Source organism: Oncorhynchus tshawytscha, linkage group LG07 (assembly GCF_018296145.1).
Source record: "Oncorhynchus tshawytscha isolate Ot180627B linkage group LG07, Otsh_v2.0, whole genome shotgun sequence".
Lineage (NCBI taxonomy): Eukaryota > Metazoa > Chordata > Actinopteri > Salmoniformes > Salmonidae > Oncorhynchus > Oncorhynchus tshawytscha.
The window spans coordinates 37,178,621-37,417,088 of record NC_056435.1 but is presented as its reverse complement, the minus strand read 5'-3'; the positions used below and the strand labels follow the sequence as shown (position 1 = coordinate 37,417,088).

At 42.8% G+C, this 238,468-nt stretch overlaps 6 protein-coding genes, 5 non-coding genes and 1 pseudogene across 20 annotated transcripts; 9 read left to right on the top strand and 3 right to left on the bottom strand.

Annotated features, from left to right (window-relative positions):
- Positions 1-39,787: 39,787 nt before the first annotated feature.
- gnl3 (guanine nucleotide binding protein-like 3 (nucleolar)) lies at positions 39,788-45,051 on the top strand. Its single transcript, XM_024427041.2, has 15 exons — positions 39,788-39,923; positions 40,137-40,195; positions 40,517-40,657; positions 40,782-40,898; positions 40,978-41,070; positions 41,239-41,374; positions 41,481-41,584; positions 41,752-41,902; positions 42,297-42,384; positions 42,656-42,833; positions 43,174-43,316; positions 43,512-43,648; positions 43,741-43,883; positions 44,124-44,199; positions 44,473-45,051. Exons 1-15 carry the CDS (start codon positions 39,911-39,913, stop codon positions 44,574-44,576), a joined length of 1,683 nt encoding a protein of 560 aa, XP_024282809.1. The 5' UTR covers positions 39,788-39,910; the 3' UTR covers positions 44,577-45,051.
- On the top strand, positions 42,001-42,075 carry LOC112255549. Its single transcript, XR_002954277.1, has one exon. It is a non-coding gene; the product is annotated as a small nucleolar RNA SNORD19 (small nucleolar RNA).
- LOC112255569 lies at positions 42,458-42,533 on the top strand. The gene has a single exon (XR_002954295.1). It is a non-coding gene; the product is annotated as a small nucleolar RNA SNORD69 (small nucleolar RNA).
- On the top strand, positions 43,369-43,443 carry LOC112255552. The gene has a single exon (XR_002954279.1). It is a non-coding gene; the product is annotated as a small nucleolar RNA SNORD19 (small nucleolar RNA).
- On the top strand, positions 43,937-44,010 carry LOC112255553. The gene has a single exon (XR_002954280.1). It is a non-coding gene; the product is annotated as a small nucleolar RNA SNORD19 (small nucleolar RNA).
- On the top strand, positions 44,268-44,343 carry LOC112255551. Its single transcript, XR_002954278.1, has one exon. It is a non-coding gene; the product is annotated as a small nucleolar RNA SNORD19 (small nucleolar RNA).
- Positions 45,052-45,108: 57 nt separating the features above from the next.
- On the bottom strand, positions 45,109-63,891 carry glt8d1 (glycosyltransferase 8 domain containing 1). 5 transcript variants are annotated; one of them, XM_024427046.2, is made up of 11 exons: positions 63,437-63,891; positions 62,984-63,337; positions 56,140-56,186; positions 48,352-48,450; positions 47,964-48,180; positions 47,738-47,855; positions 47,255-47,339; positions 47,050-47,177; positions 46,739-46,905; positions 46,485-46,597; positions 45,109-46,070 (listed from the first exon to the last, which is right to left on the bottom strand). In XM_024427046.2, the coding sequence occupies exons 3-11, from the start codon at positions 56,153-56,155 to the stop codon at positions 45,886-45,888; spliced, it is 1,128 nt and encodes a 375-aa protein (XP_024282814.1). In that variant the 5' UTR covers positions 56,156-56,186; positions 62,984-63,337; positions 63,437-63,891; the 3' UTR covers positions 45,109-45,885. The 5 variants fall into 5 exon arrangements, with proteins under 5 accessions (XP_024282814.1, XP_024282815.1, XP_024282811.1 ...); XM_024427047.2 differs by lacking the exons at positions 62,984-63,337; positions 63,437-63,891 and adding an exon at positions 56,384-56,485; XM_024427043.2 differs by lacking the exons at positions 62,984-63,337; positions 63,437-63,891 and adding an exon at positions 56,373-56,466.
- A 689-nt stretch (positions 63,892-64,580) lies between these two features.
- On the top strand, positions 64,581-67,703 carry spcs1 (signal peptidase complex subunit 1). Its single transcript, XM_024427040.2, has 4 exons — positions 64,581-64,731; positions 65,294-65,353; positions 67,092-67,178; positions 67,418-67,703. The coding sequence occupies exons 1-4, from the start codon at positions 64,696-64,698 to the stop codon at positions 67,541-67,543; spliced, it is 309 nt and encodes a 102-aa protein (XP_024282808.1). The 5' UTR covers positions 64,581-64,695; the 3' UTR covers positions 67,544-67,703.
- Positions 67,704-69,414: 1,711 nt separating this feature from the next.
- Positions 69,415-77,945, bottom strand: LOC112254445 (serine/threonine-protein kinase Nek4). Of its 5 annotated transcripts, none has more exons than XM_024427038.2 (16): positions 77,823-77,945; positions 76,151-76,417; positions 75,792-75,989; positions 75,540-75,647; positions 74,111-74,265; positions 73,837-73,975; positions 72,477-73,046; positions 72,293-72,349; positions 72,034-72,174; positions 71,774-71,938; positions 71,026-71,092; positions 70,765-70,871; positions 70,577-70,668; positions 70,235-70,452; positions 69,934-70,067; positions 69,415-69,852 (listed from the first exon to the last, which is right to left on the bottom strand). In XM_024427038.2, exons 2-16 carry the CDS (start codon positions 76,262-76,264, stop codon positions 69,754-69,756), a joined length of 2,364 nt encoding a protein of 787 aa, XP_024282806.1. In that variant the 5' UTR covers positions 76,265-76,417; positions 77,823-77,945; the 3' UTR covers positions 69,415-69,753. The 5 variants fall into 5 exon arrangements, with proteins under 5 accessions (XP_024282806.1, XP_024282803.1, XP_024282802.1 ...); XM_024427035.2 differs by lacking the exon at positions 77,823-77,945 and adding an exon at positions 76,765-77,080 and having other exon boundaries at positions 70,577-70,665; XM_024427034.2 differs by lacking the exon at positions 77,823-77,945 and adding an exon at positions 76,765-77,078.
- camk1b (calcium/calmodulin-dependent protein kinase Ib) lies at positions 77,883-164,964 on the top strand. Its single transcript, XM_024427039.2, has 12 exons — positions 77,883-78,010; positions 104,639-104,752; positions 156,092-156,223; positions 159,776-159,850; positions 160,742-160,880; positions 161,299-161,425; positions 161,767-161,842; positions 161,991-162,103; positions 162,580-162,658; positions 162,828-162,915; positions 163,109-163,256; positions 163,648-164,964. The coding sequence occupies exons 2-12, from the start codon at positions 104,667-104,669 to the stop codon at positions 163,749-163,751; spliced, it is 1,167 nt and encodes a 388-aa protein (XP_024282807.1). The 5' UTR covers positions 77,883-78,010; positions 104,639-104,666; the 3' UTR covers positions 163,752-164,964.
- An 11,355-nt stretch (positions 164,965-176,319) lies between these two features.
- Positions 176,320-176,380, top strand: LOC112255596 (annotated as a pseudogene).
- Positions 176,381-194,289: 17,909 nt separating this feature from the next.
- LOC112254444 (coiled-coil domain-containing protein 3) lies at positions 194,290-235,031 on the bottom strand. 2 transcript variants are annotated; one of them, XR_002954152.2, is made up of 4 exons: positions 234,291-235,031; positions 207,934-208,108; positions 197,174-197,575; positions 194,290-196,828 (listed from the first exon to the last, which is right to left on the bottom strand). XR_002954152.2 is itself a non-coding variant. In XM_024427033.2 (3 exons), the coding sequence occupies exons 1-3, from the start codon at positions 234,752-234,754 to the stop codon at positions 197,291-197,293; spliced, it is 924 nt and encodes a 307-aa protein (XP_024282801.1). In that variant the 5' UTR covers positions 234,755-235,031; the 3' UTR covers positions 194,290-197,290. The 2 variants fall into 2 exon arrangements, 1 of the variants encoding a protein (XP_024282801.1); XM_024427033.2 differs by having other exon boundaries at positions 194,290-197,575.
- Between the last annotated feature and the right edge of the window lie 3,437 nt (positions 235,032-238,468).

The following is a 238,468-nucleotide window of genomic DNA, read 5'->3' as shown; positions in this document are numbered from 1 at the left end:
CACAACTGTCAGTAAGAGTGTCCATAATTGAGTCTTTGAATGAAGAGATTGAGATACAACTGTCCAGTTTGTAGAGTTAGCATGCAGCTCCTACAGCAAAATGGAATTCAAAGCACCATACCATGATGGCACCATACCATCATGCAGAAAGGGAATGAGAGGGATAAATACACTGCCGAGGGGGAGATCTTCGTGGGCTATACTCTGCCTTGTCTCAGGGTAGTAAGTTGGTGGTTGAAGATATCCTTCTAGTGGTGTGGGGGCTGCGTTTTGGCAACGTGGGTGGGGTTATATCCTGCCTGGTTGGCCCTGTCCGGGGAAATCATCCCAACACCTCCTGTCTCAACCGCCAGTATTTATGCTGCAGTAGTTTATGTGTCGGGGGGCTAGGGTCAGCCTGTTATATCTGGAGTATTTCTCCTGACTTATCCAGTGTCCTGTGTGAATTTAAGTTTGCTTCCTCTCTCTCTTTCTCTCTTTCTTTCTCTCTTCTCTCGGAGGACCTGAGCCCTAGGACCATGCCTCAGGACTACCTGGCCTGATGACTCCTTGCTGTCCGCAGTCCACCTGGTCGTGCTGCTGCTCCAGTTTCAACTGTCCTACTTGCGGCTATGGAACCTTGACATGTTCACTGCACGTGCTACCTTGTCCCGGACCTGCTATTTTCAACTCTCTCTCCCGCACCTATTGTCTCTAACTCTGAATGATTGGCCATGAAAATCCAACTGACATTTACTACTGAGGTGCTGACCTGTTGCACCCTCTACAACCACTGTGATTATTATTATTTGACCCTGCTGGTCATCTATGAATGTTTGAACATCTTGGCCACTGTTATAATCTCGACCCGGCACAGCCAGAAGAGGGCTTGCCACCCCTCAGTGCCCGGTTTCCTCTCTAGGTTTCTTCCTAGGCTCCTGCCTTTCTAGGGAGTTTTTCCTAGCCACCGCACTTCTACATCTGCATTGCTTGCTGTTTGGGGATTTAGGCTGGGTTTCTGTATAGCACTTTCTGACATCGGCTGATGTAAAGAGGGCTTTATAAATACATTTGATTGATTAGGTATAGTTAACATAAGGAACTTCCTAACTTCCTAATATTGAGGGGCATGAACTCTACAAGGCGTCGAAAGTATTCCATAGGGATGCTGGCCCATGTTGACTCCAATGCTTTACAGTCGTGTCAAGTTGGTTGGATGTCCGTTGGGTTGTGGACCATTCTTGATACATGCGAGAATCTGTTGAGAGTGAAAAACCCAGCAGTGTTGCAGTTCTTGACACAAACCGGTGCGCCTGGCACCTACTCCATACCCCATTCAAAGGCACTTAAATCTTTTGTCTTTCCCATGCACCCTCTGAATGGCACACATACACAATGCATGTCTCAATTGTCTCAAGGCTTAAAAATCCTTCTTTAACCTGTCTCCTCCCCTTCATCTACACTGAGTGAAATTGATTTAACATGTGACATCAATAAGGGATCATAGCTTTGATCTGGATTCACCTGGTTAGTCTATGACATAGAAAGAGCAGGTGTTCTTAATGTTTTGTATTCTCAGTGTATGCTATGTGAATGTATGACTGTGACTGTGTGTTTGTGTTTATGTGTGAAAGGGCCAGCAAAGAGTTTCCAGGGTAAATTCATGCTTGATTCTGTGCCCTATGAAAACAATACTAGGCACAGTTTCTTGTTTGTGGATTTCCCATTAGGAGCCAGTGATGACAATGGCTAGTGACAGATTCCATGGCTCTCCAACTCTGTTCCTGGAAAGCTACCATTCTGTAGGTTTTTGCTCTAACCCTAATCTAGCACACCTGATTCTAAAAATTAGCTGAATCGGGTTAGTAACAACTGGGGTTGGAGCGAAAACCTACAGAACGGTAGCTTTCCAGGAACAGGGTTGGAGATCCCTGGATTAAACACATTCCCTTTTATATTGCATTTGGCGCAGGATTTAAGGAACACCACCACAAAAATGAAAGAAATCTAAAAACAGTAAAAAATGTCAAAAAAGAAAAAGAGAAACAAATCGGATTAACTATTCTCTTTGTTGTCCTGTCAAATGCTCTTCCTCTGAGCTTTTTTTCAGAACAATGCCAGGTCCACCCTCAACACATTCTGCTGAAATCTATATTGAACAAACTGCACCGCACAATCCCAATTTAGTTTAGTGGTAGTTTCATTGGTGGTATATTTGAGATAGAGAGGACAGATCTAAATCTAGATAGAAGTAAAGAGAGATGGAGCAAAACCAGTGAAGAGACAAAATGAAGCACTTGAAGGTATGAGTGATAAAGCACAGTAATTAATCCATACATATTGCTGACGGTTGACGGCGAGGTCACTTTACAGTGATAGACGCCCTTGTCAACATGTCATTGATCAAGTGCCTGGAGGAGATATTAAAATGGTGATAATGATATTGGCCACCTTGCATCACTATCACTAAGGTGGCTGTTACATATTGCTGCAGAGATCCTCTCCCTTGCACAGCTCTAGAAAAGTAGTTTCACACATTTCTATGAGCGAAGTGCCTGTATTTTCAATTTCACTCCAAACGAGTATTGATTGACAGAGAAGTAGAAATGTACATGGTCTGTAGAACAGAGAATACATGTCGCTTGACTGAGAATAAGTGTCAGTCATTTAACAGGGAAACTCAGGCAAAATCTCAGGCAAAAATGGTGTTAACGATGCTAATGTGACAGAGGGTTTGGAATTTCAGTAACAACCATCATAAAGAAGACTGTACCGTCAAGAGATGAGGTGAAGGTACAGTATCACTGTTGATCCATGCATGAGTGAGAAGGGTAAGGCTAACCAGATCCTCTCTAGTGCTTATGAAGAGAGGAGCTAGGAGACATTGAGAGCATGTGAACTGGGTCAGAGGGAAGAGGCCCAAATCCCACTGCACTCACACTCTAACCCCCACAGTCCCAGGCACTGTGGGTTAGGCTAAAAAAAAAGGAGTATATGTGTGCGTGACTATGATCACAATCATTTGGATTGTGTGCTTGTCATTGTGGCCAATTCAATGCATTTCCGCTGAGGAAAACCCAAATGTGAAGTCATGAAAAGTCTTCAAATACAGGCCAAGTTCAAAAGGAAAGAATGCTTCAGAATAGATGGGGAAGAGAGCACAGGAGAGGAAGGATCAGGTTGAAAACTTAAAAACAGCCATTTCCTGGATTTGCTGGTAAGAATGTGATAAGAGTGAATAGGAAATATCTGTGTGATGGCTCAGGCTGGCCATTTCGCAAGGCAGGAATTCACTCACAGGAAGAAACTCGTCATAGCTACTTGTATACAGAGAGGACAAAAAAAACATATGGCACGATGTGATAAGGATCTTGATTAAAAAATCCAGGTCCTTCCATATGATGTGAGTTCACATGAAAATTTTATTCAGTTAAGTTGTTCAAAATAACAGTGAAACTTTTGAATTGAGGACAGCAAAACACTTACAAAGCACTTACAATTGTATGAGAAGCAGGCTTGGGAGGTATACCATACATACCGTATACCGGGATATTTTCGAATACCGACGGTATGATTTTCAATACCTTCAATTTTGTAACAAAAAAAGATTATGGTTTGGGGAGCAATAAAGCTAAGGGGTGCTTGCTACACCACTGCGTATAACTATAAGCTAACCATCTAAGATAAATTATCTCCAGCTCAGGTCTTCAGCTATGCATTTGGTTTGCTAACTTGCTAGCTGAGTGGCTAGATGTCAAGATCAAGCTTCTTGGTTACAGTGATCAAGATCCCTGCTGCCTACATGAATTTAATTTCTTATATTTCTAAATAAATAGTGCCCCTTGGGTGCACTGACGGCAATACAGTATACAGTACCCCGGTATGGTACAGGAACTGTGTGAAGGTATGAAAATCTGGATACCGCCCATCCTAAAGAGAAGTCAATTACCCGACAATACATTTGCCTTTTGGATGCCCACTGGCTGTTTATAGCAATCACAGATCATTACACACTATTCTAGGCTTACAGATTCAATGAGAAGTATCAAAATTATAAATCATCATCATTATTCTTTACTGTGTTCATACCAACATAATATATCAACACATCCACAGCACTGGGCCTTTAAAGCGATAGATAGATAGATAGATAAATAGATAGATAGAAAACAAACCTGGCATCAGAAGTCAGAGGTGTTCAGAGAAGATAAAAGGGGACACCATACAGGCCCTGAAGAACAGAGAGGGAAGAGGAAACCACACAAGCCCTGAAGGAGCAGCTACCCAGAGTCACTAACCCCAGCCCACTTCTGCCTGTTTTCCACCCACTCACCCCCACTAGCTCTCCAGGAGATCCCGCCCCACCCAATTCCTCTCCAACCAACACCAACCAGTCTCCTCCAGAAGATCCCTCTCCAACCCTCCAGAAAATCCCACTCCAACAAATAACAACCTCCCTACCACCTCTGCTAGCTCAACCAATACTCCCACCTAACCTCAGCTGAGCTCCAAGAACAAGCTGGGATTGGAGTCATTCTCTGTGAATCCAATGGCAAACATCTATGGGAAAGAGCAATTATGCACCTCCCTATGGGACTCCCAATCACGGCCGGTTGTGATACAGCCTGGAATCAAACCAGGGTCTGTAGTGATGCCTCTAGCACTCAATTATAATCTACTACCTGGCATGGAGGTGAGAAAAATATGGTCCCCCATGACTTAGAGTGCCATCAAAGTAATTTCAAACGACACTAATAGGAGCAAAGACAATAATAATACACACTGGAACGAACGACCTAAGAACGTGAGAGAATGTGTGGCCCCAGCCTTGGCAGAAGTAGCCATTATGGCTACAGAGATGTATTTTATTTTATTTGTTTGTATTTAACCTTTATTTAACTAGGCAAGTCAGTTAAGAACAATTATGCACCTCCCTATGGGACTCCCAATCACGGCCGGTTGTGATACAGCCTGGTATCAAAACCAGGGTCAAACCAGCACTGAGATGCAATACCTTAGATCGCTGCGCCACTTGGAAGAATTATAATTTCATCACATTACCCGCGCTGCAATGTACCATTCAATATTATTTAAGAAAACAATGCAGAGCTCTAAAGAAAATGTGCACTAAGGGCTAATGTATTTTTGGCACACCGCAAAGACATCTACCCAAGACACATGCAAGACCACATCCACCAAAAGTCTTTGTAAGGGTGCTAAAGTACACAGCCAATACAGGAAACTTTGTGCACTCTTGGTATTCTCTCAACCAGCTTCATGAGGTTGTCACCTGGAATGCATTTCAATTAAAAATATAAAATATATTTCGATTTCTTGAAATGCATTCCAGGTGACTACCTCATGAAGCTGGTTTAAGAGAATGCCAAGAGTGTGCAAATTTGTCATAAAGGCAAAGGGTGGCTACTTTGAAGAAACTCAGATATAAAATATATTTTGATTTGTTTAACACTTTTTTGGTTACTACATGATTCCACATATGTAGAACGGAGCAGAAGGGGATGGCTGACGTTTTACGTGCTCCTAACCAATTGTGCTATGTTAGTTCTTTTGCGTTGTTTGTAACTTATTTGTTAACGTATTTTGTACACAATATTGCTGCTACCGTCTCTCTTATGACCAAAAAGATCTTCTGGACATCAGAACAGCGATTACCCTCGGAGATGTGTCCAAATCCTGGTCATTTGGGTGAAGAATTCGTAGGCGAATTCTGAGAATTGGTAGGCGAGTGAGAACTCCCACTGCCATCTGTTCTATTGGCCAATGTGCAATCATTGTAAAATAAAATGGATGAACTAAGATTAAGATTATACTACCAATGGGACATTAACAACTGTAATATCTTATATTTCAGAGTTGTGGCTGAACGACGACATGGATAATATAGCGCTGGCGGGATTTTCCATGCACCGGCAGGACAGAGAACCTACGTCTGGTAAGACAAGGTGCGGGGGTGTGTGTTTATTTGTCGATAACAGCTGGTGCACGATGTCTATTATTAAAAACCTCTTGGCGCACCGATCCCTTTAGCGGGATCATTTTCGTCAACATCCGGTGAATTGCAGAGTGCCGAATTCAAATTAAATTACAAAAAATATTTAATATTCATGAAATTACAATGGCAATATACCAAAACACAGCTTAGCTTGTTGTTAATCCACCTGGCATGTCAGATTTCAAAAAAGCTTTACGGCGAAAGCAAACCATGCGATTATGTGAGGACAGCTCTCAGCAGACAAAACATTACAAACAGCTAGCAGCAAAGTAGATTGGTCATGAAAGTCAGAAAAGCAATAAAATGAATTGCTTACCTTTGATGATCTTCGTATGTTTGCACTCACGAGACTCCCAGTTACACAATAAATGTTAGTTTTGTTCGATAAAGATGATTTTTATATCCAAAAACCTCCATTTGGTTGGCGCATTTTGTTTAGTAATCCACAGGCTCGTGCGGTCATGACGGGCAGACGAAAATTCCAAATAGTATCCGTAAAGTTCGTAGAAACATGTGAAACATTTTTTATATTCAATCCTCAGGTTGTTTTTACAATAAATAAACAATAATATTTCAACCGGACGGTAGCCATTTCAATAGAAGATCGTGCATGCACAAATCTGGGGACACCTAGCTATCCACTGACGCGATGTGATCATTCTCGCTAATTTTTCAGAATAAAAGCATGAAACTATGTCTAAAGACTGGTCACACTTTGTGGAAGCCATAGGGAAAGGAATATGGTTGATATCCCTTTAAATGTAGGATAGGCTTGCAATGGAATAGAGAGGTTTCAGAAAAACAGCACTTCCTGGTTAGATTTTCCTCAGGTTTTCGCCTGCAATATCAGTTCTGTTATACTCACAGACAATATTTTTGACAGTTTTGGAAACTTTAGAGTGTTTTTGTATCCTAATCTGCCAATTATATAAATATTCTAGCTTCTGGGCCTGAGCAATAGGCAGTTTTCTTTGGGCATGTTTTTCATCCAAACATCAAAATACTGCCCCCTAGTCTCAAGAGGTTTTTAAAGAAGTCTCAAGTTATTGCTCACCTGAGGTAGAGTACCTTATGATAAGCTGTAGACCACACTATCTACCAAGAGTTCTCTTCTATATTATTCGTAGCCATCTATTTACCACCACAAACCGATGATGGCACTAAGAACACACTCAACCAAATGTTTAAGGCCATAAGCAAACAAGAACATGCTCATCCAGAAGTTGTGCTCCTAGTGACCGGGGACTTTAATGCAAGCAAACTTAAATCCATTTCACCTCATTTCTACCAGCATGTCACATGTGCAACCAGAGGGAAAATACTCTAGACCACCTTTACCCCACACACAGAGATGGATACAAAGATCTCCCTTGCTTACCATTTGGAAAATCTGACCATAATTCTATCCTCCTGATTCCTGCTTACAAGCAAAAACTAAAGCATGAAGTACCAGTGACTCGCTCATTACGGAAGTGGTCAGATGACGTGGATGCTACGATACAGGACTGTTTTGCTAGCACCAACTAGAATATGTTCCGGGATTCATAAAATGGCATTGAGGAGTATAACACCTCAGCCATCGGCTTCATCAATAAGTGCATCAACGACGTCGTCCCCACAGTGACTGTACGTACATATCCCAACCAGAAGCCATGGACTACAGGCAACATCCGCATCAAGCTAAAGGCTAGAGCTGCTGCATTCAAGGATCGGGACACTTATCCGGATGCTTGTAAGCAATCCTGCAATGCCCTCCGTCGAACTATTAAACACGCAAAGCATCAATACAGGATTATGATTGAATCCTACTACACTGACTCTGATGCTCGTCGGATGTGGCAAGACTTTAAAACTTTTACGGACTACAAAGGGAACCCCAGCGGCGAGCTGCTCAGTGACGCGAGCCTACCAGATGAGCTAAATGCCTTTTATGCTCGCTTCGAGGCAAGCAACACTGAAGCATGCATGAGAGAACCAGCTGTTCTGGATGACTGTGTGATAACGCTTTCGGTAGCCGATGTGAGCTAGACCTTTAATACAGGTCAACATTCACAAAGCCACAGGGCCAGATGGATTACCAGGATGTGTACTCAAAGCATGCGTGGACCAACTAGCAAGTGACTTCAATGACATTTTCAACCTCTCCCTGAACGAGTCTGTAATACCTACATATTTCAAGCAGACCACCATAGTCCATGTACCCAAGGAAGCGAAGGTAGCCTGCCTAAATGATTACCGCCCCGTAGCACTCACATCGGTAGCCATGAAGTGCTTTGAAACGCTGGTCATGGCTCACATCAACAGCATCCCTCTGCAACTGGATCCTGGACTATCTGACTGGCCGCCCCCAGGTGGTAAGGATAGGCAACAATATGTCTTCTACACTGATCCTCAACACTGGGGCCCATCAGGGGTGTGTGCTTAATCCCCTCCTGTACTCCCTGTACTTTCAAGGTCCAAACACATTAAGACAGAGGGTAGTGCGTACGACCCAGTACATCACTAGGGCCAAGCTTCCTGCCATCCAGGACCTACACTAACGTTCAAATGTTTGGGGTCACTTAGAAATGTCCTTGTTTTTGAAAGAAAGCACATTTTTTGTCCATTTTAAAATAACATCAAAATGATCAGAAATACAATGTAGACATTGTTAATGTTGTAAATTACTATTGTAGCTGGAAACGGCTTTTTAAATTGTTTTTAATATAATATCTACATAGGCGTACAGAGGCCCATTATCAGCAACCATTACTCCTGTGTTCCAATGGCACGCTGTGTTAGCTAATCCAAGTTTGTCATTTTAAAAGGCTAATTGATCATTAGAAAACCCTTTTGCAATGATGTTAGCACAGCTGAAAACTGGCAGAGTTGCAAAGAAAAACCATATCTCAGACTGGCCAATTAAAATAAAAGATTAAGATGGGCAAAAGAACACAGACACTGGGCAATATGGCTGGGCAATATGGCCTACAAATCCTGTTTACATTTGTATTTTTAAAATTATTTAATGAAGGTTTAATGCAGCATAGAAAGACCTAGCAACGTTGCAGTTGGCTCAAAACAAAGCAGCATGCCTTGCCCTTAACAGCACACATAACATCAACAAACATGTTTTAAGAAACATTTGTGTGTTGAACATGCCTAACCACTTGTATAATCTATTTATTTATGACTTCAAACAGACATGCATACCCCACCATACACACCACTATGGGTTTCTTCACTGTACCCAAACCATAGAGCCATGTCATCGTGGAATGCTCTGCTACCAGAGGTGACTCAAAAAAGTAAGTTTAGCTTTAAAAAACAGATACAATATATTTCTTCTTCACAGTGCCTCTTCTCTTTCTAAAGATCAAATTTAGTGAAATAAATAAATATATATATATATATACAGTGGGGCAAAAAAGTATTTAGTCAGCCACCAATTGTGCAAGTTCTCCCACTTAAAAAGATGAGAGAGGCTTGTAATTTTCATCATAGGTACACTTCAACTATGACAGACAAAATTAGAAAAAATCCAGAAAATCACATTGTAGGACTTTTAATGAATTTATTTGCAAATTATGGTGGAAAATAAGTATTTGGTCACCTACAAACAAGCAAGATTTCTGGCTCTCACAGACCTGTAACTTCTTCTTTAAGAGGCTCCTCTGTCCTCCACTCGTTACCTGTATTAATGGCACCTGTTTGAACTTGTTATGAGTATAAAAGACACCTGTCCACAACCTAAAACAGTCACACTCCAAACCCCACTATGGCCAAGACCAAAGAGCAGTCAAAGGACACCAGAAACAAAATGGTAGACCTGCACCAGGCTGGGAAGACTGAATCTGCAATAGGTAAGCAGCTTGGTTTGAAGAAATCAACTGTGGGAGCAATTATTAGGAAATGGAAGACATACAAGACCACTGATAATCTCCCTCGATCTGGGGCTCCACGCAAGATCTCACCCCATGGGGTCAAAATGATCACAAGAACGGTGAGCAAAAAATCCCAGAACCACACGGGGGACCTAGTGAATGACCTGCAGAGAGCTGGGACCAAAGTAACAAAGCCTACCATCAGTAACACACTACGCCGCCAGGGACTCAAATCCTGCAGTGCCAGACGTGTCCCCCTGCTTAAGCCAGTACATGTCCAGGCCCGTCTGAAGTTTGCTAGAGAGCATTTGGATGATCCAGAAGAAGATTGGGAGAATGTCATATGGTCAGATGAAACCAAAATAGAACTTTTTGGTTAAAACTAAACTCATCATGTTTGGAGGACAAAGAATGCTGAGTTGCATCATGGAACATCATGCTATGGGGCTGTTTTTCTGCAAAGGGACCAGTACGACTGATCTGTGTAAAGGAAAGAATGAATGGGGCCATGTATCGTGAGATTTTGAGTGAAAACCTCCTTCCATCATTCAGCATGACAATGATCCCAAACACACCGCCCGGGCAACGAAGGAGTGGCTTCGTAAGAAGCATTTCAAGGTCCTGGAGTGGCCTAGCCAGTCTCCAGATCTCAACCCCATAGATAATCTTTGGAGGGAGTTGAAAGTCCGTGTTGCCCAGCAACAGCTGCAAAGCATCACTGCTCTAGAGGAGATCTGCATGGAGGAATGGGCCAAAATACCAGCAAGTGTGTGAAAACCTTGTGAAGACTTACAGAAAACGTTTGACCTCTGTCATTGCCAACAAAGGGTATATAACAAAGTATTGAGATAAACTTTTGTTATCGACCAAATACTTATTTTCCACCATAATTCGCAAATAAAAAATCAGTTTCATTAAATTTTGACACTATGTTTACTAAGCCCATCTATAATACATGGAGATGCACAAACAAGGCAGAGGAGGAGGTGTAAGAGAATCACTTTCCCCATAACGTGGCACTGTCGGTGCACACGTCTATTCCATCAACTCCGAGAGGAGAGCTAGCAAAGTGCTGTCATCACTTTACTGGGTGACATTGATTGTTCCCCCTTTGGTGATCATATACTGTTTAAGCATTCTGATTTTGAATCAATGAGAGTGGAAGATGAGAATTTAAAAAAAAAAGTTTTTAATTACTTTTCTGCTCTTTTGCACACCAATATTTCTACCTGTACATGACCATCTGATCATTTATCACTCCAGTGTTAATCTGCAAAATTGTAATTATTCGCCTACCTCCTCATGCCTTTTGCACACAATGTATATAGACTCCCCTTTTTTCTACTGTGTTATTGACTTGTTAATTGTTTACTCCATGTGTAACTCTGTGTTGTCTGTTCACACTGCTATGCTTTATCTTGGCCAGGTCGCAGTTGCAAATGAGAACTTGTTCTCAACTAGCCTACCTGGTTAAATAAAGGTGAAAAAAAAATTTAAAAAATAAAATGGCCCACTACTAATTTGATCTGCCTTAATCAAATCGACCTTGAAATGCTAAATGGATACAATACATGTCACGTTCTGACCTTTATTTCCTTTGTTTTGTCTTTATTTAGTATGGTCAGGGCGTGAGTTGGGGTGGGCAGTCTATGTTTGTGTTTCTATGTTTTTTCTATTTCTGTGTTTGGCCTGATATGGTTCTCAATCAGAGGCAGCTGTTTATCATTGTCCCTGATTGAGGACCATATTTAGGTAGCCTGGGTTTCACTGTTGGTTTGTGGGTGTTTGTTTCCGTGTGAGTGTTTTTCACCACACGGTACTGTTTCGGTTTGGTTTATTTCACGTTATCGTTTATAGTTTTGTATTTCATAGTGTTCAGTGCTTTTCTTATTAAAATTGTCATGAACACTTACCACGCCGCATCTTGGTCCGATCCTTACTCCTCTCCAGCCCTATGTAAACTTCTGGACAAAATTGTGTTTGACCAGATACAATGCTATTTCACAGTAAACAAATTGACAACAGACTTTCAGCACACATAACAGCACAGACACTTCACAAGCACGACACTTACATAAATGACTCATGAATGGCTGAGAGAAATTGATAAAATGATTGTGGGGCTGTCTTGTTAGACTTCAGTGCAGCGTTTGACATTATCAATCATAGTCTGCTGCTGGAAAAATGTACGTGTTATGGCTTTACATTCCCTGCTACAATGTGGATAAAATGTTACTTGTCTAACAGAACACAGGTGTTCTTTAATGGAAGCCTCTCAAACATAATCCAGGTAGAAGCATGAATTCCTCAGGGTAGCTGTTTAGGCCCCTTGCTTTTTTCAATCTTTACTAACGACATGCCACTGGCTTTGAGTAAGACCAGTGTGTCTATTTATGCAGATGACTCAACACTATACACGTCAGCTTGTAATGAGTACGATGGGAGACAGAGTGCTGGTTTCAAGCGCAGGGTGCAGCAGGTGTTTCTTAGTAAAGGACCACAGGAGGAGGCAGGTAGCTGGGTCCAGGGGCAGGCAGAAGGTCATACACAGGGACTCCAAAAGGGTAACAGTACAGGCTGGGAAATGGCTAATAACGTAGTCTGGGACATCGGGCAAGAGGTTGACAGGAAATCTGAGTACAGGCAGGGAATAGCCAAAAAAGCATTGTTATTGAGGATGGCCAAAAAACTACGATACACGGGAGGACTAATATGTAAATAAACAGCGCTCCGAATAGAAAGTGTATCAAAACAAACAATACCTCACAATGATGGGGTGAAAAGAACTGAACTAAATAGTGTGTGTAAATGACATATAGGTGATCAGAATTCAGGTGATTGGGATCTGGAGAGTGAGGGGATCTATGTGTTTGAAAGTGTGGGCTGGAAAGTGAGCTGCATTCAGGGGATCGATGTGTTTGAGAGTGTGATTTGGAAGCAGATGTTACACAGCTATTACTGCAACTGAAATGACAAACACTGAAGAGCTGCAGTTAGTTTCGGAAAGGGTAGCAAGGAATAAGTTAGTCCTAAATATTTCCAAAACTAAAAGCATTGTATTTGGGACAAATCATTCCCTTAACCCTAAACCTTAACTACATCTTGTAATGAATAATGTGGAAATTGAGCAAGTTGAGGTGACTAAACTGCTTGAGTTACCCTGTTATGGTCAAAACATATTGATACAACAGTAGCTAACATGGAGAGAAGTCTGTCCATAATAAAGCGCTACTCTTCCTTCTTAACAACACAATCAACAAGGCAGGTCCTACAGGTTCTGGTTTTGTCGCACCTGGACTACTGTTCATTCGTGTGGTCAGGTGCCACAAAGAGGGACTTGGGAAAATTACAATTGGCTCGGAACAGGGCAGCATGGCTGGCCCTTAAAAGTACACGGAGAGCTAACCTTAATGACACGCATGTCAATCTCTCATGGCTCTAAGTGGAAGAAATTGACTTCCTCGTTACTTGTTTTTGTAAGAGGTCCTGACAGGCTGTAGGTTCCGAGCTGTCTGTTTTAAAATACTAGCACACAGCTCAGACACGCATGCATACCCACAAGACATTCCACCAGAGGTCTCTTCACAGTCCCCAAGCCCAGAACAGACTATGGGAGGCCCACAGTACTACAACGAGCCATGACTACAGGTAATTGTTGCTTTTTAAATCTGATTCTACTGTTTGCAAGGAAAAATACACGTTATAGAACGGCTGGGACTGTGAAATAACACAAACATAGGCACAGACACATGCAAACAAACACGATACCATACGCGCTATACACACACGTACACATGATATTGCATTGTAGATATGTGGTAGCGGAGTATGGGCCTGAGGTCACACACGTAGTGTGTTGTGAATACTGTAATTAATGTTTTTAAAATTGTATAACTGCCTTAATTTTTCTGGTCCCCAGGAAGAGTAGCTGCGGCCTTGGCAGCAGCTAATGGGAATCCATAGTAAATACAAATACCAACTCACGGAATTACATTATTATATGAAGAATACCAGTATGTGGCATTCAAATATGATTATATACACATTATAAACCGGCTTCAGAGTTCAGACAACTTCACATCCATGTTTGTGTAATCCAGTAACACACACGAGAGGTCACACAACGCAGTGTGTGTGAGCGTCAAATGTAAGCTACGTGTTCTCCTCTCATGCTCTGTGTAGCTCTGGTGGCCCAGGGGAGACGGATGCTGCAGGCTCATTGGCTGCTAATCCTGCCACTGTGAAAGAACAGCAAATCAAGAGGCCCTCCCCAAGGCCCAGGAAAATGGATATTGATCCCGAGCCATGACAAAATGGATTAAAGTAGTACTGGTAGTAGCAAGGATGGAGAGGGAGGGATGGAGAAGGAGGGAGGAAGGGGGAGAGAGGTGGGGAGGAAGGGGGTTGTGGGGGGATTGGAGGGGTCTCTGCCAAGGCTTTGGCTGCCCATGTCTGGCAATGGTAGACAGCTCACTCCCTCTTCTCCCTGTAATCAATACTATAATCAATCGTTCCCTCCAACTTTCTCCTGCATGAAAAAAGTCCCTTGAACACGCTCAGTCTCTATAACATTTGATTGAGACTGAGTGTGAAAGTGTGATGAAAGTATCGACTACATATTGGAGGGAGAAGATACATCACAGACACATTAGAGACTTGACTAACACTGTGCCAACGTTAGTGGGTAAAGCTGGGTGGGAGAAGTCATTAACTAGCCTACAGTCGCTAGTCTTCTTGTATGAGCAGTGATCTGTGCATGGAGTACTCCAGGGTCTTCACCCCTTTGTCTCATTCACACCCTTTTGTTCATGGCTTGAAGAGAAGAGAGGGAGAAGGGTCTGAGTCTAGAGAGGATATCTAACAGAATACTTTCCCTGCATGTTCTAAGATTTAATATTCTGCATATTAATGTGTCCAATACCATGACAGGAATATCAAAGAGTGCTCAAGGGTAGCTCTGTCATACTTTTGGGCCCATAGCCTTATGGTTTGGCCCCTTAAATCTTTTATGGATGGTTTCCCAGGCACAACGATGGTCATATGACACAAAAATAGAGCTCGTTGGCCATGCTCACCAACGGTGGGTTTGGCCTTCAAAAGAACAATGCTTACTGTATGCAGAAATTACCTCATCTCATCTCATTACCTCACCTCATCTCAACTGTAAAATATGATGTTGGATCTTTCATGTAATGGGGCAATTTTTCTTCCAATGGTCCTGGGGCCCTATCATGAACTTTTACCAAGTACCAGGACATTTCAGCCAAAAACCTGGTTGCCTCTGCCAGAAGGCTGAAACTTGGCTGCAAGTGGATCTTCCAGCAAGACAATAACCCCAAGCACATATCAATATCCACAAAGAAATGGTTAATTGACCACAAAAAAATAAAGATTATGATTAAGATCCCTCCCAATGTGTTCTCCAAAACATTTTTGAAAAATGGTCAGTGTCATTATTCTTGCTAATGGAGTGTGCTGGAGTATTGAAAACAGGGGAGGGGATCCAATCATTTTGAGAAATTTGTTTGTTACTTTTTACCCCCTTTTCTCCCCAATTGGTAGTTAGTCTTGTCCGATCGCTGCAACTCCTGTACGGACTCAGGAGAGGTGAAGGTCGAGAGCCATGCATCCTCCGAAACATAACCCTGCTAAGCCGCAGTGTTTCTTGACACACTGCTTGCTTAACCCGGAAGCGAGAAGCACCAATTTGTAAGAGGAAACACTGTACAACTGGCAACCGAAGTCAGACTGCATGTGCCCAGGCCGCCACAAGTAGTCGCTAGAGTGCAATGGGACAAGGACATCCCAGCCGTCCAAATCCTCCCCTAACGACGCAGCCTGGGACACAGCCTGGGATCGAACCCTGTAGTGATGCTTCAAGCACTGTGATGCACAGCCTTAGACCGCTGCACCACTCGGGAGCTTTTTTGAGATTTTCTATGTATTACTTGTTAAGCAAAATCTATTTCTCTGAGCAATTGTATGAGTATAAAATATACTTTTCCAACATTTTTTTTTATGCATACAATATAGCTCAGTATTTATATTGATTTTATACAGGCTTTTTTGCTCGTTTTTATCAAGGTATCCAATAATTCTGGATCCCCACTGTATGTAAATGTACATTAAAATGCTGTCCATTTCAGTATGTGAGGTTCAAATCCCTTTGAGGAAGAGAGCGCATCATGGGTCCTTAGATTAACAGTCAAGTACTCACTCCATGAGAACTATAAGGAAAAGTGACGTGGTTTTGTTACTTCCTTTGATGCAAGAAAATAGTATACATTTTTAGGGCAATACTGCCATGCTAAATCCATAAAATATATATTTGCACACAATCGGTAGTCTAAGCCAATTTTGCCAGTTTTGTAGACAGATCAGTCATCCAAGAAACGTTAAGAAATGGAAGCTCATTTACTGCATTTCTATACATTTTAAAAACTCTAAAATGATATTAGTAGAACAAGAAAAACAAGCTAAAATAACCCCAGCCATTATCACATTGGTTGCTGTATCTTAAATTCACCTCAGCCGATCTACAAACACATAGCCTATTAGCTATACAGTTAGCCACTACACACGTTAATTCTACAGATTTTGCCATCACTTATGCCATGTTAATATGTTAGCTGAGTGAGAGTGGCTAACAAAATCAATGGGGGCCCCCTAGAGGTTAGGGCCCCTGGGCACTTGCCCAGTTGGTAATATGGCCATGATTACTACAAATTTAGATAGGTGGCTAGACTAATTTCCTAATGTATCAATAAATAAATAAATTGGGGACAAAATGGCGCCATGGAGAGAACACTGTGTTTCAGCAAGCTCCCGTGGCATTCGTAAATTAATATTTTTACATTCATCTCCTAGCTTGAAAAAGTGGTAGAATTGGCTAAATAAGTTATCCTACAATGAGTCTTGACGGCTATTTCTCAAAAATCTCCGACAACATGCCCAACAGAACTACTAAACCACCATCCCTGTAGCTGTACAGGAGGAGCTAGCTAATGTTAGTGAAGCTAACACCATTGCGGATCCAGGCACAATGGACCTGGTGATTCAAAAGATGACTGATAACATTACTAAAGTGATCGATGTTAAGATAAGAACCGGCTTGTAAGCAATAGCAGGCCATTCAGCTGAACTACAGAGGGTTGTCAAACGTGTTGATGAGGCGGAAGGAAGAATTGCTACAGTGGAAACTTCAACTACATCTATGGACACTAAGATAAAAGCACTTGAGAAACAGGTGCGCGAAATGGCGGAGCACATTGACGACTTGGATAATCGAGGACGCAGATGCAGTATTAGTGTTGTGGGACTCCCGGAAAATTCTGCAGGGACACGTTCAGTAAAAATGTTGAGGAATGGATCCCTGGCTACCTACAAATGGACACTAAGGCTGGTCGTGTGAAGCTGGACAGAGCCCATCGCTCTCAAGCAGCGATACCCGGTCCCAACCAGCGCCCACGGACAGTGGTTATAAAGTTCCACAACTTCACCGACAAGCAGTGCGTCATGGATGCCGCTAGAAACATCGGCTCTGATGGTAGTCAATGTAAAGGTCCAAAGGTCTCATTCTTCAATGATTATTCCACAGCGGTTGTACGAAGACGCAAAGCATTTGATGAGGCGAAGGCTCGACTCAAGAGAATGAAGATGGACTACGCACTGCTGTACCCGGCCACGTTGTAGATTATGGTCAACGGATCGCCTAAAAAACTCTACACACCTGAAGAGGCTGCTGCGTTAATTGACTCTCTCGGGTAAATAACTTTAAGCTGCACCTCCACAGCATTGGATAACTTTTAATTTTTTATTTGAATCTGATCATGAAACAGTGGTGTGATTTCTCACGTGCTCCGGTTCAGTAATATTCGTATCTTTATTATTCTTCCTGCTAAAGTAACTGCCGCTATAGCTCAGGCTGAGATATGTGTGAATCTATATCAGTGCCCCGGCTAGGTTTTAGGTGGAAGAGCCTCAATCTTCTTCTATTGATTTTAATTTCCATATATATAAAGGATGAGGCTATTGAGTGGCAATGCAGCCTTAAGAGTCTACATTGGAAAGTCGAAATCCCCTGCATGTTAGCTAGTGGGAAAACCCCCGTTTGGATCTTTACATGTTTAATTTTGGGGTTTAGTATAGTTCGAGTTCAGGGTTCATTTCGTTTGTTTATGCTCGGTGAGATAGAGGAGAGTTCAACACATGGAAAAAGGTACCACCCCACTTTTACAGTAGGATTCAGTCTGGATATTGAATGGTCAAAGTGCAATGACAGGTAACAGACTGCGTGTGTGTACATGGAACATTAGAGGGAGCCATAACCCCATTAAAAGGAAGAAGGTACTGTCTTTTTTGAAAAAATAAAATATTGATATTGCCCTGTTGCAAGAAACTCATTTGGATGATAAGGAGCATCTGAAATTACAACAGGGGGGTTTGGTCAAGTGTTTTTTCTCATCCTTTACATCCAGAAGTAGAGGTGTAGCAATTCTTGTGAAAAATAACTTACCACTTAGGGTCTTGAATTGTGTGAAAGATACATTTGGTCTCTTTGTTATAATTAATGGTACTTTACAAGGGCAGAACATTTCTATAATGAATATTTACTTCCCCCTGATTTCCTCACTAAGGTATTTCTAGACTTTTCAGAATTAAACTCAGACACTGCACTGCAGTGGTTGGAGGAGATTTTAATTGTTTGTTGAACCCCCTTATTGATAAGTTTCCCAGCGGTATAGCTTCACTCTCCCCTCAAGCTAAGTCACTTAAAGCTATTTGTGATGATCTGGGGTATGCTGATGTTTGGAGAACTTTTCATCCCTCCAACAGAGAGTTCACTTTTGTCTCTGCACCTCATGGATATCAGACTAGAAATAGATTGCTTTTTTATGCCCAGGATGTCTTTGCACTCTGTTTTATCCGCTAGTATAGGAAGCATAGTCATATCTGATCATGCGGAGGTGATCCTGGACATAAAACTCAGGGGGCATTCAATCGGTCAAGACATTGGAGGTTGAATACAACCATTCTTAAAGACCATACATTCACATCATATTTTATTACAGAGTTTAAAGCATTTTTCTCTATTAACTCTCAATCAACAGATAACACCTCGCTCCTTTGGGAGACCTGTAAAGCATACGCCAGGGGTCTGATTATGTCATACACAGCCACTAAGAGCCGGAAAAAGCGGGAAAAGCAAAAAACGTTGGTGAATTAGGAACTAAAGAGAAGAACTACATTAAAACTCCCACTCCTGCCCTATTAAAGGAAATATCAGTCCTTAGATCAACGTTGGACTCTCTCCTAACACAGGACGCTGAAAAGAAAATGAGATTTGTCAGGCAAAAGCTATATGAACATAAGCCAGGAAAGTACTTGGCATACCTAGCTAAAAAGAGAGCTGACTCTCAGCCAATTGCTACTATTACTGATTCTGATGGGAATCATTTATATAAAAATAAATTGATAAATGAGTCATTTAAGAAATTTTATGCAAACCTTTATGCCTCAGAACTGTCAAATGATGCACCCAAATTAATGGAGAACTTATTTTCTAAGAATGAGCTCCCTACTATCTCCGAAGAATAATGTTCGCAATTAAGAATATGCAAAATGGTAAGGCCCCAGGACCAGACGGGTTTTGTAGTGAGTTCTATAAAGAGTTCCATGGCCTGATCCTTGGGCCATTGCGTGATATGTTTAACCACTCATTTACAAATGACCAGCTCCCTCAAACGCTGAGAGAAGCCAACATATCACTTATTCTCAAAAAGGGAAAATGTCCAGTCTTGTTCCTCGTACAGACCAATTTCCCTTCTGAATGTGGATAGAAAATTGCTTTCTAAAATTCTTGCCACAAGATTACAGGACTCACTGCCACTAATTGTGAAAGGAGACCAAACTGGCTTCATTAAGGCCCATAAGTCATGCAACAATGTCAGGCGGCTTCTTCATGTAATTCAAACCTACCAACAAAGTGCTATGGATGGTCTTGTGCTCTCACTAGATGCTGAGAAAGCATTTGATCGTGTGGAGTGGTCTTACCTATTCTTTGCTCTAAATAAATTTGGTCTAGGGGACAACTTTATAAAATCGGTGAACGTTTTATATGATGTTCCTCAGGCTGCTGTCCTTACTAGTGGGCTAAGGTCAAATAGCTTATCTATATACAGAGGTACCAGACAGGGCTGTCTTTTGTCCCCTCTCCTATTTGCACTCGTTATGGAACCACTGGCCGAGGCCATCAGGGTAACGCCTGCTATACAGGGGGCTGCTCATTGGTGAGGTTCACCATAAAATAAGCTTGTATGCTGATGATGTCCTGATATTCATCTCTAGTCCCAAGACTTCAATGACATCTCTTATTAATATTATTGAATTATTCAGCGAATTCTCAGGCTACAAGATTAAATTAACTAAATCAGAGGCTATGCCACTTGGTACCCTTCGCTCTGTACCTAATTATTCTCCCCCCTTCCCTTTTAAATGGTCTTCCTCAGGTTTTATGTATCTGGGTATATTTGTAACTCCTAAATTCCAGCAAATGTACAAAGCCAATTTTGCTCACATGTTTGATACAATAAGACAGGATCTGGAGCGCTGGAACTCTCTCCCAATTTCCTGGTTGGGTAGAATATCCCTCTTGAAAATGAACATTTAACCTAGACTACTTTACCCAATCCAAATGATCCCAGTATTACTCTCCAATAAGGTAATAAAGGATGTAAATGGATGGCTAAGTACCTTTATATGGAGTAAACACAAGCCAAGACTTAAGATGGCAATATTGCAGCTGCCAAGTTCTATGGGTGGCTTGGATCTGCCCAATATCAGGTTCTGTCAGTGGTGTGCCCACCTATGTTATATTTATGACTGGATCCCAAATGATGACTCCTCTATTTGGTTAGACATTGAGACTTCTCTTTCAAAATACCCCTTACAGGATCTTTTATTTTTCAGAAGTTCCAAGTCTGTAGAAGATCACTGCAATAATCCTATTACACTTAACACACTCAAAGTATGGAGGTCAGTTCAACGGTTCCTGGGAAGGTTCAAACTAACCTCTGCGCTGACGCTGATTGTATTTATCACCATTAGTCATTTAGGTCAACATTGGATCATTCAGAGATCCTCACTGAACTTCTGGAGAGAGTTTGCTGCACTGAAAGTAAAGGGGCTGAATAATTTTGCACGCCCAATTTTTCAGTTTTTGATTTGTTAAAAAAGTTTGAAATATCCAATAAATGTCGTTCCACTTCATGATTGTGTCCCACTTGTTGTTGATTCTTCACAAAAAAATAGTTTCATATCTTTATGTTTGAAGCCTGAAATGTGGCAAAAGGTCGCAAAGTTCAAGGGGGCCGAATACTTTCGCAAGGCACTGTATATGTAATCGTACTAGAGCAATCCAATTAAGAATAATACACAGATGGCATATATCCCCAAATCGCAGACATGCTTTTAGCCCCACTTCCTCTTCTCCTCAGTGTCTTAAATGCAAAACTGATACAGGCACCCTAACACATTGTTTATGGTCATGTACCAAAATACAAAGATACCTTTCTGGTGTTCTGCAAGAAATTGAAAATATCCTAGGGGTTGATCTAGAATTGGACCCAGTTGTTACTGTTGGGTCTCTCTAGTAGGCATGTTACTTCTGTGGGTAAGAGGAGGCTTTACAACATCCTTACCTTCGCAGCGAGGAAAAACATCCTTTTACAGTAGATTAGTGATAAGGTTCCTTCTATTAAAGATTGGCATAAGATACTATTTGAATGGGTGCCTCTGGAATATCTGACATGTACATTGCATTATAAAACAGATCAGTTCCACAAAGTATGGGAACCTTATCTAAATTACCTAGAACCTGAGGTATCAGCTATTATTCTGCAAGGATTCTTTTAGAATGGTGGTGATCTATGTATTTCAGAATTACACTGTACGTTCTGTGTGTGGAACCTAACTTCTTGTTTTAAACTGAACTTTTTTGTTTAATTTCTGTTTGTAAGTTTGTTTAAAATGTATGTATTGAGAGATGCAATGATGGGGATGGGGTGAGAGAAGCGCCGAGCAGGAAGAGGAAAATGGTGTACGTACAGTATGTATATGTGCGTATGTATGTGTGTGTTTGTATGTATGTATGTATGTACAGTGGGGAGAACAAGTTTTTGATACACTGCTGATTTTGCAGGTTTTCCTACTTACAAAGCATGTAGAGGTCTGTAATTTTTATCATAGGTACACTTCAACTGTGAGAGACAGAATCTAAAACAAAAATCCAGAAAATCACAATGTATGATTTTTAAGTAATTCATTTGCATTTTATTGCATGACATAAGTATTTGATACATCAGAAAAGCAGAACTTTATATTTGGTACAGAACCCTTTGTTTGCAATTACAGAGATCATACGTTTCCTGTAGTTCTTGACCAGGTTTGCACACACTGCAGCAGGGATTTTGGCCTACTCCTCCATACAGACCTTCTCCAGATCCTTCAGGTTTCGGGGATGTCGCTGGGCAATACGAACTTTCAGCTCCCTCCAAAGATTTTCTATTGGGTTCAGGTCTGGAGACTGGCTAGGCCACTCCAGGACCTTGAGATGCTTCTTACGGAGCCACTCCTTAGTTGCCCTGGCTGTGTGTTTCGGGTCGTTGTCATGCTGGAAGACCCAGTCACGACCCATCTTCAATGCTCTTACTGAGGGAAGGAGGTTGTTGGCCAAGATCTCGCGATACATGGCCCCATCCATCCTCCCCTCAATACGGTGCAGTCGTCCTGTCCCCTTTGTAGAAAAGCATCCCCAAAGAATGATGTTTCCACCTCCATGCTTCACGGTTGGGATGATGTTCTTGGGGTTGTACTCATCCTTCTACTTCCTCCAAACACGGCGAGTGGAGTTTAGACCAAAAAGCTCTATTTTTGTCTCATCAGACCACATGACCTTCTCCCATTCCTCCTCTGGATCATCCAGATGGTCATTGGCAAACTTCAGACGGGCCTGGACATGCGCTGGCTTGAGCAGGGGGACCATGCGTGCGCTGCACGATTTTAATCCATGACAAAGAGTAGTGTGTTACTAATGGCTTTCTTTGAGACTGTGGTCCCAGCTCTCTTCAGGTCATTGACCAGGTCCTGCCGTGTAGTTCTGGGCTGATCCCTCACCTTCCTCATGATCATTGATGCCCCACGAGGTGAGATCTTGCATGGAGCCCCAGATTGAGGGTGATTGACCGTCATCTTGAACTTCTTCCATTTTCGAATAATTGCGCCAACAGTTGTTGCCTTCTCACCAAGCTGCTTGCCTATTGTCCTATAGCCCATCCCAGCCTTGTGCAGGTCTACAATTTTATCCCTGATGTCCTTACACAGCTCTCTGGTCTTGGCCATTGTGGAGAGGTTGGAGTCTGTTTGAGTGTGTGGACAGGTGTATTTTATACAGGTAACAAGTTCAAACAGGTACAGTTAATACAGGTGCAGTTACACTAACAGCTCTGTGAGAGCCGGAATTCTTACTGGTTGGTAGGTGATCAAATAGGTGATCAAATACTTATATTTGCAATAAAATGCAAATTAATTACTTAAAAATCATACAATGTTATTTTCTGGATTTTTGTTTTAGATTCCGTCTCTCACAGTTGAAGTGTACCTATGATAAAAAATGACAGTGTATCAAATGTATCAAATACTTGTTCGCCCCACTGTATGTATGTATATATATACAGTGGGGCAAAAAAGTATTTAGTCAGCCACCAATTGTGCAAGTTCTCCCACTTAAAAAGATGAGAGAGGCCTGTAATTTACATCATAGGTACACTTCATCTATGACAGACAAAATGAGAAAAAACATCCAGAAAATCCCATTGTAGGATTTTTTATGAATTTATTTGCGACAGGAAATATGAATTATGTGGATTGAATTATTGGACATTGTCAGAGTCTATCTAGAGGATAGCGAAGGAGTCATGCGCAGGACAAAGGTAAGAGTAAAACCACTGTATTTACTCCATCCGAGAACAGAACAAAAATATAAAACAAATACAAAACAGGATACGAACTCCAACACAAGAAAGACAATCACGCACAAAACAGAAAGGGAAACCAGAGGGTTAAATAAGGAACATAATCATGAGATGGGAACCAGGTGTGTAAAACAGACAAAACAAAAGGAAAAATGAAACATGGATCAGTGGCAGCTAGAACCGCCGAACAGCGCCCGAACAAGGAGAGGGAACAACTTCGGTGGAAGTCGTGACAGACATTTTTGTAGTGGTTGATACATTTTTCTTTAGGGCAAATCAAGTCTGACATTTTTTGTGTTTTTTTAACCCCGTTTTTGTGGTATCCAATTGTTTTTAGTAGCTACTATCTTGTCTTACCTTACGGGCTCGGGAGAGACGAAGGTTGAAAGTCATGCGTCCTCCGATACACAAGCCGCACTTCTTCTTAACACAGCGCGCATCCAACCCGGAAGCCAGCCGCACGATGAGACAAGGTTATCCCTACCGGCCAACCCGGACGACGCTAGGCCAATTGTGCGTCACCCAACGGACTTCCCGGTCACGGCCGGTTACGACAGAGCCTGGGCGCGAACCCAGAGTCTCTGGTGGCACAGCTGATGCTGCAGTACAGCACCCTTAACCTCTGCGCCACCCGGGAGGCCCAAGTCTGACATTTTTAAGCGGAAATTACAAACTTTAGAAGTCTTTTTAAAACTCAAATACACTACAAGTTTGCATTTCCTGCAATGGAAAATTCAACAGGAAAATTCTCAGTGACAAAAGAGTGATTTAAGATCCTATATTTGTACTATTCTAACTGTCAACAGTAAATAGGGACCCAGACTGAGTTCCTAACTATATACAGTACCACTCACACATTGATTTGATTGATTGATGCAGCACTCCATCACTCTCCTTCTTAGTCAAATAGCCCTTACCCAGCCTGGTGGTGTGTTTGGTCATTGTCCTGTCGAAAAACAAATGATAGTCCCACTAAGCGCAAACCAGATGGGATGGAGTATCGCTGCAGAATGCTGTGGTAGCCATGCTGGTTAAGTGTGCCTTGAATTCTAAATAAATCACAGACATTGTCACCAGCAATGCACACCCACACAATCACATCTCCTCCATGCTTCACGGTGGGAACCACACATGCAGAGATAATCCGTTCACCTACTCTGTCTCACAAAGACGCAGTGGTTGGAACCATAAATCTCAAATTTGGACGCATCAGACCAAAGGACAAATTTCCACCGGTCTAATGTCCATTGCTCGTGTTTCTTGGCCCAAACAATATTCTTCTTCTTATTGGTGTCCTTTAGTAGTAGTTTCTTTGCAGAAATTCAACCATGATGGCCTGATTCATGTAGTCTCCCCTGAACAGTTGATGTTGGGATGTGTCTCTTACTTGAACTTTGTGACGCATTTATTTGGGCTGCAATCTGAGGCTGGTAACTCTAATGAATTTATCTTCTGCAGCAGAGGTAATTCTGTGTCTTCCTTTCCTCATGAGAGTCAGTTTCATAACGGAGCTTGATGGTTTTGCCGTATTGATTGACCTTCATGTCTTATAGTAATGACAGACTGTTGATCCTCTTTGCTTATTTGAGCTGTTCTTGCCATAATATGGACTTGGTCTTTTACCAAATAGGGCTATCTTCTGTATACCGCCCCTACATTGTCATAGCACAACTGATTGGCTCAAATGCATTAAGAAGGAAAGAAATTCCACAATTGTATTTTTAACAAGGCCCACCGGTTAATTGAAATGCATTCCAGGTGACCAAGCTGGTTGAGAGAATACAAATAATGTGCAAAGCTGTCAAGACAAAGAGTGGCTACTTTGAAGAATCTCACATAAAATATATCTCAATTTGTTTAAAACTTTGTTTTAGTTACTAAATGATTCATATATATTATTTCATAGTTTTGATGTCTTCACTATTATCCTACAATGTATAAAATAGTACAAATAAAGAAAACCCTGGAATTAATAGGTGTGTCCAAATTTTTGACTGGTACTGTAAGTATATAAAAAGTTGAGCTCCGGACCTCTGTGTCCTCATATGTACTGTAGTTACGACCCAGGTCATGTTGCAGCAGTGTGTAGGCCACCGTGCTTCTACACCTGCATTGCTTGCTGCTTGGGGTTTTAGGCTGGGTTTCTGTACAGCACTTTGTGACATCAGCTGATGTAAGAAGGGCTTTATAAATACATTTGATTGCAATTTGATTGATTTGTTGACTAGTGTAAGCGTAAAAGCATTGGTTTCATGCATGTTAACATTAGAAGCCTCCTCCCTAAGTTTGTTTAATTCACTGCTTTAGCACACTCCACCAACCTGGATGTCCTAGCCGTGTCTGAATCCTGGCTTAGGAAGGCCAACAAAAATCCTGAAATTTCCAACCCTAACTATAACATTTTCTGACAAGATAGAACTGCCAAAGGGGGTGCTGGTGCAATCTACTGCAGAGATAGCCTACAGAGTTCTTTCATACTATCCAGGTCTGTGCCCAAACAATTTGAGTTTCTTCTTTAAAATCCACCTTTCCAGAAACAAGTCTCTCACCATTGCTGCTTGCTATAGACCCCCTTCAGCCCCCAGCTGTGCCCTGGACACCATATGTGAATTGATCGCCCCCCATCTATCTTCAGAGTTCATACTGTTAGGTGACAAACAGGGACTTGCTTAACACCCCGGCCGACCTACAATCTAAGCTTGATGCCCTCAATCTCACACAAATTATCAAATCCGTACAACCCAAAATCCTAACCATGGGCACCCTCTTAGATATCATCCTGACCAACTTGCCCTCTAAATACACCTCTGCTGTCTTCAACCAGGATCTCTGCGATCACTGCCTCATTCCCTGCGTGCGTAAAGGGTCCGCGGGCAAACAACCACCCCCCATCACTGTCAAACTCTCCCTAAATCACTTCAGAGATTTTTTTTACCCCCTTTTTCTCCCCAATTTCATGGTATTCAATTGTTAAAAGTTGCTGTCTTGTCTCATCGCTGCAACTCCCGTATGGACTTGTGAGAGGCGAAGGTCGAGAGCCATGTGTACTCCGAAACACAACCCAACCAAGCTGCACTGCTTCTTAACACAGCCCACATCCAACCCGGATGCCAGCCGCACCAATGTGTCGGAGGAAACACCGTACACCTAGCAACCTGGTCAGCGTGCACTGCGCCCGGCCCGCCACAGGAGTCACTAGTGCGCGATGAGACAAGGATATCCCTGCTGGCCAAATATTCCCTAACCCGGACGACGCTAGGCCAATTGTGCGCCGCCCTATGGGCCTCCCGGTCGCGGCCGGCTGCGACAGAACCAGAGTCTCTGGTGGCACAGCTAGCGATGCAGTGCCTTAGACCACTACGCCACCAGGGAGGCCTGCAAGCAGGCCTTTCTAATCGACCTGGCCTGGGTATCCTGGAAGGATATTGACCTCATCCCATCAGTAGAGGATGCCTGGTTGCTCTTCAAAAGTGCTCTCCTCTCCATCTTAAATAAGCATGCCCCGTTCAAAAAATGTACAACTAAGAACAGATATAGCCCTTGGTTCACCCCAGACTTGACTGCCCTTGACCAGCACAAGAACATCCAAGAACATCCTTTGTCACCAAAGCCCCATATACTACCCAGCACTGCAACCTCTATGCTCTCGTCCTCTATGGCTGGCCCTCACTACATATCAGTCGCCAAACCAACTGGCTCCAGGACATCTATAAGTCTATGCTAGGTAAAGCCCCGCCTTATCTCAGCTCACTGGTCACCATAGCAACACCCTCCCCCCGTAGCACGCTCTCCAGCAGGTATATTGCACTGGTCATCCCCAAAGCCAACACTTCATTTGGCCGCCTTTCCTTCCAGTTCTCTGCTTCCAATGATTGTAACGAATTGCAAAAACATCTGAAGCAGGAGTCTTATATCTCCTTCTCTAACTTAAAGTGTCAGTTGTCAGAGCAGTTTACCATCACTGTACCTGTGCACAGCCAATCTGTAAATAGCACACCCGACTACCTCATCCCCATATTATTACTTACCCTCTTGCTCTTTTTCACCCCAGTATCTCTACTTATACATCATCATCTGCACATATATCACTCAATATTAATGCTAAATTGTAATTATTTTCGCCTCTATGGCCTATTTATTGCCTACCTCCCTACTCGTCTACATTTGCACACACTGTACATAGATCTTTCAATGTTTATTTTCTTTGGTGTTATGGCTATGTTTGTTTGTGTAACTCTGTATTGTTTTTGTCACACTGCTATGCTTTATCTTGCTTGGCCAGGTCACAGTTGTAAATGAGAACTTGTTCCCAACTGGCCTACCTGGTTAAATAAAGTTGAAATAAATAAATAAATCAAATAAATAAATAATATTATAAGGTGGAGCACATTGATAAGCTTAAGTAAATTAATGTAAAGATCATAATATTCTACAGACCGTACTGATCTAGCACTATAGTCTAAATACACAGCAGCACTTTCTACTCCACCCACTCCATTCAATGCAATACACTATAGGCCTATAAATTACATATTGGTTTATAGAGAACAAACTATTATAGGTGCCGAAGTAAAAGTGGGGTTGGGATTACTCAGTAGGGTGTGCAGAATCTATATATGGTGTTATTTCATGGAGGACTGAGATATAAATACCCAGCAACACATATTATTGGTCCCAATGCAATACACTGTAGACCTACACATTTCATATTGGCTTATATAGAAAAAAGTACTCCATGTGCCGATGTAAAAGTGGGTCAATTGACACACCGGTGTGTCACTCTAAGTAACATAACACAAAAATTCCCATAAAAATCTGTCAATTTAAACTAGATATATCAAGTCGCATCCACCGCTTCCACCTATGGTGGTCTACCGCATCTGCGGTGGAAGGTGGCTGAGCTACAGCGGTGTTTGTCACACCATGAGACACCCCGAAAATCGGTCTTCTCACAAAAACGTCTATTTGCTCTACGACACCCACAAGTGTCACTGGACTCGTCTGAAGTCAATAACGCTGAAGTGCCAATTTCTGTTAATAGCGTCGGAACCGTTTGGGATTTGCCACTGTGGAAATGGGAGATAATCTCTGTTTTGCTCTACAACCCCAACAAGTGTCACGGGACTCGTCTGAAGGTGGTATATATATATATATATATGTAAACATTCATATACATAGTTCATATATTATACAGCGCCAAGCCAAACCGCCTGACACAAGTCATCTTACGTACCCCTGCTAAAACAGGAACTAGTTCACACAGCCAGCAATAAAACTACCCCCCTAAAACTACCCCCTCAGCTCTGTTGTCTCACGACCCCAGGAAACAAAGACATTCCATCGCAAGAACACATACACCCAGCCATAAAACTGCCCCCTCTCTGTTGTCCTGCCTCACGATCCCCTGACACACAAATATCTCCTTGCATAAACACACACATCTCAACCCCCCCTCTACTGGTCGGGTGCTCAGAACAGAAGACTCTGCTTTGCACCAATGGGGCTCCTGCTCTGGGTAGAGCAGGTCCGCCTCCAACCCTTCAGGACCATCCAGAAGGCGACAAGACTCTACCTACTTTATTCTATGTATAAAAATGATTGTAACCTTTGTATAAGCTCTCTTTTTCACCTGACTCCTTACCGAGTTAAATGAACTAGATCCGTGCACGTAAAACTGCAGGACAAGATATCTTTGACTCATTAAAACTGTCTTTTGTTACAACTGAAATCCACTCTGTCTAGCGTCCGTGATTTGGTCTCAACTCTCCAGTATTTGAACACCAACAAACTTGGTAGCAGAGGATGGTTTTTCCTAAATTCGATCTATGATAAATTGGTGTGAGAGGCGAGACAAATCATCCGGTTCGAATCAGACGGAAGAGTGACCGAACCAGGAGAAAATCAGCCATTCATCTTGCCTCAAGAAATCTGATGAGAGCGCTCTACTAATAAGGTAAGCAAAGCCTGTTAAATCGAAATCTGCATATTGTATCTTAGCCTAAACCAAATTTTGATCAGAAAGTACTGGGCGTGAGTATGAATCGTTCCCAAATTATTTTTACATAAGAACCTAAGGCATTGATCAAAGATATCTTGTTTTGCTTGTTTTTATATTTTTATTAATTGGCCTATACTGACTTATTTTAATAGGAATGTGTGAATTGTGATTGACCAATGTGTTAAAATTCCTTCGGGACCCTATTTGTTCTGAAATCTGCATGGAAAACTGTCCTAATTATAAATATATTAGGTTGTGTATAGAGGTGACGTTAAATAGAGGCTGTGTTTTAACATGTAAAGGACACAATTATGGATGTTGGAATTTCAATGTGAATTTCGTATGAATGAATGTAGTATTGACAAAACATATGAACCAGAGTTGACGTTCCATGATTTTGAGACTGGGGAAATTAAATTGAGAGAAACGTTTGAGATACGTAACTGGGCTACTTTAGTAGCCAAATCGCAGTGCAACCTTGATTGACAGCCGCTGGCCTCGAACACTGATTTTCGCTTTTTTCATTGCTGTTGATATTGCCTAAAGTTTAAAATTGTTCTGACAATTGTTATAGAATCGCTTGAATTTACTGATATAAGTTCATAAAGGAAGTCACTGAATTATTTACAGAAAGTATTTAAATGATTCGCTAAATTTTTTTATATTTTTAATTCTTCTATTTTTCTATTTCCTAACGTACTAGAATTATTCTGACAGTTGTTATAGAATCGCTTGAATTTACTGATATAGGTTCATAAAGGCAGTTACTGAATTATTTACAGAAAGTATTTAAATAATTCGCATCTATCTATATTTCCTACAGAGCTAGAATTACTCTGACGATTGTTATAGAACCGCATATATTCACTGATATATTGTTCCAAAAGGAAATCGCAGAATCATTTCTAGAAAATACTTAAATAAATCACTGAACAAATTCTAATTACTGCCGGAGAGGCACACACGTAACTGCCGCTACATTACTAATCTGACCAAGGGTGGGGGCGCATGGGAGAACTTTGAGCTAGCGCTACAGTACATCCCAGGTCTCGAACAGAGACGGGCTGAGTATACAAAGATAGAAATAAGCTACACAAAGGACTGACTAAAACCTAGATAAACGCATTATACACATTATCAGACGAATTAGATAAAAATGTCTGCAGCCACCACGCCCAAACTCGGATACAATGAATATTTAGATCAGAGTATAATTCATGGAGCGGGAGGTAAAGAACAGTATGAGAAAGTGGAGAAAGTGTGGAAAGGATTACGGCTAAAATGGACACAAGCAGGTTACTTTAGTGGGGGACCCCCTACAGGGGGGAATCTCCAAGATATGCAGAGAGAGCTACAGGAAGACGTAGGGAAAGCAACGGCAAGTGAGACAGAGAGGAACAAAGCTCATTGGTTCAAGAAGGAAGGGACTAGAGAGAGAAAGCGGGCAGAAGCAGAATTGAATGTAGGAACATGGGCTATAGAAGTGTGTAGGAGGATGCAGCCCAAAAACAAACCAGATATGATGTGCGTGGCTTCTGCGTCAACGGGGGATGTTAAAGCTCCGCCTGAGGACTTGCCCACGGCTCCCCCTGAGGCCGCTTCTCCCTCACTATATCCACAATTGACAAAGGAGGCAGTTCAGCCCCCGCCATACTCAAAGGGACAAAATCACCAGAGCCCGTCACACAACCCGTTCCTGCCCAGGACACCTCCCACAATACAGGCTCCAGTTCTGAGAGTAGACCAAGGGGAGTTAAAAGGGGAAATGACACTGGGGATAACGGGTGGCCATATTGTATGTGAACAGCTCGAAACCGGGACTCCAGGCGCAGGAGGTCTCCCCCAGGAACGGAGACCACAATGCTCCTCTGTGAACTCTCTCACCTCTGAAACCAGAGGACACCTACAAACAAGATTAGATTCAAACCACTTCTATCAGACGGATAGGGAGGCCTGTCATCAGAGCATGGATATCGAAAACGTAGAAGAAAATGACATGGTGCTCACTCCAGCTCCAAACGTGACTAGGATGCAGGAGCTGCTGCAATCATCAATAGATCGAGCTAAGGAACTCAGGGAGCTTATGGCTAACCAAGATAACAACAGAGAGGGAGCCTATCGTGTGGAAGGCATAATGAGAGGAACAGTAACCGAAGTCACTGAATCAATGGGGTCCGAAACACTCCGTCGGTCCTCCAGAATCGCTGATAGAAGAGAGCGAGAGCAGGAGATGGCAGGACAGTACCCCCTGCGACCGACACCTGGTGATGCACACACTTTGGAGTACCAGCCCTGAAAAATGACTGATTTAACAACCTTGATGGAACAGATGCCTAGCTTACATGGGGAGCTTCAGCATGGCTACTCCAACTGCAGACTCTTACATCAGGCCTGCAACTCTGCCTAGGAGACATGAAAGCACTACTAGCAAGAGCCACTGATCACGGAACCATGGAGGCCCTCATGACAGCAGCTGGCCTTGAATGGCGGGCCCCAACACTCCCCATAGACAACTTCCGTACTAGATTATGGGAAGTTCTACGGAGAGCATACCCTACAGAAAGAAACCATGCCACCTTATCCTCCTTTACAATCAACCCAGGTGAGCAACCTGCAGCATACCTGGACAGGGCTAAGACCACATGGAGATCGGTCCACGAAGAACCATTCGATCACACCGATACCACACTCAGCATGTGGAAGGAAATGGTGGTGAACGGGTGTCCTGGAGATGTTAAAACCAAACTCAGAGGAACAGTGGGGTTGATTGCACTTCCTCTGACCCAATTCAATACGCATGTGCACCACCATGTATCCCAACACAATAAGGAAAGAGGGGGAGCTGAGAGCCAGGTCCAGTCCCTCCAAGTTCAACTCTTGAAGCTTCAACTAAAAGTGGCACAGAAAGGTGAGAAACCTAAAAAACAAATGATTGCAGAAGAAACTCAAGACCAAGGGGAACAGCCAGATATCACTCAGATAATAGCACAGACTGTCTCTCAGATGATCCAACAGCAGGCAGCCTCACTCACTGCCACTAGGGGGGCCCAACCACCCCAATACCCTCCCCCACAGCAGTATATCATGCAACAACAACAGCCACAATGGGCTCAATGAGGTCCCTACACTGGACAACCCAGAGAGGGAAACTACCAGTGTTATAACTGCGGAATTCCCGGTCACTATGCCAGATATTGCACGAAACCACTCTCCTCGCACCAACTGCAATGGAGAGGAAGAGGACGTGGTGGACCACTAACAAGAGGGAGAGGAAGAGGAGGACCACCCCCTTTTCACTACAACCACCCAGGACCTCAGCAACAGCCAGCATACAACCACCCAGGATCTAGCCACATGTAGCAGGAGCAGCAAGATTACAACCAACCACAGTTTCAAGGTATGGCAGGGAACGCCATGCCCTGGCCATGAAGATCCCCACCACCCACGGCAGGGGAAGGGAGGCAACACTTTCAACTGCACCAACAATGATGTGCGAAGTTGAGGGTGTCCCCCATCAGTTCCTGGTAGATACAGGATGCACCTATTCTGCTATCAGGTCCCCTCAAATGCTGTCATCTGATTCCATATCGGTGGTAGGGGTTACGGGATCACCTGAGGCTCAGATCCGCACTATCCCTTTAACATTCTCCTGGGAAAACTCTCAGTTGAAACACCAGTTCCTGTACTGTCCAAAATGCCCGATCAACCTACTAGGACGAGACCTCTTATGCAAAATGGGGTGCACCATATATCTTACTGAAAGTGGAGTGGCAATATCCACCAACCCTCCCTCTTCAACACCTGATCGCCCAGTAAGAATCATGATGATGCCACTCCTGCCGACGCCCACGCTGTCTGAAAGCCAAGAAGTGTACTGGCTAAAGTGCCTACCCACAGGCCCTGCCACCCCTCACGTCCAGTTTAAGTTCAACCAACTGAAAACTCAAATTTACACCATGCACCCATATAAGACTCCCGAAGCTAATATCCATTGCACACTCAATGTAACAGAAACTGATGACTGCCCCTACACTGAAGACTGTGATGAGAACATGATGCACCTGACCCCAACTATCAGGTGTTGTACCATTGTGTGTGGCCCAGAGGGGGTGGCAGCACAGGTCATTCTTCAACCACACCTGAAAATTTGGTACATGCTGAGTGAAGAATCAGCTCCTCATGTCACGCTGGCTGTGGGAAATGGTTTTGAAGCACGAAGCCTAGGTCCCATGATCAGGCGGGCATCCAAGCTAACCTGGGAGCCCACTTCAACTCCAGGCATACACAAAGCCACCTCGGAAAATATGTGGAGATTCCTTGAACCAGACACCGAAGAAAAATGTGTCCCAGAACGTATACCCCTGCCAAGACACCATGGGAAACCATATACTGATCATCCCTCATCAAAAGCCCTAATCTCCACTATAGATGATAAGATCTGGACCACATCCCCTTTCGATGTGGGTCAGCTCCAGGTTGCCCCAGTCATCATCACCCTACTGAACCCAAATCAGACGCCTGTTTACCGAACACAATATCGGTTGAAACCTGAACAGACGATGGGAATTAAGCCAACCATAGATGGCCTCCTGGGAGCCGGTGCCCTCTATCCCACAGTCTCACCATGGAACACGCCCATCCTGCCCGTTCTGAAGGCTGATGGAGAAACATACCGGATGGTCCAAGACTTCCGAGCAGTAAATTACGTTACTGCACCCATCGACCTACCTGTCCCTGATCCGCACATCACACTGAGCAATCTCTCACCCAAGCATCAGTACTTCACTGTGGTGGACCTAGCTAATGCTTTTTTCAGCATTCCTTTGGATGAAGCATCTCAACCACTCTTTGCATTTACCTAGGAAGGTCACCAGCTTACTTATTCGGTTTTGCCACAGGGCTACAGATGCTCACCTGGAATTTTCAACCACATCCTGAAGATTCACCTGTCTGAACTGGAAATCCTAGAGGGAGTGATTCTGATTCAATACGTGGACGACCTCCTACTTGGAGCTCCGACATCTGATCTCTGCCTACAAATGACGAAAACTCTGCTAGACTTCCTAGCCACCAAGGGCTACAAGGTCAAACTGAGCAAAGTACAGACCTGTCGGAGAACAGTACTTTTCCTGGGGAGAGAAATCTCAGGGGATGGAGCGGGACTCTCCAAGTCCCACAGAGACTCCATTCTCCATCACTCAAGGCCTATCACTGTCTCTGGGATGTTGTCTTTCCTGGGCTTGACGGGTTACAGCCGGACGCATATCCCTGACTACACTGCCAGAACTGAACCACTGAGAGAAATAGTGCGTGATGCAGGACCCAGGAACCTCCATTCTCCCCTGGCCTGGACGGCTGAAGCCTCAACAGTTTTTGCACTCCTGAAAACTGATCTATCAGCAGCAGCAGCTCTGACTACACCTGACTACAAGAACAAGTTCCATTTGGATGTTTCTGAAAAGGAAGGATTCACCTCGTCCGTCCTATTCCAGAAACAAGAGGGGGAGAGAAGGGTATTGATGTACCACTCCTCCAAACTTGACCACATTGAGGTAGGACAGACAACATGCTCCAGATACGTTGCTGCAGTAGCAAAAGCTATTGAAAAAACAGCTCACCTCGTGATGTGTCATCCATTGGAGATCCACACCCATCATGGCGTCGCTGCGTATCTGATGAGTAAAGAATTCACGTTTAGTGCTGAAAGAAAAACTAAGATCCAGAACAAATGCACTCAGTCACATATCACGTTTGTGAACACAGAGAAAAATATGGCAGATGCAATCAACGCAGAAGGACTGCCCCACTCTTGTGCTGAAAGAGCGGCACAAGAATTAAAACTGAGACCAGACCTGAAGAATGAACCATTGACTAATCCCGACTACTGGCTGTACACTGATGGCTGCTGCTACAAAGGGGAAGAAGGAAACATAGCAGCCTATGCAGTGGTGCAGCAATTCCCAGACGGCTCACACGTCACCCTTGAATCGGCCATCATCCCTCAACCAGCATCGGCCCAATTAGCTGAAATCATCGGATTGACACAGGCCCTCATCAGAGCAAAAGGAAAGACTGTGAACGTTTACACAGACTCAGCTTATGCTCATGGAGCAGTCCACACTGATGGACCACAGTGGGTAAGAAGGAACTTCACTACAACAGGAAACCTCCCAATCAAACACAAGACACAGATGGAGAAACTAATAGCAGCAGTGTCACTACCGGCAAAGGTAGCCATCATGAAGTGCAAAGGACACCAGCAATTGAAAACCAGGATCAGTGCGGGAAATGATGCAGCCGATAAAGCAGCCAAGAAGGCTGGAGGTTACGCTCCCAAACAGATGGTACTACAACCACAGATATCACAAACAGAGCTTACCCAGCAAGACATAGTGGTCCTACAACACTCAGCAGGACCCTATGAACACTCAGTCTGGGCACAGAAAGGGGCGACCAAAGGACCAGATGAACTCTGGAGATGTCACGACGGCAGACTGGTAGCCCCAGCAAACCTTTGTCCAGAACTCATACGAGGGGCACATGGCCTCACACATGAAGGCAAATTGAGGACCTTTCAAAAGGTCTCGCACATCTGGTGGCACCCTCACATGAAAAATATGACTGACTTATTTTGTGACGAATGTAACATTTGTGGCAGCCACAACCCAAAGAAACCATATCAAACACCAATGGGCTCATACCCAGTACCTAATGCATGTTTTCAGGACATCAGCATAGATTACACCGATATGGGCGCTGATAATGTAACCAAAGGGAAACGCTGTCCCTTAGTCATGGTAGATAGGTTCTCCAAATGGGTAGAGGCAATACCAACAGCAAAAGAGGATGCCAAGTCAGTCATTAAGTGGCTACAAACAGAACTTATACCCAGGTATGGTATCCCACGACAAATCAGATCCGACAATGGGTCCCACTTCAATAACAAACACCTGAGACAGGTGGAAGAAAGATTTGGCATAACCCACAGATTTGGATCTGTGTACAGGCCCCAGTCTCAAGGTCTGGTAGAACGCGGGAATCAGACTCTGAGATCTAAGATAGCAAAAGTGTGTGCAGGTTCGAAGTTGACATGGGTTGAAGCCCTGCCCCTGGCGTTGATGGCCATGAGAGCCTCACCAGGAGCAGGCACCCATCTCTCTCCTCATGAGATAATGACTGGAAGAGTCATGCCTGGTCCACCAAGGGAGGGAGGTCATATGCCCGCTCTTGATGTACAACAAATTGTAATGTCTGATTATGTGAAAAAACTGACGGTTCTCTCTGCAGCACTCTCTACCCAGGTTCACAAGGTCCAGGAGGGGAGCTGCCTGGGGACACGCCACCACTGAAGGTAAAGGTTGGTGACTGGGTGAGGGTTAAAGTCCACAAGAGAAAGTGGCTGGAACCCAGGTGGACTGGACCGTACGAAGTGAAGGAGGTTACTTCACACTCAGTCCAGGTCAAAGGTAAATCAGGCGCACCTTGGCACCACCTTACACATTGCACCCCAGCCCCAACTCCTTCCAGAACACTGACTGAAGTCAGAGCTGATTTGAGCGGCCTAAATTCGATTCCAAATGAAGGCACTCCTTCCTCAGGTGATGCGGCATCAAACTCCGCCTCCGCTGAAAAGGGAACCTCGCCCAGTTAGAGGGATATTTCTCCCTCCCTGGGTGAGGCTGGGGATATCTGGCCCCTTGTTCGTGGTATTCCTACTGATCTTTGGGGTGTCCATGGGTACTTTCACATGGTTAATTGAACAACTATCTCACCCTGCCACATCACGTACACTTACCCCTACACATGTCCCTAACTCCGTTCCTGATATCACTCCCTCCAATCACTCCCGTCCCAAACGTAGCAATACACCTACAGACCCACCATGCACACCAGACAAGGTTGGAAGCACCACCTTATGTATACCCACGAATGCAACCACCAACATTGCACTATAGTTTTCACGTCTAGTAGACATGAAGAGGGGGATTTGTTATATATATATATATGTAAACATTCATATACATAGTTCATATATTATACAGCGCCAAGCCAAACCGCCTGACACAAGTCATCTTACGTACCCCTGCTAAAACAGGAACTAGCTCACACAGCCAGCAATAAAACTACCCCCCTAAAACTACCCCCTCAGCTCTGTTGTCTCATGACCCCAGGAAACAAAGACATTCCATCGCAAGAACACATACACCCAGCCATAAAACTGCCCCCTCTCTGTTGTCCTGCCTCACGATCCCCTGACACACAAATATCTCCTTGCATAAACACACACATCTCAACCCCCCCTCTACTGGTCGGGTGCTCAGAACAGAAGACTCTGCTTTGCACCAATGGGGCTCCTGCTCTGGGTAGAGCAGGTCCGCCTCCAACCCTTCAGGACCATCCTGAAGGCAACAAGACTCTACCTACTTTATTCTATGTATGAAAATGATTGTAACCTTTGTATAAGCTCGCTTTTTCACCTGACTCCTTACCGAGTTAAATGAACTAGATCCGTGCACGTAAAACTGCAGGACAAGATATCTTTGACTCATTAAAACTGTCTTTTGTTACAACTTGAAATCCACTCTGTCCAGCGTCCGTGATTTGGTCTCAACTCTCCAGTATTTGAACACCAACAAAGGTAACTCTCGATTGAAGGTTAAACTCTCCTCAATCAATCGGTTTTGTACCCAGGGAATTTTGTTGCTAGATTTAGCAACTTTTCAGACTACCCTGGCAACTTTTTTTTCAAACAGCACCTAGCAACAAATTTAGCTACTTTTAAAAATGTATTTGGAACTTTTAGCAACTTTTGAAAGGCTAAAATGGCTAACTCAAAGGCTAAAATCCACGCATTTTCCCTCTAAATGACACAAAAACATATATTTTTTTCTGTCAGTCACAACACACGTGCCTGGCTGCAAAAGTGCATTGTGAGTGACGTCAGCAGCAGGCGTTCAGCTCGTGCACAGGCAGCAGCAATTTCAGCAAATTGCAAATCATTGTTGGCTGACTGCAGCAGCAGTAGCACAGGTTCGACGAGCGAAACCCAATGAATATAGTTGGTAACGAATGTTTGATCTTGAACAGAACTTACAACATCAATCAACAAGTTTCAATCAAAATTGTAGAACCAGAAGTACAGAAAAGAGTGGGAGTCTGTACCTGAACAAATATTTTTTGCAGAGATGGCCAGTCAATTTGAGTAACGCTGTTGTATATTCTACGTAATGATGCAGTTTTACGTTATCACGCAATAACATCACAACGTAATTTAGCAACTTTTAGCAACATATCAACCTGCCACTAGCCACTTACTCTGAAAATTAGTTGGGAACACTGTTTGTACCTGAGCCTCATTTACATTCTCTGTTTGTACCCTTTTGTTTCATTTCACTTTGTTGTCACTACCAATATTATGTATACATGTGTCACAGTCCCCTTTAAGACATAATCCATTTTGCAATGGATGTAATTGATCTCTACATGATTATGAGTTGCATAGAATGGTAGTGGAGTCTACATCCTTTTTACAACACAATCAAAGTGATACCAAATTGCACAAATATCACATTATAGCATTGCACGTTTACTGTTATGGAGTAGGACGTGTTGGTATATAGAATTGGGTATATAGACCTCAGTCCCTCATGAAATAACACCATACATAGAGATTCTACAGACCCTACCCACTGGGCACAGACATCAATTCAATGTCTCTTTCACATTGGTTCAATGTAATTTCATTGAAAGGACGTGTAAACAACGTTGATTCAGCCAGTGTGTACCCAGTGGGATAGTGAATAATACCAACCCCACTTTTATTTTGGCACCTAGAATAGTTTATAAGCCTATATGTAATTGATATGCCTATACTGTATTAGTGTATTACGTGGGGTACTTTTATTTAGGAAATGCCGTGACCCGGAACTACTTTTTTTGTGTGCTGTTGACGAGACTCCGACAGCTAGCTCCTGGTTCCACGTGCAGCAGAATTTTGTAATCGCATTGTCAGACCTATAGCACTGCAATGAAGCGTCCAGGTAAGTGTAGCTGAAGTCTTTACATTTGGCTTGAACATTGTTTTTTTCTGTATTAATTACAATTAATGTAGTATTTGTTGTGGTTCAGTTGAATACATTTTCATTGCCAGTTAGACTGCCAATGCTTGCTATACAGTCATAACGTTAGCTCTCTAGCTAGCATTAGGTTGTTAGGAAGCCAACCCTGGCTAGAATTTCGTTAATGTTTTTCAGGGTTAAAGAAAGCAAGTAAACGCGTGTCTTGCTCCAAACGTTACAAAATACAGAAAAAGGTAAACATTGTGAATTGCACTCATTACTGTCACCACTCTCTTCAAGGCGACTCCTAGCTGATGTCATACATTGCTAACGTAAAAAAAATAGTTAACGATAGGTAGCCAACGTTAACTCAGTTGGAGATAGTGTCAAAATCAGATTGTATTGGTCGCATACAGATATTTAGATGTTATTGCGGGTGTAGCAAAAGCTTGTAAATTGCTTAGGAGATACATGGCAGCTTTGCCTCTGTCGGCGCCATCTTGTTGTATGACGTGCGTATATATGAAAGCGATTTTGTCTTGCTATGATTTCTAATCTAATTTGTTTGTTTTTAGGTCCGGGAACACAACAAAAAACTAAGAAAAGATGCAAAAAAGAAAGGAGTTGGCAAAAAAGTGAAAAAGGATATTGGAGTTCCCAACAAAGCACCATTCAAAGAGGATATTCTGAGGGAAGCAGAACAGAGGAGGTCAAAGGTGAGGCCATTAACTGTTTTTGGGATAACATCCAGGTACATGTGTGGGCTCATCAATTTCATATTTTAGGGGGCAAAATAATTAGATCTATGATTAATTTGTTTTTACCTTCTCTCTAACCCAGCTTGAAGAAGAAAAGGAGAAAAAGAAGCTTGCCAAGCAACAAGAACGGGCTCAGAAGAGGAAGAAGGAAAACTCTGCCAGCAGGGATGCAGACCCTAAAGCGAAGAAAGCTAGAAAGGTAAAGAAAATGGGTGTGTCAAAGATCATGCCCTCCGTGTAACTTAACACTATTTTAACTCCACTTTTTAACTCCATAGGAGTTACCGTCACAGGAGGTCCTTGTGAAACAGATGGTGGAACAATGTGACCCAAGGAATTCGAAGAAGCACCTTTGTTCAGAATTAAACAAGGTGAGATTATTACATCCACATGTCTGTTGGCATTAAGTCCCAGTTAAGGAAAGGATAGCCCTTGTCTGGCTGAGTTGCTCTGCAAGACAGAGGCTATCATGAAAACATGCCCTACCTGAGTGTCCCAGTGAATCAATATTCATTAGGCTACTCTCATATTTACTCCAGGTGATTGATGCCTCTGACATCATCGTTGAAATCCTAGATGCAAGAGATCCCCTTGGCTGCAGATGCCCACAGCTAGAGGAAGCTGTGCTGAAGGGGGAAGGAAACAAGAAGCTACTATTCCTGTTGAACAAAATAGGTAATAACCTTATGGGAGAACATTCTTTCATGTCAATTATATTTTAAGTTTAACTTCAAAAAGTAGTTAAACTTTAATACCGTAAATTACATTTTCCATCCTTCAGATCTTGTCCCTAAAGAGAATGTGGAGAAGTGGCTACAGTGTCTTCAGCTTGAGTTCCCTGCTGTGGCGTTCAAGGCATCCACACAACAACAGGACAAAACAGTGGTATGTAAATGCAGTACCAAATATTTGAATGGGATTAATTTCACTGACTACTTGGGGGGGTTCCATATTGATGACCAGCTTCAGTCACCTGTGCAGAATGTAGAATATGGGTCATTACTGTGTAGAATATTTATAATTAATGCATTTACATGTTTATTTTTAAACAGCAAGAGAAGAAGGCCAGGTTTGCAGCTCTTAACGGAGTAGTAGACCAGACCAAAGGAGTGGCCTGTTATGGCAGCAGCAGTCTTCTCCAGCTCCTGGGGGACTATGCAAATGCAACAGGGAGAGAGGGCTCACTAAAAGTGGGCTTAGTCGGTAAGTAAATTACTCCCCTAACCATTACTAAATCATGAACAGCATCTTTTCCCTTGATTAGTATGGCTCTCAAGTGGTGTTATTAAAGGGTGGTGGATGAGAAATGATGAGGATTTATGTGAACTATTGATGTCTGTGAAGACTAATAATCCAACTCTGATCTCATACATAGCAATCACAGTGCCCTGTTGGGTACCCTATGTCTGATCTCTTATTTGTGTTCTTTCAGTTTATTTGATCAATTATATCATGACTGCAAGTGCAAATTAGCACATTATGTCTGCTATATCAGGACCCCTTGACAATATGATTAATCTTTAAGGGTTTATCCTGCACAGTATAAATACCCGTTGTCTATGACTTCCACCTCTGATGCCCTCCTCTGTCCCCTCAGGGTTCCCAAATGTGGGGAAGAGCAGTCTGATCAACAGCCTGAAGGGGATGAGGGCCTGTAATGCAGGAGTCCAGAGAGGGATCACCAGGTGTGTGAAGCAGAACCATTTTAATAATTCATGATAGTGATGGGGTCCGTTTTATTCGCAGATGGTGAGGAGTTGTATGAAGCGTGATGAAGTTGAAGATCTCACAAAACCGTGGAGTCTATATTCAATCCAACACTGAGCTTCTTACACTTCATCTGGGTCTTGCCAATTAGGGCAGAACAGTCAAACACTTGGCTATGTCTGTTTTCCTCTATTTGCTCAATGCATGACTGTCATTTGAAGCTTCCCACCTAACACCTGACCCTTGCAGGTGCTTCCAAGACGTCCACATATCTAAGAATGTCAAAATGATTGACAGCCCTGGGATAGTGGCAGCCCAGTCTAACCCAAAAGCTGCCATGGCGCTGAGGAGTCTCCAGGTGGAGGATAAGCAGGAGACTGTTCTAGAGGCCGTCAGGACCCTGCTCAAACAGTGCAACAAGCAACAGGTGAGACGGCGGAGATCCCTGCTACTCACTTGGGCTCCCGAGTGGTGCAGCAGTCTAAGGGACTGCATCTCAGTGCTAGAGGTGTCACTACTGACCCTGGTTCAATCCCAGGCTGTATCCCAACCGGCTGTGATATGGGAGTCCCATAGGGCGGTGCACAATTGGCCCAGCATTGTTAGGGTTTGGCCTGGTGTAGACCGTCATTGTAAATAAGAATTTGTTCTTAATGGACTTGCCTAGTTAAATAAAACTGGTGTAAGGACATTTTACTGGCAAGTTTAAGATCAAGGCCTAGCTCTTCTGAGCATACTGATAGGTAATCATGGACTTTGTCTTTCAGGTAATGCTTCAGTACAATGTTCCAGACTTTAGAAACTCCCTGGAGTTTTTATCCTTTTTTGCCAAGAAGCGTGGATTTTTACAGAAGGGTGGTGTCCCCAACACAGAACTGGCTGCCTCTACCTTCCTCAATGATTGGACAGGGTTAGTGTTGTCATCGTAACAATTTGTTACCCATTTATATTCAGGCTAGCATGGGAAATGAGGATAATTAACGCAATTCTTGAATTTAAGTGAAGACTTCTAATCCAACTCTGATCCCACTGCTGAGCCAGGCGGAGTACCTTGCCTGGAAACTAGAATATTTATTTTATATACCAATAAATTATATATTTTCAGTGCAAAGCTGAGTTACCACTGCAAAGCCCCTGAGAAGCCAAGCCTTGCCCCATACCTCTCTGAAGACATTGTAAGAGAGATGCAGAAGGGGTGGGACTTGGACAAGTTGCGGAAAGGCAACGAGGAGACTCTAAGAAGTATGTTAATTCTATTAGAGAAAATACTAAATAGTTTCATTTTACAGTAATGAGTGTGTTGTGTGATTATGACTGACCCACTCTCCTCCCAGGTGTAAAGTTCCCAAACCAGGCCAGCAGCATTGTCCTCCTGTCTAAAGGCCCCACCGCCGGAGTGCTGAGTGACGTTGTTGAGGACATACCTGCTCCAGAGCCCACTGAGGAAGATATGGAGGGTAGCTGTGAAAACAAAGAGGTAGCTGAACATTTTTAGCCTGATGAATCAGATAAAAGTAGTCTGTGCTATCATGGAAATGAGGACAAAAACGCAAGTCTGATTTTAAAGTGAAGACTTCTAATCCAACTCTGATCCCCTGCTGAGCGAGTACCTCGCCTGTAATCAATAATCAAATGCATTTTTTGGTAAACACCTAAACCAAATATCTTTTCAGGGCAAAGCTGAGTTACTACTGCAATATCTTCCTCTTAATTTCAGGCTGGTGGGGTTAAAGAGGTGTCTGAGGAAGTGACTGCGGAAACAGATGAACCACAAATAAAGACACCAGTCACAAGTAAATCAATAAAAAAGAGAACCAGCTTCATTCCTGTTACATGCCTAGTTAATGTAGAGTTAGTCTGTGTGGAAATGAGGACAATAACGCAAGTCTGAATTTCAAGTGAAGACTTCTAATCCAACTCTGATCCACTGCTGAGCCAGACGGAGTACCTTGCCTGGAATCTATTATGAAATTAGATTTTTTGTATTTCAGGGCAACACTTAATTCTTGTTACATTCCCAAACAAGTGTTGTCAATGTCACTGAAGAAATTATTTATCTTTTGCAGACAAACAAGCAAAGGTGAGGTTACAGGTTCCTGTCCCAGTCAACATTGACCTCTCCTCAGTCCACACAGATGACACCTATGACTTCAACACAGATTTTAAATGAACATCTGTCCTTTGTTTCTCAAGTCTTTTCCTTGTCACATCTAAACTGTACTGGCACCATCTGTTCTGTAAACCTGTGTGACGGAAAATCTTATTTTAGTGGCTTAAATAATCCTTGGTTCTTGGTAAAGAGGAGAGGGTCATGTCACCTCCCCCTCATATAAGGACCATCTGGCAGAACATGTTCTATAGGTTAAGATGTTGCCGGAACCAACCCAATGAACTATGCAACGTGTCGGTAAACAGTATGAGTTCCTGACAGACTTGTACGATGATGCATCAAGTTTGTTAGAACCTCTCCAGTTAAATTATTTATCCCTGTGTAGAATTTCCATGAATTAGAATCAAGTGACTGTTTAAGGCCTCTGTGTGGATGTAACCTGTATAATGAGTTGGTAAATGGTTTGCCTTTTGAGTACAGGTCCATGTGAATTATTGTATATAGCCTCAAAACAAATAAATTGTTCCATAATTTCCCCAAGTGCTTTCATTCCAGTAATTGTTAAAATGGTGTTAACATAACCAAGACTCCAGGTAGTTGACTTGGTTTTATTAAGCTTCTTTTACAAAAGGATGACACATTTTGAATATTTATCTGCTAGAATAATCCTTTGTACAAAGTAGAGTAGAAAAATAAGCCCTGACTGACTTGTAACAGCTGTAAGCAATCACCACATCAGGAGGCGTGTAGCGGTTGAGAATACTTTAAAATAAAAACCATAGTGTGGTTTTGATTCCCACGGGCAACCAGTATGAGAATGTATGCACTAAGTGTCAATGATGTAAATATGCTATTGCACATGTATTGATACCATAGTGGTTTATGTATACCATTATATCCATCCTTTGCAAAATGCAATCAAGAGAAAGGATAGTAGGCTTCAAGCTTGTTTATAACTATTTGTGTAAAGTTTAGTGTTGTGGTAGTGATATACAAAAGAGTTAAAGTGCGAGACAACCAGCAGTAACAAGGATCAAAGTAAAAGTCTAAGGAAAGAGGCAATCTTGGCAAATTGTTAGAGGGCTCGTTCCTGAACACAGGCACATGATTATCTTGTCTCATGAAGCTAAGCATAGAACCATTGGCGCATCTCAACAGTCTTATGTAGCTGCATCTGCATTGATGTGACAGAAGACCACTAAGCTATTGATGTATCGTATGACACATTTCCATCTAACATGCCGCTGTCTCCGCCTGAGATCTACATCATCACTGGAATGGGCTTGCATCACGTTAGGGTTCCTGAGAAGTCACTGGGTGGACAGGTAGAGGCAGACTAGCTGTCGTCTGGTCACATCCCTGCTTTAGTCTACTTGTCCCCTGCATGTTTCCGAACTGGATGGAATTTACGCATGGGGTCCTGAATATACCACTTGTCCCAGACTTCGGTGAATGAAGAGGTCCTGGACCATGGTTTGTAATGTCCGTTCCAATGAAGGAGTTTGGCAGCTTTCACAAACTGGGGAGAGTAGCGGTTTCCAGCACCAGTAGCCCCTGAAAATAGAGCAATACTGAGTTTCTATGCAAACAAAGGCCAATAGCTCGCTAGTTTATAGGACTATAAACTGTACAAGCCAATAAATTAGGCTGCCAGTCAGAAAGGGCAATGATGATACTGTAACAACCTTTGTTTGTACTTTATTATACAACATTGCATCACTAAGTGTGCCAGGGCTGTCTGCAGCTCATTGTTGGGGAAACATGGAGACAGACAGCAAACCCTGAACAGTTCCTCCTCAACTTCTCTTACCCCCACACATGTGCTCTCTCTCCACTGCAAGTGCAAAAACATTGGTGGGAAAACAGCTGTTGGCTCAGTGGGGAAACTCGCTACATTATATGAAGTCTGATATGAAGGCTATCTAATCAAATACTATGGTCTGTCGAGAAATGTATAACAGTTCTTACCTAGGTGTCTGACGTGCCACATGGGGTCGATGCTGGAGTGGTGTTTGTAGAAGACAATGAGCAGGGGAGGTGTGGTAATACTCTCTGCCAGGGTCTTACTGTAGAGGTCCTCTCTGACAATGGAATACAATTAAAGCAAATAAACTCAAACTGAGTGCTTTACAATAGTCTACAATCTGTGGGAGGTTTTTTTCATCTCTGGAGGGCTGTGGGAATTCTGACACTATGGTTGTGTGGCCCTCCAGGTGACTTACTGTGCGTTGAGCTCCATCCAGTGTTCCAGTTGGTTGGTGATGTTCTGACGCTTCCACTCCGTCAGGTTGGCCACGATCACTCCAGGATTAAAGGAACACGTGTTAGCTCTCATGCCCAGCTTCTTGATGGCCTCTTTTTTAAAGTCCAGGAAGCCAATGTAATTGTTCTAAAGGAATACATACTTGAGAAGATTAAATCATTGCCAATATTTGATATGACACAAAGTACAAAAAAATATGCTTTCACATCATTAGTTTTTATACAGAGGCTTTAATCACTTTTTTTGTTGTCTACAGCTGGTGTTATGTACCTGGTTCCCGGCCCCTCGAACGATGCCCTTTGCGGATGCAGAATCACAGTCGTCTGAGAACGCAGCTGCGTGACCAGACTTTAGGCTTGTGTCAAAAAGCTCTTGGATGTCCCCTGCAAACATGTTTACTTCTCATTCTTTATTCTCTTTCAGTTAAGAAATAATCTTACTGTGCAAAACATTATCATGTTCAGTTAAGAGCTACCTTGTACAATGATGTCGTCATCCAAATAAATGGCCTTTTCTGCATCTGGTATGAATACCGGCATGTAAAATCTGGCAAAGGTCAACTAAAACAAAACAAATAAAGCAAACGAGTAGTATTAATATTAACAGCAGTATGTATATTGTGTCATTTTGGAGTAACTTTTATTGTAAATAAGAATAGAATAAACAGTTCTCCCGATATGGATGAAAATACCCTCAAATTTAAATAAAACTGTGTCACATACCATGAAATGCTTACTTACAAGCCCTTAACCAACAATAAGGTTCAAGAAAGAGTTAAGAAAATATTTACCAAATAAACTAAAGATGAGTCTGCACTTAACCTCATAGTCATTGTATCATTTCAAATTCAAAATGCTAGACTACAGAGCCAAAATAAATTGTCACTGTCCCAATACTTTAGGAGCTCACTGTATTATCTATGAATATCAACATCTATAATAGATGTGGTCTGCCTCACCGGTTTCACAGAGTCAAGCTTCTGAGGATTTTTGGTAATCTTCCCATTGAGAAGTTGGGGCTCAAATATGATGATCTTGTGCTTGACATTGTTAAGCTGAGTCTTAGTCATCCACACTCTGGGGATTGAAATGGGCATTAAAAACGCTAACATCATTCAGCCTCAAACAAGTCTCTGTTGTGCTTTTTATTAACAGCATGGCAGAGGTAACGTGTTAATCACTCACTTGAGGTGATCCACAGTGTCATTCATGGTCACAATGTTGAACACAATGTTGGCTTTGCTGTTCTGGTAGACACTGTTCATGGCAGCCACCACAGCTCCCAGTCTCTCCTCTGCAGCAGTAATGACCACTGGGATCTTCTCCCCAGTTCTCACAAGGTCTGGTCTGAGCTCAGGAGAAAACTCAGACTCAAATGGCAGAATCATACCTGGCACTGCATCTGTAAGAAGAACATTCAGTTCAGTTTAGATCAGGGTGATCTGTAATGCAGTCAGTGGTATAAAGACCACACAATGCAGAACACTACACATATCCATCAGCACCCTAAATGTTGTATGAGAAAACAGAGTGTTTAAAAATTGCATCCACTACCAGATATGGAAACATTTACCTGGATTCTCACTTCTAAGGAAGTCATTGAGATTCAGGAGATTCCGTTGCACGATGATCAGAAATGCTACTGCCAGCAGCACAAGGATGGCCACATTTACTGAAAAATACAGAGCAGGGAGAAGAAAGGGCTGTCTCTTAAGATGTTCTCATCCTAAGGCCAGAGGATGGTGATATTGAGTCGTTTCATCTTGCATTGCTTTTGGACAGTAAGATGAAACGACTCAATATCGCCATCTGCTGGCCTTTGGACTTACTCTTTAGATGTTCTCACCTTACTGAAGAAAAGTGTTCCATACAGTTCAGTCTCGGATCCCCTTCCTGACAACACTGAACACTAATTATAGCACCATAGAAATGAAAACAAAAATATATTTTAAGCTTCTTGAATTGTTTGTCCCCTCATGTAATTCTCACAGAAGCTACTTTATGTCACAAAAAATGATCCCAACACTTTCCTTGACTGCTGTACGATGACTTGGACATGATTTGGCATGAAAATGAAGAGGGTCCTCACAAATCACATTTGTATCCACTGGTTAAGAGAGTAAAATCATACCATATTAAAAAAAATCACAACAGCTGTGATGGCAACAGTAATTTTCTTTACAATTTAAAAAATGCCAACAGATCATTTGTTCGTTTGACAGTGGGATCTTTTTGTTTCTGTAAAATTAATTATGCGAGAAATGGCAGTGGATAATTTTCCTTTCAAAATACAACACACCTTTGTGTGTCAGGGAAAAAGTATGGAGTAAAGAAATACATTAATTTCTTTAGGAATGTAGTGAGGTAAAAGTCAAAGTTGACAAAAATATAAATAGTAAAGTACAGATAATCCCCCCAAAAACGACTTAAGTAGTACTTTAAAGTAGTTTTAAACCACTGGGTGACGTGATTATCTTGAATCCAAGAAGGTGTAGCAGTCAAACGTCTGTCCTTCATCTTGTCCCATGTATATATCATTTTATATATTTTTCTTTGCATATATTTTCTAAACCTCGACTTCAAAATACTCTCCTGCAACCCGCCTCACCCAATGTGGTGTGGATCTGTTTTTTCTAAAGTATTTTTATTTACCTCGGAACCAGAATTCCCCAACAGAAGCTAGCCAGCTCACTAGCTACTAGCTAGTAGTCAGCTAACCACCGCTAGCAGTCATCAGCTAACCTTCAGCCCAGAAACCTCTCGTCAGTTCGTACAATGCGATTCATACCGGACCTATTTTCTCTCCATATCACTGGATTCCTACCGCAAGCTCTGAACCTTTTCACCTGGATCATCGCAGCTAGCTAGCTGCAATCCAAGTGACTACTCCTGGCTAACATGTGTCCCGAAGCGAGCACCAATTAGCCTGGAGCTAGCCCAAGCTAGACCCATCTCCCGGCTAGCTGAAGAGGCCCATCAGCCACTCCTGGGCTACAATACCCGGACCCCTTCTTCTACCGGTACGGGGCACCGAACACCGCCGATCCTTCACGACTGGACAACCGACATAATATGCTCGAGGGGGTACTCAGCTGGCCCCTACGTCGCAACGTCCCCTGAATGCTAGCCTGCTAGCTGTCTAGAGCATATCGGGCTGTTAGCTAACAGGCCCATTGGCCAATTTCTCGGGCCACTATACCTTTTTTTCCAATTGGCCTAGGCCCCTTTTACTCAACGAAGCCCTGCTTATCCATCACAACTGGACTACAGATGTAATCTGCCAGAGTTCCCCCCCCAACAGGCCCCTCCATCACGATGTCCCCTGAATGTCATCTGCTAGCTGTCCAGAGCATATTGGGCTGTTAGCTGAATAGATCCATCAGTCAATTTCTTGGGCCATTATACCCATTCTCCCAATTGGACTTGGACCCCTCTGCTACTCGGAACCCTACTAATCCACCACGACTGGTCTATCGACATCACCACACGCAGAGGCTAAAAGAGACGTCCCTCTAAGGCCCTTCTGCTAGCCCCAACCTGCTAGCTGTCTAAGTCGCCATGTCTCCAGCCAGCACAACCACTCACTGGACCCCTATGAGCACTCGGCTACACATGCCTCTCCCTAATATCAATATGCCTTGTCCATTACTGTCCTGGTTAGTGATAGTCTTATTTCACTGTAGAGCCTCTAGCCCTGCTCAATATGCCTTAACCTACCATTTAGTTCCACCTCCCACATATGCGGTGACATCACCTGGTTTAAACGTCTCTAGAGACAATATCTTGCTCATCATTACTCAATGCCTAGGTTTACCTCCAATGTACTAACATTCTACCATACCTGTCTGTACAGTCATGGCCAACAGTTGAGAATGACACAAATATTAATTTCCAAAGTTTGCTGCTTCAGTGTCTTTAGATATTTTTGTCAGATGTAACTATGGAATACTGAAGTGTAATTACAATCGTTTCATAAGTGTCAAAGGCTTTTATTGACAATTACATGAAGTTGAAGCAAAGAGTCAATATTTGCAGTGTTGCCCCTTCTTTTTCAAGACCTCCGCAATCCGCCCTGGCATGCTGTCAATTAACTTCTGGGCCACATCCTGACTGATGGCAGCCCATTATTGCATAATCAATGCTTGGAGTTTGTCAGAATTTGTGGGGTTTTGTTTGTCCACCCGCCTCTTAAGGATTGACCACAAGTTCTCAATGGGATTAAGGTCTGGGGAGTTTCCTGACCATGGACCCAAAATGTCAATGTTTTGTTCCACTTATGGCAAGGTGCTCCATCATGCTGGAACAAAGGCATTGTTCGTCACCAAACTGTTCCTGGATGGTTGGGAGAAGTTACTCTTGGAGGATGTGTTGGTACCATTCTTTATTCGTGGCTGTGTTCTTAGGCAAAACTGTGCGTGAGCCCACTCCCTTGGCTGAGAAGCAACCCCACACATGAATGGTCTCAGGATGCTTTACTGTTGGCATGACACAGGACTGATGGTAGCGCTCACCATGTCTTCTCCGGACAAGCTTTTTTCCGGATGCCCCAAACAATCGGAAAGGGGATTCATCAGAGAAAATGACTTTACCCCAGTCCTCAGCTGTCCAATCCCTGTACCTTTTGCAGAATATCAGTCTGTCCGTGATGTTTTTCCTGGAGAGAAGTGGCTTCTTTCCTGCCCTTCTTGACACCAGGCCATCCCCCAAAAGTCTTTGCCTCATTGTGCGCGCAGATGCACTCACACCTGCCTGCTGCCATTCCAGAGCAAGCTCTGTACTGGTGGTGCCCCGATCCTGCAGCTGAATCAACTTTAGGAGATGGTCCTGGCGCTTGCTGGACTTTCATGGGCGCCCTGACGCCTTCTTCACAACAATTGTACCCCTCTCCTTGAAGTTCTTGATGATCCGATAAATGGTTGATTTAGGTGCAATCTTACTGGCAGCAATATCCTTGCCTGTGAAGCCCTTTTTGTGCAAAGTAATGATGACGGCACGTGTTTCCTTGCAGGTAGCCATGGTTGACAGAGGAGAACAATGATTCCAAGCATCACCCTCTTTTTGAAGTTTCCAGTCTGTTATTCGAACTCAATAAGCATGACAGAGTGAGCTCCAGCCTTGTCCTCGTCAAAACTCACACCTGTGTTAACAAGAGAACCACTAGTCCTTTTGTGGCAGGGCTGATATGCAGTGGGAATGTTTTTGGGAAATTCAGTTCATTTGCATGGCAAAGAGGGACTTTGCAATTAATTGCAATTCATCTGATCACTCTTCAGACTGTGAAAATAAATATGTGTGTCATTCTCAAAACTTTTGGCCACAACTGTACATTTTGCCTTGAATCGAGTCTATCGTGGCCAGAAACCTGCTTCTTTTACTCTCTGTTCCGAACATACTAGATCACCAGTTCTGATAGCCTTTAGCAGTACCCTTATCCTACTCCTCCTCTGTTCTTCTGGTGATGTAGAGGTTAATCCAGGCCCTGCAGTGCCTAGCGCCACTCCTACTCCCCAGGTGATCTCATTTGTTGACTTCTGTAACCGTAAAAGCCTTGGTTTCATGCAAGTTAACATTAGAAGCTTACTCCCTAAGTTTGTTTTATCCACTGCTTTAGCACACTCTGCCAACCCGGATGTCGTAGCCGTGTCTGAATCCTGGCTTAGGAAGACCACCAGAAACCATGACAGTTCCATCCCTAACTATAACATTTTCCAACAAGATAGAACTGCCAAATGAGCTGGTGTTGCAATCTACTGCAAAGATAGCCTGCAGAGTTCTGTCTTACTATCCAGGTCTGTACCCAAACAATTTGAGCTTCTACTTTAAAAAAAATCCACCTTTCCAGAAACAAGTCTCTCACCGTTGCCGCTTGCTATAGACCACCCTCTGCCCCCAGCTGTGCCTTGGACACCAAATGTGAATTGAATGCCCCCCATCTATCTTCATAGCTCGTGCTGCTAGGTGACCGAAACTGGGACATGCTTAACACCCCGGCCATCCTACAATCTAAGCTTAATGCCCTCAATCTCACAAAATATCAATGAACCCACCAGGTACAACCCCAAATTCATAAATACAGGCACCTTCATAGATATTCCGAACCAACTTGCCCTTCAAAATACACCTCTGCTGTTTTCAACCAAGATCTCAGCGATCACTGTCTCATTGCCTGCATCCGTAATGGGTCTGCGGTCAAACAACCAACTCTCATCACTGTCAAACGCTCCCTAAAACACTTCAGCGAGCAGGCCTTTCTAATCGACCTGGCCCGGGTATCCTGGAAGGATATTGACCTCATCCCGTCAGTAGAGGATGCCTGGCTATTCTTTAAAAAGTGCCTTCCTCACCGTCTTAAATAAGCATGCCCCATTCAAAAAAAATTAGAACCAGGAACAGATATAGCCCTTGGTTCTCTCCAGAACTGACTGCCTTTGACCAGCACAAAACCAAACTGTGGCGTTCTGCATTAGCATCGAAAAGCCCCCGTGATATGCAACTTTCAGGGAAGATCGAAACCAATACACACAGGCAGTTAGGAAAGCTAAGGCTAGCTTTTTCAAGTAGAAATTTGCATCCTGTAGCACAAACTCCAAAATGTTCTAGGACACTGTAAAGTCCATGGAGAATAAGAGCACGTCCTCCCAGCTGCCCACTGCTCTGAGGCTAGGAAACACTGTCACCACTGATAAATCCACTATAATTGAGAATTTCAATAACCATTTTTCTACGGCTGGCCATGCTTTCCACCTGGCTACCCCTACCCCGGTCAACAGCCCTGCACCCTCCACAGAAACTCATCCAAGCCTCCCCATTTCTCCTTCACCCAAATCCAGATAACTGATGTTCTGAAAGAAATGCCAAATCTGGACCCCCACAAATCAGACGGGCTAGACAATCTGGCCCCTCTCTTTCTAAAATGATCTTCCGAAATTGTTGCATCCCCTATTACTAGCCTGTTCAACCTCTTTCGTATCGTCTGACATCCCCAAAGATTGGAAAGCTGCCGCGGTTAACCCGCTCTTCAAAGGGGGAGACACTCTAGACCCAAACTGCTACAGACCTATATCTATCCTACCCTGTCATTCCAAGGTCTTCGAAAGCCAAGATAAACAGATCACTGACCATCTCGAATCCCACCGTACCTTCTCTACTATACAATCTGGTTTCAGAGCTGGTCATGGGTGCACCTCAGCCACGCTCCAAGGTCCTAAACGATATCATAACCACCATTGATAAGAGACATTACTGTGCAGCCGTATTCATCGACCTGGCCAAGGCCTTCGACTCTGTCAATCACCACATTCTTATTGGCAGACTCAACAGCCTTGGTTTCTCAAATGATTGCCTCGCCTGGTTCACCAACTACTTCTCTGATAGAGTTCGGTGTGTTAAATCGGAGGGCCTGTTGTCCGGACCTCTGCAGGGGGTCTCTATGGGGGTGCCACAGGGTTCAATTCTCGGGCCGACTCTCTTCTCTGTATACATCAATAACGTTGCGCTTGCTGCTGGTGATTCTCTGATCCACCTCTACGCAGACGACACCCTTCTGTATACCTCTGGCCCTTCTTTGGAGACTGTGTTAACTAACCTCCAGACGAGCTTCAATGCCATACAACTCTCCTTCCATGTCCTCCAACTGCTCTTAAATGCAAGTAAAACTAAATGCATGCTCCTCAACCGATCGCTGCATGCACCTGCCCGCCCGTCCAACATCACTACTCTGGACAGTTCAGACTAAGAATATGTGGACAACTACAAATACCTAGGTGTCTGGTTAGACTGTAAACTCTCCTTCCAGACTCACATTAAGCATCCCCAGTCCAAAATTAAATCTAGAATTGACTTCATATTTTGCAACCAAGCATCCTTCACTCATGCTGCCAAACATACCCTCGTAAAACTGACCCTCCTACCGATCCTCGACTTCGGCTCCAAGTTATCTACAAGTCTCTTCTAGGTAAAGCCCTGCCTTATCTCTGCTCACTGGTCACCATAGCCGCACCCACCCGTAGCACGCGCTCCAGCAAATATATCTATTTATTGCCTTACCTCCCTTATCGTACCTCATTTGCACACTGTATATATACTTTTTTTTTTACTGTATTATTGACTGTATGTTTGTTTATTCCATGTGTAACTCTGTGTTGTTGTATGTGTCGAACTGCTTTGCTTGATCTTTGCCAGGTCGCAGTTGTAAATGAGAACTTGTTCTCAACTAGCCTTCCTGGTTAAATAAAGGTGAAAGAAAAAGAAAAAATTAGATGCTGACTGCCGTTTGACAAATAAAAATATTCTTATCCATAATAATCTCATCATGTATACTAGTTTACCCGCACAGCATACCTGCACTGTATCTGAGAGCTGATGGCTAGAGCGCATGTACCGAGACCAAAGTAGGCACAATTACTATTTAATTCAACAGTTTGTGACAAGTTGAAAATGCGATGACAAGTATTTAATTTATTTTTTTACTCCGCTTTTTCTCCACAATTTTGCCATATCCAAATTGGTAGTTGCAGTCTTGTCTCATCGCTGCAACTCCCTTACGGACTCGGGAGAGGCGAAAGTCCAGAGCTGTGAGTCCTCCGAAAAAAAACCTGCCAAGCCGTACAATGCACACTTAACCCGGAAGCCAGCCGCACCAATGTGTCGGAGGAAACACCATACACCTGGCGACCATGTCAGCGTGCATGCGCCCGGCCCGCAACACAAGAGTCGCTAGAGCACGATGGGACAAGAACATCCCTGCCGGCAAAACCCTCCCCTAACCCAGAAGACGCTGGGCCAATTTTGCATCTCCTCACGGGTCTCCCAGTCGCGACACAGCCCGGTATCAAACCAGGATCTGTAGTAACACAGCCAGCACTGCCTTAAACTGCTGTGCTACTCGAGAGGCCCTCGGTACATGAAAACGTAAGCAAAAAAATACATGTGCACTGCATCATCCCACACTGATTTAATCTGCAACAAGTAAATTCAGTGGAAACACCATGGTGGTAAAACGTGCATATTCTCTTTTTGCGTTTTAAAAAAATATTCACATGAAAATGTGTCACCAATTGGAAGGAAACCTTGTTACTGTGAGGATATTAATAGTAAGATGTGCAATGCCATTTTGCTTCAACATTTGATTTATTTACTTGGGAAAAGCATCCCTTTTCTAAAAGTGACATTTAATTAAATAACTAAAATAGTGTAAACTGCAGCCACTTTATTTCCCCTCATAGTTTGTTTGCCTAAGCATGACCATCATACACACCAAATTTTACCAAACATGGCTTTTTTTCTTCTTCAGTAAATGGAATGTGTGGGGGGGCTAGTTACCCCACATTGTTGCAAATGTATGTAATGTAACAACACTGACCTCTCCGTAATGACATCGCGTCGTCATCTGCTGCTCTCCTTGTTAGCCTGCACAGAAAGTAAACGAAGTAATGAAGCAGAATATGTAATAATGAGCCATACAGAAAACGAAGTACTTTGATTTATAACGGAGAATTTACCACCGTCTCACAAATAAGCACATGCACAAATGGGATGGATCTGCTATGAATAAACCAAGTCAAATTCGTTTTAAAATAATATATAAACACATGCCTCCTACTCACAGACATAAAATAAAAAAATCACATCAAAAGCCAAAGTGCCAACTCAACATCAACAAGTCTGTCGCCCGTGAATGGTTGTTGCTAGTTAACACAGCCACAAAGTCATAAACCCCGCCCATTTCTACAATTTCTCTTCTTAAAATATTTTAAACCTAACCCAAACCTTAACCACACTGCTAACCTTATGCCTAACCATAACCACAAATGAACACCAAAAAGCTCATTTTAGTTTTAAGAATTTTTATAGGCAATTTTTACTTTGTATATGTGCTATCTAGTGGAAAACCCCGTTCCATTGAATGGCCGGTAAAGATAGTTGCCTACGTATTTGCCTGTATTTAAATCGCGAAGTCTAACGTAGAATAATGATACATTCCAAAGGAGTTCACTGTCACAACATCAGTTTAACGTTGAATTTGATCAGTATTTAGATATTTGTATGTCGTATATGAAGTGGGATTGCTTGATAAACGGACGAGAAGCACAGTGTGAAGCTTCACAAGCATCGCGCTTCAATCAGGGGAGAACGACTGCCCCCCCCATTAAAGGCAACCGCATTACTGCAGGGTTCAACAGGCATTGTATGCAGAAAAGAGGATCCCGGTTATAGTGAATGGACAAATGTCGATCTTCGTGGTCAGTCTTTGTGTAAATATATTTATATATATTTTTTAAACCAATCATGGTACCAATAATAGCTTCTAATGAACCAGATGTATGTATTTGAACCGATTATTTTAAAATCCACACGTTCTGCTCGCTTGAGTTAGAATACCTCTTTAGAGTTTAATATATTTTTCGTGTCTATTTACCATGACAAACCATTGCTGGCACTAAGACCACACTCAACAAGCTGTTTAAGGGCCATAAGCAAACATGAAAATGCTCTGAAACGGTTGCTAAGCCACAGGACTGTTTTGCTAGCACAGACTGGAATATGTTTCAGGATTCATCCGATGGCATTGCGGAGTTTACCACATCAGTCACCGGCTTCATTAATAAGTGCATCAATGATGTTGTCCCCACAGTGACCGTACATATCCCAACCAGAAGCCATGGATTACAGGCAACATCCGCACTGAGCTAAAGGCTAGAGCTGCCGCTTTTAAGGAGCGGGACACTAATCCGGATGCTTATATAGAACTCCTGCTACGACCTCCGACGGGCCATCAAACAGGCAAAGCATCAATAGAGGACTAAGTTCAAATCCTAACACGCTGGCTCTGACGATCGTCGGATGTGGCAGGACTTGAAAACTCACAGATTACAAAGCGAAACACAGTCACCAGCTGCACACTGACAGGAGCCTACAAAATGAGCTAAATGCCTTCAGTGCTCACTTCGAGGCAAGCAACACCGAACAATGCATGAGAGCACCAGCTGTTCCGGTTGACTGTGTAATCATGCTGTCCATAGCCGATATGAGTAATTTAATTTAAACAGGTTAAAATTCACAGGGCCAGATGGATTACCAGAACGCGTACTCAGAGCATGCGCTGACCAGCTGCCAAGTGTCTTCACTGACATTTTCAACCTCTCCCTGACCCAGTCTGTATCCACCACACTGACCCAATCCACCACGCTGACCCTCAACATGGGCTGCCTCAGGGGTGTGTGATTAGTCCTCTCCTGTACTCCCTGTTCACTCATGACAGCGTGGCCATGGACGACTCCAATACCATCATTAAGTCTGTTGACTAAACAGTATGGTGGAAGGACAACAACCTCTCCCTCAATGTCAGCAAGACAAGGAGCTGATCGTGGACTACAATCAACAAAGGGCAGAGCACACCTCAATTCTCTTCCCCCTCAGGATGCTGAAAAGATTTGGCATGGGCCCACATACCTTAAAAAATGTTGACAGGTGCACCATTGAGAGCCTCTTGAATGGCTGCATCAACCCTTGGTATGGCACCTGCTTTACATTCGACCGCAAGGCGCTTCAGAGGTTAGTGCTTACGGCCCAGAATATCACTGGGGCTGAGCTCCCTGCCATTCAGGCGGTGTCAGAGGAAGTCCCTAAAAATGGTCAAAGACTCCAAACACCCAAGTCATAGACTGTTCTCTCTGCCACCTCACGGTAAACAGAAATAACTTATTTAAATAAGTATTCAGACCCTTCGCTATGAGACTCAAAATTGAGCTCAGGTGCATCATGTTTCCATTGATCATCCTTGAGAGTCCACCTGTGGTAAAATCAATTGATTTGACATGATTTGGAAAGGCACACACCTGTTTATATAAGGTCTGACAGTTGACAGTACATGTCAGGGGAAAAAACAAGCCATGAGGCCGAAGGAATTGTCCGTAGAGTTTTGATACAGGATTGGGTCGAGGCACAGATCTGGGGAAGGGTACCAAAAGGGTACCAAAACATTTCTTTAGCATTGAAGGTCCCCAGGAACACAGTGGCCTCATGGCATCATTCTTAAATAGAAGATGTTTGGGACCACCAAGACTCTTCCCAGAGCTGGCCGCGGCCAAACTGAACAATCGGGGGAGAAGTGCCTTGGTCAGGGAGGTGACCAAGAACCCAATGGTCACTCTCACACAGCTCCAGAGTTCCTCTGTAGAGATGGGAGAACCTTCCAGAAGGACAACCATCTCTGCAGCACTCCACTAATCAGGCCTTTATGCTAGAGTGGCCAGATGGAAGCCACTCCTCAGTAAAAGACACATGACATCCTGCTTGGAGTTTGCCAAAAGGCACCGATAGACAAGATTTTCTGGTCTGATGAAACCAATATTGAACTCCTTTCCCTGAATGACAAGCGTCACGCCTGCAGGAAACTTGGCACCATCCCTACGGGAAGCATGGTGGTGGCAGCATCATGCTGTGGGGATGTTTTTCAGTGGCAGGGACTGCGAGACTAGTCAAGATCAAGGGAAAGATGAAAGGAGCAAAGTACAGAGAGATCCTTGATGAAAACCTGCTCCAGAGTGCTCAGGACCTCAGACTGGGGTGAAGGTTCACCTTCCAACAGGACAACGACCCTAAGCACACAGCCAAGAAAACGCAGCAATGGCTTCGGGACAAGTCTCTGAATGTCCTTGCATGGCCCAGCCAGAGCCTGGACTTGAACCCGATCGAATATCTCTGGAGAGACCTGTAATATTCATATGTGTAAACCTACTGAATTGTAATTGGATGCATTTTACCTTCGTATCATATTGTGCTATGATTGGTTAATAGCACCCAGGTGGTGAGGTTATCTTCAGTTGATCACGGTATGAGACACGTGAACATGCCAGTTATAGCTAGCTAATAAAGAGTTACATTTATAAATATCCTGTTGTACTGCATTTTATTATTTTGTACAAAGCATGCAAATCAAGACATGGTGTCAGAGTAAAAGGACTAAAAGATGGATTTTGCTGGAGTTCCTTCACCTCGAATGGACTGAGAGTCTACAAACCTACCCGATGCATGGTGCAAGTTCAAACAGCATGTGGAGCTAATGTTCACGGGTCCTCTGAAGGAAACAGGAGAAGAGGAAAAGTGCAACTACCTGCTCCTCTGGATCGGTGAAAAAGGGAGATATTTACAACACATCGACACTTACCGAGGCTGAATCAAAGGTACTGAAAACATACTACGATCGTTTTGAAGCATATGTTGTGCCGAAGACCAATAGGAATTTCACTAGGTATAAATTCCATGAGAAAATACAGGGAGCTAGCGAATCGTTTGAACAGTTTGTAACTGAGCTGCATCTGCTTGTGAAAGACTGTGATTATGCAAACCAGGATGAGATGGTCAGGGACCGTATTGTATTTGGAATACTCTAACTGCGAGTGAGAGAGAAACTTTTTAATGTTGGGTCTGAGCGAATGCTGGGCAAAGCTATCGACATAGCCATATCTCATGAGCTAGCACAGGTTTAGATGAAAACCATTTTGGGCGAAAGCACGAGCACATCACGTTTACAAGCAGTCCACACAGTCAGGTAGACATCAAAGCAAACCTCTAGTGCCCAGAGAGCGTGCTTCAGAACGAGAGACAGAACTCCGTGAAAAAACAGTACACTCAGTGAGTGAAGATGAAATGTCAATCAAAGAATCAAATGCTGATGAACTGTTTATTGATTCAGTGACAGAAAAATCAAATATCAGAGACAGACCCTTTGCTGACATTGAGATAGGAAAACAAGGCACATAGCTAAAGTTCAAACTAGACACTGGTGTGCAAGTAAACATTATTCCTCTGAATAAGTACTGCAGCTTGACATCTGAGTGCGAGCTACAGCCCACCACGTGCAGACTGACTGGTTATGATGGTAAACAGCTCGCAGTAAAAGACACATGCACTTTCAAATGCAAATATAAGGGAAGTGACATGATTTTGGACTTTTACATCGTTGACACTCGAGCACTTGCAGTGCTAGGTCTTAAAGCATGTTTAGACATGGACCTCATCAAGCTAGTTTTATCAGTGACAGCACCAGTAGAGACAGAATATATAATGGAGGAGTTTGCTGATGTTTTTACAGGAATAGGATTACTCCCAGGAGAATGTACCATTCACCTTGTCCCAGACGCAACCCCTGTGGTCTACCCACCGAGAATGATTCCCCTTGCTCTCCGTGCCCGTCTGAAGAAAGAGTTGGATTCCATAGAGCAATCTGACATAGTCACCAAGGTTACAGAACCGACAGATTGGGTAAACGTGTTAGTGGTGGTGGAGAAACCACGCACAGGCAAGCTTAGAGTATGTCTTGAACCAAGAGACTTGAACAAGGCTATCAAACCCCCCTTTTACCTTTTAACAAAGCTAAATGGTATCACACACAAGCTAGCAGGAGCACGCTACTTCAGTGTCATGAAAGCCAGGGCAGGCTACTGGGCTATCAAGCTCACAGAAGAGTTATCTAAGCTTACAATGTTCAACACACCGTTTTGACGCTACATGTCTTGTTGCCTGCCTTTTGGGATTGCCACAGTCCAAGACGAGTTTCAGTGAAAGATCGACTAAGTGTACGAAGGCCTCGACAGAGTTGTGTCAATTGTGGATGACATCCTTGTGTATGGTCGAACCAAGGAGGAACACGTCAGAAACCTCTGTGCGATGCTGCAAAGGTCCCGCGAGAGAGGAATTCGACTCAACCCCGAGAAGAGCACAGTCAGCGCTACAGAGGTCAGCTACTTCGGACATCTTCTCACAGCGAATGGAATCAAGCCAGATCCACAGAAGATCTCAGCCATAAAATAAATGGATCCACCAAAGAACCCTGCAGAGCTGGAAACTGCTTGGCATGGTCAACTACTTAACCAAGTTCTCAACCTCTCCAATGCTAATGCACCTCTGCGTCAGCTGCTAAAGCAGTCCAGTGAGTTCCTCTGGGACAAGCAACACAACATTGCTTTCCAGAGACTGAAAGACTTGATCACGAGAGAACCAGGACCAATCCTTGCCTACTATGACCCCAACAAAGAGCTCAGACTCCAAGTGGATGTGTCGAAGTATGGACTAGGTGCAGTGCTACTGCAAGAAGGAAAGCCCATCGGCTACGCTTCCAAATCTTTCACAGACTGAAATCAACAACGCTCAAATCGAAAAGGAGCTGTACGCCATTCTGTTTGGATGTAAGCGTTTCCATCTTTACATATAGACGACAAGTCATTGTGGAATCCGACCACAAGCCCTGCGAGTCAATCATGAGGAAACCACTAGCCGCAGCCTCTCCAAGGCTACAGATCCTTCAACTACAAAAAATACGACTTCACAATCACTCACCGTCCAGGCAAAGACATCCCTGTTACAGACAAACTCTCCAGGAATTTTCTTACATACAAGGACAGCAGCCTCAGACATTCAAGTGCACACTGTGTACAACAACTTACCAGTTAGTGACACAAAAGTTAAGGAGAGCCGAGCAGAAACAGAAAAGGACTCACAACTCACACAGCTGAGGAAAGTCATACAGGATGGATGGCCTGAGGAGAGGAGAAAATCCCCTTAGAGTGTCTCAGAGTTCTGGAACCATCGCGATGAACTATCACATATCAACTGAATAATTTTCAAAGGAGAGAAAATCATAATTTCTGCCAGTTTCAGAGAAGAGATTTTGACAAAGATCCATGCTGGACACATGGGCATGGAAAAGTGCAAACAGAGAGCACTGGACGTTTTATTTTGGCCTAGAATGTGCAAACAAATAGAGGACATTGCTGGTAAAATCTCGCCTGTCTTGAACGACGCCCCTCAAACACCAAAGAGCTAATGTTACCTTACTGTAACCCAGACAGATTCCAGGCAGGTCATGGCAACCGATCTGTTCACCCAGAACAATGAGGACTACAACGTAACAGTGGACTACTACAGCAGATAATTCAAACTCGACAAGCTTCACAGCAACACATCTGCAGCTGTGATACACAAGCTGAAAGCAATCTTTGCCAGGAATGGCATTGTAGAGACTTTAATATCTGACAATGGCCCCTCTTACAAATCAAATGTGTTTGAATCCTTCACAAAAGCATGGGAGATCACACGTCACCACAAGCCAACATTACCCTGAATGTAATGGCTTTGCTGAAAAATCTGTGCAGATTGCCAAATCACTCATTGACAAAGCAAAAGCAGACAAGAGAGACCCCTACCTCAGTCTCCTTGAATACCACAACACTCCAGTTGACAACTTCAAATCACCAGCCCAGCTGTTGATGAGCCGCAGTCTTCGCTCAATCCTTCCCAGCACCAACCAGCAGCTGCAACCTGAGATCGTCAGCTACAAGGAAATGCATGAAAAACGTGCACAGAGACATCAACAACAAAAGCGATACTACGACAGGTCAGCGAGACCACTGCCACCACTGAACGACGGAGAGTCAGTTACAATCCAGGAGCATTGCCACTGAAAGCCAGCAGTCGTCATACAGCCAGCTGACACTGAATGTTCACATCGTGTCCGCACTGCAGAAGGAGCAGTGTACCGCCGCAATCGTCGTCACCTACTGAACACAAAAGAACAATACACTGATGAGATTAACTGTTCCCCTGAAAGAGAATGTGATGGACTAAAACACACACAGCACAACATACACCATACTCACCTGCAACACCACAAGAACTGTTGACTGACACAGAAGCATGCTCAGCATCATATCACACAAGGTCAGGAAGAGTGGCCAAGCCCAGAGCTGTCCTAGACCTGTGAAATGTCAAAGGGTGTAGGCAGATCACTGCCCTAAAAGAGTTCCAGAATGTAAACTTGTTATTGAAAAGTTGACTTGAAGTGCTTTGGTTTTGTATTTCGTTGAAATGTTAAGATGTCATTGCTAAAGTGAAAGTTGAGTTTCTGAGAAACCTTTGTTATAAAAGTAACAGTATGCTGAATCCTTGTTTCAGAGTCTTATGTTGATTCAGTTGGTACAGTATAAATGGTTACTTACCCTGAGAGCATGTATTCAATTGTACAAAGCGTGCAAAACAAGACAAGACCTGACAATAGCTGTGCAGCAACGCTCCCCATCCAACCTGACAGAGCTTGAGATGATCTGCAGCGAAGAATGGAAGAAACTCCCCAAATACAGGTGATCCAAGCTTGTAGCATCATACCCAAGAAGACTCGAGGCTGTAATCGCTGCCAAATATGTTTTAACAAAGTATTGAGTAAAAGGTCTGAATACTTATGTAAATGTGATATTTCTGTTTTTGTATTTTTAATAAATATGCAAACATTTCTAAAATCCTGTTTTTGGTTCGTCATTATGGGGTTGTGTGTGTAGATTGATGAGGAAAAAAACAACAATTTAATCAATTTTACAATAAGGCTGTAAAGTAACAAAATGTGGAAAAAGTCAAGGGGTCTGAATACTTTCTGAATTCACTGTAGCTCTATTCGTGTGTATTTGATTTTATTCCTTATCTTAGTATTTTATTTTAAAACTCTGCATTGTTGGGAAGGGGTAGTAAGCAAGCATGTTAATGTAAAGTATTCACCAGTTGTACTCAGCGCGTGTGACAAATACAATTGGATTTAGATTTGAATGGTGTCACTTGATCGAATACTTTCCCCTTTCCTTTTACAGTCTATGGCTCAAAACAGCAATGTATCATGGTTAAATTGTGACTGACTGACTGATCTACAAATAACAATTAGTAATTATTTATCATGCAAGTTGATTTTTAGATCAGTCAATGGGCAGTCGCCTGCGGTCATGTTGATGCTCTCTAATACGGCCATTGGCTTGAATGCATCAACAGTCTTAGGTCCTTCGAAATACTACGTATGCTTTTTGAAACCGGAAGTCTAACCAGACAAATTGTATGCAGTTTTACTTTAAGCTGATTAGCTATCTGACGTAGAAATATGTTGTCAATATTTAACTCCATTCCAACACACATGGTAAGAATTTGAACTATTACTGAATTCAAAGACTGTTGCAAATAGCTACAAATTAAAAAATAATGAGTCGATTAATCAAACGCTAGCTAACGTTTGCTACAATTTCAAGAAGTTGCAGTAAGCTAGCTAGGGAGCAATAACGTATAAACTAGTTCGAACCGAAATTCGATGCAAAAATAATATTGAACATTGTTAAGAGTATAATAATTAGCTAACTATTCATCTAACCATAAATCCATGTCATATTGTTGGAATCAAACATTGATCAATGTTTGGATGCTAGCCAGCTAGATGCCCATATGGCACATCATTGAACCGCAAGATAGATCCCATGTGTTATTGTGCATGCCCTAGAGTTCGAACCAAATGTATAAATGCATCCCCAATCACAAAGCCTATAATAATAATACTACTCTTCAAGGCACCACTTTTGATGAACCTTCTTGATTAGTCTTGATTATTGATTGACACGTCAGATATTAGTTTTCCAGTTGTGATGTAACAATCTACCAGTCTTTCCTCAAAAATTATAAACTTTGCAAATGGCTTGGTGATGTTTTAGGATTATAAAGGACAAAAGCTGGCGGAGCAGATCTTCCAAGGAATCATACTTGCCTCAGCGGTGAGTGGCCTGACAAACATGCCTATTAAAATGTACTTTTCAGTGTGTTGTTTTTACACTAGGTTTAACCCTAGCCGTTGATCATGACTCCCAGTTCCATTTGGTTAGGGTTCCCACGTGGCCATATTTCCCAGCCTGGTCTCATAGACTAGACGTAACCTAGTAAACGTAAATCCGAGACACTCATTAGTATGATATGTTACGTTTGGTATGGTTACACAAGACAGATGGTTACTTATGGAAAAATAACGTGAACATCTAGCAACCAAAAGGTTGAATCTCATCAGACAACTTTAGTATTTTAGCTAATTAGCTACTTTTCAACTATACTGAAGAAAAATAAACACAACAGTTAACGATTTTACTGAGTTACATTTCTTAAGGAAATCAGTCAATTTAAATAAATTAATAAGGCGCTAATCTATAGATTTCACATGACATGTAGGCCAACCCACTTAGGAACCAGGCCCAGCCAAACAGAATGAGTTTTTCCCCACGAAAGGGCTTTATTACAGACAGAAATAGTTGTCATTTTCATCAGCTGTCCGGGTAGCTGGTCTCAAGACGATCCCGTAGGTAAAGAAGCCGGATGTGGAGGTCCTAGCCTGGCATGGTTACACAAGGCCTGTGGTTGTGAGGTCGATTGGACGTCTCTAAAACATAATGGTAAAGAAATTAACATAGAATTCTATGGCAACAGGTCGGGTGGACATTCCTGCCGTCAGCATGCCAAGTGCATGCTTCCTCAACTTGAGACATCTGTGGCGTTGTGTGACAAAACTGCACATTTTAGGATGGCCTTTTATTGTCCCCAGTACAAGGTGCACCTGTGTAATGATCATGCTGTTTAATCAGCTTCTCAATATGCTACACCTGTAAAGTGGATGGATTATCTTGGCAAAGGATTAAATGCTCACTAACAGGGATGTAAACAAAAACATTTGAGAGATGCTTTTTGTGCGTATGGAACATTTCTGGGATCTTTTATTTCAGTTCATGACACCGGCACTTTACATGTTGCGTTAATATTTTTGTTCGGTTTTCTTACTACTTTTTAGCTAATTTCCAACTACTTAGCAGCTAACACTGTCCCTTTAACCTAACTCCCTTAACCTAACCTAACGCATAAACTTAACCTTAAAACCAACACCTAGTTAACATTAGCCACCTAGCTAGAATTTGTAACACGTTTTTACAAATTTGTAACATTGTACTTTTTGCAAATTCTTAACATAATATGAATTGTAATTCATAACATATCATATAGGTGATGGAGATCCACAAATTAATACACACCATATGAAATGTAACATATAATCCTAAATTGCGTTCTCAGATTTACATACAGAATAATACAAAATGCTCTGAGATCAGGTTGCATTTCCATTCTAGTTTATCTAAAACAGAGTGAACTACCTGTACTAATTAGCCATCTGTCTCTGAACACCTGTTTGTAATGGAAGATGAACGTCACAAAAAAATACTGTCGGCTGCAGCTGTGTTAAAACAGTGTAGAGTAAGTGTGTATCCTCCATTTTTTTTTAAAATGATTTGAAAGTAGAGGGATTTATGTTTCTAGAACCTAATTGACAATCGATTCACGTTTATATGTATTTGGCTGTTTTGGCTTCCAAAGCCAGTTAGTCTTTAAATGGAACATGTAATATATTGGAATGGAAGGTGTAACATTAGGCTCCTTTAGTCCATTATTAGGCTAACCCCTTGCATTACCCTCCAGGTGATCGGATTCGCTTATGGCCTCATCATTGAACAGTTTGGGTGGACTGTGTACATAGTGTTAGGAGGTTTTGCTGTGTCTTGTTTGGTGAGTTAAGTTTCATTCCATTGTCCCTGAATATGTGTATTTGATGTTGTGCCAAGCAGAAAATGTTGCACCTGTGCAAAGAGTGCACCCACAGACCAACCTTGACTCAGGTTTATTCAAAATGTATACTCTGTAGTCATTACATTCTCATCTGCAATGTAAAACATTTTACGGGACTAACCCTCTTCTCCTCAACATCTCGCCCTTATCCCATGTCTCCTCGCCTCTCCCCTCCTCAGCTGACCCTGCCCCCCTGGCCCATGTACAGACAGAACCCCCTCTCCTGGCAGCCAGCCCTACCAGAGACTACAGGAGAAACCCTGCAAAAGCCTCAGGAGAATCTGAAGAAGAAGAAGCACAAGTAAATCATGACTGTTTGTACCAGTTTGCCCAAGACACGTTTTGTGACTGAAAATAACCGTATGTCTGTACAATAAATCCTTGTTTAAAGGAACCCTTTGTTACAGGGTATTATGCCAAACAGTGGTGGAATGTCAATGTACAATAAACAGATTTGCTACCGTGGATACTTTGTAGACTGCACGCATGTTATCATCCCAACTGTTTAATAATGTGGATATAAGAATCTATGTAAGGATAAATAAAGAATTTTAAATGATTTATAAAGTCAAACAAAGGGGATGGAAATATCTACAATACAGTACTTCTACATCCTGCAACTTACAGTGCCTTGCGAAAGTATTCGGCCCCCTTGAACTTTGCGACCTTTTGCCACATTTCAGGCTTCAAACATAAAGATATAAAACTGTATTTTTTTGTGAAGAATCAACAAATGGGACACAATCATGAGGTGGAACGACATTTATTGGATATTTCAAACTTTTTTAACAAATCAAAAACTGAAATTGGGCGTGCAAAATTATTCAGCCCCTTTACTTTCAGTGCAGCAAACTCTCTCCAGAAGTTCAGTGAGGATCTCTGAATGATCCAATGTTGACCTAAATGACTAATGATGATAAATACAATCCACCTGTGTGTAATCAAGTCTCCGTATAAATGCACCTGCACTGTGATAGTCTCAGAGGTCCGTTAAAAGCGCAGAGAGCATCATGAAGAACAAGGAACACACCAGGCAGGTCCGAGATACTGTTGTGAAGAAGTTTAAAGCCGGATTTGGATACAAAAAGATTTCCCAAGCTTTAAACATCCCAAGGAGCACTGTGCAAGCGATAATATTGAAATGGAAGGAGTATCAGACCACTGCAAATCTACCAAGACCTGGCCGTCCCTCAAACTTTCAGCTCATACAAGGAGAAGACTGATCAGAGATGCAGCCAAGAGGCCCATGATCACTCTGGATGAACTGCAGAGATCTACAGCTGAGGTGGGAGACTCTGTCCATAGGACAACAATCAGTCGTATATTGCACAAATCTGGCCTTTATGGAAGAGTGGCAAGAAGAAAGCCATTTCTTAAAGATATCCATAAAAAGTGTTGTTTAAAGTTTGCCACAAGCCACCTGGGAGACACACCAAACATGTGGAAGAAGGTGCTCTGGTCAGATGAAACCAAAATTGAACTTTTTGGCAACAATGCAAAACTTTATGTTTGGCGTAAAAGCAACACAGCTCATCACCCTGAACACACCATCCCCACTGTCAAACATGGTGGTGGCAGCATCATGGTTTGGGCCTGCTTTTCTTCAGCATGGACAGGGAGGATGGTTAAAATTGATGGGAAGATGGATGGAGCCAAATACAGGACCATTCTGGAAGAAAACCTGATGGAGTCTGCAAAAGACCTGAGACTGGGATGGAGATTTGTCTTCCAACAAGACAATGATCCAAAACATAAAGCAAAATCTACAATGGAATGGTTAAAAAATAAACATATCCAGGTGTTAGAATGGCCAAGTCAAAGTCCAGACCTGAATCCAATCGAGAATCTGTGGAAAGAACTGAAAACTGCTGTTCACAAATGCTCTCCATCCAACCTCACTGAGCTCGAGCTGTTTTGCAAGGAGGAATGGGAAAAAATGTCAGTCTCTCGATGTGCAAAACTGACAGAGACATACCCCAAGCGACTTACAGCTGTAATCGCAGCAAAAGGTGGCGCTACAAAGTATTAACTTAAGAGGGCTGAATAATTTTGCACGCCCAATTTTTCAGTTTTTGATTTGTTAAAGTTTGAAATATCCAATAAATGTCGTTCCACTTCATGATTGTGTCCCACTTGTTGATTCTTCACAAAAAATACAGTTTTATATCTTTATGTTTGAAGCCTGAAATGTGGCAAAAGGTCGCAAAGTTCAAGGGGGCCGAATACTTTCGCAAGGCACTGTATATACAATCAGGAAATTAAGAATTTACTATGTTTATAGGTACATTTATTATTGCACTAGTTTGCATTATAAATATTTCATTACAATAATCAATCTACCTGACAGGTAGAAAAACGGTAACAGAAGACTCATTGCATATTGTAACCTTTATGGAAAATTAGATTATGTATTTATATTTAAAGTGAGGTTTAAAAATAGTCTACATGAACTTATACATAGGATATGGAGATGTGATTGTCTGTACAAAAGTATTGCATTGTTCATTAGCTGAACTTAACCCTTGAACGAAACATCCTCAAAGAACTTTAGCTGCCGCACCATCAGAGCATATGACTGGTACTTGTCCTCTCCCATCTGCTCCCGAAGACACCGCTGTGTGGAGAAAGAATAAAACTGAGATTACAGCCATGTCTAGCTGGAAGCACGATCATGGATGTAATTTTTAATCTTAACCTCTCGTTTGTCCTCGTCATCGTCCTCCATTATGTCCAGGACTCTGTCCAACAGCTTCACCCCCAGTCCCTTCACCACATCTGTTCTCAGGTGCTCAATGGCTCTGCGGACCTTCGCCGGTCCAGATGTGGTGCCTTTTAAGAGGAGAGTTGAATACTATTTTTGTTTTGAATCCACTTATTTCTTATGTAGAAATAAATTGATTTCTCAGTGATAAACCAGTCACCAGGGCAATATTGCATTGAAACACGCATTGAATCTGCTAAGGATGCTCAGGGAGACTGTTTTGGCTGAGACTGACCGTTGGGTAATTCACTGAAGTGGAACTCCTGCTCCTCTCTAGCTTTCCCATGCAGCACCAGTGTGTCCCTGTACTTCCTGTTCAATTTAAACTCAGCCAGTGGAGTAGAGCCAGATCTACCACCACCATCCAGCTCACTAACAGCATCTCTGCCATCCATTCGCAATGTATGGGCCATCCTCAGAACCAGGTCCTGCAAATCACTGAATTCACTCTTTCTGCAATAAAAAAAAATGTGTCAGATTTAAATGCTCATATCAGTAGCAACACTTAAAGGGCTTTGTGCTTCTATGGGTGGGGGGGTGGCACTGCTCCCAAAGAGCCAGAACAAGTTGTTTTTACCCCTCTTTGCAGTCCCTCTCAGAGTGAACAGTTGAGCTGGTGGAGGAGCTGTATTCATCGTCGTCAGACGGTCGCCCCAGCAACCTGTCCTGCTAGAGAAGAATACACCACTGTCATAGACTGAAGCCAATTATACACTGATTAAACTTACTGTAACAGTAAGACAATGGAGATCAACCTATAGTTACCTTGTTTGTTTCCTTGCCCATGTCAGATACAGAGAGAGTGACAGTGGGGTTCTGGAACTCTGGCTGCTTATTATGTAACGAGGCAACCTCATTCGACGCCCTTCTTACTGTATTGACAACCGCAGGAAAGAAGAATACTACAGTGAGCAATACAAAGCATAGCTACCGCTTTATTGTTTAATATTACAAAATGGCCCTTGCCAATTCTGTCTGGTCCTATGGTCATATGATATATTGACAACACAGAGCAGAGGAGTTAACCTGGTTGGCTTGGGTTCTCCTGGGACTGCCTCAGTCTTCTCCTCTCCCTGGCTGAAAGAGGACGCTCCTGGAAGCAGTAGAGATATTAAACTTTACCTGCCTATGTAATTACCATCTAAATACATGGGCATTAAACTTATTGTAAAGTTGGAACAACTTTATTTCAACAAAAAGGAATAATAATTGACAATATACAATTAGCAGTATACACTGAGTATACCAAACATTAGGAACACCTTCATAATATTGAGTTGCACCCCTCCCTTTTACCCTCAGAACAGCCTCAATTAGTCGGGAGCATGGACTCTACAAGGTGTTAAAAGCGTTCCATAGTGATGCTGGCAGTTGTATCAAGTTGGCTGGATATCTTCTGGGTAGTGGACCATTCTTGATACACGGTGAAAACATTTTTTTTTTTTTGCCATTCTTGACACAAACAGGTGCGCCTGGAACCTACTACCATACCCCATTCAAAGGCACTTAAATATTTTGTCTTGCCCATTCACCCTCAATGGCACACATGCACAATCCATGCTTCAACGGTCTCAAGGCTTTAAAAAAAATCATTCTTTAACCTGTCTCCTCCCCTTCACCTACGCTGATTGAAGTGGATTTAACAGGATCATAGCTTTCACCTGGTCAGTTTATGTGATGGAAAGAGGTGTCCTTAATGTTCTGTACACTCAGTGTATATTCCAAGACCTCAACACTATGTTTGAGCAGTAGCTGTTTAGTGCATTGACCTCACTTGTGTCAGTGGAATGTTGCTGTCCTTGGAGGAGTTAATGGTTGTGGAAGAGTTTGTTGTGGTAGCCCTCTTCTTCTCTGTGTTTGCCCTGCTCCTCTTCTTCTCCTCCACTACCATTGCATCAACAGGAGGAGGCGGTAGAGGTCTAGGACCTGTCACTTTACACTGGGAAAGAACAAGCAAAGGTTGAAGAGCCTTTAGGTTCCAAAGCACTTTGACAGCTCAAAGCCATGATAAAGTCCCCCAGTCACTGTCCTCACCTTGTCCGGATCACTCTGTATCCACCTCCTGTCCTTCTGCCTGCGTTGCTGGGAGACAAATGGCTCAGAGGAGGAAGGCGTACACAGAGGGAGCGTGTCCTGCTCTGGGACTGGAGAGATGTGCTCCATGTGACAGGGTTCCTACATACACAGATAAAACATAACTAGCATCAATGACCTCTAAAGGATGTGCTATATGGAGTGTGGTAGCCTACAGAATAAACAAATTCCCACAATATGAGAACAAACTGGTTCTTACCAGTGTTATAACAGGAGGAAGGGTCTCTAGGAGCTTTTCTGTGATTTCCAAGCTCTCCTTTAAAGACAAGACAATAACACAGAGGCTTACAACTACTACAACTCTCATTCACAGAATTTACTAATGTATGTGCACTGTGTGTAGTACATGAGTATCATTGACTATCCACAAGCCAGGTACTTACTCTGACATCTGCAGGATGTTTTTGTGTGGGATCCTCCTTCAGAAGATTCATGGTGTCATCTTTGTTATCAATATTTACTTCAAAAGTCTGTCCAGTGGATTCCACTTTGAATTCCCCTGCAGACCTTGATTCAGGCAAGCTGGTGGAAACATTCAGACTTACGGTCTGTTCAGGCGCAGGGCTCTCAATGACCACATCTTTGAGTAGCTCCGTTGTGTCATCCTTATCGTCCATGTTCACAGTTTTCTCTACAGAGGTTCTGACTCCGTCTCTGTGATTCAAAGCACACTGCATTAGAGGTCCATTGGCGGTCCTCCTCTCCTCTACCCTGCTACTGACACCTGATAGCACCCTGCAAGGGGGAGGGCGAGGGTGGGAGGGATCCCCTCTCTGGGCCCTTCTCTCCTCTTCCTGTGGCTGGATATCAATGTCAATGTTACTGATGGTTGCTAAGGATGCACCAGTGGTGTTGAGAATTTCTGATGCAGGGAATTTGGGTGTTAGATATGTCTTGGGTGGGGCGTCTTTTATGATTCCATTGTATCCATTACGCCTTTGTGAGTTCATCTCCTATGAATGAGAACAGAAATAGAACAAACACACCACAATGAAAACAATTAAGACACTTGTGCAACTTGATGAGCATATTTTTTACTTTATGGCCTGTATCTCTCACCGTCTCTCTCTCTCAAACAAAAATATAACCACAACATACAACAATTTTAATGAGTTACAGTTCATATAAGGAAATCAGTCAATTGAAATAAATTCATTAGGCCCTAATCTATGGATTTCACATGACTGGGCAGGGGTGCATCCATGGGTGGGCCTTCGAGGGCATAGGCCCATCCACTGGGGAGCCAGGCCCAGCCAATCAGAAAGAGTATTTCCCCACAAAATGGCTTTATTACAGACAGAAATATTCCTCAGTTTCATCAGCTGTCTGTGTTGCTAGTCTCAGTCAATCCTGCAGGTGAAGAAGCTGGATGTGGAGGTCCTGGGCTGCCGTGGTCTGCGGTTGTGAGGCCGGTTGGACATACTACAAAATTCTCTAAAACAACATTGGAGGCGGCTTATGGTAGAGAAATGAACATTCAATTCTCTGGCAACAGCTCTGGTGGACATTCCTGCAGTCAGCATGACAATTGCACGCTCCCTCAAAACTTGAGACATCTGTGGCATTGTGTTGTGTGACAAAACTGCACATTTTAGAGTGGCTTTTTGTCCACAGCACAAGGTGCACCTGTGTAATGATAATTGTCTAATCAACTTCTTGATATGCCACACTGTGCATATATATATATATATATTTGTTTTCCCAGAGTATTTTAGTGCTGTTCTGTTAGCTGTTCACTCTCACCCTTTTCCCTTTGGTGTTTAGGTCTGGCTGGGGACATTGAGGGGGGGGCTCAGGCCTGGGCTTAGACGAAACCATAGACGCTGCACTGGGTCTGCTGCTACTACCACCAACAGCTTTCTTTATGGACTTGGCAGTTTTCCTAGAGTGATTTGAACAAACAAGATATCCAAGATGACATCAATCCTACACATTTACTAAATATTTGTTCAACATACAAAGAAGTGAGAGAGAAAGAAAGCGTTAGCCAGGTACTACAACAAATGAAGCCACCTACTCTTTGGTGGCCTCTAAAAACATTGCGATTTGTCGTTTGATGTAGGGCTGACGTAGGATATGTTTGACATCAGGTCTGTCCTCTGGGCTCTTACACAGCATGCTCTTTATCAGCTCTCCCAGCTGAGGGTTGTACTTACTCGGCATCTGAGGCAACTGGATGACAGGAAAATAGTATGAATCTAGTAGCAAACAAATAATCTCATCATGACCAATGTTCCCTCTAATTATTTTCAGCACTGAGCAAATTTCAGGTCTGCTGAACGCAAACTTTTAACATTTTGAAAATTGTGTGCAACTTCTGTTGCGCTTTTACTGTGAACACTGAGTCTGTATCAGCTTTATAACAGTTATAACAGTTATAACAGTGGCCACGTAGGATACTGTGGCTAATTGATCATAATGTAGGCCTATCAGAGTGGCCCACCATAAAAAAAAACTGGAGAAAATGCATTACATAACATTTTAACATAGCTGTTCTACCATTCAGCCTACAGTAGCAGCCAATGTGTGGTGTGGAATGTAGGCCTACATTGAACAAGATATTAACCGGTTTATCCACTTGTCCTCCAGACAAGGAGGAGACTGAAAATGTGTTGTTTGATGCAAGAAACCACTTTACAAAAAAAAAAAACATTATTATTCCCATACCTTTATTACAGAGAATCAGACAAATTATGCTACCCTCTGCCTATTGGCTACTTAGCTTATTCAAGACTGTCTCAAAATACAACACTACCCCTTTAACAAAAAAAAGGCTATTTACTTGAGTCACTTTTCAAAGATGGCTAGAAGTGTACACATTTTGTGCTCTTGTAGAAAGCAACCACTCCCCCATTGAGGACTAGAAATGTGCTATATCTGGGATAATAACTCACTTACTAGCAAAGCATATGAACAGATGTGCATACGTGGCTACATGCAGCTCTCACTGATCTCAAAACAAGCGCAACTACTCGAGACCACTCATGCTGTAAACACAATCCAGTTCAAAGTGAATGGCACAGATCCATATATGGCAATGATCTATTTGCATATAGGTCTACAGCAGCTCTGACTGGTTATGCTGAATTGGTCTGTGTAGAGTATGGGCCTGAGTCCTGCCTGTCAATGCAATAGAATCCTACTCCAATGCATTCTGCCAACAAGAAAGTCTCTTGCATAGTTAGTTTTGCATACTAAGTCTTGCATAAATAATTTTGTTTCGGTATGTTGCATTGAAAGTGGCTAATATTGCGTTGATTAGATCACAATTCCCACAGTAGAGGGAAGCGTTGATAGTGTTAACCAAAGGGGGGAACTAGAAAGTTCAATCTTGTGTTTCCCTGCGCAGGCTGATATTTCTTTAGCATGGCATTCCCGGGGAGCGCACAACTTAGAGGGAACGCTGATCATGACTACTCATTTGGGAAAAGACGTAAGGGACTGACCTTTCCCTCTACAATGCGGTACACCAGTGAGTTCATGTCCTTGGCATTGAAGGCATGTTTCAGGGTGGACATCTCATACACACAGCAGCCCAGTGCCCACACGTCAGACTGGGGAGAAAAGGAGGCTTGAAGTTGGCAAATAAAAGGGCCTAGTGCACACAACAGCAATCTCCTCAGATTGTGTCTGGCTCAATAGAACTGCTGCTCTAAACAGTGATGATCTCAAGTATTGATCTACTAAGTATACCGTACCTTGTGGTTGTAGGGTTTGTTGGAGAACAGCTCCGGGCTCATATAGTATGGTGTTCCTATGAGTGTGCTGGCCATGTCATTCTGATTCTCCAGAACACGGGCGATGCCAAGGTCCCCCACTTTGATGATGTTAGTCTTGGTCAGAAAGATATTCTGGGTCTTCAGGTCCCGGTGCAAGATACACTTCTCATGTAGATACTACAATTCAACAGAGAAAAAAGTCAGATGTTGTCACTAACTCTCCTGTACATAAGCCTCAGCCTCTGCCAAAACGAATGGAAAGAGGCAGAGTAGATGTTGAAGCATTATCAATCAATTGTTATACAATCTCAGCTATGATTTGATGCACTTCAATGTACCTGAAGGGCCATAGCTATCTGGACGAACCACTCCACCACCTGCCTTTCAGGTAGGAGTTCCCCCTTCTGTTGCTTGAGTCTATGGTAGAGGTCGCCTCCCTCGCAGAAGCCCATGACGATGTAGAGCTGGCAGTCTTCTCCTTCCCACGACTCCCTGTATGTCACGATGTTTGGGTGTCGTAGTTGCGAGAGAAGCTGAGCCTCTTGTTCCGCGGCTCGCCGCTCACGTTTCGAGGACGTGGTCAAGTTCAACTTCTTTATGACATACTAAGGAAAACAGGAGAAATGAGTTCGACTTCGCGTAACATATTTCACTCTGCAAACGTTCTGTCTAAACGCATGTGGCCAACGTTCTGTCTAGACCGTTGTCACAAATGCGTCTGGACAGAATGTTCACAACATTTGCCGCAGTTCTTTATTTCTAAATGGTAAACGTATCTACCTTATTTGTAGATCCCATCGGCAGTAATATGAACGTTGGTTAGCTTGCTAGTTGCTAACTTGTTGTGATATCGAGGATTCAGGGAAGGGAATAACTTACATGTGTCCGAGTCAAACAAACCTATTATAACGTTTTTCAAACCATGTTTTGAAGTGGATTGTTGTATTCTTACCTGCTTACGGTCGGTTTTGTGTTTTACCAGATTCACCTCTCCATAACTCCCCTTTCCAACAACTCTGATAAACATGTAATTATTCATGACTTCAAATCGTACAGTCTAACTGTTACCCCAAATTCAAAGGGTATAATCTAGTTAACTAATTGAAGACACGGCTGTGAATATCTCCCATTTTCTGCACACTATAAATTCAGATTTCTAACTTATTTAGCGCAGGGTAATATACCTACAAGACGCTTTTTAAAAAACAGGAAATCATCATTGGCTTTTTCGTCACTAGGCAACAGGCACATGAAAGTTGACGTTGGTTAGAGGGGTGTACGAACCCGTAACGCCCCCATTTATCCCATAGCCCCATCTAGGGTAGAAAAAGAGCATGAGCTGTTTGTTATAAATGTTGTTGTAGTTGTTGTATGGTGTTCCCCGGACATTGCATAAATGTTTTTTTTATTGTCTGTCTGCCTTTCACACATCACGGATTACATCGATTTCCAGAAAATGTTTAATTTCAAATAGTGTTGTTTATAATCATCCCAACCTGTATTCAATAGCCTACATTTAGTCCCTATAATGTAATTGACGGATGCATGCATGAATGAATGGGGATTTGACAGAGGGATGGAACATATTGAGTAATTGATAGCTAAGGTAACTCCACTAGAGGGCAGATGATACTAACAAAGTTGGTAGTGCAAGGAGTTTGTTTGATTGAATTCTAATTCATGTTGCCTATTCCTCTCACACTGTCCTTGACAGTGTGTAAGTCTATAGTGGCAATAATGAGAGAGCATATTGAATACAATTCCAGAGGGAATGAAGTAGCCTACTTGTGTATGACTTGTCATCATTGTAACACAATTATTTGTTGGATGTTTTTAGTAGGCTTTACTTTCTTTGATGTTTTTATTGTTTATCTCGATAGCCTATTACTAACAAATTGACCAAACGATTAGGCTGGGACAATTTACCCTGTCCGTAGGCCTTGGATAGAGAAGACACCTACCTTAAGCAGAATGTTAAAAAACAAAACAATAATGAAGCAGCATGCTTACCTTTGTGCCAAAAACAGGTTATTCATTGATGTTGGAGCCCCTTGTGTTTGCCACTCCCTCCGCCCATTGCCCTGACGTCATGAGAGTGCTGTTGGAGGTGTCGAATCCAGTTTTTCCGCGAGCGACGCGAGTCCAACATTGGTGAAACAGTAAGAAAGGAACAACCTTTGAAATCGTACAAATCACAGGTAAGAATCTCTGTTATGTTGATTAGAACATTGTGTGGACATTATTATAATGACTGGCATAATTCAAATGTATAATTCAGATGTAGTCGCTATATGGAAAAATGCCCTGAATGCGAGAATAGTTTACGTTTCTGGTCTGCCTGATTGAGAATAAAAAACCTAGTTGAAATGTTAAACCATAGCCTAAATAGTTTAGTGCTTTTATAACTATAGTTTCGTACTAGTTCAAATGAATAATGTATTGAAAGTAATTGTTTCGCAGCTGGTTGACCTCTCAGACTGAAACAAGCTACGAGACAGACAGTGCCCCATCATGTGGAACGTTCATTCATATTAATATTCATGCTAGTGTTTAACATTAGTATTTACATAGCCCAGATACTAAAGAGTTGCGGGCATATTGGTTTATGGTACTAAGCATATTTTTCAGTAGAGATCAGAGGCCACTGATGGAATGTGTGCAAACCAATAGAAAGAGTATAAACTGATAGTAGTGTTTAATTTTCCGACAAAGTTATCATTGACATTTTAGAGTGTAGGTCCTCATAAAGGTGTTATAACTTATTGTAACCATTTTCCCATTTTAGTGTCTTACTAATCTAGAATGCTTGAGGTATTTTTGTCTTCTGCTTGCATTCTCTTTCTCTCCTTCGAGCGCTCATAATTTTTTATACAGTCTATTACACACACACACACACATACACACACACGACACACACATACATCCTCTCTCACGTTCCATGAGCCAGCTCGGGAAGGAGAACGCGGCTTATCAATTAAAAAGCTCATTTTGAAAGGGATTTGCTTAGTGTCATAGACTCTGGTGTCCCTGGTGAGCTTGTGGTTCAGATCAAGATGTTATCATGACAAGGAGAATGTTATATTTGTGAGTGGACCGTGAGATGTTACTGTAACACAGAGACACTGTGATGTTGCAGCTCTCAATATGGAGGTATCAGTTAGGCTAGCCTACATGCTCTTGACCTTTTGTCATAGGGTGTAAACAGTTTTTTTGGGGGGGTAGCATGGTATTTTTTCTATTACAGGATATTGGATGACTGTCATTCATATTCCATTCACCCAGCTCAATGTGAAATTGATAGGTTTAGGCTACTACATGATACTAACATTTTACCTATACCCATCATGAGGTTGCTACAACCTAGCCTAAAATAAAATAAGCATTTTATTAATCAAGGTAAAATCCAGTGACACATTCAATACCGCCTTGCACTCTCTTGCCTTCATCTATCTGATTTAGGGTGTAATCAGTAGTCCAAACAGTTGCGAACAAGAGTTTCTTTTGGACAAATTAAGGTATGCTTATCCCCGTTTTGTTTGCTTCCATGTAAGAAAAGTTTTTCAACAGAATTGTTCGGAATGAATACACCCCTGATAACCCACACACACAGTTCACTTTCATAGCAGCCACATACAAACATCATGATTACTTTGTTTGTTGTATAATTCCTTCTCACATCTACGCGCTCTCCTCCTCTCACATTTTCCCTTCGCTTGTGGACTTCAGTGCAAGCGGACGTGATTGGGAGTCCCATAGGGCAGCATGCAACTAGGCCCATTGTTGTCTGGGTTAGGGTTTGGCCGGGGTAGGCCGTCATTGTAAATACACATTTGTTGTTAACCAACTTGCCTAGTTAAATATAAGTTCAATTAAAAAAATAACAGCTGTCTGTGACCAGGCTAAAAAACATTCTAAGCAAAACCTTCATACCATAACTTCTAACCGGTACTCACAGCCTACACCATTGTCACCATAATAGCTAATATCATAGTCAACATAGCTACTAGATCTAAAAGCATTAGTAAACCTGTTACAATTATGCAGTACAGTGTACAGCAAGCAGTTTAGTGGTTACACTGGAATTCTCTGGTGGCAATAAATTAATACAACTAAATCTTACCTTGACTTGGAAGAGTTCCAGCTAGCTAACAATCCCTCTCTGTTTGAGCCGGGTGTTTGAGTAGGATTAACTAGCTAGCTGCATTCACAAGCTAAGTAAGTGAAAGTGAAAGTGAAAAAAACAAAAACTAAATATAATTAACTCTCTATCTCTCTCTTGCTTCTCGTTAATTTTTGAATAAATAATTTGTTAAAAACTGTTCAACTATTGTCTTTCTCTCTCTTTGAGTCAACTACTCTCCACATTTTATGCAATGCTAGCTAGCTGTAGGTTATTCTTTCAGTGATTCTCTGATCATTTGATTGGGTGGACAATATGTCAGTTTATGCCGCAAGAGCTCTGAAAGATTGGAGGACATCCTCCGGAAGCCGTCAAAAATACTTTGTCAGTCTATGGAAGGGGGTGAGAACCATTAGCCTCCTAGGTTTTGTAGCCTCAACAGCACACTCTGGGGTAGCACCATTGTTAAGCCGTAGGACAGCGAGTTTCTGTCTTCCTCTGGCTACACCATGGTGCGACCCCAGATTGTGCTGTTGAGGCTACTGTAGACCTTCATTGCAAAACAGTGTGTTTTAATCCATTATTTGGTGACATGCATATATATTTAGTATAGTTTTAGCTAAACAGGATAAACTATTTTTAATTTTTAATGGAATTCACTGAGGAGGATGGTCCCCCCTTCCTCCTCTGAGGAGCCCCCACTGGGTGTAAAGTTATATCAATAGACCAAACATATGAAGGTGTTTTCACTAAAGTGGATAAAAGCGACTGGGGATACACCATGGATTTTCTGAATTCTTGTCTGGTGTTGCTATGTTAGGCTAGATTGATTGTGAAAACGTATAGCATGTTTATTGCCGTAAAAAAATGGAAGGATTTTTATAATTGACCATGTTTTTCACCAGATTTGCTTTATTTTTGTTACTTTGTGTAACCTCAATTGCCAATGTTCCTCTGCGCACCTCTGTCCCTATTCTCTGTTGGGGGCCAATGTCATGTGACCTCTGTTCTGATTGGTCCATGGATTCACAAACACACACACACACACACACACACACACACACACACACACACACACACACACACACACACACACACACACACACACACACACACACACACAGCTGGGTGGTGGAGCTGGTCTGTGCCTAATGTCCTTTGGCATTCTGATCCACTAGTGAGCCTTTATTGATATGACAACTAAACACACATCATTTATGGAAAGTGTGTAATCAGGAAAGGATCAGTAGTGGAGTGATGGATTTATACAATAAAGAGCAATAAGCTGGAAAATCTTTAAACACAGATTGTACTCAGTGATGAGGTTCAGATAAATTAGTTTGCATTGCATGTTACTGAAGGCTTATTAAGCAAGAGAGCTTATGAGTGCGCTGAAGATGAGCCAATGGGTGATGAGCCAATGGGCCTTTCTACTTTGTGTGTGTGTGTCTGTGTCTGTGTCTGTGTGTGTGTGTGTGTGTGTGGGTGTGTGTGTGTGTGTGTGTGTGTGTGTGTGTGTGTGTGAGAGAGGTCGACCGATTATGATTTTTCAACACCGATACCGATTATTGGAGGACCAAAAAAAAGCCGATGCAGATTAATCGCCGATTTAAAAAAAAATGTATTTGTAATAATGAAATTACAACATAACTGAATGAACACTTACTTTAACTTAATATAATACATCAATAAATCAATTTAGCCTTAAATAGATAATGAAACATGTTCAATTTGGTTTAAATAATGCAAAAACAAAATATTGGTGAAGAAAGTAAAAGTGCAATATGTGCCATGTAAGAAAGCTAACGTTTAAGTTCCTTGCTCAGAACATGAGAACATATGAAAGCTGGTGGTTCCTTTTAACATGAGTCTTTAATATTCCCAGGTAAGAAGTGTTAGGTTGTAGTTATTATAGGAATTATAGGACTATTTCACTCTATACCATTTGTATTTCATATACCTTTGACTATTGGATGTTCTTATAGGCACTTTAGTATTGCCAGTGTAACAGTATAGCTTCCGTCCCTCTCCTCGCCCCTACCTGGGCTCGAACCAGGAACACAACGATAACAGCCACCATCGAAGCAGCTTTACCCACTACTCAAAGTCTCAGAGCGAGTGACGTTTGAAACGCTATTAGCCCGCACCCCGCTAACTAGCTAGCCATTTCACATCACATCGTTATACCAGCCTAATCTCGGGAGTTGCTAGGCTTGAAGTCATAAACAGCAGAGCTGCTGGCAAAATGCAGAAATGTGCTGTTTGAATGAATGCTTATGAGTCTGCTGGTGCCTACCATCGCTCAGTCAGACTGGTCTATAAAATCATAGACTTAATTATAACATAATAACACACAGAAATGCGAGCCTTAGGTCATTAATATGGTCGAATCCGGAGACTATCATCTCGAAAACAAGACGTTTATTCTTTCAGTGAAATACGGAACCGTTCCATATTTTATCTAATGGGTGGCATCCATTAGTCTAAATATTCCTGTTACATTGCACAACCTTCAATGTTATGTCATAATTACGTAAAATTCTGGCAAATTAGTTTGCAATGAGCCAGGCGGCCCAAACTGTTGCATATACTCTGACTCTGCGTGCAATGAACGCAAGAGAAGGGACACAATTTCACCTGGTTAATATTGCCTGCTAACCTGAATTTCTTTTAGCTAAATATGCAGGTTTAAAAATATATACTTCTGTGTATTGATTTTAAGAAAGGCATTGGTGTTAATGGTTAGGTACACGTTGGAGCAACAACCGTCCTTTTTCGCGAATGCGCACTGCATCGATTATTTGCAACGCAGGACACGCTAGATAAACTAGTAATATCATCAACCATGTGTAGTTATAACTAGTGATTATGATTGATTAAGTTTAAAGCTAGCTAGCAACTTACCTTGGCTTCTTACTGCATTCACGTAACAGGCGGGTTATTCGTGAGGCAGGTGGTTAGAGCATTGGACTAGTTAACCGTAAGGTTGCAAGATTGAATCCCTGAGCTGACAAGGTAAAAGTCTGTCGTTCTGCCCCTGAACAAGGCAGTTAACCCACCGTTCCTAGGCCGTCATTGAAAATAATAATGTGTTCTTAACTGACTTGCCTAGTTAAATTAAGATTAAATAAAGGTGTAAAAAATAAATAAATCCAAAATTACCGATTTCCGATTGTTATGAAAACTTGAAATCGGCCCTAATTAATCGGCCATTCCGATTAATCGGTCAACCTCTAGTGTGTGTGTGTGTGTGTGTGTGTGTGTGTGTGTGTTTGTAGTTTGAGTACATCTAAAATGGCACTCCTTATCTCTTTTGCTACAAGCCTTTCAGATAGTCCCAGTTTGTCAATCCTCCTCATACATGACAGCACTTCTCTGTATGTGTGTGTTTCTTCTGTCCACTGCACGGCAATGGGAAACCAGTGAGTACAGCGTTTCTCTCAATAAGCTTAACAACAGTGAATGCTGCATGTCAACTAGCTCTTAGAAATGAGGTTATGGTTATATCTTTATATCCATAAAGCCTGCTCGATCCTGTGACCTCCCGGATATGTCGCTGGGACTCTTGAAATTTCCTCATAAACGCAAACGATCTAATCAAACAGAAAAGCTTGTTCCTCTCTGAACCTTGTCATCAGCTCTACCCGCATGTGCTCTCCTTCAACTTCCCTCTATTACTGGGCTCCTATCTGCTCCTGTTGCCTCCTTTGCAAGTCTCAAGCCCTACTTTTTTGATACGAAAGAATTATTGCTTGTTTTAAGATACACTATATATACAAAAGTATGTTGACACCCCTTCAAATTAGTGGATTCAGCTATTTCAGCCACACCCGTTGCTGATAAGTCTATAAAATTGAGCACCCAGCCTTGTAATCTCTGTAGACAAATATTGTCAGTATAATAGCCTTACTGAAGAGCTCAGTAACTTTCAACGTGGCACTGTCATAGGATGCCGCCTTTCCAAAAAGTCAGTTTGTCAAATTTCTGCCCTGCTTGAGCTGCCCCAGTCAACTGTAAGTGCTGTTATTGTGAAGTGGAAACGTCTGGGAGCAACGACGGCTCAGACGCGAAGTGTTAGGCAACACAAGCTCACAGAATGGGACCACCGAGTGCTTAAGCGCGTAGCGCATAAAAATCGTCTGTCCTCGGCTGCTACATTCACTACCAAGTTTCAAAATGCCTCTGGAAGCAATGTCAGCACAATAACTGTTCGTCGAGAGCTTCATGAAATGGGGTTCCATAGCCGAGCAGCTGCACACAAGTCTAAGATCACCATGCACAATGGCAAGCGTCGGCTGGACTGGTGTAAAGCTCATAGCCAGTGGAAACGCATTCTGAATCATGCTTCACCATCTGGCAGTCCGACGGACAAATCTGGGTTTGGCAGATTCCAGGAGAAAGCTACCTGCACGAATGCATAGTGCCAACTGTAAAGTTTGGTGGATGAGGACTAATGACCTGGGGCTGTTTTTATGGTTTGTGCTAGGCCCCTTAGTTCCAGTGAAGGGAAAACTTAACGCTACAGCATATAATGCCATTGTAGACGATTCTGTGCTTCCAACAGTTTGGGGATGGCCCTTTGGGGCGGCAGATAGCCTAGCGTTGGGCCAGTAACCGAAAGGTTGCTAGATCGAATCCCAGAGCTGACAGGGTAAAAATCTGTCGTTCTGCCCCTGAACAAGGCAGTTAACCCACTGTTCCTAGGCTGTCATTGTAAATAAGAATTTGTTCTTAACTGACTTGCCTAGTTAAATAAAGGTAAAAAAAAACCTGTTTCAGCATGACAACGCTGCTGTGCACAAACCGAGGTCCATACAGAAATCGTTTGTTGAGATCGTTGTGGAAGAAGTTGTGTCCGCATACGTTTGGTCAAGTAGTGTACTTACTTGTTTGGAACCTTTGGCCATTTGTCCCTTTTTTGAGAGCTCAACGTCAGCTTTGTGAGTCTGAGATTCAATGGGTTGAAATGTACATATTCTGGGTCTTGGTAAAATCTACAATTGTCTGTGTTAATTTGCTTGTACTGTTCAACTGAGTTGCAGAAGTGTATTGAGCAATTTGGAGCAATGCATATATACTGCATATACTGCATATGTACAGTGGGGCAAAAAAAAGTATTTAGTCAGCCACCAATTGTGCAAGTTCTCCCACTTAAAAAGATGACAGAGGCCTGTAATTTTCATCATAGGTACACTTCAACTATGACGGACAAAATGAGAGAAACAAAATCCAGAAAATCACATTGTAGGATTTTTAATGAATTTATTTGCAAATTATGGTGGAAAATAAGTATTGTATACTTGTATACTGTATTATATACAGTGCATTCGGAAAGTATTCAGACCCTTGACTTTTCCCACATTTTGTTACGTTACAGCTTCATTCTAAAATGGATTAAATCATCATTCTACACACAATACCCCATAATGACAAAGCAAAAACAGGTGTTTATAAATGTTTGCAATCAAAAAACTGGTATCACATTTACATAAGTATTCAGACCTTTTACTCGTAACTCTTGGCATTCAGGCCAAAGAGTTCAATCTCTGTTTCATCAGATCAGAGAATCTTGTGTCTCATGTTCTGTGACTCTTTAGGCTCCTTTTGGCAAACTCCAAGCGAGCTGTCATGTGCCTTTTTACTGAGGAATGGCTTCCGTCTGGCCACTCTACCATAAATGCATGATTGGTGGTGTGCTGCAGAGATGGTTGTCCTTCTGGAAGGAACTCTTGAGCTCTCTTAGAGTGACCATTAGATTCTTGGTCACCTCCCTGACAAAGGCCCTTCTCCCCCAATTGCTCAGTTTGGTCAGGCAGGCAGTTCTAGGAAGAGTCTTGGTGGTTCTAAACTTCATCCATTTAAGAATGATGGCGGCCACTTGGTTTTTGGGGAACTTCAATGCTGCAGACTCTTTTTGATACCCTACCCCAGATCTGTGCCTCAACACAATCCTGTTTTGGAGCTCTACGGAGAATTCCTTCAACCTCATGGCTTGGTTTTTGCTCTGACATGCACTGTCAACTGTGGGACCTTATATAGACAGGTGTGTGCCTTTCCAAATCATGTCCAATGAATTGAATTTACCACAGGTGGACTCCAATCAAGTTGTAGAAACATATCAAGGATGATCAATGGAAACAGGATGCACTTGAGCTCAATTTCGAGTCTCATAGCAAAGGTTCTGAATCCTTATGTAAATAAGGTATTTCTATATGTATATATGTAATACATTTGCAAAAACCTGTTTTTTCTTTGTCCTTATGGGATATTGTGTAGATTGATGAGGATTTTTAGTTATTTTGTCAATTATAGAATAAGGCTGTAACATAACAAAATGTGGAAAAAGTCAAGGGGTCTGAATACTTTTTGAATGCACCGTATAAAAATAAAAATATTTTGCCAGTACAGTGGAATAGAACATTACATCAAACACGCTTTAGCTCTGTCACGAACCGGCTCAAAGCCTGTGACAAAAGGGAGACAACATGGAGATAAGGAGTAACAAAATATATATTTATTAAATAAATAACTAAGTACAATATAAAATGGTGTGTGTAATCAGTAATCAGTAGTGTAAGTGAGTGATTTGCATGCATGAATGTGATAATGCAGGGTGTTGAAAGGTGCCAAAGCAAACAACCAAAAGGCCACCAAGAAACACAACAAAATCTAGAAAGGTGTCTGCATGGAGAGAGTCTCTTCCATGAATGTGGAAGAGGTCTATTTATCCTGGGACACACCGGGCCCAGGTGTTTCCCATGTAGCTGACGACCCTCCCAACTCCGCCCACCGGCATCCTAATAAGGAAACAAGAACAAAGAGAGAATACGGCAGACAGAATGGGAGGGTCGTCACACCTCTGACAGTGTTTAAGTGAGAGGTACACTGATGTAAGAATATTCTAAGATAAAAACACAATGCAGAAGACTTGAGGTCAAGAGTGCTAAAGAGCAATGGAACTAGTGTTTTTCAGTTCAATATCTGTTTCGGATTTGTGTAGGAATTTCAGTCCGGGACTCATAGCTACATGTGGCAAGTTCTCATTGGTCCAAATGGTCTATACATTGAGCCTGAAACGGGATACTTGGTATTTGGTCATTGGCCCAATTTTACTGCAAGGACAAATGGTCAACCACAGGCTAGGCTCGGGTATAAACTACATCCTGTCTCTTCGTTCAGTGGAGAAAACACTAAGGACAGGGGAGAGAAAATCTCAACCATCTACTTTCCATCATAACAACTATGATTTGTTTTTTTGAATAAATATATTTTTCTCCCCCTGATTTGCTTTGAGGTCTGTGTTATTAAAGAATAACATCAACTGCTAACACTGATAAAAAAATAATTTCTGCTTCCCTTAAATTTTGCTTTATCATAATTTGTTAACGTTACACAAACCATTCATGTTATATGGCGGAATGTAATTGTCTGTTATAGAATTTACTTAACTCGGCAGAACTTGATGTGCACTAGATTCATTCATATAGAAATTAACTGACCATATTTTGTTTGGTCAAAGAGTTTGTCTTGTTTGGGGGATGAGGTCATTACAATAACACCCAGCATGCAAGTATTCATTTTACATTTACATTTTGGTCATTTAGTCGATGCTTTTATTCAGAGTGTAGTATGATCTGTGCAACTGGGTACTGGACTTCCTGAAGGGCCGCCCCCAGGTGGTGAGGGTAGGTAACAACATCTCCTCCCTGCTGATCCTCAACACTGGGGCCCCACAAGGGTGCATTCTGAGCCCTCTCCTGTACTCCCTGTTCACCCACGAATGCGTGGCCATGCACGCCTCCAACTCAATCATCAAGTTTGTGGACGACACTACAGTGGTAGGCTTGATTACCAACAACGACAAGACGGCCTACAGGGAGGAGGTGAGGGCCCTCGGAATGTGGTGTCAGGAAAATAACCTCACACTCAACGTCAACAAAACAAAGGAGATGATTGTGGACTTCAGGAAACAGCAGAGGGAGCACCCCCCTATCCACATCGATGGAACAGTAGTGGAGAGGGTAGTAAGTTTTAAGTTCCTCGGCGTACACATCACGGACAAACTGAATTGGTCCACCCACACAGACAGCGTCGTGAAGAAGGCGCAGCAGCGCCTCTTCAACCTCAGGAGGCTGAAGAAATGTGGCTAGTCACCAAAAGCACTCACAAACTTCTACAGATGCACAATCGAGAGCATCCTGTCGGGCTGTATCACTGCCTGGCACGGCAACTGCTCCTCTCACAACCGTAAGGCTCTCCAGAGGGTAGTGAGGTCTGCACAACGCATCACCGGGGGCAAACTACCTGTCCTCCAGGACACCTACACCACCCGATGTCATAGGAAGGCCATAAAGATCATCAACGACAATAACCACCCGAGCCACTGCCTGTTCACCCCGCTATCATCCAGAAGGCGAGGTCAGTACAGGTGCATCAAAGCAGGGACTGAAAAACAGCTTCTATCTCAAGGCCATCAGACTGTTAAACAGCCTCCACTAACATTGAGTGGCTGCTGCCAACACACTGACTCAACTCCAGCCACTTTAATAATGGGAATTGATGGAAATTGATGTAAAATATATCACTAGCCACTTTAAACAATGCTACTTAATTTTAATGTTTACATACCCTACATTACTCATCTCACACATCTCATCTACATCTTTATGTAATACATGTATCACTAGCCACTTTAAACTATGCCACTTTGTATACATACCCTACATTACTCATCTCATATGTATATGCTGTACTCGATAACATCTACTGCATCTTGCCTATGCCGTTCTGTACCATCACTCATTCATATTTCTTTATGTACATATTCTTTGTCCCTTTACACTTGTGTGTATAAATGTTTACGCTCCTGCTTCTACCTACCACCGCTCAGTCAGATACTTAGATACTTGTATTCTCAGTCAGATTATATGCAACGCAGGACACACTAGATAATATCTAGTAATATCATCAACCATGTGTAGGTAACTAGTGATTATGATTGATTGTTTTTTTATAAGATAAGTTTAATGCTAGCTAGCAACTTACCTTGGCTTACTGCATTCGCGTAACAGGCAGTCTCCTTGTGGAGTTGCAACGAGAAAGAGGCAGGTTTTTATTGCGTTGGACTAGTTAACTGTAAGGTTGCAAGATTGGATCCCCCGAGCTGACAAGGTGAAACTCTGTCGTTCTGCCCCTGAACAAGGCAGTTAACCCACCGTTCCTAGGCCCTCATTGAAAATAAGAATGTGTTCTTAACTGACTTGCCTAGTTAAATAAAGGTATAAAAAAATCGGCAAATCGGCGCCCAAAAATACCGATTGTTATGAAAACTTGAAATCGGCCCTAATTAATCGGCCATTCCGATTAATCGGTCGACCTCTAGTACGGATACCCCAAGGGACATCCTTCTACACAGAGCATTTTTATCATGGGCTTATTACATGATATTGACATAGAAACATGCAAAATGCATCAACCTCAATTTTGGTCAGGCAAGTATACCGTAATTGAAGTCATGAAAGTATAATCCCCTACCGTACTTTCTAAACCAGCTAGCTGTCATTGCCAGCTATAGTAGCTTTGATCTTTCTGAACCACATTGCTCATGGCTCATACCTCTTTTTTGGGCTGGGCGATATATTGAATTAATTTGATTAATTCAAATTCATGTTTTTGCACGATATTCCAAATGTCTTATCACAATATTCAAGGTTTTGTTATTTTTAGTGTTTCTCATGTTGTATTTTGGATATTATCTCTTTCACTCCTTCTGTGTTGTGTGCAACTATCATATTCCACACCAGAGATCTGCATATAATGACGAGATGCTCATGTCTCTGCCCTAACAATGGGAGTCATTGTCCCAAAGGCGGGAAGACAGGCGACAAGCTTAGTTACAAAATATGCCCATAGAAACGCATTTGGATCATTTCTGGCCTGATTTTGGTGAGAGTGAAACCTTTTGCTTCGCCTCTTCCTCTTTCCTTCCACACACACCAATCCCCTCCTTCTGCCACTCACAACAACAAAGATGAGAGATCACTTCTTCCTCTCTGACAAGCGGTTTCAACTCACTATTTGCATTTGAGGTTTGTTACAACATAACTGGTCATATGGACACCGAAACACATCGAGACATTACTGTAACAGGAGAAGTTAACCCTTAACTACTAAAACTGGAGTGTCAATGGTCATTGGTTCTGGAAAATGAATACTCAGTTTGTGGTGTGCGTCATTGCAGTACCATGTACTGCTAGCAGTGTTTTAGCCAAAGACTGTTATACTAGCTGTCTAGTCTGTGTTTTATAAATGTGCAAAAAGCATAAAAATATGCATTTGTATAAGGAATTGGCAACTTGTTCTCATTCTGAAAAATAAGGTAGGCCACTTGATTTCAACATCTGGACAAAGAGGACAGGCTAGCATGCTGTTCAAACAGTTGGAGATGGACAGAAGGGTGTGTTCATGACAAATACAACTGTTCCACCGTGTTAGCTAGCAAATAGATCCAAGTTGGCTAAACTTGAAGTATAAAGATTAGCTGGTTACTCACTAGCACGTAGACTTACGCTTGAGAGATTGTTTCATGAGACCGGTGTTCATTTTCTATAACGTATGCAACAAGAAGTTAGTCATTATTAGTGAATGTGCATTATGCATGGTTCTGGTTAAATTTTGTAACAAAAAGGGCCTTTTCATAGACTGACGTGATCGGTGATTATTGCAAAGAAGCAACTTAAACTATTTTCATAAAATAATTAAATTATTAGTGGGTCCAATGCAGTGGCGATCCGTCATTCAGGGCCGCTTGTCTAATTAATTGTCCGTAAAAAAAACACATTTGTTTAAGCAAATCAGCCAAATCAGTTATGTTTTTTTTAATGCAGTAAATGAGAATGAATTAACTGTTTCGCTGTCAGACAAGGCTCCGCTGATAGCCAGGTTTAGAGGTGGTAAGGATCCACTCCATGGTGCTGAAAAGAAAGCTCTGCTGTTGGGACAGTTTTCTGTAGGCCGTAACAGTTTGTGGGCACCGTTTGTCACCATTATATTGCAATGAATGTATTGTTTAGTGTTGTGTTGTGTAGTGGCTTTGCTGGAATTCATCTAAAAAAATGTTTTTTAGTCTACAAGATTAACATGCTAAAATCGCAACTGGTCCTATGGTTGTGGAAGGCTGATATTTAGGGTTGCAAAGGGTCGGAAACATTCCGGTAAATTTCCGGAATATTTCTGGAAATTGTCCTTGGGAAGTTAATCCCAGGAATTTTGCTTAAATTCATCGAAAATGTAGTTTATAACAGTGAACCTTTTTTTGTGGGATACACATAAGGCAATTCTAGGTCTTGTGGCATATTATGGTTAAACTATCCCCAATTCAATGGAATTGCAGCCCTCTGCATGCACAGTGCATTCTTCCATCACATGTGCAGTGCAGTCTTCAATCACATGTACATCTGATTCTCAAGATCTTGCGAACTAATGAGATGCTATTGAGCCCCCACTACTACACTGTCTGAGCCAAGGACTACATGCTTTCTGGTAAGTTTTGATTACAATACTAGATGGGGTGAAAATATTTTATATGGCATTTTTTGTTAACTCTTAAATTGTAGCCTACAGCAAGGTGTGTTTAAATCATTTCTAACTTGTTAACAAGTTCTGCTAGTTCGTTTTTGCTACCATGTGTGGTTTAGCTTGCTTGAGCCTACTAACTGAGGAGTGTTACTTCACCTGTTTCCATACATGTTTCATAAAATGTATCTTACAAAGGAGTTGTTTAATCTAACTGCATAACTATTTATCTGTACATGGAATTGTATTTGTTTTTCTTAATGATTTTTTTTCTGATCTTGACAGGAAAATGCCACGGTCACTATCTGATGTGTGGAGACATTTCACTGCAGCTAATGTAGAAGGAAAAGTTGTGTATATGTGCAAATACTGTGCCAAATCATATGTGAAGAATGCAACAAAGATGCAGAATCATCTGGCCATGTGCATAACGTTCCCTCAGAGCTCACAACAAGCAACCTCTGACCAAAGTCCCTCTACTTCTATTTGAGGTGAAAATTATGAATCAGACACCTTATCGATAGCAACAGCTCATGGTCCTCCTGCAATCAGAAGTTTTTTTGACTCAATGGAAGAACGTAGTCAGAAAAATGCTGATGAATGTCTTGCTTGAGGTGTGGATGCAACTGGTTCACCTCTGATGCTCACAGGTAATGTGTATTGGAAGAGATTTTTCAATGTTCTTCACCCAGCATACGCTCTTCCAACCAGACATGCTTTATCTACTAATTTGCTGGATGCAGATTTCAACAGAGTTCAAGTGAAGGTCAAGCAAATCATAGAGAAAGCAGACTGTACTGCAATCATCTCTGATGGGTGGTCAAATGTTTATGGGCAAGGAATAATTAATTATATAATCCCCACCCCATAACCAGTATTCTACAAGAGCACAGACACAAGGGACAAAATACACACTGGTCTCTCCATTTCAGATGAGCTGAAGGCAGTCATCAATGACCTTGGACCACAGAAGGTATTTGCACTGGTGACAGACAATGCTGCGAACATGAAGGCTGCTTGGTCTAAAGTGGAGGAGTCTTACCCTCAAATCACACCCATTGGCTATGCTGCTCATGCATTGAATCTGATCCTCAAGGACATCATGGCACTGAAAACAATGGATACACTCTACAGGATAGCCAAGGAAATGGTTAGGTATGTGAAGTGTCATCAAGTTATATCAGCAATCTACCGCACCAAGCAAAGTGAGAAGAATAAGGGCACCACAATGAAGCTGCCCAGCAACACCAGTGGGGGTTTTGTTGTCATCATGTTTGACAGTCTCCTGGAGGAGAAGGAGTCTCTCCAAGAAATGGCCATATCACAGTCTGCCGATATGGACAGCCCCATCAAGAGGATCCTCCTGGATGATGTATTTTGGGAGAGAGTGGTAAGCAGCCTGAAACTCCTGAACCCTATAGCAGTAGCCATTACACGGATTGAGGGAGACAATGCCATCCTGTCTTATGTTCAGACTCTGCTTGCATATGTAAGAGAAGAAATCCGTACTGTCCTGCCCACTTCACTGTTGCTCCAAGCAGAGGAAACTGCAGTTCTGAAATACATCAAAAAGCGTGAAGACTTCTGCCTGAAGCCCATACACGCCACAGCGTACATGTTGTTGGACCCTAAGTATGCTGGCAAGAGCATCCTGTTTGGTGCAAAGATCAACATGGCATGTGGTGTCACTACTATCGTGTCTCGCCACCTTGGCCTGGATGAGGGCAAGGTTTTTGGCAGTCTGGCGAAGTACACTTTCAAGCAAGTATGGCAGTTGTGCCAACATATCTCATCAGCCACCTGGTGGAAGGGACTTTTTGGATTTGAGGCTCTTTGCCCTGTTGCCTCCATCATCCTCCAAATCCCACCAACATCAGCCACCTCAGAGCGCAACTGGTCCTTGTTCGGGAACACACACACCAAAGCACGCAACAGGCTGGCCAATAAAAGGCCTACCTAAAAGGCCTACCTCTGCACCTGTGTCAATTAAGGGCACATAACACCGGCACTCAGAGATCATACTGTATATGGCTACTTTCCTTCATCTGCTCTGATCTATAATAACTGAACATGAGAAGAGGATGATGGGCAACTTTGAATGGGATAGGGGCCACAAAAAAATGGAAGTCATCATCATGAGCAAAACATTTTAGTTGTCCCTTTTGACAGCGGATAGAAATGTCAGTTTTATAGTTCATTTTGTGCAATTCTACACATTTTGCCATGGGTGGTAGAGAAAATGTTGCTGTTTTAGAGCAAGTTTGCTACAATTGTACACATTTTGCCAGGGGGCAGAGAGAAGATTTTGCAATTTTATAACTCATTTCATGCAATTCTACTCATTTTACCATGGGGCGGAGCGGAAAAATGAGTTCTCTTACAGCTAATTTCCTGCAATTCTACACATTTGGACTGACATAAAGACTGCTGATGCACAACAACATTTCGAAATTGCACCGTGTGTATTCTGCTATTCTAACTCGCAACAGTAAGTTGAGACCCTGACTGAGTTCCTAAAATGTGTCTAAAAATGTTTTGGTGGGGAAATTAGTTGCCCATCCCTGCACTAGACTATTAAGATGCAGGACATGCTACCAGACCAGAAAGGCCCAGAAGACTTCCTGTGTTACTAACATGAATAACTGACAGGGCTCTCTCTCTGTCACACATTTGACTAGACTTCCTCTTACTGCTTCCCCAAGCAGATTGCTTTGCATGCTGGTCTATGATGCCTACTTCTTATTTCTGTTCCTTTCATTTATATAGTCTTCACTGGCGGGCAAAATTATTTAAAGCAAATACAGTGCCAGTCAAAAGTTTGGACACACCTACACATTTAAAGGTTTTTTACATTGTAGAATTATAGTGAAGACAAACTATGAAATAACACAAATGTTATTAAACAAATCAAAATATGTGTTATATTTTAGATTCTTCAAAGTAACCACCCTTTGCCTTGATGACAGCTCTGCACACTCTTGGCATTCTCTCAACCAGCTTCACCTGGAATATTTTTCCAACATTCTTGAAGGAGTTCCCACATATGCTGAGCACTTGTTAGCTGCTTTTCCTTCACTGCTTTTCCAACTCATCCTAAACCATCTCAATTGGGTTGAGGTCGGGTGATTGTTGAGGCAGGTTATCCGTTGCAACCTAAGCGCAAACCAGATGGGATGGCTTATCGCTGCAGAATTCTGTGGTAGCCATGCTGGTTAAGTGTGCCTTGAATTATAAACAAATCACTGACAGTGTCACCAGCAAAGCACCCCCATACAATCACACCTCCTCCTCTATGCTTCACGGTGGGAACCACACATGCGGAGATAATCCGTTCAACTACTCTGCATCTCACAACAAAGACACAGCGGTTGGACTGTCGTTTCTCTTTGTTTGTTTGAGTTGGTCTTGCCATAACATGGACTTGGTATTTTACCAAATAGGGCTATCTTCTGTGTACCACCCCTACCTTGTTACAACACAATTGATTGGAAGTCACATCTGTTCATTGAAATGGATTCCAGGTGACTACCTCATGAAGCTGGTTGAGAGAATGCCAAGAGTGTGCAAAGCTGTCATCAAGGCAAAGGGTGGCTACTTTGAAGAATCTCAAATATAAAATATATTTGGATTTGTTTACCACTTTTTGGTTACTACATGATGCCATATGTGTCATTTCATAGTTTGTATGTCTTCACTATTAATGTACAATTTAGGAAATAGTAAAAATAGGGGAAAACCCTGGATGAGTAGGTGTGTCCAACTGTCCAAAAATATCTGTTGATTAACCATTTTAAAAGGCTGATAAACCTTATTCAAACCTCTTCAATGTTCCTCTTTTATAAATCGCATCCTGTCATGTTAAAGGGAATATTAAAGTATTTTCAGTGAGGATGTGATGCCTTCCTCACTCTCACATCCTCACTTGCAAAATTACACACAGCTCCTCTGTAATTCCATCACTGGTCATGGTCTCACAAGTAACCAATAGAGTTGGGACCAATTACATTACCAACATGAGTTGGAATTTAGAACAGATAACTCTGGTAACCACCTATTTTTTTACTGGGACTTTCCTGGCTGTGACATTGGCCAGAGTTGTGACTAAAGGCCAAGGCACGGCCCTAAGGTGTCTGTTGATGTGCCCACCTCTGTGTGTGCGTTCACCACGCATTGACACCATGCACCGACACCAATGTGACTAAAATAAACACTACTTCAGCTGACATTAGCCATTAGACCTGGTGCAATTTGGTTCTGCAGATACCAGCATACTTCTCTGGGGTTTCCATGGAGACATGCAAGAAGCCAACTTCAGACGAGGAAGGAAAGGCACCTCCGAACGAACCTGTCTGTCTGTCTGTCTGTCTGTCTGTCTGTCTGTCTGTCTGTCTGTCTGTCTGTCTGTCTGTCTGTCTGTCTGTCTGTCTGTCTGTCTGTCTGTCTGTCTGTCTGTGTGCGCGTGCGTGTGTGCATGCGTGCGTGTGTGCACCTAGCAGCATTGTCATTAGCTGCTGGTGGGGGCTGGTCATGATAAGAAAGAGACAGACATTACATTTCCTAAGGGTTTCATGGGGTAGCACTGATAACGCCATGCAGCCTTCTGTACCCCATCACATCTACGTGGGTTTAGCACATGTCGTGAGATTCCCTGTTTTTACGAGCAACAGGGTTGGGGAGTAACTAATTACATATAATCAGTTACATGTAATCGGATTACAAGAAACTAACTGTAATCGGTTACGTTACCAGCAACAATTTTGTAATCAGATTATAGATACTTTTGAAAAATGATGATGATTACAGTTAGTACTTGAGTTACTGTTAAATTCAGAAATGATTTTAGCAGAAAAAATACATTTTCTCAATTACATTGAATTCAGCATTGAAAAAAGGCACAAGTTTAAGTTTGTTTTTTTCCACGTCAGCGAGTCTGACCACAAGTCAGAGACCACTATGATGAGGGGAAAAACTCACTAGACAAATACTTAACCACCATATTCAGGAGCCTGATATGTAATCATACCAGGCTACTGAATTGGCAGATAAAAACCAAAACAATGTATTATATCATCCTGCATGGCATGCTCAGACTGACAGGGCTTATTCTCACTGAATAGAGTTATTATGATGACATTTTACATAATCGGTTAAATAGTGCCTTCAGAGTATTCATACCCCTTGATTTAGTCCACTTTTTGTTTCTACAGCCTGAGTTCAAAATGGATTAAATTCACGAGGAGTTGATATGTTGAGCTGTTCTATATGGAAGCCAATTCCAAAAATAAAATACATAGACAGTAGATCATACATATAGGTTATGTTTCTTCATTTATAGCATTGTGTGGCGATTTCCGTCTATCCACATTTGTCACGACTTCCGCCGAAGTTGGCTCTCCTGCCTGTTCGGGCGGTGCTCGGCGGTCGTCGTCACGTCATACTAGCCACCACCGATCCCTTTTTCGTTTGTCTGTTGGTTTTGTCTTATTAGTTTCACCTGTGTGTATTTTAGTTTAATTAACGTCCTTATATGTATTAGGTTGTCCCGCCCTTGTTTTGTGCGGGATTGTTTGTATTTCATGTATTTTGGTGGAGTACGTGTGTGTTATTTCTCCGGTCTATTTTTGATCCTGTGTTGGATTATTCACCCTGTATGTTGGGTTGACCGTGTTGTTGTGATTGCCGGTGAATTAACCTGTCGAATCACTTAACCTGCTCTCTGCGCTTGATTCCACCCACCTTGAGAATACGTGACAACATTGCAGCGATCAGCACAGCAGGGCCGCCGGCAAACATGTGGCGAGCTGACATTTGTACCAGCGCTTCTAAAAAATATTGACAGAAAAATGTTCAAGAGGGATAAGTACTGTTGTTTAGAATGATTTGATTCATAATTTTCTTGACAGAACTTTATTGTTGTTTTCATCCTACCTAGGCCCAGGAGTTTCTTCAGAAGATTTTTTTATGGTCCCATGATAGCCCATATCAAAAAATAATTACAGCAGATTCTTTACTATGTCATACCCCGAGGTTAACCTGGTTAGGTTAGCCTACCAGATCTGGAAAAACTTGGCCCCAGGAAACCCACCACTCTGGGTCCTGTAGTGCCACCCTGGGGAGAATCCAGGCAGACCGTGGTACTGCAGGCATTGTTAGCAGAAAGCAGGATCCCCATTGTAGTGAATGGAAAAATGGCGATCTTCCTGGCCAATCTTCGTGTAAATAAAACATTTTTTTGTTGAAGAAATGTAATTGTTTCCTATACACCAGATATATTTCCTTTAACTGATTATTTAAAAGAAAATACACAAAAGAAGATATAAGGATAATTAAATTATCCAGCAGCAGCTTGGTCTTTGGCTACTTTCGCTTTCTCTAGATCTGACAGGGCACTGCCTGTGGTGGAAGGTCTGGACCTATCACCGGGAGCAGCGGGCGTACGCTATCCTGCTTCTTGTGGGCCCGTGAAACGCTCAACAAATTGTGTAAGGGGTGGGAATTGGCAGATTTCTCAATTTGCTTCTCCGGACGTTGTATTGGGCAGTTTAATGGTGAGAAATGTCTCAGTACCTGGAGCAAAAACACTGTGCTATCCAGGAGCACGAGCACATGACATCAGTAAGCTGCTCCCAAGCATTTTAAACCAACATCGGGAAATTGAGTGTATCTGACTTGCCTTGTTATATATATTAAATATAAAATAAATAAAACAATAAAATAAAAATCATAGTTCATGAAAAGATTTGCCATGGGTCCTCAGATCCTCAAAAAATTGCTTGGCCTACAGAGGGTAGTGCGTATGCCCAGTACATCACTGGGGCCAAGCTTCCTGCCATCCAGGAACTCTATACCAGGCGGGGTCAGAGGAATGCCCTAAAAGTTGTCAAAGACTCCAGCCACACGACAAGTGGTACCGGAGCGCCAAGTCTAGATCCAAAAGGCTTCTTAACAGCTTCTACCCCCAAGCCATAAGACTTCTGAACAGCTAATCAAATGGCTGCCCGGACTATTTGCATATTCCCCCTACCCTCATTTTTACGCTACTGCTACTCTGTTTAATTATCCAGGCATAGTCACTTTATCTCTACCTACTGTACATATTACCTCACTTACCTTGATTAACCTGCTCATTGACTCTGTTCCGGTACCCTCTGTACATAGCCTCGCTATTGTTATTTTATTGTTGCTCCTTAATTATTATTTTTTATTTATTTATTTATTTTTACTTCAGTTTATTTTAGTAAATACTTAACACCTTATTTTTTCTTAAAACTGCATTGTTGGTTAACGGCTTGTAAGGATGCATTTTTACTGTTGTATTCGGCGCATGTGACAAATAACATTTGATTTGATTCAATGACATTATGAAGGGCAGCTCAGAACAGCTGAAGATGGATTTTAAAGAACTGATTGGGTCTCTACTTGACACCAACAATAACAATATCTGGCCCTCTGCCCTCCCAAAATCGTGGCATTGAGAAGTTCAGCAGACTTTTAGCCCTCCATAGCTGGCTATGACACTTTTGCAGCTCTGTGGGTGTAACATTTATTGACAGTTTTGATACCTTCTGGAAACAAAGCTATTATAAGGAGGATGGGATCCACCCAAGTCATTTGGGTTCCTGGATTCTTTCACAGCATTCTTTATAAGGCTGCATTGAGACAATGACCTATCAATGACTCAAGCCCAATATATTTAATCCCAACCATTGTGTTGCTGAGATGTCATAATGCTTCAGCAAATGTACATTATCCCAGGGGCACTGGAAAAGACAATGCAAGTAACCTAATTGATATCCCTTTTACTGCCCTGAATTCCTCTGCTGATCTTACAGCTATTGTATGCAGTAATCATATGCCTATGAACCAGAGTTATACTGTTAGCACTGAGCAGGTGTGCCTTAGCAGGAAGTCCACTGTTTGCAGCTCACCCTGCACTAACATACAGTGCATTCGGACAGTGTTGAGAGCCCTTGACTTTTTCCACACTCCTTAGTAAAGGGCACATGAATGCCCACTTAGAGTTTGCCAAAAGGCACCTAAAGACTCTCAGACCATGAGAAACAAGATTCTCTGGTCTGATGATACCAAGATTGAACTCTTTTGCTTGAATGACAACACATCACGTCTGGAGGAAACCTGGCACCATCCCTATGGTGAAGCATGGTGGTGGCAGCATCATGCTGTTGGGATGTTTTTCAGCGGCAGGGATTGGGAGACTAATCAGAATCGAGGGAAAGATGAACGAAACAAAGTACAGAGATATTCTTGATGAAAACCTGCTCCAGAGCTCTCAGGACCTCAGACTGGGGCGAAGGTTCACCTTTCAACAGGACAACAACCCTAAGCACACAGCCAAGACAATGCAGGAGTGGCTTCGGGACAAGTCTCTGAATGTCCTTGAGTGGCCCAGCCAAATCCTGGACTTTAACCCTATTGAACATCTCTGGAGAGACCTGAAAATAGCTGTGCAGCGAAGCTCCCCATCCAACCTGACGGAGCTTGAGAGGATCTGCAGAGAAGAATGGGAGAAACTCCCCAAATACAGGTGTGCCAAGCTTGTAGCATCATACGCAAGAAGACTCCAGGCTGTAATCGGTGACAAAGGTGCTTCTACAAAGTACTGAGTAAACTGTCTGAATATTTATGTAAATGCAATATTTCTATTTTCTTTTAATACATTTGCTGAAATAAAAAAATTAAATGTTGCTTTGTCATTATTGGGTATTGTGTGTAGACTGTAAATATATATTCACTGTAAATAACCTGAGCATGTCTACCTCTGCTAAGTTTCCCAGTAAAGCAATAAAAACAATCAAGCATCCCAGAAATGTGCTAAAATAGCCAGACGACGCTGGGCCAATTGTGCACTGTCCTATGGGACTCCCAATCACGGCCGGTTGTGATACAGCCTGGATTCAAACCAGGGTGTCTGTAGTGACGCCTCTATTACTGAGATGCAGTGTCTTAGACCGCTGCGCCACTCAGGAGCCCAGAGAATACAGTGGTAGCAATACATGGTTATAAGATCTACAGAAAATACAGAAATGCCAACGGTGGAGGTGTGGCCTTCTATATTCAGAACCACATTTCTGTAAAGCTTAGAGAGGATTGTCACGCCCTGATGGGAGATATCTCTGTTTTCTTTATATTTTGGTTAGGTCAGGGTGTGACTAGGGAGGGTACGCTAGTTTTTGTATAGACTATGGGTTTTGTATTGTCTAGGGTTTTGTAGGTCTTGGTGATTTGTATGTTTATGGTGGCCTGATATGGTTCCCAATCAGAGGCAGCTGTTTATCGTTGTCTCTGATTGGGGATCATATTTAGGTAGCTATTTCCCTTTGGTGTTTGTGGGATCTTGTCTATGTGTAGTTGCATGTCAGCAATCGTTTGTATAGTGTCATGTTTTGTTATTTTGTTAGTTTGTTCAGTGTTTCATTCTTTAAATAAATAAGAATGTACGCATACCATGCTGCGCCTTGGTCCGATCCTTATATCGAACGTGACAAGAATCTCATGTTAAATATTGTTGAATCAATATGACTACAGGTTCATCTGCCTCACCTAAAACCCATTCTGGCTTTAGGTGAGGCACATGAATGAAATCATCAACATGTATTGATCACATCTTTACTAATGCTGCAGAAATTAGCTTGAAAGCAGTATCCAAATCCATCAGATATAGTGATCACAATATAGTTGTCATATCTAGGAAAACCGAAGTTCCAAAGGCTGGGCCTAATATACTGTATAAGAGGTCATACAATAAGTTTTGTAGTGATTCCTATGTTATTGATGTAAGTAATATTTGTTGGTCTGTGGTGTGTAATGAGTAGCAACCAGATGCTGCACTTGACATAATTATGAAATTTCTCATCCCAGTTACTGATAACCATGTACCCATTAAGAAATTGACTGTAAAAATGGTTTAATCCCCTGGATTGATGAGGAATTGAAAAATGGTATGGTTGAGAGGGATGAGGCAAAATAAATGGCAAATAAGTCTGACTGCACAACCGATTGGCAAATGTACCGCAAATTGAAAAATCATGTGACTAAACTGAATAAAAAGAAGAAGAAACTACACTATGAAACAAAGATAAATGAAAAAAAGAATGATAGTAAAAACTTTGGAGCACATTAAATGACATTTTGGGCTTGAAGGCAAACTCTGCTCCATCATTCATTGAATCAGATGGCTCCTTTTACTCACGAAAAATATTGCCAACTGCTTTAATGATTTTTTCATTGGCAAGACTAGCAAATGTAGGCATGACATGCCAGCAACAGGCACATGCATACAAACACACAATACGCACTATACACACACACATACACATGGATTTTGTGTTGTAGATATGTGGTAGTAGAGTAGGGCCCTGAGGGCACACACTTAATTTGTTGTGAAATCTGTGTTGTGCAATCTGTTGTGAATATATTGTAATGTTTTTAAAATTGTATAACTGCCTTAATTTAGCTGGACCCCAGGAAGAGTATGGGGATCCATAATAAATACAAATACAAATGGCAGCCTGCAGTACCCCGGTCAACCTTAAATTTGAGTTACTCAATGAGACGGGGCAGCACTGGGCTAGCCTGCAACTTCACTTCCTGGAGTAGCAAAAACTGTGCATGTTATGTTTCCATGAGACACTGTCTTAACCGACTTCATTTGGCCAATGCACAATTGAGTCTTCACATTGGAATGAATGGTGTTGCGTGATCAATGGATTTGTTCATTCATATATAGTCAATGGTGCTATGTCTGAAATCACCACACAATGTTACAAATTAAAAAACATATTCTATGTATTATCTAGTCTGACGTGCATATCTAAAATGTTGAATTACATATCTCTACATTTTGAGATAGTATCGGAAATGGCCTTCCATTGTTTTACGTGGCTCAGTGAAGCCGGCAGCTACAGTCTTGGTAAGCAACTCCAGTGTATATTTGGCCTTGTGTTTTAGGTTATTGTCCCTCTGAAAGGTGAATTTTTCTCCCAGTGTCTGTTGGAAAGCAGACTGAACTAGGTTTTCCTCTAGGATTTTGCCTGTGCTCAGTTTCTTTTTATCTTAAAAAACTCCCTAGTCCTTGCCGGTGACAAGCATACCCATAACATCATGCAGCCATCACCATGCTTGAAAATATGAAGAGTGTTACTCAGTGATGTGTTGTGTTGGATTTGTCCCAAACATAACTTTGTATTCAGGACGTAAAGTGAATTTCTTTGCCACATTTGTTTTGCAGTTTTACTTAAGTGCGTTATTGCAAACAGGATGCATGTTTTGTAATATTTGTATTATGTACAGGCTTCCTTGTTTTCACTGTTGTTAAGGTTAGTATTGTGGAGTAACTACAATGTTGTTGATCAATCATCAGTTTCTCCTTTCACAGCCATTAAACTCTAACTGTTTTTTGAAAGTCACCATTGGCCTAATGGTGAAATCCTTGAGCGGTTTCCTTCCTTCCTCTCCTGCAACTGAGGTAGGAAGGATGCCTGTATCTTTATAGTAACTGGGTGTATTAATACACCATCCAAAGTGTAATAAATAACTTCACCATGCTCAAAGGGATTTTCAATGTCTGCATTTTTTTTAACCCATCTACCAATAGGTGCACTTTTTTGCGAGGCTTTGGAAAACCTCCCTGGTCTTTTTGGTTGAATCTGTGTTTGAAAGTCAATGCTCGACTGAGGGACCTTAGAGACAGTTGTATGTGTGGGGTACAGAGATGAGCTGGTCTTAAACAAATAATGTTAAACACTATTATTGTACACAGAGTTACTCCATGCAACTTGTTATGTGACTTAAGCACATTTTTACTCCTGAACTTATTTAGGCTTGCCATTACAAAGGGGTTGAATAATTATTGACTCAAAACATTTCAGATTTTCATTTGTAATTTATTTGTTCACATTATGGGGTATTGTGTGTAGGACAGTGATACAAAATCTCAGTCAAGGGTTGTGAATACTTTCTGAAGGCACTGTATAAGGAAAATCTCTATACATTTCAGCTGTTTCAAAAACTTTGCTGTGCATTTACTGTTAATACTGTATGAGTGTTGAGCTCAATGACACAATTCTGTTTACACTGCCCTGCTCGGAGGGGGGCAACTGTCGGGCGAGTATTGTGCGCGATCCCCAGAGGTAGCGCTCGGTACGTGATCGTTTTGCAAGTTTACCCAACAGTACTGTCTCGAGAATCGATACCTCTCGAAAATACATTGTGAAAATGTTCTTAGACAGTGCCAACAGAACAGGCTTTAGGCAGTCTGTTTTTTGGTGATAGCAGAGAAGTTAATCTGAGAATAGTGGAGTAAGCTCTGATATAACATTTTTGTCAAAATGGTCTGGTGGGATTTGGAATGTGATAACAATAGCCCACTTGCAGCTAGGGGAGGGATTCTGTCTGTGAGATCTAATTATAAGTAAAACACATTGTATAATGTTTGACCTGGTTGTTTTATTGGTTGATTCATAACCACATCTACTGCCGTTTAAAAGTCTGCATTGTTATGGACCTGCAAAACTATTCTGTCGGATAATAAGTGTTACACCATAACACTTTAACACTCTTAGTTAAAAAAAAGCCACTTGCAACTGAGAGTGCGAGTGAGTATGTCTACTATAGTTACAAAAGTTACACATTTTTGGTGCACAGACTGGTAAGAATAGCAATAAGAGATGTTGAAGGGTGTGTTCATTCAGGATTATGAGGTAAAGGAAGAGCAGGACTGACCGCAAACCCTCGTCACCTGAGGCAATTTGTAGAAGTTTTTACATTCTTGGCGACATTCTAATGGTTTTTTAAGTGTCTGACAGCTCACTTTATCAGACTTAGTTTCCAGGTAAGTCTAAACCATTTGTGTGTCAATCAAAAGGTGCCAAAATATGTACAGTCCAGTTACATTTTTAGTCATCCATTATCTCTTTGACTTTTACATTTTTTTTTAGTGTGGAATGACAAAGCTATTCTGTTATCATCAAAAACAAGAACCCTTATTCTTTCAATTACAATTAATACCTAGACAAATATTCGGGTACACAACTATCCAGAAAGAGTGTTTGTCTGACCAGTTTTTCCCTCATGTTGAACAGTGAGTGATTTAAGTTTCCCTCCTCTTCTCCAGTATTGTATCCAACCACCAGAAAAGAAAGATGCCTTTGGGTGACGATGGACATTCTTGGAAGAAGAAAACGTCAGATGTTAAGGAGAATTTCGACTTCAAGGAGATCCTGGGGACGTAAGTGTTGAAATCATATCTCACTAAAGGACCATTCTGTTGTTGAGGATATAGTTTAATAGTTAATATACAGTATAACTAGCATGCATGGGTCTGAGCCTTTTGCTATCTCTCTGCTCATCAAAACACCATAAAGAGTTCACACGGAACGCTTAGCAGTGTTATTCAGATTCAGGCTACAACATTATTAATACAGAGGGACATTTGCATGCGTTTTCTGTACCTCTACCTTTTTGCATGTTTAACACTGACTGATGACCTCTTTAGGTATATCGGTCATGTTTAATGCAGGCGTGTGGGTAGAAAGTTGCTAATAGAGTCTATTAAAGTTTGAGTGATTGGGGGATATTCTCTTCAGTGAGCAGTGAGCTCAGATCAGGACTCTACCTTGACGACATGCTCATGATTGGTTATTATTAATGCTGAGGTCTACTAGCCTATTGAAGAAAATTCTCCCATTATTTTAGATTACACTGTTGAGGTGTTTGTGTGTGTGTCTAGGTTCTCGTGTCCTTAGTACGAGTCGGTCTGGTCCAGTTGATAATGTATTCTAACATCAGAACCTGCCTTGCTCTGAGCAGTACTTTGATGTGTTCCATGTATTTTCACTGAATTATAAATGGCCTGGGGGGATTTTGCACTTTTGCTTTTCATATTTAGCTTTTTGTTGTTGTTGTATTTTCCAGAGTGTGTTGTGTTTCATGTCTGTATGTGATTTGAGTGGAAAGGACATCACTGGCGTTCTAGGTATTCTGGGCCACATCAAGTATGAAAGTGCAAGCTAAAATACTGTACATTGTCAGAGATGTTAAATTTTTATAGAGCTGACATCAGCTGTGCTATTTTGACATGTTCCCTGATGGGTGAGAACATTCTTCAGTGATGTTGTTTCCCTGCTCAGTGTGTGTGTGTGTGTCGACGTGTAAGCTGACCCTTGACCCAGGAAGCAGTTAGCAGAGAGACTTTGGTGCCCTTTCCCTGACTTGGAGAGAGAGAGAGAGGAACCAAAAACTACAGGAGAGACAAACTATATTCATGCTGGGACCACTTATAGTGAGGAACCATATATTAATACATAAAAAGGCCTTACAAGGGAAATAAATATTTTATCAATATCTTGCTTAGCTCAGGCCATTGCTAAAGAGGAATGAGAGGTTGAGCGAGACTGAATGCCTAACATATACGAGGAGCAGACAGAGAAAAGACAGGAAACATGCAATCAGGGGACCAGCTGTAGCTCCATACAATCCAGTGTTCAGAGAGACATCCCATGCTTGGTCAGTGCCAGTTGTAGCGTGAAGTCTGTCCTTTCAACAGCTCTGTGTTTAGGTTCGAGGGGGTCGGCCTTCTACACTAAAGTGTTGACTAATCCAGTGGACAGGGCCTTTCATTTAGCCCCGAATGGTGGATGGGTGGCTCTGTTTCTCCCATCAACAGTGATGGAGAATATTGTTCCCTGAGTGTTTGTGGGTCTGTCTGCGTGTATCTGATCTAAAGAGGGTTTAATACCTGCAATGTTTTTTCCTGATTCTAAATCTAATTGATGTAAAAGAGTGGTTAACAAGCGCTTGGGATGTACACAGAGAGCTAATATTAATAGTATGCATGTCAATCTCTCCTGGCTCAAAGTGGAGGAGAGATTGACTTCATCAAGTCCAAAACAGACTATGTTAGGCACACAGTACTACATGAAACTCTATTCCACATCAAGTAACTCATGCAAGCAGTAAAATTTGATTTGAAAAACCGATACAAAAAATACCTTATGGAACAGCGGGACTGTGAAGCAACATAGGCACAGACATATGCATACACACACACGATAATATATGCACTATACACACACGAACACATGGATTTTTGTACTGTATACAATTGAAGTCGGAAGTTTACATACACCTTAGCGAAATACATTTAAACTCAGTTTATCACAATTCCTGACATTTAATCCTAGTATAAATTCCCTGTTTTAGGTCAGTTAAGATCACCAATTTATTTTAAAAATGTGAAATGTCAGAATAATAGTAGAGAGAATGATTTATTTAATATTTTATTTCTTTCATCGCATTCCCAGTGGGTCAGGAGTTTACATACACTCAATTAGTATTTGGTAGCATTGCTTTTAAATTGTTTAACTTGGGTCAAACATTTCGGGCAGCCTTCCACAAGCTTCCCACAATAAGTTGGGTGAATTTTGGCCCATTCGTCCTGACAGAGCTGGTGTAACTGAGTCATGTTTGTAGGCCCCCTTGCTCGCATACACTTTTTCAGTTCTGCCCACACATTTTCTATAGGATTGAGGTAAGGGCTTTGTGATGGCCACTCCAATACCTGTTCTTCGGCTTGCAAGCCTTCCCCTTTTTCCTCCTGTCAGAGTCGTGTGTATAGGTGGCAGGGAAGTCAGGCGCAGGAGAGTCAAACGGAGTGTAAATGGAGTCTTTTAATATAAGTCCACTTAACATGCTACAAACACTAAATACGTACATACATAAACAAACATGGGTACAAGGACCCGTCGGGCACCTATACAACATAAAACAACACATGACATAAAACAATCTTTGACAAAGACATGAGGGGAAACAGAGGGTTAAATACACAACAGGTAATGAATGGGATTGAAAACAGGTGTGTGGGTAGACGAGACAAAACCAATGGAAAATGAAAAATTATTCAATGAAGGCTAGAAGGCCGGTGACGTCGACCGCCGAGCACGTCGACCGCCGAGCACCGCCCGAACAAGGAGAGGCAACGACTTCGGTAGAAGTCATGACAGTACTCCCCCCTAACGCGCGGCTCCAGCCGCTCGTCGACACTGGCCTCGGGGACGACCCAGAGGGCGAGGTGCAGGGCGATCCGTATGGAGACGGTGGAATTATTTTAACATGGAAGGATCTAACACGTCCTCCACCGGAACCCAGCATCTCTCCTCCGGCCCGTACCCCTCCCAGTCCATGAGGTACTGAAGGCCCGGCTCGAATCCAAAATGGATTGAACAGAGTACGCCGGGACCCCCTCGATGTCTAGAGGAGGCGGAGGAACATCACGTACTTCAGCCTCCTGTAGCGGGCCAGCCACCACCGGCCTGAGGAGAGACACATGGAAAGAGGGGTTAATACGGTAATTAGTGGGCAGTTGTAATCTATAACATACCTTGTTCACTCTCCTCAGGACTTTAAACTGCCCCACAAACCGCGAACCCAGCTTCCGGGAAGAGCAGGCGGAGGGCAGGTTTCGGGTCGAGAGCCAGACCCTGTCCCCTGGTGCGAACACCGGGACCTCACCTCGGCGACAGTCTGCGCCAATTGTCTGGCGCCTTATGGCGCGCTGAAGGTGGAGGAGGGCTACGTCCCAGGTTTCCTCAGCGCGCCGAAACCAATTGTCCACCGCAGGAGCCTCGGTCTGACTCTAATGCCAAGGAGCCAGAACCGGCTGATACACTAATACACATTGAAAAGGAGTAAGGTTAGTGGAGGAGTGACGTAGCGAGTTCTGGGTCATCTCTGCCCAGGGCACGAACTTCGCACACTCCCCCGGCCGGTCCTGGCAATAAGACCGCAGAAACCTACCCACATCCTCTGGGCGAAAACCTGAGGTAAGACTAACCGAGATCCCCAGACGTTCCATGAACGCCCTTGACCCTTGATGTGAACTGGGAACCCCGATCAGATACTATATCCTCAGGCACCCCATAGTGCCGCAAAACGTGTGTAAACAGGGCCTCTGCAGTTTGTAAGGCCGTAGGGAGACCGGGCAAAGGGAGGAGACGACAGGACTTCGAAAACCGATCCACAACGACCAGGATCGTGGTGTAACCCTGTGAAGGTGGAATATCAGTCAAAAAAATCCACCAGAGGAGGGTGACGTGTGAGCCCAATAGATCAATCGGTCGCGGACAGCAGACGGAACGTACAGACGACCAGCTGGACACTCAGGGGGAGAGGGCCCTGCACGTGACGCCCGCTCAATGTCTGCGTCCAGCTCCCACACTACTGGCCACCAAACACAAACACAAAGCTGGGAGTATGGGAGTGGGATCCATGGACCGCTCCTCTGTGTCATACAGCCGAGACAATGCGTCTGCCTTAACGTTCTGGGCGCCTGGTCTGTAAGAAAGAGTAAACACAAAACGAGTGAAAAACATGGCCCACCTTGCCTGGCGAGGATTCAGTCTCTTCGCCTGCCGGATGTACTCCAGATTGCGGTGGTCAGTCCAGATGAGAAAAGGGTGTTTAGCCCCCTCAAGCCAATGCCTCCACGCCTTCAAGGCTTTTACGACAGCTAACAACTCCCGGTCCCCCACATCATAGTTTCTCTCCGCCGGGATGAGCTTCTTCGAAAAGAAAGCACAGGGGCGAAGCTTCAGTGGCGTACCCGAACGCTGAGAGAGCACTGCTCCTATCACAGCTTCGGATGCGTCCACCTCCACTATGAATGGCAAAGAGGGATCTGGATGAGCCAACACAGGCACCGAGGTAAACAGAGTCTTCAGGTGTCCAAAAGCCCTGTTCGCCTCAGCCAACCACTGCAAGTGCACCGGGCCCCCCTTTAGCAGTGAGGTAATGGGAGCAGCAACCTGACCAAAACCCCGGATAAACCTCCGGTAGTAATTAGCACACTGCACCTCCTTTACCGTGGTTGGAGTCGGCCAACTACGCATGGCTACAATGCGGTCGCTCTCCATTTCCACTCCTGAAGTGGAAATCCGATGCCCTAGGAAGGAGATGGATTGTTGGAAGAACAAGAGTTTCTCAGCCTTGACATATAGATCATGCTCCAACAGGCGACCAAGCACCCTGCGCACCAGGGACACATGCTCGGCGCGTGTAGCGGAGTATATCAGAATATCATCGATCTACACCCTGCCCGTGCAGGTCCCTGAAGATCTCATCTACAAATGATTGGAAGACTGATGGAGCATTCATCAACCCATATGGCATGACAAGGTATTCATAATGACCTGAGGTGGTGCTAAATGCGTCTTCCACTCATCACCCTTCCGAATACGCACCAGATTGTACGCACTCCTGAGATCCAATTTTGTAAAGAAGTGTGCTCCGTGCATTGACTCAATAACCATATTTATTAGAGGTATAGGGTAACTATATTTCATCGTGATTTTATTTAGAACACGATAATCAATGCACGGGCGTAAACCGCTATCTTTTTTTTCACAAAAAAGAAACTCGAAGAGACGGGTGAAATGGATGGCTGAATGTACCCCTGACGCAGGGATTCAGAGACATCTGTCTCCATAGCCACCGTCTCCACTTGCGACAGGGGATACATGTGACTCCTGGGATATGCAGCGTCTACCAGGAGATCTATCGCACAATCCCCCCATCGATGGGGTGGTAATTGAGTCGCTTTCTTTTTACAGAAGGCGAGAGCCAAATCGGCATATTCGGGGGGAATGCGCACTCGTGGAGACCTGGTCTGGACTTTCCACCGTAGTAGCACCAACGGAAACCCCTAAACACCTACCTGAGCACTCTCGCACCCACCCCGTGAGAGCCCTCTGTGGCCAAGAAACAGTGGGGATATGACAAGCTAACCAGGGTAGGCCTAGCACCACAGAATACGTAGGAGAATCAATAAGGAAAATACTAATCTTCTCCTTGTGACCCTCCTGTGTTATCATACACAAAGGTGCGGTGACCTCCCTGATAAACCCTGACGCTAATGGTCGACTATCTAAGGCATGAATAGGGAAAGGCATATCCACAGAAACAATAGGGATCCCTAAACTATGAGCTACATTTTTATTAATGAAATTCCCAGCCGCGCCTGAATCTACTAGCGCCTTATACTGGGAATGCAAGGAAAAATCCGGAAAAGTGACAGAGACAAACATTAGCGCAACAGAGGGCTCTGGATGAGAATGGAGCCTACTCACCTGGGGTGATGACAGAGTGCCCTGCCTGCCTTCTCTATTCCCAGAGGAACCAACCCGGCACCGACCAGCAATGTGCTCTCTGCGACCATAGATGGTGCTCGAACGGGAACCCCCTCTGGTCTCCCTGCGCACCATCCCTCCCAATTCCATAGGTTCGGGAGAGAGGGTGCGGGAGGATGGAACAACCAGACCCCAATCTAGACGTCCACGAGTAGCCAGCATGTTGTCCAGCCTGATGGACATGTACACCAGCTGGTCAAAGGTGAGGGTGGTGTCTCTACAGGCCAGCTCCCGACGGACGTCCTCGCGTAGACTACAACGGTAATGGTCGATCAGGGCCCTGTCGCTCCATCCAGCGCCGGCAGCCAGGGTCCGAAACTCCAGTGCAAACTCCTGTGCACTCCTCGTCTCCTGCCTCAATTGATAGAGGCGCTCACCCGCCGCTCTGTCTTCGGGTTGATGGTCGAATACTGTCCTAAAATGGCGGGTGAACTCCTCAAAATGGTCCAACGCCGCATCCTCCTCTCTACACACAGCGCTGGCCCACTCCAGGGCTTTCCCGGTGAGGCATGAGAGGACGCAACTCTTCTCACGGTCTGCTGGTACTGGGGAGACCATGGCCAGATACAAGTTCAGTTTAAGAAGAAAACCCTGGCAGCCGGTAGAGATAAATGGATCTTATTAGGTTCAGGAGGGGGGAAAGCGTTCAAGGGAGATCCCGGGTTGTGGTGGTGGAGGCGCTGGAGAAACTCCCTGTCTCTCCTACGTTCCATATTCTGGACAATGCGATCCATGGCGGCGCTCAGACAGTCAATCTCCTCCGCTTGTTCCAGACGCGTTCCTCCATCTCCATGAGCGAAGTGTCCTCTCCTGCTGACTTCATATTTTCGGTCAGAGATTCTGTCAGAGTCGTGTGTATAGGTGGCAGGGAAGTCAGGTGCAGGAGAGTCAAACAGAGTGTAAATGGAGTCTTTTCATATAAGTCCACTTAACATGCTCCAAACACTAAATACGTAGATACATAAACGAACATGGGTATGAGGACCTGTTGCGCACCTATACAACATAAAACAACACTTGACATAAAACAATCTCTGACAAAGACATGAGGGGAAACAGAGGGTTAAATACACAACAGGTAATGCGGGAAGACAAGACAAAACCAATGGAAAATGAAAAATGGATCAATAATGGCTAGAAGGCCGGTGACGTCGACTGCCGAGCACCGCCCGAACAAGGAGAGGCAACGACTTCGGCAGAAGTCGTGACACCTCCAAACATAACGATGGTCATTATGGCCGAACAGTTATATTTTTGTCTCATCAGACCAGAGGACACTTCTCCAAAAAGTACGATCTTTGTCCCCATGTGCAGTTGCAAACCATAGTCTGTCTTTTTTATGGCGGTTTTGGTGCCGTGGCTTCTTCCCTGCTGAGCTGCCTTTCAGGTTATGTCGATATAGGACTAATTTTACTGTGGATCTAGATTATTTTGTACCTGTTTCCTCCAGCATCTTCACAGGGTCCTTTGCTGTTGTTCTGGGATTGATTTGCACTTTTCACACCAAAGTACGTTCATCTCTAGGAGACAGAGCGTGTATCCTTCCTGAGCGGTATGACGGCTGTGTGGTCCCATGGTGTTTATACTTGCATACTATTGTTTGTACAGATGAATGTGGTACTTTCAGGCATTTGGAAATTGCTCCCAAGGATGAACCAGCCTTGTAGAGGTCTGCAGTTTCTTTTTGTGAAGTCTTGGCTGATTTCTTTTGATTTTCCCAAGATGTCAAGCAAAGAGGCACTGAGTTTGAAGGTAGGCCTTGAAATACATCCACAGGTACACCTTCAATTAATGTAAACCTTTAACCCACTGGAATTGTGATACAGTGAATTCTAAGTTAAATAATCTGTCTGTAAACAATTGTTGGAAAAATTGCTTGTGTCATGCACAAAGTAGATGTCCTAACCGACTTGCCAAAACTATAGTATGTAAACAAGGAATTCGTGGAGTGGTTGAAAAACAAGTTTTAATGACTCCAACCTAAGTGTATGTAAACCTCCGACTTCAACTATATCTGTGGTAGTGGTGAATTAGGGATCTGAGGGCACACGGTCTGTGAATGTATTGTAATGTTTTTAAAACTGTATAAACTTGTAATGCTCCGGGTGTCGTGGGTGTGGAGTCAAATGCAGGAAACAGAGAGTTAAATGCTGTGCGTCTTTTAATAGCGCTTAACACACCACAGGGTGCTCACAAAAGTAACGTTCCCAAACACAGGGAATCAAAATGTACAATGGAACAAATCACGACCAGGCACAAAACACGTACCTCTACAACAGAGCCGAAGGTTACATAGAAATAATCCCCACAACAACCAGGCGGGCCGGCTGTCTAATAAAGACAAACTAATTAACCCTACACAGGTGCTACCACTAAACATACAAGGAGGGGAGGAAAAACAATCAGTGGCAGCTAATAGGCCGGTGACGACGACCGCCGAGCGCCACCCGCCCGGGAAAAGGAAACACCCTCGGTCGGACTCGTGACAGTACCCCCCTGACGCGCGGCTCCCGCAGCGCGCCGACACCGGCCTCATGGCACTAGGTCGCCCGGAGGACGAGGTGCAGGGCGATCCGGATGGAGGCGATGGAAATCCCTCAACATGGAGGGATCCAAGATGTCCCCCACCGGTACCCAGCACCTCTCCTCCGGACCGTACCCCTCCCAGTCCACGAGGTACTGCAGGCCCCTCACCCGGCGCCTTGAGTCCAGAATGGCCCGGATCGTGTACGCGGGGTCCCCTCGATGTCCAGAGGGGGAGGGACCTCCGGTACCTCACTGTCCTGCAGGGGACCAGCCACCACCGGCCTGAGGAGAGACACATGAAACGAGGGGTTAATACGATAATAGGAAGGGAGTTGTAATCGATAACACACCTCGTTTATTCTCCTCAGGACTTTAAAGGGCCCTACACACTGCGGACCCAGCTTCCGGCAGGGCAAGCGGAGAGGTAGGTTTCGGGTCGAGAGCCAGACCCTGTCCCCGGTACAAACACGGGGCCTCACTGCGGTGGCGGTCAGCACTCCTCTTCTGCCGTCCACTCGCTTGTCGTAGAGAGTCCTGGACGGCCCTCCAGGTCTCCTTGGAGCGCTGTACCCATTCCTCCACCGCAGGAGCCTCGGTCTGGCTCGGATGCCATGGTGCCAGGACCGGCTGGTACCCCAACACACACTGAAAAGGGGACACGTTAGTAGAGGAGTGGCGTAGTGAGTTCTGAGCCATTTCAGCCCAGGGAATGTATCGTGCCCACTCCCCTGGCCGATCCTGGCAATACGACCGCAGAAACCTACCCACCTCCTGGTTCACTCTCTCCACCTGCCCATTACTCTCGGGGTGATAACCGGAGGTCAGGCTGACGGAGACCCCCAAGCGTTCCATGAACGCTCTCCATACCCGAGACGTGAATTGGGGGCCCCGATCAGAAACGATGTCCTCCGGCACCCCGTAGTGCCGAAAGACATGGGTGAATAACGCCTCCGCAGTCTGTAGGGCTGTAGGGATACCGGGCAATGGGAGGAGACGGCAGGACTTATAGAACCGATCCATAATCACTAGAACCGTGGTGTTCCTCTGAGACGGCGGAAGATCGGTCAGGAAATCTATGGACAGATGTGACCATGGCCGCTGTGGAACGGGGAGGGGTTGTAGCTTCCCTCTAGGAAGGTGCCTAGGAGCCTTACTCTGAGCGCACACTGAACAGGAGGAGACATAACCCTTAACGTCTTTAGCCAACGTAGGCCACCAATACCTCCCCCGAAGGCTCCCCACTGTCCTCGTCACCCCAGGGTGACCCGAGGAGGGTAGGACGTGAGCCCACCGAATCAGTTTGTCCCGAACACCAAGCGGCACGTACCTTCGCCCCGCTGGACACTGAGGAGGCGCGGGTTCAGCCCGTAACGCCCGCTCGATGTCCGAGTCCACCTCCCATACCACTGGGGCTACCAACTTTGAGGCGGGAAGGATGGGAGTTGGTTCGGTGGACCCATCCTCCGTGTCGTAAAGGCGGGACAGTGCGTCAGCCTTTACGTTCTGGGAGCCCGGTCTATAAGACAAAGTCAACCGGAACCGGGTGAAGAAGATGGCCCACCTTGCCTGACGTGGGTTAAGTCTCCTAGCTGCCCGAATACACTCCAGATTCTGGTGGTCGGTCCAGATGAGAAAGGGGTGCTTAGCCCCCTCAAGCCAGTGTCTCCACACCTTCAGTGCCTTAACCACCGCTAGCAACTCCCGGTCCCCCACATCATAGTTACGCTCCGCTGGGCTGAGCTTCCTTGAGAAGAAAGCGCAGGGGCGGAGTTTTGGTGGCGTACCCGAGCGCTGTGATAGCACGGCACCCACCCCAGCCTCGGACGCGTCCACCTCCACTATGAATGCTAGAGAGGGATCCGGATGCGCCAACACGGGCGCATCAGTGAACAGCGCCTTCAACTTGTTGAATGCTCCGTCCGCCTCTGCTGACCACTGCAAACGCACCGGGCCCCCCTTCAGCAGTGAGGTAATGGGAGCCGCTACCTGGCCAAAACCCCGGATAAACCTCCGGTAGTAGTTGGCAAAACCCAAAAACCGCTGCACCTCCTTTACCGTGGTCGGAGTCGGCCAATTACGCACGGCACTAATGCGGTCACCCTCCATCACTACCCCGAGGTGGAAATGCGATATCCCAGAAAAGAGACGGCTCGTTTAGAGAACACGCATTTCTCAGCCTTGACGTATAGGTCATGCTCCAGCAGTCTACCAAGCACTTTGCGCACCAGAGACACATGCGCGGTGTGAGTGGCCGAGTAGATCAGAATGTCATCGATATAAACAACCACTCCCTGCCCGCACAGGTCCCTGAGAATCTCGTCTACAAAGGATTGGAAAACGGCTGGAGCATTTTTTTAACCCATACGGCATGACGAGGTACTCATAGTGGCCTGATGTAGTACTAAATGCGGTTTTCCACTCGTCTCCCTTCCGAATACGCACCAGACTATACGCGCTCCTGAGATCCAGTTTTGTGAAGAACTGCGCTCCGTGGAACGATTCCACCGCCGTAGCGATGAGAGGTAGAGGGTAACTATACCCCACTGTGATGGCGTTTAGACCTCTATAATCGATACACGGACGCAAACCTCCCTCCTTTTTCCTCACAAAAAAGAAACTCGAGGAGACGGGTGAAATGGAGGGCCGAATGTACCCCTGTCCCAGCGACTCCGTGACATATGTCTCCATTGCCAACGTCTCCTCCTGGGACAGCGGGTACACGTGACTCTTGGGAAGCGCAGCGTCTACCTGGAGATCTATCGTACAATCCCTTCCCGGTCGATAAGGTGGTAATTTAGTCGCTTTCACTTTACTGAAAGTGATTGCCAAATCGGCATACTCGGGGGGAATGCACACCGTGGAACCCTGGTCTGGACTCTCCACCGACGTGGCACCGATGGAAACTCCCAAACACCTTCCAGAACACTCCTCTGACCACCCCTGGAGAACCCCTGTCTCCACGAAATTTTAGGATTGTGCCGGGCCAACCAGGGAGTCCCCAGCACCACTGGAAACGCAGGCGAATCAATAATAAAGAAACTGATACGCTCCCTATGATTCCCCTGCGTCACCATGTCCAGTGGGACCGTGGTCTCCCTGACCATCCCTGACCCTAATGGCCGGCTATCTAGGGAGTGCACGGGGAAGGGAGAATCTATCGGCACCAGCGGAACCCCTAACTTAAGGGCGAGTCCGCGATCCATAAAGTTCCCAGCTGCGCCTGAATCGACTAGCGCCCTATGCTGGGAAGAGGGAAAAAAGTGAAGGAAAAAGGTTAAGACAAACATGTGGCCAACAAGGGGTTCTGGGTGAGTTTGATGCTGACTCACCTGGGGTGACCGAGAAGCGTTCCGCCTGCCATCTCTACTCCCAGACGGACCCCCAGCACCGATCAGACGTGTGTCCTCTCCGACCACAGTTGGTGCAGGGAAGGCCTCCTCCTCCGGTACCCCTCGGCGCAGCCCCTCCCAACTCCATCGGAATGGGAGCGGAGGGGCTGGGTGGTGGAATGCACAGGACCCTCTCTGAACGCCCGCGGGCAGCCAGCAGATTATCCAGTCGAATGGACATGTCAATCAGCTGATCCAGTGACAGAGTGGTGTCCCGACACGCTAACTCCCGGCGGACGTCCTCTCGGAGACTACACCTGTAGTGGTCCATGAGGGCCCTGTCGTTCCACCCAGATCCGGCTGCCAAGGTCCGGAACTCCAGCGCGTAATCCTGGGCGCTCCTCCTCTCCTGCCTGAGATGAAATAGTCGTTCTCCCACCGCTCGGCCGTCTAGAGGGTGATCAAACACGGCACGGAAGCGGCGGGAAAACTCTGGGTAGTGCTCCCGCGCTGAGTCTGGGCCATTCCAGACTGCGTTCGCCCACTCCAGAGCACGACCCGTGAGGCAGGAGATGAGGACACTCACCCTCTCTGCTCCTGAGGGAGTGGGTCTGATGGTGGCCAGGTATAGCTCCAGCTGAAGCAGAAACCCCTGGCAACCCGCCGCAGCTCCATCATAAGCCTTCGGTAGTGTCAGACGGAGGGTGCTGGAGTCGGGAGATGGAGAGTCCGGAACCGTGGGTGCCGAAGGTGGAGAGAGGAGACCACTCCTCTCCCATCTGTCCATTCTCTCCATCACTTGATCCATCGCGGATCCGATCCGATGGAGGACGGTGGTGGAGAACCCGTTCCTCCATCGATGGGAGAGGGTTGGCTGCTGCTCCTGCTGACTCCATTCAATTTGATAGGTGCGGGATTCTGTAATGCTCCGGGTGTCGTGGGTGTGGAGTCAAATGCAGGAAACAGAGAGTTAAATGCTGTGCGTCTTTTAATAGCGCTTAACACACCACAGGGTGCTCACAAAAGTAACGTTCCCAAACACAGGGAATCAAAATGTACAATGGAACAAATCACGACCAGGCACAAAACACGTACCTCTACAACAGAGCCGAAGGTTACATAGAAATAATCCCGCACAACAACCAGGCGGGCCAGCTGTCTAATAAAGACAAACTAATTAACCCTACACAGGTGCTACCACTAAACATACAAGGAGGGGGAGGAAAAACAATCAGTGGCAGCTAATAGGCCGGTGACGACGACCGCCGAGCGCCACCCGCCCGGGAAAAGGAAACACCCTCGGTCGGACTCGTGACAAAACTGTTGTAATTTTGTTGGACCCCAGGAAGAGTAGCAGCTAATGGGGATTCCTAATAAATACATATTCAAACAGGCAGTAAGACGCTTGTGAGGAACTGTATTGCGATGCTGTTTAATAAAGTGTGAGTGCTCATCCCCCTCCTCTACTCCCTGTTAACCCATGGCTGCGTGGCCAAGCACGCCAAATCAATCATCAACTTTGCAGATGACACAACAGTAGTTGGCTTGATTACCTACAACGAGGAGGGTGAGATTACCTACAGGGAGGAGGTGAGGGCTCTGGGAGTGTGGCGCCAGGAAAATAACCTCTCACTCAACGTCAACAAAACTAAGGAGATGATCGTGGACTTCAGGAAACAGCAGAGGAAGCACCTCCCTATCCACATTGATGGGACCGCAGTGGAAAAGGAGAAAGCTTCAAGTTCCTCGGCGTACACATCACTGACAAACTGAAATGGTCCACCCACATAGATAGTGTGGTTTAAAAGGCGCAACAGCGCCTCTTCAACCTCAAGAGGATAAAGAAATTTGGCTTAACACCTAAAACCCTCAGAAACTTTTACAGATGCACATTTGAGAGCATCCTGTCGGGCTGTATCACCGCCTGGTATGGCAACTGCACCGCAAAACTCTCCAGAGGGTGATGCGGTCTGCCCAACGCATCACCGGGGTCAAACTTCAAGCCCTCCTGGACACCTACAGCACCCGATGCCATAGGAAGGCCAAACAGATCATCAACGACATCAACCACCCGAGCCACTGCCTGTTCACCCCGCTATCATCCAGAAGGTGAGGTCAGTACAGGTGCATCAAAGCTGGACCGAGAGACTGAAAACAGCTTCTATCTCAAGGCCATCAGACCGCTGAACAGCCATCACTAGCACATCAGAGGCAGCTGCCTATAGACATAGATTAGAAATCACTGGCCACTTTTAGAAATTGATCACTAGCCACTTTAATAATCTTTAAGTATCTAGCATTACTCATCTCAAATGTATAAACTGTACTCCACACTATTCTATGATATTTTAGTCGCTTTTAAATTGTGTTTACATATTGCATCCCCCATTTCATATGTATATACTGTATTGTATTCTATACTACACCACTTACTGTTAAACAGCCATCTCCAGCACATCAGAGGCTGCTGCAAATAGACATAGATTAGGAATCACTAGCCACTTTAATCATGTCTCCGTATCTTGCATTACTCATCTCATATGTATAAACTGTACTCTATACTATTCTACAGTATCTTAGTCACTTTAATTGTGTGTACATTTTGCATCGCCAATCTCATATGTGTATACTGTATTCTACACTATGCCACTGTATCTTAGTCCAATGCTGCTCTGACATATATTCTTTATCCATTCCTTACTTAGATATACGTTTATTTTGGGTTTTTGTTGTGAAACTGTTAGATATTACTTGTTAGATATCACTGCACTGTCGGAGCTAGAAACAAGCATTTTGCTACACCCGCAATAAGATCTGCTAAACACGTGCATGTGACCAATAAAGCCTGTCTTCAGACTGCTGAATAATCTGTGTTCTGATCTCTTCTTGGTGCCTGGATAATGGAATCAGTCTAAACCTATTATCCAGTTGAGCTGTTTAAAAAGCTTTGGTGTACAGTCCTGCACGTTTCAACATGGCATTTGAAGCAATGTCACTTGGGAATGTGTTAAAAAAAATCTGGATCAAAAAGGGGGTTAGCTGAGAGAAAATGTTGCAATTTTAAAGCAAAATTCCCCCAAATCTACAATACATATTCTGCCATGGACCTGAGAGAAAATGTTGCAGATTTGAAGCTAGTTTCCGGCAATTCTATGCATTTTGCTATGGATAATGCTGTGTTCTTTTTCTCAAATATAATAACTAAATGAATACTGCTAAATTCATTGTTTTGGGAATTTTCAAAAGGCCAGCATCCCGGAGTTGCCTCTTCACTGTTGATGTTGAGACTGGTGTTTTGCGGGTACTATTTAATGAAGCTGCCAGTTGAGGACTTGTGAGGCTTCTGTTTCTCAAACTAGACACTTTAATATACTTGTCCTCTTGCTCAGTTGTGCACCGGGGCTTCTCACTCCTCATTCTATTCTGGTTAGAGGCAGTTTGCGCTGTTCTGTGAACGGAGTAGTACACAGTGTTGTTTGAGATTTGCAATTTCTTGCATGGGATAGCCTTCATTTCTCAGAACAAGAATAGACTGATGAGTTTCAGAAGAAATAATTTTTTTCTGGCCATTTTGAGCCTGTAATCGAACCCACAATTGCTGACGCTCTAGATACTCAAATAGTCTAAAGAAGGCCAGGTTTATTGCTTCTTTAATCAGCACAACAGTTTTCAGCAGGGCTAACATAATTGCAAAAAGGGTTTTCTGATGATCAATTAGCCTTTTAAAATGATAAACTTGGATTAGTTAACACAACGTGCCATTGGAACACAATGTAGATATTCCTTAAAAATCTGTCGTTTCCAGCTACAATAGTCATTTACAATATTAACAATGTCTAAACAGTGATGTTATTTTAATGGGATTTTTTTGTTGCTTTTCTTAAAAAAAACAGGACATTTCTAAGTGACCCAAAATGTTTTAATGGTAGTGTGTATATATATAATCTTTACAGTTCCAATCAAAAGTTTGGACACACCTACTCATTCAAGTTTTTTCTTCATTTTTACTATTTTCTACATTGTAGAATAATCAAAACTATGAAATAGCACATATGGAATTATGTAGTAGCCAAAATACTTTTGATATTGGAAAGTAGTAGTAACACAAAAAAAAGTAGTAACCACAAAAGTAATAAACAAATAAAATAATATTTCAGATGTTCAATTCTTCAAAGTAGCCACCCTTTGCCTTGTGACAGCTTTGCACACTCTTGGCATTCTCTAAACCAGCTTCATGAGGAAGTCACCTGGAATGCATTTCAATTTTCTTTAAAAACCAGGACATTTCTAAGTGACCCAAAATGTTTTAACGGTAGTGTGTATATAATCTTTACGGTAACAATCAATAGTTTGGACACACCTACTCATTCAAGGGTTTTTCTTCATTTTTACTAATCAAAACTATGAAATATGTCACGCCCTGGTCAAAGTATTTTGTGTTTATCTTTATGTATTTGGTCAGGCCAGGGTGTGGCATGGGGTTTTTGTAATTGTGGTGTGTTTGTCTTGGGGTTTTGGTGGTGGTATTGGGATTGTAGCTTAGTGGGTTGTCTAGCAAAGTCTATGGCTGTCTGGAGTGGTTCTCAATCAGAGGCAGGTGCTTATTATTTAGGCAGCCATATTCTTTGAGTTTGTCGTGGGTGATTGTCCTTAGTGTCTTACTTGTACTCTCTGTTAGTTTGCACTAGATAGGCTGTTTTCGGTTTTCATTACGTTTATTGTTTTGTAGTGTTTAGTCGTGTTTACGTTTTGTTTAATAAATATGGATCGCAATCGACACGCTGCAGTTTGGTCCGACTCTCCTTCATCACTATATGAAAACCGTAACAAAATAACACATATGGAATCATGGAGTAACCAAAACATTGTTAACCAAATCAAAATATATTTGATATTGGAAATTCAAAGTAGCCACCCTTTGCCTTGTGACAGCTTTGCACACTCTTGGCATTCTCTAAACCAGCTTCATGAGGAAGTCACCTGGAATGCATTTCAATTAACAGGTGTGCCTTGTTAAAAGTTCATTTGTGGAATTGATTTCCTTCTTAATGTGTTTGAGCCAAGCAGTTGTACTGTGACAAGGTAGGGGTGGTATACAGAAGATAGCCCTATTTGGTAAAAGACCAAGTCCATATTATGGCAAGAAAAGCTCCAGTAAGCAAAGAGAAATTACAGTCATTACTATAAGACATGAAGGTCAGTCAATCCTGAAAATGTCAAGAACTTTGAAAGTTTCTTCACGTGCAGTCGCAAAAACAGTCAAGCTTTATGATGAAACTGGCTCTCATGATGACACAGGAAAGGAAGACCCAGAGTTACCTCTGCTGCAGAGGATAAGTTCATTAGAGTTACCAGCCTCAGAAATTGCATCCCAAATAAATGCTTCACTGAGTTCAAGTAACAGACACATCTCATCATTAACTGTTCAGAGGAGACTGTGTGAATCAGGCCCTCATGGTCAAATTGCTGCAAAGAAACCACTACTAAAGGACACCAATAATAAGAAGAGACTTGGTTTGGCCAAGAATCACGAGCAAAGGACATTAGACCTGTGGGAATCTGTCCTTTGGTCTGATGATCTCCACATGTGTTGTTCCCACCATGAAGCATGGAGGAGGAGGTGTGATGGTGTTGGGATGCTTTGCTGGTGACACTGTCTGGGATTTATTTACAATTCAAGGCAGACTTAACAAGCATGGCTACCACAGCATTCTGCAGCGATACACCATCCCATCTGGTTTGCGCTTAGTGGGACTAAAATGTGTTTTTCAACAGGACAATGACCCAACACACCTCCAGGCTGTGTAAGGGCTATTTGACCAAGAAGGAGAGTGATGGAGTGCTGCATCAGATAACCTGGCCTCCACAATCACCTGACCTCAACCCAATTGAGATGGTTTGGGATTAGTTGGACCGCAGAGTGAAGGAAAAGCAGCCGAAAAGTGCTCAGAATATGTGGGAACTCCTTCATTCCAGGTGAAGCTGGTTGAGAGAATGCCAAGAGTGTGCAAAACTGTCATCAAGGTAAAGGGTGGCTACTTTGAAGAATTGAACATCTGAAATATTATTTTATTTGTTTATTACTTTTGTGGTTACTACATGATTCCATATGTGTTATTTCATAGTTCTGATATCTTCACTATTATTATACAATGTAGAAAATAGTAAAAACGAAGAAAAACCCTTGAATGAATAGGTGTGTCCAAACTTTTGACTGGTGCTCTATATTTTTTTTTACTCTCCTCTGTTTACAATGGCAGAACAATTCCTTGTGTTATCTCTACACTGCTTGTCTCTTATTTGACACTATTTGCATCCTTTACATTCATAGCTTCTGTCAGTTCTAGCTTGAGCCTACTCTATTTTGTGTGAAGTGTCATGTTTTTTGTGAATCACAAAGAAACCAGGAGGTTATTGTCTATATTTTATTATTAAAGAATGTCCTTTGCCCTGCAGTTTCTATTCTAAATATCAGGTAAATATTTGCCAAATAAAGGATAACAATATGAGTATTTCCTCGTATGTTTTTTTAATTTTATTTATTTCACCTTTATTTAACCAAGTAGTTAAGTTGAGAACAAGTTCTCATTTACAATTGCGACCTGGCCAAGATAAAGCAAAGCAGTTCGACACATACAACGACACAGAGTTACACATGGAGTAAAACAAACATCCAGTCAATAATACAGTAGAAACAAGTCTATAAACGATGTGAGCAAATGAGGTGAGATAAGGGAGGTAAAGGCAAAAAAAAGGCCATGGTGGCAAAGTAAATACAATATAGCAAGTAAAACACTGGAATGCTAGACTTGCAGTGGAAGAATGTGCAAAGTAGAAATAAAAATAATGGGGTGCAAAGGAGCAAAATAAATAAATAAAATAAAAATAAATACAGTAGGGAAAGAGGTAGTTGTTTGGGCTGAATTATAGGTGGGCTATGTACAGGTGCAGTAATCTGTGAGCTGCTCTGACAGCTGGTGCTTAGAGCTAGTGAGGGAGATAAGTGTTTCCAGTTTCAGAGATTTTTGTAGTTCGTTCCAGTCATTGGCAGCAGAGAACTAGAAGGAGAGGCGGCCAAAGAAAGAATTGGTTTTGGGGGTTACCAGAGAGATATACCTGCTGGAGCGCGTGCTACAGGTGGGTGATGCTATGGTGACCAGCGAGCTGAGATAAGGGGGGACTTTACCTAGCAGGGTCTTGTAGATGACATGGAGCCAGTGGGTTTGGCGACGAGTATGAAGCGAGGGCCAGCCAACGAGAGCGTACAGGTCGCAATGGTGGGTAGTATATGGGGCTTTGGTGACAAAACAGATGGCACTGTGATAGACTGCATCCAATTTGTTGAGTAGGGTGTTGGAGGCTATTTTGTAAATGACATCGCCGAAGTCGAGGATTGGTAGGATGGTCAGTTTTACAAGGGTATGTTTGGCAGCATGAGTGAAGGATGCTTTGTTTTGCGAAATAGGAAGCCAATTCTAGATTTAACTTTGGATTGGAGATGTTTGATGTGGGTCTGGAAGGACAGTTTACAGTCTAACCAGACACCTAGGTATTTGTAGTTGTCCATGTATTCTAAGTCAGAGCCGTCGAGAGTAGTGATGTTGGACAGGCGGGCAGGTGCAGGCAGCGATCCGTTGAAGAGCATGCATTTAGTTTTACTTGTATTTAAGAGCAATTGGAGGCCACGAAAGGAGAGTTGTATGGCATTGAAGCTTGCCTGGAGGGTTGTTAACACAGTGTAACACAGTGTAAGCTTGATGCCCTCAATCTCACACAGCTAGAACATCCGGGTTGGCAGAGTGTGCTAAAGCAGTGAATAAAACAAACTTAGGCAGGAGGCCTAAGGAGGCCTAATGTTAACATGCATGAAACCAAGGCTAATACGGTTACAGAATTCATCAAAAGAGAGCGCCTGGGGAATAGGAGTGGAGCTAGGCACTGCAGGGCCTGGATTCACCTCTACATCACCAGAGGAAAATAGGAGGAGTAGGATAAGGGTACGGCTAAAAGCAATGAGAATTGGTCGTCTAGAACGTCTGGAACAGAGAGTAAAAGGAGGTTTCTGGGGGCGATAAAATAGCTTCAATGTATAATGTACAGACAAAGGTATGGTAGGATGTGAATACAGTGGAGCTAAATCTAGGTATTGAGTGATGATGAGAGAGATATTGTCTCTAGAAAAATAATTGAAACCAGGAGATGTCATCGCATGTGTGGGTGGTGGAACTAATAGGTTGGATAAGGTATAGTGAGCAGGACTAGAGGCTCTACAGTGAAATAAGCCAATAAACACTAACCAGAACAGCAATGGACACGGCATATTGACATTAAGGAGAGGCATGCTTAGTCGAGTGATCAAAGGGTCCAGTGAGTAGTGAGGTTGGTTGGGGTCACGGCGATTCAGACAGCTAGCCGGGCCATCGGTAGCAAGCTAGCATAGGATGGAGGTCTGTTTTTAGCCACCTCGTGCGTTTCCATCGGTAGGATTAGTGGGGTTCCGTGTGGTAGATGGGATCAATCCAATTCGCAAAAAAAATAGATAGTTATAGAGGCCCAAGAAAAAAAAGAAAAAAGAAAAAAATGTCTGGTGACAGTGCAAACATACTGGAATGGTAAAGCCTTATTGATACATTAGCACTGAGCGATGAACTGTTCCAATGAAACAGAATGTTTACATAAGGCGCACTGACATTAGACATACATTATTTGAAGTTTCCATTAAGTACACACTTGGATCCCTGTTAGTGAGGATTTAAACATCGTCCATAACACGGTTTACCTAGTAGCCCAATGATACTTTGTGTTCCCGATGCTCCTATGTTGGTGCCGGTATAAGTATTTGATTGGGATATTTCTACCACAGTGCTTGTCTCATTCCTATCATCGTGATGTTGGTCAAACATTTTGGGTAAACCCCCTTTTCTCTTTACTTCAGTTGTTACACATTTTTTAGATAAAGTTGTGTATGTGACTAGTATGTTCAGGTTTCCTTTCCTCCATATCCCCTGGTCTGCCGTTCCCTGTTGGCTGGTTGTCTTAGCAACAGGAGGAGACACTTTCCATATGGACTCTAACAATCACTATGGAAACAAAGTTTGTATTTGCTATTAATAATCCTGGTGTGTGATTGTGTGAGCATTGTGAGGGGCAGTGAAGTCCCCTCATTGTATACACTGTTGAATGTCTCTGCTAGGAGCAAAGCTGAATTCCTGGAGACTCCCTCTTTGACGTTCTTTCACAAATAGGCCTTATAAGGGATGTGTGTGTGTGCGTGCGTGTGTGTGACTCCCCTCCCACCCTCCACCCCCTCATGCCATCCCTTTGTAGCAGAAATTCTCTGATCATGGCCTCAGTTTGTGTCCTCGGCTGTGTTTTGATCTTATTCAGCCCCACTCCACAACACAATAGCTGACTGATCAATCTGCCCTTAACAAGTTCAATGAATGGATGTATCTGTTATTTTTCTCATTCATAGTAATGAAGCACTCTAATGACAAAACATTTAAATAATTGAAATTCTAATTCAGGCCATTGTCTACCACCTACCCACTGATGTATTCTGTCACACAGAGGGATGAGGCTTATTGGGGAGAACAGCTTCCTTGCTACTCACTGTCTTGGTCCACATTGAAACAGGTACTGATGTGCCTCTATTAGGATGTATTATGTCCCATTAAGTGAATATTTGTCAGTACTGGTAATGAATGTGACTTAATGTGGAGAGTTCGTAAAGGTGACTTTGAAAAATGCCTTTTCAATGATAAACTGTGTTTGTGTGTGTGTGTGTGTTAATCTGTGTTGTTGTGTGTGAGTGTCCTGCTGCTGCCGCATGTGTTTCTGTAATTAAAACAGATCTGGTTAAATGATGCACACACAGTTAACATCACTGCAACTAGGACTGGACGATATGGCCTATAAATCATATCTCAATTTGTTTTTAAACGTATGGCCGATTCACAATATATATACTGATGAAACAGTATATATATATATATATATATATATATATATATATATATATATATACAGTATATATATATATAAGGGTTGTTATACAATTAAAGGTCAAATACACTGCATTTCAAAAGGTCAGCAATAATCAAAATGAATTCAGGATTTGTGAAGTTATACCTAGACTAAATAAAAGTATAAGACCCACTAATAATGTCATTTTTATATCGAAATAGTTTAACGAAATATAATCACTGACCTGTAGTGCGTACGGCCCAGTACATCACTGGGGCCAAGCTTCCTGCCATCCAGGACCTCTATACCAGGCGGTGTCATAGGAAGGCCCTAAAAATGTCAAAGACAGCCACTCTAGTCATAGACTGTTCTCTCTGCTACAGCATGGCAAGCGGTACAAGAACACCAAGTCTAGGTCCATAAGGCTCCTTACCAGCTTCTACCCCCAAGCCATAAGACTGCTAAATAGTTAATCAAATGGCTACCCAAATCACTTTATCTCTACCTACAGTGGTTTCTCATTTAAAAATTGAGTGCTTACACCGCGGGACTTAGAGGTACCCAGCGTCATGGCTTCATTGCTCCAGACCACCACAAGGGGAGTTAGAGCACTAATTATTCATTTGGGTCCCAAGGTTTTTATATGACCAATCACATCGAGTTGTTCTAATGGTGAATTTGACGCGAGTCAATGATCCCTGGGTGAAGATGGCTGACAAAACATTACGGCGAAACTAAATGTAAGTAGTTATACTGAGTTAAGCAAAACATTTACAATTGAAAGGAATATGTTAGTTAATGTAGAGACAAACGCTTGTGCATATTTTGGTCATAAAGTTAATTTACGAAAATCGCTATTTATTTATCTATTTCGCAAGTTATCTGACACGCTAACATTAGCCAGCTAGCTAGCTAGTATTATGACATGAGAAGGAATTTGTAATTCGTGTTGTTTAATGTTTTAGGGACTCCTTAGAAAACCAGCATACCAGGCTGTCGTCTTGTGAAAACAGTGAATGTGAAGAATCTAGCTAGCTAAAGCATTTACTGCAAATTGAATGTACAATTGTGTAAGCTTGCCTTGCAATGCAGCTGAAGTAACATAACTAGCTAACTATTTACTTGCTTAGTGTACTGGATGATAAAAATAACTGTATGCCTATGGATGTGTGGCTAGCTACAGTATGTAGCCGATCTGTGTATGGACCCTTAAACGTTTGGTATGAATATTAGTTCAGAACCTATCTATGAACCTCAGCTATCATAGTTGTTGTATCAGCTTCAAGTCTGAATGGAATTAATTAAGGCTATGGATAGAGTAGAATATAATAACTTTATTTTGCCATGTATGCAAGTCCTATATACATGTACTGTAGTAATTACCACGCATGAGATCCCCCACATTGTATCCTGTACATTGAATATATTCACTGATCATGTACTCTTCCTTGGCAAATAAAGGTGGGGTTCAGGTATGAATCTCTGAGACGTTGTTTTTCAGTCATATCAAACTCAAACATTCTTTGAAGGATGCTGTGTCTGCATGTATGTATTACAATTATACACTTCAACAGTGTTTACCACTCCTGCTCCTGGGACATCAATTATTATGATTACACATTGTAACTATGCAATAGACTAGAAACATGATTTAAGTAAAGGTTGATTTGTAATTCATATATATAGAAATATCTAACTCCCTTCATCTGCATTAATCTGAGGACACAGGATAGTATTTCAATGAGATACTTAATTTCACCCAGTGGAGAATGTGAAACCCTTTATTGAAAGAAGTTCATTATCCAGGTGTTATAAATACATGCATTATAAATATGATAATTGTAATATTATAAATACAAGTTCAATCTGTACGTCAATGCGCATATGGTGTTCATTACAAAACGAGGAAGAAAGACGAGGTGGGGAGAAAGGTGTAGAAGACAGAAAGAGAAAGAGGTAAGAACAGAGGCAGACAGCATATGATTAATGAATTACAGTGGTACCCTAATATTCTCTCAGTTCATCACAATTACAGTGTCTCCTAACCAGCCTTGGGCCCCCAGTTGGCCCGAAGATTATCTTAACTTCTTGATGCACCCATCCCTTTCGCGGGATCATTTTCATCAACACCCGTTGAATTGCAATGCGCCAAATTCAAATTAAATGACTAAAAATATTACATTTTCATGAAATCACAAGTGCAATATAGCAAAACACAGTTTAGCTTGTTGTTAATCCACCTGGCATGTCAGATTTCAATACAGCTTTTCGGCGAAAGCATAACAAGCATTTATGTAAAAACATCTCTCTCAGTTGACAATATATTACAAACACTAGCAGCCAAGTAGATTGGTCACGAAAGTCAGAAAAGCAATAGATTAAATCGTTTACCTTTGATGATCTTCTGCTGTTTGCACTCACGAGACTCCCAGTTACACAATAAATGTTCCTTTTGTTCCATAAAGATTATTTTTATATCCAAAATACCTCCATTTGTTTGGCGCGTTATGTTCTGAAATCCACAGGCTCGAGCGGTCACGACATCGCAGAGGAAAATTCCAAATAGTATCTGTAATGTCCACAGAAACATGTCAAACGTTTTTTATAATCAATCCTCAGGTTGTTTTAAAAATATATAATCGATAATATATCAACCGGGACTGCCGCTTTTTCAATAGGAGAGGGAGAGACTATGGCTGCCCCACTCTGTTGCTCAAGCAAACTCTGCGAACACCCAGCTATCCACTGACGCGATGTTATCTTTCTCGCTCATTTTTCAAAATAAAAGCTTGAAACTATGTCTAAAGACTGTTGACACCTTGTAGAAGCCATAGGAAAAGGAATCTGGTTGATATCCCTTTAAATGGAGGCAAGGCATCCAATGGAACAGAGCACTTTCAGGAAAAACAGCACTTCCTGGTTTGATTTTCCACAGGTTTTGCCTGCAATATCAGTTCTGTTATACTCACAGACAATATTTTGACAGTTTTGGAAACTTTAGAGTGTTTTCTATCCTAATCTGACAATATGTCAGATATATGCATATTCTGGTTTCTGGGCCTGAGAAATAGGCAGTTTCAAATGCGTATGTTTTTTAGCCAAAAATGAAAATCCTGCCCCCTACACTCTTAAGAGCAGGTGAGGTGGCGATGACGAGACTGGCTTCCTCTCTCACATCAAAACATACCTGCAGATGAGAGACAGATGGATAGAGAGAGAGCATGATTAAGCCTTGTTTTTTTATTCTAACACGGTCAGTCTTCATAATCACCGGGAGGTGAAATGCAAAACTGACCTTGGATCCTTAACTCTGTGACTACTACATCTCTATCTGTATTTCAATGTAAAGCATCTCTTAAATAATACTTCCTGTTGACCCGACCAAGTGACCTTTCACCTAAGATCATGCTGTGCCCTCTGTATCTGCCAGTTCAGGTGCGGGAGGGGTTCACCAACACAGCTGATATAACCTAGAGGATTTAGGGAGAAAGGGGAGAGGGATGAAGTGAAGGAGAGAAACGGTTATTGTGTGCGTGAGTGGTCTCACCTGGTGTCCACACTAAGTGGCTACAGAGTACTTTATGCTGAAAAACAGACACGAGGACAAACAATAGAAGATAATGTCAATAGAAGATACTGTATGTGACGCAGACACCTATCAGAGTGTACGTGAAACATTTAAATATAGAGGGCTATGTGTCTCACCACTTGGTTTTTGCAAGGCTAACCCCCAGGGAAATCATGACTTGGCAGCAACAGATAGCCCAGTGAAAATGGCTGTGTTTATGTGGTGTAAATCTGAAAATTAGCAGCTGACATCTTAAGGGTTTTTTAATTAATACATGTGAGACAGGTTCCATGTACAACAAAACAGGCAGAGAGGAAGAGAGACAAACACAGAACAGTTAATTACCTCTGGTTATGGACACTTTTGCCAGCAATAAAGTGTCCATGGCCTGTTCCTCGGACAGTGAACATCTGGCAATATCTACATTTTCGACCCCATATGACGTGGCCTGCAAGATAGTTAGATTAATTTAACTTAAAATGGTGAGAACAGGAGTTCGTAGCTGAATGCTTTTGGTTAGCTTGAGAATAATAATTGCATGATTTATCATTCCACGGTATGTATGTATGTAATGTAGTAGAATGTTATGAACCAACACTGAATCGTAGGAGCTAACTACTAGCTATGTAAAAGTTGGACGGAAGAACGCCCAGTGCTGCTTACCTGAGATGTCATCATCACACAGTCCTTCTTCGTAGGTGTCCGCTATGACTTCCTTTGTGTCGGAAAAAAGTTGCTTTCAGAACAATTATTTTTGATTTAATTTTTTTTAAAGTTTTGCTCTCGACAATTAGACAAATGTACCTTCATGTATATAACAATTTGCCTGTGAATAACCACACCTTCATACAAACGTGCTACTGTATGCAAAATTCTTGACGCACAACCAAACATGCTGCTTATCCTGCCAGCATGCCCTGAGCCACTCAAGCGCAGAATGATGACGCGTGGAAGAGGGAAAGTAACGAGATGGGAACAACAACAATTTGTTGCAAGTTGGGGAGGGGGACTAATAGCTGAACAATAGGACTATTCAACCTTTACTAAAGAATAGTCTATTAGCCCGAGCTAGCTGTGAAAACCCCCCCTCCTATCAGAGACCAGATTTGCCCTAACGACCAAGGGGTAGCTTGCTACTCAATGTAATAAAGTAATGCCTTTTCAAATAAGTTACCTTACACGTTATGTTGGCTGACAATTTTTTAGCTATTTTTTCCTTACAAACCATATAGCATATCATTACAGCAGTATGTACCGGTATGTTAGCTAGCTACCTAATGTTAGTAGTTATACATCTAACTACCCAACGTTTATTGACTTGATTATTCCCGTCATTCTTAGCTTAGGTAAACTCTTCGCAAGCACAGCGCTGTTTATGTCTTCAAGCCTATCAGCCTAATTGCTGGTGTAACCAATGTGAAATGGCTAGCTAGTTAGCTGGGTGTGCGCTAACACTGTTTCAAACGTCACTCGCTTTTAGATTTGAAGTAGTTCTTGCGCTGCAAGTGCCGCGGCTTTTGTGGAGCGATGGGTAACAATGCTTCAAGTGTGGCTGTTGTCGATGTGTTCCTGGTTCGAGCCCAGGTAGGGGCGAGGAGGGAGACGGAAGCTATACTGTTACACTGGCAATACTATAGTGCCTATAAGAACATCCAATAGTCAAAGGTATATGAAATACAAATGGTATAGAGAGAAATAGTCCTATAAATACTATATTAACTACAACCTAAAACCTCTAACCTTGAAATATTGAAGTCTCATGTTAAAAGGAACCACCAACTTTCATATGTTCTCATGTCCTGAGCAAGGAACGTAAACGTTAGCTTTTTTACATGGCACACATATTTACATGGCACATATTACTTTCTTCTCCAATACTTTGTTTTTGCATTATATAAACCAAATTGAACAGGTTTCATTATTTATTTGAGGCTAAATTGATTTTATTGATGTTTTATATTAAGTTAAAATAAGTGTTAATTCAGTAGTGTTGTAATTGTCATTATTACAAATGAAAAAAATAAAAGAAATCGGCATCGGTATCGGCGGTGAAAAATCATAATCGGTCGACCTCTAATGTAGACACATTATTGTTATTTTATAGCGTTACTTTATTTCTTAATGTAGTTTCTTTTCTTTTAGATACATTTGTTTTGCAAATATTTTCTTACCTTAAATTCTGCATTGTTGGACATCTAATGACTAACTTCTTGTAGCAGGCATTAGGCTATAGAAAATGAACACAGGTCTCATCAACAATCTCTCAAGCCCACGTCCTAGTAATTAGCCAGCAAATCTTTATATCTGAAGTTTAGCCAACTTGGATCTTTTTGCCAACTAACTAGGTTGAACAGTTGAATTGTTATGAACACATCCTTCTGTCTGTCTCCAATTGTTTGAAAAGCTTGTTAGCCTGTCCACTTTGTTCAGATGTGGAAATCAAGTGGCTTACCTTATTTCTCAGAATGAGACTTTTAGTTGCCAATTCCTTATATAAATTGTGTTTTATGCTTATTGCACATTTATAAAACACAGACTGGACCGCCAGCATAACAGTCTTTGGCTAAAATGCTGCTAGTGGTACCCCAATGACACGAGCGGCAAACTGAGCATTAATATTCCAGAACCAATGTTCATTGATACTCTCGTTTTGGTAGTGTCTGCTCTGCACTCAATTTGAGTAGCTGAGACATAAAAAGTGTATCGTTTGAAAAAGTAACTTCTCCTCTATTACAGTAAAATAAGGTCCCAATGTGTTTTGGTGTTCCATATCGACCGATTATGTTGGACTTAACCTCAAATGCAAATAGCCAGTTGAAACCGCTTGTCAGAGAGCAAGATGCGATCTCTCAACTATGTTGGCGTGAGAGGCAGGGAGAGAGGCTTAGTGTGTTTAAACCATAGAGGAAGAGGCAAAGCGTTACAATCTGTCTAAAATAAGCCCTATGCGTTTCTATGGGCTTATTTTGGACCTTGTCACCTGCCTACTTGCCTTTGGGACAACGCCTCCCATTGTTAGGGCTGAGACGTGCATCTCTTCATTATATACAGATATCTGGTGTAAATGGGAAGTTGCACATAGCACAGAAGGAGCAAAGGAGAACAAGCGGAAAAAGACGCTCATAAAAATGAAAAATAACCAAACCTCGATTCTTGTGATACAGGCATTTGGAATATCGTGCAAAAACAAAAATTCTAATTCATTCGCTATGTTGCCCTGACAGACTGACTTTATGTCGGGTGAGTGTTATCCTGAAATAGACATGCACACTAAAAATAACTGAAAATGTTTAGACCCCTCAGGCAATTTCTATGAGCAAATATGATTAATTGATCGCCATTTTTTGGCAGAATGTCTTGGTTGATTATATGGTATTTTAATAGCTGTGTATCTTTCATTGTTGTTACTTTCTGATGACACAGTGACCTATAGCCTGTCAGCTGCTTTACTGTTTATCAGTATATTGTTCACACGGGACATGGCCCACAAATTACATAGCACTCCCTAACCAGCCTCATTCTCCGCCCATAATGGATTGTGTAGTAGTGGTTCTCTTTTAAATGTTCCCAGCTGTGTTCAGGGAACAGGCGGATCCTGGGTGTCTGTTCCCACACTCTCAGTGACCTCTCTGGGTAGACTCTGGGGTTTCTCAACAAACTGTATACTGTACAACTGCCTTTGCCAGTGCCATTTTTACTTCTAAATGGCCTAGTAAAACATAGAAAGGACAGTCTGGGCCCTGGCAGTAAACCCAGGCTTATGAAGGGAAAATATTTCACAGCACTTCAATACAGCTATTCTGTACAATACCAGAATGAATGCCTGGCAAAATGGAGAGAAGGGGAGCAGGAAACGGAGTGTGGGAGGAGGAGAGGGGGAAGCGAAGAGGAGACGGGGAGGTAGGGAAAGCACTGGAATAGTTTAAAATCAATAAAGCTGGGATTGTTTGAGAGTGAGCTGTGTGTGTGTGTGTGTGTGTTTGTGTGTGTGTGTGTGTGTGTGTGTGTGTGTGTGTGTGTGTGTGTGTGAGTGAGATGAGATAGGCTCTGAGAAAAGCCTGAAAACACCCGGTCAGCACATGCAGTGGGCCTGTTATGGATACAAAGAGACATGGTCCCCGCAATACCTTTACAATGCAGTCTGCATCTTAAAAAATACAAATGTTTTTTTTGCTTTGTTGCAGTTGGTTGAGGTTTATGTCCATAACTATTTTTGATTTCAAAATGAGAAAAATGCTGCCTCGACAGAATCCATCTGGTCTTAGTCAGAGCCAGAGCAGCTGGCCCTCTGGACCACTTCAGCAGGCCGCTTCAGAGCTGGGAGGCTTCAGAATGATGGATCACCCACCTCTTTGAAACAGGGAAACTCTGTGTTCCTCACCACCTGTCTTTCTGAGATGTCCTACATTGTTCTTATCTCTTCATCTTTGGAACATGAGGTGTGTTGAAGCTTTGTAAAGTATCCTAGCCTCAACTCCAGTTGATTTGTGATGGCTGTACTGAAGGTTCTCGTAAACTTTGATGTTTGGAGGATGTTTCAATGCATAGTGTCCCTCTGGTTCTGTCTAGAACGTCAGACTCTTCCATGTAAGGCGCATGATCGGATATGTCTGTCTCATTTTCTCCGGAGGATATCAATGATGTTTACTCTCCAAAAGACATATTAATCTTATTCAATGGGGCTCCAGTTTGGGGGAGTGAAGAGCCCACCTGGTGTTGTCCTATGATATGCAGTATAGTTAACCTCTAAGCATCTTGTGCTTTACCTGCTTCAACAGTACTCCATAATGAGAGGCCTCCTCACTGGAGTGGACTGCTTTGAGAGTGAGAGAGAGAGAGAGAGAGAGAGAGAGAGGAGAGAGAGAGAGAATGAAAAGGGTTATTGTATATGGACTACAAGGTTCCTGTTTCATTGATAAGCTCTTATGAATGGAGACAGAGGCTCCTATAGCTGTACTGTATAGATCATTTTTTACCGTAAAATTATTCTATTTACTATAGACGTTTCATATGTACAGTGCCTTGCGAAAGTATTCGGCCCCCTTGAACTTTGCGACCTTTTGCCACATTTCAGGCTTCAAACATAAAGATATAAAACTGTATTTTTTTGTGAAGAATCAACAACAGGTGGGACACAATCATGAAGTGGAACGACATTTATTGGATATTTCAAACTTTTTTAACAAATCAAAAACTGAAAAATTGGGCGTGCAAAATTATTCAAGTTAATACTTTGTAGCGCCACCTTTTGCTGCGATTACAGCTGTAAGTCGCTTGGGGTATGTCTCTATCAGTTTTGCACATCGAGAGACTGAAATCTTTTCCCATTCCTCCTTGCAAAACAGCTCGAGCTCAGTGAGGTTGGATGGAGAGCATTTGTGAACAGCAGTTTTCAGTTCTTTCCAAAGATTCTCGATTGGATTCAGGTCTGGACTTTGACTTGGCCATTCTAACACCTGGATATGTTTATTTTTGAACCATTCCATTGTAGATTTTGCTTTATGTTTTGGATCATTGTCTTGTTGGAAGACAAATCTCCGTCCCAGTCTCAGGTCTTTTGCAGACTCCATCAGGTTTTCTTCCAGAATGGTCCTGTATTTGGCTCCATCCATCTTCCCATCAATTTTAACCATCTTCCCTGTCCCTGCTGAAGAAAAGCAGGCCCAAACCATGACGCTGCCACCACCATGTTTGACAGTGGGGATGGTGTGTTCAGGGTGATGAGCTGTGTTGCTTTTACGCCAAACATAACGTTTTGCATTGTTGCCAAAAAGTTCAATTTTGGTTTCATCTGACCAGAGCACCTTCTTCCACATGTTTGGTGTGTCTCCCAGGTGGCTTGTGGCAAACTTTAAACAACACTTTTTATGGATATCTTTAAGAAATGGCTTTCTTCTTGCCACTCTTCCATAAAGGCCAGATTTGTGCAATATACGACTGATTGTTGTCCTATGGACAGAGTCTCCCACCTCAGCTGTAGATCTCTGCAGTTCATCCAGAGTGATCATGGGCCTCTTGGCTGCATCTCTGATCAGTCTTCTCCTTGTATGAGCTGAAAGTTTAGAGGGACGGCCAGGTCTTGGTAGATTTGCAGTGGTCTGATACTCCTTCCATTTCAATATTATCGCTTGCACAGTGCTCCTTGTGATGTTTAAAGCTTGGGAAATCTTTTTGTATCCAAATCCGGCTTTAAAATTCGTCACAACAGTATCTCGGACCTGCCTGGTGTGTTCCTTGTTCTTAATGATGCTCTCTGCGCTTTTAACGGACCTCTGAGACTATCAAAGTGCAGGTGCATTTATACGGAGACTTGATTACACACAGGTGGATTGTATTTATCATCATTAGTCATTTAGGTCAACATTGGATCATTCAGAGATCCTCACTGAACTTCTGGAGAGAGTTTGCTGCACTGAAAGTAAAGGGGCTGAATAATTTTGCACACCCAATTTTCAGTTTTTGATTTGTTAAAAAAGTTTGAAATATCCAATAAATGTCGTTCCACTTCCTGATTGTGTCCTACTTGTTGTTGATTCTTCACAAAAAAATACAGTTTCATATCTTTATGTTTGAAGCCTGAAATGTGGCAAAAGGTCGCAAAGTTCAAGGGGGCCGAATACTTTCGCAAGGCACTGTAGTTGTACTCTATCTCCATGGAGGTAGTCTAGGTGAGTCTGGAGAGGCAAGGGAGAAGATGTCACTCCCAGCATGGAAAACACAGGGAGATGTCCCACTCAATCAATTATTCAGCCTCCCCCTCGCTCCCCTCTACCCCTCCATACTAACCTAATGTAGCAGGTGTAGAAAGACACCTGAGCAGAGTTTTCACTTCCGTTTTTCAGCTACTGAAGCTACTGTATCCCTGAAAAATGGATGTTAGCGTTTTCTTGCAACTCCACATAGACTAGTCCATACTCTGTTAGCGTCCCTCTATATACAGTATAATTCAGAAAATGCTCAGACCCCTTCACTTTTTCCACATTTTGTTACGTTACAGGCTTATTCTAAAATGGATTAAATCAATGTTTTCCCTCATCAAGCTACACACAATACCCCATAATGACAAAGCGAAAACAGGTTTTTAGAAACATCTGCAAATATATTAAAAATAAAAAACTATTTACATAAGTATTCAGACCCTTTGCTATGAGACACGAGATTGAGATCAGGTGCATCCTGTTTCCATTGATCATCCTTGAGATGTTTCTAGAACTTGATTGGAGTCCACCTGTGGTAAATTCAGTTGATTGGATATGATTTAGAAAGTCACTCACCTGTCTATCCACAGGGAGGTGAGTGAAAATCGTTTTGTTTGATGCAAGAAACCACTTTATGAAATAGCAAGCACCATTATTCCCATACCATTGTTATAGAGAATCCGAGAAATTATGCTACCCTGTGCCTATTGGCTACGTAGCTTAGTCAAGCCTGTCTCAAAATGTCTAGAAATGTACACATTTTGTGCTCTTGTAGGATGCAGTCCCTCCCATATTGCTGACTACAAATTATCTACAGTATAACTGGGCTAATAACTCACTAACTAGCAAAGTATATGAACAAAATGTTTACATGTGGCCACATGCAGCTCTCGCTTTGATCTCAAAACAAGCACATCTACTCATGACCACAGCTGTAATCACAGTCCAGATCAAAGTAAATGGCACAGATCCATATATGGCGATGTTCTATTTGCATATAGGCCTACTGCAGCTCTGATTGGTTATGCTGCACTGGCCTGTGTAGAGTATGGGCTGAGTTGTGTGTTTCAATGCAATAGAATCCTACTCCGATGCGTTCTGCCTACAACAAAATCTCTTGCATAGTTGGTTTTGTTTCGGTATGTTTCATTAAAAGTGGCTAATATTGCATTGATTCCATCACAATTGCCACAGTAAAGGGAAACGTTGATAGTGTTCACTCAACTTTGTGGAGTTTTCCCTGTTAAATTCAATCTCCTGCTTCTCTCTGTGGGCTTATACAGTATTTCTTCTGCGCAGCAGCACGGGCACAGTTTAGAGGGAACATTGTCCATGAGTTTATTGCTAAAATCCCTAACTATCCCGTTAAAGAAAACAATGCACAAATGCAAAACAACAACAAACATTTCAGCTTCGACTTTTTCTCATTGTTGTTGACTGCGTCACATTTGATTTACAGATGATTAACATTTGATTTTTTTTAAATTACATTTTTTTATTTCACCTTTATTTAACCAGGTAGGCCAGTTTAGAACAAGTTCTCATTTACAACTGCGACCTGGCCAAGATAAAGCAAAGCATTGTGACAAAAACCACACAGAGTTACACATGGAATAAACAAACGTACAGTCAATAACACAATAGAAAAATCTGTATACAGTGTGTGCAGATGAAGTAGGTAAGGCAATAAATAGGCCAATAGTGGTGAAGTAATTACAATTTAGAAATTTACACTGGAGTGATGTATGTGCAGATGAGGATGTGCAAGTAGAAATACTGGTGTGCAAAAGAGCAGAAAAACAAAAACAAATATTGGGATGAGGTAGGTAGCTGGTTGGATGGGCTATTTACAGATGGCCTGTGTACAGCTGCAGCGATTGGTAAGCTGCTCTGCCAGCTGACGCTTAAAGTTATATACTGTGGCTAATATGAAATATACTGTATATAGAGAGAAAGGGAGTTTGACAGAAGGGTAGAAAATAGACTAAAAAGGGTGATAAAAATAGTCACTTGTGAAGGTGAGAGAGGGATGTGCTGAAAGGTAGGAGAGAGTTGGATGAGGGAGAGACAATGAGATAAACACACAGTGGACAGAGGGAAAACTAGAATCAGAGAGAGGAGAAAGGAGGAGTGTAGATACCTGGGTTGTTTACTCTGGCCCTAGGCAGCTCCTCCTGGTAGCAACATGTTTTGGTAACAGGAGGATTCTGAGGGATAGGCCTGCACATGCACACTGTAGTGACTGCATGGGCCCTGTTGTTGTGGCTTCAGAGAATCAGTAATGACACCATTGCATGCAAGCAGCGGGTTAAGTTTACGTTAAATAAAAAGGTCATGTCAATCGTTCATCTGTCCAGTGAGAGGAAACTAGTACCAATTTAGCCTCACCATATAAAAGGAGGAATAGAAATATCAACGTTTGTCTCAGCTAGCTCAATGCCAGTCTGTCTCATTTATTTTTAAGTATTAGGCTTTAATGTAATTTTAACATGCCTGTTTAAATACTACAGCTGAGGAATTCAAGTCACAGTGCATTTTTAGCCTATTAACTTGATTCTGCAACTCCTCCAGTGTTTGTACCAGGATGTAATCATTCTGTGAGCTCATCAGTTGCTAATGGGCCTACCGCCACCACCATAGATCTCTTTTTACTTTGATGTCCAGTAGCGATAGCATGGGAAGGATCAGTCAAGAGAACACAGTGTCTTGAGGAATTCTTTGTGTTCTGACTAACTGCCCCCTCAGTGACTCTTTATGCTTTTCTTTAATAAATAAGCTGGGTCCTGTATGGTGGCTCTGCTGTTTTTTTCTGTGTGTAATTGGCTGTTCCCCAGATTGAGTCACAGGGATAACAGTCCCATTCTAGGTCTCCAGCTGGTTGCGGTCAGCAACATATGACCAGACCGCCCACCTCTGTTTCGGCGGCCTCACTTTCTGTCCATTATCACTGTGGTAACTGGATCCTGGAGATGGAAGGTTGTAGAGGGGATGGTGTGTGTGTTTGTGTGGGGTGGGGTGGGGTGATTTCATCAGACCAGAGAATTTTGTTTCTCATGGTCTGAGAGTCCTTTAGGTGCGTTTTGGCAAACTCCAAGCGGGCTGTCATGTGCCTTTTAGTGAGGAGTGTTTTCCATCGGGCCACTCTACCATAAATACCTGATTGGTGGAGTGCTGCAGAGATGGTTGTCCTTCTGGAAGTTGTTCCCATCTCCACAGAGGAACTCTGGAGGTCTGTCAGAGTGACCATAGGTTCTTGGTCACCTCCTTGACCAATAACTGCCCTTCTCCCTCGATTGCTCAGTTTGGCTATGCGGCCAGCTCTAGGAAGAGTCTTGGTGGTTCCAAACCTCTTCCATTTAAGAATGATAGAGGCCACGGTGTTCCTGTGGGCTTTCAATGCTGCAGAAATGTTTTGGTATCCTTCCCCAGATCTGTGCCTCGTCACAGTCCTGTCTTGGAGCTCTACGGACAATTCCCTCAACCTCATGGCTTGGTTTTTGCTCTGACATGCATGGTCAATTGTGGGACCTTATGTAGACAGGTGTGTTCCTTTCCAAATAATTTCCTGTAACAAAATGTGGAAAAAGGGAAGGGGTCTGTGCTTGTGTGTGCAGAGAGAGAGAGAGAGCAAGAGAGAGCGAGAGAGAGACAGTCACTCAATCACCAGATGGTGCCACAAATTATTGGAAAAGTAGTATGGGTTGCACCTCCGTCACTCAGTCGCGTCATTGCCATTGTTTTCAACGTTTCCACAGACAGCGCAGCCACATTGATGTCCAGAAGTAGAATAGGGACTAATCATTGTTGAGAGAAAACGTAGCTAGACTGTTGTTTTACTATTAAACTCAATGCTGCTATTGTTTTACATTTAGTAAAGCAGCTTCTGTTTCTTAACCAAGCAAAGTGTAGCTAACTAGAAGGCTGATGGTGACTGGTTAGCTACGGGGAAGCAAGAAAGCTCTCTGGCGATGTGTATAATCTGAGGCGGAGCCAGAGCGGAGCATGTCTGCCTACACTCATCTCTTGCTACCCCACAGCTCACCAGCTGATGCAGGCTGTGTGGCGGGTGTGGCTCGTCCATCCCACTGCTGAAACAGAACTGTTCTGCACATTTGTGCTGCTTATATTAATTTGACTTATCACTGAAAGCTCTCAATCTCTCTGAAAACTCTTGTCCAGCACTTAATAGTCCAATTTTAGCCACAGAGAAAATGTAGTCTTGTTTTATTCAACTGAAATTAAAATCATTTTTGTTTAGTTACAGTTTTTTCTGCGTCTATTTAGTCAGCTATTGTCTCATCAATTAAAGTCTCGTCTTTCCACTGAAAAATAGGTGTTTGACGAATGCTTTAGCCATTATTTTTGTTGATGAAATTAACACTGGGAGAGACCTGCACATGCACACTGCAGTGACTGTATGGGCCCTGTTGTTGTGGCTTGTGTCTTCAGAGAATCACTAATGACAGCATTGCATGCAAGCATTGGGTCATTTTTAGGTTAAATAAAGAGGTCAGGTCATCTGTCCTGTGAGAGGCAACCAGTACCAATTTAGCCTCACCAGAGCCTCACCATATGAAATGAGGAATGGAAATATCAATTTTTGTCTCAGCTAGCTCAATGTCCTTCTGTCTCATTTATTTTTAAGTATTAGGCTTTAATGTCATTTTAACGTATTGTTTAAATACTACAGCTGGGGAATTCAATTATTTTGAGCTTTTTAACTTGTTTCTCTGAGACTGGTCCCCTAACTCCATGCTAACAATTCCCCCAGAGTCTGTACCAGGATGTACAGTGGCTATCGAAAGTATTCACCACACTTGTCATTTTTCCTATTTTGTTGCCTTATAACCTGGAATTAAAATAGGTTTTTGGGGGGTTTGTATCATTTGATTTACACAACATGCCGACCACTTTGCAGATGCAAAATATTTTTTATTGTGAAACAAACAAGAAATAAGACCAAAATACTGAAAACTTGAGTGTGCATAACTGTTCACCCAACAAAGTCAACACCTTTTTAGAGACACCTTTTGCAGCAATTACAGCTGCAAGTCTCTTGGGGTGTGTCTCTATAAGCTTGGTACATCTAGCCCATTCTTCAAGGCAAAAATGCTCCAGCTCCTTCAATTGGATGGGTTCCACTGGTGTACAGCAATCTTTAAGTCATGCCACAGATTCTCAATTGGATTGAGGTCTGGGCTTTGACTTGGCCCTTCCAAGACATCTAAATGCTTCCCCTTAAACCACTCGTGGGTTGCTTTAGCAGTATGCTTAGGGTCATTGTCCTGCTGGAAGGTGGACCTCCGTCCCAGTCTCAAATCTCTGGAAGACTGAAACAGGTTTCCCTCAAGAATTTCCCTGTATTTAGCGCCATCCATCAGTCCTTCAATCCTTACCAGTTTCCCAGTCCCTGCCGATGAAAAACATCCCCACAGCATGATGCTGCCACCACCATGCTTCACTGTGGGGATGGTGCTCTCGGGGTGATGGGAGGTGTTGTGTTTACGTCAGACATAGCATTTTCCTTGGTGGCCGAAAAGCTCAATTTTAGTCTCATCTGACCAGAGTACCTTCTTCCATATGTTTGGGGAGTCTCCCACATCCCTTTTGGCGAACACCAAACTTGTTTGTTTAAAGAAAAAAATAAGCAATGGCTTTTTTTCTGGCCACTCTGTGGTAAAGCCCAGCTCTGTGGAATGGACGGCTTAAAGGGGTTGTATGGACAGATACTCCAATCTCCGCTGTGGAGCTTTGCAGCTCCTTCAGGGTTATCTTTGGTCTCTTTGTTGCCGCTCTGATTAATGCCCTCCTTGCCTGGTCTGTGAGTTTTGGTGGGCGGCACTCTCTTGGCAGGTTTGTTGTGGTGCCATATTCTTTCAGTTTTTTTATAATGGATTTAATGGTGCTCTGTGGGATGTTCAAAGTTTCTGATAATTTTTATAACCCAACCCTGATCTGTACTTCTCCACAACTTTGTCCGTGACCTGTTTGGAGAGCTCCTTGGTATTCATGGTGGCGATTGCTTGGTGGTGCCCCTTGCTTAGTGGTGTCGTGGATTCTGGGGCCTTTCAGAACAGGTGTATATATACTGAGATCATGTGACAGATTGTGACACTTAGATTGCACACAGGTGGAATTTATTTAACAAATTATGTGACTTCTGAAGGTAATTGTTCACACCAGACACAATTTAGGGTTTCATAGCAAAGAATACATACAGTTGAAGTTTTTGAAATTTTTCAAAATTCCTGACATTTAATCCTAGTAAAAATTCCCTGTTTTAGGCCAGTTAGGATCACCACTTCATTTTAAGAATGTGAAATGTCAGATTAATAGTAGAGAGAATGATTTATTTATGCTTTTCTTTCTTTCATCACATTCCCAGTGGGTCAGAAGTTTACATACACTTAATTAGTATTTGGTAGCATTGCCTTTAAATTGTTTAACTTGGGTCAATTTCGGGTAGCCTTCCACAAGCTTCTCACAATAATTTGGGTGAATTTTGGCCCATTCATCCTGACAGAACTGGTGTAACTGAGTCATTTTTGTAGGCCTCCTTGCTCGCACAGGCTTTTTCAGTTCTGCCTACAAATTTTCTATAGGATTGAGGTCAAGACTTTGTGGTGGCCACTCCAATACCTTGACTTTGTTGTCCTTAAGCCATTTTGCCACAACTTTGGAAGTATGCTTCTATGTTGTCCATATAGAAGACCCATTTGCGACCAAGCTTTAACTTCCTGACTGATGTCTTAAGATGTTGCTTCAATATATCCACCAAATTGTCCCGCCTCATGATTCCATCAATTTTGTGAAGTGCACCAGTCCCTCCTGCAGACCCCCACTACATGATGCTGCCACCCCCGTGCTTCACGGTTGGGATGGTGTTCTTCGGCTTGCAAGCCTCCCCATTTTCCCTCCAAACATAATGATGGTCATTATGGCCAAACAGTTCTATTTTTGTTTCATCAGACCAGAGAACATTTCTCCAAAAAGTACCATCTTTGTCCCAAAGTGCAGTTGCAAATTGTATTCTGGCTTTTTTATGGTGGTTTTGGAGCAGTGGCTTCTTCCTGGCTGAGCTGCCTTTCAGGTTATGTGGATATAGGACTCGTTTTGATTAGCACCTTTCGCACCAAAGTATGTTAATCTCTAGGAGACAGAACGTGTCTCCTTCCTGAGCGGTATGGCAGCTGCATGGTCCCATGGTGTTTATACTTGCGTACTATTGGTTGTACAGATGATCGTGGTACCTTCAGGTGTTTGGAAATTGCTTCCATGGATGAACCAGACTTGTGGAGGTCTACAATTATTTTTATTTTGTCTTGGCTGATTTCTTTTGATTTTCCCATGATGTCAAGCAAAGAGGCACTGAGTTTGAAGGTAGGCCTTGAAATACATCCACAGGTACAATTACACCTCCAATTGACTCAAATTCAGCTTCTATAGCCATGCCATCATTTTTTGGAATTTTCCAACCTGTTTAAAGGCACAGATAACTGAGTGTATGTAAACTTCTGACCCACTGGAATTGTGATACAGTGAATTACAAGTAAAATAATCTGTCTGTAAAATATTTTTAGAAAAATGACTTGTGTCATGCACAAAGTAGATGTCCTAACCGACTTGCATAAACTCTAGTTGCTAACAAGAAATTTGTGGCGCGGTTGAAAAATGAGTTTTAATATCTCCAACCTAAGTGTATGTAAACTTCTGACTTCAACTGTACATGTGGGTAGAGTGACTTATGCATAGATAATAACAGAGAATAGCAGCAGCGTAAAAGAGAGTGTTGGGGCTGGGCAATGGAAATAGTCTGGGTAGCCATTTAATGAGATGTTCTGTATTCTTATGGCTTGGGGGTAGAAGCTGTTAAGTGCCTCTTGGACCTAGACTTGGCACTCCAGTACCGCTTGCCATGCAGTAGCAGAGAGAACAGTCTAAGACTAGGGTAGCTGGAGTCTTTTTGTTGTTGTTGCCCTTTCTCTGACACCACCTGATATAGAGGTCCTGGATGGCAGGAAGCTTGGCCCCAGTGATGTATAACCCCAGCTATTATCACATTGGTTGCTGTAGCAAATCTGGTTGATATCCCTTTCAATGGTCCATAGGGATGCATAGGAACACAGAGCTTTCAAAATAAGAGTCACTTCCTGATTGGATTTTTCTCAGGCTTTCGCCTGCAATATCAGTTCTGTTGTACTCACAGACAATATTTTTACAGTTTTGGAAACTTTAGAGTGTTTTCTATCCTAAGCTGTCAATTATATGCATATTCTAGCATCTGGTCCTGAGAAATAGGCCGTTAACTTTGGGAACGTTATTTTTCTAGAAATAAAAATAGTGCCCCCTAGCTTCAAGAGGATTTATTAATGCGAGAGTAGTGAAATGCTTGTGCTTCTTGTTCCGACCATGCAGTAATATCTAATAAGTAATCTAACAATTTCACAACAACTACCTTATACACACAAGTGTAAAGGAATGAATAAGAATATGTACATAAAAATATATGGATGAGCGATGGCCGAACGGCACAGGCAAGATGCAGTAGATGGTATAGAGTACAGTATATACATATGAGATGAGTAATGCAGGGTATGTAAACATTATATAAAGTGGCATTGTTTAAAGTGACTAGTGATACATTTATTACATCCAATTTTTAGTTATAAAAGTGTCTAGAGATGAGTCAGTATGTCCTGTACTCAATATTAGTGATGGCTGTTTAACATTCTGATGACCTTGAGATAGAAGCTGTTTTTCAGTCTCTCTGTCCCAGCTTTGATTCACCTGTATTGACCTCACCTTCTGGATGATAGAGGGGTGAACAAGCAGTGGTTCGGGTGGTTATTGTCCTTGATGATCTTTTTGGCCTTGCTGTGACATCGGGTTCTGTAGGTGTCCTGGAGGGCAGGTAGTGTGCCCCCGGTGATGCGTTGTGCAGACCTCACTACCTTCTGGAGAGCCTTACGGTTGTGGGCGGAGCAATTGCCGTACCAGGCGGTGATACAGCCCGACAGGATGCTCTTGATTGTGCATCTGTAAAAGTTTGTGAGTCTGTAAAAGTTTGCTGCGCCTTCTTCACCACACTGTCTGTGTGGGTGGACCATTTCAGTTTATCCATGATGTGTACGCCGAGGAACTTAAAACCTTCCACCTTCTCCACTACTGTCCCGTCGATGTGGATAGGGGGCTGCTCCCTATCCATGTGGGTAGGGGGCTGCTGTTTCCTGAAGTCCACAATAATCGCCTTTGTTTTGTTGACATTGAGTGTGAGGTTATTTTCCTGACACCACACTCCGAGGGCCCTCACCTCCTCCCTGTAAGCCATCTCGTTGTTGTTGGTAATCAAGCCTACCACTGTAGTGTCGTCTGCAAACTTGGTGATTGAGTTGGAGGCGTGCATGGCATAGGCAGTCATGGGTGAACAGGGAATACAGGAGAGGGCACCAGTGAGAACGCACCCTTGTGGGTCCCCAATATTGAGGATCAGCGGGGTGGAGATGTTGTTTCCTACCCTCACTACGTGGGGGCTGCCCGTCAGGAAGTCCAGGACCCAGTTGCACAGGGCGGGGTTGAGACCCAGGGTCTCGAGCTTAATGACGAGTTTGGAGTTGGGGTTAAATGCTGAGCTGTAGTCGATGAACAGCATTCTTACATAGGCATTCCTCTTGTCCAGATGGGTTAGGGCAGTGTGATTGGGCCGGTAAGCAAATTGGAGTGGGTCTAGGGTGTCAGGTAGGGTGGAGGTGATATGGTCCTTGACTAGTCTCTCAAAGCAATTCATGATGACGGAAGTGAGTGCTACGAGGCAATAGTCGTTTAGCTCAGTTACCTTAGCTTTCTTGGGAACAGGAGCAATGGTGGCCCTCTTGAAGCATGTGGGAACAGCAGACTGGGATAAGTATTGATTGAATATGTCTGTAAACACACCAGCCAGCTGGTCTGCGCATGCTCGGAGGATGCGGCTGGTGATGCCGTCTGGGCCGGCAGCCTTGTGAGAGTTAACACGTTTAAATATTTTACTCACATTGGCTGGAGTGAAGGAGAGCCCGCAGGTTTTGGTAGCGGGCTGTGTCGGTGGCACAGTATTGTCCTCAAAGCGAGCAAAGAAGTTGTTTAGTTTGTCTGGGAGCAAGACATCGTGGTCCACGACGGGGCTGGTTTTCTTTTTGTAGTCCGTGATTGACTGTAGACCCTGCCACATACCTCTCGTGTCTGAGCCATTGAATGCGGCTCTACTTTGTCTCTATACTGACGCTTAGCTTGTTCGATTGCCTTGCGGAGGGAATAGCTACACTGTTTGAATTCGGTCATGTTTCCGGTCGCCTTGCCCTGATTAAAAGCTGTGGTTCACGCTTTTGTAGTTTGCGCGAATCCAGTCATCAATCTTTTTCTGGTTGGGGAAGGTTTTAATAGTCGCTGTGGGTACAACATCACCGATGCACTTGCTAATAAACTCGCTCACCGAATCAGCGTATTCATCAATGTTATTGTCCGACGCTATGCGGAACATATCCTAGTCCACGTGATCGAAGCAATCTTGAAGCGTGGAATCCGATTGGTCGGACCAGCATTGAACAGACCTGAGCACGGGCGTTTCCTGTTTTAGTTTCTGTCTTTAGGCTGGGAGCAACAAAATGGAGGCGTGGACAGATTTTCCAAAAGGAGGGCGGGGGAGGGCTTTGTATGAGTCGCGGAAGTTAGAATAACAGTTATCCAGGGTTTTGCCAGCCCGGGTCGCGCATTCGATATACTGATCAAATTTAGGGAGCCTTGTTAAAATCCCCAGTTACAATAAATGCAGCCGCAGGATATGTGGTTTCTAGTTTACATAGAGTCCAATGAAGTTCTTTCTGGGCCATTGATGTGTCTCCTTGGGGGGATATACACGACTGTGATTATAATCGAAGAGAATTCTCTTGGTAGATAATGCGGTCAGCATTTGATTGTAAGGATTGTAAGGAACAAAAGGATTTGAGTTCCTGTATGTTGTTATGATCACACCATGTCATAAGGCATACACCCCTGCCCTTCTTCTTACCAGAGACATGTTTGTTTCTGTCGGCGCAATTCGTGAAGAAACCAGGTGGCTCTACCGACTCTGATAACGTATCCCAAGTGAGCCATGTTTCCGTGAAACAAAGAACGTTACAATCTCTGATGTCTCTCTGGAAGGAAATTCTTGCTCGGATTTGTCTACCTTGTTGTCAAGAGACTGGACATTGGCGAGTAGTGTACTCTGGAGCGGTGCGCGATGTGCCCGTCTACGGAGCCTGACCAGAAGACCTCTCCGTTTGCCCCTTCTGCGGCGCCGTTGTTTTGGGTCGCCGGCTTGGATCTGATCCATTGTCCTGGGTGGTGGACCAAACAGAGGAACCGCTTCGGGAAAGTCGTATTTCTGGTCGTAATGTTGGTGAGTTGACATTGCTCTTATATCCAATAGTTCCTCCTGGCTGTATGTAATAAAACGTAAGATTTCCTGGGGTAACAATGTAAGAAGTAATACATAACGGAAACTAAAACATATTGTAACGAGGGTTACTACAGTTTGCGTTACTGTAATTACTGGTAACTGTTTCCTGTTAGCCAAAACTATGTAAGGATGTATTGCGTAATATCCGCTTTGTTAAAGTTTTGTATGGTGTACACTCAAGTTGGCTTGTCAGGCTGGTGAAGATATTCCTGCTCTGTCTGAGCTAGAGTGCGCCTACAACTGTAATCAATAAGTACAGAGATTGAACTGTGAGTTTGGAAATCTTACCTGTTGTCGTGCATGGTCCATGTCTCTGAGTATCTTATATCTTTGAGAGGTCTATTCTTAAGCCAACAAGTCTTCCTAGCTGTGCCTATCTCCTTCATGTGTGGATTACAAGATATCTCCAGTAATAACTAAAAGTATGACAGTATTTTTTTTCTTCTTTTTTTTTGTTTTTTTTTGTTTAAAATTTACCCATTTTTTGTCCCCAATTTCGTGGTATCCAATTTTGTTTTTAGTAGCTACTATCTTGTCTCATCGCTACAACTCCCGTACGGGCTCGGGAGAGACGAAGGTTGAAAGTCATGCGCCCTCCGATACACAACCCAACCAAGCCGCACTGCTTCTTAACACAGCGCGCATCCAACCCGGAAGCCAGCCGCGCACCAATGTGTCGGAGGAAACACCGTGCTCCTGGCAACCTTGGTTAGCGCGCACTGCGCCCGGCCCGCCACAGGAGAGACAAGGACATCCCTACCGGCCAAGCCCTCCCTAACCCGGACGACGCTAGCCCAATTGTGTGTCTCCCCACGGACCTCCCGGTCAGTATCCCAGGGGAAGAGAAGGGGAAGAGAAGAAGCCACTTTGATCAGTCTGGCAGAGGGGTGGAGAATAGGATTGAGGGATGAGGAGAAGAGCGGAGGAAGGAGAGAAAGCAGGGGAATGAGTGCGGTCTCTTTAATGAGCTAATCAGGACCATTGTTTCTGTCAGGCAGGTGTACATGTTATGAGAGGTGCTGAGGGAGGTTTGGCATGTCCACCTCAGTAGGGCTATAGCATTGGTGCCAGACAGTGGGTTTCTGGTCTGTCGTCACTGGCTTATGCAGGAACAGACTGGCGCCCCAGGCTAGCTGAGAGCTAACCCTGAGGGGGATTAGTAGCACACAGAGAACTGTCATGCTCGCTATATGTAACAGGCTGTCACTCATACTGATAAACACAGCTCTATCAAGGCTCTCTTATCCTATTGTAGTCACGGCTGTCATTTTTTCATATCTCATTTTCTCAAAGTAGAGCTGAGGACACAAGCTCCTGGCTGCTGAATTATGAAACATAACGTGGTGATTTTTTGTTGTTGTAAGAAACGATTGCTACGAATGGCATGGTGGAGAGGGTGTGGTCAGCCAGGTGGTGTTGTCTTGGACATGGAGGTCCTGAGTAGTCCTCTCCCTGTGTGGTACCTCTGAACCAGATGGCTCTCTGTGGGCCTGGCTGACCTTTCCTTTGCCTTGCTTCATTTGGCTCATATATTCTTGTTTCCAACCTGCTTGGCCAAGAGTCTTAGTTGTACAGATGGCTCAGTTGGTGAATGGTGCAGACAACACCAGGCCCATGTTCAGCAGGAAGGAAATAAGAGCAAATGCCCAAGATGGTGAATTCCTATCGCAGTTCCCCTTACTAATGGGGAGCTCTGTGTCTGCTTCCCAGAATCTTAAACACAAGCAGAGACTGCTCTTATCTTAGCCTGGTACTATTTCATTTGACCTTTATTTCTGCCCCAAGACCACACTCGTTAGTGTGTGTGTGGATGGGTGTTTGCCTGTGTGTGTGTGTTTGTTTTGTATCCGTGTACTCTTTTTCTATGTGCGTGTGTGTAAGAGAGTGTGTTAAGCTTTGAATTCCTTTGATGCACAGCAAAGTCATTAAAATCATAGAGGGAGAGAAGGGAGAGAGACCAAACCACACTCACAGGGGGGTTGCTGTTAGCGACGGAAGCTAAGCAACACCAAGTCTTTATTTTAAGCTCTATTAGCAGACAGGGAAAATGTTCTCTAACACTACTCTGCTGCCAGCGTAGAGATTAAATGGCTTAATTATTATAATGTTAGTTTTGTTCCATGTAAATCAAATACCCTTTGCTTGTCAGTGTTAATGTGTCAGAAGAACAGATAGGAGAAGTGTTTCAACTTCCCCCGTTTTGATAAAGACAATGCTCTGTGCACATTCTGTCCAGTACGTCCTGTTTTAGTGTATTTTGCTTCTTTGTATTGTTTGCTTGATTCAGTGACTGTTTTATTGGTACATAATAACCTTTCTATTGGTTGGTAATAAGGTATTGTATGACATGATGACTGTGTGATGACTTGGAAAGATACTATGCAACTCTCTTAGTTCTGAACCTGTAGTTTGCATATAGATTATAGCCTTTACAAATAGTAGGCTATAGTTTGCATGTAGCGTATAGGCATGGACATGAATACAGATACAGTTGTTTGCATAATGGCTGTGAAGCGTTTACTTATACACACACTGTACCATGGCTGTATATAGTATACTGTGTGCATTAGAGCTGGTGTGTATGTTCTGCATACCTACAGTAGTGAAGGGGTGCTAGCTCTACACTGCAAAAAGTGAAATCTAAGCATGCCTGAATATCTTATATTAAGTGATCATTTCCTTAAAATGTATGTTTTTCCAGTTTTTCTTACGAAGCTACATTTTCTAATGTCATTGGCAGATATGTATGCTTATTTTAACCTAGCATAGGCTTAAGTAATTTCTTAATTTAAGATATTTTACCTTAATCATCTTATTAATATACAATATCCTGAAAACTATCTTGAAATAAGATAAATTGCATGTATAAAGGCTTTTTTAGTTTACAATATGCAAAATTATCTAATTATCTGCCAATGATGTTAGATAATTTAACATGGTAAGACAAAACAAGAAAAAAATAAACATTTAAATGAATTATGACTCATTATACACTGGGTGGGTCTAGTCCCGAATGCTGATTGGTTAAAACCGCATTCCAGCCGGTGTCTATTCCACAAGTTACCACCGGCTAACTGCTGTAATCCCAAATGAAATGGCGGTAGATGTTTGCAAAACCAAGAAACTGTTGCAGCTGCACCCTGGACGTTCGTTGAGGCCAATCCACCACTGCTTTCACCTTTCCAGGATCCATCTACCTTTCCATTATCCATCTGAATATTGCCCTCAGCAATGACATATCCCAGAAAGGTGGTAGAAGAGCAGTGGAACTCACTTCTCGGCTTTCACAAACAATTGGTTCTCCAGGAGACCCTGAAGGACCTGTCTGACATGGAGTACATGTTCTTGGACAGATCGGGGAAAAAAACAGAATGCCGTCCAGGTAGACAAACACAAACCAGTTCAGCATGTCTCGAAGCACATCACTGACCAAAGCCTGGAAGACAGTAGGGGCGTTGGTGAGTTCAAATGGCATGACCTGGTACTCATAATGTCCACCTCGCGGATCCAAACCAGGTGGTAGGCATTCCAAAGGTCCAACTTGGAAAACATGGTAGCCCCCTGGATAGGTTCAAACGCAGAGCAGAGAAAAGGTAGGGGGTTTTTGACAGTGATATCGTTAAGTCTCCGGTAGTCAATACACTAGCGCAGGGTCTTGTCCTTCTTCTCCACAAAGAAAAACCCTGCGGCGGCAGGAGATGCAGACGGACGGACGGCCCCAGTGGCCAGAGTCTCCTCTATGTACTTCTCCATAGTAATGGTCTCTGGTCTGGACAGAGAATACAACCGACCCCGAGGTGGTGTAGTACCTGGGAGAAGATCAATGGCACAATCATAAGGATGGTGCGGGGGAAGGGAAGTAGCACGTGCCTTGCTAAACACTTCCAGGAGGTCATGGTATTCCGTGGGGATAACAGAGACATCCACAGTCTTGCTAACCTCCTGATGAAGACGACTAGGGGAAGGCAGCGGGAATGGCAAAATGGGCTCCAACCCAGGATGGAGCTTGTGGTCCAGTCAATCACAGGATTGTGCTTTTGGAGACAGGAAAATCCCAAAACAACCGGAACATGGGGAGATGTATGGTCTCACTGTGGTTACAAGAAACCCATAATTGAATGGGAAGAGTACTACGGGTGAATGCCCCTATAGAGCAGCCGTCCAGTGCCCTAGCATCCATGGGGACAGAGAGAGGCTGAGAGGGAATACCAAGCTCCGAAGCAATAGTGGCATCCATCAAACTTTCATCAGCCCCAGAATCAATGAGCACTCTGAGAGACTTAGATTGGTCTCCCCACAGCACAAGCACAAAAAAAGGGTGTGCGGGTGATGGGAATTAGAGAACTCCCAGTCTGACTCACTGTAGAACTGGTACCCACTAGAGACAAGGATTTCCTAATAGGGCAGGTAGCTATAAAATGTCCTGCCCCTCCACAGTACAGACAACAGTTATTATTCATCCTCTGTGAGCGCTCCCAAACTGATAGCCTAGTCCTTCCCAACTGATTAGACTCAGGAGTATCCAACTCACCCGTCGTAGATTGACGAGAGAGAGCTCAGGTGGCTTCAACTCCTCTCGGAAGAGCTGCCTTTGGAAACTTCCGGATTCCATTGGAGGTGAATGCGCCATATCGGGAGCACGAGTGTGCCCGAGACCAGAACTCCTCTCACTCTTGCGTTCCCTTAGGCGTCCATCAATTATAATGGTTAAGGCGATAAGGGAGTCGAGGTCCACCGGCAGTTCCCGAGCAGCTAGCTCATCCTTAACCTCCTCAGATAATCTGTGCAGAAAAGTATCGAAAAGAGACTCCGGATTCCAGGCATATCTCAGGGGGCCAACGTGCGAAAGTCCGCCGCATCGTCTGACACACTACGGGAGTTTTGACGTAATATACAAGCAGTTTGCTGGCCACCTTTCTCCCAGATACCGGAGACTCAAAAACCTTTCTCACTTCTGCCATAAATTCCTCCAAATGATGGCAAATGGCAGATTGGTGTTCCCAAACTGCCGTAGCCCAGGAGAGCGCCCTTCCTGACATTAACGTAATTATATACGCTATCTTTGATCGGTCTGAAGAAAACTAAGATGGCTGTGGCTAAAAAATAAGCGAGCACTTAGAAATAAAACCCTGGCAGGTACCAGGATTCCCTGAATATCGCTCTGGAGGAGGTAAGCGGGGTTCACGGGGAGACGGGATAGGCTGTACCAACTCACCACAAATAGGCAAAAAATTACTGGGTTTTTCCAGAGGTGGCTGACAATCTCTGAGCTAACTCCCTGATTTTCTCCATAATAGCCTTTAACCCATGGTCGTGGCATTCCGTCAAGGAACTGAGCCCTTCCAAAAGGCCCTGTAGCAACTCCTGATGTCTCCCAATGGTGGCTCCCTGCAGGGAGACAGCGTGGCGGTGATGGTCCAAGTCTGCTCGGTCTGTCATGGCCAGTTCGTACTATCACGACACAAGGCGAGACCCAGATGCAGACACAGGAGGCAGATGGTTGGAGTCTTACAATATATTAATATTTATTAATCCAATATGGAAAGGCAAGAGAATGGTTGTGGACAAGCAAAAGGGACGAAACCAATTAAGAGTCCGGAAGGTACCAAAGGGCAGGCAGAATCAAGGTCAGTGCAGGCAGGCAGGAAAGTAGTCCAGAGTCCGGCTGGAGTCAAGACTTGGAAGACTAACAAAAAGAGAATAGCAAAAGGAGTACGGGAAAAATATGCTGGTTGACTTGACTAACATACAAGACAAACTGGCACAGAGAGACAGGAAACACAGGGATAAATACACTGGGGAAAATAAGCGACACCTGGAGGGGGTGGAGATAATCACAGGAACATGTGAAACAGATCAGGGAGTGACAGTGTTAGAGGACAATACTTTTTCACTGGGACTAAAGCTTCAATAAAATTGGCTTTGAGTGTACTTTTTACTCCCTCCCCTAGGGACCCTGCCTGGCTATTCTTATGTAAAAGTGTTTGTTTCAAACAGTGATGATCTTAAGGCTCCGTTGGGACACTAGACTGTCAGCATAGTGACAGACTGTCTTTAGAAGCTCAGAAGCAAAATGTTGATTTTAGAGACTGACTGTGAAGGGACAGTTGGCTGTTAAAATACATTTCTGCTAGGACGCTTGACTATGTGAACATTTGGCTGTTTTAACTGTTGACTGACTGAAATACTGTTGACTAAATGTTAGTTTAGTTGACTGTTTGACTAGTACTGTAGTCTGTATAGAAGAGCACAGCTGTGAACTGTTGTGATAGGTGTGTGTTTGGATAGTGTCTATGTGAGTGTATCTCAGAGGAGGCTCTGTCTGCTGGTATTAGTAGTATGCTGAGACAGTTTCATGTTGAATAGCATCAGGGCCAGGCGTCTTCCCGGACTTGTTTCTCTTGGTGATGATAAGAACATCCTGTTAGGATCAGCTCAGTGAACACACCCACAACTCTGCTCTGCTCCATCTCAGCCAAGGCCCACAGCACGTCACTGAACCAAAACCACTTGCTCTGTTCTTATGAATTAGTCATCATACTGCATAGACTTGTTTTCTTAACATCCCTCAGGATTTTCTGCTTTAATCAGAGCGATCGATGTTGTTTGGTTATGAAATACTTATAGATGATTCAATCTTTCTAGATGTTTTTCTCTAAGGCATCGTTATCAGTCATACATCTAAATGTACTGTTTAGACTAGATCATGTTTACTGTCTGTAATTACGTATCTTCTGAGTAAACAGAACACATTGACACATGAGAGGGTGTGGTACTGTCAATAGAGCTGGCTAATCCTGAAACAGTCTGGCAAGCTTATGAGATCATCATTATCATTATCATCATCCATTATCGTCATCATCACTGGTCTTTTTTTTTGCCCTCTCTGTCATTTCTAGTCTGGTCCCTCCTGGTGGCTTCATAGTTCAGAATGGCAACTGCCCCAGATTCTAGAGAGGAATTTGAACTGGTAACCTCCCACCCCCTGATGCAGGGCTAGATTTGGGCCCAGAATCATAATGATCCGTTTAGAACAGTGCTTCCTAAGTGGTGGGCTGTGGCCAGTCCCCTTGGGTTGCAGCTGGGTTCCGTTTCCACAGTTGTTAGATCAGTGGTTCCCAAACTTTTTCCATCATTGGGGAACATCCTCACTCTCTCTCTCTCACTTTCTCTCTCTCTCACTTTCTCCCTTTCTCACTTTCTCTCTCTCTCACTTTCTCTCTCTCACTTTCTCTCTTTCTCTTTCTCTTTCACTCTGCCACTCTCCCTGTCATTCTTCATTGTGTCTATCTCTCATGAGTTGACCTATGGTGTTTCCCAGATGATGCATCAGCATCATGGCAAAAGCCTCCTGGGTCATGGCCAACTGTGGCTTTAGAATCTGGCCAGAAATAAAGTATATTTTATCTAGTGAGACTAGAAAATTGTTTTATTTGGGTAAAATTGCAAAAAAAAAAACGTTTTGTAACCCCTGCTTGTTGAGACAAGATTGCGAGGTTTTCCAGATCTTGCGCCACTGACTTCAGAATGGGTACTGGAGCACTGATAATATACCTGTACATAGTAATGCCAACCAATATCCTCCCAGGCAAATGTCTAGTTTCCTCAGTATTCATTTAGAGGAGAAATTGGACAATGGACTCCAACTGTAGAGCTGGCTTCTTTCTGGTTCATAACCTTTTACAAGGACAAGGACTTTTCCTCTGTTTTCTCTTGGAGGGATGGCCTGGATTACTAATTAAAATGGTTGCTGAGAAAATGATGTGAATAAGATGTGATTGGCGGTTTGTGATGTTTTTGGCTGACCTGTCTTTGTGTTTCAGGGGGGCTTTCTCTGAGGTGGTCCTAGCGGAAGAGAAGAGGACACAGAAACTGGTGGCCATCAAATGCATCCCTAAGAAAGCACTGGAAGGCAAAGAGAACAGCATAGAAAATGAGATCGCTGTCCTGCACAAGTGAGTGATGAACACACACACATTTACACGCCCTTGTTGCTTATTGATGTTAGGGGAGCAAGTGATTTAACTCTGAGACAGATAGTGACTACAGTTGCAGTAATGACAGTCTGGTTAAAATACCTCCCTTTAAAACTGCGGAATTACGGACTAAGCCGGAAACTATGAAACTAGAGGGGCTTAAGCTATTTATAGTGCTCTTGTTACCTGGGTTACATGAGACACAGAGGCCTAGTGAATATACAGGATATTTCTTGAGCTGAGAATGTAGGGATGAGAGAGAGATTGTGAGGGAGAGATAGAAAGAGATAGACAGAAAGAGAGAGAGAGATACAGAGAGAGACCTTAAACTCCTAAAAGCCAAATTAAGCCAGAATTGTAACATTTTCATTGCAGATCACCTCATTCTTCTAGTAGCCTCCTACTCTTCCCATTAGTGTATTCCCATGAGGTCATGAACTGTCAGAGAAACCTGAAGTGAGATTCTGAACTCTGTCTGTCTGTTTACCCAATTACTCAAGGCAAGATGGCTGCCTCTTAATGACGGTGTAAAACATCTGTTCGAGGACATCACTACTGCACCCATGAAACAACTTGTCTGACAACTCAAAATGAATTCTTCCTCTGCTTTATGTTCGCTACATACTTCAGTCCGAGGCTGCCATCGTTGAAGTCGTTTGTGGTGACGTCAAAATTAGGAGTGTTATACAAAACAAAGTCATCAGCGATCGGATCATCTCTAACCAATCAGAGTATCAAAGCCATTGACCAATTTTCAAAATGCCGCTTTGTGTTCTGGCTCTGGCCCATCCATCAGTTTCTGGGACCAATCAGAATGGTTAGAATGTGTTTGCGTTCTAGAAATCGTTGGGGAGGTACTCAGATCCAGACTCATAGCGGAGAAGAAACTAAAGTCTGTGGGCGTGGCATAGCTTTTGGCTGGAGCGAGGATTTTGGGTAGTAAAGGCAATGAATCAAGACAAAGCTGCTGAGTCACCCAGAGTTGCATCAGAGAGCACGAAGTAAAAAACAGTGTAGAATATAGTGGGTAGTTGGTATCAGTGGGAAGGGTTGTGGATAGTCATCTGTTAACAGTCTGTAATCAACCCCAAGCCCCTACAAACCTCTTCATGGTCCCGCATAGATCTGTAACATCACATGGCAAAGTGTTAATCAAGTTTATACAAATAAGAGGGACAGTTTCTTACTTCTTACTGAGAGAGAGAGAGAGAGAGAGAGAGAGATACGGATAACCCTTTATAGCTGTTGAAGGGGCTGTGCCGCTAACTTCCCTTACTCTACTATAGTTTAGCCTACTGTACTGTACTGCATGTATCCCCCCCAGAGTCCTGCACAAAACCATTAGTCAGCCCCTGCATGGAGCAATTCATTACCCCTGCTCACTCTCTCAACTCAATGAAACACTTTACAGAGACCATAATGAAATTGAAAGGCTTTTATAATCTCCCTCTTGTCTCAGTTGGATTCCTGCCAATGATAATGTGTTGTGATTTTCCCCAGGCAGCAATGTTTCAGACAGGGCATAGGAACACACGTGATACAAAATTGATACTGCAGTGCGGTTCCATTTTTGTTTTGGCCTCTCTCCGAGCCGTGCCAGTGTGACAAGTGTCTGTCATCACTGGGGTGCCTGCCATCTCAAAATGTAGTGACACAGATGGATGGACTATCAGTAGCTTAAGGGGAAAGTAATGTATTCTACCTGCGCTGTGCCATGATACTTTGGTGTAGAGAGAGAGACACCTATTGATAGAGGAGCTACTCTGTTGTAGTCATAGGAGGATTTGGCCTTGTGTTGGAGCATTGATAGCTTTCTACCCCAATTCATGGCTCCTACACTCAAGCTGAGCTCAAACCAAAGATTGTAAAATGACAGTAAAGAAGATTGTAAGGAGTGTCTGAGTGAGTGAGTGAGTGAGTGAGTAGTGAGTGTGTATGTGTGTGTGCGTGTCTGGGGTGTGCGTGTATGTAAACAGTCTTTCTCAGTCTTTGAGTGTAAGGTGAAGTGTTGTAGGTGGGCAGCATGGGGATGATGGAAGAAAGCCACCTCCAGAGCCGTGACTCACCTGCTCAGTGTTCTGTTCTGTCTCCACGCCAATGACTCTCAGGGGGGCGTCAGAATACACTGCTCAACCAATTAGAGAGACGCCTGCCACCACACAGTCAACACTGGCAACACAACTCTAGCTCCAGCTTAAACTAATATTAGTGATAATTAGTATCATAAATCAAATCAAATCAAATTTATTTATATAGCCCTTCGTACATCAGCTGATATCTCAAAGTGCTGTACAGAAACCCAGCCTAAAACCCCAAACAGCAAGCAATGCAGGTGTAGAAGCACGGTGGCTAGGAAAAACTCCCTAGAAAGGCCAAAACCTAGGAAGAAACCTAGAGAGGAACCAGGCTATGTGGGGTGGCCAGTCCTCTTCTGGCTGGGCAGGGAGGAGATTATAACAGAACATGGCCAAGATGTTCAAATGTTCATAAATGACCAGCATGTTCGTATAATAATAAGGCAGAACAGTTGAAACTGGAGCAGCAGCACGGTCAGATGGACTGGGGACAGCAAGGAGTCATCATGTCAGGTAGTCCTGGGGCATGGTCCTAGGGCTCAGGTCCTCCGAGAGAGAGAAAGAAAGAGAGAATTAGAGAGAGCATATGTGGGGTGGCCAGTCCTCTTCTGGATGTGCCGGGTGGAGATTTTAACAGAACATGGCCAAGATGTTTAAATGTTCATAAATGACCAGCATGGTCGAATAATAATAAGGCAGAACAGTTGAAACTGGAGCAGCAGCACGGCCAGGTGGACTGGGGACAGCAAGGAGTCATCATGTCAGGTAGTCCTGGGGCATGGTCCTAGGGCTCAGGTCCTCCGAGAGAGAGAAAGAAAGAGAGAAGGAGAGAATTAGAGAACGCACACAGGACACACAGGACACCGAATAGGACAGGAGAGGTACTCCAGATATAACAAACTGACCCTAGCCCCCCGACACATAAACTACTGCAGCATAAATATCATACATATTGTAATCTCTCGTCAACGGACTGTGTAACCAGAAATGGTACCGTAGAGCTGTCATGATACAATGGAAGATGTGAGATAACGGGCAGCATTAGTTCCGGTGCTTTGGACAAATCATGATTTCGCAGGTGTTAGCATCTTTCGAATTTTCGAAGGTGAGGGGACATTTGGCCTACAGATTTGTCATAACTTGCAGAGAGAGGGTAGAGCTCTTCTTTCCTTCTCTTAACATGGACCCAGAACTTAATCAACCATCTGACCAATTACATGAGACTTTAGCTCTGGGTTAACCAAGATTATATTTAACCGAGATTAAGATTGAGTGCTCCCTATGATGTTTATTTAGATACAGAATTAATGAGAATGATCTCAGAGAAAATCACAGAATGCTATGTTTAACGATCATACGTTGTCAGACAGTTCTGCGTTTCTAATGGTAATGTACAATGTTTGTGACTTTGACTCTCTTTTTCTCTCTTTCTCTCTCTCTATCTCTCTCTCTCTAGGTTAAAACATGCCAACATTGTCTCCCTGGAGGATATCTTTGAGAGTAAATCTCACCTCTACCTGGTTATGCAGCTGTGAGTGATCATCCTGCTGGCTTTATGACCTGCCTCTATCTTTTCTCTCTCTCTCTGTTCTCCTTCTACCCATGTTACCCCTTTCTGTCGCTCAACCAAGTCACTCTCTGCCTTGTGAAGAGGCAGCCTTCAGTTTGCAAACTTTCAAGATTATTCCTCTGCAATGTATGTGTGTTTGCGTGTGTGTATTAGACTCCCTGCCTGCGCTGTCTCCCACCCGCTCTCCAATAATTACTCTCTGAGCTCAGGGGCCTTTCTGTTGACTGATCCCAACAGAAGTCAAGTCACAGACTGCCCCCACCCACACACCCACCACACACACACACCCACACACACACACACACACACACACACACACACACACACACACACACACACACACACACACACACACACACACACACACACACACACATGAACACACAGAGAAGAGAAGGAGTGGTATGTGAGAGAGATAGAGATTGCTTTTACTGTTGAAAACAGTGGGTAGTGAGATGAAGGGGGGTTGTGTTCACATTAGCAACACTGCTGTAAGGGCATTCAGATTTAACCAAAGAACAGTTGGGGGTTCGCACAAATAAAAATCCCCTTTATCCCTCTCTTTCCCCCCTTCCTTCCCTCCTCTTTCTCTCACTCTTTTTCTCTGTCCCTCTCTCTCTCTCTCTCTCTCTCTCTCTCTCTCTCTCTCTCTCTCTCTCTCTCTCTCTCTCTCTCTGTGAGGCAGCATGACATGGCTTTAGCTTGTTGTTAGAGCTGATACACAGAGAGCAGTGGTGGGTTCATCTAGGAAGAAGCAATGCCTCCACCTAGTGGTGATATAGGCATATAGCAGGAAGTTAAATGGACATACTTAGCAGGTGTACGTCAGACGCCTTCCTCCTCTCTGTCCAGGGTGTCTGGTGGTGAGCTGTTTGACAGGATAGTGGAGAAGGGCTTTTACACAGAGAAAGATGCCAGCAAGCTCATCCAGCAGATCCTGGACGCTGTCAAATACCTCCATGACATGGGCATCGTACACCGCGACCTGAAGGTGAGCCTGGATTAGGGGTCAAGGGTCAGGTGGTGTGTATGACAGTGAAAGAGGAGATTTCAGTGTTTAACACTGGAGTCATTTACCTACTTCTTTCTGTCCAATGACTGAATAGTCACAATACTGGATGTATGATAGCCACTCTATTACTAGAGGTTTAAGGGTGACCTTATGGTATGGAACATGTTTGTTGCCTAGGCACATGATGCCTTTGTCCCAATCATTCTTTAGTGCCTTTTAAATTAGATTAATTATCTTTACTCCTCTAATGAGATAATTTGTTTACAGGCAGTTCAGCAGCGTGTAAACTGATTGATCATTAGTTTGAATAACAAATTATTTCCCCAGTTTGTGTGTGTCTGTTTATAAAATGTTAGTGAACAATAAAGTTGATTGAATGCTCTGTCTTCTTTTCCAGCCGGAGAACCTTCTGTACTACAGTATGGAAGAGGACTCTAAGATCATGATCAGTGACTTTGGCCTGTCGAAGATCGAGGGATCTGGAAGTGTCATGTCCACAGCCTGCGGAACACCAGGATACGTGGGTAAGGAGGACTGGTACTGATCAGTACATGCCTTTGTGTGTGTCTGTCTATGTTTCAAGAGCATGATTTCTATGATTTAGGGCTCTTTTCTATCCGTATTGCGGAAATCCAGCATTTTAGCATGGTTTAAATTAAAAGGCATTGTTCCCGCGTTAGCGGAGACTGCACTCACTGTAAACAGTTCAATAGGAAATTACCTTTACATTTATAGCGCTACAATTGCTTCAGCAATACAGATTGAAAAGAGCCCTCTGTTTTGAGAGCAAGCGCACACCCAGTGATCATGTCAGGCTAGATGTGTAATGATGCGGATGAAAACACTGCTCTCTTATCGTTGGCAGCCCCTGAAGTGTTGGCCCAGAAACCCTACAGCAAGGCGGTGGACTGTTGGTCAATCGGTGTCATCGCCTACATCCTGTGAGTTATGGGGTTGGACTGGCTCTTTCACTTTAGTCTTTCTCCTACCAGTCTTACTGTGTTACCCTAGTTTCCACTTCATTATTTTCAACAATCAACTCATTCCCTAACTTTCACATGATGCCTTTGTGCTCTTATTCTGACGCAGTTTGTGTGGATACCCTCCGTTCTATGACGAGAACGACGCCAAGCTTTTTGAGCAGATTCTGAAGGCTGAATATGAGTTTGACTCTCCTTACTGGGACGATATCTCTGACTCAGGTCCAGTAGACCTATGTTGTCATTATTAGTTCTGTTTGTCAGCAGTTTCATATTATTGTAAATTACTTACCTTGGTCTGGGGTTTGTTATGGTTTGAGTGTTCCTGCCAAGCTGTCAGTGTGTGTGTGACGGGATTAACCATAATACACTCACTGGCCATAGAACAATCACTGAGGCCCTGTGAGATCACCATTACATAGAGCTCTGAGGGTCATGGTACAGTACATAGTCCTGTGGGGAGTTTCTGAAGTCAGGCCAAAGGCACATGGCCAGTTTATGTATTTTACTGTCAAGTCAGTCTGGACAGTGTTTCTGCTGCAGTGAAGCTCCTTTTACTGTAGTAGCCTAGGAGTCTTTTTCTGCATCAGCTACCTTTTTATTCTGTGTAAGTAGCATCATTAGATATATCTAATGTATGTTTTAAAAAAGACATTGCCTTTGAGTTAAATATATGACTTTTCATTCTGTGTTTTCAGCCAAAGACTTCATAGTCCACTTGATGGAGAAGGACCCCAGGATACGCTACACATGTGACCAGGCTCTGCAGCACCCCTGGTAGTGAACACCATCTTCTCCGTCACAATACACACACACACACAAACACACACAACGCGACTTTATTATGTCGAGAATAATTGACTAAATGTGTACTTTTGCCAAGTGTTCACCTGTTCTTGTGACAACCAGCAGAAGTTGTCCCCTCATGTCTTTCTCTGTCCCTCAGGATCGCTGGTGACACCGCTCTAGATAAGAACATCCATGAGTCTGTCAGTGCTCAGATCAGGAAGAACTTTGCCAAGAGCAAGTGGAGGGTGAGTTACTTTTTTTGGTCCTCGTCAAAATGCAAATACATTTTTGCTGGTGTGCTGTGTTTAGTATATTAGTAGAATACTAAAGATCCTGCAGTATTCAGCGGACTATTATTAAGTCAATAAAGTTGTTATGGCGTTTATCATGTATCACTTTTCAAAATTCTGATCTTAATTGAAATGTTCTGCCCCGCAGCAAGCGTTTAATGCCACGGCGGTGGTGCGTCATATGAGGCGTCTGCAGCTGGGCACCAGTCAGGAGGCCACCAGTCAGACCACCCTGCCCAGCCCTCTCAGAGCCCACCTGCTGCTGTCTGAGGCCACAGAAACAGAGGACACCACTGGTCAGTGGGTCAAAGCACCGCCACACCACACAAGTTAGGACTATTCAAGTGTAGCAAAACTTATTAAAATCTGTGGAGACACGACTTGATATTGTGAAAAATACTTAATTTTGCTGTTCTGTTTTGTTCATTCATCCCCAGTGGGTCTTGTTGCTAGGTACAGTATGTTTCCAGAAAATAACCAGTCCCTTTCACAGTGTATTAGGCTCAGGATTACGCACGTCTCAAAACACTGTCTCACTCAGTAACACTTTGATATGTAATCCTTGCCTAGTCCAGGCTGAAAAAGGCTAATAAGAGGCAGATTTATAGTGTAGAAGAGTTTTCAGATCTATGTGTGGTGATCCTCTCTCTCGCTCTCTCTCTCTCTCTCTCTCTCTCTGTGTTCCAGAGTCTCCATGTGAGGGGGGCTGCTCCCAGAGTGCTGATGGGGGGGCGGAGCGCGACCACCTCTCCAACTGCACCTACCGCTGCCATCCAACCAGCCGGGTCTGATCCCTGCACACCCAGGCCACGCGAGGCCAACCAATGACTTTCCCATTTACCTCTGAAGACCAGAGAACTCCCTTGTCTGGCCAGAAATACAGAGTTGTTCCAGCAACCTGCCACCAGGAGGGGCAGGCAGGTTATGAATCCAGGGTGGGGAGGAGGGACTCGATGTCAACAGAGGAGGTCATTTGAACGGATTGGGTGAGAGCGGGGGATGAGATGAGAGGGTAGAGGAAAGGAAAGGAGGAGAACATTGAGAAAGAGAGGTATGGTGCCCAGAATAATCCTGGCTCATATATTTTGGAAGCGGGACAGAGCTTGGACAGGGTTTTACTCATCCTTTTAAAATGTGTGTCTGCTTTTTATATCTCTGCATTTATGTGCATGGTGTTTTCTATCTTCATTGTCTTTCCACTTTGACAGAATCCATGGATGATTTCTGCATGATGATGTGACAGGTCCCCTTGCATGTTGGCGGCAGGTGTTTTATAGCGTGAAGAGTCTATTGCAAAATCGTGTATGGTGGTAATCATTATGTTATAGGTCCTGTACTGCAGAGACACATCTTTATGACCTTAATGAATTTAGTCCTTCAGCATTACATTTGTATGGCTTTGTTGTATCTTAATATTCTTTTTATATATAAATGTAGCCCTAGAAGCATTCACCTAATACCACATCTGGATAATCAATGTGAGAATACTCCATCCATTGGGCTAGTATACAGTAGACCCAGCATTTAGCTAGATCTGTTCTTTCTTCTTTTTTTTCTCAGCATGGTTGTGTTTCACAACTGTAAGTTTGTGGTTGTGCTCCCACCACAGGCTTGTAACAGAATAAGGCTTTCTGATTTTAACAAATTCAGCACAGGGACTTCTTCTCTATGCTGCCTTTAGAACAGTATCAAATGTTTATTTTCTGGTGGCTTTTAGAAATCTGAAGATACGTCTCTATATCTCTGCACTGTTGAAGGAGCATTAGCGGCTATTTAATTTCTATCGTTGTATGTTTGTATATATTTCAATGTGGCAATTCTATTGTTAAATACAGACTTTCACCTCGGTCCAGATCTGTCCTGATCGCTTTTCCAGTTGAGAAGTGTAATACCCTGGAGATAGACTTACATACATAGCCATTCCTCTTAGTACTAGTTAATACTTCATTTTTTCAAGCCTTTGTATCTGTACAGAGAGAACTTGAATTAAAGAATGTAAATATACATCTCATTGTCTCACCTCATCATTTCTTCTCTCTCACTCATCATAATTAAGCAATAAGGCACAAGGTGGTGTGGTATATGGCCAATATACCGCGGCTATGGGCTGTTCTTACGCACGACGCAACACGGAGTGCCTGGATACAGCCCTTAGCCGTGGTATATTGGCCATACAGTATACCACAAACCCCCGAGGTGCCTTATTGCTTACCAAGGTAATTAGAGTAGTAAAAATACACTTTTTGTCATACACATGATATACTGTCTGATATACCACAGCTGTCAGCCAATCAGCATTCAGGGCTTGAACCACCCAGTTTATAAGGTCATTTAGAACATACTTTTGGTTACCTAAAAGAGAATGCAGGATTTTATATCAAAGAATTTCACTTTACTCATTTGTTATTGTTCCTTTGTTTTTTCAACAGTTCAGTTTACATTCAGTCCATCATCTTCATACATTTACTGTACTCAAATTAGCTGCCATATAATGCTCGCACTTTTAATAAACACATACTGACTTGATTGAATTCTCTGATGAGAAGGGTACAATGTGTTTAAATGACCAGTTCAGTCCAGTGGGTTGTAGCTCCTACTGTAAGTAAGATTTAGGACTTTTTCACATTCATTTCAATAGCCAAGTGAACAAGACTTGGATGTGTGGCGACATGAGACTAGAGGGTAGAGGGACATCCTCTCTGTCCTCACTCTAGCTAGTCCAACACACAGGCATTGACTCTACAGACCTACTTGCCATAGCCTGCATTGCATTCAAAGCTAAATAATTGACACAAATTTGCCTTGACGTTTACTGTTTCAGTGGCTTTTGTGTAGTGTGTTGGTTCTAAATTCTGATCAATGGCTGTGCTGTTCCGCTTGTTGATATTGAGCTGTCACAACATAGACCTTTTGATTGAGTCTTGCTCTCAATGTTGTGTACCCAATGGTCTACTCTGCACAATGCCCTGTCAGTTATTTTTTTTAAAGAGACATTCATTAAACTAAGAGTAGTGCCATTTTCATTAAGGAATGACTTTCAAGTCAAATTAGTACAGTGTTAATGGCTAATCACTAAAAAGGTGCCAGCATTTGGTTTCATGAGCTGAGATTGACATGTTGGAAACCAATGAGACTGACTACACGTTGAGGTCTTCCAGATACAGTGGAGGACAGGGACTGATCTCTTTCTGCTCAGTGATGTTCTGAACATTAAAAGAGAGGCTAACTTCTCCAACCCTAGCTTTCCCCCGGAATGTATCGTTTGATTCTATGATTTGTTTCCTTTTGTTAAACTACGGTAATAGTGAGTGCCATTTGTCAAAGACATTTAACCATTTTAACTGTAGCCTGTCCAATTGCTGCGTGATGTGATCAAAATGTGTGAGAGAGAATAAAACATGTATTGTGCAAACACTGCACAAGATACACACATTGAAATACTTCTTTTTTTTCTGTATACAGTACAGTGAAATTAGGAATCTTCATACCAACAGATGTTTTATTTTAGATATGTTAAATTGGATGCTTGACATGTGGACACAGACAAGGGCAGTGCAAGTTGTCATACCTTCAAGTGTGACTAACAGTAAGAATTGTGAGTAATTCTTTAAAATGTATTATTGGCTTTATCTTCTATTTGAGCTCCACTAATTTGTTTGGATAGTGAAGTTGTTTGTGGTAGAGTGAAAATGTCCCTAGAGTGTGTGAGGGTAGAGTGTCCGAACAAGGGTGGGCAGATTGGAGGAGGCAGGTAACCCTCTATGTCCACTGCCCAGGGCTTTAACCCATTCATTCTGATTAGAGAGAAATAAAGAGAGAGGGAGACTGAGAGAGGAGAAGGAGGGGTAGAGAGATGAAGGAATAGAAACAGACAGTTCTAGAGGATAGAGTTAGGCATAGTTTAGTAGTTTCTTGTAGCCGAATAGTAGATGAAGACTAGAGGTATTTTAGAGAGGATGCTATTGTCACATTTGCACATCACAAGAAGGCATTCTAGCCTTACCTCAAGTGGTAAACGTTCTGATTTCAAAATGTATATGAAGGGCTTCACTGTATCTAAATAGGTGATGGTTATTTGATAGCTGATGTTTATTTGATGAGTTTACACATTGACATTTGCTTACTCCAAATTAACAATCTGAACAAGTCCTTTGATAAGAAAAGTGTATTTAGTTATATTTTCTGTTCTTTATGCTTTTTATTGGAAGTAAATTATATAAATGAAAATGTGTATGCATAGTGAAGTATATAATATAGTATTTTTTTGTAAAAGCTACTATACTAATGCATGGATGCAATGCATCGTGAGCTATTGAATATTAACTGCGGAGTATTGTTAAGTATCAAAGCTAATTATTTGTACTGTACTTTGAACTGATTTGTAAACTGATGATATATTAAAACTACTCTGTCTATGCATTGTCTGTCTAACTGTGTCCTGCTTTACAGCTTATTGGTCCTTGAAGTCCAACTTGATACTCAGGCTGTGTCCTAAAAGTCTGATATGATCCTGTCATTGCAGACAAAGTGCACCAGGATAGTGAATTCATTCAAGTTTCACTCACTGTCACGACTTCCGCCGAAATCGGTCCCTCTCCTGGTTCGGGCGACGTTCGGCGGTTGACGTCACCGGCCTACTAGCCATCGCCGATCCACCTTTCATTTTCCATTGGTTTCGTCTCACTTTCCCTCACACCTGGTTTCAATTCCATCAGTTACATGTTGTGTATTTAACCCTCTGTTCCCCCATGTCCTTGTCCAGAATTGTTTCTTGTAGTGCTTGTGTACGTTATGCTGGTGGATACTGGGTTTTGTTTGACCCATTCATTGATTGTTCTGTTTACGGTGGTTTTTATGTTTATGGAACGACACCGTTGTAAATCAGTTTTCGCTCTCCTGCGCCTGACTTCTCTGCCAGTACGCACTCCGTTATTATATATTTTTTCTTTGCTGTTTGGATGTTCAGGTTTCCTGCATAACTACCAGCCATGTAACTTTCCCTCAGATGTTAGTGTGTTATACCCCACTAACCTCAGCCTTCTGAAACACATCTCTCTTCCCCTTTAAAGGGATGGGGAGACTTGGTGGCTTGGATTAAAACCCTAGATTAATGTCAGCTGGGAAGCTGAATCCGAAGTACAGAGGGATGATGAGAGTAAGGAGAGAAGAAGGAAGGAGAGTTAGGGGGAGTGGGGTGACTCAGCAAAATCAAGTGATAATTCAACAAATCAATTTAATTTCAGATAATGCAAACTGCTCAATGGCCCCCTAGGGAAGGGAGAACCTTGGGTAGAACCTTGGTCTCACCCTAACCCTACATCTCTGCGTAACAATCATTACCTCTGCATCTTTTCACTCTCTCACCTTCATCATCGTTCTGCCCCTGAACAAGGGAGTTAACCCACTGTTCCTAGGCAGTCATTGAAAATAAGAATTTGTTCTTAACTCACTTGCCTAGTTAAATAAAAGGTTAAAAAATTAATACAAATCCACATCGTCCCACTCTCTATTTTCAATCAGTAAAATTTTCCTGGCAATACCACCATAATTCCTTCCCTGTGAGTTATCTTCTGAGACTGCCAGACTCCTTCTGTCTATCTGCAGTAGTCTTCCCCTGCCTCATCTCACCACAGCCTCATTTACCCAGCATTCCTCCTGTCTGGGAGAGAGAGAGAGAGAGAGAGATCGACAACAAGAGAGACTGAGAGGAAGAGAGAAACAGAGGCCACCTCACCTGCTCTATTTCCAACCTGACCAATAGGGACAATGAAAGTAAAGCTCCTAAGCCCTTGCTAGGACTCTCTCCGATCCCTCCATTGGTCTTTAATACATTGTACCCTCAGCATTAACCCTAGCCATAAACCTAACTCTTACCCTAGCTTCATGTCCACATCCTAACCCTAACCCCCACAATAGGGCTGCCCCACCTCCCAGTTCCCCATTTAACATGTGGATATATCCAGTTAAGACTTCCTCTTGAATCTTCTACTGTTCAGACAGGATCTCACGGATGGGGTTTTGGAGTGACACAATCTATTTGAAAGCCCTCAGCTCCCTCCCTTGTTCTTTCATTAGTAGAGTCCTAAAACCTTTTCTAACAGGGAATACTTTATCACCATAGTGTAAGCCCATGGGAAATGTGTTTGGTTTCACCTGCTGACCTGATGGACTGAAGATTTGACCTGAGAATTTGACCTTGGACCTCATATAAACTCTGACCAATGACCACTCATTCATAGCCATGGGAAGTAGTGTTGCTGAAAAATAATGTTATTTTTCTCTCACAAAATTTGCTCACTAGGCCTTTATTGCTTCTATATTTAACTGTTACTATTCAATATCCAAGGTTATCTTTGCAACGGGTATCGTCCTCTTCGTCTGAGAAGGAGTAAGGATCGGACCAAAACGCAGAGTGGTATGTGTCCATTATGTTTAATACAAAAAACAACAGAACACTAGAACAAAACAAAATAACGTGCATCAACGAAACAGTTCCGTGTGGCGACAAACACTGACTCGGAAAACAAACACCCACAAACCAAAAGTGAAACCCAGGCTACCTAAGTATGATTCTCAATCAGAGACAACTAACGACACCTGCCTCTGATTGAGAACCATACCGAACACAGAAACTAAACATAGAAAAACAAACATAGACTGCCCACCCCAACTCACGCCCTGACCATACTAAAACAAAGAATAAAATAACAGAACTATGGTCAGAACGTGACAATCTTGCTCAGAGTATGTCAAAGGCCTGAGCCTGGAGTGTATTGGAATATATGATATGTTTCATGGTGTGCACACACACACACCCCATGTCCTTCTAACTGCCCATACGCCTGTCGTCAGCACCACATTGGGTCCGTGTCTGCCAGCGGTGCCGGGAGTTACATATGCCCCCTATGTCCATCTACACTTGGGGACTGAAAGTGCCTGGGCACTGGTTCTATATTTCTATCTCTACCACCATAACTGTAATCCTAAATGACCCTAAATATGCAAATGTGTAGTTACTTCACTGACCCATCAATCAAATATCTTATGCTTATTTTATAGAGGTTGGTTAGAGCGCAGTCACGCCTCCTCAGTTCCCCAGAGGGTACTATGAAGTCACCACGGGGTGTGTCCAGTGTGTGTTCACAGGGCCGTCGAACAGGACAAGGTCATGTTTTCAAATCAAGTCAAATCAAATTGTATTGGTCACATACACGTGCTTAGCAGATGTTATTGTGTGTCTAGTGAAATGCTTGTGCTTCTAGCTTCTACAGTGCATTAATATCTAACAAGTAATATCTAACAAATATCACAACATACTGTATACCTAATACACACAAATCTAAGTAGGAATGAATTAAGACTATATACATATGGACGAGCGATGTCAGAGCGGAACGGACTAAGATACAGTAGAATAGTATAGAGAACAGTATATACAGATGAGATGGGTTCCTGGTCCGAAACCTGGAACGTTATGCTCCGCAAGGTGCCAGAGCAACAGTGAAAAAGGCTGGCTTGTGAATGGAAAACATTTCTCATTAATAAATGCACCTCTTCATTTTTCTATAGACAGAAAAATAGTAAATTGGCCTAGATACTGTCAGCAGTCCGATGTTGGATCCAAAATAAATCCAGAACCTTTACAAGTAGGTTTCTGAAAGGAGAATAGGGAGTTGGGAAAATGTGTGAACTGTCTCTCTGTCGGCCTATCTGCCTGCCTGTCTGTTATGATGAGTATGTCTGTCAGTCTACACATTTATCTTTCAACCTGCTTACATTCTAGTCTATCTGTCTGCAGGCGGATGTTTGCTGGTAAATCTAACAGAAACCATCTATCAAACTACTTGTTGCAGTCAAAACAGATGGATGAGAGAGCGAGTGAGTGCAGGAGAATGGGTTATTTTTCCACTTTCAGGGGTCTATGTCCCATCAGAGTGGATCAAACCCTGCCAGACACTTGACACATGCTATTTGTATTACTGACAGGTTTGAAACCCTACTCTTTATGAAAACTGGAATTATTACAAAACTCTCACATACACAGGCAAACAGACAGCCCAGAGCTCCCAAGTGAGTGTCAGAAATAGAGGGGAAAAATTGAGGTTATGAAGAGAGCATGGAAAGAGAGGGTTAGAAAGAGAATTATGAATGAGTGTTTTTTTCCGTACCCATAGTCTTTAGAATGCGATTCTTCTCAGAATGCTTCCATTGGAACAATGGATGAAAGGACCAGAGAGAGAATGGAATTTCAGGGCCATGGGTCGTTTGAGTTCCTCGGGGCAATGTGTACACAGACAGGAACACCTTCTCATTGATTGGACAAGCTGGGTTATACACACATATACATACAATATGCACACACACACCCGCACACACAAACACATTTAGCTGTCATGCAAATACCTTTTAAAACGTGCACATTTAGTATAGTGTAAATCAACAGCAAATGCCAAATGTAATTAGTTATAATACTTTAGTCTTGACATGATGTTTCCTCTGTGACAAACACGTTAGACAGTAACAAACATTCTCTGTCGTTTACAGTCACATCCATCTTAATTTATGATATCTGTGTTTAAATAACCCTAGCCCACACAGAATCCTTCCATTACCTTGTCTTCACATTGTTCTGTGTCTACAGGCCATTCAGACCTTTTTTCATGGGGAGCTTTTACTGGTGATGTAGAGAGAGGAAAGGGAGAGTTTCCCAGAACCGAACCGATCAGCTCTCACAAAGGCAGGCCAGACAGACGACCCACTGTTTGTGAGAGCGTGCATTGTGTGTGTGAAAGCACGTGCGTGAGTGAGTGAGTGTGTGTGTGTGAGGTGCTCTGGGTTTAAGGCCTGGGATGGGAAAAGTGGTGCTGCTGCCAACCGTCCTGTGAAGGAGAATTTATGTGGCGTTCAGGTCTCATAAATACACAGACATTTTGGGAGAGCTACAGAGGAGGAGGTCCATGAACGAGCAAATAGTGTATGTGTGTGTGTGTGTGTTTAGAATACGCAGAAGGTTTCTCAGTGTTTCTCTAGGACTTTTCTAAATTCTGTGATCTAAATAGATCCGTGTTGAAGTGGTTGTTTTAATCATTCTACCATGCTTCCTGTGTTTCAATGTGCCAGTTGGCCGGGTATTTATCACAAATTACAAATCTGTAACAGTCTGAAGATAAAGTTGAATAGGCATTGTAGATGAATAGATTTCATTGATGGACCAATACAAATGGGAAATAATTCATATGGCATAATGTCCCTGAACAGGACGGAAGAGGTAACTATAGTTCACACTGGACATGACCACATTTTACAAGATCAGGTGCTGATGCTGATGTCAACATACAAGCTCGGGCGTGCTCCGCCCAGAATCCTTTTCCAGGGTCCCATCCAGAATGACTCATGCTTATCCTAGTAGCAACAGCGGGATAACACGTTTGGTCTGTACACATTGATGCTTCATGGCAGACAACAACACCTTTTTAAGGATTGCTTTCTCTCCATGTCTGTTACAAGGAGACAGTTACAAGGATTCAAAGTTCTGGTAATGTCTGTTCCTCCCAAAGGTCTGGTCAGAGTGCAGTGTGTCAAATGTGCTGGCCATCTCTTCCTGCCATCCATCATACACTCTCTCTTTCTGTCAATGTTTCTCTCCCTTTTTCTTTTTCCCTTGCTTGCTGTGTTGCTCTCTCGCTTTCTCTTTTCTGTCTCTTTCTGTCTCTTTCTCTTCCTCTCTATGTATCTGAACCTGCTGACCTGGTTTGGGAGAGAGGGAGGAAGGGAGAGAGTAGGAGGAAGGGGGGCGAGGGAGGGTTGGGAATGAGCACATGGTCAGGAGTTCAATGTGTCCGGTCAGAGTCCCATGTCTCCTCTCTGACTCTTTGGATGAAGCTGCTCTGGCTTCCGGGTCCACAGTCCACAGTCCAGCAGACAGGGAGATCTGATTGCCATTACCTCACCAGCCTGGCCAGGATGAATGACAGTTGGCTGACACTGGGCTGAGAAACAGAGATCAGCATGTGAACCCTTCTTCCTCCCACCTCCCCACAGATGTGTTTGAAGCCCTGTATGAATTATATCATCCTGAAATAGGCTGATCATGTTCCCCCTCAAGCAGCCATGTCCCAACAGTAGTTGGGGAAAATAAACTATATATAGCCACATTCTGAACATCACCCTTAGATTCCAAGGAAGTGTGCCCTTACAAAAAACACATGTTAAATTTGCTGTTTTACATGCTGAGCTTACATTTCACAAGTGAAACATGTTAACACCACCATTTCACATGTGAGGAGAATTGCAGTTTCACATGTTAAAATCTAATTTACGGGATCACATGCAAGAAATCTCCACATGTGAAAATATGGCTTTCACATGTGTAATTGCAAGTTCACATGTGGGGTTGAAATAATGTTATTTTCCGCACGTGAAAATATGGTGTTAAGATGTTGCAGTACCAATGTTTCCACTGGTGGAATTAGGGTGACCACATCTTAAAAGCCCAAATGTGGACAAGGGAATCATTTTGCAGGACATTTGCGAAGCAGTGGATAGAAAAAACGTGGAATTATCCATATACCTTTGATGTGGAAATGCCCCATTCACTTCCATACATTTTAGGTACCGGGTTACCTCCAGACGAGTCCCGTAACACTTGGGGGTTGTAGCGCAAAACAGAGAACACCATTGAGTTCATGAGAGTCTCATCAATAACAGTACAGTATGAAGATAGGCAGAAACTGTTCTCCAATAGAAATCCCAGATCACACTTGTCATGGCGACGTTGGCTAGCTGAGTGCATCGTCATCGTGTCTAACGGTCGTCTCGTGCCAAACTGCATGCACATGTGTAGGCCATCAGATCAAAGGCACTACTTTGACATAAAGTTGTTTTTGACAAAAATGAAAATGTGTCAGTTTGTCACTTTCACGAGGTTGGAGTAATAACATGTTCAACTACTTAAGACATTGGCTCGAATCTAGGTTGTGCCTTTAGATTTCAAGAAAATTAACAACCCCAAAACTTTTTTTAAAACCCAGCCAGGTCTGCTTGGTCTGTTTCGCAAATGTTTCCGGAATTCTCGAGATGTTGGGTTTAGAAACTGTGGTCTCGTCTTTCCAAAGAAGGGTCATATTAGTGTGTAACCCAAATGGTTCAGACGCTACAGACAGAAGATGGCTCATCAGTGGTACCGACCTCAAACAATGTTCTACCACCTCCCACCGCAGATGTGGAAGACCGACATAGCAAAACAAAATATTGCTAGGAAATCATTTTGAAATGCGAGAACAAATTAATTGTACATGGATGCAAAAAAGGTTCTTAGTGATTTTATTATAAGGTTATTAAATAAAATGCCTCCCTCTTTCCTGCAATGTTCCCTATTTTTGGTTATGTTTTCCTGGCCTTTGCTTTTGCTACCTTTTTTTTACAGTTACAAGTTTTGGCACATTCATTCCAGAAACGTATCACCCTGCATCCCACTGTGGATTTGTCTCTGAAGCTAAGCAGGATTGGTCCTGATTGGTCCTTGGATGGGAGACCAGATGTAGCTGGAAGTGGTGCAAAAAAACAAACGTCTAAAAACCAAATGTGATTTGTTCACAGGTGTATGAAAAGCAAGTGTTTTTTCAGTTTTTTTAAGGTCATTTTGTAGCGTAGAGACATCAGAGCAATGATACTCATTACTAATCTTTACTTCTAATCTTTCATTTCATGGCATGATGGAATAACTAAGTTTGTGACTGAAGCCTAAATTGTAGACCATGAGCAATCTTAACCTAGGTAGATAGATACCTGACGTTTCTGCATTCAACTACTCTATTGCCCTGGCAAGACAACGTCACATTGGCTTAAGTCAACTCAAAACATACGGACACCCCCAACTACAATCATGGTAACATTAGGAATTCTCCAGTTTGTTATTCTTTCGCCATGAAGAATCATAGGCAATCCTAAACATTATTCAGGGATAAGAGGGTGTATGACCTGAACTTGTGTTTTGTTTGATTGCGTTGTTGATCATGCATGATCAAGAACGCAATCAAACAAAACACAAGTTCAGGTCATACACCCTCTTGTGCAGTGTGTAATGATTGATAAGATATTGTAACAGCAACAATGAGTTTATTTTGAATACACCAGGCCTGAGATACACAGCTTTAGTGGTTGATGAGGTGTCGAGGAAGGCCCAGAGGAAAAGAAGGATCTGGCATTGAGCTGAACATTAATAATCAGGAACGACAATGTCCAACATCAATCAAGAAAGGCTTTCTGGTCCATGCCGTGAAAACACGAGCCACACAATCTCTCACAAGCTCTTTAAACAACTGGGGCGGAAAATATGGGAACGTTAACCTAATTTGTCCCTAGTCAGCGAATAGATTTAAAACACAATTATGCACTGCTGACAGCAAACACATGAAGTCACATGCTGCTTATGTTGTGGCCCAGACAAGAAAAGAAAACAGAGAGCAGTAAAAGCGAGGGAAGAGAGAGGGAGAGAAGAGAGTGGATGGAAGGCGGTCAGTGAAGTGTTAGGAGATGGCTGAGTTAATCATGTGATGATGGGACTGTTTGATCATTTTCCAAATGGTAGCAATCAGTGACGTAAAAGAGGTAACTCTTGCAGTCTTGCAGTAAACTAACTCTGACACACATTAACGGGTACATGTGGAAACCAAACTATATGTCGTTGAAGTAATTGCTACAATACAGACAATAAACTAGAAGTAAGTACTATCTCGATCAAAGCCTTAACTCATCACCATCAAGTTCTTTCCATCATTGTACATAAACTCCTCCACAGCAGCCAGTGGCTTTGTTTAGATCTCCCCACAGACAACACTCCTTAATGTGAGGGATGGTGTCACGTTCTGACCTTTATTTCTGTTGTTTTTGTCATTATTTAGTATGGTCAGGGCGTGAGTTGGGGTGGGCAGTCTATGTTTGTTTTTCTATGATTTTGGGATTTCTATGTTTCGGCCTAGTATGGTTCTCAATCAGAGGCAGGTGTCATTAGTTGTCTCTGATTGAGAATCATACTTAGGTAGCCTGGGTTGCACTGTTTGTTTGTGGGTGATTTTCTATGTTAGTTGCTTGTGTCAGCACAGGTCTCATTTATAGCTTCACGGTCGTTATTTGTTCATTGTTTTTGTATTCAGTGTTCAGTACTTTCTTTAATTAAATATTCATCATGAACATATACCACGCTGCATTTTGGTCCTCCGATCCTTCTCGCCTCTCCTCTTCAGATGAAGAGGAGGACGACCGTGACAGATGGTGGCTGCAGATCAGAGAAACTCTTGGGAAATCTTCTGTGTCATCTTAAGTTCAGATGGAAACACAACAGAAATCTCTTAAATCTTATTGGCTTCGGCAGCACATATACTAAAATTGGAGCGATACAGAGAAGATTAGCATGGCCCCTTGTGCAAAGTTAATGTTAGGGATCCTTTTGTGCAAGTGACCACTGCTAACTAAAGAAACAAAGAAACAAACAATACCCCAAACAAACTCAATTTCAAGTACATTTACAAACAAATAAAAACAAATAAATGTACAAGGCCAATACTGCTCAATATCTTCAACATCCCATAATATGCTGAGATGTAAAACAACCACATTCACATTACAGACCAGTCATCTGTATAAAAAGCATAACTCTCTCTGTCTCATCTTCCTGACAGAGGGCTGTTGTGACCTGGCACTGGACCATCCCTTCATTAGGAGAGTGTTGTGCTTAGCTCTGCCTGCAGCTCACCATTTAACATGCAGCCAGCTTAGCTTTTCTTGGCAGTGCACTGCTTTAATTATCTACAGGAGAGAGGATGGCAGCCTGAAGGTGTACAGTTATGTCAAAGTCAAATAACACGTAGACACACTGACACACACATCGACAGACACACTGACACACAGACACACACATAGACAGACACACAGACACACACAGACAGATAGACATGCATGCATGCACATATGGTGGACAAAGCCTCACACATTCTTATATCCTGTTTGTGATCAACTAGCTACATTACTCAAGAGAGCATCCACTGAATGCAATGCTGAAGTCTACTTCTTATTGACCTACATGTCTCTTTGTCTGGTAAAAATGCCCAGGATCCTTCTGTTTGTACAGCTTGATGTCATAGCCAGTGAAAATATTGCAAATTTCCCTCCATGTTTATATTAACTTCCTCCACCTGGTTCCAGCTCATTATCCCCTGCTTTTCTTTGCAATCATTTCATTGTGGCGCTCATCTGTAGTTTAGCATACATTTACTCTTAACAGTAAGGCTAAATGTAGAGCCTTGGAAAGCAAGGGAAGCAGGGAAATCAAAGGAAAGCAAGGGAATTTCACATGTGCTGTACATACAGTAAACCTTCACAAAAACAACATACACAAGACAAATATACAATCCAAGCAGAATCTGATCAATAAAGATGTAGGATTTTAATTTGATCATCCTGTTGCAGGATAACTTTCCTGCAATGCAGGACATTTTACATTTGTTGTGTATTTGAGGTTTAACAAGGGTTCTGAAGTTTGTAATTTCCACTTTGAATTTTCAGACTTGATTTTCCCTTACGAAAAATGTCATTTAATTATAATCCGCATAATAATTCAATTTTCCTCCTGTGGCAGGATTATTTTCCTGCTATAGCAAACTTGCAAAAATTAAGATCCTACATCTGTAATGTATACATTCCCCATGCTGACTGTATATACTGTAGGCCTTTTTGGTGGTAATCTGGCAGGTGTTATTTAAAATGAGAAGGGATGAGCACTGAGAAAACAACCAGCATGTGTCATTTTCCTCTGCAGGACTGAACTGAGCTGACCTCTGCTGCTCCCTCCCTCCATGTCAATAACCATCACAGTGTATTTTACTGCTGTGTGCTGGGCATACCAAAACCAACATGTTCTGAGACTGTGTGTGAGACTGGTGTGTGTCATCTGCAAACTTTGAGGGTGTGTACTTTGTTCGAGTTCTCAATGACTGTCCCAGATGTGAGCGTGTGTTTCTCTATGTGTGCGTGATATCCTCATGCGAAGGCACTGTCTCCACTGTCTGATTCGTTTAGTCAGGAGAGAGCACCAGTATCCTACTCTGTAAAGAGAGATACAGCTCAGGTCAGAGCAGCTTTTGTCTCAGCCTGATGGGTATTGCTCTTTTCTTCTCCTTTTAGGAGGCCTGGTATTGTAATCATCGTCTGACAGAGAACTATAGGAATGACAGCAGCCTCAGAGGAAAAATACATACTTCCCTGCTCCTTATTGAAACAGACATAGACAAGCAATGATGGAAATCACCTACAGTAGTCCTCACTCAGCTGGAAAAGCACTAAGATACAGACAAAGGCATGCATGCACTTCAAATCTGAGCTGAGCGTGTCAGGGTTAGTGTTACCATAATATACATTTGCTTAGATTCAAACCAATGATGCTTCATGAGCATGTCTGTATGTAACAACTGACACTGTCAAACTGCACTGTTGCCAAAGCAATTATAAATATCTTCAAGAGGTGATGTATCACAGGTTCAACCATTACACAATGAAACATGTATCATACAACTTTGGAGCTGTACAAGCTGCTTGCCAGTGCGCCAGAAGGAATGTGGGAAAATCACACTGGTGTGCCAGAGACTGGGGTTTTATTGTAGGGTGAGTGATTAAAAACCTAAAGGAACTGGAATTCCTGTGCATAAAAGGAAGTGTTGGCTCCTATGGTACATATTTGAGTTATTACCAACAGAAGCAGATGTGACCTAGACCAGAGACTGTTCATGTTCGCATGGTAGATGTCTCTTAGGTTGGATGAATAAAATATTTATTATATTGAGTTATATACTTCATTCTGTATGACATAACCAGTAAGTAAGATTTATCTTTGAAGATACGGATGCCTGTTGGAGCAGAGATAATTGTATATGGGGTAAAGCACTTTGAACTTCGTGGTGTAGGTGAAGAGCTGGTTTATGTCCCAAATGGCACCCAATTACCTACGTTGTGCACTACTTTTGACCAGAGCTTTATAGTCCCTTTTCAAAATGAGTGCACTACATAGAGAAACGGGTGCCATTTGGGATGTAACCCTGGTGTTTCCTTCAGTGCTTCAGTGTCACAATTTCTCCTATTAACTAGACAGTCAATTTTATCAATGACACAAACCATCTTTTAAACCACTTAGCGGAATTTAGAAACCATGAAAAGGATTCTAAACTGTAATTGTCTGCATTTGGTTGAGCCAGTTGAGAGGAATCTTATTAATTAGACACTATATTTGCCAACAAAATAATTAATCTGTATAATATCTCCATATCCGCATCCCAAATAACACCCTATTCCCTTCATAGTGCACTACTTTTGATCAGAGGAAATATACATACTTCCCTGCTCCTTATTGAAACAGACACATACAAGCAATGATGGAAATCACCTACAGTAGTCCTCACTGAAAGACACTCAGCTGGAAGAGCACTAAGATACAGATAAAAGCATGCATGCACTTCAAATCTGAGCTGAGCTTGTTAGGGTTACCTTAATATACATTTGAGTAGATTCAAACCAATGATGCTTCATTAGCATGTCTGTATATACTGTAACAACTGACACTGCCAAACTGCACTGTTGCCAAAGCGATTCATATAATATCTTCAGGAGGTGATATATCACAAGTTCAACCATTACACAATGAAACATGTATCATACGGGGGGACCCATAGTGCTTTGGTCGAAAGTAGTGCACTTTATAGGAAACAGGGTGCCATCTCATTTTCTTCAATCATTTGTTTTTCTCAACTGTCTAATAACACAAGAGACCTGAGACAGATGACAGGAGGAAACAGGAGAGGGAGAGAGAGAGATACAAAAATACACATAGAAGTGATACAAAGATGGTTTGAGAACCTAATGAGATTCTCACGAACTGTATGTGTATGGAATTGTATATTGCATGAAATTATGCCAGGATTCAATCCGATCATGGGCTATAGGCATTGCAGTTTTCAAAGATAATTTCCGATTGAGCCAACATATACAGTGTTTACCATGAATGGGAACATTTCTTTAAAAACCTTCATGCCAATAACCTGAGATCGGATTGAAACCCAACCTAGCTATTTGACATAGATAATTAATGCTACATTACCAAGAGAAGACTGACAGAAATCCCCTTACCATGTATTATACCAGTAATCAGAATACGCCAACATTTAAATTGTATGAAAAAGTTTACGAAGAGACATACAGTGTGGCAAAAAAGTATTTAGTCAGCCACCAATTTTCCAGCTCCCCCGACTTAAAAAGATGAGAGAGGCCTGTAATTCATCACTTCAACTATGACAGACAAAATGAGATTTATTTTCTCCAGAAAATCACATTGTAGGATTTTTTTATGAATTTATTTGCAAATTATGGTGGAAAATAAGTATTTGGTCAATCACAAAAGTTTATCTCAATACTTTGTTATATACCCTTTGTTGGCAATGACAGAGGTCAAACGTTTTCTGTAAGTCTTCACAAGGTTTCCACACACTGTTGCTGGTATTTTGGCCCATTCCTCCATGCAGATCTCCTCTAGAGCAGTGATGTTTTGGGGCTGTTGCTGGGCAAAATGGACTTTCAACTCCCTCCAAAGATTTTCTATGGGGTTGAGATCTGGAGACTGGCTAGGCCACTCCAGGACCTTGAAATGCTTCTTATGAAGCCACTCCTTCGTTGCCCGGGCGGTGTGTTTGGGATCATTGTCATGCTGAAAGACACAGCCACGTTTCATCTTCAATGCCCTTGCTGATGGAAGGAGGTTTTCACTTAAAATCTCACGATACATGGCCCCATTCATTCTTTCCTTTACACGGATCAGTCGTCCTGGTCCCTTTGCAGAAAAACAGCCCCAAAGCATGATGTTTCCACCCCCATGCTTCACAGTAGGTATGATGTTCTTTGGATGCAACTCAGCATTCTTTGTCCTCCAAACATGACGAGTTGAGTTTTTACCAAAAAGTTATATTTTGGTTTCATCTGACCATATGACATTCTCCCAATCTTCTTCTGGATCATCCAAATGCTTTCTAGCAAACTTCAGATGGGCCTGGACATGTACTGGCTTAAGCAGGGGGACAGGTCTGGAACTGCAGGATTTGAGTCCCTGGCGGCGTAGTATGTCACTGATGGTAGGCTTTGTTACTTTGGTCCCAGCTCTCTGCAGGTCATTCCCTAGGTCCCCCCGAGTGGTTCTGGGATTTTTTCTCACCGTTCTTGTGATCATTTTGACCCCACTGGGTGAGATCTTGCGTGGAGCTCCAGATCGAGGGAGATTATCAGTGGTCTTGTATGCCTTCCATTTCCTAATAATTGCTCCCACAGTTGATTTCTTCAAACCAACCTGCTTACTTATTGCAGATTCAGTCTTCCCAGCATGGTGCAGGTCTACAATTTTGTTTCTGGTGTTCTTTGACAGCTCTTTGGTCTTGGTCATAGTGGAGTTTGGAGTGTGACTGTTTGAGGTTGTGGACAGGTGTCTTTTATACTGATAACAAGTTCAAACAGGTGCCATTAATACAGGTAACGAGTGGAGGACAGAGGAGCCTCTTAAAGAAGAAGTTACAGGTCTGTGAGAGCCAGATATCTTGCTTGTTTGTAGGTGACCAAATACTTATTGTCCACCATAATTTGCAAGTAAATTCATAAAAAATCCTACAATGTGATTTTCTGGATTTTTTCTTCTCATTTTGTCTGTCATAGTTGAAGTGTACCTATGATGAAAATTATAGGCCTCCCTCATCCTTTTAAGTGGGAGAACTTGCACAATTGGTGGCTGACTAAATACTTTTTTGCCCCACTGTAAAAACAACAAAATCCCAAACCACATAAATAAAAGATAAATAAACCAGGTCTATAATTAGGCTGAATGCGCCAGGGAGGACCTCCACAAATGTGGCCATATTGTCTGACATCTGTTTTGCAGCAGCTTGCTGGGGCGCAAGGGTTTTATGTTGAAAAGGCAGCGTATGTACATGTATCATCTTTGGCCTACTTCCACAGGGCTATGACATATTCCTGCAGGCAAAACTCTCTGATGTAGTGCTTTGAGAGAGTGGAGGGGAGAAATGGAGAGAGTTATATTCTGTAACTGTCTCCCCTTCAGAGGTCAACCGAGGCCCGCCAGAGGCCCCAAACAGAGAGAAAGGGCTCGTAAAAGTCGCCCACAATCTTATTATCTGTGATATGTCTCCCTTTTCACCACTGGAAGAGGTTAACACACTGCAAAATGTGTTTTCAATGTTGTCATTTCTGAGTTTTACTTCCCTGTTCCCTCTCTTTTATGAAACGGCCCCATATGGAAGAGATTGGGTTCAGTTCTCTCCTGGAAATTGTGTTGAAAGTTTTTATAGAAAATGGTCTGCCAAGATTATTCCAGATCGGAAATGATCCTTCCTCCGTGGCTATACCTAACTCCATACAAAAGGATCTTTCGAGGAAAAGGTCCAAATCTGGGCTGACTATTTGTATTCATGCAAAAGAGATCATGATTTATTCACTTTGTATCACATTGAAGATACCATAAATGCCAGAAGGAATCTATCACAAGCTGTCACACAGCAGAACAGAGGACAAATCTTGTCTGTTTTTGATTTGAGTCTTGTCTGGAAACAACAAGTCTGTTCTGTATGTTCTCTTTGCAACTAAGTTCTCCCGGTGGTAGCTCTAACATTTGGCTGTATATATCTATGTTGAAATACCAGATCCATAGATAAAAAGAGTTCGGCAAACTATCCTTGTTGGCACCAAATATTCCATGACAATATGTATGTAATCGTTTAGTAACCTTTGGTGTCAATATGGTACCCCTTGGAATTCTAAATCCCAAACAAATTCTCCTCAACAGTTTACCAATGGCTCCAGGAAATCCCATGGATTCACTGATCCTCCAGTCTAGTCCTAGGGTATAGTGTACACCACAAATCTGCTCCAAGTGGCGGGGGAGTAGAGGGACGAGACTGCTTTCATGCCTCAGTCTAATATGGGACTTCTTTCACTTCATCTCTGTGCTGAAAGCTCTTTGACTGACTGCGTAATCATATCTGTATATCAGCATTGTTCTATATAGCTCTCTGGGAATAGGAGGTGATAATCTGTAGATAATATATCTAGTTATTTCACTAATATAGTGAACAAAAATATAAACGCAACATGCAACAATTTCAACGATTTTGCTGAGTTAATGTTCATATCAGGTAATCAGTCAATTGAAATAAATTAGTTAGGCCCTAATCTATGGATTTCACATGACTGGGCATGGGTGGGACTGGGAGGGTATAGGCCCACCCACTGCAGAGCCAGGCACAGCCAATCAGAATGAGTTTTTCCCCACAAAAGGGCTTTATTACAGACATAAATAGTCCTCAGTTTCATCAGCTGTCCAGGTGTCTGGTCTCAGATGATCCCACAGGTAAAGAAGCTGGATGTAGTGGTCCTGGGCTGGTATAGTTAAACAAGATCTGCGGTTATGAGGCCAGTTGGACATACTGCCAAATTCTCTGAAACTACATTGGAGGCGGCTTATGGTAGAGAAATTAACATTCAAGTCTCTAGCAACAGCTCTGGTGGACCTTTCTGCAGTCAGCATGCCAAGTGCATGCTCCCTAAAAACTTGACACATCCGTGGCATTGTGTTATGTGACAAAACTGCACATTTAGAGTGATCTTTTATTGTCCCCAGCACAAGGTGCACCTGTGTAATGATAATGCTTTTTAATCAACTTCTTGATATGCCACACCTGTCAGGTGGATGGAATATATTGACAAAAGAGAAATGCTAACTAACATGGATGTAAACAATTTTGTGCAAACAATTTGAGAGAAAAAGCTTTTTGTGTGTATGGAACATTTCTGGGATCTTTTATTTCAGTCCATGAAGCATGAGACCAAAACTTGATATGTTGCGTTTATATTTTTCAGCAATATTTGTTTTGACTCTCCTTCCAACCACATACACTACATGACCAAAATAATGTGGACACCTGCTTATCGAACATCTCATTCCAAAATCATGGGAAATAATATTGATGTCCCCCCCTTTGCTGCCATAACAGCCTCCAATCTTCTGGGAAGGCTTTCCACTAGATGCTGAAACTTTGCTGAGAGGACATGTTTCCATTCAGCCACAAGAGCATTCGCGAGGTCAGGCACTGGTGTTGGGCAATTATGGGGCGGCAGGTAGCCTAGTGATTAGAGCGTTGGACTAGGACCGGAAAGGTTGCAAGATTGAATCCCTGAGCTGACAAGGTAAAAATCTGACGTTCTGCCCCTGAACAAGGCAGTTAACACACTGTTCCTAGGCTGCCATTGAAAATAAGAATTTGATCTTAATTTGGGCTAGGCGTGCCTCAAGCGACCCACCTTGACAACATCTGGTGAAATTGCAGAGCGCCAAATTCAAATGACAGAAATCGTAATATTAAACTTTCATGAAAATACAGGTGTCATACATAATTTAAAATATTAACTTCTTGTTAATCCAGCCACGTTGTCAGATTTCAAAAAGGCTTTAGGGCGAAAGCACACCATGCGATTATCTGCGAGCAGCGCCCCGCATACAAAAGCATTAAAAACATTTTCCAACCAAGCAGATGCATCGCGGAAGTCAGAAATAGCGCTAAAATAAATCCCTTATCTTTGAAGATCTTCATCTGGTTGCAATCACAAGGGTCCCTGTTACTTCCTGTCAGGCCGCCCCCAGGTGCTGAGGGTAGGTAGCAACACATCTGCCATGCTGATCCTCAACACTGGAGCTCCCCAGGGGTGCGTGCTCAGTCCCCTCCTGTACTCCCTGTTCACCCACGACTGCATGGCCAGGCACGACTCCAACACCATCATTAAGTTTGCTGACGACACAACAGTGGTAGGCCTGATCACCGACAACGCAGAGACAGCCTATAGGGAGGAGGTCAGAGACCTGGCCGGGTGGTGCCAGAATAACAACCTATCCCTCAACGTAACCAAGGCTAAGGAGATGATTGTGGACTACAGGAAAAGGAGCACATCCCCATTCTCATCGACGGGGCTGTAGTGGAGCAGGTTGAGAGCTTCAAATTCCTTGGTGTCCACATCAACAACAAACTAGATTGGTCCAAACACACCAAGACAGTCGTGAAGAGGGCACGACAAAGCCTATTCCCCCTCAGGAAACTAAAAAGATTTGTTATGGGTCCTGAGATCCTAAAAAGGTTCTACAACTGTGGCATCGAGAGCATCCTGACCGGTTGCATCACTGCCTGGTACGGCAATTGCTCGGCCTCCGACCGCAAGGCACTATAGAGGGTAGTGCGTACGGCCCAGTACATCACTGGGGCAAAGCTGCCTGCCATCTAGAACCTCTACACCAGGCGGTGTCAGAGGAAGGCCCTAAAAATTGTCAAAGACCTCAGCCACCCCAGTCATAGACTGTTCTCACTACTACCGCATGGCAAGCGGTACCGGAGTGCCAAGTTTTGGACAAAAAGGCTTCTCAACAGTTTTTACCCCCAAGCCATAAGACTCCTGAACAGGTAATCAAATGGTTACCCGGACTATTTGCATCGTGTGCCCCACCCAACCCCTCTTTTACACTGCTGCTACTCTCTGTTTATCTTATATGCATAGTCACTTTAACTATACATTCATGTACATACTACCTAAATTGGCACGACCAACCAGCGCTCCCGCACATTGGCTAACCGGGCTATCTGCATTGTGTCCCACCACCAGCCAACCCCTCTTTTTACGCTTCTGCTACTCTCTGTTCATCATATATGCATAGTCACTTTAATGATACCTACATGTACATACTACCTCAATAAGCCTGACTAACAGGTGTCTGTATGTAGCCTTGCTACTCTTTTTTTAAATGTATTTTTTACTGTTGTTTTATTTCTTTACTTACACACACACCTTTTTTTCCCTTCTCTTTTCCCCCGCATCATTGGTTAGAGCCTGTAAGTAAGCATTGGTCGTTTTGTTCGATAAAATCCTTCTTTATATTTATTTGGTGCGTTTGATTCAGAAATACACCTGTTCCAACTCACCCAACATGCCTACAAAGGAATGTAAAAAGTTGTCAAGACTTCTTCCGGAGTCGTTGCCTCTCCTTGTTTGGGCGGTGCACAACGTCACCGGTCTTCTAGCCATCATTGATCCATTTTTCATTTTCCATTGATTTTGTCTTCCCACACACCTGTTTTCAATCCCATGCATTACCTGTTGTGTATTAAACCCTCTGTTTCCCCTCATGTCTTTGTCAGAGATTGTTTATTGTCAGTGTTGTGTTTATTGTATAGGCGCGCGACGGGTCCTCGTACCTATGTTTGTTTATATTCTGTTCTTATTAGTGTTATGGAGCATGTTACGTGGACATTCATTAAAAGACTCCATTTTACACTCCGTTTGACTCTCCTGCGCCTGACTTCCCTGCCACCTATACACACGACTCTGACAAAAGTAACCTGTAAACTTTGTCCAAACAACGTTTCTAATCCAACCTCAGGTACCCTAATATGTAAATAATAGATCAAATTTAAGACGGAATAAACTGTTTCCAATACCGGAGAAAAACAACGAGGAGCACGCAGTCATATCCCTAAAAATTTAACTGACTTGCCTAGTTAAAAAATAAATAATAATAATTAGGGCTGGCTCGCTGTCTGTGTTCCAATTAATTCCAATGGGGTTGATTTCATGGCTCTGCGCAGGCCAAGTTCAAGTTCTTCCTCACCGATCACAACAAACCATTTGTGACCGACCGGCTCGATCTTACCGGCTCGATCTTATGTAGTAAAGGTGTTTATTTTTTATTTTTTACATTGGATAAAAGTATAGACTCAGAGCTAGAAAATGGTATATCATACACTACAGTTGAGGAACAGAGGACTTTGAAAGTTGATAAACTTGTAACCCCACTTATGAGAAGATGGCTCTTGAATATTTTGATACACCTACTGGAGAGCTCTTCTTTGTCTACACCCATTCAGCATAATTCATACCCTCTTAAGCTTTATCCCCACTCATCTATTTAAGGATTCACATGTGAGGCTATGTGCTAAACAGTGTACTAAACAACCAAATATTTCAAGACTAAAGCCTGGTTTATACTACGTTTATCGACATGTCTGTAGACAGTTGTCGCATTGACATCATGAACATTCTATTGTCATCCAACATCAAACTTGTCATTGTCTTTATGAAAAAGTATAAACACAAAACAACAGGCTGCATGTCATCAGCATCCTGGTGGTCCAAAATAGCATAATTGGTCTATTTTAAGACCAATAAACCCATTGGTTTAAAAATGTATTCAGTATATGTCAATCTAGCAAACCAGTCAACTAAAATCAACTTTCTAAACAATGTTTTGGTTCGTTTCTAGCTTGTTAGCTAGCTAGCTAAGGTTAAGTTAAATAATGACCATATCATAGCTGACAACATCTTAACGTCAGAAAACGTTATTACGTGGTTCATTATTACAGGAAAATAAGCTCACAACACGATCATTGTTTAGTTAATCAAGTTAATGGCAAGCTAATTACAGAAATGTTTTACGGTTGTGAGTTTGACAAAATAAAATCAGGGCATTCTACCAGAGAATTTTAGATCTTGGACGCTGTCTTGTTGGCCTAACGTTATATCCTAATTTAACTTTGGTGAAGGTCATCTTGTTCTTCACATTACCGTGACTGGTAAACAACGTTTATTTGTCACATGAACAGGATACAGAAGGTGTAAACGGAACATTTACTTGCATAGTGGAGTCTTTTGTTTAGACATGTAGCTAGCTAGCTAGCTAATAAAACAAGGAACCATAATCCCAACTCATATCGTTACTACCATGCATGAATATGCAGGTACAGTGGCTTGCAAAAGTATTCACCCCACATGTCATTTTTCCTATTTTAATGCCTTACAACCTGGAATTAATTTGGATTTTTGGGGGGTTTGTGTCATTTTATTTACACAACACGCCTACCACTTTGAAGATGCAAAATATTTTTATTGTGAAACAAACAAGAAATAAGACAAAAAAATTCAAACTTGAGTATGTGTAACTATTCAACCCCCCAAGTCAACACTTTGTTGAGCCACCTTTTGCAGCAATTACAGCTGCAAGTCTCTTGGGGATATGTCTCTATAAGCTTGGCATATCTAGCCACTGGGATTTTTGCCCATTCTTCAAGGCAAAACTGCTCCAGCTCCTTCAAGTTGGATGGGTTCATCTGGTTTACAACAATCTTTAAGTCATACAACAGATTCTCAATTGGATTGAGGTCTGAGCTTTGACTAGGCCCTTCCAAGACTTAAATGTTTCCCCTTAAACCATTCGAGTGTTGCTTTAGCAGTATGCTTAGGGTCATTGTCCTGCTGGAAGGTGAACCTCCATCTCAGTCTCAAAATTCTGGAAGACTGAAACATGTTTCCCTCAAGAATTTCCCTGTATTTAGCGTCATCCATCATTCCTTCAATTCTGATAAGTTTCCCAGTCCCTGCCGATGAAAATCATCCGCACAGTGAAGTATGGTGGTGGCAGCATCATGCTGTCACCACCATACCATCATGCTGATGGTGTTCTCGGGGTGATGAGAGGTGTTGGGTTTACGCCAGTTTTCCTTGATGGCCAAAAAGCTCACTTTTAGTCACATCTGACCAGAGTACATTCTTCCATATGTTTGGGGAGTCTCCCACATGCCTTTTGGCAACCACCAAACATGCTTGCTTATCTTTGCAGCTCCTTCAGGGTTATCTTTGGTCTCTTTGTTGCCTCTCTGATTAATGCCCTCCTTGCCTGGTCCATGAGTTTTGGTGGGCGGCCCTCTCTTGGCAGGTTTGTTGTGGTGCCATATTCTTTACATTTTTTAATAATGCATTTAATGGTGCTACATGGGATTTTCAAAGTTTCTGATATTTAAAAAAAAACCAACCCTGATCTGTACTTCTCCCACAACTTTGTCCCCTACCTGTTTGGAGAGCTCCTTGGTCTTCATGGTGCCTCTTGCTTGGTGGTGCCCCTTGCTTAGTGGTGTTGAGGACTCTGGGGCCTTTCAGAACAGGTGTATATATACTGAGATTATGTGACAGATAATGTGACACTTAGTTTGCACACAGGTGGACTTTATTTAACTAATTACCTCTGAAGGTAATTGGTTGCACCATATCTTTTTTAGGGGATTCATAGCAAAGGGGGTGAATGCATATGCACTCACCACTTTTCCATTAATTTTTTTTTTTCTGTGGACCGTTTTTTTTAAAATTTCACTTCACCAATTTGGAGTATTTTGTGTATGTCCATTACATGAAATCCAAATAAAAATCTATTTAAATTACAGTTTGTAATGCAATAAAATAGGAAAAACCCCAAGTGGGATGAATACCTTTGCAAGGCACTGTAGCTAAAGCTAACCAACTAGGTTTAATGCTAGCTAGCTAATATTATGCTATAACTAGCAATGCAAATGGCTTTCTAAGAGACAAATAATATTACTACACAGATCATACACGTAAAGTTAGCTAATGAGCCAGCCAGCTAATGTTAGCTAGCTAACAGTACGCTTTAATTTGCAATGAAAATTACTTTGACAAAATTAGAAATGTATGCTATCTAAAAATGTAGCTAGCTAGACTCTCTGACCTGTATACAGTGGCAAGAAAAAGTATGTAAACCCTTTGGAAATAGCTGGATTTCTGCATAAATTGGTCATAAAGTTTGATCTGATCTTCATCTAGGTCACAAAAATAGACAACCAGAGACAGCAGGGGTTCAAACTGTAGAACCCAAAACTGTAGCATAGTGTAGCATACTTTTATTTCTGGGACTCTCAAGATGACAAATCAGAGCAAGATTACTGAATATACTGTAAGTACATTATTTACCTTCTGTCACGATCGTCATCAGGGTGGAAGTGACCGAACCAAGGTGCAGCTTGGTGAGCGTACATTTCCTTTTATTTTTAAATGTCGCCAACAAAACAAAAAATAAGGAAACGACCGTGAAGCTTACTTCGGCTATGCAGGCCACGAACAAAGACAGATACCCACAACTAAGTATGAATCCCAATCAGAGACAACGATAGACAGCTGTCCCTGATTGAGAACCATACCCGACCAAAACATAGAAACAGAAAACATAGAAATAAAGAAACTAGAATGCCCACCCTAGTCACACTCTGGCCTAACCAAAATAGAGAATAAAAGCCTCTCTATGGCCAGGGTGTGACACTTTCAGAGGTGAATGTATTAAACCAGTTGGCGTGATAAAAGCGTTTGTTGCTGTGCACTCTCCTCAAACAATAGCATGGCATTTTTTTACTGTACTAGCTACTGTAAATTGGACAGTGCCGTTAGATTTAAGCTTTTTGCCCATATAAGACCTGGAAAGTTGGATGTTACTTATAACATCATTCTAGTCACATTAGCGCACTTTAGCAACAACCGTCCCAGGTTAGGGACACCGATCCCATAGAGGTTCATACAGAAGATTGCCCTATTTGGTAAAAGACAAAGTCCATATTATGGCAAAAACATCTCAAATAACCAACGAGAAACGACAGTCCATCATTACTTCAAGACATGAAGGTCAGTCAATCTAGAACATGTAGAGAACTTTGAAAGTTTCTTCAAGTGCAGTCGCAAAAACCATCAAGCACTACGATGAAACTGTCTCTCATGAGGACCACCACAGGAAAGGAAGACCTAGAGTTACCTCTGCTGCAGAGAATAAGTTTATTAGAGTTACCAGCCTCAGAAATTGCAGCCCAAATAAATGCTTCACAGAGTTTAAGTTGCAGACACTTCTCAACGTCAACTGTTCAGAAGAGACTGCGTAAATCAGGCCCTCATGGTCGAATTGCTGCAAATAAACCACTACTAAAGGACACCAATAAGAAGGAAATACTTGTTTGGGCTAAGAAACACAAGCAATGGACTTTAGACCAGTGGAATCTGTCCCTCAGTCTGATGAGTCCAAATTTGAGATTTTTGGTTCCAACCGCCGTGTCTTTGTGAGACGCAGAGTAGGTGAATGGATGATCTCCGCACCTGCGATTCTCACCATGAAGCATGGAGGAGGAGGTGTGATGGTGTGGTGGTGCTTTTCTGGTGACACTGTCAGTGATTTATTTACAATTCAAGGCACAATTAAGCAACATGGCTACCACAGCATTCTGCAGCCATCTGGTTTGCATTTTGTGGGACTATCATTAAAACATTTTACGGGACAATGACCCCAAACACACCTCCAGGCTGTGTAAGGGCTACTTGACCAAGAAGGAGAGTGATGGAGTGCTGCGTCAGATTACCTGGCCTCCATAATCACCCGACCTCAACCCAATTGAGATAGTTTTGTCGTAAGAACATTCGGACCAAAGTGCAGCGTGAAATCGGTTCGACATATTTTATTACAAATGAACCGCACAAAAAAACAATGAAGAAAATTATATGTGAAGTTATGGAGTGCTCACAGGCAACTACACATAAACAAGATCCCACAAAACACAGTGGGGAAATGGCTGCCTAAATATGATCCCCAATCAGAGACAACGATAAACAGCTGCATCTGATTGGGAACCATACCAGGCCAACATAGTAACAAAACAACCTAGATAGGAACACCCCCCCTAGTCACACCCAGACCTAACCAAAATAGAGAATAAAAAGGCTCTCTATGGTCAGGGTGTGGCAGTAGACCCCCCCAAAGGTGCGGACTCCGGCCGCAAAATCTGAAACCAACTGGGGAGGGTAGGGGGGTGACTAGTGTCAGTGACGGCTCCGGTACGGGTCTTTGCCCCCACCCAGACCACTGGTCTGGCCATGGTGCTGGATAGAACGCCATTCCCGGACCTGGCCTCGGCGCAGAGGAGGGCCCCGGCCATGGAGCTGGGTTGAACGCCGCACCTGGACGGGGCACCGGCGCAGAAGAAAGCTCCGGCCATGGAGCAGGACTGGATGCCGTGCCGTGCCTGGACTGGGCACCGGCGCAGAGGAAGGCTACTGCCCCGGAGCTGGAGGTTCTAGACCGTGGACCGTCGCAGGAGGTTCCGGACCATGGACCATCGCAGGAGGTTCCAGACTGTGGACCCTTGTAGGAGGTTCCGGACTGTGGACCGTCACAGGAGGTTCTGGACTGTGAACTGTCGCCAGAAGCTCTGAACTGTGAACCATCGCCGGAAGCTCTGGACTGTGAACCATCGTCGGAAGCTCTGGACTGGGGACCGTTGCTGGAAGCCTGGTGCGTGGAGCCGGCACAGGTGGCCCCGGGCTGGGGACAAGCACTTCAGGGCGAGTGCGAGGAGCAGGCACAGGACGTACTGGACTGGAAAGGCGCACTGGATGCCTAGTGTGTAGAGCCGGTACAGGTGGCAAAGGACTGGTGACACGCACTTCAGGGCAAGTACGAGGAGCTGGCATGTACTGGGCTGTGGAGGCTCACTAGAGACCTGGTGCCTATAGCCGGCACAAATTTTACCGGAACAATGACACACTTCGCACGGCGAGTGTGGAGAGTTGGCACAGGACGTACTGGGCTGTGGAGGCGCACTGGAGACCTGGTGCGTGGAGCCAGCACAGTTTTTTACCAGACTGCTAGCACGCTCCTCAGGACGAGTACGAAGAGCTGACTCGGGTGGCATCAAACAGATAACACGCTCCTTAGTGCGAATGTCGTGCATCATACACCAACACAACAAATCTCTAATTTCTCTCTCCTCCAATTTCTTCATCAACTCACTGACGGTCTCTGACTCTCTCCATTCACTCTCCTCCAATTTCTCCATCTTCTCCCAGATTGGCTCTGGTTCACTCCTCGGCTCCGCCGACCATCCCATGTCCCCCCCCCCCATTTTTTGGGGGGGCTGACTTTTGGACTTTCTATGTGGCCGCGAACCCCGGCGTCGTCGCTGTCCTTCCTTCTCTCCTTGCGTCTGCTTCCAAGGAAGGCTTTCGTCTCCTGCCATTATTTCCTCCCAAGCCCAGGATACCTTCTCCTTCTGGACACGCTGCTTGGTCCTGTTGTGGTGGGATCTTCCGTCACGATCGTCGAAAAAACATTCGGACCAAAGTGCAGCGTGAAATCGGTTAGACATATTTTATTAGAAGTGAACCGCACAAAAAAACAATAAAGAAAACGATACGTGAAGCTATGGAGTGCTCACAGGCAACTACACATAAACAAGATCCCACAAAACACAGTGGGGAAATGGCTGCCTAAATATGATCCCCAATCAGAGACAATGATAAACAGCTGCCTCTGATTGGGAACCATACCAGGACAACATAGAAACAAAACAACCTAGATAGGAACACCCCCTCTAGTCACACCCCGACCTAACCAAAATAGAGAATAAAAAGGCTCTCTATGGTCAGGGCGTGACAGGTTTGGGATGAATTGGCCAGCAGAGTGAAGGAAAGCAGCCAACAAGTGCTCAGCATATGTGGGAACTCCTTCAAGACTGTTGGAAAAGCATTCCTCATGAAGCTGGTTGAGAGAATGCCAAGAGTGTACAAAGCTGTCATTAATGCAAAGGGTAGCTACTTTGAAGAAAAAAAGCTTAATCTCTCATCAAATCAAATCAAATTTTATTGGTCACATACACATCTTTAGCAGACGTTATTGCGGGTGTAGCGAAATGCTAACCCAAACCATGAAAGATGGCTAATTTTACAGTTGGCAATATGCATTGGGGCAGGTAGCGTACTTCTAGCATCCACCAAACCCAGATTTGTCTGTCGGACTGCCAAATGGTCCAGCCTGATTCCTCACTCCAGTGAATGGGTTTCCACTGTTCCAGAGTCCAATGGCGGCGAGCATTACACCACTCCAGCCGACACTTGGCATTGCGCATGGTGATCTTAGGGTTTTGTGTGGCTGCTCGGCCATGGAAACCCATTTCATGAAGCTCCCAACGAATAGTTATTGTGCTGAAGTTGCTTCCAGAGGCAGTTTGGAACTTGGTAGTGAGTGTTGCAACCGAGAACAGGCGCTTCAGTATTCGGCGGTCCCATTCTGTGAGCTTGTGTGGCCTACCACTTTGTGGTTGAGCTGTTGTTGCTCCTAGATGTTTCCACTTCACAATAACGGCACTTAAAGCACTTACAGTTGCCTGAGGCAGCTCTAGCAGGGCAGAGATTTGACCAACATACTTTTTTGGAAAGGTGACATCCTATGACAGTTCTTCAGTAAGGCCATTCTACTGCCAATGTTTGTCTATGCGATGCTACAGTAGATATGGATGCCTGGAAGTCAATCATAACATTTTCGCTAATAATAAAACTACAAGCTCATACTATTGAGAAACTGCAAGATGGCGATACAAATGTAAAAAAAAAAAGTTTATTTTTTTCATTATTTGCTGTCATACATGAATATACTAAGGTTAAAGGAAACCAAATGAGTATTGTTTGAAGAGGACAAACATAAAAGCCAAGTACAACACATAATAGGAGACCAGGGACTCCTCTCAGTTCTGACACAGAAAAATATTTTACTGTACCACATCACACCTCATTGGCTAGTGGTTGTATTTATTGAGTACTCAGCACCCTGTTTCAAATATAAAAACACATGTTTCACTCAATAGAAATATATAAAACCACCCACAAAAAGATGGGATCTAAAAAAAATAACAAATTAACCTGGAAGCCCTTGGGATAAAGTTATTATTGATTAATAATAACCATATAACTGGCAAAATGAGAAACATCTAGATTTCAACAGAATCTTGTTGTTTAGTGTGTAATGGTTATACTTGGGACTGGGGAGAGAAGGGAAGGGTCGGGAGAGCTTATCAGAGCCATAGATACAGTATTAAGAGTTTAGCATCTGTGTTGTCTATCGTCTGTGTTGTCACTAAATCAATCTTCCTGTACTCTGTGGAGGTGATCCAGCATCAGTTGTTAAGGACAGAATGTAACCTTTTACATGTAACACTCAAGTCATTTAGCAGATGTTCTTAACCAGTATGACTGTTTTGGGTTTCGCATCCTCTGGGCAGCAGTGTGAGGTCTTTGGCATGGTTTTGCCAGCACACCTGTAGGTCTTTCCTTGACTTTCCCACTAGTTCTCCAAAAGGTGTCAGCTACCATGGCAGCATCTCACCTGGCATGGAGACTGGCATCGAACTCCACTCTGGGGAAGGCACAGTATTTTGCATGGGCATATTTGGGGTGTGAGAGGTGTGTAAAATTACAGGGCGTGACTTTGACCTGTCAACATAGCTCAAACACCTCATCTTATTTATCAGAATGTTATTAATTTTTTCAATATTATACCCTCACAGGAGGATAAGGCTTCACAGAGGCAGCACTGTTCTCTACTCTATGGTACTGAGATGAGTGGACCTAGGAAAGGGGGGATATGGGAGCAAGGTTTGGATGAGATAGAGGGTCAGGAAGGCCCGGTGGGATGAGACTTTGTGATTACCATATCCCCCAGCATACATGTTTGTAACAAAGCAGTTGTATAGACGGGTTGGCTGACAACGTCACAGAAATGAAGAGTGTGCATCAATGTGGACTTGCTTTGTTATGATTCTGAATGATCAGATAGCTAGAAAAAAATGACAAGAAGATGTCATTTTGCGATTCGTAGCTTGGTTGGTTTCAGCTAGTTTTATCTTGTTCTTGATACCATATCTTATTTTGAGGTGTTTTCATTGATTTCATGTCAATGCCAAAATGGCTCAAATTCACTAGCTTGCTAACCAAAAAGTTTAACGATGTGTTTGAGAGAATACCTCATTGTACAAATGTATTTATGTTTTCAATAAACATTTGGAGACTAAATACAGCTTACATGTTGTCAACAATCGAAGCAAACCCCCATCTGTTTTGTTCTCACTGTTCTATAACCAGTGAGTCGTTATGAAGCAAGAGCGCCGTCTCAGCCTGTGTGCGGATATCACATTTGATCCAAGACAATGTTTCCCAGCTAGCACAGTGGATCTGGGCCGATTCCGGCTTAGAGTCGAGGCACTCGGCTGAGAGTCATGTGGCTGACGTCATGTGGCCTGAGTCTAGGCAGCCTTTGGCAGTATTGATTATGGCTAGGATGCGGGGATTGAGCTCGGGCCTATTCCGGTGTGTGTTATCTGGCCCAAATGTATAACTTGGGGCTCGGGTCGATTCCGGTGAGAGTTATCTGGCCCAAATGTATTACTTGGGGCTACTCTCTGGCAGATGATTACACTGGCTGCTTTATATAATTAACATTTCATTATAATTGTTTTGCCATATTTTCTCATTGTTTCTGTGATAAAAAAATGAGTCCTGTGTAATATTTTAGTATTTTGTGCAAGGCAATTGATAAGCATTAAAAACTTTGTGGATGGAGCCTCCCGAGTGACACAGCAGTCTAAGACACTACATTGCAGTGCAAACTGCATTGCTACAGATGTTGGTTTGAGACCCGTGCCGGCCGTGCCCGGGAGACCCATGAGGCGCTGCACAATTGGCCCAGCGTTGTCCGAGCTAGGGGAGGGTTTGGCCGGCTGGGATGTCCTTGTCCCATCGCGCTGTAGCGACTTCGCTGACACGGTCACCAGGTGTATTTTTTTCAGGTGTTTTTTTGTGGATGGGTATAATTTGTATGTATAAAATGTATAATAGTAATATTTAAAATTACGAAATTGGGTAATTTTTAATACATTTATTTACATTTGCATATCAGGCCTCTTCTGGGGGGATTCTGGTAAGATGCCGTCAAAGTCAGCTGAATTCCGGTAGACAGAAACGGCCCGATGTACTTGGGCCGATTCTGGGCAGCTGATTCGATCAGTTCAGCCCCCCGGAAGAGGGCCGCTTCTGGGCCGATTCCTCATTGCTAGCTGGGTTTCCTCAAATTGTCCTGCTACTCTTCCTGTGGTAAGAACAGAGTGACACAATGTGATTGCAATGACAATAAATGCATTGTAGTGTAGGCATTCCTTATAGATCCATACAGAGTATATGTGTATGAAATAACTTGATTTATATTTAGAAATTATGAAGGCTATTCTATAGTATTATATTATTGAAGGTAAAAATAATAAGAAACCTCCATCGTTGTTTTACTGCATCGTTGTATTTTTCAGCATACAAAACATTTCTGATTTGCTGAATGCACTTTCTTGTAACAGAGGTGTGCCTAGTCTGCATCACATTAAGGGTATGCAATTCCTCTATCTCCATAGCTTTTGACATGATACACTATTACATATAATACCTGTCTATAGCCTACTTCTCCTTCTCCTGATGTCACATTCCATACAGTTCTTATATCCTTTTAAGCCTGTCCATGTCTGCAGTGCAACAGGTGGTGGTGGTAGGGGCGGGTTTGGGCTCAGATTTTTAGCGTCTTGGTGAGGATCTTTTTGAGGGCGGGTCTTTTCTGGTCCTGTGTGGTGTCCTGGTGTGGGTGGGGGGTCTCGAGATTGTGCAGCTGTTTCATTGGAAGGGTCTTCTGGTCCTTGGTGTCTCGTTTGGCCTGGCGTATCAGGCGCTTCATGTTCTTCACCTTGTCCCGCAGATGGCTGTTGGCCTTCTCCAGAGAACGCACCTTTTGGGAGAGAGTCTTCACACGCTCCTCCTCCTCAAAGAGGGCCTTCTGCACCGTCGAGCACAGCAGCTGGAAGAAACAGGAAGCAGGAAGTCAGTCCTGTACTTTACCAGATTGAAGATGATCATAATTGATTCAGATGATGTGTGAGTTCAGAGAATAAAGTCTCAGGCTGTTGTTTAGCATGCTGCTCCCATCATTGTTTTAGACCTTTGATGATCCATTGCACAAACCCCAACCAAGTTGTTACACTAATTCAGTCCTGAATCTTTAGATCATATGGTTACTCAAGTGCCTGATACAGTCTTAATGTTTGGAAATCTATAATTTACTTCAAAAGGCAAAGATATTCATCTCCTTTCTTTGAAACATATTTCAGAAAACAAATGCTTGCCTTGTAGGGGGGATATGCTAAAATGGCCATGTCAAGCTACAATTTATTCTGTGCCAAACAATAGAGATTGAAAAACCAAAATCTAGAAACTGTTCCACTTCAGTGATGGAAAGTCTGAGACAGATTCTAATCATTTTCACCTCATATGTCACGAATTAGACCTAATCTTTTGAAAGTGAATACACTGAGATTCTGGATGAAAGATATCTGCTAATTTACTGTGTTTTTACTTTAGTTTAAAAAATATCAGGTTGGTATGAGATAAAGTACATCTCCAAGAGAACGAGTGAGCAACTTCTACAGCTACGTTGTAGGTGAACATACTATCCAACTGAAGAATATTCCCTTCATTCAAGACACATGACGCACAACTTTAATGATTAACGATAAACACAAGGCCATTCCTTCATAATGATGACAGGTGTCATCAGTTAACAGTGGTAGTACTGAGGAGAGTAACCTATCATGTTTGTTGATAGTGTTAAATCTTCTATGACCAACAGTGAAGTCTACTTGTATTTAAAGAGATTCCCTGGTTCTTTTGGTGTCACGTTCTGACCTTTATTTCCTTTGTTTTGTCATTATTTAGTATGGTCAGGGCGTGAGTTGGGGTGGGCAGTCTGTTTGTTTTTCTATGATTTGGGTATTTCTATGTTTCGGCCTAGTATGGTTCTCAATCAGAGGCAGGTGTCATTAGTTGTCTCTGATTGAGAATCATACTTAGGTAGCCTGGGTTTCACTGTGTGTTTGTGGGTGATTGTTCCTGTCTCTGTGTTTGTACCAGATAGGGCTGTTTAGGTTTTCACATTTCTTGTTTTGTAGATTGTTCATGTGTAGTTGCTTTATTATTGTACCATGAATAGAAACCATGCTGCGTTTTGGTCCGCCTCTCCCTCAAGTCAAGAAAACCGTTACATTTGGATACTTTTTAGCCAGGAGTATTAAAATTCAAAAGACACTTGCACATTTGAGCTAGCTTTTTTGCAGGTACATGGTAACAATTGAATAAGATGAGAAAAAAACAAGAAACCAGCACACTGCTCTTGATAGTATCACTGCTCTTTATTAATTAAGCTTTATGTATCGGCCTTCGTCAAAGCTTTTGTGAGTTTTTTTTAATTAGCACCCTTATGTAGACATAGCTCCACCCACATCCAATCAATTCATCAAATGTGGTTGGAGTCCAGGGAAAATAAGTGTTACCAAATATAACAATGCGCATTTCATAAATATTCGAATAAAGTGTGAACATAAAACGTATTAAACACATCTGTAAAACCACAATGAGGACATCGACCCATCAAGCAAGTTTTCGTAAATCATTGGGTACAGCGCAAGAAAAACGTCAGAGTCATCTGATGTGGTGGCATTAATTCATGTTCACATTTACAAAATAACATGCATGGGCATTTCATCATTAAGACCTTCAGGAAATAATGTCTGGAGAGTGAAAATCCCAAAACATTCTCTGTCGCTCAGAGTATTATTTATATCCCCTCCCCTGTCTGATATCTTAACTTTCTCTGTGCCACAAAATCTAAAAGGTAGAAATGTCATGTTTTTGGTCATTAAAATGTACTGCGACTGGAATCCCTGTCGTTTCTCCTGATGTTCACTAATTCTCTGTTTCAGAGAACAAGAGGTTTTACCTACATAACACAGCCCACATGGACATATAATCATGTAGATAACATGGGTGGTGAAGCACATAACAATGTCATTTATTTGGAACTGTTTTCCTCTATGTGGGTGGCAGAAACTTTCACACTTCATCATATTGCTGCACGTTGCGCAACCTCTGCATTTATAGCTACCATTTGGAAGAGGGCGTAAAAGAGCCTGGCTCATTTTATTTTGTGGCTGGCTGTTGGCATGGCCTGTTGATCACGTAATTTGCGACCTCTCCTATATACAGTCAATTCAGAAAGTAGTCAGACCCTTTGATTTTTTCCACAATTTGTTGTTCTAAAATTAATTAAATACTTTTTTCCCCTCATCAATCTACCCACAATACCCCAAAATAACAAAGCAAAATGTTTGCAAAAGTATAAAAAATAATAATACATATCTTATTTACATAAGAATTCAGACCCTTTGCTATGAGACTCGAAATTGACCTCAGGTGCATCCTGCTTCCATTGATCATCTTTGAGATGTTTCTACAACTTGATTGGAGTCCACCTGTGGTAAATTCAATTGGACATTTATTTGGAAAGGCAAACACCTGTCTCTATAAGGTACCACAGTTGACAGTGCATGGCAGAGCAAAAACCAAGCCACGATGTCGAAGGAATTGTCCGTAGAGCTCCGAGAGAGGATTGTGTCGAGACAGAGGTCTGGGGAAAGGTACCAAAAAATATCTGCAGCATTGAAGGTCCTCAAGAACACAGTGGCCTCCATCAATCTTCATTGAAAGAAGTTTGGAACCACTAAGACCCTTCCTAGAGCTGGCCACCCGGCCAAACTGAGCAATCGGGGAAGAAGGGCCTTGGTCAGGGAAGTGACCAAGAACCGGACGGTCACTCTGACAGAGCTCCAAATTTTCTCTGTGGAGATGGGAACCTTCCAGAATGTCAACCATCTCTGCAGCACTCCACCAATCCAGGCTTGATGGACAGTGGCCAGACAAAAGCCACTCCTCAGTAAAAGGCAAACAACATCCTGCTTGGAGTTTGCCAAAAGACACCTGAAGGACCATTTGAAACACAATTCAGGAAGAAACTTGGCAACATCCCTACGGTGAAGCATGATGGGGGCAGCATCATGCTGTGGGGATGTTTTCAGCAGCAGGGACTAGTCAGGATCGAGGGAAAGATCAACGGAGCAAAGTACGGAGAGATCCTTGATGAAAACCTGCTCCAGAGCTCTCAGGACCTTTGACTGGGGCAAAGGCTCACCTTTGAACAGTACAACGACCCTAAGCACATAGCCAAGACAATGCAGGAGTGGCTTTGGGAAAAGTCTCTGAATGTCCATGAGTGGCCCAGCCAGAGCTCGGACTTGAACCTGATCGAACATTTCTGGAGAGACCTGAAAATAGCTGTGCAGCGAAGCTCCCCATCCAACCTGACAGAGCTTGAGAGGATCTGCAGAGAATCATGATATCTTGTTGGGGATAGGGGGCAGTATTTTCACTTTGAATGAATTGCATGCCCATAGTGAACTGCATCCTACTCTGTCCTAGATTGCTAATATATGCATATTATTATTACTATTGGATAGAAAACACTCTGACGTTTCTAAAACTGTTTGAATTATTTCTGTGAGTATAACAAAACTCATAGGGCAGGCAATCTTCCAAACAGGAAGTGAAATTCTGAATGCGTGTCTAATTTTAAGTCATCGCCTCTTCCCTTCCAAATAAGATATGGATCTGTTAGCACTTCCTACGCCTTCCACTAGATGTCCTCATTCAGTAGAACGTGGAATGGAGCCTCTGGTGTGAACTTTGACCGAATGGGAGGGGAAATAGTCACTGTCCTGGCAGAATACAATTTCCCTGTGGCGCATTTGTCTGTGGTTGTATTTGGGGGTTTCCCCAAATACAGGTGTGCCAAGCTTGCGTCATACCCAAGAAGACTCGAAGCTGTAATCGGTGCCTAAGGTGCTTCAACAAAGTACTGAGTAAATGGTCTGAATACTTATTTAAATATGATATTTCAGTTTTTATTTTTAATACATTTGCAAAAATGTCTAAAAAACTGTTTTTGTTTTGTCATTATGGGGTATTGTGTATAGATTGATGAGGACCATTTTTTATTTAATCAATTTTAGAATAAGGCTGTAATGTAACAAAATGTGGAAAAAAATCAAGGGGTATGAATACTTTCTGAAGGCACTGTAAGTTGTTTGTCATAAGATATGGTATCAATAGCTCTATCGATCACTGAGTAAATAGGGAAAAAACAATGAGGTTTTGTCAAATAGCAGTAGGCCAGATTAGAACCTATGCCGACACTGTATACAGTATATAGTATATACAGTATGTGCTGGAGGCTGCGTCATTACTGCTAGACCAGCCAGGCCACTCAGCAGGTAACCAAAACATTTGGAAGGAGAGATGGAGCTTGTTTGCCTGAGTATGTGTTTCATTCAGACCAGAGGTACCCACAGTAAAGTCCCCATTTCCACATCTTTCTGTCATTGTTATTGTAAATGCTATGGTTTTCCAGAACAAGCTCCATTGTGAACACATACCTATTTAATTGCCCTTGAAAATGTCTGGAGTTGAAAAATCTGGACTGTGATCTGTGCATCTTTCTCCAACGTATGATCCACACCTGCACCAAAGCTACATAATAGTCGTAGACATCTTTGAATGCTATCCTTATCATATCTTTCACATGGCAGCCAACCCAGTTAGAACATTTTTGATACATTCAACTGTTTACGCAGCCAAATAAATACTAATCACAAGTGGCAGATGAATGATGTATCACTGTGGTCATAATGGTAGGGACCCAGGTTCCATTGAATCATTGACATAACATGCAATTTTGACACTCATCTCTTCATTAATACATTTATTTCCAGCCTTAGTGGAACATTTTCCCATGTTATCAGAGGGACATCTTAAAGGTTTTTGAGGGAAAACAGCTGTGGGTCCCAGTTGAAGATACCTCCATGGGCATGATATTTTCAGTCTAGCGCAGGAAATTGACGACTATAATCATAACAGCATGTGTGTTAGGTATCATTCATTTTACATGTGAAGTCCCTAGAATGTCATGCTTACACAGCAGTAACAGTCATGTCTGTGTGGCATGATGACAGTATATGATTGCGTTGTGCTGTCACACAGTCCAGCCTGTGGGCCTAGCCATTCCTTTCAGTTATTTTGTAATACGAGTGTAATCATAAGAAAAACATTGTGCATTTCCTTGGCTTTGCCTCTGATTACAGATTTGAGCTGAGATGTGGTCATTAATGGAAACATAAGCCAATTCTTATTCCTTCACCGTGAAAGAAGGCTTTTATGTGCAGTCAGCACATGATTGGAAACAGAGAAGACTGATGTAAATCTTGAATTCAATGAATGGCGTCTAAAGATGTTGAAATGGCAGATTTTTCGCTTCTATAAAGGGAACGTACAGGACTCTATGATGCAATCACTGGCGTTGATCTTGACACTGAAACTCTGAGGTGAACCATGGATAGGTTATGGAGAAATATGTAGACTTCATAGTCATCAGCATGTTTACTAGCATTCAGTATCTTACAATGCGTATGAGGCACACTTTTCCCCCAACCTACTTCAAATCAGGACCACGGGACAGGGCTTTGAAACTGATCTAATATTTTGGTCACACTTAATTTGAACAGTCCAGATAGTCCATCTGTAAATGCTCTAAAGATGGTCCTACTATCAACAAACTATCTGTCGCTAAGCAACTGCTTGCTAAGGTTACGGTTAGGATTAGGTTTAGAATAAGGGTTAGGGTTAGCCTGTAGAGCATCTACATATGGACTACCCAAACCTACAGTAGCAGTCAAAAGTTTGGACACACCTACTCATTCAAGAGTTTTTCTTAATTCGGACTATTTTCTACATTGTAGAATAATACTGAAGACATCAAAACGATTAAATAACACATATAGAATCATGTAGTAACCAAATAAGTGTTAAACAAGTCTAAATATATTTTATGTTTGAGATTCTTCAAAGTAGCCACCCTTTGCTTTGATGACAGCTTTGCACACTCTTGGGATTCTCTCAACCAGCTTCTTGAGGAATGCCTTTCCAATAGTCTTGAAGGAGTTCCCACATATGATGAGCACTTGTTGATTGCTTTTGCTTCACTCTGTGGTCCAACTCATCCCAAACCATCTCAATTGGGTTGAGGTTGGGTGATTGTGGAGGCCAGGTCATCTGATGCAGCACTCCATCCCTCTCCTTCTTGGTCAAATAGCCATTACAAGAAGTACAGTCTAATAAATTTATGTTCTTTGCTCAGTGTAGAAAACTCCATAGATGGATAAAAAACCTGTATGCCTCTCCTTGTCTCTCAGCCGCATCCCACATCCTACTCTCCAGTCAACATACTCTATTCTGCATTGACACTTAGAGAGAGAAGCACAGCGAGCTCTAACCAAGGGGAGTCTGACTGTCTGGACCATCAGAGTAAGGCCTCTATCTACCACCTAAAGAATTCTGGTCTCCCAGCCACAAAGAACAAATTACACTTACAAGCCTCTCCTCAGTGGACCTTTGAAGATTGTGGTTAGCCCTGACTACAAAGCCACTATTTGGGATGTAAAAAATATTTTCACATGGCCATCCCATTGTACTGTAAAAACAATTTACACACCCCCCTCATAAAATGTACTCAAAACAATGATTACCACCACAAATAACCTTAACTGTAGCAACCCTGTGTTTATAAGCGTGGATAATCGACTTGACCACTTCTCCCTGTATGTCTCATTACACTACGCACAGAGCTGGCTGCAGACAATGATCAGCTAGTGGGAAATCAGATAAAAAAATGTACTGCCTTTTAAAACAACATATCTGATATGGCTGACATGCTTAAACAAATATGGTTTCTACTGACAATTGAGATGTACAAACTATGGCATAAGGGGATGACAAGCGGATAAGAGGCAATCTGTAATTTCAATTAAGACATTAATGAGCGAGCTAGGACAGATTTAGTCAATATAACTGTTTGTTCAGAACATTCTTACAGTGTTCTCCCTGAACAGCAGGTCAAACCCGTATGATAAATAAAAGGGGCATATAAGCCAACAATGAAAGCACTTACAATATTTGATGATTACGTTTCTCTAAAACAGGTTATAGGCTACATGTGCACCAACAAGTCAGAACGGTAGGCAAAATTCAGAGGGGAAAATAGACCAAATTATTAGGGTGAGGCACATGGGCTACTAACAGCTTACTACACAACATACACTTAGTATTACTTTCTTAGCTACAGTATACATATCTCCCTGGCATATTACATAATTTATGCAGCAGCATTCAAGACATTTATGGACTCACCTTGTTGTGCTGTACTCACTTGATCAGGAAGGAGGCACGGTGGGCCTCTGTTGGCAAATTTTGTCAAACTTTATCATCAAAGTGTGACATTCTCTGGATTTATGGTGCTTTCAAAACATCTTGGAACTCGGAAAAAAACAAGGTTGAATCATGATGATGTCAGTGATCTTCCGGGAGTAGCTCTGGAATGAGGCCCGAGTTTACAATTCCAATTTGGAAGTTGACCGTTCAAAATGCATTTTCCCAGTCGGAGCTAGTTTTTTCCTGAGTTCCCAGTTGTCCTGAACTCACTGAAGTTAGATTTCCCAGTTCTGAGTTAACACTTGTTATGAGTGCGACAGAAATCATGCTGGATTGACAGCATGGCCAATGTTGAATGTTTATAATTTTAAGCTTGGAAAAGAGAACCTTAAACTGAGAATTGGGACCACGTATCCACTCCAATGAATAACAGGCTCGTGATTGCTTTGCAATGCTTACAGTTAGCCACTGATTCCTTCCAAACCACTCATTGTTGAAAGTGCGATTTCCAACTTGCTGTATAATGTTTATGTCCAATGAGCACCGATACCTTTTATCTATAATTTCTCTTCATTATTTTGCTTCATATGACAAGGATTAAAAAGGATTTGCCTGTAGATTGTTGACTTGATTCATGATGCTCAAATCAAATCAAACTGTTGTGTCATCGGCAAACTTAATGATGGTGTTGGAGTCATGCCTGGCCGTGCTTGAGGATCAGCGTGTCGAATGTGTTACCTACCCTTTGACTTCTGGCTAAGATTTTGAAAGTATGTCCAATCAAAGCTACTGTAGATATAACGTGATTTGACATCATTTTATCTGTGGCCAATGACCTTGAGCCTTCTTGGATGGGCACTTATAATGTAACTCTATGGCAGCTCCCAAGGTGCTTGAACTTTGGAGCTCTACCCTTAGATTTGTCAGTGATGTAGTGTCCCCATGTGTGACAGAACACTAAGCCAATCATGGCGCAACTAGAGAATATTAGCAACCCTTACACTCTGCATTTTCTGCTGGCTGCCCCACCACCACAGAAAGCACTGAGTTAGGCTGAAACACCTGCATTTTGGAGCTGCTTTACTCAAGAAAGCAGAAAAAAGACCATGTTTGTATGTTTGTTTGGAGGCTTTATTAACTCAAGTATAATTCATATTTTTGGGGCTAAAAATGTGGGGTTCAAAACACCACTGCTCCTATTGCATTCTGTTTCATTATAGGCACTGTTCCCTAATTGGGGGTTAAAACTTCTTATGGCTGGGGGCAGTATTGAGTAGCTTGGATGAATAAGATGCCCAGAGGTGCCCAGAGGTGCCCAGAGTAAACTGCCTGCTACTCGGTCCCAGTTGCTAATATATGCATAGTATTAGTATATTTGGATAGAACACACTCTGAAGTTTCTTAAACTGTTTGAATGATGTCTGTGAGTATAACAGAACTCATATGGCAGGCAAACACCTGAGAAACAATCAAACCAGGTAGTGGGAAATTTGAGGTTTGTTGTTTTTCAACTCATTCCCTGTTGAAGATACAGTGGGATATTGGTCACATTGCACTTCCTAAGGCTTCCACTAGATGTCAAAAGTCTTTAGAACCTTGTTTGATGTTTCTACTGTGAAGTGGGGGCAGAATGCCTTGAGCTCGTGACGCTCGTTCACGTGAGAGCGAGCTCTGTTCCATTGCTTTTCTACAGACAAAGGAATTCTCCGGTTGGAACATTATTGAAGATTTATGTTAAAAACATCCAAAAGATTATGTATACATCGTTTGACATGTTTCTACGGACTGTAAACGGAACGTTTGCTCCTAGTGAACGCGCTTCGTGAGTTTGGATTTCTTTACCAAATACGCTAACAAAAGGAGCTATTTGGACATAAATTATGGACATTATCGAACAAAACAAACATTTATTGTGGAACTGGGATTCCTGGGAGTGCATTCTGATGAAGATCATCAAAGGTAAGTGAATATTTATAATGTTATTTATAATGTTATTTCTGACTTCTGTTGACTGCACAATATGGAGGATATCTTTTTGGCTTGTTTAGGCTCTGAGCGCAGTGCTCAGATTATAGCATGGTTTGCTTTTTCCGTAAAGCTTTTTTGAAATCTGACACAGCGTTTGCATTAAGGAGGAGTGTATCTAAAGTTCCATGTATAACACTTGTATTTTCATCAACATTTATGATGAGTATTTATGTAAATTGATGTGGCTCTCTGCAAAATCACTGGATGTTTTTGGAACTAGTGAACATAACGCGGCAATGTATAGTGAGATTTTTTTATATAAATATGAACTCTATCGAACAAAACATACATGTATTGTGTAACATGAAGTCCTATGAGTGTCATCTGATGAAGATCATCAAAGGTTAATGATTAATTCTATCTCTATTTCTGATTTTTGTGACTCCTCTCTTTGGCTGGAAAAAATGGCTGTATTTTTCTGTGACTTGGCTCTGACCTAACATAATCGTTTGTGGTGGTTTCGCCGTAAAGCCTATTTGAAATCGGACAATGTGGTGGGATTAACAAGAAGTGTATCTTTAAAGTGGTGTGAAATACTTGTATGTCTGAAGAATTTTAATTATGAGATTTCTGTTGTTTTGAATTTGGCGCCCTGCTTTTTCACTGGCTGTTGTCATATCGATCCCGTTAGCGGGATCTCAGCCCTAAGAAGTTTTAAGGGGAGGTTAAGTTAAACATAATACTATGCAGCGCTACCTTTTACTAAAAACTTCCTGTCTATCAAGTGCAGGTAATCATGGAAGACTTGCTACAATATGCAACGCTACATGCTACCTCAGCCATGGGGAATGGCAAGGAAATTTGATCAGCTGTCTATAGTGTGTCTGTCAAAGGTTTCCTGCATGTGTTTTGATGAGATTCTTCCAACCTAGGTTGTTTTTCTTTGCCGGTCTTGCTCTTTGGTGGTTTAGGAGCTGCTGTTTAAGCGATACTGTTAAGACTTTTGTAACAAAGGCACACAAAAACAAGCTTAATTCGTACCCGGCTGTCTTCCAAAGCCTCCCACTCTGGGGTGTAGGTGTGGACTGTGATTCCGGCCGTGCAGTTGGAGAACTGGAAGAGGCTGGCGAACATACGGTGGTTCTCTGGTGTGTCTGGGAAGATTGGGTCTTGGAAGTTAACCCCATGGGGGATGATATTGTAGTTCTCATCCATCCTGAGGAACACAGAGAGACAGGGGATCAAGATGCATTGCATTTGAATTCCACACACACACACACACACACACACACACACACACACACACACACACACACACACACACACACTGTAAGGCTTTGAGGCTTTGAGACTGAAGTGTGGCAGATTTTGTGATGCTGCTGCTGTTGGGGTGTCAGACAGGGTTAAAATAACGTGTATTTTATCCTCTCGGTATGTGGCTTTGGTATCTGTTTATCTCAACTATGCTTTGGGCCACAGCTGTCTAATAAAACCTCCAATCGTGTGACACGGAGGGGAATACCTGTAGCATAACAGTTAGAGCACCTGCCGTAAAATATTATGACAATTCTTCAGCAGCTACACAAAAACACTTAAAGGTTTTGAAGCATTACAAATGCATTTGGCAGCACAATTACATTTACCTCCAGGTGAAACATTGAAAGTTCACATCCAAACTCATCTAAACTAAGTGGTATACTCTCTCTCTCTCTCTCACATGCTCTCTTCTTTCGTTCTGTTGTTTTTATTAATTGTGGTGTTTAAACCATGTCACTCATAACCTCTCCAAGCAGACATCTGTACACACACACACACACACACACACACACACACACACACACACACACACACACACACACACACACACTCCCATCAAATGAAGGAAGTCTGTTATCACATCTCTCAAGATGGCAAAATACATATTAATACAACACCATGGTTACCCTGGCATAAAAGGAGGAGAAATAACACAATTATTTGGTCTGCCTCTCGTTAAGGGGACTGCTCCTTTCTTTACTGTGAGCTTTGGCTGCTTTCCAAGGGCAAGCCTGAGGAAAAGTTCAGATTTATGTTTGTGCTACTCATTTACAGAGAATAGATCACGTAATGGCCTGCAGAGTTTATTATAAGTAATAATCAAGCCTACATTGCGGTGAAGGAAGGACAAGTGAGTTGTTCCATGGATTGTTTCCTAATGCAGGAAAATGTTCAATGGGCTGGCATGACATCATTTTGAATTATAAAGCTGGAAGGAAATTGTGTGTTTGTCCAAACAGATAGTTTTTTAATGTGATTATCAGGAGTTAAACAGCTGTGTTATTCAAATGATTCAAGCAATCAACATCTGACAGATGCTTGAACCAGTGTTCTTCAGAGAGAACTTTTCTCATGCATTCTGTTAGGTACAAATAATGACGGTCAGCACAGAAAAGTATATTACGTAAAAAGTAAATGTTACAGTATCTTCTCCAATCAACAGCTTCCATGGGAGAACCTTCCAGAACGACAACCATCTCTGCAGCACTCTACCAATCAGGCCTTTATGGTAGAGTGGCCAGATGGAAGCCGCTCCTCAGTAAAGGGCACATGACAGCCCACTTGGAGTTTGCCAAAAGGCACCGAAAGACTCTCAGACCATGAGAAACAAGATTCTCTGGTCGGATGAAACCAAGATTTAAATATTTGGCCTGAATTACCAAGCATCATGCCTGGAGGAAACCTGGCACCATCCCTACGGTGAAGCATGGTTGTGGCAGCATCATGCTGTGTGGATGTTATTCAGCGGCAGGAACTGGGAGACTAGTCAGGATTGAGGCCAAGATGAACACAGCAAAGTACAGAGAGATCCTTGATGAAAACCTGCTCCAGAGTGCTCAGGTCCTCAGACTGGGGCAAAGGTTCACCTTCCAACAGGACAAAAACCCTAAGCCCACAGCCAAGACAAAGCAGGAGAGGCTTCGGGATAAGTTTCTGAATGTCCTTGAGTGGTCCAGCCAGAGCCCGGACTTGAACCCGATCAAACATATCTGGAGAGACCTGAAAATAGCTATGCAGCAACGCTTCCCATCCAACCTGACAGAGCTTGAGAGGATCTGCAGAGAAGAATGGTAGAAACTCCCCAAATACAGGTGTGCCAAGCTTGTAGCGTCATACCCAAGAAGAATAGAGGCTGTAATCGCTGCCAAAGGTGCTTCAACAAAGTACCGAGTAAAGGGTCTGAATACCTATGTAAATGTAATTTTTCTGTTTATTATGTTTAATAAATTAGCAAAAAATGTCTAAACCTGTTTTTGCTTTGTCATTGTGGAGTATAGTGTGTAGATTGATGAGGAAAAAAAACTATCTAATACATTTTAGAAAATGCTGCAATGTAACAAAATGTGGAAAAATTCAAGGTGTCTGAATATTTTCCGAAGGCACTGTATGTGGCTGGTGAGAGAGGATCCGGCGGGAATAACACTGTGTTTGACTGTGTTGGCCCCCCCAAAAATGCATATGGTTCTAACTAACAATTTTGCACAGACACAATAACACACTCACAATACACAAGACCACCGAGAATGTCTGTGTGTACTCATTTCAATAGCTTTGAAATTCATTTAACTATATATTTTGAAGAACGCTGGAACCAATATCTCCCTCAAAACAATAACTGATGCACTGGTTTTAATTAATTCCATGCTCCTGAGACATGGATACTTCCCATCCTGACAAGCATGGCTTTGTGGATTGTTTTATACCACATCATTCATGAACAGTACGTTTTGTCCCTCTTTTTTCTCCCTTCCTCCATCCCTTGCCCGATCTCTCTCACCCTTCCTCCATCCATTCCTCTCTCACTCTTTGCTCTATTGCAAATGGCCAGTGTTTCCCCTACTTCTCAAGTCTAGCATGTAGCCTAAGTCTCCGGACATTTGGTTCCTATTGGATTACAAGCTGATGTATAAACCAATCAAATACTCACAGCACTAGTAAATACAGGCCAATGTTTCCACTGGTTTAAATTTCTACTCAGCTTCTACATATTCCATGGCACTTAGCAGAAACATAATTAAGCCCCAACCACTTGTGTACATTCCCAAGCAGTTCCCCAGGCAATGGTTGTATGAAGAAATGCTGGCTTAGCTAAGTAATATCCTAGATGCGCTTTCTGTATTACCTAGCTATATTGTTGCAGTTCTGCCAAACCAATTTATCATCTACATTACACCCTCAGCATAAGGTATCAACTACATACAGTAGAGTCAATGGGACAGCAGTTATAGGAATTATCCTTTGTTTCAAACCCTCAGACCCCTTTTCACATCCCCTCTCAAATTCCCCAACTTTAAACAGCTCACCTCCCTCTCTCTCTCACCCCTCCACATAAAACCCTGTTCCTTCATAGGAAAGCTTGTCCTCTCCTCATAACCTTGTTTAGTCAAAAGCATGTTGGTTTAATTAATGCAGCCTTTCTCCTATTTCTTAGCTTTTCTTTGATGGTTTGACTGGTGAGCTTTGCCCTACCAAAATGGAACAAGCTGGTTGGTTCATGATGCGGTCACACAGTGGTGGAAAAAGTACTCAATTGCCATACTTGAATAAAAGTTACGATACCGTACAGCGGGTCAGCCACCAGGGGGAGACTCGTTGAAGCAAGGTGACAGACAGAGTCTAGATCAAGCGGCGGTGGCTCCCTCTGCTGGATGTGCCAGGTCTCGATGGGTCTGGCCAGGACTAATTGGGGCGGATTGAGGCTGGTGAGTAAGTCAAACCAACTGATCTGCCACAAGTTGTGTAGAACGAGGCATTAGACAACATGGTCGGATCAAGGTTGACGTTTACGCGGTATCGGCATGGATGAGTTGATAGCTAAGTTCGTTAGTGCCCAACAAGCGAACAGGTGGCTAACTACGATGGTCTCAAGAGGGAGGTACTCAGCCACTACCGGTACAGCCTGGCCCGTCAGGCCCAACTGGTCCACGACTGGAGGTTCGTGGCCGATGCTTTCCCCCCGAGCCCAGATGAGCGACCTACTGCGCATCACCAGGGCATGGCTCCTAATCGACGTAACCACCCTCCCCGTTACCGAAAAAGTGGTCATGGATCAGTTCTTACAGGCACAACCTCGCAACATGAAGTGGGCTGCAAGCCTATGCACACCCCAGACCTTGGAGGACCTCTTGGGAGCCGTGGAGACGTACCAGAATACAGAGGCCCTGCTGAAGGGGACGCAGGACGAGTCTGGGAGCCTTTGAAGTGGACTTAAGGACGACCCCACCACCGTACTCTATACAGCTGCCATGAGGGCAGCACAAGGGAGGGATGGAGATAGTGAGAGGTTGCTACCGGATAGACGTACTCAAGGTCTGCTAGATCCGAGGGGCTCGGTGATCTACCCCAGAGGAGACAGCATTCCCTGGAGCCCAGAATGCGGTAACCAGGAGGAAACCTGTTTCTTTCTTTTTCTTTATTGTTTTAAATAAACACCCTTGAATCTGAGGTATCACACTTGCCTGTCTGATCTGTGTAAACGTAATAGAAAATGACTCAAGTGAAAATGACCTTGAGTAAAGTCAAAAAGTATCTGGTTTTAAATGTACTTAAGTACAGTGGTGGAAAAAGTACTAAACTGTCATGCTTAAGTCAAAGTAAATGCTATAAATCAAATTCCTTATATGAAATGTCAACTGCCCCTTAGAACCAACTTCTCTGGTTTTACAATGGCCTATGTGGCATCGATATGAGTCAGTAACATTAATTCTAGTGTCAAAATTCACTACAAAGTGTAAATAGCATAATTTTGGTCATAAAGTCAGTCTTGTCAAACTGAGTTTTGTAACTGAGTTCGTCATAATTTACTGGAGGGTTGGGTATGGATTAGAGGTCTTCACGGATCCCGTTACGAACATACCCGAGGCCAACTAGACCCATTCCATATAGACCTGGTCAGATCCAGACCAGGTCTGAGCTAGGAAAGCAGCAGAAAAGTCATTTTTTAAGCTACTTTATTAACCAGAGTGGATAAAGCCAGAGAAGGAGAGAGGTGCCGCTCTAGCAGGCGGGGGAGGGGCCGTACTGTGAGCGAGTGACACGGGGAGGAGGGAGGGAGATACGAGAGACCGCAACCAACCAAGCCGACTTGTGCTACAGTAGACTAATAGCTGCCACCGCTAGGTTATTTAGCATCAATATGATTATGCAGTACCTGTCTTGGACTGCATCAAACTGGGAAAATCTAGTTAAGCTTGCCAACTGAGATTGCAGTGCATAAGCTTTATCATCCTACAGTTACCAATCACTTAATTCAGAATATTAAGTAGCAACCTGCCTACATGTTGGCTCTTGGTTGTTGTAGCCTCAGTGGTGTGTATTCTTGGATGCCAAGGGAAGCCAGCCTTCTCCCCAAAATGTACCAAAAAAATTAATATTATAATTTATCTATCTTTCATCTCTCTGTTTCATCATCTATGACTGCCTATTGCCGCTTTGATGACTTATGATTGGCCAACAAGCTACAAGTGCCATGCTCCACTCTTGTGAAAAGCAAGAGCAGCGGCATAAATTATACAATTTCTTTCTCTCCACTGCAGCAGACGTGTTTGGACCTGTATGGACACTTCTGGACAAGTCAGTTAAAATTACAAATACCCGAGACCCATGACAATCATATCAGATCCGGACCCTCTTGGGTCCCAGTTCGGGTCTTGGGTATTTGGGTAAAGGTGGATCCGTGAAGACCTCTAGTATGGATTACTTACATACCCACTTTTGCCAATGACACTCAATTGCCCAGAGACAACATGTTTTGTATGCCCCCAGCTGCCATGTGTACATTTATCGTCATGTCTGCATATGAGTGCAATGCACGCATATTTCGCTCGTCCAATATTTGCTATCAATGTAGCATTAAACTAACTATTACTGGTTTTAGCTATATATGGCAAGTTTAGTTTAGAGTTTGTTTTCCTCAAGTTGAATGGGCAGAACATGACAGAAAGACAACAGAAGACGACATACCTAAGTCTCACAGAAGATAGCAGGCATGCTAGATAGCAACGATGACAGCTAGAACAGCATGTACACACAAAATGGTGCAAGCTCAAGCAAGCAAAAAAGGAAATGGACCAGGATGAGATACTTGCAACTTCTTTACCTCAGACCCCAACCCAAATCTAGACCCTGACTACTAAACAAGACGCCACATTCTCCAAGGCGTCCAGCATAGAGCGGGCTACCAAAGAAACATCAATGAAGATGGATGGTTTGTCAGAAAATGTGCATCAGCTTCACACAGATGTGAGCGGGAACAAGGAAAAGATAACGTTTCTAAAGAATGAGGGGAAGAACCTGCAGTCAGAAAACATGGAGCTGAGTGAGAGTGGAGCTGAACTGCAATGTTACTCTCGTAGGTTGAATCTGAAAATCCAAGGTGTAAGAGAGGTAGAGCGAGAGGACATCAGGGAAGCCGTCATCATATCCTGGGGCAGGTGGCTCCATGCATCAAAGACAAACTAAGACGTGATCAACGTTGTTCATCGACTTGGGAATCGAAGGACTGATGGACCTTCTCGCAATGTCATTCTGTGCTTCACCATGCGCCACTACAGGGAGATCATCTGGAAAGCGGCCAAGGGGAACAAGTTGCTGGACTAGAAGACGCTTCGCATCAAAGAGGCTCTGTATACCGCAGGATCAGACTCCCAGGGAGAAGCTGTGGCCGCTAATACAGAATGCTCGACAAGAGGGCAAAAAAGCTGGGTTCAAGGGTCCACATGTGTTCATTAAAGGAAGAAAGATTGCTGGTTGATTCTTGTGACATGACACCACACTTGAACTGTGAGTAATGCCAAGAGTAAATTTACCGTTCCAACTATAACTTTATATGAACACTTTCCAACCCCCCTCTGTTGTTGATGCCTGGTCTTATTTCAATCTGGATGCAAGGGGTTATACCTGGACAACAAAATATGTCACTAAAATCTATTATAGATTTATTCCTAGTTTCCCCCTATTTGTTACAATTTGTTCTAGATGTAGATTATCTAAGGGTAATCGAGGCTATTTGAAATTAAACAACACACTTCTTAACGAACCTATTTTTAATTGGAACATCAAATCAATAGCCAAATACATTTTTGCGAGAGAAGAATTGGGTCATGGAAGTAAATGGGAAATTCTTCAAATTTAAAGTCAGCGTTTTATCTATTAAACATGCCAAAGAGTTGAAGCACCTAAAACACCTTAGATAATGTTTTTTAATTATTTTATTTAACCCCCTTTTTCTCCCCAATTTCGTGATATCCAATTGGTAGTTACAGTCTTATCCCATTGTAGCAAACTCCTGTACGGACCCGGAAGAGGCGAAGGTTGAGATCCGTGCGTCCCCCGAAACATGACCCCGCCAAGCCGCACTGCTTCTTGACACAATACTTTCTTAACCCAGAAGCCAGCCACACCAATGTGTGAGAGGAAACACTGTACAACTGGTGACCCTGTTAGCGTGCATTGCACCCGGCCCACCACAGGAGTCACTAGAGAGCGATGGGAGAAGGACATCCAGGCCGGCCAAACCCTCCCCTAACCCAGACGACGTTGGCCAATTGTCCACCACCCTTAGATAATGGTTTTAAATGAGCAATCTTGACAGTCTTCTAAAGAAAGAAAGACTCTCAAGAATTAGAGTCTGAAGGTAGTAAGTTTTAAGTTCCTCGGCGTACACATCACGGACAAACTGAATTGGTCCACTCACACAGACAGCGTCGTGAATAAGGCGCTGCAGCGCCTCTTCAACCTCAGGAGGCTGAAGAAATTCGGCTTGTCACCAAAAGCACTCACAAACTTCTATAGATGCACAATCGAGAGCATCCTGTCGGGCTGTATCACCGCCTGGTATGGCAACTGCTCCGCCCACAACCGTAAGGCTCTCCAGAGGGTAGTGAGGTCTGCATAACGTATCACCGGGGGCAAACTACAAACTACACCGGGGCCATAAAAATAATCAAGGACAACAACCACCCGAGCCACTGCCTGTTCACCCCGCTATCATCCAGAAGGCGAGGTCAGTACAGGTGCATCAAAGCAGGGACCGAGAGATTGAAAAACAGCTTTTATATCAAGGCCATCAGACTGTTAAACAGCCACCACTAACATTGAGTGGCTGCTGCCAACACACTGACTCAACTCCAGCCACTTTAATAATGGGAATTGATGGAAATTGATGTAAAATATATCACTAGCCACTTTAAACAATGCTACTTAATATAATGTTTACATAACCTACATTACTCATCTCATTTGTATATGTATATACTGTACTCTATATCATATACTGCATCTTTATGTAATACATGTACCATCACTCATTCATATATCTTTATGTACATATTCTTTATCCCTTTACACTTGTGTGCATAAGGTAGTAGTTTTGGAATTGTTAGGTTAGATTACTCGTTGGTTATTACTGCATTGTCGGAACTAGAAGCACAAGCACTTTGCTACACTCGCATTAACATCTGCTAACCATGTGAATGTGACAAATACATTTGATTTGATTTGATTTTAACTTAAATCTTTAAAACTAGAGTTAGAACAGTTTTACACAGATCTGGGAAAGTGTGCTTCATCAGATCAATAGCAAAATTATTTGAAGAGGGGGAAAGAAACACCAGTTATTTATTTGCACTCGAAAATAGAAACTCCAAAAAAATCTGTAACTGCACTCAAAACGAATGATGTATTATGAAAAGATCCCACTGAAATATCAACGTTTGCCAATTCCTTTTATGAAACCTTTACAACTCACAACTTCAGGTAGATGGTTAAGAAGGCTACATTCAGAATTATGTCCCTGTGTTTGAGGATGAATTCCACAGTTTGCGAATCAATAGTGTCAAACCTGTTGTGACTAGGGGGCAGTATTTTCATTTTTGGAAAAAAAACATTCCCGTAGTAAACAGGATATTTTGTCAGGACAAGATGCTAGAATATGCATATAATTGACAGCTTAGGATAGAAACCACTCTAACGTTTCCAAAACTGTACAAATATTGTCTGTGAGTTTAACAGAACTGATGTTGCAGGCGAAAGCCTGAGAAAAATCCAATCCGGAAGTGCCTCATGTTTTGAAAGCGCTGCATTCCTATGCGTCCCCTATTGAGCAGTGAATGGGATCAACCAGATTACTCTTTCTCTGTATTCCCGAAGGTGTCTACAGCATTGTGACGTAGTTTTCCGCATTTATGTTGAAGAATACCCGTAAGTGGCTACATTGCGCAAGTGGTCACCTGATGCTCCCAGAGTGTTCTCGTGTAAAATACAGAGGTAGCCATTACTCCAATCGGTACTACTGAAAAACTAATTGTCCCGATGGTTATATTATCTAATAGATATTTGAAAAACACCTTGAGGATTGATTATAAACAACGTTTGCCATGTTTCTGTCGATATTATGGAGCTAATTTGGTATATTTTTAGCCGTTTTCGTGACTGCAATTTCCAGGCAATTTCTCAGCCAAACGTGAAGAACAAGCGGAACTATTTCGCCTACAAAAATAATATTTTTGTAAAAAAGAAACATTTCCTATCTAACTGGGAGTCTCGTGAGTGAAAACATCCGACGCTCATCAAAGGTAAACGATTTAATTTGATTGCTTTTCTGATTTCCGTGACCAAGTTACCTGCTGCTAGCTGGACAAAATGCTATGCTAGGCTATCGATAAACTTACACAAATGCTTGTCTAGCTTTGGCTGTAAAGCATATTTTGAAAATCTGAGATGTCAGGGTGATTAACAAAAGGCTAAGCTGTGTCTCAATATATTTCACTTGTGATTTTCATGAATAGGAATATTTTCTAGGAATATTTATGTCCGTTGCATTATGCTAATTAGTATCAGTCGATGATTACGCTCCAACATGTGGGATGGGGAGTCACTAGAGGTTTCAACATTAGTTTAGTCTTGGACCTTATAGATTATTCAGATGCAATTGACTCAGATACTGTTATTTTATGTTTAGACTTCTGTAAAGCCTTTGACACAGTTGAACATTAATTTCTCTTTCGGTTTCGGTAAAAATGTGATCAAAGTCATTCATATGTTTTACAAAGATCTAAAGAGTTCTGTGATACTAAACCTTAATATATCCAAAAGAGTCAATATCAACATAAATGTATGACAGGGATGTCTGTCTTCACCTTTCTTATTCATTTTGGTATGCAAATTTGCATGGCTTATCAATTTTTGACTGAGATATAAAAATTTACCAGCTGACTAACAATACTAATCTTTTTTTAAGAGACAAAGTCCAGGTCGCCCATTCCCTTAATGCCATCACTGCATTCTCTATTGCGTCTGGATTAAAACTGAATGTTTCTAAATGTGAAATCTTATGTTTACAGTATATGACTCTAATGATAAATAAATATACAATATTCCTGTAAAGGACTGCGCTAAATATTTAGGAACACATATGAATTTCTCTCCTAAAATTAAGGAAAAAAAGTACATATTTAATAATTGGCTACAAAGGGATCTAGCTACACTTGGAAGAGTGCTTCTGTCCAAAGCAGAGGGACTGTCTCACTTTGTGTACCATCTCATTGTCTTTATTTGTAAATCCCTCTACCTGTAATGAGATTGACAAGGCATTTCTTATTTGTAAAAGTCTTACAAACTAAAAAGTCTATCCTCTGAGATAAGAGATTTGAAGGTCTGGTAGTGTTGGATTTTGTTGACAAAAATAACACGTTCAAGGTCAATTGGTTGAAAAGATATTCCGTCAACACAGAATCCATTTGGTATTTAATTCCAAACAATGTATTTAATAAGTTGCGAGGTCTTACATTTTGACTGAAATGTAATTATTTTCCTGAAAGATCACCTACTAAATTAGGTAGGTTTCCCAAACAAGCTTTAATGTCCTGGAAAATATTTTTCCTACACAACTTTTACCTGCATAAAGCTATTTTGTGGAATAATTCAAAAATAACTGTAAGGAGTAAGTCATTGTTCTACCCTAGCTGGCATGAAATAAATATTAACTTAGTTGATGTATTCGACAACAGGGGTAATATTCTTTCATATGAACAATTTATTACATTGAATGAGTTTCCAATACCTTTCAGAGAGTTTATTTCTGTGATCAAAGCCATTCCTAGTGGTCTGACTACGGTAAGGAAAGCTAAGCTTAGCTTTGGTGATGATCACAGAGCTTATCCAGAACTTAGCCTGTAAGGCGTGGGCTTACTTGAGAAATCTTGTTGTAACAAATACATAAAGACACTTTCCATTCAAGGAACAAATTTATGCCTAGAGGTACCTTTTGTTTGGAACATGTTAATTCCTGACATTGTCTGGAAAAAAAGCAGGTTTAATGCATAAGATACTATACATCCATATAATTCCACGGTGTCCACATTTCTTTATGTTGATGATATATATGTGTTTTCTGCAAAAAAGTTGGAAATCTTATGCATTTTTTCTAAGAATGTAAATCTATGATAGATTTTTGGAGAAAACCTTGCAGAGTACATATTTAGATTTTTGAACACTACCAATGTTGTTGACATGAACGATATTGTATGTTACAATTGTAATACTGTTACCAAATACATTAAACATAAACAAAAATTACAGAAAGCTATACCAAAATGTAAATATTTCTGATTGATTTGAATCCCTAGTTAATAACAAAAATGGTCCTTGAATTTTTATAATGAGATTCTTTGTGTCAGGACAATTGCACAAATTGTTTTATTTATTTATTAAGGTCTCTTCTTGTTTTAACTATGCATTTTGTTTTGTGGTAGACATGTTTGATGTAGTGATGTAAATTGTTGATTGCTGATAATCTGTGTAACAAATATTTGTGCCGGATATTTGTAATTGGAATAAAAAGGAAAAAATTTAATAAAATGGACTTGTTGATGTAAACTTCCAATGCATTTCAACAATATTGCCAGATGGCCAGGAATGGATTACATCAGACATGGTTACTTCTGCTGCCTGTCAAGAAAGCTTAATACAAATCTCCGCAGTTGAAAAGGAAATGCTAGTCTGAAACAAATGGGAGATAATGTCTAGATGATTTTACAGTGGAGATCAAGTTTATAAATTGCCTGGTTTGGCTAATACTGCAGAATAGTGAATAGGCATTTCAACGTCATAGCCTTAGCCGGTGGTATCTTTTGGATTAGACACTGGCTGGAATGGGGTTTTAACCAATCAGCATCCAGGATTAGACCCACCCGTTGTATAATATTTGTTAATGCTAGCGAGCCAGGCAAGCTATGATATCACAGATGAAAGGGGAAAGATACTGTAAATAGCTAAATAAATCAAGCTAACATGTGATGTAGCATATAAGAGGGAGATGTGCATAGCTCACATTAGCTAGCTACCTTTCTAACAGCAGCTAACTGTAGCCCATTGGCATTTAGGGTTAATACAGGGCAAGCACTTGGACACGAATCATAGGATATAGCCAGCTTGCTTTCAATAATATTTCAACTCGAACTGGCTAGCTAATGTGTTAGCCAACTAATTTCAAGTCGGACAAAGACAATGATAACTGACACGGATTTGCAAGTTGGGTAGCTAGCATTTGGGGGCTTCGTCTGCTAACCCAAAACAACATGCCTGTTCTCATAAAAGTTTATTGTGTATTTTCAAGGGCAAAAATAAATGAAGGATGGTACTCGTCTACTACAAATATAGCTATGGCTCTGGCAGCAAATAGCAAAACGTATCAGCAAGCATTCAGCAACGCAGACAGCTGGTTGCACCGTAACGGTGTCAGCATCACCGGCATGAAAATATTATGTAGTTACCGTCCATCTATTAGCATATAAATTACTAGAGGCTACCTTTCCCTAGGCTGAGTTTAGGGACCTACATCAAAGGAAAGGACAGAAAATAAAAATATATTTTCAATTTGAGTGGTATCAATGGAAAGACTGGCTCTGTGGCTGCACTGCTAGGAACCAACTCTACTGAGTTGGTTACTGTGACTTAAATAACTTTCCAATAGCACTCAACAAGCATGAGAAATCAGTATCTCACATCCAAAGCCAGATACAATAGCTCACGGATAGATTTGACATTGAATGAACAACAGTTATTGAACATCAGCACTGTGCAAAGGAAAAAGAGAACCGTGAGATTTTGAAAGACCTAGCTAATTAATACTACATGCTACCTAGGTAAACAGGAGTTGGCATTTCGTTGCAACGATGAAAGTGCCAGCTCATGAAACAGGCCCAGGGGCAACTACGTCTCACAAGTGTAGCAGGTTAATGTGAATTCTGCAAACAACTGTTCCTGTTCCACTCTGAAAATGAACAGAAATGAATGTAACCAAATTATAGGGATTAAGGGTAAATTTAACCCCGGTTACATATGTAATGGGGAATTTATTAAAATAAACAATCAAAGGGCAAACAATTCACACAATGAAATAACCCACTGCACACACACTGGTTGAATGAACGTTGAACCAACGTGGAATATATGGTGAACGTCTGTGCCCAGAGGGAATTAAATGTGCAGGAATTGGATGGAGTGCTGAGTGCATTCTGGAGAGAGATTTCACAATATACTCATGACATTATCTTCACACATACGTGTATTTTAAATGCTTTTCCCTGACAGTCCCAACTCAATAATCAGCTAGGGCTATTGCCATGCATACCGCCCAAATTGGTGGTTTCCCAACAAAGCATAGGCCTACGTTCTTGTGATTTGAAACAAACCACAGCAATTCTTTTTAAGAAGCTAATGATGCTCTGCAGCTAAGTCATGCTCTCTGGTGAACTATTTTGAAATTATTGTATTTATTTCTGTAAAGAGAGGAGTAATTATATAATTTTGGCAAATGTATTTCAATTGACTTTAAGATGTGCTTCCTATGGTACAGTAGTTGAAATTCAGAGCTTGAATAGCAAAAAGGATTAGTCTTTGTCAGGTATCAGGACTATAAAGTAAATGCAACAGCCTGTTTAACAAACGATAACTTGCACATGTATGGTATTCATAAAAGTGCATTGCAGGCTACTAGGCTACTATTTTACTTTACTGGGTTGGGGGGAGGTCGGCATATCAGCCAGGACCGGGCCTGTTACCAAGTCGTACTTACGTAAGTGAACTGAACACAATGGAGATATTATAGCACTGTGACAAAAGCCTTGCAGTAGACAAGATCAAGTGTTTATTGCTCTCAGACAATGCTTTCACCTATTCTATCTTCTCAGATCAGTTATTCTAGTAATTAGAAAATAGAGAAGGAACTTCTGCCAGATTATACACTGCTCAAAAAAATAAAGGGAACACTAAAATAACACATCCTAGATCTGAATTAATTAAATATTCTTATTAAATACTTTTTTCTTTACATAGTTGAATGTGCTGACAACAAAATCACACAAAAATTATCAATGGCAATCAAATTTATCAACCCATGGAGGTCTGGATGTGGAAAGTGGAAATGTGGAAAAGCACACTACGGGCTGATCCAACTTTGATGTAATGTCCTTAAAACAAGTCAAAATAAGGCTCAGTAGTGTGTGTGGCCTCCACGTGCCTGTATGACCTTCCTAAAATGCCTGAGCATGCTCCTGATGAGGTGGCGGATGGTCTCCTGAGGGATCTCCTTCCAGACCTGGACTAAAGCATCCGCCAACTCCTGGACAGTCTGTGGTGCAACGTGGCGTTGGTGGATGGAGCGAGACATGATGTCCCAGATGTTCTCAATTGGATTCAGGTCTGGGGAACGGGCGGGCCAGTCCATAGCATCAATGCCTTCCTCTTGCAGGAACTGCTGACACACTCCAGCCACATGAGGTCTAGCATTGTCTTGTATTAGGAGGAACCCAGGGCCAACCGCACCAGTATATGGTCTCACAAGGGGTCTGAGGATCTCATCTTGGTACCTAATGGCAGTCAGGCTACCTCTGGCGAGCACATGGAGGGCTGTGCGGCCCCCCAAAGAAATGCCACCCCACACCATGACTGACCCACCGCCAAACCGGTCATGCTGGAGGATGTTGCAGGCAGCAGAACGTTCTCCATGGCGTCTCCAGACTCTGTCACGTCTGTCACATGTGCTCAGTGTGAACCTGCTTTCATCTGTGAAGAGCACAGGGCACCAGGGGTAAATTTGCCAATCTTAGTGTTCTCTGGCAAATGCCAAACGTCCTGCATGGTGTTGGGCTGTAAGCACAACCCCCACCTGTGGACGTCGGGCCCTCATACCACCCTCAGGAAGTCTGTTTCTGACCGTTTGAGCAGACACATGCACATTTGTGGCCTGCTGGAGGTCATTTTGCAGGGCTCCGGCAGTGCTCCTCCTGCTCCTCCTTGCACAGAGGCGGAGGTAGCGGTCCTGCTGCTGGGTTGTTGCCCTCCTATGGCCTTGTCCACGTCTCCTGATGTACTGGCCTGTCTCCTGGTAGCGCCTCCATGCTCTGGACACTACGCTGACAGACACAGCAAATCTTCTTGCCACAGCTCGCATTGATGTGCCATCCTGGATGAGCTGCACTACCTGAGCCACTTGTGTGGGTTGTAGACTCCGTCTCATGCTACCACTAGAGTGAAAGCACCGCCAGCATTCAAAAGTGACCAAAACATCAGCCAGGAAGCATAGGAACTGAGAAGTGGTCTGTGGTCCCCACCTGCAGAACCACTCCTTTATTGGGGGTGTCTTGCTAATTGCCTATAATTTCCACCTGTTGTCTATTCCATTTGCACAACAGCATGTGAAATTTATTGTCAATCAGTGTTGCTTCCTAAGTGGACAGTTTGATTTCACAGAAGTGTGATTGACTTGGAGTTACATTGTGTCGTTTAAGTGTTCCCTTTATTTTTTTGAGCAGTGTAGTAGCCCTCCCTAGGGGCAGGCAGCTGAGTGTCTTGAGGCTTAAAGCTAGTCAGAGTACCACCACTGCATTGAGATTTATTGACCTACAGTAACTTGTGAAGACACACTTGTGAGTTCAGAAAGAATGGCTGTCATGACCCCTTCACTTAATCTGGTTCGATGAAAGCAAGAGATGAACTATTAAGTCCTAACCATGATATTAACTGTAAAGCCTTAACACACACATTCTACTCCAAGAATAATAATCAGTCCCTTCACTTTGTTAAACAGCAGACCAGCAACAATGTTATGGGAGTGAGACTGCTACATTTGGCACAGACAGGCAGACCAACCAGTCTACAGTTTGGGTCCAGTGGGAGATTCCTTATTTCATTTCTTTCTATGCTAAACTATCCTTTAGTCCTGTCCTGGGCACTCATAGTCACAATTGATTAGGGGAGGCTGTTTCAGTCTGTGTCATTTGGGGGGCTTTAACAGGAAATGGGAGCTCACTGGAGACTCTGATGGAAACTTTTCAGCACTGGCTTGCTGATTCAAAGCCTGAGAGAACGATGTTTGCAGAATGACGAGAACAATGCTTACTGGAACTGGAGACTCCTCTGTTAAAAGTTTAAGACGGAGGTCTGAGATTAGCTGAGAAGCTGCAGAGCAGCACTAGAGGCTCAAGCAGACACACCCCCTCCATCCCAGCATCCTAATGAAGGAAGGCACAGATGTAGGATCTTATTTGAGCCCGTTTGCTACAGCAGGGAAATTATCCTGAAGCAACAGGAAATGTGAATTATTATGTGGATTATACTGTATATAATAGATTTTTGTTGATACATTTTTCATTAGGGCAAATAAAGTCTGACCTTTTAAAGTGGAAATTACAAACTTTAGAAGCCTTTTTAAACCTTGAATACACTACAAATTTGCATTTCCTACAACTGTAGTTCAGAGATGCATCAGAGGAGGTATACAGTATTCTTATATAGGCTTTTTAAGGAACTTTTAGTGACAGTTTAACACAGCACACTAAATGGCAATGTCTCGGGCTGTTTTATTCTAGTTTTCATTGCACCCTAAATATGTCTGTGTCTTACTGTAACCCTTATTAGGTTGTTTCCTGCCATAGTAGCTGGCTGATTGCAGGGTTAATCCCCACGGCTTGTAGTTGAGGACCCTTTCAGATCAGCAAAACCCCCAATAATGCCTTTAGGATTTCCCAATAATGGAGAAGGGCTACATCATGACACCATCAACCTGTCCTCTCAAACGGAACACACAATTTCCTGTGTGCGTTTAAAACGTGCGTGCATGTAGTCTGTGTTAATGTCTGTGTGTTCATGTGGGAGTGTGTGCGTGTGTTTGAGTATATGGACTGGCAGCAGGGGGCCTATGAACCTGGGATCTTCAAAAAATGATTGAAAATGCAGCTGGCCATCCAACTCATCTACACACATACACACTCTTTCCCTCTGACTATCTAAACACACGGTCACTATTGTACTTGGCGGTGAACCTCCATGCGGGATAGCTGAACACGCCACACTGGAATGCCTTTGAAAGACTCTTTGAATGACTGTGCACTTATCTGTTCTAGGTGCTGAGAATGAAAGGAACACAGGAAGACTTGAGACATCAGTTAAACGTGTCGGCACAAGTTAATCTCCCAGAACAGAAGGCTGGTGTTATTCAGCAGGGTTGTTCCATGTTTGGGAGACAAAAGACTTCCCAGCCAGCCTGTAGTTGGTGTGGAGATAACACCATCAGCTTAAACTCCGAGCTTTAAGGGTCTCCCCTAAGCGGTTGGGAACTGTCAGCCTCTAATTACACAAGCTGGAAAGCCATGGCCACTTTTTTCTATGACTGCTGTGTTGTTCCCCTCTAACACCAAGGGAGATGCAGTGCCTTCAGAAAGTATTCAGACCCCTTGACTGTTGTTTTACAGCCTGAATTCAAAATGGATGAAATAATTTTTTCTCACCCATCTACACACAATACAACATAATGACAAATTGAAAACATTTTTCACATTTATACATTTTTTAATACAGAAATAAATAATTTACGTAACTATTCACACTCCTGAGTCAATACATGTTACATTCACTTTTGGCAGCGATTACAGCTGTGCGTCTTTCTGGGTAAGTCTTCAAGAGGTTTTCACATCTGGATTGTACAATATTTGCACATTATTCTTTAAAAAATGCATCAAGCTCAGTCAAGTTGGTTATTGATCATTGCTAGCCAGACATTTTCAAGTCTTGCCATGGATTTTCGAAACGATAGCTAGGCCTCTCAGTAACATTCAATGTCATCTTGGTAAGCAACTCCAGTGTATATTTGGACTTGTGTTCTAGGTTATTGTCCTACTGAAAGGTGAATTTGTCTCCAATCGTCTGTTGGAAAACAGACTGAACCAGGTTTTCAACTAGGACTTTGCCTGTGCTTTGCTTAATTCCGTTGCTTTTTATCCTAAAAAAAACTCCCTAGTCCGATGACGAGCATACGCATAACAAAAATCTAATCAAATAAAATGTTATTTGTCACATGCGCCGAATACAACTAGTGTAGACCTTACCTGGAAATGCTTGCTTGTGAACCCATCTCTACATTGTAGAGTTTAAAAATAGTAACACACAAGGAATAAAATAAATAAAATATACAAGAATGGAGCTATATTCAGGGAGTACCAGAATCAGATCAATGTGCAGAGGTACGAGGTATTTGAGGTAGATATGTACATGAAGGCAGGGTAAAGTGACTAGGCATCAGGATAGATAATAATAATAAGAGTAAATTAAAGAACAGAGTAGCAGCAGCAAATGATGTGTGTAAAAGTGTGTGTGTGTGAGTGTGCTGTGTATGTTTGTGTTGTGTCAGTATGCGTGTGTGTGTGTGTGTGTGAGTGCATACGGAATATATGTAAATGTGTGTAAATATGTAAGTGAGCGTGTATATGGTTTGAAATATGTAGTCTAGTGAGTGTGCGTAGGGTCAGTGCAAGACAGAGTCAGTGTAGATAGTCGGGTAACATTAATTTACTATTTAGTCTTATGGCATGGGGGTAGAAGCTGTCTCGGAGCCTGTTGGTCTGAGAGCCAATGCTCCGTTACCGTTTGCTGGATGGTAGCAGAGTGAAAAGTCTATAAAGTCTATAGCTTGGGTGACTGGAGTCTTTGGCAATTTTTCTGGCCTTCCTCTGATACCGCCTGATAAAGAGGACCTGGATGGCAGGGAGCTCGGCCCCAGTCATGTACTGGTCTGTCCGCACCATTCTCTGTAGAGCTTTGCGAGGGCCCATGCCAAACCCTCTTCAAGACTGTGCAGGTGTGTGTTGACCATGTTAATTTTGTCCTTAGTGATGTGGATGCCAAGGAACTTGAAGCTCTCGACGCACTCCACAACAGCTCCCTCAATGTGAATGGGGGCGTGCTCTCCCCTCTTTCTCCTATAGTCCACGATCAGCTCATTGAGGGAGAGGTTGTTGTCCTTATGTCACACTGCTAAGTCTCGTACTTCCTCCCTGTAAGCTGACTCATCGCCGTTGGTGATCAGGCCTACCATCGTAGTGTCGTCAGCAAAATTGATGATGGTGTTTGAGTTGTGCGTGGCCACGCAGTTTTGGGTAAATATGAAGTACAGGAGGAGACTAAACACACCCCTGAGGGGCCTCTGTGTTGAGGGTCAGCATGGTGGAGATGTTGTTGTCTACCCTTACCACCTGAAGTCGGCCCATCAGGAAGTCCAGGATACAGTTGCAGAGGAATGGGTTTAGTCCCAGGGTCCTTAGCTTGGTGATGAGCTTGGAGGGGACTATGGTGTTGAAGGCTGAGCTGTATGTAATCTATGAACAGCAATTCTCACCCTGCTATCCAGGTGGGAGAGGGCAGTGTGAAGTGCAATTGAGATTTTGTCAACATTGGATCTTTTGGGGCGGTATGCGAATGGGAGTGGGTCTAGGGTGTCTGGGATAATGGTGTTGATGTGTGTCGTGAGCAGCCTTTCAAAGCACTTCATAATTTCCGATGTGTACTACACGGCGATAGTCATTTAGGCAGGTTACCTTGGAGCTCTTAGGAACAGGGACAATGGTGGTCAGCTTGAAACATGTTGGGATTAGAGACTGGGACAAGGAGAGATTGAAAATGTTTGTGAAGACACTTGCCAGTTTGTTTGGGCATGCTTTGAGAATGCGCCCTGGTTTTCCGTCTGGTCTGACGGCCTAGTAAGTGTTAACCTGTTAAAACATTTTGCTCACATCAGCCATGGAGAGTGAGATCTGAAAAAACAGGGGCTTTCAAGTTATATTCCTTGAAGCGAGCATAAAAAGGCATTTAGCTCATTTGGGAGTTCTGCATGGCTAGGTTTCCCTTTGTAATCCGTTATCGTCTGCAAGCCCTGCCACAGATGACAAGCGTTGGAGCTGGTGTAACAGGATTCCACCTTCATCTTATATTGTCCATTTGCATGTTTGATGTCTTGTCGGAAGTCAGAGCGAGCTTTCTTGTACGAGTCCATGTCCGTGTCCCATTCCTTGTAAGCGGTAGCTCTAGCTTTTAGCCCAATGCGGATATTGCCTGTAATCCAGGGTTTTTGGTTTGGAAATGTTTTTATAGTCACTGTAGGGATGACATCATCTATACATTTATTGATGAAGCCTGTGACTGAAGTGGTAAAGGCCTCAATGCTATCGGATGAATCCTGGAACATCTTTCTGGTAAGAAGAGGGGCGGGGGCGTATGCCTTATGACTAACGTGACATGGTGTGATGAAAGAAACATACAGGAACTCAAATCCTTCTGTTCACCTGATTTAGAATTCCTCACAATCAAATGTAGACCGCATTATCTACCAAGAGAATTCTCTTCGATTATAATCACAGCCGTATATATCCCCCCCCAAGCAGACACATCGATGGCTCTGAACGAACTTTATTTAACTCTCTGCAAACTGGAAACGATTTATCCGGAGGCTGCATTCATTGTAGCTGGGGATTTTAACAAGGCTAATCTAAAAACAAGACTCCCTAAATTTTATCAGCATATCGATTGCGCAACCAGGGGTGGAAAGACCCTGGATCATTGTTACTCTAACTTCCGCGACGCATATAAGGCCCTGCCCCGCCCTCCTTTCGGAAAAGCTGACCACGACTCCATTTTGTTGATCCCTGCCTACAGACAGAAACTAAAACAAGAAGCTCCCACGCTGAGGTCTGTCCAACGCTGGTCCGACCAAGCTGACTCCACACTCCTAGACTGCTTCCATCACGTGGACTGGGAGATGTTTCGTATTGCGTCAGACAACAACATTGACGAATACGCTGATTCGGTGTGCGAGTTCATTAGAACGTGTGTTGAAGATGTCGTTCCCATAGCAACGATTAAAACATTCCCTAACCAGAAACCGTGGATTGATGGCAGCATTCGTGTGGAACTGAAGGCGCGAACCACTGCTTTTATTCAGGGCAAGGTGTCTGGTAACATGACTGAATACAAACAGTGCAGCTATTCCCTCCGCAAGGCTATCAAACAAGCTAAGCGCCAGTACAGAGACAAAGTAGAATCTCAATTCAACGGCTCAGACACAAGAGGCATGTGGCAGGGTCTACAGTCAATCACGGACTACAGGAAGAAACCCAGCCCAGTCACGGACCAGGATGTCTTGCTCCCAGGCAGACTAAATAACTTTTTGCCCGCTTTGAGGACAATACAGTGCCACTGACACGGCCTGCAACGAAAACATGCGGTCTCTCCTTCACTGCAGCCGAAGTGAGTAAGACATTTAAACGTGTTAACCCTCGCAAGGCTGCAGGCCCAGATGGCATCCCCAGCCGCGCCCTCAGAGCATGCGCAGACCAGCTGGCCGGTGTGTTTACGGACATATTCAACCAATCCCTATACCAGTCTGCTGTTCCCACATGCTTCAAGAGGGCCACCATTGTTCCTGTTCCCAAGAAAGCTAAGGTAACTGAGCTAAATGACTACCGCCCGTAGCACTCACATCCATCATCATGAAGTGCTTTGAGAGACTAGTCAAGGCCCATATCACCTCCACCCTACCTGACACCCTTGACCCACTCCAATTTGCTTACCGCCCAAATAGGTCCACAGACGATGCAATCTCAACCACACTGCACACTGCCCTAACCCATCTGGACAAGAGGAATACCTACGTGAGAATGCTGTTCATCGACTACAGCTCGGCATTCAACACCATAGTACCCTCCAAGCTCGTCATCAAGCTTGAGACCCTGGGTCTCGACCCCGCCCTGTGCAACTGGGTACTGGACTTCCTGACGGGCCGCCCCCAGGTGGTGAGGGTAGGCAACAACATCTCCTCCCCGCTGATCCTCAACACTGGGGCCCCACAAGGGTGCGTTCTGAGCCCTCTCCTGTACTCCCTGTTCACCCACGACTGCGTGGCCACGCACGCCTCCAACTCAATCATCAAGTTTGCGGACGACACAACAGTGGTAGGCTTGATTACCAACAACGACGAGACGGCCTACAGGGAGGAGGTGAGGGCCCTCGGAGTGTGGTGTCAGGAAAATAACCTCACACTCAATTTCAACAAAACTAAGGAGATGATTGTGGACTTCAGGAAACAGCAGAGGGAACACCCCCATCCACATCGATGGAACAGTAGTGGAGAGGGTAGCAAGTTTTAAGTTCCTCGGCATACACATCACAGACAAACTGAATTGGTCCACTCACACAGACAGCATCGTGAGGAAGGCGCAGCAGCGCCTCTTCAACCTCAGGAGGCTGAAGAAATTTGGCTTGTCACCAAAAGCACTCACAAACTTCTACAGATGCACAATCGAGAGCATCCTGGCGGGCTGTATCACTGCCTGGTATGGCAACTGCACCGCCCTCAACCGTAAGGCTCTCCAGAGGGTAGTGAGGTCTGCACAACGCATCACCGGGGCAAACTACCTGCCCTCCAGGACACCTACACCACCCGATGCTACAGGAAGGCCATAAAGATCATCAAGGACATCAACCACCTGAGCCACTGCCTGTTCACCCCGCTGTCATCCAGAAGGCGAGGTCAGTACAGGTGCATCAAAGCTGGGACCGAGAGACTGAAAAACAGCTTCTATCTCAAGGCCATCAGACTGTTAAACAGCCACCACTAACATTGAGTGGCTACTGCCAACACACTGTCAATGACACTGACTCTACTCCAGCCACTTTAATCATGGGAATTGATGGGAAATGATGTAAATATATCACTAGCCACTTTAAACAATGCTACCTTATATAATGTTACTTACCCTACATTATTCATCTCATATGCATACGTAGATACTGTACTCTATATCATCGACTGCATCCTTATGTAATACATGTATCACTAGCCACTTTAACTATGCCACTTGGTTTACATACTCATCTCATATGTATATACTGTACTCGATATCATCTACTGTATCTTGCCTATGCTGCTCTGTACCATCACTCATTCATATATCCTTATGTACATATTCTTTATCCCCTTACACTGTGTATAAGACAGTAGTTTTTTTTGGAATTGTTAGTTAGATTACTTGTTCGTTATTACTGCATTGTCGGAACTAGAAGCACAAGCATTTCGCTACACTCGCATTAACATCTGCTAACCATGTGTATGTGACAAATAAAATTTGATTTGATTTGATTTGACATATCCCGGTCTGTACTAGCAAAACGGTCTTGTCGCCTCGCGTCTGCTTCATCTGTTCATCTGCTTCAGCGCATCACTGATACTTACTGCTTGAGTTTTGTTTGTAAACAGGAAACAGGAGAATGGAGTCCGGGTCAGATTTGCCAAAGGGAGGACAAGGGAGGGCCCTGTATGCATTTCTGTGGGTAGAATAAAAGTGGTCTAGACATTTAGTGCCCCTAGTGGAGATGGAGACTTGTAGGTAGAAGTGACGAAGGACGGTTTTATGTCTCCCCACATTAAAGTCTCCTCCCACCAAAAACGCTGCCTCTGGGCAAGCTGTTTCTTGTTTGTTTATGGCCTCATACAGTTTGTTGACTGCCAGAGTGGTGTTGGCTTGTGAAGTTACGTAGACAGCCATGATAATTTCAAATGAGAACTCTCTTGATAGATTGAAGGGCCTGCAGATGACCATGAGGTTGTGAGGATTGACGTTGGTAGAGACGAGAAGCAGGTACAAGGAGTGAACATTTAATTATCAACGGACATGGAACGGAACAGGACAGGACAGCGTCTGGACAGGGAACAAACAGTTATAGACTGGGAAATTAACAAAGGGAAGGAGTCAAGGTGAGTCCAATGAGCACTGCTGCGCGTAATGATGGTGACAGATGAAATGAAGTACAGCCTGGCCTCTCCAGCGCCGGTTGAGGGAGAGAGGGAGCAGGTATGACAGTTATTCTATATCAGGTGGGAAAAAGCTTGAGATTTCCTTCACACTTGAAGCAGAACACCAGTTGTTATGAACACCAATTGTTATAAAAAACACACTCCACCTCCTTTCGACTTCCCCGAAGCAGCCATATGATCTTGCCGCTGTATGGAGACTCCACCAAGTACTACGTGCATAGTGTCAACATCCAGACAGGTTTCAGTAAGATATATAATATCTCTGGTTTTCAAGTCTCTCTGATAGGATGCCTGTGTCTTTGTAGTGACTGGGTGTATTGATACAACATCCAAAGTGTAATTAATAACTTCACCATGCTCAATGATACAGTGCCCGCCCTAATTATTGGGACAGTGAAATAAAAAATGTACTCCACATGTGTAATTTTGGAGTCACTTTTATCATAAATAATAATAGAATATGTTTCTAAACACTTCTACGTCAATGTGGATGCTACCATGATTGTGGATAGTCCTGAATGAATCGTGAATAATGATGAGTGAGAAAGTTACAGATGCAAAAAAAATATCATACCCCCAAGACATGCTAACCTCTCACCATTACAATAACAGGAGAGGTTAGAATTTGAGGGGGCATGATTTGTGCATCTGTAACTTTATAACTCATCACTTTTTAGGAATCATTCAGGACTATCCGTAATCATGGTTGCATCCACATTAACGTAGAAATAATCTGTAACACAACCAAAACAACCAGCAAATGCATCCAACAAGTTTATAGAGTCACAAACGTGATGTAATCATTGTGTGCTAGGAATGTGGGATCAAATACTAAACGTTTGACTACTTTATATACATAAGTGAATATACATAAACTGACAGTCTGCACTTTAACCTCATAGTCACTGTATAATGTAAAATCCAAAGTGCTGGAGTACAGAGCCGAAAGAAGAATAAGTGCTTCACTGTCCCAATAATTATGGAGGGCATATTCAATGCCTGCTTTTGATTTTTTTTTTACCAATCTACCAATAAGTGCACTTATTTGTGCGCCATTGGAAAACCTCCTTGGTCTTAGTGGTTGAATCTGTGTTTGAAATCTACTGCTCGACTGAGGGATCTTAAAGATAATTGCATGTGTGGAGTACAGAGATGCGGTAATCAATTTAAAAATCATGTTAAACACTATCATTGCACACAGAGTGATACTATGCAACTTATTAAGCAATTATTTACTCCTGAAATTATTTAGGCTTGCCATAACAAAGGGCGGTGGGTCTGGGGCGTTTTTCCCAAAAATTTCGTGATATCCAATTTGTAATTGCAGTCTTGTCCCATCGCTTCAACTTCCATACGGACTCGGGAGAGGCGAACTCACCGACTCAAAACATTTAAGCTTTTAATTTTCTATTAATTTCACTTTAACATTATGAGGTATCGTGTGTAAGCCAGTGACACATAAATCAAAATGTAATCAATTATAAATTCAGGTTGTAACATCACAATGTGGAGAAAGTCAAGGGGTGTGAATACTTTCTGAAGGCACTGTATCAAACTCAATTATCTCATATTCCGGCACATTGATTGATTCGGTACTGGTACCCCGTGTATATGTCCAAGTTATTGTTACTCATTGTGTATTTATTCCCTTTGTTATAATTTTCTCTAGATTCGTCTCTCTGCATTGTTGGGAAGGGCCTGTAAGTAAGTTTTTCACTGTTAATCTACACCGGCTGTTTATAAATGATCGAACAAATAAAATACAGGGGTTACTTCTAAACGACCTGAATCTGATAATCTTTTCAATCTGTTGATATTTATCTCACATGAGAAAACGGTTTGTGGAATCTAGCTACACAATATGACACACTATAATATTGCGCGCACACATACACCCACAGTTTGGTTTATTCATCCTGCTGTGTTTGCTTGCCACTTGGGTCGTTCAAAGTCTAAAACATATCCCAAGACAATCCCAAGGGCAGACCCAGCACTCAACTCTATTCCACCTAGTGTCTATTCATCAGACAAAAGTTTCTCATTAAACTGTAAAAAGGTTAACACCGCTGGAAATGTAAGGGTTATATTATATCTAGACACAAACAATACATCACTATATGTCTATATTCTGGTGTATTGTACTTGTGTTATTTCAGTATTTAAACATGCTTGAAAGTGATAAACTCTCCTCCATCAACACCAGCACTTCACCGTCTCTTACCTCAGAAAGAAATAGTAAGAGCTGTTCTCCACGACGCTGTAGGAGTAACAGGGGAAGTAACCCAACCCGGTGACATTGAACCGGGAGCCAGTGGGGACCTCCAGCATGCTGCCCCACGCCTGGTCGCATTGCAGCTCGATCTCTGCGGAGAAGAAGAGGTCCGTGTCATACTGCCAAGGCAGGTAGTTATACACACTGTACGAGTCCTTGTGCAGCGCAAGCACCTTGGCGAACACGATGATCTCCGCGAGCTCCGCACGGCACGCCTCAGTCTGGGGTCTCCAGTCGTGGGCCAACTGACATCCCCAAACCCCGCTCAGACAGGTCACCAGAATCAACGCAAAAATAGCACCCATATCTGTCAACTGCGGGTTTCGATTGCAGCCACTATGAAACACAAATTCCGGGCAGTGAAGGGTGTGCGGGCTGGTAGAGTTACAGGACCAGGACCACTGACTTCTCATCAAACTGTCAGGCACGACTGTATTCCATGGGCTTGTCAGCGCATGCGGCACCAATATGTGACAGGTATCATACAAGTAGGCTCTCTTTATAAATAACAGCAGGAAAGTGACATAAAGTAAGTTGTTGCATTCAAATACAATAGCAGTTACTTATGCTAAACCCTCTTCCCTCATCCCCTCCTGCACGCCAGGCTACACTGTGAGTGCTGATCTAAAATTACGCGCAGCTTCCCTGGATCCTGTGAGTAAGAGGCTCTCTGTGCGCTTGACATCTGACACGCACTAAAGTAGGCTATTCTGACTAGCCAAGAGAACACCTTGTCTATTACCTAACACTTTATAATACATAACCTCTCTCAATTATACATGCAAGGGGTAATCGTGCTTCTACAGCTGCATTGCTTGCTGTTTGGGTTTCTGTATCGGCCCTTTTTGACATCTACTGATACATGTGATTGATTGATCGGGGTTATCAACAGTGCCATTGCTTAAAATTGAGAGCCTATCGAATGTTTTTTTTAAATAATCCCCCAAAATTGCAGACCATGGTCTACTTCCATACATTTCCAACATCACATAATATTGGGTTTATTTCTGTACTTCTGTATCTCTTCGATCACAATAAGCCTTGTAAAATGTACTAAAAGAAATTCGTTTTCAGCCCCTCACAACAGCAACCTTATCACAGACACAAACTATGTCTTATGGGGTCATGGCTTCTGAGATATGATGAACTGGGGCCCGCCCACTCCACGTGTGATAACAAGTTGAGGGTGCAGTCACAAATTAGGCTGCACCTAAGAGCAAATTAGACCACTAGATAACTTTCTAATCAGTCTGGTAACTGAAAAATATATGATTTGCTGCTAAGTGTCAGAGGTCAAGAATACTGTATATTTCCCAAGTGTCTTCGGCTCAAAAGCCCCAGGCAGAACAGTAGGCTCATACATTGACATGTAACATCATGTCTGTGTCCCTGCATTGCACCTCTGTCATGGGAATGTCCTTCCCAGCAGAAGAGCCCCCAGTTGTCTTCTCTTTACTAACCTCATCCAGGAACGAGATTACCCAGCAAACATGACCCATATGTTGTTATTCGGTGGGCACGGGTATCCCACACTAAACCCACACCAGCCCCACACAGCCTAGCCCACAACAAGCTCAACACAGGCTAGCCCATATCAATCCTACATCAGCCAGACATGGGTCAGCCTAAACCCAACATATAGGCTAGCCCTGTGTTTCCCAACTGGGGGTACACGGGCAGTCCCCAGTGAGTAAGTGGGAAGATTTTTTTTTAAATGTGAAGAAAAAAATATATTGGGGAAAAACATTACCAACAAAATATATGTTAAAGTTATTTAAATCTTAATAGGCAGGAAAACATTTACTGAGGTCACTGGTGTGAGATCTCTAGTTATTTTATATTATATATTTTGTAACTAGAGTTTCTGCTACTGCGCGCCCGAGCTTTGGGTCAATGGTTGATCCTCTGCTTGCGCCGTGTGCACGTGATCATTTGCTCTGTGCTCTGTGCGCTAGTGTGCCTGCTGCTGTTATGCTCGCAGAAACTATGATTGATAAGACAGCAGTTTATGCACTGAAGACGGTACCATTGTCAAATAACATAGTGTGCTGTATGATCGAGGACCTGGGCGTTGATATTGTTGATCAAGTGCTGAAAAAATATGAATTCCGGTCCATTTTCTCTGCATTTGGACAAATCGACTGATGTCATTGGGGAGGGAAATTTGATTGCGTTTGTGCCATACCGGCAGGGTAGCCTAGTGGTTAGAGCGTTGGACTAGTAACCGGAAGGCTGCAAGTTCAAACACCCGAGCTGACAAGGCAGTTAGGCCGTCATTGAAAATAAGAATTTGTTCTTAACTGACTTGCCTAGTTAAATAAAAAATACATAAACATTTAGGAAATTAATGAGCACATTCTGTTCTGCAAGAAGCTAACAGGGAGAACTAAGGGTGAGGATGTGTTTCACGTTATTGACACCTTTTTCTCACAGCACAATCTGGATTGGGAAATCCTGTGTTCATGGGCGCACGGTTCGCGCTGCATCAATGCCTGGGACTCGCAGTGGCGGATTTAGTTATAGGCGACATGGGCAGGCGCCTAGCGCGGCATCTTGCGTTGGCGACATGTGGCGCCCGCACAAAAATAAATAAATATATATATATATATTCCGAATGGTGACATTTGCGCAATCGGTTTTCTATCGCTCATTTACACAGCAAGTCAATGATGTCATGTCACCGTGTGGGACTGTGTGTCAATTAACCTTGTTTGAGTGGGCGCCCTGATTCTAGTTTGTGAGCTAGGCAGGCTACTGTCTAGGAAGGTCTCCCACTCAGAAGTACTAGATGGAGAGGGGGTGGGGTAGGTTGACCTCTGGACTCCCCACTGGAAGCCCGAGGTAGGGGGGGAATCTATCAAATACCGCACTTCTAACTTTGTACAGTACTAACGCAATTACTAATGCAATTAGTTGTGCAATTTAGTTTGTGTGTTTCTTGTTTGAAGTGCAGTGGTGTAATAATCAGGTTCTCTTCTTTATAAGTGTGTTATTCTATTTGTGTGATATAGGATTTGTGCAATTTAGTTTTATTTGTGTTTTTTGTTAGCAACAGTGTAATAATTTGATTCTCTTTTTTATTTGTAGTTATATACTACAATTTGTTTCTATTTGTCTTTGTTACTTCTTTTTGATATGAGTCTTATTTTTGTATTTTTATATTTATATAGTTTTAAATGTTATGGTTATGTATTTGTGTTGTTCCAAATGTCTGAATAAAAATTACAGGTAGTGCAGAATGGTGCTTTTTTTGTTGTTGGGTGGGATGAAGGGGGGATTCGCCCAGGGAGCCATACAAGCTAGAACCGCCACTGCGCTGGAAGATTGAAATGATTAATTGCCCACATAAAGAAGATAAATCCCACTGTATCATTCACAGAGAGGCATTGGCTAGCAAGATAATGTCCTGAGTTACATTGTGTTTTGAATGACACAGTGAAAGTGATTAACCTCATTTTTGTCAAATTTACAGTCACACAATTTACGGTCACACACACGAGGGGGTACTTCAGGTAAGTCAAAGTGCTTTAGGAGTACAGTACCCCAATAAGGTTGGGAACCACTGGGCTAGCCCACACCTGCCCAATACAGGCTAGCCGACACCAAGCCCAACACGGGCGAGCTCACATCAAGTCCACACCAGCCTAACAATAGCTAGCCCACACCAGCCCAACACGGGCCAGCCCACGCCAAGCCCACAGTTGGCCATCAAAAATGGATAAACAACCTGGTCTTATAGCATTTCGTATTATTCTGTAAGTAAATCCGACCACTCCATTTGGTATGATATGTTACATTTGGTTACATAAAACAGATGGTTACTTAAGGCAAAAATGAAAGGAGAGTGGGTGTATGATGTGAATGTCTAGCAACCCAAAGGTTGCGAGTTTGAATCTAATCACAGACAACTTTAGCATTTAGCTACTTTGCAACTTCTTAGCATGTTAGCTAACCCTTCGCCTAACCCTTTTAGCTAACCCTGCCCCTAACCCTAACCTAACTCCTTAACTTAATCCTAACCTTAACCCCTAATCCCTAGACTACCGATAGTCACCTAGCTAGAATTCGTAACATATAAAATGTATTTTAATTTGTAACATATTATGCAAAATGGGTGATGGACTTTC

Coding starts and splice junctions, on each gene's coding strand:
- gnl3 (XM_024427041.2), top strand. Junction 41,375..41,480: donor ATTCCTGTTGAACAAAATAG/GTAATAACCTTA, acceptor TCCATCCTTCAG/ATCTTGTCCCTAAAGAGAAT. Junction 43,649..43,740: donor CAACGAGGAGACTCTAAGAA/GTATGTTAATTC, acceptor CTCTCCTCCCAG/GTGTAAAGTTCCCAAACCAG.
- glt8d1 (XM_024427043.2), bottom strand. Junction 48,451..56,139: donor CGCGATGTCATTACGGAGAG/GTCAGTGTTGTT, acceptor TGTATTTTTCAG/TAAATGTGGCCATCCTTGTG. Junction 47,178..47,254: donor TGACGACATCATTGTACAAG/GTAGCTCTTAAC, acceptor AAGAATGAGAAG/TAAACATGTTTGCAGGGGAC.
- spcs1 (XM_024427040.2), top strand. CDS start 64,696: ATGTTGTCAATATTTAACTCCATTCCAACACACATG. Junction 65,354..67,091: donor GAATCATACTTGCCTCAGCG/GTGAGTGGCCTG, acceptor ATTACCCTCCAG/GTGATCGGATTCGCTTATGG. Junction 67,179..67,417: donor GTTTTGCTGTGTCTTGTTTG/GTGAGTTAAGTT, acceptor TCCCCTCCTCAG/CTGACCCTGCCCCCCTGGCC.
- LOC112254445 (XM_024427034.2), bottom strand. CDS start 76,851: ATGAATAATTACATGTTTATCAGAGTTGTTGGAAAGGGGAGTTATGGA. Junction 70,453..70,576: donor GAGAGGGACTGCAAAGAGGG/GTAAAAACAACT, acceptor TTTTTATTGCAG/AAAGAGTGAATTCAGTGATT. Junction 69,853..69,933: donor ATGACGAGGACAAACGAGAG/GTTAAGATTAAA, acceptor TTCTCCACACAG/CGGTGTCTTCGGGAGCAGAT.
- camk1b (XM_024427039.2), top strand. CDS start 104,667: ATGCCTTTGGGTGACGATGGACATTCTTGGAAGAAGAAAACGTCAGAT. Junction 156,224..159,775: donor GAGATCGCTGTCCTGCACAA/GTGAGTGATGAA, acceptor CTCTCTCTCTAG/GTTAAAACATGCCAACATTG. Junction 161,426..161,766: donor CGGAACACCAGGATACGTGG/GTAAGGAGGACT, acceptor TATCGTTGGCAG/CCCCTGAAGTGTTGGCCCAG.
- LOC112254444 (XM_024427033.2), bottom strand. CDS start 234,754: ATGAGAAGTCAGTGGTCCTGGTCCTGTAACTCTACCAGCCCGCACACC. Junction 208,109..234,290: donor TCTTACTATTTCTTTCTGAG/GTAAGAGACGGT, acceptor TGTGTTCCTCAG/GATGGATGAGAACTACAATA. Junction 197,576..207,933: donor AGGCTTTGGAAGACAGCCGG/GTACGAATTAAG, acceptor TGTTTCTTCCAG/CTGCTGTGCTCGACGGTGCA.